The sequence below is a fragment of the Centropristis striata genome, chromosome 11 (assembly GCF_030273125.1).
Source record: "Centropristis striata isolate RG_2023a ecotype Rhode Island chromosome 11, C.striata_1.0, whole genome shotgun sequence".
NCBI lineage: Eukaryota > Metazoa > Chordata > Actinopteri > Perciformes > Serranidae > Centropristis > Centropristis striata.
The window spans coordinates 21156446-21444803 of record NC_081527.1 but is presented as its reverse complement, the minus strand read 5'-3'; the positions used below and the strand labels follow the sequence as shown (position 1 = coordinate 21444803).

The following is a 288358-nucleotide window of genomic DNA, read 5'->3' as shown; positions in this document are numbered from 1 at the left end:
ATAATAGAAGGTAGGTGGTTTCACACACTGATCAGTGATGGTATTGCTGACTCTATTTTTAAATTATTAAGACTTTACTGTAGTCAGAATGTCAGCAATGTGGGAGAAGTAATGAGATCCTTTACTTAAGAAACGGTAACGCTTTATATTAAGGTCCTTGTAATAACCGTTAATTAACAAGTAATAAGGCCCTTGTAAGTCCTTACAAGATGCTTATGAACATTATTGTGTGTTTATAAGCTTATATAAGTGTTAATAATGGCATTACAAACACCCATGACCCACCCATTATGTCTTTGCCATGCCTTTATTAATCTTATTTTGTTTGCTTATTGATATTAAAATATACTTTATTGCTCATCTATTATAAGTTAACTATAAGTTAAATATGCTTTTTGCAACTACCGGATCTAAAGCGAGAACAATGCCTTATTACTTGTTAATTAATGGTTTTTAAGGACCTTATTATAAAGCGTTACCAAAACTTCTAATACCATGCTGTGAAAATACAAGTAAAAGTCTTTTGCATCATCAAAATATACTTAAAGTTACACTACAAAAATAAAGTAAAGTAAAACGTTTTCCCTTTCAGTGTTTTACTATGATAAATATAGTATTTTTGGATTAATATTATGGCTACATGATTGCATTTTACTGCTGTAGATGTTTAATATTTGTGCTAATTTTAACGCCTATAAAGCCTGTCGGGCTAGCCTGGGTATACCCAGACTGCCTTGCGCGCTCAAATTTAATTTCGAACTGCAGCGGGGTCTGGAAACTAGCAAGAATTCTTAGCCCTGTTTTAGGGATCCAATCACAGAGCGGGGAGGGACGGTGAGACGATGACGCGTACTACTCGGCACTTGGAAGCTTTCCGGATCCAACATGGCTGCTGCAGACGCGAAACTCTCTTTACCTGTAGATGGTGTTTTAAATAGTTTAGAGCGAAAGTTGAAAGGCGAAAGGTCTCTCGGCGGCTCCGATGTCCCCCGGCTGGTAGCGAGCTACGAGCCGGGGGACAGCGGAGCCGCCGAGAGACCCGCAGCAGCTTGTTTGTTGCCCATAAAATCAGTGGATGTCATCACTACGTCAATCACTACGTCATCTGGTATAACTGATCTGATTGGCTAAGAGCTACCTACAGACGCTTTTGATAGACATTCTAAGCGTCCAATAAACGGCTCTGGAGGATCGTAAACCACACCTCCTCTACGGAGAAAAGCATTGAAGGTGTCCAGACCTAATCTCCAATGAGATTTGGTCCGGTGTTAGCCAGGCTACTGTCGGGCAGTTTAATCTACTGCAATTAATCATATGCTATAAGATTATTTATGTCTTTGTTTTCTGTTTCTGATTCAAGAGGGGTTTTCATATTGTTTATGTCACTTAAGAAGTAGTAGAATTTTCTCAACACACAGATGAACTTTTCATTCTTTCAATTTATCAGAAATAAACACATCTGGAGTTAAAAAAAAAATTCTTGGACAAGAAGGGGATAAAATCCTATAATATGAAAAGTAACAAAGCTGTCAAATGTAGTGGAGTAAACACAATAAACCTCTGAGATGTAGAAGTAGCATTAAATGAAAAGTAAAGCTACCTTGAATTTGTACTATTTGTACATTAATTGAGTTAATGTGCTTCATTTTTGTATGGAATCAGATTCCAGTCATGAATTTTGTGTGGAAACTGTCTCTGCCTGTAGATTGTTAACCGTTGTCTTTCTGTTTCCTGTCTGCACAGGAAGTGGACTCACCAAAGCTCCGGGCTTCATGGAGTTCACTAACGAGTGGCTCTGCCTCGGAGTCGGACTTTCTGCTTGCAAATGATTGTGAACTTCTGCCCCATCACATAAATATACAGAAAAATTGGTTTACTAAATAAAAGTTGCATTTGTGAGGACAAAATTATGTTTCAGTTCTGTATCAATTTCTATTCTATTTCTTTATTCTTAAATTATATTGTTATTTAATTATTGCTCTATTTTAATTATATTTAATTTTTTCCAGTTTGCTTGTGGGACAAATGGGAAATAATAATACACGGTTGCTCATAAAGTTGGAATAAAATATTTTTTCCTCTTTCCATGAAATGATTGTGACAATGTAATTTATTATTGACAGATTAAGTGTATATCTTCTCAAAACGTTATTAATCAATACCTTCCAAAGTGATTACTGATGCATTTAAATGGTAATAAACTGACAATTGTGTCTGAAAACAAAATTATGGATTTTAAAATACGGATGCGATCTGGTTAAAGACCTGGTTAAATGTAATTAGAGCACATGGTTTGTAAACTATATTGTCACAATTTGAATTCACAATTTAAAATGACAACTTTCTACACACAGGAATGGAATGAACATAATTTATTGCCTGGTCCGTGTGAGAAAGCCAACCCAATGGCCTATTAAAACCATAAACCAGGCCAAAACCAGAACTTGAAATACGCCCCAGCCAAACTACCAAACAACAACCAAATCCACTGCTTTTAAAGTCCCACAGCTTTTCTAGCATTGCCAAATGTATTGTTAAATCAAAGTATCACAATAAATGTGTATCAATCAATAAGTGTATCAGCATTAAAAACGGTTTTCCTTGGCTTTTTGGTAATTAGATACAGCATGTTATAGTAAATAAAATATGTTTCCTTTGGCTTTCATTTCCTCTTTCCTTCATCCTCCCCTTGAATTAACTGTTTTCACTAGAAATTAATTTACAGTAGTTAGCACCATAAGTTATTTCATTCAAAGAATGGATTTGTATTTATAGATACTATCAGATATTACCAGGTGAATGGGTGCAACCCACCTATGCAGGAGCCCCAAATGAGGGAAAAAATATTATATTTTATTAATTATTTTTAATACCATTAAATAAAAAATAAAACAAAAGAAACACACACCAACACAACTACATATTATGGTAACACTTTACAATAACAATCATTTATAAATGATAAACAGATAGTTTATTAATGTTTAATCACCATTTATAAACTGTATTTATTAATGTTTAACTATCTAAATCATTTATAAATGGCAAATTGATGGTTTATTAATGTAAGTTTATAGTTACCCTTCCATTAACAAACAATTAAAATATAATGCATAGTTTATTAATAGTTTTAGTTTCACTCATTATAACATTTTAACACCATATTAAGTATGTTAATGTTTTTAAAATGGTTCATATACCTTTAAGAAATTGGTTGAAAACATTTAAAGATTAAATATGTATAGCACTTTGTAAATGGTTAATAATTGGTTTATAAACCATCTATAAACATTAATTAGTTGGTTATTGTAAAGTGTTACCCATATTATTCATGGTATTTGCATGCAAAATAAGTCTACTCAACCAAAAAAATAGAAGAATCCAACCCACTGCAACACTGTACGTGACTCACACAGGCTGCTGTAATTAAATATTAAAGGATGCCATCACTGAAACTATAAAGCACTCAGACAGGAAACATTACTGTTTGACTAAATGTCAGACTTTGAACATAATACCATTTCTACTGCCGATGTCTCTGAACCTGGCGTTTTTGGTGGAAATTTCATGAAATCCACAGAAACTGGGCCACCATTGTAAGATCTGTTTGAATCTATGAAGTTGTATCTATGAAGGCTACCTATTCCAGACTAAATGTAGACAAAAACTACAAACCCAACACCCCAGACTCTCTAAACTGTATAACTGCAACATGAAATAAACATTTCTAAACAATAAAATATAAGCTGAAAAAAACAACTCTGGAAACTAAACTGTATGAAAACTAATGACACATATAGGATGCCGTACCATGTACAGTCTGTGAAGCCCTTTGAGGCAAATCTGTGATTTGTGATATTGGGCTATATAAGTCTATGGCCTAGAGGTTAGGCTTGTAACTGGAGAGTCGCTGGTTCGAATCCCGGTTCTGACAGGCCTATGACTGAAGTGCCCTTGAGCAAGGAACCTAACCCCCCTGCACAGCTCAGTAATGTGCTGCCCACTTCTCCTTGCATGGTGTTTTCACTTGTGTTTAAAAAAGGATGGGTTAAATGCAGAGGTTGAATTTCTTATTCTTTAATAAAGTAATCTTCTTCTTCTTAAAACTATAATAACTCTGTTACTTAGAAGAAACATTACATCCATTTTAAAACCTTCAGTATTTCCATCTGCATATATGATTTAACTGTTGCAGTCTGGTGTCCTGTTTCTCCAGACTGTTAAACAGGGTGAGACGCCCTGCGAATGACTGTAAAGTGATTATTCATACAAACGCATGATGCATAACACAGCTATAGTCACGCTATCCACAAGACTCCTCAACACTGACACAATTATTCATGCTCCATTTTCATTGTTTTCCTTCTCAAAAGAGTTCCTGTCGTCTGTGGGCCTCGCTCAGCCTGCTGGTTGCAGCACCATCTGCAGGAAAGGTGATCAGTTTCATGGGTTTGTTATAAAATGTACTCATACCAGTAGACAACAATATATTCAGTTTATTTTGCTCATTTTGAAACATCAGTCCTGGTTGTCCATATACTATAAGTATCCAGATTATAATGTGACTGACACAAGCTGGAAGCTGCCAACATAAATAAATAAATAAATATAGAAGACGAAAAAAAGGACTTCATATATAAATGAATATGCCATTAAATAAAACTATAAAATGTAGGTATTAATTTATTGATACAAAGTGTGCAATACAATGACATTTCTGGGTTTTTTCTATTTCTATTTATATAATGTAATTATACTTTCCTTTTTAAAATTTGTATATATTTTATATTTATTTTTATTTATTCATTTACTTATTTATTTTGATTATTTTATTTTGGTAGCTTCCATCCCACATAAAGATGTCAGGCATTTTTGTCACACATGTCACATACAACTTATTAAAGGGGAAATGCTGTAATAAAACATGTTTAATCAAACAAATGTTTTACTTTTTCCTACCTCTTTCTGTTTCTTTAGTTAAAAAGTGATTTTGAATGTCAATTGGGATTTTTTTTTGCAACCATTTGTCTTCAGCTGCTCTTGATTTACCTTCTAGTGCGACTTTGTGCTATCACACATTAAGGTCAGGAAAAGTATTTCTTTTATGTTAATTATAATGTTCCTTTGGGCAGTCCGTGGCCTAGAGGTTAGGAATCGGTTTGAATCCCGGTACTGACAGGTCTAGGACTGAAGTGCCCTTGAGCAAGGCACCCAACCCTCCCTCCACATCTTCCCTGGCGCAGTAATTTTCATTTCATTTTTAATTTCACCTTTATTTATTCAGGGAGGGCCAATTGAGAGCAAGCTCTCATTTCCAATGGCGCCCTGATTACAGTACAAATACAATTTAACACATTACAATACATATCCATAATTATATATACTCAACAGAAGCACAATAAATTCAATGAGCACATACACATTCAGAAATCATAAGGTTAATAAGAATGTCTTTAAAATGATTTAAAGGAATCAGTGTATCCAACTGAAGCTGTGACAGTAAATTATTCCATTTAAAAGGAGCGAAATAAACAAAAGCGAATTTCCCTACCTCCGTTTTAACAGCAGGGATATTTAGAGCCAGTGGGTTATATGAACGAGCTGGATCGTTAAAAGATCTGAAGCTCAATAGGCTAATGTGCTGCCCACTGCTCCTTGCATGGTGTGTTCACTTGTGTGTAAAAAAGGATGGGCTAAATGCAGAGGTTAAATTTACCCATTGTGGGATTAATAAAGTAATCTTCTTCTTCTTTTATGAAAACGTGTTCATTTACTCGGCTGTTGCTGGAATTTTGAGAGACAAACCATGTTTACTGATTATATATACAAATTATCTTTGTTCCTAATGTTTTTCCCCTCTGACTCTGCTGGTTGTGTGTTTTGAGAAGGGGGAGTAGCATTTGTTAACATAACATTTGTTATGCTTATTAGCAATTAGTCAGACTTTTTGTATCCTTTCAAGCAGACAGTTTACCTGTTATTTAATACTTCCACACTGGTTAGGTTTTAAATATCAATAATTTTTTAACCATTACAAATTCCACATTCTTATTGGTAATTATTATCTGAATGCGGTTCAATGAGAATAAGAATAAGAAGTCACTTAATGTTACAAGTCATGTGTTTTCTTTCGCTGTGGAGCATCTTTCTTTCTTTTTTTTTAATAATATATGTAACATCCACCACTGACCGTCAAGCCTCATGATCCTGTGATGTTCCACTTTGAGTATAGCCGTCTGAGAAAAGTCATCTGACTCGTGAATGACCATCATGATGCAGAATATAGTGATTTCACAGAATATCAAAATGTGTGGAAAATGTCAGTGAAATGTATTTTTAATCGATTATCTGGTGGTGACGTGATCATGACATCTTGACCTACAGAAACAGCATGAAACATTTACACATGCTTTAATAAATGCCATTATGCCCTATTATTAATAATATTTTGTTTTATGCACTTTCAGTAGCACCCTGTCATGAATTGTGCAAAGTCTGAATGTGAAATTTAACTATATCTAATAAAAACTTTTCACTTATAGCAATGACATTAGTCGGAAGTAGAAAGCAGAGGTCATCGATCATTAACATGGATTAAAACATTTGCATACAGTTTTTATATTATAATACTAATTTAAACAAGACATATTGTATAAGTTGTTAAATTCAGGTTGTCAAATACAGGTGGCGAATCCGTAGCCAAGACATGCCCATTCACTGGTCATCTCCAAGAAGCCTGGTGCTTTGTTGAGGCCACTTGCTGAAATGATAATAAAATATATTAATAAAAACATTAAATCATTCTAAATTAAGCTAAGAATTTGCCCACAATCCAGTGAATCCACCCAAAAAAATAAAGTGTCAGTAACAGCATAAAAACAACAGCAAAGACCTGCGTTATTATCAGCTAATGTGTAGCAGCATGCATGACAAGATAATTAATCTTTATCAGACACAGACGCTCACCTGACAGCAGGTCGTGCAGGTTGCAGTAGTTAAGGCCACCGTCAAGGAGGCTGGTGTACGCCAGAGAAATAGACTGAGCCTTTTTTTTTTTTTACAAGAAAAATATTTAATGTTAGTTTATGTGTGATTTTCTCCTGATTTCATGTGAAAGAACAAGTATGAGTGAGACTCACAGCCACACGGCAGCTACCGGTCAGGACGGTGGTGTGCAGGGTGAACTCTATGCTCTCCGATGGCAGATTGTCATGAGAAGTGTGCTCGGCCTCGATCAACGTACCGGTGCCTGAAACAAGCTGGAGAAGACAGCAACTCATGTGTTTTTGTGTGATATGAGCTCATCTTTTTGCACTGTGATATGCACTGAAATCCTAACTGGCCAGAAGAATATAAAGGTGTTTCCACTACAGCCCAATACCCGGAATGAGGCGGGTCTCGCTCGCTGAAACGCCCCTAATTAGAATATGAGCCGCCTGGAGCGGTCTTTTGACGGGACTTTTTTCAGCCGTGTTAGAGCAGGGCTGTTTTTCTCCCCTGAAAAAAGCCAACCAGGCTGATTGGATAGAATGCTAAGCAGGATGTGACATGCCACAACAACATGCGTCATTTGTTAAAGTCGGAGAAGCACTGTTGCCAACTTTTAGTGACTTTGTTGCTATATTTAGTGACTTTTCAGACCCCCTTTGCAACTGTTGGCGATAAATCCAGCGACTTTTTCTGGTGTTGTTGGAGACTTTTGGAAACTCCTTCTTACTCTTCTTAAGGAGCCGTGGGGGGCGGCGTCTCTTCTTAATGAATTGTGGGGCCGGCGGCACATTAAGAAGAGTAAGAATGAGTCGAAGTGGCACAGTCCTCCTGCTGCAGTCACTGAGGAGGGGATGCTAACCCCTTAGCACCCAGTCTACAGTTAGCTCCATACCAGTACAGTGTGTGTGTGTGCTTCTGCTGCTGCAGGAGGTGTTCACTTAGCGATCTGTAGCACCTGACACTCTGTGCACAGTTAGCGATGCCGGTTAATTCACGATCACTATGTTTATGATTAGCGGAGACGTTGTGCATAATCAGCCATGCTGCTTTGTTTAAGATCAGCTGCTGACGTTGTGCACAGTTAGCGACGGCAGCCACAGTTGAGTCTCCCGTGTTTAATCCGTAGCATATGTGATCACAGATCACGGTCAAAACTGTTGCTAAGCGATTATGCGATGATCAAAAACCATACGTCACCTCCGGAGTCTCATAAATCCCTCTGGAGGCCTTTTTGTAATGGAGACATGCAGAGTGAACGGACTTTTGAGAGGGCGTGGCCTGAGACTTTCCCGGTGGCCCCTCTTGCCCCCAAAGGAAACACGGCTTATGTAAGATTTATTCCATGGTATTCTATATATGGTAATCTGCTCCTTTTTGAAAGCTTTTTTCAAACAGTCAATTCAAACTCTGGTCCTGATTTTGATAAGGCAGACAGCCAATGACCCTGAACACAGCCCTGCAATGGTTGCAGGCCCCTGAATGAAACTGATTCAAAACCCTATTGTAGCAGTCTTATCGTATGGTTAACCAAAGAATTAATATACTGTATTATGATTAAAATTGAGATTTAAATCCCGCAAAAAAAGACAAAGAATGTGTTAATTCTTCCAGGCAATTTCTATGTTTTTAAAAATATATATATTTCCTGTTTTTCTGTAATTTAGCGCACCCTACTGTATAGTAGCGGCTTTGCATCGCTTCCTGTGAGAACCGGAAGTAGGAAGTTGATGGCGCTGATCTAGTAGAGGGCTAGGAGGAGCTCCGAGCTGTATCCCAATGTCAAGGAAGGATCCTCAAACGGCTAAATTTGATGGATACTACATCATTGACATCCGACGAAGGACTGTCCTAACGTTCAGGATCCACCAGAGGACAGAGTCCTTCTTTTGCCCAAATTCCAAGGATGCACGTGTGTATCCTCCCTGCGCCCCGCATACCCATAAAGCCTTGTGCACAGAGATTTAAAAATGGCGAGCGAAGAAACAGCGACACAGGCAGTGCAATATGAATTTAAATATATAAAGTATTTTCAGTTTTCACTGAATATTTGTTATCACATAACTTACAAAACTTGTATTCAAAGTCAAGCAAACCATATCCATAAACAAACGGCAGAAAATTTAGCTAAAAGCTAATAAACATCATCATGATACATTGCCAGTTAAGTTAATTGATGTCTTGTATGGAGTTTGGCTGGCTGTCTAATTGAGTTAGTTAGTTGAGCTAATCAAGTTAGGACACCTCAGCGGGGACAGTACAAAATGACAACAAAGAGATAAAAAATGAATGCAAAATGGGGCAAAACAACCAGACAAAAACACTACAAAAAGACACAAAATTACCACAAAGAGACACAAAACAACAGCAAAAAGAGGCTAAATAACAAGTCTGCATGTCATGGTAGAGAAGTACAGTCGAGGAGTTTTTTGCATGTCTGTGTCACCCCGCCTACAAATCTAACCTTCTCTATGTTGAGAGAGTGTTGAGAGACTGAACTCTGGATATCGTTCCCGTGGACCCACTGTCTCATAACCCGTCCAGGGAAGAAGAAACAATATCACAGCAAACAACGACTCAAATTACAATAAAGATGTAGATACATGATTGTTAAAAGCCTGGGTCCAGCTCTTATAGAAGCATGATTTGCTGTAGTTATTTGTTAGAAACTACAAACAAATTTAACAGCTTTCTTAAAAATAGAAACCAAAATGTAATACCCATGCATGACTTAAAGGTATTGATTACAGTGATACGTTATAGCATTTTTTTCTTCTTTTCTGAATGAAGATGACAAATGTCATATAAACCCCTCTGAGGCAAGTTTATGATCTGTGATCTGTCGGCTATAGAACGTTGTTTCATTCAATGAAGTATCATCAAAGGAGAAACAGAAAAAATAATGTTTCAGCGTCCTCATATGTAAAGTATTAAGGGTATAAAATACATTCTAACCATCGCCTGTATGTTTAAACAACAGAGAAGCAATAAAAGATCAAAACTTACTATATAATGGCATTTTTCGCAGCTTTTCAAAGGACTGAAAGCTCGAATCTGTTGCACCAGTTTGGTGGCGACGTCTGCACAAGGCATCCCAATGAGCCTGGAGAAAAAGAGCAATTATCACAGGATGGACACGTTTACTCTAGAAATAACAGCACTTTGCTTCCAGCTGATGCTTTTATCAAATTGCATTGGTGACAGAATTTCTTTCTGAGCTTAAAAGGCACAAAGAAACCAGTGACAGAAGGTTGATTAGTGAGTCTTACCAGATTGTTCTGCAGTAAGCGTGGTAAGGAACAGGCATTGGACTGGCAGCAACTGGAGGGCCGAGCAGTTCTGCAGAGGCCAGCAGCAGCAGCAGCATCAGAGGCCTCATGGCTTCTTCAAGTGGCAAGTGGAAGTGTCCTGGTGGCTCGCACTGCAGAGTGTGAAGTGTCACTGCAAAATGTGAGCTTGTTACTCAGCTAGTGGACACATTTCTGAGGAAAAGTGGGATCTAAAAGGCTCATCACGAGGGCCAAAGAGGCGGATTGAAATCGACTATATCAAATCGACGATATGAGCTTTTGGTCTTTGGCAATTAGACTCCCTCATGCTACAAGTCACAGCAGTTAAACTTAATGCCAAGTTATGTGTTTGCTATGTGTGTTTCTAGTGTGTGTATTGTGGGTTATTTGCTATAAAGAGCTGGCATTACGGCTTCCCAACCATGATTAAAGGGACAGTATGCCTTCTCTGTCCATCCCATTCTCAGGAATATATCTCAGGAATGTCTTGAGAAAATGTCTTCAAATTTTACACAAATGTCCACTTAGGACGAACTGTTGGACGTCAAAAGTTAAAGACACTGTGACCTCACATCCGTCCCAATTTCTTGGTACTTATTTGATTTTGGATCAACATGCAAAGGGAATAAGAAGCTAAGTCAAAGCCAGCTAACGTTACAGATTAGCTGAGAAGGACGCCATTAAAGCTTCTTCTCGTGCTGTCACAAGCGTGAGCCTCGTGTCCATGAGTAGATGCAGACTTCCTTAGGCACGGTGATATGGTTGATGGGTGTAGTTTGGTGGAAAGAAAGTAGTTCCTACATAAAAACTGCTCACAACAAGGTCTGTGGATTATGTTCAGTATCAGGGTCATGATATCTTTTCAATGCTTTGAGTAGCACATGCTGAGTACCATCTAGTTCCATTATTTTCTAGAGTAGGCATATCTCAATGGCCGTTTTCTCAGCGCTCAGGAACTCAATACAAAACAATCTACAATAATAAATTGCAAACAGGTAAACCAAAAACAGGTAAGGTGTCATTTTAAAGCAACTAGAATACTGTATCTAAAATATTAAATGTATAAGACTTAAATGGCAAAGTGCCAAGTTTAAGTTATGTTAAGTATGCCCTATTTATAACATTAAATATGAAACACCCCACCACTTTCCAACAAAATACCAAACACAAACAACACTTAAAACAAGAGAAGCCTAACATCCTCCCTAGTTATTAGTAAAGTGGCTTTGCTTACCATTATTCAGTTTAGTTTTGTCTCCTTTAGAGGCCATTGACCTGGAAAAGGCAACGCTGTAAACAATTCAAAGAATTACATTTTTTGTATGTCTACCATCTGACAGCTAAATTTCTTAAAATCAATTTAATGTTACAGTGAAAGAGTTGCCATAGTGACCTGTCCAGAAAAATGTCACACAGAGAACATGATGCAATTGCAACTTTTTATTGGTATTTTTCTTAAGGATGCATCCATCTTATAGCATAATGAGAACCAATCCAATTACAGTTGATTAGGGAACTAATTTTCTTATTAAAATTGAACAAAAGCATGACATAATTTGTTAGGCTTTGCAGGTGGCAAGTCCGTAACCCAGGCAGGCCCACTCATTGGTCATCTCCATGAAGCCCGGGGCTGAGGAGAGGCCGCTCCCTACCATAAAAACATGACGAAAATATGATAAGTCATCAAACATCACTCATAAAACAAAGGCAGCTTTGAAGTTTATACTTTAAGACAGCAGAAATACATTAAGACTTTTAAATGAATCAAGAAAAAGACGCACAAATGAGACGGTTTGTGTTGTGAACTCACCTGACAGCAGGTTGTACAGGTTGCAGTAGTTGAGTCCTCCATCAAGAAGACTGGTGAATCCAAGAGAAGTGGACTGTGCCTGTAAGTAAACCAGTATGTAAGATTATTACATGCACATTTATAATAGGGTTCACACACTGTTACTGATCACTTTATTTGTGGTTTTCAGCACATTGCAAACCAGTAATAATACTGTGTTGCCAGATTGTGAGCACATACAGCATTTCTTAGTTTATTGTACTGAAAATCTTTTGTTAACCTCATCTCTGTTGCAGAATGGAGAGATACAAAAGATCCTTCGCTCCTACAGCCTTCGGGCTGTCTCATTCTTCCAGAGATTCTACCAGACTAACTGAATTTCCTCTCTGGTATAAATAAAAAAAGTAATTTTGATTTGATTTGATTTAAAAATGTATAATTGGTAAAATCGTAAAATAAGTCAGCTGGCAGTTATAATAAATCTTGGCACTTTTTGGTGGCTCCATTTTAAACTTTTTGAGCATTTTGGCGTATGGAATTAATTTTAGCGAGGGATTCGTAACGGCTGCAGATCCGTCGTCGGAGCCATTACGCACCCATTATAATCAATGTGTGAGATTCCACCGACTGCAGATCCGCTGCGTAATGAGTCCGACAACGCAGGGCCATCCGACAGCCCTCGCAACACTTGCGCAGAGCTTCTATTTTTGTCGGACGACGGAGCACGCCACATAAATTCCGCACAGAACAGATCGTTCGGGACAGGAAGTCGTGCACAGACACAAAATAAAACATCCGGTATATTTTTAAAATAAAGTACCTCGGGTTCACGGCGGATCGTATTTCATAAATTGAAGACCTGAAGTCAACAGGTTAGAGGTTTTCACTCGTCTTTTCACCCCACTGACACCGCTCACTCACACAAGCAAGTTAACAAGCCGGCCGACCTCGTTAGCGCTCGTTAAGACGGAGTCCCAGGATTTGTCTCCAGTCATTAACGAGGAGATGTTGATTATCTTCCAGTTATATCAATTGATTAGGCGTGAATTCGCAAGATCTCATGCGTCCTCGGGACTCCGCTGTCCGCAACAGCTCCGACACAGACGGATCCGGTGGGTGTTGACGGACTGAGTAGATACGCAGCCGTTGCGGACGGACCCCTTTCGGAGTCGTTACGCATCCAGTGGAATCTTGTGGAAATTTGAGTTGTTTTTGTGTCTGTTTGTTTTTTATTCAACATTCCATGGGGCACTGCGCCACCGTGCCCCAGGGTATGTGACTTCTTCATCAATGTTGCTGACATATTCCAGAACTAAAATTCTCCAGAGCATTTAGCAGAGGTGTGAATCAGCAGAGGCCACATGATATGATTTTATCCCGATACTTGAGTTACAATACGATATTATTGCGATTTTAAGCATTTTGCGATATGGTGAGTATTGGGATACAATATTTTGCGATTTAACTGTTTAACTGCATTTTGTGTCCACAACATTAAATTGAATCATGAATCGTTTTGCCAAGTAAGAGAAAATTTTCTGTCTATTCAACTCACTTCAGTCTTTTTATTTCTCCACAATAAGAGTCAAACCCACAGAATGACCAACAAAGTATTCGGTCAAACTGAACTTAATTGATGTCAAACATGTATGGACGACAACAACTGCAGGATTTTCTCAAATATTCCTCAACTTTAAGCTTCACTGTTCTGAATATTTTTTAACGAATATAAAAAAGCCTAACTTTGCAGCATTATTTCGACAACTTCCCGACACAATATCATGAGGCACATGGTACCTATGGAGCAGAAAACAAACAAAAAACGGCGAATATACTGCCCGCCTGCCGGCCGTTAGAACACTAAATATCGATACTTGGGAGCCATGAATCGATATAATATTGCCATGCAAAATATCGCGATACTATGCCGTATCGATTTTTTCCCCCCCAGTAGCATTGAGTATTATAAAAATAATTCAATTTGGATGTTTTTCTCAGGATAAAAAATCTGATACTGAATGAACATTTCGTCAGTATGATCAGGACAATGTCTGTTAAAAGATTTAACTCAGTACAATTTGAAAAAAAACATCAATGTGTATTATGTCAGATTTCACATGGTTATTTTTTCCTCAACAACAGAAGAATATTTTTTTAAAGGTTTAGACACAATGGTTGACCATTTAAATAACTGTTATTACTGCAATGTGATTATTGGTCTTCCAGAAATAAGGTACAATTTTGTTTGCAGAAAATACCCATCAGCCAAAGGAATTACTTTATTTTTTTCACTTTCAGACAGTTTTTCACTTTCTTTTTTGAAATTCTGGTCACATCAGTTTCATATAAAATCTTACGTGACTATTAAAAAATGAGTAAGACTGATACTTACGTTCACACGGCAGCCAGCGGCCAGTATGGTGGGGCTCAGTGTGAAGGTGATGTTCTCCCCCTCTGTGTCCATGGAGGTGTGGTTGGCTCTGATGAACAGAGGAGTGGCTGATAATAGCTGGAACAGAAAACAAAGTATCATCACAATAATTGCATTAATTTCTTTTATAAGATCACACAGATCTGAAACACACGCGGTGGTTCTTACTGTGTACTGAGGGCTGGTGGCTTGAATCTGTGCAACTAATGTGGTGCTGATTTTAGCACAAGGTGTTGCAAAGAGCCTAAAAGAAGAAGAAGAAGAAAATGAAGAAGATGTTTGGAAACATTCATTCTTGAAACAGAAAATGCATAAACAAGTCAGATTAAATTATACTATATTGCACTTTCATTACACTTAAATACACATTAGACATACAAATTACTTCTTCAGAACCAGATCAACAAACCCTACTCACCACAGCGTTTTGCAGAAGGCATGGTAAGGGACGGGGACGGGGAAAGGGACGGCGGCCAGAGAGCCGAGCAGTCCAGCGAAGAGAGCAGAGGCCAGCAGCAGAGTCCTCATGGTTGAAGTGGAGCAGGTTTGTTCCTCCTGTAGAGCAGAGCTGGAGTGAGAGAGTGTGTAGGTTGCTGGCTGATTCTCAAATGAAGCCAATTTATATAAAATATCAGGCTTGTCATGAGGCCCCTTGAAATTAATTTGGTTATTCAGTTTGGGTAAGGCTGTGACCTCCCTGTCTTGTGCTTATTGTCGTTGATGGTAGAATAAAATGCCTCTCATTCTGAATTGGACACATGGAATCAGGATTTTAAATGAAACACGAAACAAACTGTCATATTTGGATGATTATAATGCCATGCAGTGTAACTTTCCACTTCACTAGTACTCTTTCCCACAGATTTACGAGGGCACAGTTGTGTTGTCACAGAAATAAGATGTGATCACAAGCTGTCATGTTTAACAGCTCGCACACACGCACATCATGTATAACAATACACAATAAAACTTGGTGGGTATGTGACTCTTTTTTTTCTTTTCTTTTTTTAATATTTTTATCCCACGATTTTGTAACCCATTTATTTTATCACCCAATTTGTCCTACGACATAATCCTGGGCGATACCTCGTCCCTGTCGGCCTGGGGAGAGCCCTGAACCGCCACATGCTTCCTCCGATACATGTGGAGTAAGCAGGCCGCTTCTTGATACCTGACAGGGGGAGATTCCCCGGTGGGACGTAACGCGTGGGAGGATCACGTTGACCACATGTTACTGCTAAATGGAAACAGGGTCTTTACCTGTGACCAAAATAAAGGCCGGTGCTCAGACCTTACATTTTCTCCAGTTGTGTTTACTCTTCGGCTTCCAGTCTACAAACCTGTAAAGACCTTTACAAAACAATGTTGAGATTTGAGACCAATATGACCAAAAATGTGCTCAGAATCCAATGTCTTCAGTCTTAACATTGTTTGGTGTGTGTTTCATTTAAACCATCATTTTTCCCCATTTATTTATAATGTGTACAATTCAGAATCAGACGCATTTTATTGTGTGATTAAGAGCAACAGGACTGACAACAATAGAGCGGGCTTTGTGTTTATTAAAAACTCTTGCAAGAGGACGCAACAACCAGCACCACAGTGTTGCAGACTGAAGCGTGAAATCCTTTCATGCAATGCATAATGTACTGGACAAAGTTCACTCCAACATTACACAGCTATAAGTCATAAAACATCACTGGTGACACATTCACCTAATCCCAAATGGGGATTTGGGATCAAAGGGAGTTGGTTGAAGTTAATACGGTAAAATATAATTAATAGAGCCATAAAACAATGAACCCAAATACTTCGACTGACTTCAACTTGGTTTTATATCATGGTGATGGTGTTATATCATGTGAGGTCATTTCCCATTAACCAACCAAATTAATTTCAAGGCTCGTTACTGGGCCTCATGACAAGCCTGATATTTTGAATAAATTGGCTTTGTTGGGAATCAGCCAGCAGCCAATACTCTCTCACTCCAGCTCTGCTCTACAGGAGGAACAAACCTGCTCCACTTCAACCATGAGGACTCTGCTGCTGGCCTCCGCTCTCTTCGCTGGACTGCTCGGCTCTCTGGCCGCCGTCCCTTTCCCCGTCCCCGTTCCTTACCATGCCTTCTGCAGGAGTTTGTGGTGAGTAGCTTCAATACAGTAGGATTTTAAAAGAAAGCATGACACATTTCTCTTTCTGTATGTGTCCAAACCTCTTCTTCTTCTTTTGTTAGGCTCTTTGCAACACCTTGTAGTGAAATCAGCAACAAATTAGTTCTACAGATTCAAGCCTCCTGGCCTCAGTACACAGTAAGAACCACTCTTCTGTTAATCTAAAGTGTGTTTTAGCTACAACAGAAATCAAACGTAATGTTCCTATGAAAGAAAATAATAAATTAGGTGAAATGATGTTGTGTTTTCTGTTCCAGCTCGTATCAGCCGCTCCTCTGTCTATCAAAGCCAACCACACCTCCATGGAGTCTCTGGAGGGAGAGAACATCACCTTCACGTTGAGTCCCACCACACTGGCTGCTGGCTGCCGTGTAACTGTAAGTATCAGTCATATTCTTTTTCAATAGAGAATTGCATTATATATATGTAAAGTAATCCAGCCATTAAAAAAACTGCTGTCGTAGCTTGTAACTACAAGATGTGATGAGAATTTATTAAGAAATATGTTTACAATGTTTATAGCAAAATAATAAACGGTTTGTGTTTCTGCCAACAGTCATTTTACCTTCTCTCTCCCCAACACTGGACAATAACTATATATTTTTAATGATTACTAACATATTACTGTTATTTTAATGTTTTAGCCTTGGTATCTCACTTTAAAAATATTCCTCTGGTGTCCATTGAGGACAAAAATGGCCTTAAAAGCATATATTAACATTCTTTTCCACCTTCATTGAGTTAAATCTTTTAACAAATATCAGTCCTGATTAATACAACCAAATATTCATTCAATATCAGGAATTTAACCTGAGAGGACAATAATTTCACACCCTCGCCAAAATGAATGCCATATGTATTAACACAGTATGAAGATATTTATTCAAAATAAAAATGCCAAAAATGTCCTATGGATTAATATAACTGCCAGCTGACTTATTTTACAAAGTAGAATACCCCAATTATATATTTTTACATTAGGTGAACAGAAGATTTTCAGTACAATAAACTAAGAAATGCTGTATGTGCTCACAATCTGGTAACACAGTATTATTACTGGTTTGCAATGTGCTGAAAACCACAAATAAAGTGACCAGTAACAGTGTGTGAACCCCAGTATAAATGTGCATGTAATAATCTTACATACTGGTTTACTTACAGGCACAGTCCGCTTCTCTTGGATTCACCAGTCTTCTTGATGGAGGACTCAACTACTGCAACCTGTACAACCTGCTGTCAGGTGAGTTCACAACACAAACCGTCTCATTTGTGCGTCTTTTTCTTGATTCATTTAAAAGTCTTAATGTATTTCTGTTGTATTAAAGTATAAACTTCAAAGCTGCCTTTGTTTAATGAGTGAAGTTTGATGAATTATCATATTTTCGTCATGTTTTTATGGTAGGGAGCGGCCTCTCCTCAGCCCCAGGCTTCATGGAGATGACCAATGAGTGGGCCTGCCTGGGTTACGGACTTGCCACCTGCAAAGCCTAACAAGCTTTCATACTGTAATGACATCATCAAGTTATGTCATGATTTTGTTACATTGGAATAAGAAACTTAGTTCTCTACACAAATGTAATGTAATGTTCCTATAAAATGCATGTGTTCTTGAAAAAAGTATAACAATTAAAAGTTGCAATTGTAACTTTCTCTCTGTATGTGTGCCTTTCATTCATACTCAATACTTTTCTGCCTCTTCTGATCCTGACAACATGTATTTTGCAGGTTGCTATTGAAGAATTTTCATGCCACACCCTGCTAATCTTACCCAGCTTTGGGATTTTGGCCAGTGTCTTGTCTAGGCAGACATAGAAGATGTCTTTTACTTCCAGATGTTTCTTTCCAGAAGAAAGTGTACCCCGTTAGAGAAATGCACTGAGGAAACCTTTAAAATTAAATTATCACCAACAGAAAATCCTCACCTATTTATCTGTGCAGATTGTTTGATGGGGAATGATGAGCAGGAGACGTCCAAGTTCTCAGTTTAATATAATTTTATTACAATACGTCAAGAATTTTTGCATTTTACAGAGATCTCTGTGGGTTCACTCTACATTTCCCTGATACACAGCAGACTGGTTTCAGGTCATGAAGTCTGGACCAGTCTCATTTCCCTTGAACCCCTTATTATATTCTAACAATGGTTTACTAATCATGAAGGTAGATTTCTTCCAGGAGGTTCCACCCTCTTGATCCGTTGATTCGTCAGTTTTAATCAACAATCAATATAGGGACACGTCATGTCACCGGGCAGCAATCTTCTCTGCCTGGCACATCATGTCCTGACCTGCTATCAAAAACTTGTTAAAACAACCATCCTGCCTTGTTATGACTTACAGAGATATAATTGGAGACACAGATTTTGCAATGTCTACATGAAATCTAAAATATGAAACATAAAATATATTCTTTGTGATTATAGAATCTTAATCAGTTTAAGCAAATGGAATATATGGATTTAAAGTAATCAGAGTCTCTAAACCAATATTAACACACAAACATAATCATTGTATCAAAAGCATATTGCATGATTAATCCATAATTGCATAGAGAGAGATAGCACAAACAAGGTTAGTGAATTATGCATGCATAGTGACCTTCACCACACAGAGACAGACAACAGAGACAGAAAAAGAAACAGAATAACAGATTATTTTAACACCCCCTTTCTCCACCTTTCGTTGTCCTTCATTTTTTGTACATCTACCATCTGACAGCTAAATTTCTCCAAATCAATTTTATGTTACAGTGGAAGTCTGAGAGCATAATATCTTTGCAAATTTTTTTGGGTGTTTGTCTTAAGGATGCACACATCTTATATCATATGTAACCTATGCAGACTCTGCATTGTGTTTAAATAATGTAGAAGAATCCACGCTGTCTTTTGGTCAGATTTATTCTGGTAACACAAAGGGGGCATGCCATGTCAGCCACAGACAGCACAGAGCACACACCCAGTCATCCTAATCACATATTGATAAAAGCAAATTAGCGACCTGGCATGCTAAGCTAACTAGCATGATCTAAGCACTTTCTGTACATTGCATTGAATAAGCAATTCAATTCATAGGACCAGTACACGTGCACGTAAATTGACCGGCGCTTTGCACACAATTTTGCGAGATGTAATTACCAAGAGACTGCCTCGTGGGCGAGTCAGCGCCGCGCACACACACACACACACACACACACACACACACAGACAGAGAGAGACAGAGAGCAGAGCAGACAGAGAGAGATCAGCGGTCGAACAGCGGAGCAGCATTGAAATGCCAAAGCGTAAGTGCAGCTTCACAGATGACTTCACAGAATTTCCGGCATACCGTCCCGGCCGGGACAGGTGGGAGGCGGAGTGCACCGTGTGAAAAGCTGGCACTTATGTCTCAGTTTCTAATAAAGGGGCTGGAGATCTCAAAGCTCACATGGACACCGAAAAACATAAAAAAGCTGTGCGAGGTGAGAGTTCTGCAAAGTTGACTGAGTTCTTTGTTAGACCTGGGAAAACAGAGGATGCTGTAAATGCAGCGGAAGGTGCAATGGCATTTCATACTGTGAAACACCACAACAGCTACAGGTCCATGGATTGCACCAGTACCTTGCTAAAAAAGGCATTTCCTGACTGACATTGCTAAAAAGTTTAGTAGTGCTCGCACAAAGACCGAAGCCATTGCCAATAGTGTTATAGCCCCCCACTCTGTTGAAGTCACTCATGAAGCACTCAAAGAAATCCAGTACTGTGGTGTTTCTACCGACGGGAGTAACCACGGAGCAGTGAAAATATTCCCAGTCATAATCCAGTATTTTGACTGGAAGAAGGGTTGCATGCAAACAAAATTGATTGAAGTTAAAGACACACCCAATGAGACAGCCGAAACCATAGCAAAATATCTCACTGAAACACTGGCAAAAAACAATCTGTCTGAAAAATGCATTGCATTTACTGGAGACAATTGCAACACAAATTTTGGAGGAATCCGACGTGATGAAGCTGGAAAGAATGTGTTTGCAAATTTGAGTTTGCTGCAGAACAAGACTCTGATCGGTGTGGGTTGCCCAGCACACATATTGAATAATTGTGCACACCATGGGGCAGACACAATAGAAATTGACATTGAGAATATCATATTCAAAATCTACCAGTACTTCCACATTTACACTATGCGCACTGAGAGCCTGAAGGAGTATTGTGATTTTGTTGAGACTGATTACAGAAGGATGCTCTCTCATAGCAAGACAAGGTGGCTGTCATTGTTCCCAAGCATTGAGAGGATGTTACAGATGTTTCCAGCTTTAAAGGCATATTTTCTGTCTCAGCAAAAGCCACCCATAGCACTCAAGAGGTTTTTTGAAAATGATTTTGCTGAGATCCACCTTTGGCACATGCACACACTCATGTCTGTGTTCCACACCCACATTCAAGAAATGGAACAGGAGAACATGTCCATTATGGAGGTGAAGAAGATATTAAACAATATACACACCATTCTTCTTCAACGCAAGAGCAACAACTTCATGTCCCTTAAAGTTAAGGGACTACTGGCACAGATGCGCAAGGATGGACTTGACAAAGGCTGTGACCAGTTCTGTGCAGATGTGCATGGCATGTGCAGTGCATGTCTGGAGTATCTGGAGAAGTGGATGACTCCCATGGAAGAGTTCTCAACATTCATGTGGATGGATCTGAGTGAGCCACCAAACTGGAATGATGTGGAGGCCTGCATCAAGTACCTTGGAGAGAAGGGGGTGGCAGTTGATGATGTCAAGTGTTTTGACCAGGTCACCAATCTGAGAAAATTCACAGAAACGTGCAACCATGATGAGGAGTTCAGTGGCCTGCAGGTACACCAGAAGTGGACCAAATATTTTGAGAAGGCAAAAAGCATTGCATGTTACTCAGAGCTACTGAAGATTGCACAGTTTGTCTTTGCACTTCCCTCTCACAATGCAAATGTCGAGAGGGTTTTTTCACTAATGCAAAGCCAGTGGACCAAGGAGAGGAACCAGCTCTCTGTAGAGTCACTAAAGGGGATTCTACTAGTTCAGTACAACTTCAAAGACATGTCTTGCAAAGACTTTCATGCCTATTTGTTGAGCAACCGAAAACTGCTGGGAAAGATCAGCTCTACAGCAAAATATGGATGGGCTGACAAGGAGGATGAAGAAAAAAAGCAGGATGAAGAAGACAACTGAAGATGAAAAATATAGATCTTTTTTGTTTGTTAAGTTAGTATCTTTGTGTATCTCTTCTATTATTTATATTATTGCAGTTATTAAGAGCTATGTTGTTGAAGCTAGATTTAATAACAGAAGAGTTCATATTTAGAACATTATTTCATATTATTTATTCATTTATTTGAAAAGAGTCTACGAGAGCTATTATTTTGTTACAAGTTTTTACAGATTTCATTTTATTTTATTACAGAAGTTTATTTTGCACCATTGAAGCATAGTAAAGCTTGTTCATCAAACTCCGAGAAGCCTGTCTGAATTTGTGTCTCGAGGCCGTGCCGATTGTCCTCTTTTTTGGAAATCAAAATATGGTCACCCTAGCATATGCATTATCACATCAACATTGTATGAAAATTTAATATAATTACAATAAACAATCAATGCGTATTATGCGTATGACTGGGTGCGATTCAACCTACCATGGGCACGCTCCTTGTGCAGTGACACAGCTCAGTCACATATAAGGGTATATATTTACGCCTTGGAGCAGCAATGCCACTAGTACTCCTCCGAGAAAAATACAGAGAGGAATGGGAAGAAGGAAACACCTGGGTGGAAAAAGTGCGCGAAAACATCTATAAAGTGCACTGCACGGTGTGCCGGTGCTCATGCTTCCAGTACTACGGTCACACTATCTGCACTTTAAATTTTAGTGTGCAATTACATTGCACTTTAAGGTAGCCCGTTTGTCAGCTGCATGACTCCAAAATAGCCATTCAACTGTATTAATGCTGCTCCAATAAAATTCATGTCACACAAAAATATGCATCTAATTCAATTTAGGTTCAAGCTGTCCCTGCCAATGAGGTTTCCCATATTTATTTTTCAGGGAGTTGGCAACCCTAGTGAGCGCTGTCTGTAATGTAAAGCGTTTTGAGTGGTCGCAAATCGCCTAGAAAAGCGCTATATAAGTGCAGGTCCACTTACCATTTGAGTGTTATGCTAGCCAGGTGGCTAGCTTAGTAATATTAACATGACCACACCAACTTATGATGGCCAAAACGTAATTAAAGCAAACAGACAGCTAAACAAAGAAGCTATTAAGCTTTTCAACATTGGCTAGCTGGTTAATTTGTTCAGTTATGTTGCTTAACTAAAGCTAACGTCAGCTAACATTAGTTGATGTAGCCAGCTAACCTAGCTAACATTAAGTTAAAACTGTACACACTGCTATGACACTGCACTGGTTAATATAACCGTTGTTATTGAAACATAAGCCCACTGTGTCTGTAATAAATGTATAAATTATTTCTGTAGAGTGGAATTTGTGGCCTGGAGCGCAGTTTTCAAATTTATGTTTTGACAATTTTTTCTCTCCCTCTACACTCTGAGCGATGACATCACACTGTGACACGAACAGTCCATGCAATACACACCCATTATAATCTCAGAATTTCTCCAAAAATGATCATGGTCATTGAACAGAGATTGATAAAAAAAACTGTATGATATATCGAAACGTGGATTAATACACCGATACACAAGACTTGTGTCTACTATTTAAAGTTTAAATGGAGTCTCTAGGTGAAATTTTGCTGGAGAAGTAGACGTTTAAAAATTTCCAATTATTGTTCTTTTTTGCTAGTGAAAAGTAATAGCACACCGATCCCGATCAAACCGCACGTTTTGAAATATAATTTGTCCTGCAACTCTTCAAGTTGTAGGACTAGTATCGGGACGAAATTGCGTCCGGAAGAGGAAGAAGAAAAATCCACAGCATAACAATAGTGCTCGGTACGATTGCCCCGTGGCCCTAACTAGCATTTAAAGGATAAAAAATCTGATACTAAACATTTGGTCAGTATGATCAGGGGAATGTCTGTTGAAAGATTTAACTCAGTGAAATAAGAAATTAACGTAAATATAATAATGTGTTTGTTTTTACATGGTTATTTTTTCCTCAACAACAGAAGGTTTAAAATAACTGCAATGTGTATAATTATTGGTCTTCCAGACTGAAATAAGGTACAATTTTGTTTGCAGAAAATACCCATCACACCAAAGGCATTACTTACTCTTCTTTTTTTCTTTTTTTTTTCTGATCACAACAGTTTCATATAAAATCTTACTGCTGTAAGTCACTATAAAAAAAAAAAAAGTAAGACTGATATTTACATTCACGTGTCAGCCAGCCAGCGAGAAAAAAAAGCTCTTCTTCTTTTCTCTTCTTTTTCTCCTTTCTTCTACCATCAGGTTGAATGCACTTATTGTAAGTCGCATTGGACAAAAGCGTCAGCTAAATGACATGTAATGTAATGATAAGGTCAAATATAATTAATAATAGAACCATAAAACAATAAACCCATGTACCCTGTAATGAATATCTTTGTTTCAAAGTAAAACTGTGACTTCAACTTATCAGATGGTGTTATATCATGTGAGGTAATTTCCTATTAACCAACCAAATGAATTTCAAGGCTCGTTACTGGGCCTCATGACAAGCCTGATATTTTGAATAAATTGGCTTTGTTGGGAATCAGCCAGCAGCCAATACTCTCTCACTCCAGCTCTGCTCTACAGGAGGAACAAACCTGCTCCACTTCAACCATGAGGACTCTGCTGCTGGCCTCCGCTCTCTTCGCTGGACTGCTCGGCTCTCTGGCCGCCGTCCCTTTCCCCGTCCCCGTCCCTTACCATGCCTTCTGCAGGAGTTTGTGGTGAGTAGCTTCAATACAGTAGGATTTTAAAAGAAAGCATGATTCATTGCTCTTTCTGTATGTGTCCAAACCTCTTCATTTTCTTTTGTTAGGCTCTTTGCAACACCTTGTAGTGGAATCAGCACCACATTTGTTGCACAGATTCAAGCTCTCAGCCCTGAGTACACAGTAAGAACCACTCTTCTGTTAATCTAAAGTGTGCTTTAGCTACAACAGAAATCAAACGTAATGTCACTATGAAAGAAAATAATTCATTGGGTGAAATGATGTTGTGTTTTCTGTTCCAGCTCGTATCAGCCGCTCCTCTGTCTATCAAAGCCAACCACACCTCCATGGAGTCTCTGGAGGGAGAGAACATCACCTTCACGTTGAGTCCCACCACACTGGCTGCTGGCTGCCGTGTAACTGTAAGTATCAGTCATATTCTTTTTTTAATTGTGACTTGCATTATATATGTTAAGTTATCCAGCTTTAAGTTTCTTTATTGAAGAATATATATATAATATATGTATAATACAATAACTGTATTGCTTATTTTACTGACAGATATTAGAGTTATTCATGTTTTAATCTCACTTTAAAACTATTGGTGACCGAATAGGAGGAAAAAAATAACCATGCAAAAATCAGCAATGAAATTATATATTAACAATATTTTCCACTTTTGCTGAGTTAACCATCATTCCTGATTAAAACTGCCAAAGATTCGTTCAATATCAGGAATTTAAACATTTGTTCACATAATGCCAGTGTTGGTTTTTATGGAAACAAAAACACAAGAAAATTAATTATTTTCTTAAGGCTAGGGAGAACATTTATTTTCTTGATTCTTGACATTAGATTTTTATTTTATGTGTAATGTTATATTTTAAAAAGAACTTTTTACCTTTTATATATATATATATATATATATATATATATATATATATATATATATATATATACATATATAATATAATAATACCTCATATAAAATTCACATGTATTCAGATGTATACAGATGAGTAAATAACAAATTATAACAGATTAGTAGTTGCCATAGTTAATGCCATATGTGTTAACACTGCCGAATTGCGTGTAAAAATGATAATGCCAAAAATGTCCCATGGTTTAATATAACTGCCTGCTGACTTATTTTAAAAAGTGGGATACCCCAAATATATATATATTTTTCATTTTTCTTAAAAAGACAAATAAATAGTTTAACAGAAGATTTTCAGTACAATAAACTAAGAAATGCTGTATGTGCTCACAATCTGGCAACACAGTAATATTACTGGTTTGCAATGTGCTGAAAACCACAAATAAAGTGTCCAGTAACAGTGTGTTAACCCCAGTATAAATGTGCCTGTAATAATCTTACATACTGGTTTACTTACAGGCACAGTCCACTTCTCTTGGATTCACCAGTCTTCTTGATGGAGGACTCAACTACTGCAACCTGTACAACCTGCTGTCAGGTGAGTTCACAACACAAACCGTCTCATTTGTGCGTCTTTTTCTTGGTTAACTTAAAAGTCTTAAACTATTTTGGATGATAACTTCACATTATATGTTAGTGTGTTTCTACTTTGCTTTATTGAAGTATAAACTTCAAAGACATCTTTGTTTTATGAGTGATGTTTGATGAATTATCATATTTTCGTCATGTTTTTATCGTAGCAAGCGGCCTCTCCTCAGCCCCGGGCTTCATGGAGATGACCAATGAGTGGGCCTGCCTGGGTTACGGACTCGCCACCTGCAAAGCCTAACAAGCTTTCATATGAAAATGACATCACCTCATCATCATCATCATGATTTTGTTACATTGGAATAAAAAACTTAGTTCCCTATACAAATGTAATGAAATTATTTTTATTATTCTATATAATGTATGCAGTGGTGGTTCTAGACAAATTTTACTGTGGGGGCCAAGGAGGGGCCAGTGTTTAATCAGAGGGGCACATTTAAAATCGTCCAAAATGATATTTAAGCATTCAAAACCTTTATTTTAGCTAAAAGTCTCATATTTGGAAGAACTACATTGATTGAAGCAATGAGACTCACCAACATTAACAGTTATTTTTGTACGAAAATGACATTTCTCATTTTTGTGCACAATTGCTTTTTTGCAGTACAGTGAGAATGATCTTTATATTTAGCTTTTATTGCACAATTAAGCTATTATACAATGTACACATTATTATGGGTTCATTTTGTGTACAATGAGATATTGTTTGAACAAAAAATAGGTAAGAATTGTTCCGTCGTTCATCGTTATAAATTGATCATTTTATTATTAATTTGACACAGGGGCCACAGCAGGGGCCGAGGGCTTCTTCACAGGGGCAGTGGCCCTTGTAGGCCCCTGTGTAGAACCGCCACTTAATGTATGCGTCCTTGAAAAAAAAAAAAAAACAATAAAAAATTGCAATTGTAATATTCTCTCTGTATGTGTGCCTTTCATTTCTAGCTGTGTTTTTCTGCCTCTTCTGATCCTGACAACATGAACTTTACATGGTAATATTGAAGGTTTTCCTTCCACACCCTGCTGATATATAAGGGCCTGATTCATTAACAGGAGAATAATCTTATCGAGTTTTGGGAATTTGGCCAGTGTCTTGTCTAGGCAGGCATAGGAGGTCTCTTTTACTTCCTCTTCGGAGTCTAAAGTAGAGGCATAGACACTGTAGCCATCTGGTGTTTGGCAAGCACCAGACAGATGGTCCTGAGACGCTCACTGATCCCCACAGGAAGTTCAGTGAGGTGACTGATAAACTTGTTCCTGATGGCGACTCCATGGATCCTGGGTTCATCAGCAGATTTTTATTTACACAAGAAAGTGTAGGCCCCTTTTTCCGCTTTCAGAGGAGTTTCGGAAAGTGCAGCTAGGTCCATCAGACATCTCCTCAGTTCTTAGACCTCAGGCCCACACAAGCTTCTCCACCGCGACAAGGTGGCAATCCACAAAGAAGTCATGTGTGCAATGAGTCTTTTGTTTGTAGAATTGTTGAAGCTATGACACATCTTGCTGTTGGCTGTGCCATTGTGCTTCTCACAATAAGCTCAACGCTCCTCACCTGTGTTTCTGTCCTCATTCGGACGTTACACTAGTTTAAAAAAAGTCCACCCAACTAGACACCACCTTGAGATGAGAGCACACCAGGTGTGGCAATAAAAAGGGCCAGCACTGTAATAAATAATTCTGTAGTCATTTAATTTTACTTAATATATTTCTTAAAATGTATTAAATATAAATGCGTCCTTGATTTTGAGGCAGTTGTTTAAGTAACTTTAATATAAAAATGTTTGAGATATAATCTACTTATTTTGACCACATTAAATATAATCTTTATGTGTATGTAATTCTAAATCAAGAGAATTTTGAATGAATCCAAAATAATAGAATTAGTCCTTTTTTAAATGACAGAAACTTCCTGTGTAATTGTTATTAACTCAACTTGTAACGTAGTTAGATTTAATTAATAATATCGTGTGCAATCTGTTGCCTCAATTTTATTGAGTAGGTACTGTTTATCTTTTTTTTTTACAGTGAGTGGCGTTATGGTCCTCTCCATCGCCCTGATCCCAGCACCCTTGTTCAGATCTCTGATCTCTGCCTTTTAAAAAAAATCTAAACTCCACTACCATAAAGTTTCTTAACTACATCTTACAGAGTTGTTACACTATTGTGTTGGAAAACAGACCTGGTAAAATACTCAAAACCTCTTCTGAGGTCTCATTCAGCGCTCATTCGCACCTATGGGAAATTTAGATTCACCAATTAAACCTAAGCTGCATGTTTTTTTGGACTGTGGGAGGAAGCCGGAGGACTTAATGGTCCCCGGATCATCTGGCCATGGTGATACACACACATGCTGTGGCTGTTTATAAAGTCCTCATAGATCTCTACAGCCATTTCTCCAACACTCTAGCCTGGCTAACACCAGACTAATCTCAAATGAGATCTAGTCTGGCAACCAGCCGTTAATTTCTCCGTAGAGGAGGTGTGGTTTACGATCCTCCGGAGCCGTTTATTGGGCGCTTAGAATGTCTATCAAAAGCGTCTATAGGTAGCTCTTAGCCAATCAGATCAGTTATACCAGATGACGTAGTAGAGCAACATAAATGGATGTTTGTTGTGTGTGTGTCTGTGAGAGAGTGTTGCTTGCTGCTTTGCTTATTTATTTTCACGCTTTATTCCCCCTCATGTCATTCAGCCACACACATCCACTGATTTTATGGGCAATAAACAAGCTGCTGCGGGTCTCTGGGGGCTCCGCTGTCCCCCGGCTCGTAGCGAGATCACCGGCGTTACAATAGCGAGGCTATTAGCCGCTAGTGGTGCTAATAGCCCCGCTACCGGTGATCTGGCTACGAGCCGGGGGACAGCGGAGCCGCCGAGAGACCTTTCGCTTTTCAAATTTCGCTCTAAACTATTTAACACCATCTACAGCTAAAGAGAGTTTAGCGTCTGCTGCAGCCATGTTGGATCTGTAAGAAAACTACAAGCTTCCGTCTGCCGAGTAGTACGCGTCATCGTCTTGCCGTCCCTCCCCGTTCTGTGATTGGATCCCTAAAACAGGGCTAAGAAATCTCTCTGGTTGCCAGACTGGATGGAGGTTCGAAATGAAATTCGAGCATGCAAGGCAGTATGGGTATACCCAGGCTACCAACACTCAGCAACTCACACCAAAACAGTCTAGATTAGTCATTCATTCATTCTTAATCCTTAACTTGGCTGGAGCCAATCCGAGCTGACATTGTACGAGACCCTGGACAGGTCGCCAGACTGTCGCAGGGCTGACACATAGAGACAGACAGTCACGCTCTCATTCACTCCTACGGGCAATTTAGATTCGCCAATTAAACCTAAGTGCATGTAGCTCCAGTCTAGATGAATAAATAGCAAACTATTTGTGAGTCAGGGGTGAACTGTCCTTTTAAAGCAACTACAATCTTGTATTTCAAATATTAAAGACTTCAAGAGCAAACAGCAAAGTAAAGTTAGGAAAACTATCCTTATTTATATGCCGTATTTATATTAAAACAATCCCTGCCCAGGAAGAGAAACACCAATAAAACACAAAATAAGACAAGACAAGCCTAACTTCCTCTCTAGTTATTTAAAAGTTGCTTTTATCACCATTATTTATTCAGTTTAGTTTTGTCTCCTGAGGAGGCCAGTGACTGGGAAGATTCAACGCTGTAAACAATTCAAAGAATTACATTTAGTCTGTCATCTGACCGCTAACCTTCTTTTGGAACCTGGTCTCACAGAAATTCGTGAAATAGCCACGGATTCGCTTAACTCAAAATCCGTGGAATAGCCACGGAATCGCTCAAATTTCCGTGAAACTGACACGGATTTTGCTACAATGCAAGTTAATGACAGTCATATCCCGTGGCTATTCCATTGATATTTTTTCCTATTGGTTTGTTCCAAGTCACGTGACTTTCAAGGTCCCGGCGATCAGAACAAAAAAACATGGCAGACAGTTCTCTCATTTTTAGTGAAAAAAAAATTATATTTTGACTTAGTTTCTGCATAAAAATGGATTTTGATCACATTTCTAGCGAGAAATATATGTTTTATTTTCTAAATATTCACTCAGTGAATGTACATAATCACTTTGTAGGTTGGAATAGCCACGAGATATGACTGTCATTAACTTGCATTGTAGCGAAATCCGTGTCAGTTTCACGGAAATTTGAGCGATTCCGTGGCTATTCCACGGATTTTGTGTTAAGCGAATCCGTGGCTATTTCACGGATTCCTGTGAGACCAAGTTGTTCTTAAATATCAATTCTATGTTACAGCGTGTCACCTTGGGACTGCAGTGATGGAGGAGTCGTCAGAGCACTTTCACTGTATGACCTGATGTCATGTTATTGTTGAATAAACCTACATCATCATTTCCTTCATTAATTACCAGTATCAGGGAGGTGTTTATATGTAGCTGGGTTCAGTGCTCTGTGCTGACTCATTGTCTCACCGTCAGAGGCAGTGAGAGCATCTCTATGAGGGGCCGTACAAGCCATAATTCATTCTGGTCCTCTCACACACATACATTCTCCTCTCACACACATACATTCTCCTTACACATACATATATTTTCACTCTCACACACATACATACATTCTCCTTTCATATACATATATTTTCACTCTCACACACATATATTCTCCTTACACATACATATATTTTCACTCTCACACATACATTCTCCTTTCACATACATATATTTTCACTCTCACACACATACATACATTTTCCTTTCACATACATATATTTTCACTCACACATACATATATTTTCACTCTCATATTTATACATTTTCATATTATAAGTAATATATGTATGTAAAAGGAAAATGTATGTATGTGTGAGTGAAAATATATGTATGTGAAAGGAGAATGTATGTATGTGTGAGTGAAAGTATAGTGGAAACGGAAGGCAGCATTTATCGTCTACGTACTCCGGTACAGTAGCTGGCGGTATACACCTAATAAGCAATGGTTGCAACCCGCCATAAAACCGAAGGAAGAGGAAGAAGAAGGTAATTTATCGCTCTGTGATTGGCTGAGAAGCTCAAGCAGAGTCACGTTCAGGTCAGGTCACAATCAGCATGGAGGGGGGAGATGAGACGCGGGCATTTCAGCAAGCTATTGGAGTACTAAGGAATTTTACACTGGCTTTCTAAATATCCAAATGCAATGATAGTGATGGGAGGGGACTTCAATATTGCTCTGGATGGTCTTCAAGATAAGTGGCCTCCGCGACCCAATTATTATATGGCCTCCAACTTAATACAACTTATGCATAAGTTCAACTTAATTGATATATGGAGAAAAAAAAAACCCTGGAGTGAATTCTTATACTTGGAATAATAAAACATTTACTAGCTTTTCTCGCATAGACTTTTGGTTGATCTCTAACTGTTTTGACATTGATACTATAAATCTCAATATCCTCACTACCCCTTTAACAGACCACAAAGCAATTTCAATACAAATCTCTCTGCATCCCAATATTCACCGTAGAAGTTCATATTGGAAACTGAACAGCTCTATTCTAAAACATGACACAGTCTCTAAAACTGTCAAATCTTTGATTGAACGTTTTTGGCAAAAATCTCTGTTAGAAAATAATTTTTGTAGTAACTGGGAACTCTTGAAATTTGAACTATCAAAATTCCTAAGAGCATATGGAAGTTCGATTGCTAAAGCCAAAAAAGCTGAAGAAGAAACTCTAATCTCGGCGATAACTTCAATAACACAAAATCCTATTTTAACTGTAAATGACTCTCAACACTTAACCATCTTGCAAGGTAAATTAGATGACATTTATAAACTGAAAGCTGAGGGGGCCTTTGTGAGAAGTAGAAGAAGGTGGATAGAGGAAGGAGAACAAAATACCGCTTATTTTTTCAGACTTGAAAAATTCTATGCCAAAAATAACACAATACAAAAATTGAATATTGATGGAGACATCACAGATGACCCTCGTAAAATAGCAAAATATTGTTCGGATTTTTACTCCAAATTATATGAATCAAAATACTGTGAAGAATCGACATCCCATTTTTTAGGATCCCTTACACAAACCAAATCAATAGATATTGACTTAAAGGTCTCGTGTGACAATCCACTAACACTACAGGAAGTTACATCAGCTATTGAACACCTCTAGCTTAATAAATCTCCAGGCACAGATGGTATCACTTCTGAATTCTATAAAGCATTCTCCAAACAGCTTGCCCCTTTCCTCTTAGGTCTTTTCTCAGAATGTATAGACAATGAGTCCCTTCCTCCCACCTTAACCTAGGGCCTTATATCTCTAATTCCGAAACCAAAGAAAGACGTACTCCTAATTGACAATTGGCGCCCAATTTGTTTACTTAATAATGATTACAAATTATTTGCTCTAATATTTGCTAAAAGAATTAAATCTGTCTTGGATTACATAATTGATGAAACTCAGTCCGGCTTCATGAGAAATAGACATATTTCCAATAATGTCAGATTAGTACTTGATTTAATTGATTATTCAGATTTATGCCCTGATGAGAGTTTCATTCTTTTTCTAGATTTTTACAAGGCTTTCGACACAATCGAACATAAATTCATATTCCACGCTCTAGAAAAATTTTGTTTTGGTCCATACTTCAGCAGCGCCATCAAAACAATGTACGCAAATGGAAACTGCTCAATTAAATTGCAAGCTGGTACTTCTCGTTTTTTCCTTAAACGCGGAGTCAGGCAGGGGTGCCCTATATCTCCTTATCTTTTTCTCCTTTGTACGCAGCTACTCACCGACTCTATAAAGCTTAGTCCATTAAAAGGTATCTCTATGGCAAGCAACGAAATTGATCCGACCTTGTTCTTAAAAAATAGCTCTCAGATACCTTTAGCCATTGATTTGATAAATACTTTCTCTATTGCCTCCGGACTTTGTTTAAACTTAAAGAAGTGTGAAGTGCTTGCTCTTAAATCATGTAATATCTCTTCCATATGTAATATACCTATAAAAGACACTATCACTTACTTAGGTATTGTCATTACTAAAGATAAGGAAGCCAGATGCGACTTAAACTTTCACTCTATTATTGACAAAACTCAAAAGAAATGGCTGCAGAGAGATTTGTCATTGAAAGGCAGAATATTACTAACCAAAGCTGAAGGTCTTTCCCGTCTTACATATGCTGCTTTATCTCTTGATGTTAATAAAAAGATCTCAAAAAACATTGATAAGATGCTATTTAACTTTGTATGGCGAAACAAAACCCATTATATTAGAAAATCAGTAATAATGAATACATATGATAAGGGCGGTCTTAATTTTTTAGACTTTCACACTCTGAATAATACATTCAAAATTAACTGGCTTAAACAATTCATTAAGAACCCCCCTTCAATCTGGAACTTCATACCAAACTTTATTTTCTCTAAATTAGGAGGCCTTAATTTCCTCTTATTTTGTAATTAAAATATTGAAAAAATCCCCCTGAAATTATCCAACTTTCACAAACAGATGCTTCTTTCCTGGTCATTAATCTACAAACATAACTTTTCCCCGCATAGATACTATATATGGAACAATAAAGACATTATATATAGAAACAAATCCTTATTTTACCCCTATTGGTTTACTCACAATATACTCCTAGTTCATCAGTTATTTAACTCAAATGGTACCTTACTTACATATCAGGAATTTGTCATAAAATATAGAATCCCAATTCCTATTAATGAATATAATATTGTTATCAATGCTATCCCTCTAGGTGTAATTATGTTATTTAGATGCACTTTAACACAAAATCCGACTGTTTTGCCCCTTGATCCATCCAAACATGAAATTGGCCAAATTTGTTTCTCTTCTACACGCAACAATAACCGAAAAATACGTTCACTGTTTCAGAAAGAAGTTGTATCAACCCCCTACATCATTGCTTATTGGAATAATTTTATTGATAACCTTAATTGGGAGAAGATTTGGATTTTGCCAGCAAAATATATAGTCACCAATAAGATCAAAGACATTTCTTTTAAAATAATTCACAGAATCTACCCCACTAAAATTTTTCTTCAACGTTTTAAAAAAGATTTAGATTTGAATTGCTTTTTTAGTGAAGGACACCCTGAAAGTATTTTTCATTTATTTCGGTCTTGCCCTTTTTCGTCTAAGTTCTGGAAAGATATTTGTAACTTCCTTTTTTTTTTTCAATTGAACCTAATTTGTCCCTTTGTTTTGAAAATATACTGTTTGGTTTCACTGACTTCCCATACACAAAAAAAAATCAATATTACATTATAAATCTAATTATACTATTGGCAAAATATCACATACATAAATCTCGATACACAAAAAAAAATCCCCTCTTTTCTATATTTATAAGTGAAACCAAGCAGTATATTAATTCTATTAAAGACTCTACTAATTTGAAAGCTGCTAAAACTCTGAATATTTGTAATTTTTATAATATTTTTGTATGACAACCTCTTTATGATTTATTGAAACCCCCTGGCGACGTTCTGATGTATTTTTTTGTATTACACCCCACCCAACTGCCTTAATAAAGTTTATTAAAAAAAAACAAAAAAAAAAAACTAAGTAATATTTTGTCATCTTCTGATACCGTCCCATCCTTGTCCTCATCCCTTGAGCGGCAGAGGACAGGCTCAGCTGCACCTAACGTGGAGAACTTTTCAGACCAGGCAACTCCCAAGTTCCTTCAGCAGTCCAAGCAGCAGCTAATGTGACACAAGGCCAAACTGGAGGACTGCGGCGGCCGTCATTGCGATATCAGACTCAGCAACATTTTGGCAACTGGAACTCCCGGTCAAGGAAAAGTTGAGAACAACGTAATGTTAAACTAACATTAAATCCTAAATGTACTCCTGCTAGTTTAGCAACACACTTTGGCAACAGTCAAATCTGGTTAGTTAATGTTTTTAAAACATGTCGGTAGTTTAAACAATACAGGCAAATAAAAGTTATTTAAATACAGAAAATATCGGAGGCTGTTTTGAACTTGTAAGCAGTTTAAACATGTGTAGTGTTAGCTACACGTAGGGACACGTGTAGCTAATCAGAGAAAATGTCCGCTAGCCGTCATGCTCATTTTAGCCATGTTCAACTCAGTTCGAGCAGTGACAAACCTATTTCAGATAAAAACAATTTTAAATCGCCAACACAGTGGAGTTTTAGATTGCTAACGTTTTTAGCACGAGTTAAAGAGGTGTGATATATATACATATCATATATCAATATAAATCTCATTTATATATTTTATTTTAATGTAAAATATTGTATGAACTTGAGAAAATGAGAAATGTACTTCACAATGTACTTATGCTTACTGTTAATAAATATTAATACATATATTATTCAAAACAGCTGTGGTAGGATTCTAAAAAATACAACATCCCAAATGTTGCCATGTTTTAAGGGTTGATGAGCACAGAATGCATTAAAGATGAATACATATATTTCTGCTTTGTTTTGTAGGGCCAAAACACATTTCGGGATGGACGGACTGAGGACACTTTGTGTGCTGGACAAAATCCAAGCTCACCAGGAGAGTTTTCGCCCCCTTCTATGCTGGTCTCCTACAACCCTCACAGCTGACCTGGTTGACAGCCTCTTCACCATCCGCCTATCTCCAGTTGGCAGCAACAGAAGGCGTGCTGAAGAAGTTGTTGTTCCTTTCTGGAGAGACTACCTAACAGATGCAGAAGGTTAATGTAGAAGTGATATGTTTCTTGTCTTACTTTAAATTAATAATGCACTGCATCTTGTCACTGTACATCACTTAAGAGTAGGCCTACTGATGCGTGCAATGTTTTTTTTGTTCTGTTTATTTTAATCTAATTTCAAATGTATTGCTTTCTCTAGATCAAGAGGGAACGCACAAGCTGGGGACAATTCTCGCCTTTGCCACCGGTGCCAATACTGTTCCACCAATTGGCTTCTCCCCACAACCTTCAGTTGAATTTCTTCACCAAGAGCACAACACGGGAACCATTTCTAAACTGCCCATTGCAAACACCTGCATCAATTGCTTGAAGTTACCACTGCACACCTCTTACAGAGACTTTCAGGAAAACATGGACTTTGCATTGGGCAATACCCATGGTTTTGGCATAGCTTAATTCATGTATTCAGTATTCTGTCAAGGTCAAGTTCACACTCAAGTCAGCACTCAAATAATTCCAAAACAGTTCCTGACATATGTTTTTGGTGTGGATATCATTCCACATTATTTTGTTTGAAAAATACACATTGTTGCATCTTTGTTAAAACAATAAGGTGATAACATTTTCTTTAGTACAGTTCAGATTTTCAGAAAGTTCAGTGAAAGCAAAAGCAGACTTTTAATGAGGAACTTATTGTGATGTAATTTTAAATTGTTGTGGAACTTGGCTCTATAGTGTAGCTAGGAACTGAACAGAATTTACTGTCGCTTGTTTTTATTGATAAGTAAACAATGTTGTTCACTGCTCCCCACCTGTTTTTGATCATCAGTGTACTGATTTCATACTTTTCATTTTCTTCACTTTGTATTTCAGTAACTTTACATTTATCTGGTATCTGAGGGTAAGTCATATGTAGGTGGAGCAGGTTATCTTTGGCATACTTGTACAAAAACAAAGGCAAGTTTCTTCTAGCACCACAATCAGGCCCTGATTTACACATGTAAGCATGTAGTGGAAAGCTAGGTTCTAAGACTAATTAAATGTGCGGGTGGTATAGACTCTTCTGAATTGTCAGATATAGTAAACAATTGAGTCTTGTGGGGTTTTTTTGTATATCAAGATGTAAAGTGTTGCTGTTTTAACATACACAACTTAAAAAGTGTGTTTTTTCAGTGGGTGATGAGTGTATGTGTAATGTGTGAATATTTTTTATGCTTTTGTCTCTCTGGTGTGCTGCTTTTGTGTTGCTTCTTATGCTCCTTGTCTCACAGATTCCACTGATTGCTGTATTAATGTTGATGTTACTTTTAGTCATTCTATTCAACAAAGGATGACATGTTAAAATAAGTAATAGTTCAGTCAATATATTGAGTTCTCCAGAGCAAAAAGCTTCAATAAAATGTGGTTTCACATTAGTTTCATAATTTTTGGGTAACAATTTATTTATTTCAAGAAACATGGCTGTAAAATGTAAACAGAGGTTTGAGCTCAGAATTACACAGATAAAGGTATTAACATCCCATACACAGAAATGAAATAAATGGCAACAATGAACTTTAAAATATGCCAATATTTTTAGGTGTACTGCTGTACTATCACAAATATTGGTAGTGTGTTTTGATATGCATTACACAACTACAGGAAGTAAATAACAGTGTGGACCTTTTCTATTTATGTTCATGTGCTCTTCCTTTTCAAATCATAAATATCTGAGGGGTTTTGTTTCCTTAATGAACTGTATGATTTTAAGAATGCCTCTCTTGAAGAAAATGCACAAGGTTGCAAAACAAATCAATACCATGATTTCCATCATCTTCAAATGGATCAAAGGTCTGCTGAACTGCATCTATTGTTGTGTCACTGATGGAAATGTTAATTGATGGAACAACAACATTATTTGTTGATAACTCAGAGAGTGATCTGTTTGCATCAATACCAAAGCCACTGTATATGTCACAAATACCATTCATACTTGGGTTATGTATTCCTGCATTGGTGACTATGCCCCTTTGCCACAACTGGAGAGGAGTTAGCCCCCCTTGTGTTGAAAGACCATGGTTATTCCATTGGTTCTGAAATTCAGAGGCAGCTCTCTGAATTCGTGGCAAACAAATATAATGAAGACAAAATAAATGTAACTCATTAAGTGAATCTAAAACATCATGCTCCTCCATAAAGTTGAAAAGATTAACAAAATTAAATGACATTACTCGATTTAGCTCTGCCCATAATCTTTCAATTCTTTGATTATGCACTGATCTGCCAGTAATAATACTACGTCTGTTCAGTCCTCTCCTGTAGAGCATGAAACGGGCAACACCAGTGTATTCCATTCCATGATCGCTTCTAACCCTGGACGGTATTCCAAAGTTCTGAACACCAGCAATGAATAGAGACAAAACACTAGAGGCTCTGTTGTTGTCTAGACAAGCAAGGTAGATGATGGTTCGACTGAAACCATCAACACAGCCATGAAAGACCATCCTCCACCTCACAAGTTTGTGGTTTCCGTCGATGTGCCTAAGAGAAGTTGAAATCATAGTTAATTGTGTGGGAAAAACAGTGATGTAAGAAGTATTCACATCCTTTACTCAAGCAAAAGTATAAATACAGCAATGTAAAAATACTCAATTATTCAGTCCTGCATTAAATATCTTAGTTAAGTAAAAGTATATAAGTATTGTGAGCTTGCTGTAGTTAAAGTATTGCAGTAAAAGAAGTGTTTGGTTCATCTGACTCATATATTATTATATATGACATCATTAGATTATTAATAGTGAAGCATCAGTGTTAGAGCAGCATGTTACTGTTGTAGCTACTGGAGGTGGAGCTAGTTTACACTACTTTATATACAGTTAGCTAGTTTCGATTTCATTTAACAATGTGTTGTATTTTAAAATCTTGTTATATTATCCATTGTGTCAAATATGTTTCTGAAAAGTAACTAAATCTGTCAAATAAATGTAGTGGAGTAGAAAGTACAATATTTCCCTCTGAAATGAAGTGGAGTGGAATTTATAAAGTAGCATCCAATGGAAATACAAGTACCTCAAAGTTTAGTCAATTAACTGGTAGTTACTTTCCACCACTGGGGAAAAGTATAACAAAGCCAAGGTTATGCATGAATAATTCAATAATAAAAGAAAATTCTTGATTATGAGCTCTTTTATTTTTGATGTATGACTTATACTTGTAATCAAGTGTTTTTACACTTATTTTCATTGAAATAAAGTAAGTACATCTTCCACCACATCCAAGTGAATTGTAAGAAACTGATTAATGACTTTGTGCTACTTGATTTACTCTAAGTTATATTGTTGGGAATCTACTCACCATAATTGATTAGGGGTTGCAACACTGTAAACTCGTCGACGTATTGCATGGCGTCTTCTGAAGGACCGTCCAATAGGGTCAATTTCTTGCAGGCTCTGTCTAACACGCCACCTTTGAATGCGTAGTCCAGGTGACCTCAAGCTCCCATGCACATATCGTTCACCTGCATTTGTGGTAGACTGAAGAATTTCACCAATAACTCTGTTCAGGTTGTCATTTGATAGTGTTACATATGTTAGTGGCTGAACACCAAGCTGCTGTCTGTGCCTGTAGAGAGTCCGACAGCTTACCCCCAAGCATGTTGCAATGCTTTTCCAGTTCATTCCAAGGGATACTAAATGAGAGATTTGCTCCTGTGAAATGCTGTATCTAGGTCTGCCCTGATGTCCAGTCATGACAGGTGGAGGCAACAGAGCATAACTGTTGTCAGCCCTGGTTCTTTGTCTGGTTTCATGAGCAGTAAGCAAACACTGAAGACATCCATACAAGGACTCTAATGTATTGACTGCAACTCTATTTCTTGAATCTTCAACAAATCTTGAGATTGACAGAAATCCAGATAAGGTTTGAATGTGATCACGAAGTTGTCCATACAGCCTTTCATGAACAAAAGAATCTGTAGTTTCTCCTTGCAGTCGTTCAATACATTGTAAGACATTGTTAAAAAAATGTCTAATGTCATCTTCATTGCTACTTACTCCAAAAATTAAAAACTGCAACAAATAAGAAAACAGGAAAACTTTGAATAGCTTCATTGTAAAGTTCTGCTATTTAATATCAAGTTAGGATAAGCTGAGTAAGTCTTGCGTATGCATTTCCTGGTTTGAGAGTGACTTCCTGCTCCAGGAGGAGGAGCTATATATGTGAGAAGTATATATGTGTATGTGAAAGGAGAATGTATGTGTGTGAGAGTGAAAATATATGTATGTGAAAGGAGAATGTATGTGTGTGAGAGTGAAAATATATGTATGTGTGAGGAGAATGTATGTGTGTGAGAGGACCAGAATGAATTATGGCTTGTACGGCCCCTCATACATCTCCTCTCCCATTTCCTCAACATGGTGTTATTCCAACTGATTTCTTTTGTCTCCTAGTGTTGGTTCCTTGCCCTGTGTCATTATCAAACCTAGCTCCTTGAGTTATTTAAAGGGTTCCTTGACATGATTTTTTGTTTTTGTTCTTATGCTCCCTGAGTTAGTTTTTTTTAAGTCAGCTGCTTGGCAGTTGTGGTTTATTTTCTCCTTCTCCTTCTCCAAGCCTTTTTATTTAAAAGAGCTTGTTATTTATTTTCTTATTGCCTTATTTAGGCATTTCCCCTTCTCTCATCCAAGCACTTGCAATTTTTGTGGTTATCTCTCTGGGAAAACTTTAAGATACCCTCTGCAACCGTGTCCCATACCTCATCCTCCTGACAATATTTCTCAGATTTTAACGCTTTCTAAGTAATAATAATAATAATAATAATACATTTTATTTATAGAGTGCTTTTCAGGGTACACAAAGACGCTTTACACTTAAAACAGTTAAAATGCAGTTAAAGATAAAACAAACAATTAAAATCAACAACAAGGGTCACACATTAAAAGCAGTTCTGAACAGGTGAGTTTTGAGGAGGTTTTTTTTTTTTTTTTTTATTGCATTTTTCAGAACACAAAACATACAGAACTGCTCAGACATGACAAAAAAGAACAAAACAGAATGTGGGTACAGCATATAGAAAAATGTTATGGACAAAATAACAAATCACAGTGGGCACATTTTCAGACCAGCCCCTTCCCTATCAATCTCCTGCAGCAAGACACAACAGTATCCAGATGACAATCAATACAGAGCATACAAACACAACAAGGCCAGAATGTGCTTGTTAGAAAGTGAGCACTTAGAACAAAGTTATGGAAACAGGCTAGGCTGATTTGGGAAATCCACGAAGCAAGGAGGATGACAGTGTGGGCCCAATATGCTGCAAGTAAGGGTTCCACACCCTATAGAAAGCATCTATTTTGGAGTGAAGCATACATGTGATGTACTCACTAGGGATGCAGTCCATAACGATATTGTGCCATGATTTTTTTGTTGGAGCAACAATCTTGATCCAGATGAGTAAAATGTTCTTTCTAGCAGCAAAAGTTAGTATTGAGGAGTTTTTTTTAATGTGGACGGATCTGAGCAGTCTCTGATGTTAGGTGGTCACAAGAGGGGGTGCGGGTGAGGAGGCGAGTGGCAGAGTTCTGGATGTACTGGAGTTTTTCGAGTGATTTGGAGGGAATGCCATACAATATGCTATTACAGTCGTCCAGTCTGGAAGTGATAGAGGCATGGATGAGTGTTTCTGCTGCGGGGAAGGAGAGTGATGGACGGAGACGGGAAATGTTCTTCAGGTGGAAAAAGGCAGTTCTGGTGATTTGGGTGATGTGGTGCTCAAAAGAGAGGTTGCTGTCCAAGATGACTCCCAGGTTGCGGATGTGGGGGGACAGGGACAGAGTGAAGTCGTCAATGTTGAGGCTGAAGTTGTCTGTGGTTTTCATGAGGGATTTTGGACCAATTTTTATGAGGTCTGATCTGTCACAGTTAAGTTTCAAAAAGTTTGTTTGCATCCAGGTTTCGATGCAAACAAACTTTTTGAAACTTAACTGTCTTAAGTTTTTTTTATACATGGCAATATGTTTTGTCATTGTGTCACATTGTTCCTTATCTATAAATTCTAAGTAAATCTGGCCACAAATGAACTTTCCTGACCGTTTTTACATCAACTTTTGCCTCACCTTATATAATCTTTAATGGGAAAACCAGTTTGGTGAATCATTCATTCATTATCCTTAGCCGCTTATCTTAACTCAATCCCACCTGACATTGGGGGAGAGGCGGGGTTCACCCTGGACAGGTCGCCAGACTATTGCAGGACTGACACATAGAGACAGACAATCTTATTCACTCCTACGGGAAATTTAAAGTCACCAATTAAACTTAAATTGCATGTTTTTGGACTGTGGGAGGAAGCCGGAGGACCCGGAGGAACCTGGTCTCACAGAAATCCGTGAAATAGCCACGGATTTAGCTTAACTCAAAATCCGTGGAATAGCCACGGAATCGCTCAAATTTCCCTGAAACTGACACGGATTTCGCTACAATGCAAGTTAATGACAGTCATATCCCATGGCCATCCCATTGATATTTTTTCCTATTGGTTTTTTCCAAGTCACGTGACTTTCAAGGTCCCGGCGGTCAGAACAAAAAACATGGCGGACAGTTCTATCATTTTTAGTGAAAAAAATAATATTTTGACTTAGTTTCTGCATAAAAATGGATTTTGATCACATTTCTAGCGAGAAATATATGTTTTATTTTCTAAATATTCACTCAGTGAATGTACATAATCACTTTGTAGGTTGGAATAGCCACGAGATATGACTGTCATTAACTTGCATTGTAGCGAAATCCGTGTCAGTTTCACAGAAATTTGAGCGATTCCGTGGCTATTCCACGGATTTCTGTGAGACCATGTTGCCCGGAGAGAAATACCTACTACAACAGCCCCCCGAGGGCTGGTGTAGTAGGTATTTATTTAACACTTTTTTTAAAACACTTCTGTAACACTTTGAAAGTTATGATTCCCAGAGAATCATAACTTTCTTTAATGTGCTATTGACAATATATAGACATGTTAAATACTTCAGAAGTGAGACCAAATAAAAGAGTTGACAAGCTAATTGTTTCCTTCTTATCAGTAAAACAGACTGTACGTTTGCTTTTCATATTGCATTTAGTGTTATAATAGAAGTACAATGATAAGAACAACACAAACATTCATTACTATCAAAAAAACATGCTTTTTGTTGAAAGTTTTATCAGAACAAAAGGCTTGTGTTTAAGCACAGTATTTTTTTATCAGTCAGTCAATCGATTCATTAACCACATCAGATCTATTCCATATGAAATCTATCAGATATCATTTTACTTATACGCTGCTAATATGATTGGTCAGCCTGCTTGTTTTATAATATTGCATAATGTAAGAAATGCTGCGAATTTAAAAAAATAAAAAAACCCATGTGACATGTGTTTCCATAACGACCATCCGGGACTCCAAGAAATGAAATAATTTCATGCACATCAAGTGTTCTTCACGTTGTCACTGTGACCAAAATGTATAGCTAACAAAGGCCGCGACCACCTTGTACAAGATAAAGAAACACATAGTTTAAGAAGTATTGTTGTTATTATATATATTTTTAAATCAACACCAACATATTACAAACAATAAAACAAAAGACAAACATCCAAACGTTTGAAAAGAAAAATAACCTAATTAAAAATAAGACTTAAGATGGAATAATACAATGTTTTGCTAATGAGCATTTATTAAAAATAATTACTTTTTGTTATTATATTTTTTTTATAAACCAACTAACAACATATTACAAACGATTAAACAAAATACAACAGAGCACAACCAAAAGTGAAAAGAAAAAGTAAATAAAATAAAAATAAGACAAAAAATGGAATAATACAATGTTTCGGTAATAATAAAATATATTAAAAAGAACTTATTATATAGTCAATACTCTCTGTAGTCTTCAATTCTTGATTGCTTAACACTCTTGACATATTAAATACTTACACACCTGGATGATAGAAATGCTGTATTTGGTGCCTATTGGAAAAATATAATTATTTCATATTTCATATTATTTTTTAAAGAAATGTAATATTTTTGGAAGTCATTTTTTGATCCTATGACAACAACTAATAAAATTGGTTTAATTATGTGGCCACAGAAATCACTGAAAATGTTTTCAAAGCAAAACTGTGTGCATGACTTTATATCAGCAGAGGTAAATATGACATGTGTTTCCATAACGACCATCCAGGACTCCAAGAAATGAAATAATTTCATGCACATCAAGTGTTCTTCACGTTGTCACTGTGACCGAAAATGTATAGCTAACAAGGTCCTCTGACCTGTGAATGACTATGATGACTACATACTATCATGTATTTGAAGCATCTTGTGATTTCAGCCATTTACATCTACACGGTCACCCATAAAGTTGGAATCGTTTTGTTTTCAGATGCAATCCTCTGTTAATTGTGGTTTCATTTTCATTGTGATATGTTTGGAAGAGATTGATTAATAACGTTTTGAGAAGATTTACACTTTATATGTCAAGAATAAATCACATTGTCATAATCATTTTACAAAAAGAGGTAAAAAAGAGGAACTTTCTGGGTTACTGTGTTCATTGTAGGTTTTCAAAAAGGATTAGCAAATTATTTTTTTCCACTTTCATTGAGTTAAATGAAAGTGGTTGTTAAATCTTTAAACATCAGTTCTGAGACATTGGATTTTTTTTTTTTTGTGTAATGTTAGGTTTTAAAAATAATTCCTATTTAGAGGAAAAAAATGTCACAGCCTTAGTAGTTACTTTAGTTTTTTTTGTTTTATCTTTTTATTATCTTATCTATCTTATCTTATTTTATTATTATCTTATTTTTATTATCTTTATTTAACGTCAAATAGATATGAGTAAACAACGAAATAAATTGTAGTAAGTACTTGTAGGAAGTAAATTTCGAATGTGTATATTGTCAGTTTTCAAAAAGGGTTGGAAAATGATCACATTCTATTCCTACCTAAGCCATTGCTCTTTAACCCATAAGAACCCACGGTGACATGGGTGTAACAAACACTTTAGTGACTTCTCCAAAATGTGGCTGTGACTGGAAACAGAAATCGAAAAAGGTAACTAATTTCAAAAAGCTTATTTTTTGTTACGATTTTTTGCATTTACACCTATTAGGGTTTGTTGTTTATTTTTATTTTTATTATTGATTTATTATTATTTTGTTACTTAAAAAACAAATCTGAAAAATAATTTGTTGTTGAACAGCACTATTAATGTAAATTAATGTCAATTTTAGAAAAAGACAAATTTGTGTTTCTGTAAGTAGAAAAGGTGTCGAGTTTATTTATATTAAAATAAGAAATATCATAACAATAAATACCATAAACACCCAATGTGAGATATATGTTACATCACAGATCTTTAACATGTAGGGGTAGAATTAAAAGAAAACATCAGAAATGTGTGCTTTAAAACCTTATTTTTGTTCTGATATTTGATTTGACTCCACCTAGGTTTTTTTTTGTTTTGTTTGGTTTTGTTTTTGTTTTTTTTGTGGGTTGTTTTTTTTTTTTATTGCTTTTATTTTTCTACTATAATTCTGTTCTTTTGTGTTGATTTTAAGCATAAATGAACATGTACATTCTTTATTTTTGTATGTGAACGAAAGAAAAAAACCCAATAAAGAGAAGTTTGAAAAAAAAAGAAAAGAAATGTGTGCTTTGTGGTCCACTTGGTCTCTGGTATATCCCCCATAATTTTCCTTCAAGGATAAATAGATCTGGGTTCTTATGGGTTAAAATGTAATCTGAGAATCAGGGCTTGATTCAAAGAAAAGAGAAAGAGCCACATGACTTGCTCAGTTCTGGTGTTTGCTCTGTCAATTCTTTATGCGCTTTGTGTGTGTAATGTGTCTTTTGTTTGGAGGACTCTGTTAGACGTCCTGTGATCCCAGCTATAGAACACATCTTGCCTTTAGCCATCCCACTGTACCTCTCACAATAAGCTCAACGCTCCCCAGGAGTATGTGTATTTCTGTCCTCATTCTGAACATACATTTCTTTAAAAAAGAATATGAAATAATTATATTTTTTCCAATAGGCACCAAATACAGCATTTCTATCATCCAGGTGTGTAAGTATTTAATATGTCAAGAGTGTTAAGCAATCAAGAGTTGAAGACTACAGAGAGTGTTGACTATATAATAAGTTCTTTTTAATATATTTTATTTTTTATTTTCATTTCTTGGAGTCCCGAATGGTCGTTATGGAAACACATGTCACATTTACCTCTGCTGATATAAAGTCATGCACACAGTTTTGTTTTGAAAACATTTTCAGTGATTTCTGTGGCCACATAATTAAACCAATTTTATTAGTTGTTGTCATAGGATCAAAAAATGACTTCCAAAAATATTTAACCTTTTTTATAATAACCTTATTTATTAACCTTATTTATTGTACCTCTCACGATAAGCTCAACGCTCCTCAGGAGTATGTGTATTTCTGTCCTCATTCTGAACATACATTTCTTTAAAAAAGAATATGAAATATGAAATAATTATATTTTTCCAATAGGCACCAAATACAGCATTTCTATCATCCAGGTGTGTAAGTATTTAATATGTCAAGAGTGTTAAGCAATCAAGAATTGAAGACTACAGAGAGTATTGACTATATAATAAGTTCTTTTTAATATATTTTATTATTACCGAAACATTGTATTATTCCATTTTTCGTCTTATTTTTATTTTATTTATTTTTTCTTTTCACTTTTGGATGTGCTCTGTTGTATTTTGTTTTATCTTTTGTAATATGTTGTTAGTTGGTTTATAAAAAAAATATAATAACAAAAAGTAATTATTTTTAATAAATGCTCATTAGCAAAACATTGTTTTATTCCATCTTAAGTCTTATTTTTAATTAAGTTTTTTCTTTTCTTTTTTTTTTCTTTCACACCTTTGGATGTTTGTCTTTTGTTTTATTGTTTGTAATATGTTGGTGGTGATTTAAAAATATATATAATAACAACAATACTTCTTAAACTATGTGTTTCTTTATCTTGTACAAGGTGGTCGCGGCCTTTGTTAGCTATACATTTTGGTCACAGTGACAACGTGAAGAACACTTGATGTGCATGAAATTATTTCATTTTTTCATCAGGATTGCATCTGAAAACAAAACGATTCCAACTTTATGGGTGACCGTGTAGATGTAAATGGCTGAAATCACAAGATGCTTCAAATACATGATAGTATGTAGTCATCATAGTCATTCACAGGTCAGAGGACCTTGTTAGCTATACATTTTCGGTCACAGTGACAACGTGAAGAACACTTGATGTGCATGAAATTATTTCATTTCTTGGAGTCCCGGATGGTCGTTATGGAAACACATGTCACATTTACCTCTGCTGATATAAAGTCATGCATGCAGTTTTGTTTTGAAAACATTTTCAGTGATTTCTGTGGCCACATAATTAAACCAATTTTATTAGTTGTTGTCATAGGATCAAAAAATGACTTCCAAAAATATTTAACCTTTTTTATAATAACCTTATTTATTTATTTATTTTTTTAAATTTGCAGCATTTCTTACATTATGCAATATTATAAAACAAGCAGGCTGACCAATCATATTAGCAGCGTATAAGTAAAATGATATCTGATAGATTTCATATGGAATAGATCTGATGTGGTTAATGAATCGATTGACTGACTGATAAAAAAAATACTGTGCTTAAACACAAGCCTTTTGTTCTGATAAAACTTTCAACAAAAAGCATGTTTTTTTGATAGTAATGAATGTTTGTGTTGTTCTTATCATTGTACTTCTATTATAACACTAAATGCAATATGAAAAGCAAGCGTACAGTCTGTTTGTTTTACTGATAAGAAGGAAAAAATTAGCTTGTCAACTCTTTTATTTGGTCTCACTTCTGAAGTATTTAACATGTCTATATATTGTCAATAGCACATTAAAGAAAGTTATGATTTTCTGGGAATCATAAGTTATGATTCATAACTTTCAAAGTGTTACAGAAGTGTGTATGCAATATTATAAAACAAGCAGGCTGACCAATCATATTAGCAGCGTATAAGTAAAATGATATCTGATTTAACCCTGATTTGTGCCCGTTGTAGTGTTGTGTGTGTTTTCTTATCTGTCCCATTTAAAAAAAAACTTGTATATGAAACTTTATATTCTGCTACCAATCCTGAGATTCATTGCATCTCAATGGGACCTTCCTGGTAATATAAAGGATTCTAAGATCTAGTTAGGGAAAGAAAGGCAGCCTTTATTGGATTCAGTTCTTAGTTACACCCACTAGCCACGTGATCGTTTCTTAGCTTTAAATTGCCCGTATTATTGGGACTCCTCACAGCGAAGAGCTAAACATTCACCACTACACACATTGGTGAAGACACCACAGCTGCATAATGAGTATACCAGCTCTGCTCACCACCTCAGCTTTAATCCTGCTGGCTGCTGTCTCAGCTGCAGACCTCCCATCCTGCAGAGCAATCTGGTAAAGTATTACATACATATTTAACCTTTTGTGGACCATTCAATTTTTGTCTTTTGTTTGATTGTTCTTAAAGTAAGTTCTTACACCTTCTTTACCTCACTACCTCTACACTGCAAAAAAAGCCAACTTGTATTTTTTGGCCTAAAACAGTGATTTAATTTGGTAAAACTTGGAACTATAAATTATTGACATTTAGGGCAATAATGTAAGTTAGCACAACAAAGGAAGCCAGTGAGTTTGTGAGTTGTTGTTACTTATATCTTTAAGTTGGGGTTCACAACAAGGGACAATAGTTCTGCTAACTCTTATTTCTTTGTTGTGAAATTTGGTCATTAGCGAAAGCTAGCGGCTAACTGATGCTAGCGGCTAACTGATGCTAGCGGCGCTGCTTGTTACACCTACAAGAGTAGCCATTAGCGTATCAATGCTAACTCAAAATTGTGGTCACAACATTAGCTGACATTTCATAGCGGCGTTACAATCGTGCTAGAGAAATTCAGAGTTGAGCAAACTCAAAAACAAAACTTAAAATATTTACTTTATTTGTCCAACTTAAAATTTTATGGAAGTTTGTTGTCTTGAAATTTTGAGTTCACCCAACTTTTCTTTTTTTGCAGTGTAGTTTTTTTAATTTATCCATGTATTTTAATGGCAATTTGATGGCCCTATTTCTGACATAACATTTGAAAACAGGTCAAAATCCGACCTTTTAGTAAAGTACAAAAATAAAAGCAAGAATGTGGATTTAATATATTTACTGCTTCCTTTCAGGCTTTTTAAGTTGCCCTGCTTTAAACCTGTCAGTCACCTGGTGAACCTGGTGGAAGCTTGGAGCACACGACAGTGTTTTGACAGCAAGGAGCTGTGCAAGTATGAGGTAAGTGAAGTTATTTTTGCATATTTGTTTTTTTGTGTCTACAGCTACAATTGCACAGACTGGGATAATTGCACCAGACTCACCTGCTCATGTTTTCTCACATATCAATCAGGCGGGTTATGCATTTTCATATATACTGAGAATGTTAACAATAGCAAATATGTAGGCTATGAATAGAATAGCAAGTAGGAATGATTTTATAATTTGTTGCAATGGGAAGGTAAGGGTTGTAGTGAGTAAACATGTGCTCTGAGATAGACATTGATAAATGTATTTGGAATTGTTTCCATCATCTGTGTTTTCCATAGACTCAGTGTGGGAGCTCGGGGTTCCTTCCAACACCTCAGAATAGTCCTTGCACATGTTATTAGGCCAGTTTTTAATACTCTAAAATTGTATTTGTTCAATAGGGGTACCATAGTCCTGTCTCCAAGGAGACATAGTCTTGGTGACCTGGGAAGTTCACAATTTAATGATTTGCTCATATAATCTATAACTTTTTCCCACAAGGGGAGGATCTTAGAACATTCCCATAATGCATGGATAAATGTGCCACTTTCTGCCCCACACTTCCAACATTCACGCTCTCATTCACTTCTACGGGAAATTTAGAGTTTAAATTAAACCCACACTGATACGGGGAGAACATGCTAACTCCACACTGAAGAGTCGCCCCAATCAAGTAATCTAAATAAAGTATATTCACTTATTGCTATTCCTGCAACACTTTCTTCATCACTGTTGCCTGGACTACAAGTGCACCCCCAATTAATTTCATATGCACCCTAAGTTATTTTGTTCTGGAACTGGGCCTGACTGTTACAGAATAAATTTATCTTTGTAATTTCTGCTCTTTAAGCACAAACTGTTGGTGTGTTTTTGTCTGTTAGATCATAAAGGAGGAACCCAGGCACATTGAAATCAAGCGCACATCCTTCACCACCCAGACAATTACTGTAATCGCCGTGGACTTCCAGCCTCTGGCATCGCCCGCCTTCTGCAAAGTGGTGGTAGATTTGCTTTGTTGACTATAGAAAAACTTCAACATGTGTATCTGACATTCAGATGTCCCTTTAACACTTAACATTGCTTTTGTTTATACTTGCACAGGCCGTGACAAAAACACCTACGAATGACACCTCTTCAAATGACTACTGTCTCCTGCACAATCTAGTCAGCGGTACGAGATTCACTTATATACTTGTATTGTTTCAAAAATAGTTCTAATGATGCGTATTGAGTTGCCTAACTTGTGTTTGTGCACTTTTCTGTGTGTTTGTACTCCAAAAGAAAGTGGACTGACTCATGCAGTGGGCTTCAAAGAGATCTGCAAAGCAGGAATGTGCCCGTCGATGGGATCAGCAACATGCAAATAAATAAATAACAGGTCCTGCAACACTGAGTTGTCCAGGTATCAAGGCTTAACTTTATTGTTTGTGCTGTTTTATTTATGTGGCAAGGCTCATGGAAATTTGATGACATTTATGTACATTGAACTCTGTTTTTGTACTGATGTAATGTCTTGCCTTTTATCTGAAATAGTTTTGAAGTGTTGATGAAACCATATTGTAAAGCCATTGCACAGTGGCGGTTCTACACAGGGGCCTATAGGGGCCACTGCCCATGTGAAGAAGCCTTTGGCCCCTGCTGTGGCCCCTCAATCAATTTATAACCATGAACAATGGAACAATTCTAACCTTTTTTTTGTTCAAACAATATCTCATTGTACACAAAAGAAACCCAGAATGTGTACATTGTATAATAGTTTAACTCTATGGAGTCTTATTGGGATATTTTGTCCATTTTTGAATCCTTTTCATGTCTTTGTAAGTCATTTTGTGTCTTTTTTTGGTAATTTTGTGTCTGTTGTTGTGTCTTTTTTAGTTATTTTGTGTCTTTTTTGTCATTGGTGTCATTTATGTATCTGTTTTAGTTATTTTGTGTCTTTTTTTGGTCATTTTGTGTCTTTTTTTGTCATTTTTATGTCTTCTGTGGGGTTTTTTTTTGTTATTCTGTCTTCTCATTTTGTGTCTTTTTTGGTCATTTTGTGTCTTTTTCAAGACATTCAAACATTTTGAATGCTTAAATATCATCTTTGCCATTTTTTCATGTGCTAATGTGCCCCTCTGATTAAACACCAGCCCCTCCTTGGCCCCCACAGTAAAAATGGTCTAGAAACCCCACTGCCATTGCACTTGCACATACATCACTGTTTTAGCTAAAATAAAAAAAAATTGCCACATTTTATTGGAACCGACCCCTCAATGTATTGGCACCACTGCCCAGCCTTGCAGCCATTTTCCCCTAGTGGCCACTCATGGTATTGCAACAAATTCCCCCCTGCAGCCCAAAAAACCCTCTGTAAAACAGTTAAGAGCTCAATTATGACTCTCTTTAGCATAACATTTTGATCCATGAAGGTTTCATATTTGCAAAATATGGGCTCAACACACCCTCCAGCTTCACAATGGCTCTTTAAAAAACCTGTGGCTGTCCTCACAGAGACGTTATGAAAGCAGAAATAACGTGACGGGGGAAAAAGGCTGTGATTGTCTGTATGGCAGCCATTATACTTTCTAAGTGATGAAAAGTGCAGTATGAGAGTGTGAAAATATATTTAATTATTGACTATATACCATTATTAAATCAATTAGATACCTTGAAGGCACACAAATTGCATTGCCAATGAATAATAGGTCAGAAAAATGTATATGACTTCTGGTATAAACCAAATATCTCTGTGCATATTGTGCAAGAATGAATCCAAGCTTCCAAAACAAATACTTCTGTAATGTTGCATCTTAACTGACGTATTGCACCTTCAGGCTGTCACTTTGAGAAGATAACTTGAGGTGATGAGCCATAAAACCTGTTTGTGTGTGAGAGCATGATACCAGGAGACACTCATTATGCACTTGTTTTATTTACAACACACAGCATTTTCTTTTTCCATGGAATGAATGGCTTGAAAACAAAAACTCTCCCAAGCAGACAATATACACTCTGTCTTTATGTACATATTTATATATGTTTACTTCTCATACACTATGCCTTGGGATATATACTGCATGTATCCGTGTATAAGATCTCGACTGCAATGATTGCTAAATGCTCCCCGTCTCTTCCGCACCCTCGCCTCTCTGGTGTATTGACTGCTGTCTAATCGGCCCCATCTACTTCCTTTTAACGACACTCCAAATTAGCCCTAATGCTTAGCAGCGTGTGTCAAGGCAGACGAAAAGAAAAAGAAAAAAGCTCGGAGGAGTCTGGAGATAAACAGGGACAGGTCAAAGCGTTGAGACTTCCCGCTTACACTCGGCCCACATCTAAAATGTCAGGTGATTTAAGTGTTAAAAATAGCATTTTAAATATGTAACCTTTTCAAGTTCGTCTCAAAGATGGAGAAGCATTCGCACAGGGTGAAATGTCGAGGCGGTAACAGAAGGAGGAGGATTATTCGGTGGTAGTGGTATGACTAGGAAAAAAACATTGCATTTTAAACCCACTTTATTGACAGCTTCTTGCCCTCAGTACAATGCAATGCAAGATTTGAGGTGCTGAGCACAGTGGAATAAATACGGCAATAAATACAGTACCGACTCGCCTCGCTGGCTGTCTTTAATTCACTCTCACTGGAGCCATCAGACCCCTCACCACAAACACACAAACTGATAAGACATCACACACAACACTGACTGAGCCAAAAGGTTTTTGCTTCCACCTTAAATTACACTGGCCGTGGATCAACACGCACTGATGTGCAACTCAGCACTGCTTTAGGAAGATGTTCCTGCCTCTAAAATGTGTACATTTTCTCTCATCAGTTTGACAGTGGCTTCCAGAGTGGAGCAGGGAGGACCGACTGGAAGCGAGTAATTTCACATTTGTTTATAAAAGATGACAGAGTTTGGATCTGTCAATGCATCCAACAGAAACCTGCAGATAAGTCACTTCATTTAAAACCGTAATGGGAGACACTAAGTCGTGTCTGAATGATCCATGAAAAAATGACATCTTAGTTTAACAACGGCATGCATTGCCCTTATGCAGGTTTTTTATCCCTCAGGAATGACGACAAGATAAAATCACATCTAATCAAGCCTTTTACCCTTCCTTAGATAAGTCATAGATTATCCACATTTTTAAAATCCCTTAATTCCTTCCGTGATATGGCATAAAATGGCTTTGCCTTGATATCAAACGGGAGATTATGTCAGAAATCCTGTACAGTTGATGTTGATGACCATTTCAAGTAAAAGAGTAACAAAATCAAGGAGCACAAAATATACAAATATACTGTATCACATCATGAATGCTCACAGACAGGTCATCCGGCAAACTCTGAGAAACGCCACACCACACGACCACAGGCAACTGAGAGACAATATAGTTCATTAGGATCCAGGCAGTTTATCGCATTCATAACACAATACACGGGGGCAGAAAAAGCTCAGTTTAGCTCCATCTCACCTCAGAGAGAGTTTGCCTTTTGTTATCTCAGCTGATTAAACTCATTATTATGATGTCATATATATATATATGCAACATCATAGATCATGATATATATTTTAAATATTTGTCATCAGACTTTAGTTTTGCTAGTTTTGGTTTTGCCTGTTAATTCCAATGTTAGAGTAGTTCTATAAACATTAGTAATTTGTTAATATAATAATATACTTTAAGTACAGTTTTTGAATATTGGATAATTAAAATGACATTGCATAAAACAACCTGGTTGAACACACAGGCTAAACTGTTTTTTTTTCTTCTTCTTGACATTATCGTATTCAGAAGTGTCTTTGTTTTATTTTTAAGTGTCTTTTTTTTCTTCTTTACAACAATTGTTTCACTTTGAATTTCCTTCAAAAACTATTTGCAATAACTTGGTGAGAAGATGGAGCAATCTGGGCTAAATCCCTGGCCACTAAAGCTGGGTATCAGCACTCGATACCTTTCAGGTATTCACCAAGAAAACACAGTACCAAGTAGTATCGAAACTTCTCCAGTCAAACAATACCTGCATTCATTTCTTTTTGTACCCACATGTAGAAAAGTGACTATTTGCATGGTTTTGCTTGCAGCTAATTACAGCATTCTTTCATTTCATGTGACGTGTGATTGGCCCACTACCACAGCAACTATAACTTCCATTAGTTAAGTACATTTATTTTACTTTTTCTAAGCTTAACCACGCACATTTTTTTCATCATAACCTTAAGGAAGTAGTTTTGTTGCCTTAACCTAAAAAAAACTGCTTCCGTTTCAGAATTTAACATGTTTGATATGAGGATGTGGGAATCTCCAATCTCCAGTAGGGGCGTTAATTTATGACATATTTGAGGGCAGGAGCAAATTACCTATATGGTCGTTTAACTACGAACTTGTTGACTACAATCTGTAATTTCTGTTGAGCGTGGCGTATTTGACAGGAGTTGATAGGTCAATGTGCCAAGATGCCACCAAATTGTTCCACAGTACAGCTAAACTACACAACTGGGGTGTCTATAAAAATGAAATGTGATGGTATTGTCATTTTACGCAACTGAATGTCTTCATTCACACAATGGGTATCAAAGAAAGTAGAAAAAAGGTATCGAATGAAGTATTTGTAGCGATAAAACTTTAAGGGTACTGGTAATGGTAGTGGTGTTTTGTTTTTTTTAAGATACCCAGCTCTACTGGCCACTGATACAAGGCTGATGTGCCTGTGGTAACTAGAGATGCAGTGATGACGACTTTTTAACAAGAAATACTGTCTCTTTTTAAAAATGGGTACATGTAGGTTTTTCTCCCCCCTCCTATCTCCTTTCTCCTCCACCTCTCTGTGTCCTATGTGAAATATTATGTAAACTTACAAACCTTGTAAAAAAGTTGAAAAACAAAACATGGATTTGTAAAGCCGTTTAAAATGCATGAACTGACACTGTTTGGAGTATTAGTGTCCAAACTTGGCAGGAAAAAAAAGGGAAGCAGGATGTTAGCTGTTCAATAACTGACACTGCGGTACAGTGCAGTAGCTGTACTGTAGGTGTGGGTAATTACTGTCTCTCTCACACACTCACACACAGTTAACCTTCCCATTCTTTCTCATCCCCTCTGGTGAGGCAGTAAATGAAGCTGATAGCTTGCTTGTCATCAGGTATTTAGCACTGCTTAGCACATTTTCAAGAGCAATGAGCCCACTGTGGATCAAACTGTCCTTAACTAGTGGTTTTGAAGTTGCATTATGGGCAGTAATGAACGCCTTCATACACCGATTGTATTCGTACTGTGCCACTTAGTATCCACACCAGAGAAACAGAGAGAAAGAGAAGGGAGTTTAAGCAATTTGTGATTAAGGCAGTCTCATAAATATTGCAGAGAGGTTTTTGGCCCCCGTTTTGGAGATACACTGCCACAACAGTCTGGAGTTCCTAGCTCTTTCTAACGGCTGCTTCCTATCCCCACAGATTACAGAGCAGATGGGTGGGTGTGAATAGCAATGGCAAAAGAAAATCTGAGTATGATGCCACAATGTTCGATCCATGGAGAAAAAAAAAAACATCCCATCAAAAACAACATCGAGCAGTAATCCTCTTTGGAAGAAAAGGTCATATTTGGTTTGTGTATCAGTCCTCCACACAATGAATAATCTTTTACAGGGACCGTAAATGAAAAAAAAAAAAAAAGCACAGCTCAGAGCGATTTTAATTAAGAAATGAAAGTAAAGTAGAAGCCTATATCTAATTTGTCCACTGAAGTTAGTGCTAGGGGCTTTTTAAGCGGCGTGCAGAGACAAGGATAGACAAAGGTCCCACTTACAGTAGCTTAACTCTGTCTCACTTAATTGAGTTCATTCCAAGATACAGAAAAAAGTCAAAGCAGATACATACATATTAGTTGGACACAGGAGATGTGGCTCCCTTACTGTCTTCACTTGAGTTCTGCTGATCGTTTCGCTTCCTTGCAGCTTGTTATTAGTTCAAGCAGTTTTAAAATCTGCCAACATGGCAATCCTTATGTACTGTACCCTTTACAGTGCTTCCAATTACTGTACTTAGGGCTTCAAGTAATAACTAGACCTCTATCAGAGCTTCACACCCCTCTCTATACAGTGCGATAACAGTCCCTCAGACCCACTCCTGCATGGAGCGCTTGCAGTACAGTATGTGGCGCTGTGTGCTCTTCCTCCTGAACTGGAAAACAGTGTAGAGGAGGACCATCATGCACAGCGCCAGGACACAGGGGATGGCGATGGCCACGGCCTTCTCTGTGCCCCCCGCGCTGTCCAGTTTGATGACAACGTCCGCGTCGCCATTGTCGTAGTGGCGTTCCTCCGCCACCGGGGGAGGCCAGTCCCAGTCGGGGTCGGCAGGTAGACCGTCGCAGCCCATGAAGTCCCTCAGGATGGACCTCGGGTAGCCAGTCTCCACACGAAGCAGCTGGTTGTTGAACTTCCAGTACTCTTTTCCCTTGTAGAAGTAGGTGAAGCCTGCAGGGAGATGTTGCAAGACACAACAAATTCACTTTGATATATTAACTTTGAAATAAGCAAGAACTCTACATGCACCTGCATGTACCATAGTAGCCAAATCAGTGACTCTGTGTTAATGTCTCTGAAGGCCCTGAGAGGCAAGGGAGGAAAAATATTCAGTTTCATTTGTGAAACAGGTGTAAACAAAAAGTTTTTCCAGGTTTTTTTTTAAGTTACTTTTTTTTCCTCTGTGGAGAAAAAAGAAGAAGTTTGGGCAGGTGATTGTTGTTGTAATACTCATTTTGGCCACAAGAGGCTGAAGTGCACCACTGCTGTCATGATTGCTTCTCAGGGCTTCCATAGTTTTGGTTGCTTAAAATAAATCTTTTGAGGTTTACAGTATATATATACATATATATATATATGTATATATATACAGTACAGGCCAAAAGTTTGGACACACCTTCTCATTCAATGCGTTTTTCTTTATTTCCATGACTATTTACATTGTAGATTCTCACTGAAGGCATCAAAACTATGAATGAACACATATGGAATTATGTACTTAACAAAAAAGTGTGAAATAACTGAAAACATGTCTTGTATTTTAGATTCCTCAAAGTAGCCACCCTTTACTTACTAGAATATAAGACATGTTTTCAGTTATTTCACACTTTTTTGTTAAGTACATAATTCCACATGTGTTCATTAATATTTTGATGAATCTACAATGTCAATAGTCATGAAAATAAAGGAAAAACATTGAATGAGAAGGTGTGTCCAAACTTTTGGCCTGTACTGTATATATATATATATACATATAATTTAAGTAGAAAGCAGCTCTGATTATATTACTTCAAGAAGTTTAATTTGAGAGGAAAATAGTAAGAAAACACAGACTTAATTCAGATTAGGTGTAAGAGTCACTTAAAGTAAAACAAGTGTAGTGTAGGGGTGCAACTAATGATTATTTTTTATGGCCTAGTCTATAAAATAAGTACAGTATCATATATGATACAAACAAGAAGCAAATACTCAAATGAAAGCTGACAATGGTAAATAATTTTCTTTCAAATGACTAATTGATGAGTAGTGTATTATAACAGCAGTGTATGCATTCCTCCATTGTTTATCACTCTCTTTCTGCACTTGCTCAGAAAACTTGATGTGTGCAGATGCTCTGATCTCTAACAAGTGTTTTAACTAGACACTTTATATATTTACAATATGATAAGATGCTGTCAATTTCCTGTTTTCCTTTTGTCATGCTGTTGCGCTCATGATATAATGATAACAACACCTACCGGACTAATGACTTCCCCTACTAGTATCTGAAGGTGTTGCTCTTGTTCTTTTCTAAATTTCACTGTTTCTTACAGACGGTGTGTAAAACTACTTCTCTCCGATCTCACTGACTAGTTACATAAAGCTGCCGTACCGTTGGCCTTATCCACAAAAGCCCCCTGAGGAGAGTCAGGGATGCCCTTCCAGACGGTGATGGGTTTGGGATAACCTGGGTCCATGGTCCTCATTTCCTCGTTGTACCTCCAGTACCTACAACAGGACAGACAGAAATACTACGATCAATAAAACGAGGTTTATGACGACATGTGACATGTACCCCTGACACCTGACCCTGCAGTAAAAAGTTTGTCTGTTTGTCATCAGCATTACGGAAAATCAACTGGCCTGATTTCCATGAAACTTTGTGAAAGGGTAAAGCATGGAACAAAGAAGAACCCATTAAAGTTTGAAACGTATATTAATCATGAGGCAGATAACACAAATCAAGTTTCACTTTTGCATTAACATTACGATATATGGCATTTGTGCTGATTTCATTTGCTGTCAGAATGATTGAAAAAACGAGTTCCTGATTACATTTCATACCTCGTTTGGTCCATTTCCTTTGCAACTAGTTGTCACGCAAATACTGGAAACAGACAATGTGTTGTTGGAAGCAAGAGGACATTTGTGCTGCATTCATGTGGTCGCGGAATAATCTGAAAAATGTGTTTCCTGGTGGAGCTTGTGAATAGACCATTGGCCTTGGTGGAGGTCTGGGTTTTTCCAGTGCCATTCTAGTCCATGAATATGTTGTTTTCTTACTATAATACAGATTTTAAGACCAGCAAGAATGCAATATTAAAGTTGTTTCATGGCACACCCCTGGAATTATCCTCACTGTGTTTAAAGTGAAATTCTGCTGTCTCTAACTTGCAGCGAGACAAAAAATAAATAAATCCCAAACTGACTTGATTCACATGACCAGAGAGAGCAGACAATTATTCATCAATACTGTGTTTATCTGCCCGGCACATTTGTTTCAGTGGCTGTCGTGATTGATCTGCTTCTCATAAACTGACACTCACGCATAAATCTTGCAGCACAGTGTGATTTCTTTGAATTAGAACAAACACCACCCTGTCACAGACTGAGAAATATAGAGGGATAAAATCGTGTTTGAGACGTTGGACAGAACGTCCTGTTTGTCATGATGTGCAGCAGCAGGTTGAGAGATGACAGTATCATGACAAAGCATTTTGTCAGCTCTCACCACAGGGTCCTCTGACCTCTAAGGATATGATTTATCATGACAGCTGAACAAACGTGAGTCACACTGGAATTCTATCCAACTACAAGACACTTGTAACGCAAATAGATAAACAACACTTTCTTTGACTGGTTGTTTTGGAAAAACTGCCCAATTTCAATTCACTTCAAACTATGGGTGGATTACTGAACAGGCCTACAGGGTGCAGGCCCAAAGGACCCAAAGTTTCAGGGGCTTTCACCTAAAAATGACACTCAAAAATACACATACCAACCAGAAATAGACTCAAAATAGTCACATAGAAACTAAAATGATTTTAAATATTAACAAAAAAGCTACAAAGAGATCAAAACAGCTGCAAAAAGGCACAAAAAGACCAACAATGACTATGAAAAGGGGGAAAAACTACCACAGACAGAAAGAAACAGATAAAAAAATAAACGACCCAAAACATTATATAGGGACACAAAACAAAAAGGTACAAAATCACAGAGAAATGCATAACAGCTGGTTCAAAACAGGTTCAAGGTGATAAATAGCAGTATTCAGCTGTTAAATAAGCGATCAGCATTTTCAAAGAAAATTGTGACAGCTTAAAGATATTCAAGGATGCCAGCTGATCTATGCCAAACATTAAGATGCACTAATTAACAAACCTGCAGAATTATTAAATATTTTTAGGGAAACAGTCCCCCAAATCATAAAATGTTCCAAATACAGACAGACAGACAGACAGACAGACAGACAGACAGACAGAGAAACAGAAGTAAAGGAGAGGACAACGTACAGTTCTATGCTTATATATAGTATTTGGTAACACACACTCATTTTCTTCACATAAATAAAACACTTAAATGAAGGTTTTCAGCCATCTATGACCGGGTACTTTGTTTGCTGTAAAAGTCTCCAGTTCTTCCCAGCTACTTTTCTTCATAACAGTGCGAGTAATCGTTCCACACAGACCTGTCTCCTTTGAAGAAGTAGGTTTTGGCGACATCCTCCCACCAGACAGCTGTCTCGATGCTCTGAGTGGGCATGCCGGTCCCGAACAGCGAGATGTCCTGAGGGTACGAAGGCTGGAGAGTTGTGTCCTTGAAGACCCAGAAACGGTTTCCTAAAATACACACAACCAAGTTAGGAAGCTCTGGGACAAAGACATTATAATAAAGATGACCTCAAAAAATCGCACTAGACAAAACACTGCCGGCTCTCAACTCATTCACATCTTCTGTGTGTGTGTGTGTGTGTGTGTGTGTTTGTCTATTCATTTCTATTCACACAATTTCAAAGGTCAGATGTATCACCTCGTTTACAAAATACCTGCACGGCAGAAAATCTATGAAGTGTTATCTAAAATACAATAAACAGCAAGATGATGCTCTGAAGGCAAATCCATCGGGACTTGTTGTTTTCAGTTTTATTGAAGCTATTGTTGCATTTAATTCAGTTTGATCATAAGTGCCTCAGGCAGAGTGAGGAGAGCTGCTGTGGTGGTGTGCTTGCAGTAAGTAGCTAGACACTCACATACACACACACATGCAGTTAAGTCCCCTTGAGTGAATAAATAAAGCATGAGGCACTCTGATCCCACTGGGTGACAGATGTCATGTTAATCTGCCTGATGGACGGATGGCTGTACTGGACCTGCACCCGCTCTGTTGCCGTGCACAACGCAAAACAACCTCAAAGACACCAGCTCAGATGCTATGATGCAAGATTAAGAGCTCACACATACATATTCACTTGTAGCGGTGGGATGCAATAAAATAAACATTTTAAATCAATATATATATATATATATAGAATATTAGTGAATGTACAAAGAAAACACACTTGGTGTAATGCAATAAAAGTGTTATTTTTTGTCATTTGTAATTAGATTATTGTGATTTCAATAACATAATTGCTATGAATACAATTTTAACAAAGGATGAAGGTTAAAGGGTAATTTATGCAATTTCTTTTTATTTTGTTAGAAACTTTTGTTTTTTTGTGGATCAACTCGATTTATTTTACGATTTTAAATTAAATCTGTGAATAATATTCAAATAAATAAAAGTGCCATGTGGCAAGTGTGTACGTTTTTTAAAAAAAATATATAAATCCTGGGTTCAGGCTTAATTATTAATTGGAATTTTATCAAAACTGCAATATGTAATATTCAAATCACAGGAGGGGCAATATTTGTTAAAGGCAAATATGTGTCAAAATACCATTCTGAATATTAAAATTACAAAATATTTTAATATAAAATATAAAATGTTATGATGTTGCAGAGATTCCCTGGCCTTTTTCTAGTATTCTACATAAAAACAAAAAAACAATCTTTGTTTGGTACTGATTTCATAAAAATGACACCATGAGAATTATTATGCAATAAATAAATAAATAATATTGTGCGTATAGGTGTCATGGATCATTTGCAGACTAAAAAAAATAGGTGCCACTCATTAAATTTTGTTCTATAGCACCACTCTCAAACTCCACAGGGTTAAATTAATAAAAATATTACCTAAAAATGGAACGCTGTTATTACCTTTGAAAAAGACAAACTTCCCTTCACTATTCTCATACACGGCATCAATTTTGGGAGGCAAGCCTTTCCAGAAGTAGTTGATCTGCATGGGGTAGCCCGGGACGACTGAGTTGTCCCTTACCCTCCAAAACCACTGGTCCTATAGAAATAGAAAGGGCAGAATGAAGAATAAGATCAGCATCAACGTCTTCATTATTTTTTCATTATGTTCCCTCAGGCTGATGCTCGACTCTACCTTGAACACAAAAAGCTCCTGGCGGAGGATGGCGAGTGTGTTGAAGCCTCCGTCGCAGATGTTGGGTTTGGAGTTGGGGTTGGAGGGCTTGGCCCCCTGCGGAGGGCGATGGGGCCGGGCATGGCGGTCATGCTTACGTGGGTCTGAGGGAGGGTGGAAGCGGGGAGGAGGGGCTGTGGGTGGGGGCCTGGTAGGCTGTGGGGCTCTATCTGGTGGACCTGAAAAGACATAAAGCCCACCTAGTTTTAAGATTTTTCTGACTGTCCTCAATAAGATGTGTTTTTTTTTTTTGCCCAATGCACCTTTAATGTTGGCACAGATGGTTTGTTAGTTGACTCATTTTGGCTGTTCTCCTTAACAGCTGACAAATGCTGCATACTGGCAATCAACCCAACATGACTGAATGATGCCCGATTTGTAATAGTGACTAATTCATTGCAGGACATCAGTATTAATAATATTTTGTAATGTCGCTTCAAGAAAGTGTTTGAACACTATGATCATTACGTAACATTGCACTAAAGGGCTTTATTTATTATTTAAAAAAAGAGTTCATTTTGTTCTAATTCTGCATCATTAAGAGAGTGAAGCAGAAGGTTACCATAGATTTTCTGGATGCCCTGTAGGTCATCATGAGGTAGTTTGAAGTTCTCTGTGTCCATGTACTGGTAGAAAGGAGCCATGATAGCCGTGGGGTCATTAGAGTGCTCCAGACCAAGGGCGTGGCCCAGCTCGTGCACCGCAACCAAGAACAGGTCGTTTCCTGGAGAGGGGGAGAGGGCATTGTTCATGCAGAAACACTCAAATCACATATGGCGTACAGGACAGTACAGCACGTACAGTACACAAAAGAAGTGGAGAAGAATTAGAGTGACTATATATGTGCTGTTATGCAACAGGGGGAAAAAATATACATCCCTGCACAGACAGAGATAAGCGTAGAAGCACACCAGTAAGAAATAAGATGAATATGGTATACATTATTCTATAAATTATTGTTTTCCCACAAGCAGCTATTGTGCCGCTGCAGCTGAGCTCATGGCTAAAATGTGGAATCATTCCAAGAAGTGGGAAGGTGAGACGTGTGGGAGCATCGGAAGCACAATAAAATCAAACTTCTCTCGGGTCTTATAGCGCCTACGTGATCATCAGAAAATAACAAACAACCGTTTTCATCACCAGTTAAATTTCCGATATTTATCAAGCAGAGTACAACAGCTCATTCCAGGTTCTTGCTTCTTTTCTATGTCATTGTAAATCGACCTTTGGGTTTTGGACCATTGGTTGAACACCACTCAGCAATTTCTTGACATTTTATAGACAAGCCGTTAAACACATAATTGACTAATACCCAGTTGATTAATCAACAGTAAAAATAATCATTACTTGCAGCTCTCTGGTCCAGAAAATTCCATCGAGCTAATGTGGTGCAATGTAGTGCAAGTAAAGATTATTGAAGGTAATCTGAGGGGGCTCTTTTCTTGTTTTGCAGAGACAAAAGCCACATGTGAGCAACAGAGAGAATGGGACACACACTCACGTTGCCGCCCAGGGCACCAAAGAACAGCGAAAATACATACACTCAAATAATGCACCTGAACACGTAGAAATGTCTGCATAGCACAAGGAAACATTGTTGGTCTAGTCTGTATCACATTCAAACATGCAGGCTGGTGAAAAAAGAGAAATGCCACAGTAAGTGTCTATGGTCAGCTCTCAGCTCATGGTGTCAACCTGATTTAGAAAGAAGTACACCATTTACGTACAGCTTGTGACTGAAGCTGTCCCCAGGAGATTGTTGCCCTTTAAAACATGATATCCAGTCCTGCCAGCAGTGCTGCACAGACCAACCACTGACCCTCAGCCAGCAGCTAAAAGGTTACACCTCCCCATCCCCCATTTATCTAACACAACCAGCCTCTACCACCAAACCAAAAATGTCCCATAAAGACTCCCAGGAGACAGGTCGGAGCTACCATTAGTGCACATGTCAACATGCAACATTTACAATTACACCGCTGTGAAAGCCCATTAAAGGTTGCACAGCTTCCCAGACACATAAGCAGAGACAGGAGCTTTTTAGAATCAGCCTCAGCACTCCACATAGATAACCATGGGACATTGCGCAAGGGTGAACATGAATTTGACTTGGGAGTCTGAGACAATTACCATTGGAGTATAAGAACAAAAGAGGGAGAGGGAGGGGAGCTGATGGGTGGCAAGCATTTTCCCAGAACAAACACAATGTGAGCTGTTACCCTCCTCTCCCACTAATGGGAGGATAGAAAGTAAGCGTATGGCACATGGGTATTAGCGAAGCAGCCTGGTGGTGCTCTGACAAGCCTGGCGCCCTGTAGGTAGAGTAATTAAAGTGTGTGTGTATGCTCGACTAAGAAAAGGATCTTGTCTCCATTTCTGGGATGCTGCACCCTGTCGGGATGCACACTGGCAGGGTGGCCCACATTGCATGATATGTGGGCCACTGTTACAGCATATTTTATAATGTAATCCATCATAACCCTAACCTGATCTATCATAACATAATCAAAGATAATACAACACAACATACCACACAACAATACATATTATAGACCAACACAACACAGCATGATATGACTAACAATAATCTGACCTAACTTAATCTAATAAACCCCTAATACCATAACATTATATAACATGACATAACGCATTATAATATATAATATACATTGCAAGACATAACATTGCAAGGCATAACATAGCGTAAGACAGCACACAACAACGTAACGTAACGTAACGTAACGTAACGTAACGTAACGTAACGTAACGTAAGGTAACGTAACGTAAGGTAACTCATACTAACTAATCTAAAGTAACAGAAATAAACCCATAATTACATAACATAATATGACATATCATAGCATACCAATATAGCCCACATTAATTAGTCTTACTTACAGCCATAATAACATAATATTATATAACATGCCATAACCCAACGTAACACAAAATCACATGACATGACATAACAAAACAATCCCATACTAATGAATCTGACTTGGCCTAATATACCAATATAGCATAACATTTTACAACATAAGATAAAATATCATAACATAACACAAAATCACATAACATTACATGACAAAACAATATTACCAATACTGATTAATCTGACGTTGTCTAATATATACACATAACATAACATGACATAGCCTAACATAACATAACATAACATAACATAACATGACATGACATGACATGACATGACATAACATAACATGACATAGCCTAACATAACATAACATAACATGACATGACATGACATGACATAACATGACATAGCATGGCATGACTGAGATGTCACAATAAAACTATATAACCCATACTAACTAATCAGATTTGTCCTAATATACCTATATAAGATAACATAACATAACATAATACAGCATAGCATGAAATCACATACCATAACATGACATGACATGACACAACCAAACAATATAACCCATATTAACTAATCTGTCTTTGCCTAATATACCCACATAACATAACATAACATAACATAACATAACATAACATAACATAACATAACAGTATAAGCAAAACTCATTTATATTACTTTCGGCCATAATAACATAACATTATATAACCTGCCATAGCGTAACATAACACGACATAAAAGCATAGAACGAACCCTACTGACTTATCTGACTTAGCCTAATATACCCATAAAAACACACCATTACATACCATGACATAACAGAACAAAACACAACATGATATACCCACACCTACGTCATAACACTATTTCAATATTTTGTCAGGGTATGGGTATATATCTGACACCTTTCTGTTTCCTGCCCTCACCTCTCTTGAAGCGTGCCATTGAGCCACATCAAATTCCCTAAAAACAGAATAGCCGTAATCATGTGCCAGCAACCAATGTCTTAAAATAGCATCGCTTTCTATCCTGTCATCTGAAGAGCTTATTATGCTGAAAAAAAACAAAAACATCAAAATCCTGACAGATGGGGTGATGCGTCTTTACAGAGCACAGCCCGATCAAAGACATCTCTGCATTCTTTGTTTTTGGTTAAGCGTCCCACATACCCTGCCCTGTGATACCATCTCTGTCACATTGCCCTCCTGCCAAGCCATCTGTATTTCCACTTTTTCTTTACATGGGTCCTTATCTGTCTCCCCTGATGACTGCTGCTCTTTAATTCTACTTCTCAGTGCTTTCCTCATTCCTTCCAAGCCCTTTCTACTTGTTTAGTTACCTGCCAACATCCTGCCTAAGGAACCTCCTTTCTACTCTTTCTGACCCAGTCTTAATCTCCCATTTCCAAACTCCTGCAGCAGCTTCTATTTACTTTTGCATCCCTTACTCCTTGTGTTGCCTTCTACCACTTCCACCACCACTTCCTCTCATTAGATTTCAACTTAAACCCGCATTTTCTTCCACTTACCATCATGGTTGGGGTTCCCCAGGGTCCAGGGCTCATCTGAGTCAAAGTGTGTATCCCCTCCTATGCCTGGACCCGGGAAATAGGCGTGGGCGAGGAATCCCCCTTCCCCATCGAAGGGTGAGCTGTCACCGTGAAAACCAGAAGCGAAGATGATGGTGATGTCAACATCACGCCTGCCAGTCTCCAGTGCGCTGTATGGAACGGCCTCAAAGCGTAATGGAGTCACACCCTGCCACACGTCAAACGCCCGCCGGATGGCATCATGAGTCTCCCGGGCGCCCACCTTTGGTGTGACATTTTTTATGCTGTAGGAAGAAAGAAAGAAGGAAAGAAAAGTGACTGAAAAGGCTGCATAGAGGAAGAAGCTATGAGGAAAATAAAATACTCTGTGGGCTGTAGTTTAGATACTGTCTTCAAACATGCATGTAAAAGGTGCAGCAATCATTTTTAAACTAAACATTAAGCAGAAGTGGGAATAAAATATATACTGCATCAACCCTGTGACTCGTTATCCCATTAATTTCAAGAGAACATTTTTTACTTTTCAATATGAGGAGACGCTTAAAAAAAGTTGCACTTGACACAACTATTTCAAGCCCAGCAGCTTTTACTGAACTTTTAACACAGCAGTCGTTATCAGTCCCTAGCAGGCAGAGAGGAATGGGAAATCTTCTCCCCCTCTCTCTCTCTCTCCACTCATTTTTGTGAATAAAGTGCAGTCAGCAGCAGCACTGGCTCAGCACTGATTGACATTCCATTAGGAGAGGTGGCTCATCAATTCAAATTCGTGGAAGGAGGAAGGATTTGAATAAATTGACAGTGTTATCGTCTATTACTGCTGTAACCTGTCAATTTGCAGTTGTGCCAGAGACCCGTTTATCAGTTCTCCTCAGAACCTTTTAAAAGCTGGAGCTTAATCATGCAAGATAAGATGAGAGTTTGAATATTTCTGCTGAGATTACGGACAATTTACACTCCGGATTTTTAAACAATTTTAAATGGAGGGAGAGGAAAGCCTTCAATCTTCATGCGACTCAGCTAAAAATTGTTTGTTTTGTTTTATGAGAATAAATGGAGGAGGATTAAAAAGAAAAAAAACTGCCTGACTGATCCCATTTCTCATTTTGCCAGCAAGCTATTTATAAACTGCAAAGTAAATATAATCACAGCACACATGGGCGCATTTATGCATGAATCTGAATGTGTGATGTTGATGATATTTTTGTGCGCGTGTGCCCCCACATATGTGACGTATTTGCTCGGTCTCTATGACAACACAGAGCATGTGATCCCAGGTTGTTAGAGATGAAGAGATGAGAGACGGAGCGGAGCTGAGAAAATTGACACTGGCACATCAGAGCCTTCAATGAGGGCTGCAAAGCTCAATGGTCAATATGAAAACTGCCTCCACTACGGCTCACCTGTAAGTGATGTGTAGACGCTGCCACTTCTGTCCAGTCAGCGCATATCTTCGCCTCCGTGACCTCGCAGCACTTTTAAATTTGTCTGGAACTCCACAGCGAGGCTTTTGCATCCAACTTAGAGGCGAGGAGAAGAGAAGAGAAGAGAAGAGAAGAGAAGAGAAGAGAAGAGAAGAGAAGAGAAGAGAAGAGAAGAGAAGAGAAGAGAAGAGAAGGTGACTCAAGTTTCCTAAAAAATATTTGGGAGGCAAACACTATCACAAGACAACACAAAGCAGTGAAGTGAACTGAGCAGTTCTCTTCCTGACATAGTCACAGCAGCAAAATAAGGAAGAGTGGTGCAAAATACGACTAAAACTACTACAAACTACAGTCATTAATACAAGTGTGAGATCAAATTCTCAATGAGGGGGTGAGAGGAAGTCAAGTTTCATGTGTTCTCATTCATACCACATCAGATTTTCACAAGTACAGAGCACACGTATTGTGAGACATAGGCAAAACATCAATTCTCACCTCAGCGTGATATCACTGCATCATCATGCAAAATGAGAAGAAGGAAAAGTGTTAAAACCTTCGTCTGAGGTTGTTTCAGACGAGGTGATGGAGGGTGACATGAACATCTCTATTTCTGTCCTTCACTAATTCATTGAAATATTGATAGCCATTCCCTCTGAATTTTTCAAATGAATGAGTGGAGCATTTGCTTTAATGGGACCTTAATGGCCTGGTGGAAGTACATGTGCAGCACCGCAGCTTGTGTCCGTACGAGAACGTGTGTGTGTGTGTGTGTGTGTGTGTGTGTATACTCACTCCTTGGTTTTCTCATCCAGTGTCCCTGTGACATTGAGACCATAGACGCGCTGCATGGCAGCGATGGCTGAGTGCATCGTTTGGGCCGAGCGCAGGACAGACATTCCCGGTTCTGTGCGGGAAAGGTAGCCATACCTCTGTAGCCATCCCTGCGGAGCGGAAGAGGGAGAAAGATTTGGGCCTTCATATTGTAGCTATTTTAAACACTTTGCCTTTATTAGAAAACTGATAGTAGAGAGAAAGAAATGGATGGAGCAACAAAGGTCCTTAGCTGAAATCACGTCCAGGATGTTGTACATAGAGCTGCAACCAACAGTTGTTGTTTTTTTTGCATTGGTGATTTATCTGTTAAGTATTTTCTCCAGGAATTGATTAGTTGTAAAAATAAATAAATAAATATAAAAAATGGCAGAAAATGTTTCACGCCGAAGATGGCATCTTAAAATGTCTTGTTTTTCAGTTCACTGTCGTGGAGGAGTAAAGAAACCAGAAAACATTCACATTTAAGAAGCTGATATCTGAGAATTTTGACTTTTGTTCTTTAAAAATGTTTTACTCAAACCAATGAAGAATGTTTATGTGAAGTCCTTGAAATGAACTACATACTTCTACATTATGTGATAAAATGTGATCTGATCTGCATCTAAGTCCCAAGTATAGACAAACACAATGTGCTTAACCTAATACCGCACAAACATATTTTCATGTCTTTATTGAACACATCCGTTAAATGTTACTAGTGCTGGTGGAAAAACGAAGTGAATGCTTGGATTTAATAACTGTTATTTAGGGAAACACCATGATGGAGGATGATATCGTTGTTTCCAGGAGCTTCTTATGGGCTACTCCTATAAAGGCACTATATAATTCATGTACAAACTTGATATTTATTAATTAATATTTTTACATCTTGGGCAGGGTTATAATAGAGGACTCTGGTTGTATAAAAGTTCAAATTTGCAAACAAGTTCTCTTTTTCTTTGGATTCGTTGGAAAAAGTGACAGACCTAGTGTGCACCTTCAGTTGCAAAATTGACCAAATTAATCTGTGCACCACTGATTAAACTGACATGTTATGTTTAAAGCATGCAATTAATACCATTAGTAGCACCACAAACCTACTCCGTGTGACTTTCAAATCACAATGTTGGGCTCAGCGGTCACTGGCTTAAACAAATTTGATTAATGAATTATTCTACACCAAATCGATTCATCTGTTCATTTTGCAGGTTTATCTGGGTAATAAGTGAGTTAATCATCTACTACAATGTTCAAATATCTGCCCGAGCGGTTAAAAGTGAAAGCAAGATAAAAGAAAGAGGCTTCCTATTTGCTGCAGCTCTGAACTTGAATCTCCTTCATTTTGTGTTTGATTAGATTTGGTCCCACGTGTAACTGGTTCAATATATTCTCTTTTTCATGCATTCATATATCACTGGCTGCCTAGTTCAAACACAGACCACAGACATTCCTCCACCGCAGCGGTTGGGCTACCTTGCTCAAGGACACAGTAGCTGTTTAATGAGGGCAAAGTAGTATTTTGTTAGTTATCCTAACCCAGTCTTTCCCAGTGAGTGGCCAATCCCATAATAAAATTCAATACAAATAAAGCTGCAGGTCATTCATTCTGCATCTCACAAAAGGCGGAGGTGACTAACCATTGCTGCAATACTTTTTTATTATCGCAGGAGAACAAACTGCACTGATAACGAGCTGCTTTAACGTCATAGGAGCTTTAATGATGCACTTCATAGAATTTGCATGCAAATGGTGGTTCAGGTTTAAATATGTGTGTATATTTGCTCCCTGGACATCAGGGCAACTGTTTGCATTTGAATCCCTTCTAGTGACCTTAGTCAGTGTTTGTGTCTTGCGGCTGCTGGTCGGCGTGCATGTGCAGGACTGTGGCCCTGCCTCCTCTTGCCCTACAAAAGCGAGAGTGCAGAGGAGAGAGGTGAGGCCGAGCGGCATCATCCAGGGGTCACTGCCAGCCTCAATCCTGAATCTGAGAGGCCATGAGGTGCCCACGCTATCCACAGCTGTCCACACGCCAACCAGCTGCCTCCACATCACTACACAGCCCATGCTCCAGCTAGCTAATCTGACTAGCAGTCTCCTCTGTCCATCCCTCCCCCTTCTGCTTCTATCCCTCTTTCTGCTGAGCTAAACGCCTTGTTTATCCCTGTTTTTTCTCTCTCTCCCTCCTCTATCCTGTGGGCGTGTTTCCTGTTTGTGTTGTGTTTGTTCAAAAGGCACAGATCTCTGAGAGATATCGGGCAGATTTCAGTGAGCCATAAAATTGAATAATGATGTGTTTGTGTGACTGTCAGCCTCAGCATTTAATTTCTTCAGAGTGGTGGAAGGGGGGGCGAGGGGAGGGGGCCTGAGGTGAGGATGAAAATGACATCAATTAATAAGGTACAAAAAAGCAAATCCTATTATGCAGCTTGTGTCTGTAAATGTTTAATCTCCTCCTAACACTACGATGCTGCCAAAGCATATTTGACTTTGCATGTCTGTTTGGCCTGCCACAGAAGTATATCCAGCAGGGAAAGAAAGCATTATGCTGGAGGACATCTCTGTTAAAATAGACCACTCTTATCTAGGTTGCACATTTAGGATCAGTGGGCTGGATCAGCTCAGCTCATGGACCGCAGTGTAATAAAATGAGCATCCTTCTGTTTCATTGCACTCTACAAATGAGGAATGCGCGATATTTTCGCCGTTCAGTGCGTGAGCTGTCCTGATAGGCTTACAATGTATGTTATGCGTTATGGTAATTGAGCCCACAGATATAGCGTGGGGAGTCGATACATGTATAAGCTATAAATATATATGTGTGTGTTTTTCACGCTGTGGCAGATGATGTGGAGGAGAGAGCACGGTCATTTATGATAACCAGGGAAGAGAAGGCCATTTATCTTACCTCAACGCTGAACTGATGATCCTCCTCTCCGGACACAGCACACGAAATCCAAAGCAAAAAATGCAAGCAGAATGCTGCCGCGTAAAAGCAATCCGATGGTTTTCTTTTACTGGAGGATACTAAGGTCATAATGACCTGTTTTTCCCGAGTGTTTATTAGAAGAAGCCGCCCGTCTGCTTTTGGCTCTTGTGTCAAATGAAAATCATCAGGCGAGCTGTCAAGGCAGATTCACGTGAAAACGGAGAAAAGGCCCCCCCGCGTTTTGTAAAATCCCGATGGATGGTGGCGTAAAAATGTTCCGATGTCAAGCAGAGATAACGCGGCATGTTAGACCCGCTGCCCTCGCCATTCTTATTTACATCAGGGGCTACATCTATCCAGCAGCATCAATGGCCATGTACAGTACCCAGTCTGCGCAAGATAGGCTCCCTCCCGACTCGACGCCTGCGCTTTGATTTCTCACACAGCGCAGCGCTGCTTGGCAGCATCATGAGAGCTGCCCAACAGAGTGCATGCGAGATGAAATGCCTTTCTTCAGAACTGCCTGTACGTTTGACTTGTACACTGCAAAGACCTTGCCTAGATGCATTTTGAAGCACACAATGCAGTTAGATGATTTGATCTTGAATTGATTGTAAGCAAAAGCCTTGATCCAGATTACGGATTGAAGCCTATATTCTTCTCATGATGAATTTACAAGTCACATAATCTCTATGTGCACCAACCAAGTGAGCCTATAATAAACAAAATACAGCCTGCACCTTGCCAATAATTAAATATGATCTTAGTAATCATTGCTTATATGTGCATAGTTAACATCAGGACAAAAGAAGGCCATTATCTTCACTTAATTAAAAATATCTACCCCACAGTTAACCCCTGTGCTGATCTGTGGCCTAAAGACCCAGAACAGGCGACCTGACAACTTCCCAAGACATTTATAACTCCTACAGCTCTTTATAGCCCAGATATGCTACAACAACATGCCTCAAGCAAACGAGCCACACGATGGCGGTGTTTCATTGAAGAATATGGCCGTCAGCTATTTTCTTGCAAACCCTCTAAGGGCACTCTACACACTGGAACCTGAATCCACCCTACATGAACTAATGAGCCGAGAAACTGATCTGACATTGATTTGATATGACAGGCAGAACTGGCACGTGGAAAAGGGGGTGAAGAATGAGTTCATGTTACACTTAAATCTTTTGTTATGTGGCAATACATGTATTAGAATGTATTCCTTCATAAAAGAGCCATATCAATGGTCTTTACTAGGAGCTCCTGACCCTGAATCTGACATTACAGTGTAAAGAGTCTTGCTACCTGCAAAGAAATCTACATTTTAGCAGATTACATCCATGATCTCATTCTATCAATCACTTGTAAAATAGAGACTTGAAATGAATAGCATCTGCCAAGCTGACACATTTGTGGCTTGGCAGTTTTTTTGCGGCCCCAGTCCAATGTAAAATCTGCACTGCTGCAGCCAGTCTGCTAACGGTCCATCTTTTGATCCCTTTTATTCACGCTTGTGAATGACTCAGAGATTCCTGTTGTTAGGGACACTTTCTCACCACTGATTTGAATGGATTTGAAGGAGTGGGCCACACTTTACCGGAAAATCATGGCACCAGCTGTGGGAATGCAGACCCTTGCCCCAACTGTGCCACAGTCAGCTCCAAACCACTTCAGAGCACATCAACCTTAAGGGCTGTACCAAAGATCAGAGACAGTATCTTTAATGAGATTAAACTTTCTTGACCTTAATGGTGTTTAGTTCTCCAAGAACATCATGAAAAAAAAGCACATTTTGACTGAGTCTGATACCCACATTTTCTTTGGATAGTAGGGACACATTGACAGCACACCTGAATTTTTTTTTTTAAAGGTACAGTGAACTCTAACAAAGGAGCTCCAGGCATCACATGACTCACTTTAACTTCTTAACTGCTTCCTTCCTTTTTTGGCAGGATATATGGCTGCTGAAGGGAATGGCCAATCCTCATTGGCACCCATGTTATAAGGCCCAATTTGACAGCAGAAATAAACATGTTTACAGCCTGGTTCAAAAATAATGACCTCAATAGCTAATTCCCTCCTCCATGACAACTGTGAGTGCAGTGAATATTTATATAACACCCACGTTAGTTTTATTTTAAAAGCTTAAAGATATGCATTCACTAGGGGCGTGGCCGCTTTGAGTGACAGGTCGGTCCTGTCCGTCGTTAGCCACTAGCTGCATCCTACACTGGGTTGTCTTTAAAAGTCTCCAAAAGCTTAGAGGGGTATTATGGATGAAATACACATTTGTGAAAAATATTCAGCTTTTGAGTCTAGCGGCTAAAACTTCTTTTTCGTCACTAGAAGGTAAGTGTTGCTTCAGTGAACGTTAGCATTAGCAACAGGCTGTTTAACGTTAATTTAACCGGTGTGATAACATGTTTCTAGCATAGACTGTATATACTGTAAATAATGGATGTAGTCACCGTGACGTCACCCATTGGTTTGTGGACTGCCCGTTGGAAGCCTCGAGTTCAGCGTTACACTCGTCGCCATCTTGTGTCGCCATCTTGTTTCCGATACGGGGACCTCAACCTGACTGAGAGAAGCCTCTGCTAATTCATGTTAGCATTAACTGGGATGTTCATTTTGGCTAGCAAAAAACAAAAACAAAATGTATGTTACCTCAGAAAAATGGACAATGACTTATTGGGCTGCCTGTTAGTCCAACCAAACACTGAAAAGACATTTTTACTGAACAAAACGTTCAAATAAACTGTCATTAAGTCAAAATACAGTGTGAAAGGGTCAAAGTTATGAGACCAAACCAGTAAACGTCATTTTTTATATCTATATAACACGTTGTCATGGATACGCATTGTTCTGCTTCCCTCCTGATGACGGCTCGCCTGTCAATCAAAGGTAGTCACGCCCCAAATCATATGATTCTTTATCTTCTATTTTCTTCTAAATGGGGCCATTATTAGAACTATTAACACCAAACTGTCTTGAAGAAGATTTTTTTACTAGCGATTGAGTGTTGTCCTAAAAAAAAATTCTGAGGTAATAAATCGAATGAGAAGTTTTCTTAGCACCCCCTGGTGGAATTATAGGTAAAATGCAGCTTAAGGCACTTCCTGGTTTGCCTCCATGCTCAGACACGGAGACTGCTTCCCCATTAGATCACGTGAGGTGGCGCCTTAATTATGTCTGCTGCAATAATCATATAATGTAATAATATCCTGTAGTGTGTGATAAACCATTGTTTTTTTTTTATCTGTGTGTGTGTGTGTGTGTGTATTTGAGATTAAAATTGCTCTAATCTAATAATAGTTTGGCTTTAGCTGGTGTGATTTGGTTATCTAGCCTACATCTTTACTGTCAGAATGAATTTTGAAATGCACCAGCCCATACATAAAATCATACCTTTATTATGAACAGCAATTAAAGACAGTGTCATGGGTGGTGGTCAGGAAATGGGGTTGTGTTAAATGAATGAAGAAATGAATGATACTAACATCAGTCAAAATTATATTCTTCTCCTGATATGAAGTGGTCACCACACAATCGGAATCAGCTGCTTGTGAGGTCCCATCACTCAGTTTACTTCTGTTCGTTTCCAGCTCATTTTATTGCAGTAAACAATTTTGCAGTCTTTCGGGATCTTTAGGAATCAAATGCTTTTCATGTAACTTGTCCTTGATTGCTCTGGAAATACCGGCAAAGAACAGCTATCTACCATGCTTCCTCAGTACTGTGTAAATACAGCAGGTGAAGAAACTATGGCTGCTGGCAGTCATTTGCACCACAAGCGCATTCCTGCCAATATGGCGGCGTTTTGATTTCAAGTGATTCCATGATGTCAGCTCCAAGAGCTCCTAATAATAAAAATAAAATTATATATATATATATATATATATATATATATAATTCATTAATTAATTTATATTTGCACACAAGCACAGGAGGGCTGAACTACTTATATGAAATTTTATCAAAATGGCAATATGGCCTACTGCAGTTTTCAAATTGTTGTTGTTGTGTAGCAGAGATGTCCCGGCCTACACATCATATTCTGCAGATGTTAGAAGAAAACATTTTAATTACAAATCAGTGCAGAAATCTCATCATAATCATTTCAATGCGTTTTCCAATTAAAATTAGAGTAATGATGTAAAAATGATCATTCCATCTAATATCGCAAATCGTATCACAATTGCCTTATCAGTCACAGTAACTGCAATCAGATATTTTCCCCAAATCATTCAGTCCTACTTGATTTTATCTATTCTTTAATTGCATTATTTATTCCTAAACTTTATCAGTTTTGTTATTTAATGCATGGCATGCCACACACATTACATTTTCAAACAAAGATGTCTTAATTACCTTTGACACCTGAACACACAAAACCTCAATTCACATTAAACTCAACTGCGAACAGGGTGTTCCATGTTATGAAACAGGATGTGACTGGTTGAGAAGTTGAGAAAGGGATTCCTATTGGATTAAAACAGGTTCATTCATTTACTTTGAGGTGTTTACTGTGTAACCCAATAGGGCTGCCATGGAGACCACATGCTCTGGCAAGTGAAGATGGCTCAGAGCCAAAGACCGGGGGCCTCTTCAGGAAACAGTAAAACTCTGAGCAATGAGGTATGCACACGTTTTATGATTCTTCATAGGAAGAGAAAACAAAGTGTGTGTGAGTGTGTTTGTACTTACTGTCAAAAAACAACAATCCATTCATACATTCAAATATTTGCCTTGACTCTTTAAGTTTAGCTGAAGGAGAATTTCCTTTAGGGGTGCAGATGGTGAGATACAAGGTAATCTCACTGGCTTCTCTAATTAAACCTAATTAATTGGTGCTTGACAGTTTGTTCTGATCGCCTGAGGCTTTTCAGCCATACCGCTGAAAACAGGATTTAGAAAGCTATTATTAAAGCTTTTATGGATTCAGTCTCATCTAATCCACGTCTTATCTCACATGTTGAAGATCTGGCAGCCATGACAAGTGCCCAAAATAGTGCAGAGATTCACAGCAAGGACATCTGAAATTAAATATTTATTTTCTACATTATATTTGATTTTTTTTTTTTGATCACTCAATATAGCCAAACCTTTAGTGGATCTGCACAGAAGTCTGCCATTCTTCCAGGCTATTGATTGTTTCTCCCTTTTTTGGATTATTTGTTCATCTGGGCTTTCACTTTTACTAAGTACGTTTTAAATGAATTGCATTTCAAAATAACAATACTAAATTGTAAGGCACAAAGGTCTTTAAATTTCCATGATGTTGTTGGGATCAAGATGCTGATACAGACAGTTTGTCTTTCTACTTTTTTGTTCGGTCTTGGCTCTGCACTTTTGATCAACTGTGTTCTGTGTAAAGAGAAATATAAATAGTGTTCAGGTGCAAGGCAGCAGAATTAGCAATAGAAAACACATAACACTATCCACACATTGGATTAAAGTTCAGAAATGTTTTTTCATCCTGAAACATCAACATGGAGCGCTACTTTGTGGGCTCACCATCCACAGGGTTAGGCAGAAAAAGACAGTCACATTGGGTGTGCAGACCGTGAACATTGCTGGAGAGAGAGACGTGTGGAATACCTTCCTTAGCTGGCTGCCCCCGCAACCCGGCCCCAGATAAGTATATTAAAATGGATGAATGGATGAATGCATTGGACATGTCACATATTGGGAGATACTTAATATTGTGTTTTAGTCCAGCCAAATTACTTTATTGTCTACCTACAGGATATATACAATATGATTGATCTGACTTGATTTAGTCTAAACTTGTTTTTTGTTTGGTGCTGGACATTCACAGGTTTTCACCTATTCTGGCTAATAAGTGTGCTCATATTAACCTTGGGTTGAGCTATAATGTAATTACTGCACATGATGATATAACCAAACTTTGTCAACCATTAAGAAACAAATAAAAAATAAAGGTGTGACCATATAATGCAACAAAATCAGTGGTGGGATGTAACTAGGTACAAACTAACTTAAGATACTTTTCTTCTTTTCATTTTATGCATATCTCTACTTCACTAGATTTCAGAGTCAATATTGTGCCTTCTACTCCACTACATTTGTCTGACAGCTTTAGTTACTTTTCAGATTACAGTTCTAAATCTCCTTCATATCCAGTGAAAACCTCATATGTCTATATTTGGTCAATTTTTATTTGAATCAGTCTGATAAACTGAAGAATGATGGTGGTTTCTGAGCATTAGTTAAAATCAGCACATCCTTAAACATTTACTGCAGTAAAATTGGAGAACAGGTTAATCCAAAAACATATAATATTGAAACACTGACAGGGAATGACTTGTGTTTTTGCTGATAAGTTTTTAAGTAAGGTTTTGAATGCACCACACTGTAAAAAAAAAAAATCCGTTTAATTTACGGTAAAATACCGGCAGCTGTGGTTGCCAGAACATCACTGTAAAAAATACAGTGAGCGCATGTAAATGTAAATATCAGCAAAAACTGTAATTTATACAGAATAATCCCATTACTTTTAGGATAATTGTGTCATCATGGTATTTCTCCATTAACTTTACATGGAAATTTTATATTTTTTACAGCAAAACTGTGTGTTTTCTACAGTTTATGGCGGTAGAATTTAAAGTTTTATACTATTCTTTGATTTACAGTAATTAAAAGTATCTACTACGGTGATGTACAATGTTTAATTTTACGACCTATTTTTGATGCAATTTGACAGTTTTTTACTGTAATTTCCACAAACATTTTTTACAGTGCACTTACTAGGAGTGGAGTGTTTTCAGTGTGGTTTTATTACCTTTTTTTGCATGCTTAATAGTACAGTAGTATGGGTCACACCCGTTCATTATGTATCTCTCATTAATATGTTCTGAAACACAGCTAGTCTGATGTCTGTTTGGGTGGATGCAGCAGATGTTGTGCGTTTGATTGACAGTGAATCCTATATGATCCCATATGTGTCCTGCTTCTGCATCTCATCTTTACTATGTGCAAGACACTCACAAATGGTTATGTTGTTAGTGGGGGTTGGTTCTTTCCTCTGCATGTTTTTTTTTCTTCAAAAATGTAGTGAGATGTTGCTGGTCCATCTGGGCCCTGTCATGCAGATCAGGCCTCAGACCTTCAGGACAGGGAGTCGTCTCCCCTCACAACACAGTCACATAACCTTTCTGCCTCACTGAACCACTTAATAGGACTCCTCGTGTAAACATAATCCTCTCAGAAGTCTTATATTTTGTTTTGCTTTTACTTCACCTGCAAGAATTCAGATATGAGCTGCATTAATTAACACATACTGCTAATCCAAAATATCCCTTCAGGTACTGAATGCCAGTACTTTCTGAACATAAGAGATGGAAAATGTGAGAATAATTGCAAGGTGGGACATGTATTTACTTTGCCAGCCGGTAGCTGTCATCTCTCTCGATCTTTCACACACTTTCTTCTCTCTCTCTGGTTCTTTTTTTTCTTACTCCCTCTTTTGAATCCCCAGTGGTCTGGCCATTATTCTGTGTTTGTTTAGTGTTTCTGCTTGGCTGACAGACAGCTGTGGTGTGAGGCTCTGCATAGGCCTGTGCAAAACGCACAGAGCCTCAGGACAGCGATGGATGGCGATATAAAACACTGTTACAACTGGGACGTCTTTCCTTCTTTCTTTCTCACTGTGGAACATTTCATAATTGAGACGTCGAGCGGTGTAGAAATCCAGCGCTGGTGTGAAGCCAAAGTGATTTCTTAACTTTTTTCTCTTTTAACGAGGCTCCATTGTGGCTAAGTATGTGGTGAACCTTTGTTTCGAAACATTTAAAACCAACCCTCGAGTTGGATTCATATATATGTCCCTGAAGTTCAGCAGAAACTGGATTTTCACTAAAAGTATATGGCAGTGTTTAACCTCTGTTGATCATCTTTGTGAGGCTGAGACTATGTAAAAGTGTCTGTCTAACGAGGCAAAGGGAATACCAGCTCTATTTTCCTCCTGACTTACCAATGTGACAAAGGCCAAAGGTTTATTTGACTGTTTCCTCAATGACAGTACTCAGAACAGGGAAACAGTTGCATCAAATCCACACTGAAAATAGCGCACTGTGCCGTCTCCTGTGAAACGTTAGCCTCACATTAGATCGTTTCTCCTAGAGGAGAATGGTCATAATTTCACCCAACACAATAACGTCTTCCTCCAACAGTACAACCAAAGACGATTTGCTGAGCCATTAGGCCACAGTAATGAAATAAACACCAGTGTGAGAAATGATTTCTATCACTCCTGTCCCCATAGAGTCTGATCTGTGTACAACAACAAACACATTTAAGCAGCTTGACATCCAATTAGACTCAGCTCTGATCAGACAGACACTCTGTCAAAGGTCTAGACATTTTGTCCATTCAACCCCTGTTTGACACTGATACAGAGGGCTTTCTTTCATGCATGCACATCAACAAATAAATACAGGTAAAAAGGTGATTTGAGGATGCCAGAACTTACATTTGAGCTTTGCTGGTATGGGACAAATTGGATGAAACCTCGAGAAGTCAGCTTCGACGCCCCGGATGAGTCATCCTTTTCTTTAGCTTTCTATATCTTGGTGTTCACCTAAAATAGCTCCAGGGACACTTACATCACATTTGTGTGTGTGTGTGTGTGTGTGTGTGTGTGTGTGTGTGTGTGTGTGTGTGTGTGTGTGTGTGTTTGTGTGTGTGTGTGTGTGTGTGTGTGTGTGTGTGTGTGTGTGTGTTACAATCCAACAACACCTTAATACTTGTCCCTAAAATGACCCAGTAGTTACATAAGTCTCTGGCTACAGCCTTTAATAATGCTCAGCATCAGTGTCATTCGAAGAGCTTAATTTCAGACCATTTGTGGTGATCTCAGCTTTTGTGTTGTTTCTTCAGGCCTTAGACTTGACTAGTCTAGTCCCCGGGTAACATCAAACAGGCTCTTTTCATGGCAGATATTTTGATGTGAAATGGCAGGAAAAAAGCACAGATAAAATTAAATGACTTCACTTTATTTGGACGTGGCTATTCCAGGGTCATGATATTGTGCATGCTCACTCATGGCTTAATGACTTTCTGGGACACTTAATGGACCTGAGGCATCATTAATGTTATTGTTAAACTTTTAAAGCTTTTCCTGCGAGTGTTTGCAATAAAAAAAAAACAAGAAAAAAAAACGGCCTTTTGCATTCCTGGTTATACCACAAATTATTCAAAGAATGTTTTCATTATTTTGTTATCCTTTTCATACACATGCTAAAGGGGTAAAGTCACATCAAAAGCCTAATTCCCAAAAGAAATATCATCAGAGCATTCTGCCAAAGGAAACTTAAGAATGCCACCATCTCACTCTAAACTAAAACTACTGAGCAATAAAAGCAGGAAGTATGCTGCCTTTGAAGTTTGAAGAACTCTGCTTTTGAGTTCATTAAGTTACTCACAGCAAGTAATGTCAAACCGGCTTTTATTTTTGCATTTATATCTGAATCGTTATATATATTGGCTGATCAGTAACAAGATGTTGCAGAACAGAAATAACAAATATATTTTTTCGGGGCATAAATAATATGAAGTGTTTCTCCATCCTGGTTTTATCCACTAATGACATGAAATATATACTTTTAGGTTGCTCAGTAATATCAGCTGCAGTATCCAGTGGTAATTATAGACTGATGACCATAAAGGTTTGTTCATTTCATTGCACTGGCAGCTACATCTAAAGTTGTACAGGAGCTCTTCTTCTTGCTGTTGTAGGGTCGACATTTTCACTTTATTCTTGGTTTTAATAGTTGTTGTTTTTTAGAATTTTATTTTATTAATTTCTGTGGGTCATCATATTAGGTACCAGGAAGGACATAAGAACAAAATAAATAAATAAATAAAACAAATAGCAGTTTCAGAATTTCATCAATATCAGTTTCATAGTATTTCATCAAAATGCATGGAACGCCAGACCGACACAGACCTTCACTTGAAGCATGTGCTTCAACGTGACCACTACTAGTCCACAGATGTTTGCAGACGTGGAATGCAGAAAGTATGTCAGAGCCTTTATGTCGTTTTGTGGGCAGTGGTGGTGTGCTGCATAGTGCCTTTATGTGAGATTTTTTTAAGGGGCTTTCTAGTTGTCATTGGAAAATGTGTCAAGGTTAGTAGCTATTAGACCCATTTTCCTAAATTATTTTGTGGGACCCCAAACATTTATCTAGTTAGCCGCTTCTGACATTGCACCCCTGGATACATCAGATTATCAGCCTGTTAAACTCTAATATATCAGTGCATTTACATGCACAGTTTAATCGAGCTATGCATAAAAATCGATATTGGCGTCTAATAGGACTTCTGTCCTTGTCCCAGTTTACATGCAACTGAGAAAATCGAATAACTGACGGGAACATGTCCTCCTCAAAACTGGGTGGAGATATGCGTCGTTTCAGCGGGTTAATATGGCGCCCTTTCCGGTTGACCTCAGTTCGACACTTTGTGCTGTCGCTGCTGACCGGCGACCGGCTAATGTGGGGCCGGCTAATGCAGCGTGGGGGGTGGAGCATGCGCACATGTGTTGTCTTGTCATACATGCCGGCGAAAATCCTATTCCAATTGCATTATCTGGGTGTCCTAATCGGAGTTGGAGAACTCCAACATCAGTCGGGCTAACACCTTTACATGCACTTCAGTTGTTCAGTTATAGTCAGATTAAAGCAGTAATTTGTTTCTTACAAGTGTTATGTAAATGTAGTGACTGTCAGCCTCAAGAACCCACTACCAGTTAGGGTTTAGTAAATGCTCCAAAACATAAAATTAAACTTTAATAAAAACAAAACAACATTTTTTCTGCAGGTAAATGGTTTGATAAGTGTTTATCAGGCTTTCCTGCTTTTTCCTTTTCTCTGATTACTATAGGCCTATCTGAGTTGCATGCAGTGGCGGTTCTACACAGGGGCCTCCAGGGGCAACTGCCCCTGTGAAGAAGCCTTTGGCCCCTGCTGTGGCCCCTGTGTCAAATTAATAATAAAGTGATCAATTTATAACGATGAACAATTCTCACCTTTTTTTTGTTCAAACAATATCTCATTGTACACAAAAGGAACCCAGAATGTGTACATTGTATAATAGTTGAATTGTCCAATAAAATATTGTGTGTGCGTGTGTGTGTGTGTGTGTATTTATATATGTGTATTGTATATATATATATATATATATATATATAAAGATCATTCTCACTCTGTACTGCAAATGATTAAATGAGAAATGTCATTGTCATACAAAAAAAAACTGTTATTGTTGGTGAGTCTCATTGTTTAAATCAATGTATTTGTATCTTCCAAATATACTTAAATGAGATGTTTAAATAAGCTAAAATAAAGGTTTTGAATGCTTAAATATCATCTTTGCCATTTTTTATGTGCTAATGTGCCCCTCTGATTAAACACTGGCCCCTCCTTGGCCCCCACAGTAAAACTGGTCTAGAACCGCCACTGGTTGCATGACTTCAACAAACCAGACTATTTTGTTCACTATGGAGTGTTTATCCAATTTATGACTGCACCACTGGGAGTAACTAGTTTGGGAATTACAGCAAAACAAATAATTAACTATAGCCCACCTGCGTTTTTTGGAACGATTTAGCCTAAGTGTACTTTTCAATAGGCCACTTCCCGAAATAGTGTTCCATGTCCCCAAAGCTCGGCCCCCCTCTGTCTGTCTACCTGAGAGGCGCATCTATCCTCCCTCCTGCTGACGTCAGAGCAGCCAGTAGTTTGTCCTCGCTGCACGAGCTCGGACTGCTGGAGATATCTGCGAGGAGGAGGAGCTGTCAAACTTTGACTTTCCCAGAGAAGGAAAAGTCTTTCACTTAACGAAGACCAAAACCTAAAGATTTTTTGAGTTTTGATAAAGCGGAATATCGCGTATTTTTGGCATGGAATGACACCTTTCTCACCAGGAGCTTCAAAAACACGATGGCAACCCGTTTAGTGAAGTGGATCTGTCTCACCTCTCTGCTCTGCCTGGGCTGCTGTGTTCTGGCGGAAAAGAAAGGTATGTCGGGGAGCTATTACAACATGTACGTGGCCGGGGTTTGAAATGCTAAGCAGGCTTTCGGTTTTCCTCTCTACTTGTCCGGCATTTCCATAAATCTCACAGAAATCACAGACCGCTCAGAAAGCCGCAGAGAAACTCGATCCAGCGTGGGAGAAAAAGTTTCTCACCGTCTCGCTGTTCAGCCTGTGACCTGGTAAAAGTTACACAGAGGCTCTGACAAAAGTTTAGCGTTCACTGTCCACGCGGGATAGTTATTGATAAGGTCGCGTGTGTGTGTTGCTGAAAAGTTGTGATTAATTTGATTAACAATTAAATAGAAAAGTGTGCAAAAAAACCCATCTCTGCCACATCCTGTGTGAAATGACGATGACCCAAGTGCGTACATTTGTACCACAGTGATGATGATGCTGCAGGGAGGGGATGTGGATTGTGCAATTGACTGCGTATTTTAATTTCTAGTCATTTTCCCCTACTTTTTAAATGTAATTGTGGCTCTTGTTGTGAGCAGTGAAGTGTTGTGTTTGACCTAATTGGAGGCAAAAATAGAATAAAAACGAGAACGATGGTGACACCTTGAAACACACACTAACAGTTCTTTGATCCACTTTATATTTCTTGAAGACAACACCTTCCCAAATATCTTATTTGCTTTTCTCTCTGTGGCCTACTCAGCTGTTCACATGTATTATTATATATTTGCATTTTGTCCTCAAAGGAAGTTAAATCAAAATGTGCAGACAGCCGCTTCATCATAGTTTGCACAAATGATATAAAGCAGAGAGTCTGTGAAGTGTGGTAAGGAGTGATCAAAGTATGAAAACAAAGTGTTGAAAACCCAGGAACAGGTTTCTTTTGCTCTGCTTATATTAGTGCTTTCTTATGGCCCTGAAGTAGAGGTCACATAAGTCTTTTTTTTTTTTAAATGGCATGGCATGTTTTGACTGTTACTTCAATGCGTTCTTGCTATCTTGTCTTTTCCTTTAATATCTGAAACTCTAAATAATCTTCTCACTATAGTCCACAGTAATATTTGTCACAGATTTTGACGGAAAATAAGCACAGGAAAGATCCTGCATGTTAGCGGTTGAACTGAATTACTTAGTTAGTGCACAATTTGCACTAACACAGAGTGCACAAAGAAATTTCAAATATTTAATTATAATCCACATGTACCATATTTCAAGTGAGTCAGAAGTCATAAAGGCCAGACGTCAGGGGAGAAAGTGACCAGAAGTATCACTTTACTCCCTAATGAGTGGAACTTCCTATTCTCATGAATCATCATACTCCTCGCTCATTGCACCGCTGTTCCTCCTCATAAGCAGATAAGCGCAGCTCGTTCAGAGCCAGAAGCGCACGTGCAAGCAGCATCTTTTCCGGTCTGTTCCAACAAGTAACAACCATACAGAGAACCATAACAAATCAAAAATGTTTGTGAGCCAAAAAGACAGAGTCCCTAAATATTTCTGGGCTTCTAAACAAACTAGACAGAGCACATTTCACGCTGCGGCAAGTCTCCCACAGTAAATAAAGATTTTTAGAATTTTATTAAGGCCAGAGAAGATTAGAAATGAGCAGCTGTAATGATAGTTATGGTATGCAGTACAATTTGGTTTAATTACTGTTCCTTTCCATTTCCAGGGAAATGTGAGCTTAGCCATATGGCCTGACAGTTTTAGTTGCTGTTGTTGTTGTTGGTTTTTGTTTTTGGCCAGGGGCGAAGACAGATGTTTCAATGTGGCACACCGTGTTTTCCAGAGCACACATTGTCCATAATAGTCAAAACTTGATTTGAACAAGATGTCAAACTACAATTACGTTGTAATAGCATCAAAACTTCAAATTGATCCAACCAGATAATGAATACTTGGATATGTGGATTGTTTTACATCTTGACTCATTCACTTTTGTTATTGATTAAAGAAAAAAAGTAGCTGGAAGTTGCCCTCATGTGTTCATGGAGTTACGCCATAGTTTTCAGTTGGCTTATTCATTAACTCAAAATAAAACCCACTATGGAAGAGTTTTATTCTTTAATAGCTACAAGCTACACAACATACTGCTGAGAAAATCTCTGGTCCAAGGCTGGATTTTTACTTTTGAGCATCATATACATCAGTGGGATTTTTAAATTAGGTTTTCTTACTTTTTCTTTCTTACCAGAAGTTCTCTCACTATTTGATGTTGATGTTACAGTTGGACTGATCACATTTCTTGGTGAGATTTGGATCTGTAGCTGTAAAAACACAACAATATTTGTAAGGATGAGTCGATAAATTGTCAACTTTGAAATGAATCACTATTTTGATCACTGATTAATCGGTTTGAGTAACTTTTCAAGAAGAGAAAGTGAAAATTCTTTAATGTTAATATTTTCTGGTTTCTTTACTCCTCCTTAACAGTAAACTGAATATCTTTGATATGTGGACAAACAAGACATTTAAGGGCATCATGCTGGGCTTTTGGAAACAGCAATTAGCATTTTACACCATTTTCTGAAGTGTTATAGACCAAACAACTAATTGATTAATCAACAATAGAAAATAATCATTAATTGCAGCCCTAATTTATAAGTAAAATTAGACTGAATTTAGAAAGTGTTGCTTTTATAGTCTTTAGACAACATTTATTTTGAAAGTCAGTTTTTTCCTGACTGGCAGGATAATAAAAGGATTACTGATGCCAACTGATCCTTTCTGTGTGGGTCAGCTGCATGCTCCGAAATTAAGAAATATGAATAAGTAATTAAAATGGTACAGTCCATGGGTTGCTGTACTATAATATTGTTTTCCAGTCAAAACAAAGTATCTTCAATACGTCCAAAATAAGAAAAACAGACTTATTCTAAGCTTAGTGACAATGCATTTCTGAGATAATCCAAAGGGTTTGAAAGGGTTTTATAAGCCTTAAGAAGAAGGATAATTTTCTCAGCCCACAAAGGAGCATGTAATCCTTTGACTTATTCTAAAATCACCAAACCAGGAGATAAAATGGTTTTCAGGGATGGACGACTGCTGGATCTATATTAGTCGTGTCTGTTTGAAGTGTTTGCGTTGCTAGGAAGCAAGCGAGAACATCTGGTCAGCTGTTTACACTGGGAAGTGGCAAAAGATTTTCAAGTTGAGAAAAACTTAGAATTGATGGAGACCACGAGCGGAAAACAAGCCGCTGGTGCATATTGTTCTGTGTTTGGGTGTTCGCTTGGGAATTTTAAGTTGTAAATCTACCGCCAATATCACTGCAAACTGCATGTGAGCTGTGTGAGGATGGAAAACTTGACAGGTGTAGCACCAGTGACTAAGGGGGAAGTTTTTCTAGTCATTTATAACAGTTGACAAACTGTCAGAAACAGCTATATCCAGTGATATCAAATGTGGTTTTTGCCAATTCAAGATGAGTGGCCATATGTATTGAATGATTATCATGAACAGATACTTAACCACATGGTCATTTAGCCCACACATGGTTCCAGTCCTGTTATGGAGTGGACATTTAAGGGAAAGTTCAGATTTTTTGAGATGGTGTTGTATCGGGTTCTGCCATAGTCAGTTTATCTCCTACAACAGATGGTTTGGAGTTTGGAGAAGCAGGCAGGAGTACTGACACGGAAGCTAAGCAATGTACTGCTGTGATGGGAGCAGCAGCAAAACTTATTTTAACCACCTAAAAAATGCCCACCTACAGAAATCTATAGCACTTTAAGTTTTCACGAGGAAACTCAAACCGTTCTCTGTGCGCTCGTCAAACCACTAGACTGCTTTGATAGAAACAATTTAGTCTAATTCAGTCTACCACTGTCTCAACCGGTAAGTTTGTTTGTGCTGTTGTGTGACTTTTGGTGTTTTAAAGGTGAAGTTCACATTCACCAATCACAGGGCGGCTGTGGCTCAGTTGGTGGTTCGATCCCTGACCGTCGCAGCCTACATGTCGAAGTGTCCTTGAGCAAGATACTGAACCCCAAATTGCTCCCGATGCTGTGTTCATCGGTGTGTGAATGAATTCCCAATGGTGGCAGGTTGGACCGTTTAGGGTAGCCTCTGCCACCAGTATGAATGTGTGTGAAAGGGTGAATGAGCGCAGTCTGTAGTGTAAAGCGCTTTGAGTGGTCGCAAAGCGACTAGAAAAGTGCTATATAAGTGCAGGTCCATTTACCATTTACAATTACATGAACAAACAAATTCATCGAGGTAGCAGAAGACCAGCAACTTTAGTGTTCTCCAAGGTAAAATGACTGTTTTTGTGAATAGTCTGGTGGTTTTGAAGAGAGTATAAATGGATGTAACAGGTTGACTTCCCTGTCGGAAAGGGCTGTCTGATGGCAATTTAAAAGCGGTAAAATATGTTCAGAATATAGCATACACTTAACTGAGCAGTACATTGCTTATCTCCCGTGTCAGTACTTCTGCTGCTTCTCCAAACTTGAGGCGGACCGACCGCCATCTACTGAAGGTAACACACTGACTGTGAATAAGTACCTCGTACAACCCCACTTCAATAAATGCCAACTATCCCCTTGAAGGCTTTTTGGAAACTAATTTGATATTTGCTAATGCACCTGACAGCGAGCAGCCTGTCCCACAGGAAGTGCACCTGTCAGTCCTCTGCTCAGCTACGCCCTGCCAGGGCGTGATGGCTTCTGTGGGAGACAGACAGGACTTGCTGAATAATAGAAAAGCACCTTGTCCTGTGCGCTGGCATGCTCAGTTTATTAACTGTCATCATCTGTGGAGAGGTTGTAAATAATGCCCACAGCTTCACCCGGCAGCCAACCACAAGTAATAACTGTGATGATTTATTTCCCAGATGAAATGCTAAATGGTCTCAGAATCAATTGGACTCCTTCTGTTTGTGACTGCGGTTGTACTGAAGTGGTGATGATTACATTTTTTATTACAGGCTTTAATATTTCTTCCACCTTTCAGTGTTGAGTGTTGATTTTCCAAGCTGCCAAAGTACAGATACAGATATGAGGTGAACCTGCCTGAGAGCCCCTCCAACTGGGCTATGCGTTAACCTGTGGAAGATCAAACTAATCTCGGGGGCATGTCGACGGATAAATCCTTAATCCCTGACGCGAGGCTCCCTGGCTTGCTTTGGGCAAAGGATAACCCGCTTAAATATCAATATGCTTTTTCAGAGTTAATGGTTTATTCTTGACAGAATGAGATTGGAAGATAATATAAATAGGTGAAGTTCAGCTCCATCATTTCTGCATTTAAATGTGCTTGCACACCTAAAAAAGTGGAGCTGAATCATGACAAAATTTCACTCCTGCAGTGCATTTCAGCATCCTGAGTAAGTGCTTTTCCTTCTGTGTTGAGTTGGGATCTAACAAGCCCACTTTCCTCATCAGTCATCTTTTTTTTGCCATCACTTTCACAAAGCCATGCCTTTTCTTTTCATTAAGGCCCACTCTCTGGGATTAGATGGATGTCTGTAGTGAAATATAGGTTACGATCCAGTGTAATCCTAGAATCTCTAGTCTGCGTTTTAGGGTCCAGAGTGGCCCTGGTACTACTAATGCTGTTGTTGCGTCGTTGCTGGCTTTCTGATGACCTTCCCAGACTTCCATCTGCTGCCCCCATTGTTCGAAATATGACTTTTTGGTTCGGGCCGTGGGAGCTGGAGGATAACTTCTTGCCTGCCTCCCTCCCAGCTTTGATGAACTGCACCATGTCTGAGTGGAAGGGATTTTAGAGAGCTGCTGGCGAGGTGTAGGATTTTGGTTTCACTCTGGGACAATAGTGGCTCTGTGGAGGGCAGGTTATCTCGCAGCACTGATACTTTTGTAGAGCAACTGAGATCTGTGCCGTGCAGCAGACACACCCGAGGCTAGACGTGTATGTCATCGAGAGGGAACACAGAAGTGAAGCAGCTTTTGTTCTTCTTCTTACTTCTTAACCGTAAAGACAAATCTGAATACAGTAAATCTATTGTATAGCTCTAAAAAATTAAGTAGTTACTGCACTGGTGTAACCATAAATTACATGTCTGGGTCCACTGCTTTCAAGTCTAAACAAACCACAAACAATAATGTTTTATGTATTGTTCTCACATCTGCCATGCATATTTAATATGTTAAGAAATCCTGCCAGATGCAGCACTATTTCAATTATTAAAACCTCTTCTTTTGGCCTCTGATTCCAAGTAAACCACTGTTTATTGCGTTTTAACTGCGGCTACCAAAATCCATTCTGTAGTTTGTTTACATCCACTGAGAAACCAGCATGGAATAAGTGAGTGAATGTGGTTACTCATTGAACTGATTTGCGTCCTTTGTTTGTACATGGTGACAAAGAGATCTGCTGCATTTATGGCCTTTCCATGATCCAATGGCCGTGCATAGAGTCTCCAGTGGAAAGAGACCCAGGAATTCAGGTTGGAAAAAAGGCCTTCTGCTATCTTCCGATCTCATCAGATGCAGTGTCGTGTTAAAAGGGAAAAGAGGCCACAGTGAGGTCCATGTGTGTCTGTGTCCTACAGGATATCTAAGTGATCGATGCTGAGGAGTGCTCATAATTCTGTATGATTTCATTCTTTTGCCTTTTGGGGTAATGTTTTGATTAAAATAAAATGTTTATCTTGGGAAAAACATCATAACACAAATAACTTTTTGTTTGGGATGCAAAATATATTGACAGATTAAGGTTTTCAATGAGTGTCTCTGAATATAACTGGCAAATTGAAAAGAAAAGAGAGAATAAAACCAGCATGAATATTTGTATTAAAAAACACAATGCCTGAACCTGCATTGACACAAAATGTAATAAAACTTTTCTTGATGTTTTTGGTCTTGTTGGTCAGACAAAATCTGAAGAAGTAGAAAATGGCAACAGGAAATTATCCTTTAACATTTTATTGGCCAAACAGTCTGCAGATTTGCTCTCTGAACCACACGGCCCGTAAGCAGCTTAGGAAAGGAATGTTTACTTTAATAAAATGGACAAAATTACACCATTTGTCATGTTCAGAAACGGTATCAATAGAAATGTCTGTCAGATTTTTCAAATTTCCAACAGTCCTTGAACAAATCATGTGTGAGTGTCGGCAGTATTGGTAACACTTAGTATAAGAAGAAATTCAACTTGCAGTTTTTCTTTTTTTGTTATACTGCTCTAAACACTGTGCTGTTTCCATAGGGATACAGGACTTGTATAATGTAGTAAAAAACAAGGCCACAGTGAGGAGAACTTGACAGGTCCATGGCACTGATTGGGGTTCAGAGGGTTTATAAGTTGGTTTACATGAATGCATACTTAATATTTACCATCCTTCAAGAATATTGATGCATCTTCTCATTTCATTATGTATCTGTATTTAATGTATATTTACAGTATGTACACCTTTGTACAAGTTTAAATAAATTGGACTGGTAACTCCAGATAAATAGCGTGGTGGGAAAAAACTCCTGAGAAGTTACATATGTTAAAATATTTAAAATAATGATCTCTTTTGGTTGCCTGGTTGGTTAGATGCTTTCCAATGTATAGCCTCTACATTTATTCCAGTTGCAGTAACTGAAACATTCCTCACCAATTAATTTGTCTTGTGAATGAATGACTTGTTTTTCACGTGTTTGACAAAGCAGTTTTCGAATGTGTGCTGTCAGGCTGGAACTGCTGAAACAGTAAATCAGCTCTGTTACTGAAGGTAAAGATGGAAAGTGGGCATCAAACATGTTTCCATCCTTCAGGCTTTTAGCTTGGATGAAATCCATCACTCTAACCCGCTCAAGAGAAATTTGCAGCTCTGTTCAGTTCACAGGGACAGTGAGCAGGCAGAGTCTGAGGCCTTTTTTTCCTTACAGATAAATAAGCTTTTGTATCTGTATTCAGTACTGAGGTCTATGGATCTTCTTGGCACAATGCAAATGAAGGAGATGTCAATGAGATGGACAGGGGTGGTGCACGGATTAAAGAAAGAATCACATCAAGGGGAGAAAAACAGGAAAGATGAGTATACACAAACAAACTTTGGAAAGACAGGGTGAGATCCTTGACTTTAATGTTCGTGCCCTCACTTAATCGCTCATCAAACAGGCCTCAGTCTTTTCTTTGTAGTTGCTGTTGCGCCACTTTGGCATTCAAATTGGAGAATGCGAGTTGCTTACCATTATCCAAGAGACCTCCTGTAGGTGTGGCATCTTCTATGATGACCTTAGGGTCATTTTGAGGAGCTAGCAGCACTCGCCCAAAAGAGGAATCCCCTGCAGACGAGAACAATAGCTTCACAAACAAATCTCCATCCCAGACTATTTCAGAAGAAAGCACTGGTCGAAGGGTGGTGGCTGATCTCTGAAACATGCTTCCCTAATAGCATTTAGCCTCTTCCTGTGTGGTCCATTAGCCTAGTAAACTAAATGGTGCATTTTACTGTGACTCACTGTTAGTGGTTTGGAACTTGGTTTGGCACGTTATGGTTAATTTGTCCAATTTTTGTAAATGAATCCCTGAATTTGTAACAAGCAATCGGGATGGAGATCCAGGATGTTTAATTGTAATCCCCTTTGCTTTGTGAAGGGAGGGGGGGCTTCCTGCTTCACATCCTGATTAAAAGGATGTAGGAGCTCTTTAACTGCTTTAACCTGAAGGATTAGGCTGTTTTCCATTAGTTTGTATTGGCTCTGGTCAAGTCTTTTGCTTATAGGCTTCGATTTTTCCACGCTCACACCTGTAAACAATGGAAAACATATTGCTGGCATTGCCTAATAGCTTGTCTTTAATTTACTGCAACCCAGCATCTTGGGTGAACATATTAACAACAAATACTATCTAGTTTATTTATAGAATACATAATTGTTTATGCCTTTCATGGTAACCATTATCAGGCTTGTCTTTTCATCACTCAGCGACTTATGAAAAATAGTTTTCTTTGCCAGTGTTATTAAGGCATTACATGCTTGACTGCAAGGGCGTGGTACAGTGTCAATCACGACCTCCTGTACTTTTTGTGACTTTCCGGTATTGAAAAGCCAGTAGCGGCGAGTAATAACTAGTCAAATAGACACAGAAGGAGTTTTTCCTTGTTTGTGGACTCTGCCGTATAGTGTATCCTCTGCAAAGAAGAGACAAACGAGTTTGGTGATGTTATAACCTTTTATCTTGCTTTCAGCTGCACTTGGTTGCCGGCATTAAGAGGACAATGGCTTATTAGCTTTGCTGATTTGATTTGGACGGTAAGCGCTTTGGAAAGTAGGAAGCTTGCTTTGGAGACAATACTTTCTCACAAGCAAAGTAAACATCTACAGACATGTCGAATCACTTGTTAACTGATACCTGTAGTGCCTCCAGGTTTCTTCTTGTCTAGACCCCATGTCAGATCTTTGAATGGGCCTGGTATTGACAAGTTGCAGACTGCAAAAGTAGAGTTCTCAACTAACAGTGTGCCTATTGTGTTTAACGTCGCTGGGCTTCCTAAGGGGAGTGTACCCTGCAGAAAATGTTAATAAGACTGAAAATTTGCCAATATACATAATAGGTGGGTGGCCAGATTAGATAATGAGACAACACGCATGAGAGAACAACATACACAAAGAAAAAACGAAAGTGTATTAGACAAATCAGTTCTCTTTCAGCCCCTGTGGTTCATGCATAGACCAAACTTGAATGAATCTCTCCTTCCTAGCAGAAACCCCAAGTCTTTGGACAAAAGCTTCTTTATTCGGGGCTTTGTTGTCTTCTTTGACACGGGCTTATCTGTCTTCTTTGACCTTAACTTGCCATGTAGACATGACTTTACAGCCCTGTGTCAACAATGAGGAGAAAGGCATCCCCTGTATGCTAAAAGCTATGAAGGCTGCAAGAGTGATAGAATCCATTTCGCTGTTTTGGAGCTTTATGTTGGACCAAGGAATCTAAACCTACATATAAATATCAGTAGAGAAAGAAACAAGGTAGTAGGTAATGTTTACCATGTTCATTTTATTTTATCATCTTAGCATTTTTTGTAGGTATTTGGTTTTAACGAAGGTATCTGATGGCACGGAATGAAAACTTAAGGAATTATTTATTTTATTAAAAGTCACCTTGAGGGTAACATGGATGTCTCCAAAACATTTCTTTCTACTGTTACAGGCTATGAAGCTCTTGTGGAGACATTTCACACAAAACCATGAATGTCAACCTCATGTTGCAACAAGAGGAAATGTCAGGGAATGGCCGACGTCAATAGGATTAACCCTCTGGGAACCCTAAATGTCTGTGAAAAATGTTGTTCCAATCCAACTAGTAGATGTTGAAATATTTCAATTCATAAATGGGAAGTTTGATTACAGTCATTAGGATTACTCTCTGCACCATATTTTATTGCAATCCATTGAATAGTTGTTGAGATATTTCAGTCTGGACCATATTGGTGGACCAACCAACAGACCAGTGTTGCCATCTCTAGAGCCATGCTGCTAGTGTAGGTGAAAAAGGGCTTAATAAATGCTAGATGAGGTATCTTTTTACTTGTCTAAAGGTTTGTCTCAAAACTTCAAGAACTCGTATACAAAAGGGATAAAGAGTCATTTCCTGTTAGACCAGTGAAGTTTAATTCTGCCAAGCAAATAACAGATGCCCCTCCTCGTGACACAGCTGTCGGAATTACGACAACAATGATGATCGGGCTGCTGGCAGTGTATTGTAACGGGGTGTGTAAGAAAAGGAAAAGAACATGTCAGTCTTTCTTTCACCATGCTTCCAGCATTTTACAAGCCAACATCACTTCTCAGGGATTTAATCAGCATCGTAAAATGTATTTCATCCAGGCCATTTATAGATGAGATGACAGCATTGTTCATAATATTGTACTGGTGGCAAGGCTCAGCTACGGAGTTGATCTGTGATTTGTTTGACTCCCGGAGCACTAAAACATAATGTGCTCTAAACACAACACGCCTTCTGTAGTACCTTTTCTAATTGCCTAGTAAGTTTCAACAACACAAATGCTTCGCTGAGCTCGGAATTAATTTCCTGGTGGGACTTTGAGCGGAGCATCTTCATTACCACATGTTTTCATAATTGAAGCCAGAGGCCTGTAAAAAGAAAGGATTCTGCTTGCTTCACTTGCACTGTTCCCATCCATAAAAAAAAAAGCGGAATTGACCCTCTTATTGCAAGATTGCCCACTAAACCATTAGTAAGGCCATATATTCTAAGCATATTCCCATGCACTGCATCATATTACAGCCCCATGACACTTAAAGCATCGCTGATAAATGATCAATATCTGCTGCTCTGCTTTCATTTTTCATAACAAACCACTTCTGCTTTATAACTATGTAGCTAGGTGGAGAATGGGCTCCCTGGTAGAAATACCCTGGAGTGCATCGTTGGACGAGTGCCAGGCAGTAAAGATTAGCCCTCTGGACCTGCAGTATATCCACTACATCAACAACCTCTTCCTGAGCTGATTAGAAGGCAGTCTGAGATTTTTTAATATGAATGCACTTGTTTAGTTTTTATCCGAGTATTATTTAAATAATCAGGCCCCTGTAAGATTTCCAGGAGATTAAAAATACGCTAAATCTAATTGGGTTTTTGGGTCAAAGGATATGTAAACAACCCACTGAACTTGATTTTGTGAAACAGTCAAGCAAGAGGTATTTGAAATATGCATGTAAGACTGGCAGGGCAAATAGCCTTTTCCTTTTCTTCTTAGTGTTATTCTTGGTAAGTTAGCAGTTTGTATACTTTTTATGTGCCTGTGTCTTTTGCTTCCAAGAAATAAAGTCATCTGAAATGTCCAAGATTTATTCAGGGTTATAAATGCTTGGCACCTGTTGGTCGATTTTAAAAACATCCGAAATGAGATCCAGGATTCGGTGCTGGGAACATTGTTACATCTGTTGAGCTATTTGTAAATGATTTTTAAAAAAGTCTCACCACAAGGTCCATTTAGGAGGTGTTGTAGAGCTTTTAATCGTCTCAGACAGTCTTCATTGGCAAATTGAGTTTGCCTAGTTGTCATGGAAGGGTTTACGTTTGCATTTCACGAAGGACTTTAAGGACCTCTGGTTGATGTTGTCTTCAAAGTTGAGAATGAGAATGTTTAGTTGTCACCATTTAGTAATGGTGTGGAGCTTTCAATTGTATCACAAAATCTTCCTTGCAAATGCAGTTAGCCCAGTTGAGACTGAAAGTTTATTATTAGCTTTGGAAACAGTAGTTGACATAACCATCTCACTGAAAGGACATGGAAATCGTATGATATGATTAAAAGCTCCAGAACAGCATCTAAATTGATCATGTCGTAGAAACTGTCCTCCGCAAAAAAACAACCCCATAATATATTTGTACAACAGCCTAAGATACAACCTTTTTTAAAAAAAACAACCTTTTTTTAACTATCTTCTACGCCTAACCATGTACTTACGTTTTCCTAACCTTAAGCAAGTAGTTGCTTGAAACTGGCTTGAAACATTATGTTTATGTGTGTGGACGTGTTAATCTTCTGCCAGCAGTAGGGGTGCTAACTTTGAAACACTCGTGCAGGTTGTATTTGAGAGTAGGAACATACCAAGCCAAATGGTTTCGACTACGTGCTGTTGTGATAATATTTCTTGCCAGCTGCTATTTCCTGGGCCAGGAAGGAACTTTCAGTCTCAATATGTTTGTAATAGTTTCACATATGTAATATAAATCAAAATGTTTCACTCTTATATAAAGGTGATTATTGCATTAAAGTTGGTTGTATTTCCTGTCTACTATTCAACTGGTAACTGGACAGTTTTTCCTCATATTTACCTTGGTTGGACTTTGGATACTGTCGGGTAGTGTTGGAAAGGTTTTGTATCCTGGCGCTAACACTGATTGTCCATTCTCTGGAGCAGTTATGAGAATTCGTAGTGTGCTTTTCATACACAGCTTCTAAGCCAGAGTCCTTGTGTTCACCAGTGTAGTTGATAGTGAGAAAAGGGTCTACTCTGCCAAGTCTGATGCCTTTGATGACTGATGCAAAGCAGCCAGGCCTTAGGTTGTGCAAAAGCCCCTGTGTGTCTCTGTAGTGAGGGGGCGGCCTTGAAACAACTACCCTCCTCAGTCATAATTATCTTAAACAAGCGTACGCATTGTTTCTGAGTTTTGTCAACCATGTGTGATGTGCCTTTTTTCAGGAACAGGATGATGCCCCGTAAGTTAACAATGGATGAAATCTGAGCCGTGGGTTTGTGGGAGAGGTGTTATATGAAAAATTAGCACCATTTTCTGTCAGTTGTTGCTGCTCAGACTATTTCAGTGGCGTTAGAGTTGTTTTGAAAATACTCTGAAGATTATAACGGAGCACTCTGGGACCCCAAGTACTTGGCAGCGGCACCCCGTTGCATTTCAAGCATTTCATTTTAATGTGTCAACAGGAAGATGTGGCTAAGTTCTTACAAGCTTTCCTGGGCAAATCTAATTGGTCATGCTTTTGGCGTGTACAACGCAACATGTAACCAAATCCCCTTTCGGAGTGTTGAAAATTATGAGAGCTCCTCTGCTGTCCAAACGTATTCCCAGGACTCCGTTTGTCCCTGACTCTTGCCCTCTGCCAGTGTCGATGAGGAAGAAACTACTCATCAGTGGATTTAAGGGCCTGCTGATGTGTAAACCAGAGATTGAAATAGTGAGTAAGGGCTGAGCAACAGAGTAAAGCTTACTAATGCAAACCCCAGGGCTTTTGTAGCATATTCCTTTTATGGGGTCTCTCTCTGTGAAGCCTCCAGCGGGGCAGAGTTGCTAGAGACATGACTAAGGCGGTAACAGAGTTGTTGGCAGGCAACACTGCGAACCAGCGGTTAGACCTACACAGAAATGAGCCTGTCAGCAATCTGGCTAAAAATAAGAAACCCTTAAGCAGAAAGGCTGCCTCAAAGAGCGTCTATCTCCTTTGTTTGTATGAAGTGAGGAGTCCAGTGAGTGAGAGTTATCTGTCCTCTCTGCTGATGTGCTCCAATATGGGCCTGCTGCTCTGCACTGGGAATGCTTAAACCAACAGGGGATTCCCGAATCACAGCTGCTTTCTCCTGCTGGAATGATGTGTGAAATGTGTGGGTTTCTTCGCTTGTGGTTGTTGTTGTTCTTTCTCTCTTCCTCCGCTCTTCTTTTCCAGGCATGGCTTAGCGACGGTCTGTGGAAGAGAGGGAGAGGGGGAGAAAAAGACATTGAGCAGTGAGTTAGCGGCAGTGTGCTCACCGCCCACTCCCTCTCCAGTCTTCCTCCTGTGCTTCCTGTGGGATTGAAGAGGAGTATGGTTTTAACAGGGAAGGAGAAAGAAAAAAAAAGAGGGGAGGTGGGGGTTGTCTTGGCTAGAATGGGCTTCAATAGGGAGAATGTCTGGACGTTAAAGAGGAAATGGGTTGAATGTTGGAACATTTCAGGAGAATGGTGGGTGCATTATTTGAATTTAAATGGGGCTGGGGCTACAGAGGTGGTGTTAGTTTTGGGTAACAGGAGTGGGATTGTTTGGTGGCTTTATGGAAGACAAATGGACTTTCCAAAAGGGCATGTGGGAGAATTGTCAGAATAATGAGATGCATTTCTTGATTATTTTGGCCATCATGATGGGCCCCTCGTATATCGTTCACAGCTGGAGAGTAAAAGAAGTGCAGCTGTGTTTAACTAACTCTAATAAATCAACTTGGTGCCCCGTAATTTGTGCCTTTTTCAATGTATTTTCTATCATTACTTAATTTATCTCTTCAGCCACGCATACCACTATTGGGTAATGAATTCCTCATTGACTATTTTGAGCTAAATGTGCAGCATGTTGATTATTCACAGCAGTAGTTCAAACAACAACCAGCATGAATGCAATGAAAGCTCCTCTTATAAGTCAGTAACTGCATAATAAATGGATATTTTTCAAAATTAAATTGTTGGTTCTCTGTAATTACTAAAAAAAACCACACATTTTCTCATTAACCTCTGTTTTTTTAACAGTTTTATTTGCCTGGATTTTAAGATATTAATCTCAGAGATTTCTGCCTTCACCCCAGTACAATGGAGGCAAATAGAATTAAGTTTGCTGTAAACACAATATTGACACATTATCATATTATCACACATCAAGCGGACACAGAACACAATTAGCATATAATTGATGTTGTGTTTCAGGCTACCTGAATCACAAGAATAATATAATGTAATTTAAACTCTTTTTCTTTCACTTCTTATGAAAATATCTGACTCTTAAGCTGCTAAATGCTCCACATTTGTATGTTCCCCAGCTAGCTGCTAATTTTGTGTGTCTGCATTGTTTGGCAGATTGCTTCGTTTTATTACGGCTTTTTTGCCTGCAGTAGTTGGAAAGTGAACCAAAAATAGTAAAGATGTAAGCCAAAATAACCATAAGAATGAGCTGAAAAACGATTCAAAGCTCCCTAAAACGGCAGAGTTGGGTGGTATTTCTAAGTTGGTGTGTTTACACAAATCACCCCTTTCACGTCATGCAGTCATCTGGCCCATTATTCATTTAAAAAGATAAAAATATTGGATTCTGTAGCTTGGAGAAAAAAGGAGAAAAATCACGTCTTTCCAAAAACAATGTCCCAGATGTGACTAATCCACAGTTTCCATTGGAACTATCCACCAAAAAATTATGGTCTTTATGTACAACCATCAGAAAATTTATGTCACCCTGGAACACCAACATTGGCCACACACAGGGGTCAGTTTTTCATGAACTAACAGCATGCTGTGGCTACCAAAAAAAAAGAACATAGGACCTTTGATTACCACACAAATCATTACTTCACAATATCTAATAGCAAGTTTGTTGGCTGGCAATGAACATTTAACTGGTTCTGGCTTTTAAATGATGCATTATAACAGGCTCATTTGTGCGCAGTTAGGTCTTAGAAATGCTGATCACAGTATGCAGCAGTGTGAGTATACATGCTGTATTCCTGTGTTTGTGCAGAACCTAAATCCACGGTTTCCTCACGCTGAGGTGGAGAGTAAACATTATGATGGGCCCAGCCACAGGTATCTGGTGTGTTTCACTGAATGGTAGAGAGTGCTCTTCAGAAGCCGAGTGTAAACATTAGCCTTTTTGGTCTTTATTTGGTCACTTTGCAGAGCTTTTAACAGACTAAACTTCACTGACTGCGCTCAAACTCCGGCAGGGCCAGTGAGCATTGGTTGAACTGTTTAGAGGACATGTGGGATGCTTCCTTTGCTTGTGTTCTACAGCTGGCCGCTGCAGCGTTTCGTTCCCTTTGTTAGCCTTTAGGGAAAGGTCAGCCACATTCATACATCAAGTGTGAGGCTTGAACACCCCCTGATCCACAGTTTGACCCACAGCCGGCTGCTAAGTCCCACATCTACAGCTCGCTTACCTCAACCACAAACCACCCCTGATGTCTCGCTTCCTTTCCATCAGTTCTCTTTCTTCAATAGTAGATTCAGACTGTCCTCCTCCCTCTGGAGCCGACAATCAGCTACCATCTGGTGGAGCATCGCGGGGTAGCCGTCTGGAACTGACCCCGTGCAAAGATCAACTTCCTGTGATGTCAAAGGGACTTGTGTTGCTGCATTCACTGGGGATAGGGAGGAAAAAGTGGGGGGGTATCCTCTTTTTCTGTGGCCCCAAGATGTTTTCTCTAAGGGATGGATGAAGCTCCCACGCAGAGGAAGATTGCGTTTCCCCTGTACAGAGAGCAGGATATCAGGATTTTTTATGTCAAACTACAAAGTGTGTTTATGCCAATATAATGGTCCACGCCCCCAAAGAATGCACACATTACTGCTTGTGCTGCTGGTTTCGCCTTCATATGACATTCAATCCCTCTTCTCGTCCTGAATCTTAGCCAGAAAATATAAGAAGAGGAAGTATGAGCTGAAAGAATCAAGGACGTGGATTTTTTCTCTTCATTCACAGATAGTAGGCTTTGAGAGATTTATGCTTCCCTGGAATCTGGAGGTCTGGAAATTTGAGTCAAGGCAACCCCAAGTGAGCCCCGACTTTAAACTGAGGCCAGAAGAAGCAGAATGTGTTTTTTCCCCCTCTTATCAGCATCCTCTTACCATACGTGCAGAGATATATGAGGGACTAAACCATAATTCACCTCTAAATGAGGGAATTTATCTTGGCATCGATCTGTTATCAGCGGAGGAACACTGCAGATTGAGTTAGATAAGATACTTTGCCGTAATGCTGTTGACTTGGAGAGAGAAAGAAACAAGTCATGTCAGTTAGCATTGTTACTTCCCTTTAATTATGTATAAGTTTTCAGATAATGTAATTATCAGACTCTGGACACAGCGTAATTCAATTTCGGGTCGTGAATGAGGGGAAGAGAACACGGCGGAGCCATTTCTGCTGTCTGTAGAAAGGTATAAAACACGATGATTTAAATGTATAGTAAATGGCTCAGCGCAACAAAGGAAACCATTAGATGAGTTCGGGAAGTTTTTCCTGTGTCCCTGGAAAGTTTGGTTTGCTTTTTGGACATTCAGTGTTTCCTCTAATGACCACCCAAACATATAAATGAGACCTCAAAATGTGAATTTATGGCAGACTTTTTCCTTTGCTCGGTTTTGGTGCTTAACATTGTACATTTGATCTTGCCATGTTTGGGTAATGTGTCTCAAATATTTATTGTAACTTTTGTCTGCCGTGACTTTGGTTTTATACCCTGCTTCGCTCGTCAAATAAGGTTTTCAACTTCAAAGTTGAAAGAAAAAGCTTGTATTTTAAAGTTTGGTGGCCACACTGCTTGCTTACATAATAGAGGAGATGGACATAGTAACACAAACACCTGTAGTATATATGTAATACAATAGCCCTTTAGTAAACACTACTTTTTGGTAAGCTTTAAAAGGAAAAGTTTTTGGGAAATATGCTTATTCGTTTTTTTGTAGACTTAGATGGAAAAATTAATACCACTCCATGAAACCATCTATTCGTTAAATATAAAGCTACAATAAGCAGCCAGTTAGCTTAGCATAATGACTGGAAACCGTAGGCAACAGCTAGCCTGGCTCTCTAATTTAAACACATAGCTGGTTTGTTTAATCAAAGCAGAAAGTGTAAAAGCTGCAATTCACCGTTTTATATACCGGACAGAGGCAGGCTTGCTGTTTCCCCCTTTTTCCTGTCTTTGTGCTATGCTAATCTAGCTGCCTGCTCGCAGTAGCTTCACATTTACTGTACCGTCATAAAAGTGGTATCAATCTTCTCATCGACTGTCTGGCAGAAAGCAAATAAGTGTATTTCCCTAAATGCCAAACAAGTCGTTTCCTTTTAAAGGTGCTGTACACAACATTCAGAACATTAATATACCAGTAAACATATATATATATATATATATATATATGTAAATATATGTAATATATATATATATATATATATATGTATATGTATTTATATGTAAATATATATATATATATATATATATATATATATATGTAAATATATGTAAACATATATATATATATATATGTTTACTGGTACTGAGATATAGCAATATTTGCTGTTTGAATGCTGTGTTTACAAACTGTCAGTGCAGTGATAATTCCTGCGTAGTATGCCTTTAAGTTCCAATTTTGTCACAAGTGACTGTCAGACGTTCATTTAACATATATGTCAGCTTTATCTTAGGTTTTTATTTTGTAGTGAGGTTTTTCCTGTGATTTTCACATACAATGACTTTACATGCTAATTTTAAACTTTAATAGTAAAGGTGAAACACTTTTTAAAGCATTGTATGGTAATGGTTTATTCATCAGTTTCCTGTTCTTGGAGAGAAACACAGGTGGCTAACACACAGATTTGACCTGCATTCTCTGTAACAGTTGCATGAGCAATCTGTGTGGTATTGAGCATGGACTTGAACAATGAGGTAATTATCGCACATAATTAGTTTAGCCAGTCTCTTTTTCTGCAGTCGCGCAGATCCTATAGCCTCAAGAAACAAATATCTACCCACACACCCTTGACTTCCAACACTAGTCCCCAAGTAAACATCAAAAGAGTGATATGCGACCGCACATTTCAACAAGCTTAGATGACTAATGATCGGGTTTATCGAGTCTTTTGTTTAGCTCTGACTGGGTGCTGATCAGCAATCCTAGGAATAATATGTGTTGCACGCTTGCACACACGCCTGTACACACACCCACACACATATGCTTACAGTACTAAAGCTGAGATATAGCCGATCTGCCACTCCTTTCTCCTAAAGTTACCTTCTGAACATTTTGTGACGACAATACAGCTGGAGGAAGTGAAGCAATCCATAATTAGTCTTTGTCACAGTATCACTTACATCACTGCGGGCCCCACCCTCGCATTTAAGCAGATTGCAGACAGTAAGCTCTGCTCCTGTGAACCTCTGAATTTGATGAGTCAAAATTGAATCAGATGTTGCGGAAAAAACAGGGTTCCAGGTAATTTCCAATCAGCGTATTCCCGAAAACACAAGCTGTTGTCTGACTCAATTTGCAGACAGGTACGTTGTTCACAAGTTGCACAACTTTTTACTTTATGATACATCTAACTCAAATACTGCATATGAGCATTTTTAGAAGGTCGTGTTGTTTGAAGAAAATATCCAGATAGAAAAAAAGCTTTCTTTCAGTAACAACTTCTATGTAGCTACAGCCTGGCCATGGGTTACAGCCCAATGAGGAAGTTGGTTTATGGTCATGCTATATCAGGTCATTTACCACCTGCACCGGAGTTATGAAATCAAGAAGTGGACAGATGAGAATGTTCACTGTGGACATACTGCTGATGCCTGCTTGAGCAATCAGTCGTGTTTTTTTCTTCCTTGTGCACCATACAAGTCTTTACTTCTGGGGAAGGGAGTTTGTCGAACCTTTAGTCACCTGCCTCATGCAACCTTTACTACTCGTCATAAATATTAACTGAAGAAAACATTCAGACAGGAAGCAGGCTCTGAGATATGCATAGATGCAATGTATGTGGTAATACAACACGCTAATTAACCATAATCAGCCTCTCTATTAGCAATCTGTCATTCAGAACATCCAAACGAGGTTGATTAATATTCACAGCTGCACACTCATGACAAACCTTTTTGTTTATTACAGTTTCTTAGTCTGAGTAATAATTAGGGGGCTAATTATATTTCACATGGCTCCTCTAATTAAAACGGTCAGCTTGCCTTTGCTGGTCTGCCTCTGTTGCCTGGGCGTGAGGCGGCTGGACTGCAGGGTTCATGTCAGGGAGATCCCTCAGGGACAAAGTAATGAGGAGGAAGAGGAGGGAGGGCGGGAGACAGCTGTTTGTGCCTAATTCTCACTGATTCTGTGCACTATGGCTGTTGGTTTGTGTGAATTCAAAACAACAACAGGAGTAAAATTCAGTGGAAGAGGAACGGTTATAAAATATTGGCTTAAGAAATGAGTATGACTGAGCTGGAAGATGATGTTATGTCTCTTTTTTTTTCTCTTTTATTTTAATTGGCACATCAGAAATGCCGCAGTGTAATTTAGTTAACTGTTATGTACGGTGTCATGAGGTGTGTTTCAGAGTCTGATGCCTGTGTTTTGGCTTCCTTTGCAGTCAAGAGCAGACACGTTGTGGAATGTGACCCAGGAGACATTACACCAGCACTGACATTTCTAATAAACAAGGGGAAGAATCCTTTGCTTTTCTAAACATATTACTCAAATTAACCCATAAATTAGGACTTAAAAGTGAAAAAGTAAATTAGATTCTTCTCATGTGTATGCACCTATGAATGTGTGTCTGTGTGTGGGTGTGTGTGTGTCGTTTGGAGGGGTGTCACAGTTTAACACAGCTGACTCCATCTCATTGCCAGTCAGAACCTGTCTGACCAGCTCAGGAGACGACTGAATAGAGGAAGACGACCTGCTCTCTTAAGACACACATTCTCCCTTTTAAAAACTGCATTAGAAAAAAAAGCCTCCTGTGTCTGTTGCACTTATCAGTAATACTGCCTTCCTTATCCAAACACTTTATTGCATGAAGCCAGATAGGCTGCATTATCAGCCCACAAAAGTCCTGTGAATCTCTATCGATGGCTTTGTTGTTAATGGCACTGAAAACTAGAGAAAGTGCATGCATCAGCATTTCATGTAAGCCCTATTTTGTTGTTAAGTCATGTCAGGAACTTGCCCTAAAATCAGATATGCTTAAACTTGGCTGAAGTTATTGAGGTCGTTATCAATTATGAGCTTTAGAGAGCTAAAATTCCCCCAAGGAACATACTCACAAATCTCATGGAATCTGTGACACACCAGATCTTTCCTCTGAAATGACACAAAGGGCCCTGAGATGCCGGTTGTGGCGGTTGTTTTAACTAGCCTGCATAGCAGTGGAAAGATTCAGGCTGTCGCCAGTATAAATACAGCCAGCTCACTTTGACTCATGAGCCAGAACTCGCTTGGTTGCCGAGATTTGATTCCTATTGTAGATGTAACCCAGAATGATTATTTTCACATGAAAGTTGGCCAAGTTATGACTCGGCAGACCAAATTCACAAACAGAGACCCGCAGTGATAAATCGAGCCAGGGTGTTACATAAGCAGTGGATTTTCTGACACTGTGGGCCTTGGAAAATGGTTTTGTGACATTGCAGATGATTTACAAACAGTTTGTATCTTGTGTTTTCAAGTAAAATTCAAATAAATCCAACATCATTTTATGTTTGTCTTTCCCTGCAGTATGCCAAGGCATCACCAACCGTTTGAACCTTCTGGGCTCCAAAGAGGACCACTACCTTAACATGGTGAAGACTTATAGTAACTGCACCGTGGTCCTGGAGAACCTGGAGATCACCTACATGGAGGACCACCGTGACCTGTCCTTCCTTTCGGTAAAGACAGTTGGCAGTGGAGGCTAAATGTGCACATAAGTTTCCTATCATCTCTTTGGTGGTCTGAATCCAATTTGCCAGACAATCTCTCCTGAATCTTCGCAGGCTCTTTGCTGCTCTTATCGCTTCAGTACAGATAATTAAAATCAACGTGTAGTGAGGCCACAGTGACTGAGTGACGGACACAGTGATTCAGTGTGTTTATGACGCTCTGGTTGGCCCGCAGCTGTAACGACAAGGTTGTGAACGCTGGGCAGATGTGACGAGGGACCACACACACACACACACACATGCAAGCTTGCAAACACAGAATAACATACAGTCAGCAGATATCATGCAGTAGTTTTAAGAGCTAGAGAGGAGCGGGCAGGGCTCCCCGTCTTTTCTTTCTGAGTAGTGTCTGCTTACTGTCCAGCAGCTGTCATAATTCAGAGTAGAGAAGCTCTGAGCTGATAAAATTGCTGATACTCACATCAATGTCATCTTATGCACTGTTCAATAAGAGCTGCAAGTGATTGTCCATCTAATCCAGACCCGGGCATTGGGCGGCCCGCGGGCCACATTCGGCCCGTTGGCTGTCCTGGTCCGGCCCGCATGAGGTTACCCAGAAATTAGAAATCAATACAACCGCAGGCTTTTATTTTGAAGGCGATTTATGTATATCTGAGTTACCCGAGTTACCTCGGTACCTTGTCAAAAACACATATTGCTTTTTGCATAAAGTTAATAAATTACTGGTTAACTGCATAACATACATGCTCTATATTTGTTTTTGTTGTTTGAATGTATGTTTAGTAGCATTCATTTATTTATTTTAAATCGTAGCTCCATGAAAATAGAAATAAAACATTCCTTGGCCACCTTGTGAATCCACCGTAAGAGCAATAGCAAACATTAGCATTAGCAATTGAGCAAACAAGCCCTTTTACTATAGTTAAGACAACAAATATAGCCGCTAATATATATGACAGAAGAAAATAAACTTTAACAAACCTTGTGCCCTGTCAGCCAGCCACTATAGAAGCCTTTTTGATACTTTATATCAACTTTATATGAATTATGACGTACTCGTTATTATTTACCGTTCGTTTTTCATTTAACCGTTCCACATGTTATTTCCTGTCACTACCTTTCAAAATGAAAGCACCCGTTTCACACTGGACGGCACCTTTCAAAATAAAAGCATCACAACATTGTAAAACACCTATAAAATATACAAACAAGCTATATAACACAAAAACACCAATAGGAACCTTGCTAAAGGTCATTTACTCCACATTAACAGTCTTATCATAACTTGTATTCTTATCAGTAGCAGCCCAAAACCAGATAATTTACTGTATTTTATAAAGCGATTAAATTAATATTGAGCAGAATTTAGTTCAGAGTTTTGGTCCGGCCCCTGCAACCGTCGTGGTATTGGTCATGTGGCCCCTTGGGGAAATTAATTGCCCACCCCTGGTCTAATCGCTGGAGGTCGTTGTGGCTGGATGCCGTCTGAGAAGAAGACCTGCGCAGGCTAGTCAGGATTTGAGCTAAAGTTGCACCCTTTTGTACATATTTTTAAGAAAAGAAAAAAAAGTATAGTTATATATGCATTTATTCATAGGCCAGACATCAGTATGGGACTTATTTGCTGTCAGCCTGTCTGACATTCACCAATGGCAGTCTGTTGTGCAGCATCAATTTTGTGCTGGCTAAATGTTGTGTTAGTAATTTGCGGTCGTACTTGAACAACAGTAGTGAGCAGATGCTGCTACTGCAGCAGCTGATTTGGAGAAGAAGCCACTGGCTGAACAACTCTGGTATGACATGAAAGGCTGTGTGCATGTGTAGCTTGTTTACAAATAAAAGTGACAGAAAGTGTCCGCCGTGTGGGAGTATTACACTGTCTTGGAGTAAAACCAGAGATTAAAATGCTGTATTCTGTATGAAAAACGCATATCTTTCTAATTTGTTTTTATAGTTAAGTTATAGTCTTTGTTTCCTTGGCACAAAAAGGGAAATTAAGAACAACAACAGCAGCAAAAACATCTGTTTCAGCTATCAGCTATTGTCCAAATTGTTATTTCAAACATCTCTTACTCTAAAAACATGAGTGACTGATTGAATATGACTCAAAAGGTAGTGCAGTAAAGGACAATGCTTTATTCAGAAAAGATATAAAAACCAACATTATCTCTCATTATGTATCAGCAGCCTGTTGCAAATAAGTTTGGCTGCAAGTTTGAGAGTGAAATCAACACCTATCACTGAAACTATACGTTTTTGAGTAGGACTATTACACTAATTACACAGTAATTGGCATGCATTTAAAATTATAATGTTATAATGCCATTGTCATGGACAATCATTTTCTCTATATTGTTTTAAAGTTGATAAAAATGCAGAAAGTTGGGTTCATATAGGATATTTTTTTATTATCCTGTTTAATTTTATACTTTGACATTGCACATGTGATACCTCACTGTAGTGACCCGATTGCTACTCAAAAAAAAGATGCCACTATTATGATGAGATCCCGTTTATAGTATTTTACGCGCACAAATGAAATGTCCAGTTTCCGTATCAATTAACTCAGTTTATTATAATGTTTCCAAACAAATATATACTTCTTTCTTAAACAAATAAACTTATATTTCCAACGTATACATCACATTTCTGCAGTCAAAAAACTGTGTGCCTCTCGGGCATCTCAACACAATCAGTCGGTGTCTTATATTAATGCCTAAAACTGCCTGTAAAACCTCTGGGCGATTTTAAAATAAGCCCCTAAAACCTGAAGTTTTTCTGGAAATTCAACAGAAGTGTCAACACTTCTACTAAATAATAGATTTTTCAGCCTCTGTAGCAGATAGAAATGAAATTCAAAAACTATTTGAGAGCTTATACAAATACTACAAAACGACGTATCCGCTTTCCAGGCTTCAATGGGTTAACTCATGACCTCAGAATCCATAATGAGCGCTCTTCTCCACCCAGTGGTGGGAGGCGCAAACAAACAAACAAACAAATAAACAATCAAAGAAAATGGCTCTTACACCTCACTTTAAGACGAGGCTTTTAAACTTCTTTTCCCCCCACAGTCTATTGAAGAAGTGGGCGGCTACGTGCTGATCGCCCTCAACACGGCGTCTAGGATTCCTCTACAGAATCTTCGCATCATTCGGGGCCATTCGCTCTACGAGGGACTGTTTGGCCTCGCTGTGCTGACCAACTATGAAAAAGCTACAGGTCAGGGCACCAATGAGCTCCTTCTGACCAGCCTGACGGGTGAGTCCACCTCTCCTTCTCTTCATTTCTCTGTGACACAAGATCTCTGTGTAATTATGAACCTGTAAAAAAATAAAATACTGGTATGTTGTAAAAGGAGTTGTGTAATTCACGTGGTGGTTCTCTCTGCAGAAATTCTTAAAGGAGGTGTAAAGTTTGGGAACAACCAGCCGTGCAATGTGGAAACAATACAGTGGTACGACATCGTCAACGCTGAGAACAAACCCAGAATGGAGCTCCCGCTAGCCACCAGCCATCCACGCTGTGAGTCAAACATTTCACAGCAGGACACTACGGTGGCCCTGAAGAGCAAATCACAATGGCAAATCAGAAAACACAACGACAAATCAAAAAACACAACAACAAATCAGAAAACACAACGACAAATCAGAAAACACAACAGCAAATCAAAAAACAACAACAGATCAGAAAACACAACGGCAAATCAAAAAACACAACAACAAATCAAAAAAAAGGTAGGTACCCTCGGGAGACATGACTTTTCTGATTTGTCGTTGTGTTTTCTGATTTGTTGTTGTGTTTTCTGATTTGCCGTTGTGATTTGCACTTCAGGGCCACCGTAGGACACAAAGACAGCACAGAAATTCATAAAAATCAGTTGATTTGTGTATTGTTTTTTTAAATTTCAACATTGTGAAGTAAACATTTTACACTGTTCATTCCTTGTGGTGTTTTTACAGGTGAAAAATGTGACCCAAGCTGCAATAATGGCTCATGCTGGGCACCTGGTCCTGAAAACTGTCAGACCTGTGAGTGATTTATGATGATCTTCTGTATTAATAAATCAAAGTAGCAATATGATATTGTATATGGTATGGTCATGCAGTAAAATGATTTTGTACACTTAAATATACTATGAGGTGTAATATATAGTATTAGGTGCAATGTAATATTAGTATTAGTAGTAATATTAATATAATATATTATAATAATATAGTATGTCATATGGTCATACAGTATAGTATTTTATTTCTAGTATAATTTCGTACATTAAGATGTTTTCATGCAGTTTAAGATTTTAATTATAGTATGATTTAGTATAGTTAAATGATGAATGGTATAATATGGTATAAGGTGCAATGTATAGTAATATATATATATATATATATAGTAATAATTATATAATAATGAAGTACAGTCCAGCAATATGATCTGGAAAAAGGTGAAATATGGTTATAGAATCATACAGTTAATAAAAGAAAATACAGTATAGTGTGTGTATATATATATATATATATATATATATATATATGATAATGTGGTGTGTGTTATTTGTATTAAAAAACAATACAATGTAGTATGAAATAGACGATAAAAGTATAGGACAATATATAAATATGTATCAAGTATAATAAGTAATAGTAAATTAATCATGAAGCATTTTTATTTTGAGGCCATATTCATAGACTCTATAATTAGAAAAGAAATGAAAAAAGAAACTTGTCCCAGGTCATTCCACTGACTTCATTTTGTTCTTACTTCCAGTAACAAAGCTGAACTGTGCACAGCAGTGCTCGAAGAGATGCAAAGGTCCGTCACCCAGCGACTGCTGTAATGAACATTGTGCTGCCGGCTGCACAGGGCCGCGACCCACTGACTGTCTGGTGAGTGAAAGACACCTTCACAGGGGGAACAAGAGCGGTGATGTGATAAAGTAGCCGAGGAGGAGAGAAGCTTAAACAACAAAACGCACTGGCTGTTTCATTCGTCCGCATTAAATCTGGATGAGAAGCCTCCAATAAAACATTCAGCAGCATCTGTTTTTATGATCGGAAGTATTGTTATTAGTTTCTGTACCAATGAGGCACATAACTACTGATTAAATCTTTCATCTGGCAGTGCCTGGAGTATCAGCGTCTGCTCTCGCTCTCAGTGCAGCTCTGAGGATTAAGTCCAGGCTGTAGAGGAATGCAGTGTTATCATTAGTGTGGGGATCTGTGTACTGGATGGCTGTTGTTTGTGCTGCAGGCCTGTCGGGACTTCAAGGACGACGGGGTGTGTAAGGACTCCTGCCCAGGCCTCTTCCGCTATGACCCCAACCTGCACCAGCTGGTACCCAACCCGCAGGGAAAGTACAACTTTGGGGCCACCTGTGTCAAGAGCTGCCCACGTAAGATCCAATAAAAAGACACACTTATTCCATTTTTGGGTATTTTTAGCCAAGATTGTTCTAATACTTCAGTAAAACTAATAGGCTTTACTATTCACACCAATATGAAACACATCATGCATGATTATAAGCTTTTTCTACACTGTGGTATGCTGAACAAGTGCCCAGGTTGTCCTTGAAGCTTGTTACACATTCAGTGGTTACAGTTTGTCTAAGTTTAATTATAAACTGTTGAAACAGGAAAGAAAATGATTGAGTTTCAGGGCGTGTTAATGCAACAACTGTTCTCTCTCCGTTTAACTTCCACAGGTATTTTGTATAACTCATACAGGTTATTAATGTTTAAAGGCACATTTAGATCAGTTTTTATGTTGTTCAACCTGAAAAATATGAAATAATACATGTTTACAAAATCATAAAGATAAGATAAGATAAGAAATACTTTATTCATCCCAGCAGAGAAATTTAGGTGTTCCAGCAGCCAACCTACACACAACACAACACAACACAACACAACACAACACAACACAACACAACACAACACAACACAACACAACACAACACAACACAACACAACACAACACAACACAACACAACACAACACAACACAAATATACATACATATTCCACCTATACAGAACATGAGCCCACAATACATAGCCTAGTATAGAGGAAGTGGAATGGATGGTCCATGTGCATTAGTAGCTGTTACTCATAGATAACAGTTACAGCAAGTGTGCAAATATACAGGTGTGTAAATAAATAAACATGTGTGCAAATATACGTGTGCAAAAAACATGTGCAAAAATACAGTTTGGTAAATACAGAATAAGCAGCTAAGCTAAAATTTAAATAAATATTAAAAAAATATTCTTCTGTCCTTACTAAAAGGGGAGTCATTATAAAGTGCAATTGCAGTAGGTAAAAACATATTCTTGAATGTGCTTGTCTTTTGAAATCATTGCAGATAACTATGTAGTAACTGATCATGGAGCGTGTGTGCGGACGTGCAGTGTTAACACGTATGAGGTGGACGAGGGAGGAATCAGGAAGTGCGCCAAGTGTGATGGACTGTGCCCAAAAGGTAGGATTAAGCTGTTACTGTGCAACCTGGGGACACATTTCTGACTCATATACACAGGGCACGTTTACAGTGGTGCATTAACTTCAAAGAATAGTTCAGATTATTCAAAATTTGGTTGTATGAGGCAAGGTTATAATAGTTTTGGATTTTTCATTAGTTTTAGTTTTAATTTCGTTGTGAATTTTTGTTTTCAAATTCAGTTAGTTTTAGTTCGTTTTTAGAGTGAGTTTTCTAGTTTTAGTTTAGTTTTTATTTTTTGAAAATGCTTAGTTTTTATTAGTTTTAGTGTTAGTTTTAGTTTTTTTGTAATGGGCGTGTGTGTTGGCTGCCAGATTCAAAGAGGTCACAATAAATTTTGCCTTTATTTCCTTTGGTTTATCCATCTCAGCCCCAATAAGGTTATTAACTCTTACAGTTCCTGGTGTTTTGAATTTTGGTTCGAGTGTAGACATCCCAGTCTCAGTAAACATATTTAACATATGTTCAAATAGAAACACTGAATTATGAATGAAAAAAGTTGACAAAAATGAAAACTAAGGACATTTACATGATAATTTTAGTTAGTTTTAGTTAGTTTTGTAACCACGCAATACAGTTTCAGTTAGTTATCGTTTTTTAAAAAACTCTAGTTTACATTTTTCTTTCAGTTAAAGAAAATCTTTTTTCAATTCTAGTTTCCGTTTTTTCGTTAGTTTTCGTTAACTATAATAACCTTGGTATGAGGCACTTATCCATAGTCAGTGTATGATCTAAAGTACATTGCAGTTTAGGGGCCAGCCGCACTTTTTCCTTTTTAACATTTTGGGAAATTTGCTTATTCAATTCCTTAGCGCAAGTTAGATGAAAAGATCGTTACCACTTTGATGTCTGTCCAATAAGTATGAGGTTAGCTGTTACAGTCAGCAGCTGGGAAGCTGAGCACATATCTCCAAACCACAACTTTTCATTTTTACTTTTCAGTTTTAGTACGAATTAAACAAATAAATAGTGATTGCAAGTGACGACAAGTGAGTTTTTCTTCTGTTAGTGGGTGGATTTTGCACTGTTTATATATTACATATATAATCATATTTAACATACAAAATGGATCATAAAATGTGATAAATTGTTATCAATAACTCTAAATCATGGTATGTATAATTGTTAAAATTAGCTCCACCTTGACCAACTAGAACATGCTAATTGTGTTGTCATGTTAATGCACCATTAGTTATAATCCAGTATTTTAAAACACACTAATATACCTCATATTAGTGTGTTTTAAAATACTGGATTATAACTAGAAGTGGAAAATACTGCTGGCATAATGAATGCTTTTACTTTTGATATATTTTGCTGATAATAATTGGTACCTTTACTATACTTAATGACTGTAAAGTAGAGTAAATTACAGCTTCTGTAGTACTTCCAACACAATTTGCTTTCTCTTTAGATTGGTATAGATTAATATGGAAATTAGTGAGGAGTACGGTCAGGAGCTTTATAACCGTTTCTGTACTGATTTTGTTTCCAGTGTGTGATGGACTCGGATCAGGAAACCTGACACAAACCTTGTCTATCAATGCCACCAACATTGACTCCTTTAAAAATTGCACAAAAATCAATGGTAACATTGCGATCATCCACACCTCGATTCATGGGTAAGTAAAGGACATGAACAGCTTTACAGCCTTCATGTCTGTCTTTATCAACTAGCACCTTTACCGACAGCAGATAACATGTAAATTGTTGTTATTTGTAGGGATTCATACACCAAAACACCAAAGCTGGAGGCAGCCCAGCTTGATGTGTTTAAGACGGTGAAGGAAATTTCTGGTAAGGCTGCATCAGACCTGAGTAATGCATGACACATTAAATGCACACTAAAGAGTTTCACAGTTAACAATCCATTTGTTGCTTCAGGGTACCTGTTGATTCAGACGTGGCCAGAGAGCATGAGCTCACTCAGTCCTTTTGAGAATCTGGAAATCGTTCGAGGCCGAACTAAACGGTATGTTCCTTGTAAAGACGCCCTGTAGATTCACACCTGCTGGATCACAAGAAATGAATTTGTTTTCAGTACTATTAGAGCCTGTCATTAACCCATTGAAGCCTGGAAAGCGGATACGTTGTTTTGTAGTATTTGTATAAGCTCTCAAATACTTTTTGAATTTCATTTCTATCTGCTAAAGAGGCTGAAAAATCTATTATTTAGTAGAAGAGTTGACACTTTTTTTTCCAGAATTTCCAGAAAATTAGAGGCTTATTTTAAAATCGCCCAGTGGTTTTTCAGGCCTCAATGGGTTAAATCTTTCCTTTTGTTTATCTTCCTCTCTTCCTGTTCCCCCTTTTTCTCATCAATAGTGGAACCCGCAGTGTGATAATGGCTCAGCTCAGCATCAGCTCCTTGGGACTTCGCTCCCTCAAAGAAATCAGCGATGGGGATGTGGTCATCATTAAGAACCAGAACCTGTGCTATACCGCCAAAAGCCACTGGAAGAGGCTCTTCAAATCAAACAGCCAAAGTGCGACCATAGACGACAACGCTGATGCTGCCGCATGTGGTAAATTGAATTTGGTTTTTCCAACGATTACAGTACAGGCCAAAAGTTTGGACACACCTTCTCATTCAATGCGTTTTTCTTTATTTTCATGACTATTTACATTGTAGATTCTCACTGAAGGCATCAAAACTATGAATGAACACATATGGAATTATGTACTTAACAAAAAAGTGTGAAATAACTGAAAACATGTCTTGTATTTTAGATTCCTCAAAGTAGCCACCCTTTGCTTACTAGAATATAAGACATGTTTTCAGTTATTTCACACTTTTTTGTTAAGTACATAATTCCACATGTGTTCTTTAATACTTTTGATGAATCTACAATGTCAATAGTCATGAAAATAAAGGAAACGCATTGAATGAGAAGGTGTGTCCAAACTTTTGGCCTGTACTGTAATTCAGCCAGATCCCTTTTTTTTAATATTTTGTTTTGTAGCTTCCGATTACGCAATGCAGCAGCCAGATAAAATTAAAGAAGTTTAACCCTCTATGGTACACATTATAATGCTAGTTAGGAAAAAAAAAGTTTGGAATGTTTTTTGTCTTAAAATAGACTACATAAACATAATCTAAAGAAAAAAAATCAGAAGTTTTTGGGGTTTGTTGTCCATAGGCAACATTGTATCATAACAGTGCACAGCTGAAATTAATTTTAACATAATTTATTTTAAGATTCAGTAGCTTCAACAGGGTTCAATACATAACATTTCAAATTTAAAAACATTATAAAATAATCTTTTTTAACCAGTTTCTTGTCTGGATGTTGCATGTAGGCAACATTGTACCATTGAACCAACGACCCATTGAACATGCTAAGTATATGCAACTATCAAAAATGAAGGTTTACTCACCTATCAGTAGGAATATCTATTTTTCCAGATGGAAAAAAGGGCCAGGAAATGACGTTTTGAGTGATTTTTTTGTGGCTCAAAATGGCAAAGCTGTTTCCTTTGAAAAAATGTCTGCAAAATAGGGTTTCAATATGGCCTCCTGGAGGTCATGTGACAAATTAAAGCATTGCTCGTGGTTCCCTATACTCTTCCCTCCTTTTTAAAGTATCACAACACTCAAAAACATGCATTGTAGAAATTTGGAAGGCCAAAAATGGGAATGTTGACTGAGGGCAACACCGTACCATAGAGGGTTAATTTAAAAAAAAAGAATAATTATGCGGGAAAGATCTCTTCTTGAGATTGTATCTCTGTTTTCAGCCCTGAGGAACAACACTTGTGACAGGAAGTGTACCGCGGAGGGCTGCTGGGGCCCCGGCCCCGACATGTGTTTCGCCTGCCGTGACTACAGCCGTGATGGGAGCTGTGTTGACTCCTGCAACATCCTGGAGGGGTAAGGGAGGAATCTGGGCTTTAATGCCTTTTTAAGCTTTGAAATGCAGTGTTCCTTATTTAAGACAAACAAGCAGTCTCTACATCAGATCTGTGCGCTCTACAGTTAACTCCTTCAAAGTCTATTTTCATACCACGAGCATTTTCAGGCAAGACATCAGACGTCAGGGATTTGTTATTGAATCAATTCAAAGACCAGATACGATCCAAAGTATTTTCAAGTTAAACCTCCAGTACATATAAGACAAACATTGTAGCTGAAATGGCACATTCACTCACATCTGTTTATCTTAGCAGATCTCTGTCAAACATTGAATCTCGACATGCTTACAATTTAACTTGTGCCCTCAAAAAAAGGGATCAAGAATTTCACTTCACATGTAACTGTTTGAAATGAGGCGCGCCAGCGGGGAGAGTCTGTCAGCTTTGTTATTGTTTTTGCAGGGAGCCGCAGGAGGCTGTCGTGAATAAAACCTGCGTGGAGTGTCACCCCGAGTGTCAACGAATGAATGGGACTGCAACCTGCACAGCGCCAGTATGTGTGTCACTAAAATATTATAACAAAAAAACAAACGTTTGAACTCCTGCAGAACAGCTTTGGGAGCCTTTTTTTTTTTAAATGTCAGCAATAAATGACTTGTTTTTTGTGTCAGTTACTCAGAATCAAAGAACACAAGTGAATAATTGCACAGCATGAACTCTGTTGCAGTAGTGTCAGCCAGCGCTACCAATTTCTCCATCAACAGCAGCCTTATTAGACCATAATGCATTGCAGCCACAAGGCATGTTGTGTTTGGGATGAGGGGTGTGGCTGCGTGATTTAGTTGGCACACAGTCTACTTTTAAATGCTTTTAATCTCATCTTTGACTGAAAACAACAAGTTCCAACCCCCTTTTTTTGTGGTTGACTCTGGGTATGTAGGGTATCATTATTGATCTGAGAAGTGGAAAGTTTGAAAGTCTCTTAGAGAGCAGAATTTCAGTGGCCTAACCTAAAACCTCCTTGCATTTCTTAGTGGGTTTTTCTGTCCAAACATTTATATCTTTATTAAGGAAGATGGACACAGCTTGTTTTGAGAAATGATTACTATGAGACAGGACGGTTGACATATTATTTACTCCTCCTCTCAAGACAGTCGTAAACATCATGAGTTTTTTTATATATCTTCCAGGGTTCTGGAAACTGTTCTCAGTGTGCCCACTTCCAAGACGGTCTGTTTTGCGTGTCTCGATGTCCCCAAGGAGTGCCGGGGGAAGACGACACACTGGTGTGGAAATACGCAGATGCGATGAAAGTGTGCAGGCTCTGCCACAAGAACTGCACTAATGGGTAAGAGCATTGTTCAGCCGACCTGAGAACTGGCACTAAATGTCTCTGTGTTGCAAACATTTGTCTGTCGTAATGTTGATGCAGTAACTTGATCCAAGCCAGGAGGGTCAGCTGTGGTTCTGCTGACACAGATTGGGGAGAGAGAGGTTGGCTCAACAGAAGGCAGTTATTGCTGAGGTTATTGATGAAATCGGACAATTTCTGAAGGATGTTGAGGACTAAGATTATAGGAATATACTTTGCGTTTTCCCCATTTCCTAAGCATGTCATATATTATTACTTTTATTACTTTTTCTCCAAAGCACACCACCATTCTGTAGATTTACCAATGCTTCTGCGACGAGTTTCCATTTCAGTTTTCAGTTCTTCCAGTTCATTTCATTTTTCAGCGGATAGAGGTCTGCACTGCATTATAGAACAGAACAAAAATAACTATCAATAAAAGCAGACCTAATGTTCACGTTGATGGATTGTCAGCATTCATTACTGTTGTTCAGGGATACCAGAGCATCCTTTAAATCACATCTGTGTGGCTTTTGTACCTGACTTTTACTTTTCACTAGTTGTTTCCTAACTACAACATTGGACTTCTAGAAGCAGCGGTGGAAGACGTATTCAGATCCTTTACTTAAGGCATGAAACCAAACCATAGAAATAACACTCCTGCAGTCAAAATATAAAATAAAGTCAAAATAACGTATGGAAAGTAGAAGTACTCATTTTGCAGTAAAATCTTCCCTGTCAGTGTTTTATCATCATCATCATCATCAACACTTTATTTCGGACACAGGGGCGGTCCATATAACAATAAAATAAAACACAATGATAAAAAAAAAAAAAAAATCAACAAGACAGAAACAAAAAGGATAGAAAGACAGACAGATATTGTTTACTATTGTTTATGATGCTTTTGTTTTTGTTCATATTCATTTATATTACTGCATGAATGTGTACGTTGCATTTTACTGCTGAATATGTTTAAGGTTGTGCTAATTGTAACCCCTCTCCTCATCTACAGCAATGCATTATATTCTATAAGACATAATCATAATCATCATATGTTTGATGTTGTTTGTTCAACAAATTTGGAGATTCATGGCTTTCACTGGACATGAAGTAACTGGTAACTAAAGTTGTCAGACAAATGTAGTGCTGTAAAAAATACAATATTTGCCCCAGCACGTGGAGTAAAAGTATAAAGTTGCATAAAATGGAAACACTCAAAGTACAATAGTACAAGTATCTCCACTTCTACATATGTAACTAATTGTACAACTGATAAAACTAGTTTTTATCCTGTCCTGTTGTCTTTCAGTCTTTTAGTTTTTATCCTATACTGTTGTCTTTTAGTCTTTTAGTCTTTTAGTTTTTATCCTGTCCTGATGTCACATCTCACACACATGAGTGTGTGTTTGTGTATGTGTGTGTCTATGTGCGTGTGTGTGCATGTATGTGTACATACAGATGTGTATGTGGGGATGGGAGGGGGTGTCTGTTTTTATCCTTATTTTTTGTAAAGCACTTTGTGTTACATTTCTATGTATGAAAAGCGCTATATAAATAAAGTTTGATTGATTGATTGAAAACAGCCTCCACTGACTGATGCATTCCAATAATTTAGTCTTGTAAACTTGCAAGCTGCAGAGAACGTGGATACTTTGGCTTGCAGAATTTAGCTTTTCACTTTTTCGCACTCAAATATCTTTGGAAACTTTCATAGTGATATATGTTTTTGTTGGACACTGATTATTATGACTTAGTGAATTTGCAGTTCGATTTGGAAGTGATGGTATGGTAACATGAGATTCTTTGCATCCATCTCTTTACAGGTGCATTGGGCCTGGTCTCTCAGGCTGCCAGACCAAAATGTGAGTAAATACATCAACACTGATTCTAAAGCATACGCAGACAAGTTAGACATCGTAATCTCATCTCTGCTTGTTCATTGAATTATAAAATGCGCTCTGTTTTCTATCTGCATTCTTAAATTGTCTTCCACCCGTCTCTCAGCTCCTCTGGCCTTTCCATGATTGCGGCTGGTGTAGTTGGTGGGATGCTGGCGGTCCTCATTGCAGGCCTGTCTGTGTTTGTGTTGCTACGCCGCCGCCACATTAAGAGGAAGAGAACCATGCGGAGACTTCTGCAGGAGAGAGAGGTAAGATGAGGAGACTGAGTCACCACGTTGCAGAGAGACATCAAGATGTTGACAGGAGTTGTTTTTTTTTAGATGTTAGAGTTAATTTACAGATATATGAGCCAGCTATATGCAGAGATAGTCATTTTTACTTGCTTGAAAGAAAAGCATCAGTTTCATACTGTATTTACAGTGTATGCTTTTTTATATTGGTCTACTACAATGCACTTTAAAAGACTCACTACATAAAATCCCCCCATTGGTCTATCTGTCTGATTTGCTTATCAGCATATATGTATGGCCACACAATAACCCTCCTCATACCTACTAGCTGTCAGAAATCAAAGTAAACAACAGCTGGTGTTGTAAATATCAACTCTTTATTTTTATTTTTTAAATTATTTACCTGATTTTCTGTTCAAGTTGTTTGACCTTTTTTTTTTGTTACGTAAATAAAAATAAAGTTGTCCTCCAAAAGTGGGGGGGTGGTGGTGGGCCAAGAAAAGAAAAGTACAATAAAACATATTTACTCAAAAAAAAAAAATTAGTTCAGTATTTTTACTGTTTATTTTGTAAATTTAGCAAAAAAAATACTGTTTATTACTATTTAAATATCGCAACTGTCTATTAAATTTAGCTAAATATCTCAAATGTTAATTATAAGGAGAATATTTCAACTACATTTCAACAATAATTTCATCCTAAATATTTACACCTTTTTAAAAATAATTTCTACCCAAATATTTACGCTGAATTTGATATTTATTGGCTGAATGTAATAGTGTTTCATTATAATTTGCTTAATATTTCACATCTTTACTCATTATTAAATAAATATTTCAACTAAAAAAAAAAAAAAACTCACTAGTGCTGCTTGTGTGGAAAGTATGTAAGATATTCCATCCTTGTTTTCCAGTTGGTTGAACCTCTCACTCCAAGCGGAGAGGCTCCAAACCAGGCTCTGCTGCGGATCCTGAAGGAACCCGAATTTAAGAAAATCAAAGTGCTGGGATCAGGAGCTTTTGGTACAGTTTACAAGGTAATAACATGCTTCAGGTTTGTGTCTCAAACACCTTGTTGTCAGAATTGCACTCATTGCATTGAGCTTTATGAAGCTGGAGTTCAGGATCACTGCACGTGCCAAGTTTACATAACCAACGACCTCGCTCATCTACATCTGGTGTCAATTTTTCAATTTAAAGACACATTTTTAACTTGTCAGATCATGTGTGAGAGACTCCACTCTCACTCTCACTGCTGTGCGTATGTGTGTATATATTCCTGTATTAATGTCATTGTGGGGATATGTGTAACGCCCTGAAGGAATTTCATTAAATTTGGCACAAACAATCATTTGGCCTAATGAATGAACTGATTAGATTTAAGAGGTTAGAGTTTATAGAGTGGTGAAAGTATTGACGTTTATAGTCATATCAGAAGTTATATACTACCACTATAAAACTCCTTGCATTCATCACTATTCCTAAGTTAAATACTTAAAAAATATGTACTTAAAGTATTCATTAGGTCCCATCACACTTCTAAATGATATTATCTGACTATTTTTATTACAGATGCATTAAGATAGAAGCGTAATTTTAATATTTAGTTGGTTGAAGTGAGGGAAATTGAGTTGAGTAGTTTAATCTCTGACAATGGATTATATTATAACAGGTCATAGGTTTTGTTTGTGAAATACAGTGGCCAACTACATGAGGAAGAATGAAAACTATAATATTACTCTCTGAAATGTAGAATCAAATTAGCATAAATGGAAGCACAAAAGCTATAAAATTGTACAAGCTCACTACTTAAGTAAATGTTCTTCATTTTCCACCACTGGTTAAAGGAAATGTAGGGTCCTCACAAATATAGGCGGTTACAAAATGTTTGTGGGCAGGGCAAGGTTATTATAGTTAACGAAAACTAACAAAATAACGAAAACTAAAATTGAAAAAACATTTTCGTTAACTGAAATAAAAATAAAAACGAGTTTTTTCAAAAACCATAACTAACTGAAACTGTATTGTGTGGTTACAAAACTAACTAAAATTATAGTTAAAATGTCCTTAGTTTTCGTCTTTGTCAACTTTTTTCATACATAATTCAGTGTTTCTATTTCAACATGCAGGAACACATTAGTAAATATATTTACTGAGACTGGGATGTCCACACTTCAACCAAAATAGAAAACACCCCGAACTGTAAGAGTTAATAACCTTATTGGGGCTAAGATGGATAAACCAAAGGAAATGAAGGCACATACCCATTACAAAATAACTAAAACTAACACTAAAACTAATAAAAACTAAACTAAAACTAAGCATTTTCAAAAAATAAAAACTAAACTAAAACTAGCAAACTCACTCTAAAAACTAAAACTAGCTGAATTTGAAAACAAAAAGTCACAACGAAATTAAAACTAAAACTAATGAAAAATCCAAAACTATTATAACCTTGGGGCAGGGTACCACTCATGCAGTACATACTGAGCATGTCAGCCTTTGTAATTTTACTGTATTTACTGTAAATACAACATTTGCATGTATGCACTTGTGTTCATTTGATGATTCAGGTGTAATTGAGGCTTGTAAAATAACATTGTGTCCGTACAGGGTCTGTGGGTTCCAGAGGGAGAGGATGTGAAGATCCCGGTGGCCATCAAGGTTTTGAGAGAAGCCACATCACCAAAAGCAAACAAGGAGATCTTGGACGTAGGTTTACTGATTTATGTGGTACTTTTTTTTTTTTTTTTGCTCTGAGCTTACTGTAACACTGAGTCAGACCTAAAAAAGGCATTCATTTCAAATGTTGTTTCCCAGACTCCTTCAGTAAAGTGTGTGCTACTGGTGGGAAATGACATAGCATAAAAGTTGAAAAACATATTTTTAGTAATAAGTCAGGAGTACATTAAGGTGCTGCACACAGTGAGTGACAACTATTGCTTCCCACATGTCAATTCAACTGTAATGGGTCAGGTAATTAATAGCACATTTAGCAACTTTATGTGAAACTAATGACCACTTATTTTTCTTGTAATGGAGAATGTGTCATGTTTCTATACAGTGACCCTCTGACGGAGCTGTAGGAAATGGGATTTCACTCTGTGCGTGGGTGTTGGTCTGTAATCCAAGGCTGAGGTGTTCTGGAAAGGAATGCAGCCTCAGTGTAGTCGCACTGAGAAAAGCAGCCTGCTCAAAATGCATTACACAAACAGCTGAATGTGCATCTTAGATCCTGTGATTTTGCGGTCATGTTGCTCAGTCACTCTACATCTGGAAGTTGTGCTGGACTTCATGACTTAAGGGCAGAGGCTTGGTTTTTTAAATGTGCTTTGAAGCCTCTTCCTCATCAGACTGTCAAAATTACAGAGCGCCCAACAATCAAGTGGTAATTTACTCAACAGTTTTGATACTGTAATGCTCATGTAGAAAATATTTGAGTTGCAATTAATGCGCTCACGACAGGAAATCCACTAAATAGAGCTCAGTTTGAAGTGCAGCTTGCACGGGTCTCCTTGTAGGGAGCCTGTTGTTGGTGGCCAGTGCAGATTACCCCCATGGGTTTTTTCTTTAAGTCGATTTTCTGTTATGACGACTGAGAGTTTCCACATAAAATGCGCTTGACTGGGTTTTGATGGCAGCTTATGACCCCAAACTTGATATTTCCATGAAAGCCATGTTTCTTAAAGGGATATTTTGGATTTTTTTATGTGTGGTTGTATGAGTTATTTATCCATTATCGGTTTATAACTACAGTAGATGGGGGACAGGAAGCCCCCCAGGTTGGAGAAGCAGGCTATCAGTATCCTGGATGAATGTAGCCACTTCTACCAATATACACTACCGGTCAAAAGTTTTAGAACACCACAATTTTTCTATTTTTTGATTTCTATTTTTTTTATAAATAGAAAAATAGTAAATAAAAAAGGTAGGGTTAACCAAAACTGAAAAATAATGTATATTTCAGGAATATACAAAAAGGCCTTTTTCAGGGAACAAGAAATGGGTTAACAACTTAAAGCAGTTCTGCAGCAATGGAGGTTGATCAAGCCTTGAAAGTTGCTAATTTGCTACCAATTCCTACAGGTGTCCCAACTTTTCTTGATCACCTACAACCTACAAGTGCTCCACGTTTAAGGGAACTTCTGCAACAGAGTTGGGAAGAACTTTCTGAAGAATATTTGATTTCCATTGAGTGTGTTCAGCTGTTCTATCTGTTAAGGTGGCTACTTTGATGAGTCAAAAGTTTAGAATACATTTTCCTTTCTAAATTGATTCTATGATTTCTTTTTTAACTTCAATTGTTTATTTGTTATATGCATTAATTTCAGAGTACACTGAGACAGTAAACTGCATCATTTTCAATAAAAATCTGAAAAAGTTGGGGTGTTCTAAAACTTTTGACCAGTAGTGTAGGTTCAATGCCCCAAAATCATTTAATGAGAAAAACGTTTTTGTATGTCTACTTGCTCACTGCAGGAGGCTTTCGTGATGGCCAGTGTGGAACACCCCCATGTGTGTCGTCTGCTTGGCATCTGCCTGACCTCCACAGTGCAGCTCGTCACCCAGCTGATGCCCTACGGCTGCCTGCTGGACTACGTCAAAGAGAACAAGGATAATATCGGCTCCCAGTATCTGCTCAACTGGTGTGTGCAGATAGCCAAAGTAAGAGAAAACCCTCATAGAGACATCCAGCTACATGCTAGAGCAGACCTGGGCATTGGGCGGCCCGCGGGCCACATCCGGCCCGTTGGCTGTCCTTGTCCGGCCCGCATGAGGTTACCCAGAAATTAGAAATCAATATAACCGCAGTGCTTTTATTTTGGAAAAAAAATAGCAAACATTATCATTAGCACTAGAGCTAACAAGCACTTTTACGACCAATCAGAGCAGAGCAATCAACGGAATTAACAGCTGTGGAATCCTCTGGCAGAGTGAAAGCAGCCAGAGGTGGGCAGAGTGAAATTTCTGGCCTCGAGAAAGCATTTTTGGCAAAACCATAATACCTATCATTGATCCGACTTCACTTTGAGCGTCCTGAGTTCTTCCTGAACCTCTACATATGTTTTTTTGTAAGAAAAATGAAAAAATAGCTTTGTTAGAGCGATCTAAAAAAACAGTTAAATCTCACTTTTTCCGAAATCTTCCTGCGTTTTTAATATGGGACCCAATGAGGCTGTTGGTGGTTTTGGTGGCGCATCTTTGCTTCGTACGCCCAAACTATAACTCTGACAGCTTTACCAGAGGATTGTGAGTGAGAAGACAAATTTTCCTACATTTCTATGTATAAATTATTTCTGTAGAGTGGAATTTGCGGCCTGGAGTGCAGTTTTCAAATTTATTTTTTGACAGTTTTACCTCTCCCTCTACACTCTGAGCGATGACATCACACACTCTGACACGAACATTCCATGCAATACACACCCATTATAATCTGAGAATTTCTCCAAAAATGATCATGGTCATTGAACAGGGATTGATAAAAAACTATATGACCTTTCGAAATGCAAATTAATACACCAATACAGAAGACTTGTGTCTACTGTCTAAAGTTTAAATGGAGTCTCTAGGTGAAATTATGCCGGAGAAGTAGACGTCTGAAAATCTTCAATTAATGTTCTTTTTTGCTCATTTTCTTTCGGCCGTCCCATTCATTTCAATGCAAAATTTTGGGCAGTTTTCGTATTCCATAGAGAAAAGTAGTAGCACACCGATCCCGATCAAACCGCACGTTTTGATATATAATTTGTAGCAGGACGAAATTGCGTACGCAAGAGGAATAAGAAGAAATCCACAGTATAACAGTAGTGCTCGGGGCTTCGCCCCGGTCCCTACAGCTGTTGCTGTATGGGACCAGTGCTCGGTGCGATTGCCCCGAGGCCCTAATAAACTCTAACAAACCTTGTGTCCTGTCAGCCAGCCACAATAGAAGCCTTTTTCATACTTAATATCAACTTTATGTGAATTACGACGCACTCGTTATTATTTACCGTTCGTTTTTTCCGTTCTACCGGTTATTTCCTGTCACTACCTTTCAAAATTAAAGCACCTGTTTTACACTGGATGACACCTTTTCAAAATAAAAGCATCACAACATTGTAAAACACCTTGAAAATGTACAAACATGAAAAAACAAGCTATATAATACAAAAACACCAATAGGAACCTTGCTAAAGGTCATTTACAGTTGTGTTTAAAATAAATGGAAAAGTGATATAGTGATTGGAGTATTTACTACTTTTTACTGCTATACTTGATTTACTCCACATTAACAGTCTCATCATAACATGTGTTCCTATCAGTAGCAGCTCAAAACCAGATAATTTACTGTATTTTATAAAGTGATTCCATTAATATTGAGCAGAATTTAGTTCAGAGTTTTGGTCCGGCCCCTGCAACCTTCGTGGTATTGGTCATGTGGCCCCTTGGGAAAATTAATTGCCCACCCCTGGTTTAGAGTCTGTGCAATAGCTACTTGCAGGACAATCATGTTTATTTCATGTCGTCTATGGCATTTCTGCAGAGCGAGTCAAGTTGTTTGTTGTTGCAGCTGCTGGAAAGAACAGCACACACTGTCTTGAACTGTTCACAAATACTGTTGATTGATATGACTTATTAGGTGGTGAGGAAATCATGAAAACGCCTTTAGATCTTTGCTCGTGTCTGATCAAGCAGTTTCCATGCCACATCAGACAGCTCATGAATGAGCGCTGTGGTTACGTAATAACTTGTTCTTCACCGTTTGTTTGACAAAAGGGAATGAACTACCTGGAGGAGCGCCACTTGGTACACCGTGACCTGGCAGCAAGAAACGTCCTGGTGAAGACTCCTCAGCATGTCAAGATCACTGACTTTGGTTTGGCCAAACTCCTCAACGCAGATGAGAAAGAGTACCATGCAGATGGTGGAAAGGTCAGTTGGAGATAGTAGTAGTGAACATTGTTGGTGGGGTTAGTCTGTCACAAAAACACAAACTATGTTTAATAAACAGTTTTGCTGCCCCTCAACTTCAAATAATATTTTTCTTTAATTGTCATTGGTTGTGGTTGCACTCTAACAGGCCTAAGAGCAGCCTAAGTTGTGCATTTATAGCATGTGACAAATTTGGTGCTTGTTAGAAAAATGACTTCCTGTAGATGATTGAAGTCACTGCATGGCATGAAAGATGGCATTTTTGGTTGTGCTCTTGATTGTATCTTATGTAAGTGAGTATAAATAGTTGTAGCTGTCGGCGAGAAGAGAAATGACAAATCAGATAAGTTCCCTCTCTTATCAATGTTTCTTTGTGCGACTGACAGCACTATTTTCCTCACAGAATAATGTGTACTGCTTGTGTTTACTTGTAACAGGATGACCTATAGACTTCCTTCTCTGGTTCCCAGTGATGTAATCATTTTCCCATAGTGTGATAAATCCCAAATATCAAACATAGTATTCTTCTGCTTTACTTGGCCGAAAAATCCATATATATATATATATATATATATATATATTTACAATTTTTTTTTTTTTTTGTGTAAATTTTATTTATGCAAAGTTTTGGCACATATATATATATACAGACACATACAGTACAAGAAACATAGAAAAAACCCAACAGAGAAAAAAAATAAATAAATAAAAGTAAACAAACAGATAAAACAAAACAGAAGCAACAGACAGCCAGCCACCACTAAATCATTAACGTAAAAAGAAAATGTGCACAAAAACATGTCGGTCCAGCAAAATGCCCCCAATTGTCCGCTTGTATGAAAAGGGCCAGAGATTGAGTCCAGGAGGCCCGAGCCAGAGGGGAACAGCAAAGTCTCATAACCCGGATATATATCAAGAAAAAATATATAATATATATAACATATATTTATATACAATATAATATAATTTAAAAAAAAATGACTTAATAAAATAAAAAAGTGCGTTCAGGTCCCAGTTTGAGGTCTATCTTTTCTAATGTATTCAATAAAAGGTCCCCAGATCTTTTTAAACCTATCATGAGAATTAGACAGAAGAAATATTTTTGAAAGGGACATTTGACTCCTAACTCCAACAGAGTTTTGATTTTGGAGAGAACTGTCCCTTTAATCCTTTGGTGAGGCAAAGTTTGACTACTACAATTATGCACCACTAGGTGACAGTACAGTTACATATTGGACGTGGTAAAAACATTATTGGACTTCAATTTGACATTGTGCTACAGTACTTTAAACAAAGAAGCCAAATTTGACTGGATGTTATCAAGGTAGAGATGAAGTTAATACTCTGTTTAACAGGCCATTGCAGACATTGCTGTTGAGAGCCCAATGGCAAGTGTACAGACTGCTGACTCAGTGAGCCAGTTAACCTCCTCTTCATTCTATTTAAAAAAAAACACTCCTGCAAACAGGCATGTAAATGTTTCCATAATAAACAGATCTGGTGGAGCACAGTGCTGCATTGATTGAAAGCCTGTGTTTATGCTGGAAAATATATTTTTTAATGATCCAGTCAGGCCTATTATCCAGATGTACCCACAGTATCATTATGGTGGTGTTTTTTTTTTTTTTTTTTTTTGTATTTTTTTTTACAATTTGTCTTTATTTCAAATCACATTTCAATAGCACATTCAACAGTCATCACCATTATGATAATTGGTATTGTGGTCCATATTTTCAGATTTTTATCTCGTTATAAACAGAAACAAACATAACTTGGGGGTGTCTCATCTAAAGCAAGTAGTAAAACAGATTTTTTTTTAATTGAAATTTACATTAAACCAAAGAAAGGCATTTTGGGGCAATGTACAATCTCCACTTGTCCCAGATTTCCTCAAATGTGGCTTTCTGAAGCTTCACAGAGAAAGTGATTCTTTCCACTACAAAAATTTTGTAGATGTCATACCACTCGTCTATAGATGGGCTTAAGCCATTTCCTTGTTATAGCTTTTTAGCAGCTACACTCAGTATGCATGGTGGTGTGTTTTTATCATGTTAAAGGGAGACACTATATTATTGTAAATAGTTTATGTACTAATTTGTAAAACAGATATATGAACATTGGATAAAACAAGGTTCAAAATTCTTGTTTCATTTTCTTGACATATTGTAGTTAAAGGTTTTTACAGGGGGTAAATACTACATTTTCAGACATTACTGTAATATTTGGATAATATTATATAATATTTATACATATATATATACTCCTTTTGTTTTCCGCAGGTACCAATAAAATGGATGGCTCTTGAATCTATCCTGAACAGAACATACACACACCAGAGTGACGTTTGGAGTTATGGTGAGTCTTGTACTTTATGTTTTGAATACACGCTGTACCTTTAACCCGGAAGAGGCACAAACCCCGCTTGCGATGCAGACTGAGCTCGGCTCCTTGTGTAACTTCAGATCTTTAACACAGCTGGGCTTCTGTGCTCCTGGGTTTTGGTGACAGTCCCACTGGAGAAATATTTATTCATTGCCAAATAAAGTGTTTTAAACAGCGAGTGAGGCAAAGAAGGGGGGATAGGATGTTGTTTTTGGATCCGTCAACATTTTCTAACACAAAACGAGAAGGGAGAACATCTTGCTATCATCTGCGAGTTTTAGGACACAGGTAGCACACACCTACACACCAGCAGTCTCAGATGGACAATAACACGTTAGAGGAGATTGTTGCCACAACCCACACAACAGTTCTTCCAGCACTAGAAGAACGCATATGCATGAATGCCTATACACACACACACACTGCACAGCTTTCTTGTGTGGGCCAGCTTCCAAATCTTCTTTTTCCCGAGGGTTTTGATCATGCCTTCCGCTCAATATGGCAAAAGCATCAGCAGACCCTGGCAGAAGTGACGGGCTTCCTCTCCTCCTTTTCCCTTCTTCAGTGTCTCCAACACAGAGATGTATCCTGCTAACTCCCACTCCTGCAGGCAGCGCCAATTTGTCAACATAACTATTTTGATACTGTGTGATATTTGGAAAGCTCACATCCTGTCACTCTCATTTCCCCTCTTTTATCGTGAGCAAAACAAAGTGAATGACAGCTCAACAGACTGACATACATACCAACTGTCCTCCTTTTTTTCGTAGGCGTAACAGTTTGGGAGCTGATGACATTCGGGACCAAGCCGTATGATGGGATTCCAGCCAGTGAAATAGCAGGAGTCCTGGAGAAAGGAGAGCGACTGCCTCAGCCACCAATCTGTACCATAGATGTCTACATGATCATGGTGAAATGTAAGCTTTGTGAGCCATGGTTTAAACCTTCTGCTTGTCCAAAGTGTATTTACATGATGTTTTCCTTTCAAATCTGCTGCTGCGGCTAATTTCTGATTATTTTCTCATCATAATGTTTAAGGGCGTTTTCACACCTGAAAGTCCGAACCAAGGTCCATGTTCTGTTACATTGTCTACATTTGGTCCGGTTGGTTTTGGTTTCACACTGCAAAAGGAATAACGGACTTTACAAGACAATTCTACTGGACACGTCATCTCTCTGTGTACTTCCGCGGCTCATTTTGTTTTGGTTACGCTGCGTTGTTAGGCCGGCCGGCATCTGACCTCAGTGTTACTTCCTTAATGTGTTCACACAGAATGAATCCAGCGAGCCACCTTTTACCTGTGGTAATACTTTTGCTGGTCTTTTGCTACCAGCAGCACCAGCTTAATGAGCAATATGTGAGAGTGCCTGGTATTTGCAAGATGAGCCTCCTCATCATGCCAAAACAGTATAGCCGTCGACAGGAGAGGAGGAGAAAACGGCTCGCAATCCTGCCAGTTATGGCAAAGTAAAAAAAAACTTCCTGTCATTGATACGAAGGTCCGAACTATAAAAAAAAAGTTGTTTTCACACTGCAAAAGGTTCAGACCTTGATTCGTTTGGTCCGGACCGAGACCACCTCTTTTGGTCGGACCAAACTTTGGTCCTTTTGTGCGGACCTTTTCACATGTGGAATTTAGGTTTGGATCAAACTGAAAAGTCCTAAAGTCCGGACCAAACGAGATAGGTGTGAAAGCGTTCTAATGGTGCTTTCACACCAACAGTAGTTGGTGCGCACTAAACAGTCCATTCGGACCAAAAGCTCTTAGTTCGTTTTCGTCGGTGTGAAAGCATCAATCGCACTCGGGTGCAACCAGCGCAAAAAACAGTGTGCGAACGTGTCGCTCCATTGTGAAAGTTGAAATTGGAGCTTATTTCCACCGGAAGATGACAAAACGTCATTCAGACCAATGTGGTTCGTTTGCATGTGTGAACGTGGACCACACACATTCTGTATGCTACAATGTAACAATTTTACTGCCTGGTGCGGACCAAATAATCGAACTAGCGGTGTGAAAGCACCCTAAGTTTTAGGGCTGGAGAAGTGCTAATATCCCAAGATTTTTGACAAAACACCTCATTTTGGATATCGCAACTATATGTAGATGTAAGGTTGACTATTGTTGAAGATATTTGAGTGTATAAGTGTATAAGGCAAATAATAGAACAGCTAGAAAAGTCTTGTGAGTTCAGAAAATGACATCACTCTACAGTAATGCAGCTTTTAAAACCTGGAAAAGACAAAACATATGACATGTCAGGATATCCAAACTATATCTACTTTCATATTATGATATCATTATGATCTCAATATATTTCCCAGCCTTATAAAGCTTCATCTTCTTTTCTCGTCTCTTGATGATATGTGCTTCTGTTTCTTCACAGGTTGGATGATTGATGCAGAAAGTCGACCTCATTTCCGGGAGCTGATAGCTGAGTTTACAAAAATGGCTCGGGATCCTTCTCGATATCTGGTCATTCAGGTGGGATTTTAGTCTTAAAGCTATACTACTTAACTATATCATTGTTATATATTTTGTTGAGTTGTGTACTTCAGTTACCCTAGACGTTTCCAACATCCTGTCAGCCAACATCGTCAGAGAAACACTGATTTTTCATGTGAAACTGCTTTAATCTGTAATTTTACTTACATTAAAACTCCTGAATAATGAACTTAATGGAATTCTAGCAGGAGATTGCAAACTGTGACCATAATCCAATCCAATCCAATCCAATCCCCTTTATCTATATAGCACAATTTTAGCAAACATAAGGTTTCCAAAGTGCTGCACAAACAATAAATACATAACACAATACAAAGAGATGTAGAAAACAATAGAACAGTAAGATGCAATAAGATCAAATAAATTAAAAATGGGATAAAAATAAATAAAATAAAATGTAAAATGTACTGCCCGCACAAAATAAAATATGCATGAATACAATAAAAACAAAAAATCATAAAATCAACATAAAATCAACACTCTACGTGGTGTTAAAAGCCAACGAGAAGAGGTGGGTTTTAAGAAGAGATTTAAAATGAGACAATGAGGAGGCCTGTCTGATGTGCAGCTGCAATTCATTCCACAGTTTTGGAGCTGCAATGGCAAAAGCTCGTTCCCCTCTGAGCTTCAGCCTAGCTCTTGGCTCTCTCAGGAGAAGCTGGTCAGCTGACCTGAGAGAGCGGGTAGGAGGGTAGGGGTGCAGCAACTCAGAGAGGTAAGGAGGAGCAAGACCATTTAAAGCTTTAAAAGCAAATAACCATAAGAATGGTGAAGACGACAACTTCTATGATCCCACACAACTACCCAACATCACCACATTTCATCTGTTGCTGTTTGGTTGAGAGTCCCCAAGCTGCAGAAAATTACATAATGCATGTTTAAATCTTCAGCCCATCTGGTGATAAAAATGTTTTAAATGGACATTGGACACACCAAGCTGATTAGGTACATTTTATTTCTATTCAGGGCGATGACCGTATGCACCTGCCAAGTCCCACAGACACTAAATTGTACCGCACCCTGATCAGCGAGGACGGCTTGGAGGACGCTGTGGACGCAGACGAGTACCTGGTGCCACAACACGGCTTCTTCAGCAGCCCGAGCACCTCCCACACCCCCCTGCTGCACTCCACGGTAAGATACCGGAGCTTGGCAAAAGTTGAGGAAATGACTAAAATGTGATTTATTCAATACCGCTGCTGATATTTCAGAAAAACCTTTCGGGGGTGAATCATTTCTGCGTAGCGGTCAGGCATTTTTAAAATAGAAAAGGAATGCTATAATTTAAAAAGAATCTTTCTGACTTTAAAAAGCCAGTACTGCCAAACCACTGGTCCAGTTTTAAATAAAGTTTGAGGCAAGATGTGAGCAGTTTTTTTTTTTTTTGGTCATATAATTACTGTATTCAAACAATCATCATGCACTGACCGGCAAAATCATTTATTAATCCAACTTTCAACTGGCCTCTGAATCAGTCATGGTGAAGACTGACTACTGCCTGTGTGTGAAGAACTTCCACAAGGTGGCCCAGTTTCACTGAAGACACATCCTGCAATACTTCCCATGATATTACTTTCCACATTCATACATTTTTTAACCAATATTAGTCCTGGCCACAACTACCCACCTAACTCATTTTCAGAGTTTTAGCCCTTTAAATGCAAGTCTGTTTACTCTGTTGTCTTTTAATAAAAAAACACAAAAAATGATTTTATTTTTTTCTGTATACTAAGTTCTTTTTTCCCAGTCTGGGATATGTCAATGATTAGCAACAACATTCATTTAGATGCATTTCATCAAACACAGCAGTGCTCCATAATACAGCAGCAATAACTCTTGCACCATGTTCTGTATTTGCCCCATATGGTAAACATGAGAAAGGAGTTAAAACTGGTTTCAAATAGTGAAAAATGAAAACATTTTAAGCCAGAACTTCTAGGTTAAAAGCCTTGTGTGTGGAGTTAGAAATTGTGATTTTAATGCGTTTTAATGGGGACATTTTTGTCCTTAAGGGTCAGTATTTTGGCTACACAGTTTATAATATACTTATTTTAGGAGCTGATGTTGATATCCAAAACTAAAAAAATGTAATTAATAAATTCGCACCTTGCCAAAATGTATGCCACATGCATTAACATGGCCAAAGTGATCAGAGATTTAAAAAGCCCAAACTGTCCCTAATAGGCAAACTAATATAGAAAACCACAATGTTACAGTATGTAACAGTGTAGACAGACAAAGGCCCATAAAATGAAGTAATCACTCTGTATACACTGTAAAGCTTGGAAAATACTTGACTACAGTTCGTCTACGGTTGCTTTTAAACTGTAGAAGCTGTTGACCTGGTCCACCACATTTACTTCTGATCATATAAAGGTTTTATATAAATATTAGTTCCAGAGCCAGAATATTATATGCAGTGAGACACAGATACCTTTTTACTATGGACACACACGCCAGCCTTACTCACACTGACCTTCCCTGTCCAAACAGTGAAAGAGGAATACCAGCTGCTTTGGTGACAGGCTGAAATTTCCCCATAAACAGAAGCATGAATTGATTATTAAAAAAAATTGCTCCACATGCACCAGAAGTGCACAATTCACCAACATGCAGTCATCTACTTGAAAATTTAATTGTGCTATTTTAACTGTGTTTTGGGGAATGGGGATTTCTGCATAAATCATTAGCCTGTGAGTCAGAATGGAAATGAGTGCCGAGTCATTTTTCAGCTTGTTGAAAGCAGTTGGCTTTCACAGGAAGCAGCTGACAGTTAAACTGAATCCGTGTGACCGAACTAATTGTCCTTGACTTGAATACGAGCGGCCGGTCGTACCTGGTCTCAACCTGGTTGCCCTCATTCTGTTTAACTGTCACTGTTGGGACTATTTCGCCGCTTCCTGACCCCTACCCACTCGTCCTCATCATCATCCCCTCTCCCACGTTTCCTCCCAGGTGCCCTTTGATTGATGAGAACTGAACGAGGAGAACTCTTCTACCTCAGGTTCAGTGAAGGCCGTGCGTAGGTCTGGCTCTTGTACCTGGGAACACTGCCGGCAACTGACAGCCTGGTTAGCCCATACAAGCTTTAAAGTGTGATTACCTTTGCAGGCAACTTTCTAAAATCTTTGTCCAATAAAAGCTCAGCATAAGCCTGCTTTTGTCATATCACTGTGGGGGCATGGCTCACCATGGGTCGACAATTTTTTTTACAGATGGTCGCTTTTATCGTGTTTAATTTCCTTTTCTTGTTGAAAGTAATTGCATTGCCACAGCTGTCACTCTGTTCTCTTTATTCGCTCGGTTTCCATGGTTTTAACATCGTTCACAGTCCTTTAACTCGAGAAAATGATAGACACAACAAAGCTTGTCAGATTGCCTGAATGAATATGAATCTGCTCGTTTATTTCGATCCTCATCAGCATGTACTGAGACGACAGCTACGGCTCCTCGGGTCCCGTAAAAACACATTACTATCACTATTCAAAGAGAACTCATTGTCCCCTGAGAGGCTTTAAAATAAACCACAGTGGCTGAAAGAAACACACTTAAAATAGACTATAAATTAAAGTAGGAAGTTAGAACCACATACTACCAAAATAAAAGATACCAAAACTAAAGGATACTGACATAAACTGAGCTATATTTATGTTGTGCATTGCATCGAAAATACCTTTTTTATTTACATGTTAAACTCTTTCTTCTCTTACTGCCTGCTTTATAGATAAAAGAGGCATATTCAAATGTGTTATGGATCTATAAAACTCTAAATCTTCTTGCTCTGCATTTGATGTGGAGACATTAACTCTTATTTATATTCCCTGTTTTGCAGAGCTTCAACAGTAGCATTGGAACTTGTCACAGCAGAAATGGCTTAATGGTAAGAGAAAATGAATCATTTTAATTGGACATAAAGAAAATTACTTTCCTGTTTGTGTTGAATTATTTGTAATATAAACAACAGCCATTAAAACCTTTGTCCTTTCTTGTAGAATGGATACCCGAGCAGAGATGGAAGCATAGTACTCCGGTATATTCCTGACCCCACTGACAAACATTTAGATGATGCCTTCCTGCCATCTCCAGGCAAGTATCCTCCAACATCAGAACTCTTTTCATTCATGTAAATCTCAGTAGTGCTCTTCCTTTGTCCCTCTGTTTGGTTCAGTGAGGAAGGGGGGCATCTAGTGGACAAGAAGCATATTGCTGTATTTACTGAACTGCTGCCAGTGCAGAAATTAATCGTGCATAAAGCTAAAACCTTGTTAGCTGCAGTGGGGGAAATTTCCCACTCTCTGTTTTCATCCCATAGTGAAAATAAAGCTTGACAAAACATGTTTTGTCTTTTTCTTACTTTGAATAAAACATTTTAAAAGTTCAATTTTTAAAACAGGCAAACCTTACTTGTACCTGTCATTTTGGCTTCTTACATAATAATCACTTATGAGGCAGAATTCTTTTAAATGCATGAAAATGCATAACACTTTACCTAACGACAGCAATGAAACTCTATGATAAAAGTGTGCCTTAGTATCAAGTTAAACCAGCTGCCATTGAATTAGTAGTCTCTACTGTTTTAGTATTGGTCTTTATGGAATGCTTCGATGAGGTTAGGAGACTATTGAGAGACATATTTTTAAAGGTCCCATATTGTAAAGAGTGAAATTTTTTATTATTATTATTTTTTATCATAAAGCAGGTCTACGTGCTGTGTAAATACTGTGGAAGTATCAAAACGCTTAATCCACAGAGAAATACACAAAGCCCGTATTCAGAAACTGCCTTTTAACAAGCTGTCAGGACTTCTGTGCGGTTGTGATGTCACAACTGTATGATATATAAGTAGAAAGCGTTGCTATAATGCCGTTACAGTCATTCCCCGGCTGCAATGAAGGCACAGAGACGCTGAGAGACCATGTGTGGAAGACTTGGAAACACTGACCAATCAGAGCAGACTGGCCTTTTTTCAGGAGAGGGGTCTTAAAGAGACAGGCGCTAAAACAGAGTGTTTCAGACAGAGGGTGAATACAGATATATTCAGACAGACAGTATGAGAGACATAATGTGTTTTTTGAATATTAAAAACATATTCTAGTAGAAACCCATCATACAAAAATGAACCTGAAAATGAACATAATATGTATTCTTTAAGAAAAGTATCAAAATTAATGCAGCAGAGGAAAATATCCTGAATTTTAGGCCCTAGTGAGGAGTTAGTCACAAATGATGAGGCAATATTTGTGCTGAATGTGAAAGCTGAAACTCATGCAGCAGCTTGTCACACAGAATACACTATACATATACTGAATAGTACAAATAATTACCTGACCTTGATGTGGAAAATTAGAGGAGTGTATCTTTAATCCCAAAAAGTGGCTGCTTGCAAATCAATCTGCAAACTTTGGGGGTTTGAAAATGATCCGCAGTGCAGTGATATGATAATTTGTAGTTAATGGGGTGAAACATACCACCATTATGTTGTGTTCAGTTTTATAAATTATGTGCCAGCTGTGTACACTTAATGAGAAACCATCCAGTGTCCTTGCTAATGTCAGTCTCTTTCCTACAGACTACATGAACCAGAACGGAGTCTCGGATGTGATGAATCCCAACTACCAGCACCCAGGTCCGCCTCGCAGCGTCCTGCCCACCATCGCTTCAGACGACACGGAGACAGAGTACCTGAACTGCTTTAAAAACGGGGTCAACGGACCTGAGTACCTCAACGAGGTCCGGTCTCCCGCCATCCTCCCGCTCACCTCCAACGGCACAGTCCACAGCATTCAGAAATACCAGCCCCAGCACAGCATAGACAACCCTGACTACCAACAAGATTTCACCCCCAGCTTCAAAAGCCACGCTAACGGGCACATCCCAGCAGCGGAGAACGCAGAGTACCTGGGCCCAGACTGAGGGCTTAGTGGATACAGACGATAAATATAAGACTGCTTCCTGTTCCATTAAGAACATCAATGTCCTGGCAGAGAAAGCAAAGCTAAGTGGTACCATCAATCATAAAACATTGTGTCTTATGGAGTCAAGTGACACTTTGTGCAGCTTTCCGTGTTGTTTGCATGCAGTCACGCAAAAAAAAAAAAACCCTCTCATTCCAAAGAGTTTTTATAACCATCAAACTACGGTAGCGGACTCATACATGACTGTGTTGCTGGACCAGAAACACTCTGATGTACGTTGTAAACCCCTGTCAGAACGTGAAAATCTCACAAAAAGTTGTGCACAAATTGCTGTATGTGATCCAAATGTGTTAGTAGTGAACTGCCATTAAAAAAAGGTGTAAATGCCTCATTTTTTTAGGAGGCAGAAGCTCTACTGCAAAGAACATAAACTGGCAGCTCAACCCAAAACACAACATAAGGTACAGTAGATTTGCATGTTAGATACACAATCGGTCAACAGAACTGACATGTTGGAATTAGAAAGGGTGACAACACACAGGGGTGCACCCACTTGACGCTGATGTGAAGGCTTGGAACATTTCTCTGTGGTGAAGTCAAGACGATTAAAGGAAGATTTTAAGAATGAAATGCTGGCTCAAATGTTGGAGTCCTCGGAGGGCTGACGACACTCATCCTGAAGGATGAGTCAACGAGGAAACAAAAATGTATAGAATGTATAGTCTGTGTAAAAGGGGGAATACTGGTGAATTGTGTTGTTGAAATATGTTACTTTTATGCTCTAAGACAGTTCTGTATACAAACTGGCTGCTTTCTCACTTTTGATTGAAACGAGAGTAAGAGTTTCCTGCGTCCCCTGATATGTGATATCACACTAACTATGTCGAGAATGTTGAGGTAAATATGACAAATGTGATTGTGGTCGTATTCACACTGCAGCACTACTGTAGCATGAAGCATATTTGTGTGGACAAAGTTAACTAAACTCTGATTAGTTTGTGTCCCCAGGAAGAATTTTCTGGTCCTTTTTACTCATTCTTTGCAACCGTCAATGTGTTTTTGTTTTTTTACTGATATAAAAATCTTTGGCAGGAAAACTAAAAAGATTCAAAATAGTGGAAGGATTAAAGGGGCAGTTTGGATTTTATGAAGTGCTGTTGTATGAGGTACTAGAATAGAATAGAGAATAGAATAGCCTTTATTGTCATTGTATATATACACAATGAAATTGGAGCGCAACTCCCATTGGTGCAAAATAAGAAACTCAAAATATATATATACATACACGGGAAAAAAAGAAAATAAAAATAGAATAAATCAATAAATAAAACAAAATAGACTTTTTACATGGGCTGTGCTTAAAAATGTGTCCTCAGATATTGTTCAGTAAATTGTCCTTGTGGAGTTCAGTTCAGAGATAGCCCTGGGGAAAAAGCTGTCTCTGAACCTGCTGTACAAGAAACTGTATTAAATGTTTAAAATGCAAAATGTAAGAAACTGTATTCTGTTACAGTTTATATCAATGGTATTCTGAAAACAGTTACTGTCTTTAAAAGATCACTTGAAGAGATTACTTTATAACCTCCGCTAAGGAGGTCATGCTTTGGGTTGTGTTTGTCTGCGTCAGGATTACAAAAAAACTACTGGCCTGACTTTTATGAAACTTGGTGGCAGGGTGTCTTATGGCTCGAGGGAGAACCTATTAAATGTTGGAGCTGATCAGAATCATGGGGGCGGATACACAGATTGGAGAAGCAGGCACAAGTACAGTGATGGAAGCTAAGCAATGTAGTGCAGAGGACGGGGAAAAACTTATTTTAGCAATTTACAGAAAGGCCCATTTTAAAAATATTAGTTTCAGTATATGTTTTATGTATAATATTTTCACCATTTTATCTTGCAATCTCACAGTTCTTTCCACTGGGGACTGAGGTGTGACTTTGTTGAATCTGAACCAACCCTTTAACCCATTGAAGCCTGGAAAGCGGATACGTCGTTTTGTAGTATTTGTATAAGCTCTCAAATACTTTTTGAATTTAATTTCTACCTGCTACAGAGACTGAAAAATCTATTATTTAGTAGAAGCATTGAAACTTCTGTTGAATTTCCAGAAAAACTTCAGGTTTTAGGGGCTTATTTTAAAATCGCCCAGAGGTTTTACAGGTGTTTTAGGCGTCAATGGGTTAAAACACAAAAATGATACAATAACTCAAAGAAATAAACAGACTGAGACAGCTGTGGACCAGCAATGTGTTATGCGAGGTAAAATTAATGTTATTGTCAATGGAGTCTGGTTGCTTTGAAGAGAGAATAGATAACAGCTTCAGTTCCCTGGTGTAAACTGAAGTCTGTCTGATGGCAAGGTAAATCAGTGAAAATATTCTAAATATACCATAAACTTTTTTTGTCTTTTTTTTTGGTGGAAATAATATGTTTAGCTTTTCCCCCGGTCCACATACCTCATACAACTCCACAAAAATCTGAACTATTCCTTTAAAAAAGACACTTCCACTTTCTTTTTTGTTTGTTTCAAAATGCTGGTAGAACTGTCTTAGGTCATGTGAGTAACTTGTCTGAAGTTTTAGATTAGAAGTAGTATTTCCCTGTAAACACAAGCTGTTTTACAGACTATTTGACAGAAACAAAGAATGTTTCTCATGTGTCTATATTATTACCTGGAGACCTTTCCTTGTCTTGTTTTTTAAAAACAAAAGTATAGATGGTTGTTTCACACAGGGTGTTGACACCATATCCAGTCTGCTCTTAGCTTTAAAGTCTTGTAGTCTGTGCAAGAGCATTAACTTTGCAAATGTTATTCCTAGTTTTAAAGGAATATATTATTGTAGCAACCTGAAAGCCTACTTTTGCAGATTTTACACAGGTACATGTACAGAAAACAGTGATTATACTGTAATATACCCAAAAATAGTCACCCATAATTTATACTCAGTACACAGTTTTGTCACATCATACGTGAATATGCACTTATTCCTGAATTGTGATTATTTCATTCAAACGTGAACATGAATAAAATCTTTTTTCTATGGAATCTCAGTTTGTTTGTTTTTCCTCAACAGCTTTGACAAGTAGAGAGTGAGAGACAGGAAGAAGGACTTGGAGATCAATGATTCATTTATCTACTCAGTATTTTTTATCTTGATTCTCCGCTGAAGTTTAAGTAACAATTTGATGAAATGCCTTTAGCACATAATCAGCTGAGCGAGTGCAGCATCCGCCCTGTCAGTGTGGAACTTTAACCAGAATGATGTGACTTGAAACCATCACTGATGAGATAAGAGGAGCCTGATTGAGTATTAGGGGATAAAACCTCATTGATAGATCAAATGTGAGCTCTTGATGTTTATTCTCCCAAATCTGAACTTACATTGCTAATTGGGCTTGTTCTATATTAGGGGGAAACTGAGTAATTCATTTAAGTAAACAATGGTCTTCTTAAACACTGGGGAGATATGTGGTGCTCTCTGCTGCACTTATTCAGGCAATAAGAATCTAAGTTAAATTAAAATGTTGACCTGAGGGGAAATTTTCAGATTAAACATGAGCTGCCAACACAGAAGATTTGACTCAATTAAAACTTGAGTCTTTAAATCAAACATGGTTAATTTAGAAATAACTATATTTACTTAATCAATTATGGTTTATGAAGGATGGGGTTAGACTTTATGGTTTTATAGTTGAGTTTGTGTTCAATATTTGTGGGTTTTACTTGGTTTGCACACTATTTATATATGAAGTTGTAATGATCATTTAAAGGCTGTAGGTTAAAAATTATAATTTTTAGGGAAAGTATTGATACGTTTAGATCTGAATCACCCGAAAACTTGGTCTCAAATATAAGGTTTTTCTCCATAACTTGAAAAAGTTGTGGTTAAATAAGCAACAATCAAAGTTAGAATTGTTCTGGTATGTTTTGATTAGTTGATTGTCAGTTTCCCGAATTCTTTTTGTAAAGTAACAAATCATTAACCAAGACCAGCATGGAAAAGAGCACCCATCAATTATTAACAGCCAAATATACTGTTTTGATTTCATTAATAAGTATTTTTTAAAAGGGTTCTGGAAAAATCGCCTACATCCTCAGTTGATCAGATCATGTGATTTTATCCATATTTAAGAGTGACATGGGCGTGTCATAAACATGACATGGGATGTGTTATGAACATTAATGACACTTTAAAGTAACATTAATGCTCATGATACTTGTCATGTCATGTTTCTGACAGGCTTGTCTGACTCTTATGTAGACACCTTCAAATTAAAGTGTTACCATATCTTGCTTAAGTCACAAAGGCATGTTCAAAAATTGCCTAAGTCATTTATTTCTCTTACATAAGTTACATAATTTACACTCAGTGTTATTACTATGCCAATATCCATCCTTTGTTACATCCTTTTTGAGTGAAATGATCAATAAATGTCATATGTTACACTTTTGGTGAAATTTTTGTGTTTCCTGCAAAACTTGAAAAAATGAGTTAGGCGATTATTTAACAGGGTGACCTACACAGGGTGTAGTACGCCCTCGGCGTCATATGGTGGCAGCACTGAGGCAACAGTTTGTCTCCGCCCCAAACAAATAAACCGACGAAGAAGAAACCATAAACAAGATTGCGAAACTTGAAGTGGACTGTCACTTCGCTTCGATCGTTTCAGTGAGAGGGATGGCAGTTCTGCCAGGGAAACCCCTTTTATCTGCACTTTTCTACATCATACTCCTGTCAGAAGGACCTTTCCGATGGGTAAGTGTAACCTAACGGCCGGCTTCTCGTGACTTATACATGACTCAGCCGTTGCTAACACAGTGTTTATCTGAGGCGGCTAGCGAAACTAAGATTAGAGTTTACCTATTTGGGGTTCTGTACTCCTATTTTTACCCAGGGGAAAGAATAACGTTTGACAGTAATTGGCTTAACAGTTGGCTTAACATGCTAGCTAGCAATAATAATACTTGTTGAAAACAGCAAACAGCATCTTAACGTTAGCGAAAACCGAAAATGGATGAGCATACAGACGTTAGCATTGACATTCCGCAGGGACGATACAGGTTGTATCCTAAAGTCAGGGGAATACGTTTCCTACTGTCATGTCTTCACAGATTGAAAACCCCACCCTATTCCATCTTATTTAGTTGTTGAACTAAATGTTAATGTTTATCGGTTCGCAATGGCTCACAAATCAAAAATGTGCAACGTTAGCAACTTACTCTACAACGTTAAAAGGCTTGGAAGCTAGGGGTTATAATAAATTAAATGAATCTGACTGTAACAGCTTTGAGGATGAAATCTCTTTTATACATGTAAAATGATCTTTTTTGTTTTTACGAGGTGTAAAGATAGTAGTCATTGTGACAAAACACATACGATTTGACTGCTTTTAATTTTAAACAACAGTGTTGGAGGATACAAATAAGAACTTACGGTATATAATAATAATAATAATAATGATAATAATAATAATAATAATAATAATAATAATAATGATAATACATAAACAAGGAAGTGCATAGACATTACATAGCGGAAAAGAGCACAGTTCTTTCGGTTTACCTTGATGATGACTATTATAAATAAGGTCTCACTAAATTATTGATATAATGGTGTAATACACAATATCAACAAGATCCACCTTTTATACCTTTTAAAAATTATCTTTCGTTCCATTTACAAAGTATCCAGATAAAACAGACCATTTGACTGTTTGTGATTTTCTTTTTAAACAACAGTGTTAAAGGATAACACTAAGACTTAAAATAGTAATAATAATGCATAAGCAAGTAGGTACATAGACATTACTTGTGAAAAGAGAACACAATCCTTTGGTTTTACCTTCAAAATGATGATGTTGATGATGATGATGATTAGAATAAAGGTTTAAATTTGAATGGTTTGCAAACAAGTGTGATAAGCAAGGTCTACCTTTTTTTAATTTCCATTTCTATTTTTATTTACATTTTGTGAAACGCGTCCATTGGGGTATTTCTGGTGAAGATTTCATTTGAAAACAGACCAGACAAAAAACTACGTCACATGTCCCTGATACATCCATTTAATTTGATTTAATCTGATGTAGATACTCACTCACTTGCTTGTCATCAGTGGTCTCTCTGATCCTTTGACTGCATTATTTGCATTCGTATTCATGAGTTAATAATTAGGCCAGTCACTAGAAAGCATAGGGCTACTTCGAAACTATGCAAAAACATTAGATCTTAATGTGATTAATCATTACTGTTTCGAGATAAGATATCAGCATCCTGGTAAAAAAAACAAAAAAAACAAGGATGATGTAGGGGCAAAAGTCTTGATTAGTTGGAGACAGGCGTGGTGAAGCACAATGGCTTTTACAGAAACTTGTGTGTCAATTTCTTTTTTGGGGTTGGGGGTCATACATCAGGTTTATCTTATGCTAATGAACCATTCTAAATGAACCTTTAATGCTGCTGGTTCTTACTCCGTAGAAACAAGTCAGTAAGTAACATCTTACATCTAGTTTTAAGTAATGGACTGTATAGAGCCCTGAGCTGGTCTGCAGCTGCATAAAACTCAAACTGCAGCTATAATGACATGCAAAAGCTGCCCTTGAACTCAATCACACAAGGCATAAGTAGGGCAGAGTGTGACACTGGGCTTACTCATAAAACTGTGTGTACTAAAGTAAGTGAATGAACTTCCCCTCCAAAGGAAGAACATGTGAGAGATCTGATGCTGAATAGACAGATAACAGAAAACCATGACTGCAGAAGTTATACATTGTATAAACGTAATAAATATTTAATTTTTAATATAGTAGTATGTTACTATATTTTCTCTCGCACATCGGATTCAAAACAAATGTTTCAAGCGCTCAAATTGAACTTGGTTGTAGCCAAAGCAACAGCGTCTGAGTGTTCGGTTGCTAACCACAAATCTGACCACACTTCTGCTTTCTTTGGCCTTCTTTTTTGACGTTGAATGTCAAGTTAGTCAGAATGGAAGGGCACGATGCGACTAAACTGACTCTCTGTCTCTATAAGGCTTACTCTTCAACTGCACACTCGCAAGGAAACATTTTTGCAGAAGTGAAATTATTATTTTCAGAGATATGAAGCACGAGATATTAGAAACACGGGAACTGAGACATAAGAAGAGGTTTAACCTGGCAATATGTAAAAACCTCGAGAAAGATGGGTACAGCTTTTATCTCAAGCTAGGCTTGAAATCTGAATTGATAGTTTAGGACAGTGTTATAAAATGAAAATCATATTTTTAAAGGCAAAATATATGTCAATATTAATTCTGTGTGTGTGTGTGTGTGTGTGTGTGTGTGTGTGTGTGTATGTGTGTGGTGTTAATATTCGCAGCCAAAAAATGTAGGCCCATTAATTTATTTTGTAAGTTAAGTTTGGTAAAAGTTTTAAAAAAAAGGGGTGGGGGGGTTGGATATGGTGTGGTTGCCATGTCCTTTTGAGCAGCCAAAACTAAGTCACATGGTCCAGTGAAGCCTTCAGAGTAACTCCCAGTGTGTTTTGGCTATCTGTCTTTGATAAGCAGCCAAGACCTTGTTCTTGTCATTGCTAGATAAAAATAGAAGTGAGCTTCTATCAGTAAGATTCAACAGATTCAGAAAAAACTAATTTGCTCTGTGAACACACTGCACAGATGATCACTGTGTTTTCATTGTCTTTTCTGCCAGGTTGAGGCCCAGCACTGTGTGTGGTACGGTGAGTGTGGAGAGTCGGTAAAGGTGCCTGGAAAAAAGTACAACTGCAACTACACTGGTCCTGCCCAACCGCTACAACCCGAGGGTTATGACCTTCTCACGGTACGTACAGGATCTTGATATTTTTGTCCTGTAATTGCTGACAGTTGATGCTTGAATGAATCTTCTGCAACACACTTCTGCATCTCAGCGGTGCTGTAAATTTTTTTTACAAAAATGGATCAAACTGACGTTAAACGCTTTGTGTTTACTTGCAGGAGCTCTGTCCTGGATATGACTATGAAAACCGAAGCCTTTGTTGTGATGTTGACCAGTTGCACACTCTCAAAGGGAGTCTCCAGCTGCCCCTTCAGTTCCTGTCTCGGTACGCACTGCAGTTATAACATTAACTAACGAAGCACATGACATGCTCTCTCAGTTTCTGAACACAAAGAATAGGAGTGTCTCCCCTTATTGAATCTGTCAGTATGTGTGCTCCTCCAATGTTCTATGTTGTTGTTCAAACATGCACGTATGCCTTCCATGTTCCAAATAATGGGTAAGAGACAGACTGTGAAATCATTAAATTAAAACAGTAATTTAGCCTGTGAGACAGAGTTTGCATGTTGTCTTATCTCTGTAGATTTTATTTACTTCACTGCGTTTATTATTGCCTTGTTTTCCATGCAAATGTTCTACACTCTTAAACTTTAACTTGTTTTATTATTCTGTAAACTATGCAACAACCACTTTCATTTTTAAAATTCTGCTCTCTACATATGTGTGCAGCTGTCCCGCCTGTTTCTTCAACCTGATGAACCTCTTCTGTGAGCTGACATGCAGCCCTCACCAGAGTCAGTTCATGAATTCCACCAAGATCGACGACGACAACAATGTTTTGGAAGTGCAGTACTATATTGGAAATAATTTTTCTCATGGTGAGCTCTCAACGAGAAATGAAAAGCAGCTTCACATTTATTATTCTCATGGCATGCCACATCTGTTGAGTGACTTTCACCATTTCTGAGCTTAGAAATTTAGTCATGCTCTCTGTTGTGTAATTCTGTGGGTGACTAATGGTCATAACTTTTGTAGTTATGATCAAAAATGTAGGGAGTGGCAATTTAACTTCATTAAAAATGTTAAGATTTACCCTAGAATAATAAAATTGTAACTTTTTCAGCCATGTACAATGCCTGTAAGGACGTGCAGGCACCATCCAGCAACGTGAAGGCCTTATCGCTGCTGTGTGGGAAGGATGCAAGTGACTGCAATGCAACCAACTGGATCCAGTATATGTTTGATATTAACAACGGACAGACTCCCTTTCCTATCATCCCAATATTCTCAGGTAAATTATTTTGTTATACTTCTATATACACTACCGGTCAAAAGTTTTAGAACACCCCAATTTTTGCAGTTTTTATTGAAATTCAAGCAGTTCAAGTCAAATGAACAGCTTGAAAGGGTACAAAGGTAAGTGGTGAACTGCCAGAGGTAAATAAAAAAAGGTAAGCTTAACCAAAACTGAAAAATAATGTACATTTCAGAATTATACAAGTAGGCCTTTTTCCATTTTTGAATTCTTTTCATGTCTTTTTTTGTCATTTTGTGTCTTTTTTTGGTCATTTTGTGTCTTTTTTTAGTCCTTTAGTCCAACATAAAATGTGATTTTGAATCTTTTTTTTACTTTCAAAACACTATCATGCTCAATAAAGAATTTTAAATGTTGCAAATGTGCATTGATTTCAGAGTACACTGAGACATTAAACTGCATCATTTTCAATTAAATTCTGGAAAAGTTGGTGTGTTCTAAAACTTTTGACCGGTAGTGTATATATAAGGTCATGATCTTTAAACAGATGTTTGCCTGTTGCTCTGTATGATTAATTCACTGTGCTGTTATTGCTGTTTCTTTGCTCCAGATGTTCCGGTATCTGGTTACACTCCCATGAACAACAAGACATATGACTGTACCGAAGGTCTGGAGGACGGTTCAGGTCCCTGCTCCTGTCAGGACTGCGCAAAGGCCTGTGGACCCAAACCTGTACCTCCCCCCATCCCTCCTCCCTGGACAATCCTGGGTCTCGATGCCATGACTGTCATCATGTGGATCTCTTATATGGCCTTCCTGCTTATCTTTGTTGGAGCTGTACTGGGAGCTTGGTGTTACAGGTAAAGGACTGAACTAATTTATTTCATTTTTATTTTTTTGTATGTGGTGTATTTCATGTGTGATACAGTGGAAACCTCGTATAGTGATCATGTCTGTCCAGCTCAAACTGATCACTGTAAGCCAATTATTGTTGTTTAAATTTTTCTATGTTTCGCATTTAGATTACTATCATAATGGCATTTGTATATTTATAATATGACTATAAAGTAATGAAATGGACGTCTGAACTGTACACAATACTAAACTGTGTATTATTCAGTTACACCATAATAGAGTACAGTAGATCTTCTGTATATAATGTATAGCTTAGTTCAAAATATATTAAGGATAAAGCCTAAAAGAGGGCAAATTGGCTCAAAAGCCACAGCTGAAGGGGCATTTCTCGATTTTAACCTAAAAATAAACTGTAGACTATCGATGTTGAACTGAAAGCAGAGTTTTAAAATGCAGACGGGTTTCCACGAGACAAAGTATAATGAGAATAAGTTCAAGATATAATATAATTAATATAGTTGTCATTTATGAAAAGACCCAACTTGATTATTAAAAGAGCATTTGTATTCGGATGATTTTCTCCCAAGCTTTTTGGTCTATAATCAGTTTCTACTGCTCCTGCAAACCTGCAAACTCTTCACAGTGACAAATATTCAGATTCTGTTCTGATGCTTTCTTTAGAAGTCAATATCAAATTTGCTGATGTTGTTGTTTGTGCATCCAGGAAAAGGACCATCATGTCTGAGTACGGCCCCATATTGGACAGCAATAACCCACTGTCTCTCAACAGTGATGATCCTAACCAAGGTATTATAATGCATGAGGCAAATGAAATGTTTTGTCTCACTTTTGTTAGTTTTAATGCATGAACTAACATTGTTGTATCGTTGCTAAGCTAACTCCCAGTCTTTTCCTCCGTGTAGTAAATGCAACATGCTGTGAAACTTTGGGCGAACGCTTCGAGAATGCCCTGCGGATCATCTTCAGCACCTGGGGTTCCTTCTGTGTGCGCCATCCCTCTGTGGTCCTTCTGGGCAGCCTGATTCTGGTGGTCGCCGCCTCGGGGGGCCTGGTCTACATGCGCATCACCACAGACCCCGTTGAGCTCTGGTCCTCTCCCACTAGTCAGGCTCGTGAAGAGAAAGACTACTTTGACAGTCACTTCGGACCCTTCTTTAGAACTGCGCAGCTCATCATAACCACTCCACTAAATGAAACCTTCATCTACTCCCCATACTTTGGAGGATCAGACGTGCCATTTGGAGCCATCCTGGACAAAGACATCCTGCACCAGGTGAGCAATATTTTATCCTCCAGGCTGCTCTGTGTTTTGTATAAAAAAGGATTGTTTCTGTCACCAGATTAGAATGAAACCTGGCATGTAAAGGGAAGCTGCGTCTCGAGAACTGTGGTTTACTGGTTCTCCTTTCTTTTTCTACTTTCATTTTTTCCAACCTCTACCAATCAGGTGCTAGATCTGCAGCTTGATATTGAAAGCATTGTCGCCACATACGAGGGCCAAAACGTCACTCTGAAGGACATTTGCCTGGCCCCGCTGGCCCCGTACAATAACAACTGTACCATCTTGAGCATCCTAAACTACTTCCAGAACAGCCATGCTGTGCTCGACCACAGCATAGGAGACGACTTCTTTGTCTACGCTGACTATCACAGCCACTTCCTCTACTGTGTCAGGTGATTTTGGTTCATTTCTTTTTTTCATGGCACTCTTATTGACTTGTATTAGTTGCAAGCAGGAATCTGTTGTAGGTTTAGGAAATGTTGCTGTAGTAAAAAGGAAATGCATCAGTGTTGAAATCGAACACCTGCAGCTCACGAGAATCTATTTTCTCCAGACACTAGCATCTGCATTTTCTAAGAACTGTTTGTGTGTGTGCCTCCTTAAAATAGCTCGATCAAACTTCCTCATTTGTGGTCACGCAACCTGTGCTGATGTGATTGCTCATCTAAAAATGGCTTTCAGGCTATTAACTCTTCTGGGTTTTTCTTCCACAGTGCACCAGCGTCCCTCAATGACACCACTCTCCTGCACGACCCCTGTTTAGGCACCTTTGGTGGCCCCGTATTCCCTTGGCTGGCCCTTGGGGGTTACGATGGTGAGCTGGATTGACACTTTTAGTAGGCAGAGAAGTAGAAAACATAGGTAGTTCTTCTGTTTACAGCAGTTACATAATCTGTTTACAATCTCTCTGTTTATTCCTATATTGCACAAAGAAAAAAAAAAGCTCTTTTGGTCGGTGGCCCAACACAATATAAGCAATATAATCATTTTGGTGCAGCAGTGAGGTTACAAGTTTATTGCTGTTTATCTGTGCTGTTATTGTTTTTCCACCAAAGTGAATGTTAAGCTGTAACTGCCGATTCAATAACAGTAATTAACGGTTGGAAACTCACGATTGCTTAAGTGACTTTTACAATAAACATATTTTTTCCTGCATTATAGATACAAACTACAACAATGCCACTGCTCTTGTGATCACCTTCCCAATCAACAACTACCTGAATGACACCGTCAGGCTGGGCAAAGCTCTGGCATGGGAGAAAGAGTGAGACAATGTTCTGTTTCTACAATCCATTAGAGAGCAAAAGTCAATGTTAATGGTATCTTTGCATTTACTTAAAGGTCCCATATTCTAAAAAGTGAGATTTACATGTCTTTTTCGATTATTAAACAGGTCTAGTTGCCATATAAATAATGTGAAAATATCAAAATGCTCAAACCTTGGGAAAATGCACAAAACCTGTATTTAAAAACTGTCTTTTAAACTGGGTAGGAATCAGCTCTCTACCCAATCAGAGCAGGGCTTAAAGTGACAGGCACTTAAATTGATGGGAAAATAATGTACACTTTGAGCATTAAAACATGTAAACTTGTCATAAAAACCCCAAATGATACCCTGGTTCGTAGCTACAGAAGTTGAAAAGTTATGTTTTTTTTTATTTTATTTTTATTATAATTATTTTATTGTTTTTTTGCTTATTTTTTATTTCTAAAATTTTGCCACACTGGAACAAATTGCTGTTTGATTAGTCATAATTTTTGGATAACATTGGATGACTACTATTTCAGTTGCACAATTTTATTGGAGTGAATAAAAATGTAAAGTTAATTTATATCTGATCCAAGATGAAAGATGGCAAGTGTAATCTGAAGATGTATTATTGGAGGGGTTTGATTTATGTATACCAGATGTATGCAAAATGTTTGTTAAAATGTTCAATAAAAAGAAAGTTTAAAAAAATAAAAATTAAAAAAACCCAAAATGAGAAAAAGCGCAAACTTGAAAATGATTTAACATTCCCCCTTCAATGGACTTTCTTTGTGTACATTTCAGATTCATCACATTCATGAAGAACTTCAACAACCCCAACCTGACCATAGCCTTCAGTGCAGAGAGGAGTATTGAAGATGAGATCGACAGAGAGAGCGACAGTGACATCAGCACCATAGTAGTCAGCTATGCCATCATGTTCATCTACATTTCTCTGGCCCTGGGTCACATCAACAGCTTCAGGAGATTGATGGTAAGACTAAATTAGTATCAGTATCATGCATTTTTTGGCCCTTATGTGTCTGTTCTCATTGTCCATCATTACGCAATGTAACTCCCTTCTTGTCTGTGACGTTAGAGCTTGGTAAACTGCTTTGATCAGCAGAACTTGCACAACGTGTTTGACAACTTATGAAGCGTAAAAGGGAGCAGCTAAAGAAACATGACTGATCCTCTATCTTTTTGCCCGTACAGGTGGACTCTAAGATTTCTCTGGGTATAGCAGGTATCCTGATTGTGCTCACCTCTGTGTCCTCCTCACTGGGCATCTTCAGCTATTTCGGCATCCCCCTTACCCTCATTGTGATTGAAGTTATTCCTTTCCTGGTGCTGGCTGTCGGAGTGGACAACATCTTTATTATAGTACAAACATATCAGGTAACGTCCCCAAACGCAATCGATCAAAGTGTTATATTTTGTTTGTCAGCGGCAGATCTTGTCTTGCATGTAGGTCTTATTTTAACCCTCAGAACCCCAAGAGGTTTCAGGGCTTTTTTTTTTTTTTTTGCTCCTGTCACATTTTACTTACTGTGGCCTTGTTTTTCACTGCAATATACGAGTCCTGCACCCCTGTGGAAACAGCACAATCATGGCTAGAATTAGGGTGAACTCAAAATGAACTCACAGTGTGTTTTGTGCAATATAGCACAGTTATAATGCCGTAAATCATAAGAAAAAAAAACCAGGTTGCTCCACATGCTATACATATTGAACTATTTACATTTTTACAACCTCCATACAAACCCTCTTATCTCCTCTCTGCTGTGTGTAAACAGCCTGCAGTTCAGTCAAGGTTTCACTGAATATTTGTCACATTTGTGTTGGTCTCAAATCGAGTCATTCATGGCTTCTCAATGTCATGGTTTTTGAGGGATCTGGTTAGTGCGAACAGTTTATTCTTGGGGAAAATGTTCAGTGAGACATGTAGTGATTTTGATGAAATATCACTATTTTAGGCTTAGGTTCTGTATTTCTCCTGATGGAAGTGTTTGATTATGCACAATACATTCAGTGAGCGTCAGAAATTAAATTTCCAACAATAGTTTCTGTTTTTACAGTTTCTGGCTATGATAAATAGTGTCATTTTGGCATTTTTTTTTTAAAAGAACACCTTTCACTTGGCTGGTGAGTTGTGGGGTTCAGAGTTTTAAAAAGAGATCTTACCTTTTCTTTGCATGATGCCAATGAAACTTGTTAAACCTGCAACTTCCATGTGTGTTTCTGAACAGAGGGATGAGCGGATGCCCCAGGAGGAACTTCACCAGCAGATTGGTCGTATTCTTGGAGACGTTGCCCCCAGCATGTTCCTGTCTTCCTTCTCTGAGACTGTGGCCTTCTTCCTGGGTAAAGCTGATCATCTATTTAATACACTATGTATGTAGACCAGGGGTGTCAAACTCAAATACACGATGGGCCAAAATGTAAAACTTGAATAAAATCGCGGGCCAACATTGAACAAATAAACCTTTTAATATATACCAAACATGTTTTGCTTTAACATTAAATATGGAACCAGCAACGCTTATAAACATACAATATATAACTAAATAGTGCAGACATGCAAAATCAATTTTCAAATAAAAAACACATCAATTTCATTAATTTATTAAATAAAAATTAAATAAAAATCATATGCCTCTTTTCTATTTGCATCCTTCTGATTTAAATATCAAAATAAAGTTTTTCAACAGGTTAATACATTTAAAAATAAAATAACAATAATAAATCTAGTATTAGCGGTAAATGCGCCGTATAATACCGGCAGGTCCGCTTTTATAGTACAATAATTATATAATAATTTGGTATTGCCTTGCGGGCCAAATAAAATTAAACTGTGGGCCAAATTTGGCCCGCGGGCCAGAGTTTGACACCCCTGATGTAGACAATCAATGTTAAACCGTAAATATTCTAAATTATAGTCTTCCACCTTTTAAATTGAAACGAAAATAAAGAAAGGAAATGGTTTTTGTGGACAGGATTGACCCAGTTGCTACAAAAAGTGCCATAGCTTCCTTTTGAGTCACATGCTGATAAAACTGTTGACTTTTTCTTCTGCAGGAGCTCTGTCCAACATGCCTGCAGTGAGGACTTTCTCTATGTTTGCTGGCTTGGCTGTTTTTATCGATTTCCTGTTGCAGATCAGTTGCTTTGTCAGCTTGCTCGGTTTGGACGCCAAGAGACAGGAGGTGAGACTGAAGGGAAATGGTTGTGACATAGATGATGATACTGGAGAAGTTACAGAGGGATTACTGGGGAAACGATACACACAAATATGTGATGATACTGGAGAGGTTACAGAGGGATTACTGGGAAAATGATACACACAAATATGTGATTAAATTTCCATCCTCCCACTCTCTGGACTAGCTCATTTAACGGAATAATGACACATTCAATTTTCTTCAGTACATGTTTCAAGCTTCAAATTAGTTCCAGATTCAGGCTACGTTTACATGATGACGGTCTGAACAGAAGACGCAAAAGTGGCGTTGCGTCTTGACTTTTTCTTCCGCGTTTAGACGAGCGTTTTAGGAAGGAAATCTGCGTGCATACGGTGAAGCAAAAGTGTGTGAAATTGGATTGTATGCAGCCAGGCGGCATCACTTAAAGCGATAAGAGCATCTTTGGGCATGCAGAAGTTTTCACGCCACACATTTTCATCAGCTACTCCTTCCACAAAGTTCTCCACCATCACTAGATCTCCCAGGTCTCGTCCAAAGCCGTCTGGCTCGCCTCCGACGAATTGCTGCATCCAAAATGTGATAGAGGTAATTACAGATCCTTCTCTGTTCACTAATACTATCTGTACATATCCTGTACATTTGGTGGAAAGACTCCTGTAAGTTTATTAGAGCTGTCAGAGCAGCTTGAAGGTCCGACGCATGGAAATAATCCCACATGTTTGTTTATTTTCTTGTACTGGAGCATGTATGTGACGTAAACACATACGTGACGTGAGCAGATCTGAGCAGAGTTTTGCGTCTTGGCAGTGTAGACCAGCGGTTCCCAAACTTTTTGAGCCGCGCACCCCCTTCTATGTCTTAACCGGGTTGATGCACCCCCAATTCCCCACACCTTCAAAAAAAAAAAATCCAATAAGCTTTTTTATAGCCATATTAAAGGCGGCATGTTTAATCATGCTCAAATGACCAGAACACACATATAATAAAATAATTACCATCACAACAATGTGCTCTCACATTTGAATTAACCTGAAACACAGTTCCAATATAATGCAACACAGTTATGAACAAGCTTCCACTTTTAAGAGCAAAGAGGATGATGACAGGCTCAGGATCAGAGGCAGAAAGCAGATGAGTCGGGGACAATGTAATAAAATTTTGAGCCACGTTGAACAAAAATTGCAGCAAGTTTAAATGACTGTGGAGCTAAACAACCCCGTCATCATAACACAGGTTGGAAAAATGGAAGAAGATAACTTCTACGATTCATTTTAAGATGAAGTGCATTTTAAATAGATTTTAAACATTTTAAACATTTATTTATTAATTAATATTACAGTTTTTGATTTTACAAAGGAAATGTTTATTTACACGTCTTTATTGTGTGTGGGGGGAAAAATGTAATTGTGTAATTATCAGACCGCCATTACATTTTTCATCTCGCGCACCCCCTAGTGGCAGCTCGCGCACCGCTGGGGGTGCACGCACCACAATTTGGGAATCCCTGGTGTAGACGGACACGCTACGGCGGAGCGGATTTAACTTTTCCACTTTGGAAGGTGGTTTCAGATTTTTGCGTTTTTAAGTCCCGAAAACGGCGTCACTGTCTAAACGAAAGGCCCTTCCGATAAAATACTTTGTTGTTTTTACCCGCAATCGTCCTCGTGTAAACGGGGCCTCAGTTGCACTTATCTAATGCTCTATCTGTTGTGTTTTAAAGAGTAATCGGTTCGACATCTGTTGCTGTGCGAAGCTTCCGGAAGGTCAGGAACCAAAGACAGACAGCTTCCTCTTCCGTTTTTTCAAGAAAGTCTTTGCACCATTTGTCCTCAAGGAGTGGGTGCGACCAATCATAGTAAGTACTTATTATTTTAATGTGCTGATTCAGTTGGATACCATGAGTAGATTAAAGTGGTTGTTGACTATGTGATGATCATGTTTGTTTAGGTGGCAGTGTTTGTGGGGATGCTCTCCTTCAGTATTGCTGTGGTGAATAAAGTCCAACTTGGACTGGACCAGAAACTCTCCATGCCTGATGTAAGTGTTTTGCACCGTTATCATAACTGCGTGTGCATGGATTGCTTGTGCTTAAATCTTTTTAATAGATGTTGGCAAAGTAGAAGGTTATAATCATAATAATTGTAATAACACTTACCAGGGATCAGTGATGCAGTTTCTTTTGCGGCTCCTGTCATTTGACCATGGAGCAATATCAATTATTTGAGTTTCCGTAACATTATTTTTTGGCAGCAGTCCTCCTCATAAAATATAATACATTTGGCTTGCATTCTTGTACTCATGGAGGTATATCCTGACTAGAATTCAGTAAAATGCAAGTAGTGTGCATTCTGACAAAATTTCTTTTTAATTTTTTTTAATTTTTAACATCTTCTTTTATTTATTGGTAAAAACAGCCTGAGCAAATAACCCCTTTATTTACATTTTATTTCACATATATTCATGATATTTCCCATGCACAGTTTTACACCTTATCATACATACAGTCATGGAAAAAATGATTAGACCACTCTTTTTCTTCAATTTCTTGTTCATTTTAATGCCTGGTACAACTAAAGCTACATTTGTTTGGACCATTATAACGATAACGACAAAAATATCTGATAAGAGTTTAATTTAAGAGCTGATATCTCGCCATTGCCATGGTTTTCTTGATAATAACCAAAATCATTATCAAGACAACCATGGAAAATGGCTAGATACCAGCTCTTAAATCAAACTCTGATGAGCTTTTTTGCTATCATTATATTTGTCCAAACAAATGTAGCTTTAGTTGTACCAGGCATTAACATGAACAAGAAATTAGAGAAAACAAGGGTGTAATCATTTTTTCCATGACTGTAGATTGACTGTAGAATTTTACAACCCTAATTCTGACAACCTGTCTCACCATCTAGGACTCGTACGTGCTGGACTACTTTAAAAACCTCAGCATGTATCTCCATACTGGAGCTCCAGTGTACTTTGTGGTGGAGGACGGTCTAAACTACAGTAGCCCAGAGGGCCAGAATGTGGTGTGTGGCGGAGTCGGCTGTAACAACAACTCTCTGGTGCAGCAGGTCTATACTGCCTCGCTCATCAGCAACTAGTAAGTCTGAGCAGTGAACAGATTACATCACGGTGGTTTAACTGCATACGTTTCTGATATCCTGTTTGAAAATGATTTAATTGTAATAACATTATACATACATTTGAATGAATCTGAAAACTTCTGAGTTCAGATTAGGTGAAGGTCACGAAAGCAAAAAAGGCAAGGCAAGGCAAGTTTATTTGTATAGTACAATTCAACACAAGGTAATTCAAAGTGCTTTAAATACACATTAAAAACAGCAAGACACAATTGAAAACAGTAAAAACAGTCAATTAAAACAGGGAAATAGAAATAAAAATATAAATAGGATAAAATAAGATACAGCAGGATAAAAAAAAGAGATAAAATAATAAAAAGCACAAGTCAAACATTGCGTAGTTAAAAAGTAAGGGCAGTAGAGTAGAGCAGATAAGTGTTAAAGTTAAGAGTACGCTGCAGTAAACAATAGTGTTTTTAGTCCTGATTTAAAGGAGCTGACCGTTTGGGCAGACCTCAGATCTACAGGTAGTTTGTTCCACAGGTGAGGAGCAGAATAACTGAAAGCTGCCTCACTGAGCTAGCGGTAGCATATAGATGTTGAATAGAAGCGGCCCGAGAATGGACCCTTGAGGAACCCCACATGTGATCTTAGTTCGCTCAGACTCATGGTTTCCAAAAAAAGCCAGTCTGATCTAACCAATGATTATAAATGCTGTATTTAATTTAACTTTTCCTTTTCTTTCAGCACTACTATTGCTTTCACACCTTCCTCTTGGCTCGATGACTACTTTGACTGGGTGAAGCCGCAGTCCACTTGCTGTCGATACTACAACAGCACTGGGGCTTTCTGCAATGCCTCTGGTACTTTTTTAAAAAAATCCAATGTCAACATTCTTTGAACCTTTGTCTTGTGATCCCTGTGTCACAAGCTGCTGTTTGACTTTTTTGCCAGTTTTTTTTTTTTTGCCAGGATCTTTTTTTTCCACTTTTGAAGTGGAACAAATGGTGTTAAAGAGGATAATCTATGGCAGTACAAATCACAACATAAGTATAATTTTTGTTAAAGGAAAAAACATAGTATTTTGCAAAACTCAGGTATTACATTATCTAAACAATACGAATGACAAGTTTTCATAGTTTTATAACGGTCAGAAGATCTGTAGTTAATAAAATGAATTGTGTACAGTTGAGAGTCATCTGAGTGTCCGTAAGAGGCAGTTTGTTTGAGGAAGTGGGAAGCAAATAAAAGAGAAAGGAGAAATCATTAAACAGAAAAAAAATGACGTGGTAAATTGTGCCAATGCATTTATCAAAAAAAAATGCAATGTCAGGAGAGATGTGCCTTGATATCATTAAAAGGTCAACACAGCCTTGGTGCTTCAACATTTAGTAAACAAGTTTATAATTTAAAAAAAACAAGCATTATTCTGTACCTATACTGTTGATTTTTAGTATTTATACTAGTGTTTAAAAGTATTTTTATTTTGTGACAAAAAACCTTATTGTGCAATTATGTGGGCAGTTGTTTTCAGTTCATGGGATTGACTCTGAACACATTTGTATATTTTTCCCACCCCGTTGGTAACACAGATGAACATATCCCTGATATTGTTTTCCAGTGGTAAATCCCTCCTGTGTACACTGTCGGCCCATGACTCCCAGTGGAAAACAAAGGCCAGAAGGAGAGGACTTCATGCGGTTTCTACCCATGTTTCTGTCAGACAATCCAAACATCAAATGTGGAAAAGGGTAATTTTATAGCTCTGCTGAAAACTTTTCAGCATGTTTTTATTGCAAACACATGACATGTCATTGAATACTTTTATTTTAACTTCTGCTTCTTTTGTTTTGTTAAGAATATTTCATCACAGTATTCCCGTTGCGTTGTGGTTGGTAATTTTCCCCTCTCTCCCCTCAGCGGTCATGCAGCCTACGCCACAGCAGTTGACCTTTATCCCGACGACACGGGGGTCGGAGCCACGTACTTCATGACTTACCACACCATAATGAAGGAATCCCCAGACTACATAGAGGCTTTAAAAATGGCCCGAATCCTGGCTGACAACATCACTCAGGCCACGGGCCACAAAGTTTTTGCCTACAGGTAAGTCCTGTTGTACCACATGTAGAGCTCTCACATCTGTTTATTATATAATAGCATAAATATAGTATAAATTATAACATAATCATTGTTGTCTTTGTGTCAAAAAATGTTCAGTTTTCTTGGTTTTCTGTGGTGAAATACTGGCAGCTGAAGCTCTGCCTATTTTGAACTTTAGGTTCAAGGGTACTAGAAGGGGGGGGGGGGCCTGTTATGTAGGTCATAGATAAGCACACAGCAAAGAAAACATAATAAATGGCGTTATAGCTAAGGGTTGACCTTGAGTCCCGACTTTATCTTCCTGTCTATTACTGCAAGAATTCCAAGAAAATGTGGTTTGTGCACACAAAATTTGAGTTTTTGTGTCTGTTTAATGTTAGAATAACCTGACTTACAAGTCTCTATTGAAATGCATTACAGGATGATATACTGAAAAAACATGACTATCTACTAATAAAAACAGAAAATGAATCACAGTGCAAATTGGTATTGAATGCCATCTAAGTCTATATTTGATAAAGAAAGAAATGCAAAAATAAGTCTGCCTTTGAAATGAAATAATGAAATAAATGTAGCAATACATTTACAAATATAAGTCAACAGAGTTCAAGAAATACATATGTATTCATTTTTAAATGGGCATTTTGTTTTTATTTCCAGGGACTTTTATTTCATAATCTGTGAAATAACCACACCACAACCACAACACCCATTAGTTTGAATATAACAGGTTAAAATAAGCAGAGCTGCAAAATAAATGTGGACTTAGGAAATAAAAGTCTTCATAAATAAACAAAAGTTTCCTTTAAAAAAAAAAAAAAAAAAAAAGTATATATTGAACTGTATTGACTCCTTTATATTTATTGCCTCCTTCGTTTAGTTCATGGCCATATTTATTTATTTATTGATTTAATCCTGAGTTAAACTCGCATTCCATATATAATCGTGTCACAGCTTGTTTGTCCATTTCAGCTGGACAACAGATGTTTTTAAAGAGTATCAAACTAAAGTATTCTGTTCTCCTTCACAGCGTCTTCTACGTGTTTTACGAGCAGTACCTCACCATCGCGTACGACACCGCTCTGAACCTGAGCGTGTCGCTGGCAGCGATATTTGTCGTGACGGCGGTGTTGTTGGGCTTCGAGCTGTGGTCAGCTGTGCTGGTCAGCGTCACCATCGCCATGATCCTGGTCAACATGTTCGGCGTCATGTGGCTGTGGGACATCAGCCTCAACGCAGTGTCTCTCGTCAACCTGGTCATGGTGAGAAACAACGTCAAACACACTTTCACACAACCTTTTTTACAGCATTCATTTCACTACAACATTTTATCCTGGCACCAAAATCAATCTTTTGAAAGTGAAAACAAAGATGAATGTTTCCATTTTTGACCACATTGTCTGTTGTAATTCTGATTGTTCAAGAGATTTTTCAGAGCTTCATTGTGGTTCAACTTTGACTCACTTTACTTACTTCAGTTTTTTACGCAGTTCAGTGAACGGGCAGTTATAATTTTTATTTTTTTAACTTCAATAATGTAACTCTGTAAAGGCAGGATTAGCAATTTTAATCATATAACTGAAAGGGATAATAAGAACTATATTAAGAGTTAAAGCGTTCTTAACAAGTATTTACTTTCAAGTATGATTGGTTGACAGTCACCCCTGATGTAAAATACATCACAGGAACACAGGGGAAATATATATATACATATATATATATATATATATATATATATATATGTATGTATGTATGTATGTGTATATATATATATATATATGTATGTATGTATGTATGTATGTATGTGTATATATATATATATATGTATGTATGTATGTATGTATGTGTATATATATATATATGTATATATGTATGTATGTGTGTATATATATATATGTATGTATGTGTGTGTGTATGTATATATATATATATGTGTGTGTGTTAAAGGTTAAAATAAACAGAGCTGCAAAATAAATGTGGACTGGAAATAAAAGTCTTCATAAATAAACAAAACTTTTCTTTTGTTAAAATCATTTTTTAAAAAGTATATATTGAACTGTATTGACTCCTTTTATATTTATTGCCTCCTTCACTTAGTTAGTTCACAGATTGTCCTATTGAACACATGACTTGTTTACAGTCTGTCTGGTCATCTGACCCCTCGTGTTGCCGCCGTGTCCTCAGATGTCCCCATTATTGTTGGTGATCAAAATGCTGTCACAGCCATCCGCAGACTTTCTTTCTCTTACTGATAACTACTGTAAAGTATTAATTTCAAAGCAGCAAGACACTGTAAACATCTCCATGTTTCCTGTCCTTCCTCTGTTGCAGTGCTGCGGCATCTCGGTGGAGTTCTGCAGTCACATTGTGCGAGCGTTTTCCATCAGTGTGAAGAGGAGCAGAGTGGAGCGGGCGGAGGAGGCCCTGGCTCACATGGGCAGCTCTGTATGTCAACAAGAAGCTTTTAAATAGAAGCAATAAGTAGTAGTGGAATATAGCCATGTACATTTACTCAAGCACTGTACAATTTTTAAGATACTTGTACCTCACTTTACTTGAGTATTGCCATTTTATGTAGCTTTATACTTCTACTCAGCTACTGTTTAGAGGCAAATATTTTTCTTTCAACATTTAACTGGCAGCTTTAGTTACTTTCTAAGATGAAGATTTAACATGAAAAACATGATCATTTAAAATGATTACACAAGTTTACAAATTAAACCACATAACAGCTTATTAAAAAGTCAAAATTAACCCTAACTTCACAACACTTAAACGCTGCTTACGTAAATGCATCAATAATAATTATAATTTATTTGGAATATATAAAACAATCTGAGTGGGTCCATTCTGCATAACAAGTACTTTTACTTTTGATACTCTAAGTACATTTTGACGCTGATACTTTTTACTTCAGTAAGGTTTTGAATGCAGGACTTTTATTTGTAGTGGAGTAACTGCACAGTGTGGTATTTGCATTTTTACTTAAGTAGACAATCTGAATCACTTTTTCCACCACTGGTAATAAGGATCTTATGGGGTTACAAAAATGATGGGTAACACTTTACAATAACCATCTAAGTGATGTTTATAGATGGTTTATAAACCAATTATTAACCATTTACAAATTGCTATACATATTTAATCTTTAAATGTTTTCAAACAATTTCTTAAAGGTATATGAATCATTTTGAACTAATTTACATACTTAACATTGGTGTTAAAAATGTTATAATGAGTGCAAAACTCTTAATAAACTAAAAATGATTATGTAATTGTTTGTTAATGGTAAAGTAACTATCAGCTTAAATTAATATACCATCTACCGGTATTTGGCATTTATAAATTATAATTCAACATTAATACATTTTCTATTTACCATTCTAAATGGCCTATATACAGTTTATAAATGATGATTAAACTTTAATAAACTATCTGTTTACCATTTATAAATTGTCTATTTACCATCTATAAATGATGGTTATTGTAAAGTGTTACCAAATGATGCATGCTGGTAATATGAGTATTTGTGTGAACAAGCTTGTAGGTCAGGATAAATCAAATAATTTTGGTTGTCTCTACATTGATATTAATTTAGGTCCTCATCACATGGCACTTAATGAGACTGTTTCCTTTTCACAGGTTTTCAGTGGGATCACATTAACAAAGTTTGGAGGAATCCTAATCCTGGCGCTCTCCAAGTCGCAGATCTTCCAGGTCTTCTACTTCAGGATGTACTTGGCCATCGTGCTGCTGGGGGCGACGCACGGCCTCATCTTCCTCCCCGTTCTGCTCAGTTATATCGGTCAGTGATGTCACACATTTAAAGGGCAAGACACGAATTAAACAAGATGTAATTTTTTTTTTTTTTTTTTCAATTGTCTTTTTATTGATGACAAAGTATGTATAAAACAATCACTGTACAGGGAGAAGATTTTTGATTTTTTTTTTGTACAACATATACCCATGACACAACTCGACCAAACATCCGAGCATAGACATACATATACAGCCACTGGCAAAAGATTGTAAATAGACAGAATAAAGACAACAAATTAATTAACAACAATGCTTAAAGAGAAAGGAGAAATATATAAAGGATTAATAAAAAAATAGTAATTGAGGAGAATAAATAAATAATAATACTAAAAATAAATACTCAGAAATTACTGTTGAAGGTTTCTCATAAAATACCAAGAAGGGGCGCCATATTTTGTAGAATTTATTCTCTGATCCCCGAATAGTGTGTCTAATCTTTTCTAAATTCATGCAGGATATCATGTCTCTGAGCCAATGTGAATAGGAAGGAGGAGCTGTGTAGATGTAATTTTAAATTAAATCTAATATGTTGTGCCTTTTCTAACAGGTCCTTCAGTTAACAAAGCCAAGGTGTTTGCTGCTAACAAGCGCTACGAAGGTACAGAAAGGGAGCGCCTCATCAACTACTAGAAGACTGTTTGGGACAAGGAACAATGAACTATTTGTCTGGAAGGGACCGAGTGGGTGTGAGCTCCAGCCGTTTCTGTGATTACTGACACACTCATCGACGCAACTACTATGCACGGATTTAACTCAGGAAGACGCTTGGGGAAAAGGAGTGCCAGATTGATTTTCCTCAGAAGACATTGGACCCCATCATTCCTCCTCCTCACACTACAGGACAAGCCCGACTACTGCATTTGAAGCACAGGCGACATACCACTGGAAAAAAAGAAAGTGTGGCAGTAGGAGAGACGCCACCCTCAATGTCAGTTTACAGACAAACTCCCAGTCAGTTCCATACGCTATGAGCTGTTTTGATTTGGGAAACTCAAAAGGGTATAACTGGTCAGTTTTTCCATTTTAAAAAAATATATATATTAGAAAAAAACTGTGTATAAGGAAATTATTTTGAAACTTACATAAGACTTTTGTAGAACTATTTGATATTATGTATTCTTAATTGACCACAACAAGGCACACATAACATAACAATAACGATATCATAGGCCCTCATAATACCTGGCATTAACATGTATCACATCTACATATTTTATTATAAAGCAGGCCAGCTAGTTGTAGCATTTTCACCTAGCAATAATGTATTTCTGGTGCAGCGTTTAAGTATTTGGGAGGTTAAGTTTAGACTCCAGCACACTGGATTTAGATTTTCAGCTTAAAGGGTTTTTGGGTGTGTTTACATCCAGGAAGTGTAGCCCCTTTTACTTTAGGGAGTATACATCAGAAGCACTTTCAAAATGTACTGTAACGCAGAGCCAAAACAAAACAGTCCAAGTACTTGTGCACCCTTAGGTGTTGTGTGTTGCTCTCCAAACTGCATCCTGCCTTGTCTTTTCTTTCCACATTGGAAGCTATTTACATGATCCAGCGCAACATTTTATTGCAGAGCTCGTTAATGTATCATAAGTGTCCTTCTGAAGTGTTTGCATGACTAGATTGTTAGTCCCTCTTGGTGCATTTACAAAAAAAATAACCCTACAGATACATGTTGATGCCAGATGAAAGGGACCTATAACGGTTTTACACTCAAGTGTAAATGAGACATTTTACAGTTACTGAACATTTGTTGCATTAAGAAGTGAAGAGATAAAGCTTTACATTTAACTGTCAATAACTTACACAGGCCTCATTTAGATGTATTCCTTTGTCTTCTAAAGTGTGTTAATACAGAATACTGTAGAATGACTGGATAATGGTACAGTCCTGGGGTTTTCATTCCAACACATTTAAGTTATTATTAGTTTTTTATTATTATTTTGTTAACTTTTAACATTTTGTTGCCATGCATAGCGGTCTTAAAAACCCTCCATTGACAATGCAAGTAAAGGAATCACTTTGTTTTCAAGGAGAAGCAGAAACATCCCAGGAACGTGTTCATTTGCATAACCTGCACCTCAACATGTCTGGGTGGTGTGCTCCCACTATTTTAGTTTTAATTGGGTTGTGATATCAGTAAGTTAAGTTAATGGAACTGTACCATTCCTTGTTTTTAGTCTTCTGGTGCTGTTTGTTTCCCATGATGGAGTAATGAGTTTTATTTCGTTTGTTGTTGTTTTTTCATTTTTGAACAACGGACTGAAAAAGTTGTACCATGAATAACGAAGAATTGTGCTTGTTAACAGTGCTGTGCATTGACCTGGACAAATCATCTCTGATACTGAAGGATATGATTGTGGGAAAAGAGACTAAACCAAGCTGTTTTTAACAATTTTAACACATTAAATACTTATCAGAAAAGTATCTGGTGACTCCTGCGTGTGTTATTTACTTGTATAGTTTGTCGAAAGAATGTCAAAAGTCATAGTATAATATGTCCAAAAATATCAAGAAAACACGATAGTATATCTAAACAGGAAAGAAAAAAACGCCGTATGTCCAAAAAAAGTGTAGTTTGTCCCCAAACCCCAAAAGAAACCATATTATAGTATATAAAAAATTGTAAAGAAACAACATTCACCACAGTAGTACACAGTAGTATCTGGAAAAAAGTTTTTTTTTTAAAGGATCAAAGAGCATTTTGTCCAAAAATGCAAAAAAATCACATCATAGAATCACATGGTTATCATTGCAATAGTATGGTATGTAATTAAAGAAACGCCATAGTATATAGTATGTGGAAAAAAATAAAAGTGTAGTTTCTCCAAAAATGCCCCAAAACGTGGTATAATAGCGTGTTTATCATCATATACAGTATGTCCAAAAATATAAAGAAAACACCATATTATATGTCAAAAAAATCTAAAAAAAAAAAAAAAAAAAAGGAAAAGAAACACCATGGTATAAAGCATATTGAAAAAAGTCAGAAAATTATAAAAGTGCATTATGCCAAAAATACCAGAAAGAGCCTTAGAATAAAAAGTAAATGTGTAGTTTGTCCAAATATACCAGAAAAAGCAGTAGCGTGTTAGCGTGTTAGCTTGTTAGTGTGTTTATTATGGTAATAGTATGGTATGTCCAAAAATCAAAAAAAGTAAAGTAAATAGTAAAGCATGTTCAAATTTTTCGTGGAAAAAGTCATAACATTTTTAAATGCCCCTATACTCTGAAAATGACCTTATTATAGTCTGTTGATGCATGTAGTAGGGTGTTTTTTTTTCTGGAAATTACAAAAAAACACCATATTTTGAGATTTCCAAAATTTGAAAAAAAGGCATACATCATGTTGAAATTTTTGGTGAAAAAGTAATTACATTTTAAATTACCCCATATTTTGAGATGTCCAAAATTTGAAAAGAAAAGTCAAACTATAGCATGATGAAATTTCATTGTGAAAAAGTCATAACAATTTTAAACGCCCCAATACTCTCAAAATGGTCTAATGATAGTCTGTTGATACATGTGGTAGAGTGGCTTTTCCAGGAATAACAGAAAAACAGCATATTCATGAAAAAAATTAAAAAAGGGCAACCCAAGAAATGCTGTAGAATAACACATTGATCATGGTACTAGTATAGTATGTCGAAAAATATCAAGAAAACACCATATTATACTGGCCTACAGAGTCTAAATGCAGTCACTACGCAAAAGGTCAAACTGAGAAAAACTGCTTTAGTTTTTTTTAACGTTTTTTAACTGGCCAGCCAAATGGGTTATAGGTAGGTATGTAATATGACACTTATTTCTACATTTATTGATGATGTAATTTTTATGCTAAAAAATCATGATGATTTATTTGACCTTTGACCCCAAAAATGTAGTTACTGCTCTGCTGTAGAAGATTCTAATAGTGATGCAAAAACAGAGTGGGATGATAACAATGTTATTGTCTTCTTTCAGCTTTTATATTTTGTTTTCAGTGAATAAACATTTTCAAATTTATTTTGTTGTAAGTGTTAAAAGTATTTAACAAGTCTATTAAAAGATTTTCGTATTTTAGACTTAATATTATAAAGAAATGTTATATTTTAGTTTAAATATAATTTTATCTCATTTTTTTTACTATCTAGATAATAATTTCCCTTTCAAATAAAATTATAATTTCTACTATTTTTATGTTTTAATTAGTATATTAATCCAAAGCAGGTCGTAGTAAGTGCAATTACTGCTTGGTTTTGAGTTGGATTTTGTGGTTTTTATATCATTATTTCTCTGAAATAAAGCAAAATTGAAATCTAAAACTTTGTCACAAGATAAAACAGACATCAATTGTTGTTTATTATTACTGCCATTGCTGTTTTATTATTATTGTTTTGTTTTTAATTGTTTATTGTAAGGTGACCTTGATAGTCCTGAAAGGCGCCTATAAATAAAATGCATTATTATTATTATTATTATTATTATTATTATTATTATTATTATTATTATTATTATTATTATTATTATTATTATTATTATCAAGGAGTTTATTTTTAGTTAGAACTTTCGACCAAAAATGTAGTTACTGCAGTTAGACTTTGTAGGGCAGTATAGTATAGTATAGTATAGTATAGTATAGTATAGTATAGATAGATAGATAGACAGACAGACAGACAGACAGACAGACAGACAGACAGACAGACAGATAGATAGATAGATAGATAGATAGATAGATAGATAGATAGATAGATAGATAGATAGATAGATAGATGACTGACTTTTAATGAGCTACCATTAAAAAAGAAAAATAAGTTCTTATTGTTATCTTTTAGCTCCCACCTGAATCTGAATCAACCGTTTTGATTGTTTTAAAGTTAAAATACCCACACAGTTGAAATAGCACAGACTGACCACTGTGTGGCGCCTGAACCCCTCCTGCAGCAGGTCTGCATCCTGTTCTCTGTGATGTGGTGGGAGTGACCTAATTTTCATGTCTTGAGGAGCAGCAGTCTTGCCATGCTCTCACATTTTCAATGAATTACATTTCTGCAGGGTGCAAGTATTTCAGATGGCTAAAGGGCACATGAACTCTCTGAATGGAGCTGGTTGTTTGGCGTCTAAATCTGCAGCTTTTGGGAATTTTTACACCAAAAACTTCACAGCCTCAGTCACTCACATCCCATTTCAGAGTGTTTGCCAAACCCTGGAGCTGTGTACTTCCTCCCAGCGTGTGTTGTTATATCTGTCCGTCCAGCACTGTTGTCACACAAACCTCCAGCTCATGACTTATTTATCCTCTGCTCTGTGAGAGCGGGGACTGTTCTTTGAATCTGGCTGACAGATTAAAATATTAATTTCCTCTGCTGGTCTGCCGTGCTGTCTGCAGGGGAGAATATAGCGGTTTTGTGAGAGCACTATTACATAAGATGTGCAAGGCTCGCCTCTGACCAGACTCTGACCTGTCCTCATCTTTCATGATGACACAGACACATTACTGCACAGCAAGGGTGTGCTACACTAATAAACATTTTAGGAACAAAACAAGCAGAAAAAGAAACTGAAATGCATTCTTCCTTTCTGCATAAAATTAACCCCATATTTTTGCCCAAAAAAACAATAAATTACCCTCCATATATGAGTACTGTGAGGATCATCGTCTTTTTATGCTATTTTAATATTAAATATATTTTTTTGCTTGGCAGTAATTCCTAACACACAAAATTATCTATAAAAACATGCCAAAAATGAATGTTTCAATATATTATAGAAAGATAATCTGAAGTTTCACAATCCTGTTGACATTACAGACAAAATATGAGCAAAAATTATATACAGTATATTGTAGATGAGCAGATTATTGAAATTATTGTTATTACAACAGGTGTTTTTGATTCATTTTATTACCCTACACCATTCATAACTATTGATGCTTAGTTTACTGTAACATGAGACTTTTGCATCATGTGACATTTATATCACGTAACATTCACTTATATCATGATTTTAAAAACAGTTACAGTAGAGTTTATTGTGAAAGAATTCCCACTGAGTATCTGTTAACGGTGACCCTGGATTATCAATCCCCGGATTTAATTTTTTCTTAGATAACCGTACTAATATAGGAAATAATCAGTCAGTAAACTGGTAACTAATGCAGCTCAGGAGCTTGGATTTCAACAACAGTAATTGAATAGTTAAGTGTTACAGGGATTAAAGGGGAGTTGTGTATTTATAGTAGTAATCCTGGTAAGTAATACTGGTGTGAGAAAAAAATATACAATATATTTATGCATTCTACCCCATCATGATACACATTATTTCAACAGATTCTGGCCAAAAAAAACCCCGTTATTCAAGTGTAATTCTACCAAATTATTACTATAATTATAATTATTACTAAGTGTTAATGGCAGGTCCAGTACATGACATTTTTCTCCAATTAAAAAAAAAGGAGCTTGAAAAAGTGTCACTTTCTTTAATTTTTCATTTATTTTATTTTATTGTATTTTTCTCTCTCCTCTCTTTTCAACTTTATTATTATTATTATTATTATTATTATTATTATTATTATTATTATTATTATTATATTTACCTCATTGTTTATTTCAAGTTTACAATAAGAATACTATTATAGGAATACTACAAGTATAAATAGGATATGTAAACACATGTAAATGTCTATTCATTCCTGCAATAAAGTTTAAAAAAAAAAATTGCATTATTCCCTGATGTTTAGACAAAAATATATATTTTGAAAAAGTACACTAAGGTTTAGCTCTCCAATAACCTTCAAGGCAATATAAGCAACATGCTCCTTCACAACCCAAACTATTAATAAAAAAGACTTAATATTATTCTAATGAGTGTCAAACGTTTGCTAATATTGATGTATTATTAAATCACATGCACATCATGGCATCAGCTTCTGAAACTCATTTATTAAATGTTTAAATCTCCCCTCCCACAGCTGTCCTTGGACTCACATTGGGGCCTCCGCCACAGCTGCTTTAAAAGTCGATCTGCGTGTTTTTTAAAGCTCCATCAATAAATAAGTGTAAGAAGCGTTTAATGTGCTGCTTTGCGTCACTGGTTTTCTGTTACAGTGGGTTCAGTTGTCTCTGAAATAGACTCTTGGGGTGGAACAAAAGGGATTAGGTAGCCTTGTCAAACACGGAGAGAGGATCAGATTTTCAGGTCCACCTGCAGTGTTTTCCTTCCTGACCGTGGACCAGCTGAAACACAGCAGTGCAGTTACAGAAGAAAGAGGTCTAGACTAATCTGTTTACATTAAAAGCACATCTGTACTTAACCCATTGACGCCTAAAACGCCTGTAAAACCTCTGGGCGTTTTTAAAAGAAGCCCCTAAAACCTGAAGTTTTTCTGGAAATTCAACAGAAGTTTCAATGCTTCTACTAAATAATAGATTTTTCAGCCTCTGTAGCAGATAGAAATGAAATTCAAAAAGTATTTGACAGCTCATACAAATACTACAAAACGACGTATCTGCTTGTCAGGCTTCAATGGGTTGATTAAATCTGATAAAGATTTGCACAGTCAAACTTAATTAATTAAAACAAACTTAAGTAATTCTTCTACAGATCGGAATCCAAGATTATGGCTGTCGAACAGGTTCCTATCCGATTATTTTAGCATTTAATGTGTCACAATCCTTCCCTACTTCCTTGTTTACAAACTACTGTACATGGTAGAAAAGCCCTGAGTCACAGTATCATGACAGGAAAGGGGTAAAATGCCGTTTCAGCCAAATGTTGTTATTTTAAAGGGAAGGGCAATAGAGCTCAGCTTGCCCCAAACGATACACATATTTTCACAATGAGGGTCACTTGTGTGTGAGCAGGGCTCAGGAAGGGCTGTCAATAGAGCCCTTTATGAGGCGCTGCAGGGGGAATTAGGCCGTCAATGGAAGGGACTAAGCCACGTACGCCATGTGCCCACACTCGACCCTGGCCTGTTTGTTTTGATGGCAGCACGAGACTGGCGTGACTGCGGGCCTTGTTTACCTTGGATGTGTGTCAGGCAGGAGAGTTCCCACTCGATGAGAAACTGACCTCTTGGATTGCATCAGAGCCACAGGTGCAATCCATTTCCAGTCAAAATTTTTTCTGGAGTCGCAGCTGATTTACTGGACTGAAATAATGAATCCTGGCAGAAAATCTTGATTTATGCATTTGCAAGGACAGAGGGTTGTTTCAGAAACACAGGTCAACATCTGTCTTGACAGTCAGACACTTAAACTGCTGCTGTGTCTTAACCCATTGAAGCCTAGAAAGCGGATACGTTGTTTTGTAGTATTTGTATAAGCTCTCAAATACTTTTTGAATTTAATTTCTATCTGCTACAGAGGCTGAAAAATCTATTATTTAGTAGAAGCGTTGACACTTCTGTTGAATTTCCAGAAAAACTTCAGGTTTTAGGGGCTTATTTTAAAATCGCCCAGAGGTTTTACAGGCGTTTCAGGCCTCAATGGGTTAATAGATGGTTTTCTGTGTCTCCAATGTTATTAAGTTGCATTTCAAGAGAAAATAAATGTTTGAAACGCTACTTAAAAGGCTACAACCACGGGTTAGAGTTTAAGTAAAAAAGCATTTGAAAAGCATGTGGAGTGTATTTTAAGTATGCAGTAAGTGCAGTCTGCAAGTTGACTTTGACATGCACTGTAAAATGGACTTCAAAGTGCTGCACTTGGAGGAATCCTCGGGGAGGGACTTTGGAGAAAATACTGCTTCAGTCTGGCGCATTTATTGTAACACTGGTTCAGCTGCAAGTGCAATACAGTCAGCTTGAAAACCAGCATAACTAGGACCAGAAGACCACCAGAACCACAGTTTACATCCCAGTGTGTTGGATATAATATAATCAACTGAAGCCCAGGATGGATAAATCAAGCACTGGCTCTAGGGAGGCCTTTTCACAGTTTTCAGTGTGGATGCTCCCACAGGTTGCTTTTTCCTCATCTGGATCCTCGGTGCCTTGCCATGTCTCTACACTGTCTATCAATATGTGCTGTGTGTGAGTCTGAGTGTGTGCTTGTGTGCGTGCGTGTCTATGTGCATGTGTGTGTACATACAGATGTGTATGTGGGGATGGGAGGGGTGGGTTCTGTCATTTTTATTGTCTGTTTTTATCCTTATTTTTTGTAAAGCACTTTGTGTTACATTTCTATGTATGAAAAGCGCTATATAAATAAAGTTTGATTTGATTTGATTTGATTTTACATTATGTGAAGCCCACCGTAGGTTCTATGACATGCTTGGAAAGGGAGATGTGAGAGATTGGGTCTGCAGTTGGTTGCAATTTGCAACCTCATCCCTAGATGTCACTAAATCACCTTTGTGAAAATTGTGAAAATAAGCCTGAATGAGCCTTTCTTAACTTATCCTGCTGTATCAAACACCCTACATATGAGCGATAGGTTAATTCATAAACACACAATTCATTTTATGCCAACATTTTGTCCTTGTTTTTCTCACCAGTTTGTGTTGGATATCTATAGTGGGCGGGGCTCAGCTGGAATTGAGTGATGTCAAAGATTTCTGAGCACCAATAAGGGTTTAGAAACTTTTGATTTAAAATCTGATGACAGTTGCTGGATTGAAAGCTTACGTAACCGGTAGCTCAAACGAACCGCACCCACAGTCCTGATGAAGCAGTTTGACTTCATTTTTTACAGTGGTTAACTTAATAAAGATACATTATTATTATTATTATTATTATTATTATTATTACTGACATTGCGCTGGGTATGGTTACAGGTGCAACAAATCACTTTTCTTTTTTTTAAAAAGGTCCTGTAGTGTCAAAAGTAAGATTTCAATGTCTTTGTTTAAATATACAGTAGTGTTCAATATAATAGCAGTCCAATGACTAACCAGATTAATCCAGGTTTTTAGTATATTATTATTATTGCTACATGGCAAACAAGGTACCAGAAGGTGCAGTAGATTTTCAGAAAACCAACAAGACCCAGCATTCATGGTACACACGCTCTTAAGGCTGTGCTATTGGGCAATTAGTAGAAAGGGGTGTGTTCAAAAATATAGCAGTGTCTGCCGTTGACTTTACAAACTCAAAACTATTTTGTACAAACTTTTTTATTTCTAGGATTTAGCAATCCTGTGATCACTCAACTAATATTTAGTTGTATGACCACAGTTTTTTTTTTATAACTGCTTCACATCTGTGTGGCATGGAGTCAACCAACTTGTGGCTCCTTTCAGCTGTTATTCCACTCAAAGATTCTTTAACAACATTCCACAATTCATTTACATTTCTTGGTTTTGCTTCAGAAACATTTATGCAATCGAGCATTTTTTATGTCACCCCACAAGTTCTCAACTGGATTAAGGTCCACTCCATAACATCAGTGTTGTTGGTTTGGAACCAAGATTTTGCTTGTTTACTAGTGTGTCTGGGGTCATAGTCTTGTTGAAACACCCATTTCAAGAGCATGTCCTCTTCAGCATAATACTGTGTTTGATGAACATTCAACCATGTTCTTGTAGAATCCCAAAATAAAAGCTTTAACTTGAAAATGAGCACAATATTTCCCCTTTAATGTTGATGTGAAGCACTTAAGATATGGAGAAATGTTTTAACTGTGGAAACAATTGTGAACTGCAAAAACTAGTCTCTGTTCACTCAATACATGCTAGATTAAAAAAATATGCCAGAGTCTCATTTTGATTGAACAAGCAAAGCAATTTATTTACAAACATACACAGGTAATAAGTGTCGCCCATGAGTCTTTAGTGTGCATCTCCTAGCGAAATCTTTGGGCTTGCAAACAGAAATAAGCTCCGTATTTATTTATTTTTTCACCTTAAATCAGCATAATCAATGATTTCCTCATTACAATCTGGTTTAATGTTGTGATAATTCAACTTAAACACCATCAATACTTGGAACAGCATTAAATACCTTTCTTTTCCCCCTTCAATACTCAATTTCAAGGTAATAAAAGAGAAAATCAAGTTGAGATACATGCCAAATCAATGGAAGAATACTTTTTTAAATTGGTCACATTAGTTGTTCATTTCCAGGTTTTTTTCAATGATGATTCAAGTTATATGCAGATGTCTCTGATCCCTGCTGGGATCTTGTTTAGATTTTTCTCCTCCTCAGACAGGTCTGCTCAGCGTGTCCCTGAAGCCTGAGGGGTTCAAGGACACTTCAGCAGGGAAAATAATTACTGGCACAGGGTTTCAGCCCACGTCCTCAAGCACCCTGCTGCTCATCCTGATCACTGTTTAATGGCATTTTTGCACCTCTTCAAAGCGACCGTCCTGACCCCGTTATAGCACCGTAAATGTGCTAGCAATACACTCTAACATAGAGCACAGGAAATTCGACACTGATAAAAGTGGGCCCGGTCTGTGTAAGTCCATAGCAAGCATTTGACTGGTAGAAAATGAATGGAATACTTCAGTGAAAATAGGAAGTCCCATCTCGTCTTCAAGTACCTGTATGCAAACAATCGTTACTCGTCATGCGGAGAGTTGTGAATAAAAAACTGTGGAGAGAAAAACAATTCAACAGGTCCATTTAAATGACTCATGTGTGGTGCTTATGAACACAGCTTATTTTTCAGGGTTAGTTCCCAAGCTCTTTAAAACTCTGGGAAAAAATGTCCCCCTCCCCCCCCTTTCTTTGCAATATTCAAAAAGTGCACTTTTAAAGACGATGACTTGCGAAATGATGAGTCACTCTGAGGAAGTCCAGCCAAAACGAGCCACTTAAATGGCTTTTGTTTCAATTTTTCTGCAGGCCAGGAGGCAATCAATCTTACCAAAGTTCACAAGAGGGAAGATTAATGAAAAGAGATGATTAAAAAAAAATATGTTACAATCATTGGATGTTTTAACTGAGAATCAGTTAAAATCAGAATCAAACAAAAAAAAACAGCTCTCTTAATCAACAAGTGAGCTCTAAAATATACAAAGTGAAGATGAAGACGTCAAAACGTGCAAACTAGAAAAACAGCTTGTTTGCAGACGGTTGAACTTCACAAGTCTGTGTAGTGATGATGATATCAAACGATGCAGGAAAGTTGTAGAAATGTGTGTCCCTTTGGCTGATTCCAGGTTTCTGAGAGGAAGTAGAGTGCTGCAGCCGACGGTACCTTAAAACTGTCAGACGGGGATGAGGAGTAATGTGGGAGGATGGATCGCGTGGGAGGATCAGGGGGAGAACCTGGTGGTCGTCCTCCTGATGGGTCCTAATGCTAGGAGGTCTGCAGCAGGCGTCTGTAGTGCGGCATGATCTCGTGCTCTGGCAGGTGCAGGTTGAACTCTAACGCCACCAGGACCGGGAACTCGAAGGCTATCAGCTCTCTGCGATTCACTCTGAACCTCTCTTCCAGTTTCTGCCAGACAAAAAGAAAAAAAGATTAAATAATAGATAAATGCGATGCTGCATTACTGATTTCTTCTCGCTTATTTTAACCAGTGTTTCATGAGGACTGGCCCGAGAGGAGATGTCCGTTTGGATCAGGGGTGTCAAACTCTGGCCCGCGGGCCAAATTTGGCCCGCAGTGTAATTTTATTTGGCCCGCGAGGCAATACCAAATTATTATATTATTATTGTACTATAAAAGCTGACCTGCTGGTATTATACGGCGCATTTACCGCTAATACTACAAATCCCACAATGCCCTGCTGTTGTTTTGGCGCTTCAATCAGGACAGGACCCAGAAACGCGCTCCTCTGTGGCAGTCGTCATAGCAACCTCAAGCTAGAGCTGTCTCCGAGCTACCCCTTCCCAAAAATGGCGAAAAGAAAGGCAGAATTTGTTAACCTGTTGAAAAAGTTTATTTTGATATTTAAATCAGAAGGATGCAAATAGAAAAGAGGCATACGATTTTTATTTAATTTTTATTTAATAAATTAATGACATTGATGTGTTTTTTATTTGAAATTTGATTTTGCATGTCTGCACTATTTAGTTATATATTGTAAACTACATTTGTTGTTTTTGCCAGTTCTGCAGAAATCAGTTAAAGGAGGGTGAATTTGTCTAATCATAGGAATACATCAAATACCTACTACCCCACAAAATTATCATTTGTATGATAATTTGTATGTATTTACATTTAATGCAACTTTAAACTTCTACGTTACTTAATGTTTCAACTTTTTACATATTTTTTTAAATATTGTTGTATGCTGACCTTTTCTATTCTTGATATTTTCTATTCATGCTGCTGCTTTTTTACTTGAACCACTTGTTACCTAAATAGATATTATTTATATTTAGTACCTTGTTCTTTTGCACCAATACACCACAGCAAATGATTCTGATTCTACTACACCTTTAGGCAAATATTGTGCTTTTTACCCCATTACTTTTACAGACAGCTTTACTTACAAGATTTAGCATAAAAAAACATGATCAATTTAAAACCATTTGACATTTTCTTTAAATTAAACCTTATAACAGTATATTGAGTGTTAGAAGTAAAACGCTGCTTACAAAAATGCATCAATACACATAATGTAATACAATATTTGGAATATATATGTATTAAAAAATGAGTGGGTCCATTCTGCATAAAGCAAACTTTTTACTTTAAGTACATTTTGATGCTGATAGTTTTGTTCTTTTACTTAAGTAAGTTTTGAATGCAGGACTTTTACTTATAGTGGAGTCATGTCATAATGTGGTGTTAGTACTTTTACTCCAGTAAGAGATCTGAATACTTTTTTTTACTCACCTCCTGTTACCCTAATTTCTTACTTTTTCTCATATGCCTCCACGGTGAACTAAGAATCCAAAAACTTAATATTCTTGATGAATTGAAGTAAACGTAGGCTACATTTGACTATATCTTCGCAAGTCCAGACGAGTAGCCTGCCCGGGGCAGTGTGAGCCTGTTTGTTAGATGTGCTTGGATTATACCGAATGAGCTGTGTGAAAGTTTGTAAATGGATGTTTTGATGTTGTTATTCTAATTCTGTTTTTGGATTATTTGTTCACTGTGCAGGCATGTAAGAAAAACAAAGTTTTCTCCAAGAATTCAAGGCAACAAGGGGTGAATAACTATAGTTTTGGGGGGTAAAGCATTCCGTCAAAAGTGGCACTCCTATTGATTTTACTTTTTATAAGAAATGTTATTCAGCCTGTCTAAAAAAAAAAAAAAAGTCTAACGTGGCTCTGGTAGGAGCCTTCTTAAATTAAACTGTGATAAAAGTTGGAGGTGGCGTTATGTGAATTTCAGGAGCAGGCTTTTAAGAACTTGATCCCTATTAGAAACTAAAAATTAGGATATCTTAGCATCTGGTGCATCATTTTTGACCAGTATACTGTTAAAGACTCATTTATCTCCCCTTTAAAATCTCATTGTTTGGTTCTCACCTTGCTGCTGTCCTGCTGTGACATCCCTGTTGGGTGTGGCTACATTTCTAAAAACACTGCAGTCATGCTGGAGAAACAGGCTTAAAGATTTGCTTCCGTCTTTCACAAGACCCCACACTTATGAGTGTAATACAAATCCACTGGATTTCTTTTTAGAGGTGAGGCTCCTTGAACATATCTGAGAGTATAATTGCAGCTGTGTTTCTTTAGACAAAACAGCAGAGCCACTGCCTGCCATTTATGGGATTTGGAAACCACTCGAGTACAAACATGAGATGAACACTCACCTTAAAAACACTATGTGACTCTTAAGATGAGCTTTCGTGATATTGCAGGGTCATGTTGACACTTATTCCTCTTACAGCTTCATTGTTTTCAGGCTGTGACTGCAATATTATCTGAAAGAAATGTCTGCAAAATCTTATATTTGTGTGTTGACACCAGACATTTAAAAGGGTCGGTTTGCAATAGCTTGGAAAGAGGTGGATAGACCAAGGATAGGTAAATGGCTTTCTGAATTAACAGCAACTCTGCCCTTACAAAAGATCACATATGCAATCAAGGGTAAACAACATATTTTTGATAACATCTGGGGCCCCTTTAGAAATTTTCTTACGAATAAAGACTTGTCAGGTTTGGTGGAAACACCTGGGGATGACCCATAAGTAGCCCTCTGCAGCCCATTTTGGAAAATGTTTGTCTGGTGTTGACTGACCACTTTCTAATTTACGTGTTTATACATTTATATGCAGTGTATGGTTGGTTTTGTATTTATTCTCCCCCATCTGTACTCTTATTTCTATTATGTATTATTTTATTATTTATTTTAATTTACTTATGTAGTATCATGTCGTTTTTTAAATTTATTTTTTAATTTTTTTATTGAGTATTTAAGTTCCCTTCTTTTGTTTGTGATTTATATTTACTATTTGTGTTTTACATGGTTTGGGGCATATGTTCGGAGTCCCAGTAGTTATATGTATGTGTTATGTCTGAAAATAAATAAAGATAGTGTTGGGAAAAAAAAAGGGTCGGTTTACACAAATCATCACTTTCCCACTGGTGGCATCTCGTCCTGAAAATAGTTTTGGGTTTTATTTCGTCTTGTTTTGACTTATCTGCCATTGAAACGTCTGCTGCCAGCCCCAGGGGAATTTTCTTTGTTTGTAGTGCTCACAGCATTGAAAAATGACCTTTAAAAATGTATTTGTGGAATGAATTTCCTGGTAAATCAAAAATAATCCACACACTTCCCTATACATAGTTTTTATCATGTGTGATTTGTTAAAGTGAACTGACCCTTCAATCCTGTTCAACGTGAGGACACAAATCACCATCAAATGATAATCCTGGCTCAGTGTGAGTGAGGAAACTTACATCTATCAGGAGCTTGACCTCATGTTTCTTCAGATCGCCGCCGATCTTGGCCGCCAGAAGGACACACGCTCCGGCGCAGAGTTTCCGATTCTGCTTGTTTAGTTTGCCTTGAAGCACGAGTTTCTCAAAGTAGACGAACGCCATGGCCACCGTCGGCTCCTCGTAACCACATTCATCCTGGGCCAGCTTTTTTATCTCCCTTTTCAAGCTGCAGGGAGAATAAATAAAGATGATATATGTTTAGGGTTGCAGAATTCCAGGAATTTTCAAAGTAGGAAACTTTCCATGGGAATTAACGGGAATTTATGGGAATAAATTACAAAATTGAAGGTTGGCCCTTAACAGGGAACTTAAATATAGTTGGGGAAAATATAGTTTAGTATAATCTCGACTAAAACAACCAGATTTCATGCAAGCACACTTGAGTATTTGCTATTCCTCAATCATATTTACATACCACTCTGCTTCCAGCAGGGCTAATGAGGCCACGCCCCCTATCAATGACATGCCCACTGTATGTGCTTTACATTCGTCCGTCATGTTTTCAATTCATTTTTTACATGCTGAATGGGACTTTTGGGAGGGAGAGGGGCTCTTCCCATTTTACTTGAATTTTGAATGAGTGGGGATGAGTAATATTTAACTCTGTTCAATAAAATAATTAAAACTTCTTAAAGTTCTGCTAAAATGTCATGTTTTTTTTTTTATTTTGAATATTTCCCAAATTTCCCAGCTCAACTTCCCATGGAAAGTTTCTGGAAATTTACCAGAAATTTACTGGAAATTTTGCAACCCTGTTCATGTTAGAGAAGTACAAGAGGTAATGGTAAAGTGTGTAATGTGTAATTCTATGTTAGTTTTCAAGAAGACTTTAAAATCTAAAATTATCAAGGGTTACAATGAAATTTGATTGAATTTGATTTTTCAGTTTAAGGTTTCATGTGTTTTGTAACAATGTGAATTACTCAGTTAATGTAATGTATATAATGTAATGTATATGCATGTAGATGGTACAGGAGAGGCAAAAATAAGCCTTGAGGCTTCAGCCTATTCCTTTTTCGGTTGCTGTCTGATGGATTCTTTTGTAAAAAACATGATTTTATTTTGTTGTCTTTGTTTTGTTTGTTTTTGTTGTTGTTGTTGTTTTTTGAAACTGAAATAAAGCATTCAATCATTCATTCAAAGTTAAATCAGTAAATGTGCTTGATGCAACAATACTTTACCTCCTAATCTTGCTGAGTGTCAGCCTTATGTGGGGGAATTTCTCCTTGAAGGTTTCGTTCATGTCCTTTTTGAGGTCAGAGGGTTTCACGTATTCAATGACCGTAGTCTGAAAAGGAAAACCAGAGGTGGTGTCAAAATGACTCTCAGCAGTGGGCAGAGTGACTGGATCCTCACACACTAGTGTTGGATTCCACAGTCTCACAATGAGGCTTTAACTGAGCGCTGCTGTTACTCACGTCTCTTAAAGGATAAGTCTGCTGATATTCTATTTCTTATTGTCGAGACCAAAACCAACAATGGACTGATCCCACTAACACAAATCCTACAGTGTGTGTCCAAAGCCTGATACAGCTTGTTTTTCTGCCATAGAGTGCCATTTAAACTCCAAATGAGCCACACTGTTGTCCTGTGTGACTTGTTCTTTCACCATAATGAACATGGGCATTGTAGTTTATTTCCAGTCAATACCACTTACACAGTCCTGCTGCTGTAAATACTCATTATTAGCACAATTTTTACAATGTTCTTTATGCACACTGTTCATTGCACCTTATTTGTTTCATAGCACCAACATTTTTATACTGCATATGCATATTTATTCTGCACTGGAATTTACTCCTTAATACATGCTCCTTCTTTAGACACTTTATTTTTATTTTTACATTACATTTTATTGTATTTTTATATTTTATTGCTTGAAGTATGCCTAGGTTGTTCTTTTTATTTAATTGTGTTGTTATTGTCTCTGTGTGTAATGCTGCTGCTACACTGCAATTTCCCAGCTTGGGATCAATAAAGTCTGTCTGTCTATCTATCAATAAATGAGAATCAATCCTCTGCTGAAAATAGTCCTCAGGAAAATAACTTACTAACTATCTACTTCTGTTTGAGTTATGTTTGCTAAAAAAAAAAAAACAGTGGTGGAAAGTAACTAAGTAGATTTACTCCAGTACTTTCACAATTTTTAGGTGCCTGTGCTTTATTTGAGTATTTCCATTTTATGTTACTTTATACTTACTCAACTACATCTAGCTGCCAGCTTTAGTTACTTTTCAGGCCGAGGTCTTACATAAAAACATGATCAATTTCTGCATATTTATAAAATAAACCACATAATACATGTTAATATTTTATGTTTCTATTTATTGTTATTTCATTGATGCTTCTTTCCATTTTTGCTGTACACTTTGCTGCTGTAACACTGTAAATTTCCCAGATGTGGGACTAATATAGATCTAATTTTTTCTTTTCTTAATACAATTATATATATATATATATATATTATATATATATAATATATAATATATATAATATATTATATATTATATTTGGAAAATATAAAATAATTTGATTGGGTCCATTCTGCATAACAAGTACTTTTTACTTTTGATAATTTAATTTAAAATTTAATTTTAACATTCTGATGCTGATACTTTTGTACTTTTACTTCAGGAAGTTTTGAATGCAGGACTTTTACTAGTAGTGAAGTAATTTCACAGTGTGGTATTAGTACTTTTGCTTAAGTAAAGGATCTGAATACTCCTTCCACCACTGCTGAAAACTGGAGGGCTGAGCTGTTTTAGCAAATTACTGAGCTTTTGGAGGCCAAGTGCCACTGAAAGCATATCAGCATTACAAAATATCGATGTCCTCTTAAAATAATGGCCTAAGTCATTTTTCAGATTTTTCAGAAAACACAAAAAACTGGTGGCCTGCATCACGAGGAGATGACTTAGGCAAAAATAATAATAATTTTAGTCAAAAAATGACTTAGGTCACTATTTTAGGAAGCTGACGATATTTAACCCTTTATCAGGCAAAGAACTATATTTGGTAACTTCAGGTAATATTTTGAGAAAAAAGTTGCAAATTTACTAGATTAAAGTGGCAAATCTACAAGAGAAAAAGTTGCAGATTTAAGAGATTTAAAGTGGCGAATCTGCGCGAAAAAAGTTGCGGATTTACAAGAAAAAAGTGGGGGAAAAGCAGCTTTTTCCCCCCAGATTCACCACTTTAAATCTCATAAATCTGCCCTTTTTTTTCTCATAGATTTGCCACTTTAATCTCGTAGACCTTTTTCTCAAAATATTATTTTCGTATGTTTTTTTTACACATGCTGCTAGCATGTAATATCCTCCAATATTCTCTGGGGTTGAAATTTGGAATTTGCAAGTATTTCAATGAGTGCCCTATTAAGGATTAAAGTAAGTGAATCTGGGAGCAAAAAGTTGCTTTTTTCCCCATTTTTTTCTCGTAAATCTGCAACTTTTTTCGCGCAGATTTGCCACTTTAAATCTCTTAAATCTGTGACTTTTTTTCTTGTAGATTTGCCACTTTAATCTATTTGCAATTGCAAAATTTGCAACTTTTTTTCTCGAAATATTACCTGAAGTTACCAAATATAGTTCTTTGCCTGATAAAGGGTTAAAGATGGACGAACACATTTTTGGTTTTGGTCTTGTCAAGTGTCCACGGTCAAGTTTAACGTGCTTAGGAATGATCACACGACACAATGGTGCTGCAAATATGCATGTACGCTGCTGCAGACACAGCATAAAGTGTGAATAATGTCTTCCACTCTGAACGCCACGGTACTGATTATGAACCGCGAAGTAGAATGAATGCTCATCGATGGTTGTAGCCCCGAGAAATGAACATAAAACAGAATGGCTCTGACTTCGCGTGACAGAGAAAAGTCTACCATGATCGCATCTCATACCAACTTATGTCACCACATAAATACATTTCATTATTCACATGATTTCACTGTGGAGATACTCTACAGGACACAAATCAACAAGCCACATAACAACTTAAAATGACATAAGTGAGGTTATATTCATATTCTAGGTCATACAACAGGACACAAACTATTATTATCCATAGCTTGAAAGTTCAGGCAGACAGTTGTGTTGTTCAACCTGTGAAATGCTGAGAATTTACTGGTTCCATTCCTGTAGTAAACACAATAGCCATTGTTGTGAGACGCTGGGTTTTGTAATTGGAGGAAGAGAAGAGAAAAGAAAAAAAACACATAGCCTGGCCTTGACTTTACATTCCAACTCTGTCAGTCGTTGTTGTGTATTCTGCCAGTCTCCGTAACAAAAACACAGCCCGGGAAAGAATGAGGTGGGAGTCTAGTCTGGGTTTTTTTTTCTCTTCCCCAACCACAATAAAACATCCGTGCTTTTCCGGAAAAAGTTACAAGAGCGATAAGTTGTGAGATACAAACACTGACTGTTGCTGCTTTAATAGCTGCTGCCACTGTACTGGGACAAAGTATTCATTCAGGTGGCAGAAGGTGGGAGAGAGTCTGGGTTGAGCGACCTTCCTGATTAAAACGCTCTGAAACATCCTACTGGCTCCTTTTCAAAAACAGCTGATAAAATTAGGGAGAGTTTTTTTTAGAAAGAGGCAGACAAATCTTTCCGGTGTGGTATTGTTCTTGGTTGTGGTGGGAAAAAAAGTACAAAAGGTCCATGATGACAAAAATAACCCTTGACAAAACAGCGAGATATCATAGGACATTTCAACAATCCATGGTGGCTCTGCCAACAACCTTTCCATTCTGCTCCCGTGAGGACCAATGTTATAATAGTTTTGGATTTTTCATTAGTTTTAGTTTTAATTTCGTTATGAATTTTTGTTTTCAAATTCAGTTAGTTTTAGTTAGCTTTTAGAGTGAGTTTGCGAGCTTTAGTTTAATTTTTATTTTTTGAAAATGCTTAGTTTTAGTTTAGTTTTTATTAGTTTTAGTTGTTTTGTAATGGGCTATGCGTTGGGTGCGAGATTCAAAGAGTTCACAATAAATTTTGCCTTTACTTCCTTTGGTTTATCATCTCAGCCCCAATAAGGTTATTAACTCTTACAGTTCTGGGTGTTTTGAATTTTGGTTGGAGTGTAGACATCCCAGTCTCAGTAAACATATTTACCATATGTTCCTGCATGTTCGAATAGAAACACTGAATTATGAATGAAAAAAGTTGACAAAGACGAAAACGAAGGACATTTTCACTATAATTTTAGTTCGTTTTATTCAGTTTTGTAACCACAAAATACAGTTTCAGTTAGTTATCGTTTTTTCAAAAACTCTCGTTTTTATTTTTATTTCAGTTAACGAAAATGTTTTTTCAATTCAAGTTTTCGTTATTTCGTTAGTTTTCGTTAACTATAATAACCTTGGTGAGGACAAGGTTGTTGTTGTTGTTATTGTTGGTTGCTGGTGGTGGTGATGTGTTAGAGCAGGGGTGGGCAATTAATTTCCCCAAGGGGCCGCATGACCAATACCACGAAGGTTGCAGGGGCCGGACCAAAACTCTGAACTAAATTCTGCTCAATATTAATTTAATCACTTTATAAAATATGGTAAATTATCTGGTTTTGAGCTGCTACTGATAGGAACACATGTTATGATAAGACTGTTAATGTGGAGTAAATCAAAGAAAATGTAGTAAATACTCCAATCACTATATCACTTTTCCATTTATTTTAAACACAACTGTAAATGATCTTTAGCAATGTTTTTTTTTTTTCATTTTTGTAAATTTTCTAGGCGTTTTACAATGTTGTGATGCTTTTATTTTGAAAAGGTGCCATCCAGTGTGAAACGGGTGCTTTAATCTTGAAAGGTAGAGACAGGAAATAACAGGTGGAACGGTAAAATGAAAAACGAATGGTAAATAATAACGAGTGCGTCGTAATTCATATAAAGTTGATATAAAGTGTGAACAAGGCTTCTATAGTGGCTGGCTGACAGGACACAAGGTTTGTTAAAGTTTATTTTCTTGTGTTAGACGCAGCTAGAGTACTTTCTCACCATGTAGGAGGGGAAGATGAGCACTCGCTTGTGTTTTCCACAAGGCCACTGCGGGTCGTCCAGCAGATTGGGGTCGTACTCGCGGAAGTCCCCCAGATCATTCCCTGCCACAAACACAAACACAACAAAGGAGGTTGAGCCAGATGTTTCAATCTTCTCCAATAAAAATGGACTAGATAATAGATAAAGATTTGACAGATAAGACACAAGATTGACAGTGATTGAGTAGCTGTTGGCAGCTGACTGACCTGTGTCTAAGCTGCTCTGGTTGCTGTTGGCTCGGCCCAAACTGAGGCTTCTATGGCTGGCGTTACGGGACTGAGAGAAGGACGAGGTGGAGTCGATGGTGTTCCTCCGACCACCCAGCACGTTAGTGGGATACAGGAACTGGGTGTAGGACACAGTCTGCACACAAACAGCTGAAGTTATAAATCTAATCAAATCAAACTTTATTTATATAGTGCTTTTCATACATAAAAATGAAGAATAAAAACAGACAATAAAAATGACAAAAACCCACCTAAAAGACATCTAAAGACAACAGGACAGGATAAAAACTAAAAGACTAAAAGACAACACGACAACAGGAGGGTTATAAGGGTTGCACATCCCTCTGTGATAAATGATTCGATCCGCATCTAGATACACAGGCTACAATACGATACAAAAACCATATACTTTTATTAAAATCCGATTTGAATCGATTTAGTAGTTTTAAAAAAAAAACTGAAAAAGATGACTTTAGAAAGGTGAATGTATAGGGTCTGACTTCTTGTTGTTTTTTGTTTTTGTTTTGCTGTGTTTGTTAGCTTTTGTTTTTCTGTTTCATAAGCCAGGTATTGATTTTGTATGTTTTAAAAACGGTTTTTAATAATTTCTTTGAATTGTAATCAGTATTCAATTTTTTTTGGTAAATTATTGAATTTAATATTGTAGTTTTTTCTAATAACTACCAGAGATTCTAGATTCTAATTGTTACTCTGTGTGCTTTTACTATGTATTTCAATTGTGTCCTGTTTGAGGACCCCAGGAAGAATAGCCATTACTCCCACAATGGAGTGATGGCTAATGGGGATCCTAATAAATCAATAAATCAATAAATAAATCAATACAGTGTAAGAACGATACAATTTGATTTGATTCTACGGTTAATATTTGTTGTAGGTACTTTATAGTATGTCACTCATGCTACAAGTACAATATTTGATTAATCTTCTGATTCACCATGGAGTTAAACATCTACTTACTTCCCCCCATTCAGATTTATTATGGATACTATTAAAGAAAAAAAACAAAACAGTAGAGAGTCCGTCAGCAAGATACACACTCCATCATTTGTCGTTTTGTTTGTCAGACTGATTATACCTGAGAGTAGGTTTGATCTGAGTGACATCATTTACATTTTCCCTTGATTTAGGACGTCTCATAGCTCTTAAAACGTTTCGCAAGTAACGCAAGTGAACGGCGCAGTGAGGGAAGCGGGGATGCAAAATAAGAGACTTGGGAGAGACACATGGAGTTGCGAGAGAGCCGTTTCACGAGCAGCTTCAGCTCTGGTGTTGTTTTAGAGACGCTGACGCAAATTTGAAGTGTGTGAAGCCGTCAAACGATTTAAAGTCTCACGATACCTGATCCATGACTCTCCAACTGATTAATCTAGGAATTCTTGGCTGATTTGTATCGATTGAGGAGGCTGATACCGACGCAGCATATCTCTCACTTGTTAAACCGAAGTTCCGGTCGCATCGGTTTATCGTTCACAACCCTAGAAGTTATAATCTCCATTTTATCGAGTCTGTATCTTTTTCTGTGTAGCAGATGATCCGTGTATTTCATAATGTTCGAGGCCATTTTGAAATACCCAGATCATCCGCTACACAAAACCTTTACGGACCAAAAAAACAGCAGTGGGCGGCTCCTCTCTCTCTGTTGCAGGACGGAGAGATTCAAAAGATCCTTCGCTCCTACAGCCATCAGGCTGTCTCATTCTTCAATAATCTACAGAAGAGTTAACAAACTGAGTTTTTTTTTCTTGGGAATAAATAAAGTAATTTTGATTTGTCTGTGTTTTTGATTGATTCTTTTCAATCACTTCTAAAAATCCACTTTTATAGACTTGCTTTTACATAATGTTTTCCATCTTACTCTCTTTTATTCTATTCTTCATAGTCATACTTTAACATTTCAATTCTTTTCTTATTACTTAATTACTTTTCCTTGGTATCTCAGATTGTCTTGTAATTGATCCCATGTTGTCTTTTATCTTTAACGATTTTCTTACAACTCTGTGTACCAGATAGCCTCATTGTTTTTGTGATTAACTGCTCTCTGTCAAAGCACTTTGTAAGCTGTTGTTTCTAAAAATTAATATTAGTCCAAAAGGTTAAATGGGTATAATTCATTGTTTTCTTCACGGCAGCATTTTGTCAAAGTAGGAAACTCACAGGTGGTAAGAAAAACATTAAGGGGTCATTAAGAGTTCCAGTTGATCACAACAGGAGGCAGGAACTGACTCACGAACTGGAGCTCAGTTATTACTAATGTGATTAACTTAATTATGCTTTTGGTTTTGTGCTCTGACAAGTTAAAATGCAGCTTAGAGAAAATGTCCTGGTTCAAATGTGACTAAAATGAAAGCAGTCTGTCTGGATCAAATAAAGTGTCCAGTGCAATTCATTTTTCCTTTCCTCTCAGTGATATAACTTTGCTTTTTTATACGTCTTTGGTTCCTTTATCAATTTAATTTGAAACTCTGAATGTCCCACAAGACCCACATACTACCAACATCACTCAATCATCAGTCGGCCGGCTTTTGGCTAACATTCTATCAAAATGTCACATTCTCTGCTAATATAAATCATCATGTAATGTTTCCAATGAATTAAGTGGTGTGAAACTCAAGTCTAACTTCTTATCTTTCAAACCGTATACTGCTTTAACCGCGTATGTTAGCCTTGGTTTTAATGCTGAGACTCACACACAGCACAGTTATGGTAAATGGATGGACCTGCACTTATATAGCGCTTTTCTAGTCGCTTTGCGACCACTCAAAGCGCTTTACACTACAGACTGCGCTCATTCACCCTTTCACACACACATTCATACTGGTGGCAGAGGCAACCCTAAACGGTCCCACCTGCCACCATTGGGAATTCATTCACACACCGATGAACACAGCATCGGGAGCAATTTGGGGTTCAGTATCTTGCTCAAGGATACTTCGACATGTAGGCTGCGATGGTCAGGGATCGAACCACCAACCCTTCGGTTGGGGGCCAACCAACTCTCCCAACTGAGCCACAGCCGCCCCTAACGTTATGACAGTATCATGTCACTATTATGACGATACCTTCAAGTTAAGTTTTACAGATTATTCTATATTCCTCCTCCACGCAGCATATTTCTGCTGACATCTCACCTTTCCATCCGCTCCTAGCTCCACCCCCTCCAGCCCGATCACCATCTCCTTGGCACTGACTCCTCCTGACGGGTGCCGCTGACGCCCTCCTCCTTCCAGCTTGACATCCCTAATGAGCACAAGACCTTTAGAGCGTTCACCGTACACACAAACAAATACCTTCCTAGAACCTCTTTTGGCTCCTATCCCTCTTGTGAACTGCCTGTTCTAGCTCACCTCACCGCGTCTCTACCTCACAGATAGGAAGAACCGTAATCGATCTGCGCTCATCAGCTCCGCCTCGTTTCTGTAAGTGCCTGTGTCTTTGGGTGCATCTCGGGGCAATCAGAGATAAAGAGCACCCCTGGGAGGAAGGGTGGAGGGAAAATAGTTTCACTCCAGCATGCTGGTCCCTTCAGACTCAGCTGCTGCTGCCCCGAATGTGAGAATGTGAGAGATTTCAAATCTATTATTATTTTTTTTTTCTGTCTGTTTTTGGTGTCTGTCTCGGCTGTTTGTATTATACTTATTGTCTGTTTATATGTTGAAAAATTAAAAATTAAAAAAATACTTATACTTATAATTATATAAAAAAAAAAGAGAATGTGAGAGATTTGCAGGAGAACAAATGCTCTGAAGCTGAAGTACAAAACTGCTGGAGAGTAAAATGTGTCAGTGGAGCAAACAGTGGAGAGCCCACGACACACGTGCACACATTTTGTATTGGCCAAATATTTCTGTTAAATGCACTGTATGTGTGCCAAGTAAGTCTCATTTAATTTGCATTTCAATGTTTTCATATGAAGATAAAACCATAAAATCGATCATAGCAGTAAATGTAAAATATACTGATTTAAGTAAACATTGGTTACTGCTACGATTTAACTTCATTTGATGATTTGAGGTCACTGTCAGTAGAGGCTTATGAGACTGTACACTGACTAATTTACACTCTGCCACACTGGATAACAAGGGGTGGAACGTTACTAAGTACCTCAAATTTGTACTTGAGTATTTCCATTTTATGCAACTTTATACTTCAACTCCACTACATTTTGAGGCAAATATTGTACTATTTACTCTGCTGCCAGCTTGATTTACTTTTCAGGTCGAGATTTAACATTAAAAACACAATACATTTAAAGTGATACTTAAATTAAACCTCATAAAGGTATATTATATAAGTATATTAAGCAGTTAGAATGAGACCTACCATGAGAAAAAAGTAAAATGCTGCAAATGCACAAAATATTCCATTAATATATTTAGAATATATAAAACAATCTGAGTGGGTCCATTGTGAAAAACAAGTAATTTGAGTTTTGATACTTAAAGTACATTGGGTGATGGTATTTTTGTACTTTTACTTAAATAAGTTTTAAACGCAGGACTTTTACTTGTAGTGGAGTAATTTCACAGTGTGGTATTAGTCGTTTTACTTAAGTAAGGGATGTGAATATTTTTTGGAAAACTGATACCAATGTGGTAACACAAGCTGCAGTATCAGGTTACTTCCAGCAGTTTAAGATTTGTTATTAAAAGTTGTTGGAAACTAAAAATGCTCAACACAAAAGTTCAATTGCCATTCATATTAGAATATTTTATGTGCTGAAATGTCTCTTAGATAGCCAAATATCTACTTGTGTTTGTGTAATACTAACTTCAGACTTATTTTAGCTCTGTATTTACGTTGTTGTGAAATATTCCCGAACTTCTGCTGACACTGTCTTGTTTTCCTACTCCTCTCTTATCTTCCCTAACTCGGCCATGCTTTCTGTTTAAAATGGTGCCCAGATAAACAGACGAAATGACACAGTGGGCCCTCACATGACTCTCCCAGTGTTTTGATAACATGTGGGTCCAATCTGTTATAATGCAAACAGTGTTATTTGGCAGACAGGCACGTCAGGACACAATGTTGACAGATGCATCATAGACATGGAGATCCCCAGGCAGCAGACGTCTCACAAAACAGTGGAGATTAAATAAAAAAAGAAGGGGAAACATAAGAGACGAAAAGCTTTCGAGGGAGAGAGCTTTTCTAAGAGGCGATCCAGAAAATAAATTATTGCGCTTCAGTCTGCTCAGAGTCAGGAGAAAGGAAAGGGAATGATAAGAAAAGCTGACATTGCTTAGTAACATGCATGGATAGGAATCACTGGCTTCAAACATCTGCATGTTAGTGGTGTTATCATCTACGCAGAGTGCTCGTCATGCCTCCAGAACATTTCTAAATCTAGCATCAAGCCAACAGAGCAGAAGTATTAACCAGTGGTGGGAAGTAACTAAGTACATTTACTCAAGTACTGTACTTAAGTACAATTTTGAGGTACTTGTACTTTACTTAAGTATTTCCATTTTATGTAACTTTATACTTCTACTCCACTACATTTAGAGGCAAATATTGTACTTTTTACTCCACTACATTTAGCCGACAGCTTTAGTTACTTTTCAGATTCAACATGAAAAAATACCATATATTTAATATGATTACACATTTATACAACATAACAGTGTATTAAGTGGTTAAAATTAGTTTTTTCCTTATTGCACTACTTTCTCTGTTGTGTTCTCCTTTTTTCTTAGAGGATATGGGACAATGGGGTGGGGTGGGGGGAAGGGGGGAGTTATTGTGTACACTTACAGAATCTGTAACCTGTTTTTTTTGTTTAATTACAAATGCCAATAAAAAAGATTTTTCCCCAAAAAAAAAAATAGTCCTATCTGGACAACAGCAAAATGCTACTTATATAAATGCATCAATACAAATAATCTTATAATATATTTAGAACATATAAAACAATCTGAGTGGGTCCATTCTGCATAACGAGTACTTTTACTTTTGATACTTTAAGTACATTTTCATTCTGATACTTTTGTACTTTTACTTCAGTCAGTTTTGAATGCAGGACATTTACTTGTAGTGGAGTAAATTCACAGCGTTTAATTAGTACTTTTACTTAAGTAAAGGATCTGAATACTTCTTCCACCACTGGTATTAACATGACTAAAAGAATCTTGACACTTGCTGGCTACTTCACAACCAAATACTTAACAGCTCACATAAACAGTTTAAAGTTGGCTTGACTGGCTTGTAATAATGTTCCCCTGCAGTCTTGCCCATGTTTCACCCGTAACACTAAATTTATGAGCATCAGTAAGTTATACTTTATTAATCCCGGTGAGGAAATTTGTCCTCTGCATTTGACCCAACAGACTTTTTTTTACCCCAGAGGCTAACTTCTACTGCACTCTGATGCCAGGAGCATTGCCTAACATGCATGTCTTCAGAGTCAGAGGAGCTGAATGAGGAAACCCATGCCAACAAAGGGAGAACATGCAAAGTCCAGTCGACCCTTACAGGCGTTTGAACCCAGGACCATCTAGCAGTCAGGGGACAGTGACGCCCCATTAACACAAGTCTGCAAAGTTTAATGTTTACTTTTCCTTAAAGGAACAGTTTGACATTTTGGAAGAACACGCCTATCTGCCTTCTCACAGAGAGGTAGATGAGAAGATTAATACTCACCAATCTCATAAGAGTAAATATGAAGCTGGAAGCAGCAGTCTGTTAGCTGAGCTTACCCTCAAAGCACGGGGAAACAGCTGACCTGGGTCTGTCTAAAGTAAGGTTAGAAAAAAAAAAATCTAAACTGGAGCTTGTTGGTAACCATGTCCAGGGGTTCAATTCAGGTTTTGGGGCCTATAGTTGTGTTTCCTTTAACCCATTGAAGCCTGGAAAGCGGATACGTCGTTTTGTAGTATTTGTATAAGCTCTCAAATACTTACTGAATTTCATTTCTATCTGCTACAGAGGCTGAAAAATCTATTATTTAGTAGGAAGAGTTGACACTTCTGTTGAATTTCCAGAAAAACTTCAGGTTTTAGGGGGTGATTTTAAAATCGCCCAGAGGTTTTACAGGCGTTTTAGGCATCAATGGGTTAAAGTCAAAGCGAATTTGAAGCGAAATTTTTAAACGTTGCATTAAAGAAAGTGCTAATATCCATCAACTGGTTTAGAGCAAATAAACAAAGACGCATAAATGTACTTTGGTCAGAAGATGGCAGTGTAATGTACTGCTGTAGGCTAATCTGTCAGCAAACAGTAGAAGAAGAAGAGACTGTGCGCGAGATGAAAAACAACAAAAAAAGGTTGCTAATCGGACAACTTTGGCCACCCGTGGAAGTAAATGAAGAGAATGCCGATTGCAGCTTCTTCTTCTTTTGGGCAGTCATGCCAGTTAAATGTTTGCTATGTCAGAACTTATTCAGAAAAAGTGTTTCCATCATTAGCACATTAACTATTTCAAGCTAGCTACTCTAAAAATGTGCATTTTCAAAAGTGTTTCCGTCATTAGCACATTAACTATTTCAAACTAGCTACTGTAAAAATGTGCATTTTCAAAAGTGTTATCAAATGTTGGTGTTTCCATCGAGCTTTTCTCATGCAAATCTTCACAATGCCCATAGAAATTTGTTGAAGGAAACACAACTAATTGTTGCTTGTTGTACTACTCTCCATATTTCTCTGTCTCTGCACTATTAAAGTCTTTATCTTTGTTTATTCCGTAGAACAGCAAAGTGTAACAAGTTGTGGTTTCACGCAGGGTATTGTGAGGGACTATTTTTTTCAAATTGGGGTGAAATAACTTCCTTGTTGTCTGCTGGACTGTGTCTGTATAAACAGTCCCTCACATTCAGCTGGACAAGCTCTCAGTCTTTACTCTTAGCTAAGCTAACCCTCTCCGGGCTGTGGTTTCATATTTAACAGACAGATAGAAGAGTGGTGTCAATCTTTTACTTTACTCTTTGTGAGAAAGTCAATAAGTATATTTCCAAAATGTCAAACAACTCCTTTGAATTTAATTATTTACTCCTGTGACTGCAGAAAAAATAAATTTAGCCCCATATTATGTCACCAGTAGCAACATTTTGTCAATTCCTGTTCATGGGGTGATAATTATAGTAAAAATAAAGACAGAGACAGAAAGAAGCTGCATGCAATCAGCCATTTGGACCTCTTGTCTAATAAAATGTTGTTTTTCCAGTTACAACACTTGACTGAGCCAACCAAAAGTCTAACTGTAAACTGTCAATTAGCAGCAATCAGCAGTCAGATGTGTATATTGGATAGCCCTGGGGGGGGGTTTAACCCTTGACCTTGCACTGATTGGCTGGCTTTGGAAATTCCACAAACGGATTGAGCCTTTTATGTTCTTCACTAAACCCCAGTGTGAAGCTTTTCTTTCTGCGCATTGTATTCTCCGATGTTTATCTGTCCCTTTTCTCTTTCACTTCCTCCAAAACACACCGTTTCATGTGACTGGAGGGGCGTCAGAGCCATGACTGTACCAGAGCTAGCCCCATACAAGCCAGGTGAGATCCTGTAATAGAGCCGCGCTTTAGAAAAGGAAAACAAGCGTCAACGACGGAGCAGGCGAAAATGTTTTCTGTTCAAGCACCAGGAAATGAAACCTTAAAACAAGGCAAAGACTAAACAAAAATGATTCAATGCAAATTCATGACTGTGACCAGGTAGAAAAATTAGACCAGGGGACAAGACATGAAAATAATGTAAGAGCAAAAATCTCTAAATCTAAGAAGAACAGGAGACCAGGACAGGTGAGTCATAAGTACTAAGCAGCAAAGCCAGCGACAGTTGCAACAAACAAAATGGGTTGACTTGAACAAAAAGGAAGAGTGGCGGAAAGCCACCAGAGCCATTATGGGGAAAGCAATACAAGCAACAAGCACTGAGCAACAACATAGTATAGATATGTACGAATTAAGCCTTTGAAGCCCATTCCAGCTCGCTGCTAATTTATTTATCAAACCTTAATGGTAAAAATGCATCCACCAAAACCAACCCTTAGCAATGGATGCACCAGTCAGGAGACAGTACATCCACAGGGGGGAAAAAAGCGATGAGAAAACAAAGGGGAAAGAGGGAGCACAGGCTGGAGGAGGTTACAAGGTTCGGCATGCTGTAGGATACATACCCTGCTTGGCTACAATCTCGATAGGGCAGGACAGAAAATACACTATAGAAGGATCTTCTGCCACTGATAAGGACTATCCTATAAAAACAAAAATGGTAAACAAGCTAATCAATATCTATCCGACAAGATCCACAGGTTAAAGTTGGAGAGAGTGTGCAGTAATAATGAGAATGAAGAAAATGAGCTGAAACTTCAGTATGAGTGTGTGTTGTTTAGCAATATTGTAGCAAATGTAATCAGTGGTTTGGGGGCAACAATGATGCATTTTTGTTCTCATAACTTCGGTGAACATGTGCTAATTTTTTTACTAAACTGCCTTGTACAATCAGAGATGTTTCCCAGTGGCCAGATGTTAGCAGCACAGAGGGGTAGAACACTTTGTAACACTACAAAAACCTCAAAATTACTTATTTTAATAGCTGCAACTCACAGACACATGATGAATCTTAATAACCGGACAAAAATCAACATCAGGATATTAACAACAAGACACATTCCAGTTTCAGTTAATCAACATAGAGTGGAAAATCCTGCTAATTTATTCCACATCAGATCTTGATATGAATAAAAACAACTTCACCTATCAGGAGACCTGATTTAACAGGAGGAATGTGTCAAGATGGTACACTGGCTGTCTAAACAGGAGATACTGTACTAACCATGAACACTTAACAAATAAACTAGAACATTACTTTCTAAACTGGACTCCCAGAAAAACAGCTAACTGAATTAGACCTTAATAATTATAATGAAAATTAAACACTTCCTGTTCGTTCAGGACTAAATAAAAAAACGAAATACCTTTCCTTTGGTAACCTTAAGACAACCAGTAACACAACATTAACACAACTCTTTGTATATTTAGGGATTTGTGTGCTGCTTACATGCTTCTGTAAACTGTGACTAAGTGATATACAGTACAGGCCAAAAGTTTGGACACACCTTCTCATTCAATGCGTTTCCTTTATTTTCATGACTATTGACATTGTAAATTCATCAAAACTATTAATGAACACATGTGGAATTATGTACTTAACAAAAAAGTGTGAAATAACTGAAAACATGTCTTATATTCTAGTAAGCAAAGGGTGGTTACTTTGAGGAATCTAAAATACAAGACATGTTTTCAGTTACTTCACACTTTTTTTGTTAAGTACATAATTCCATATGTGTTCATTCATAGTTTTGATGCCTTCAGTGAGAATCTACAATGTAAATAGTCATGAAAATCAAGAAAAACGCATTGAATGAGAAGGTGTGTCCAAACTTTTGGCCTGTACTGTATTATTTCGTTTTTAGCAGTGATTTCATGGTTTGATTTCCAAACTTTTTAAACCGTGGTTAAAGAAAGAACAAAATAAACTTTTAATCCAATGTACTCTGTGTGAACGGACAGGATTCTCAATCGATTACATTTCATTTATAACTCATAATGACATGCTGTGAATGGGCCGGGCTGGCTCGGCTACGATGTGGCTTGTAATGTGAGAAACATCCAAACTGCAGTTCATTGACTGGGGCAACCTGCCATTATCCACTGAGGACTTGTATTGACTAAGGGATGCCGTTGTTTGCTTTCATACCTTCCATTGCGCATATCATGTTGCCTCATGTTCTTTATGAAGTGGATCTTCTTGAAGCTCTTTGGTCGGGGTGAACCCGATAGGGTTCGGCATCTAAAATATAAAACAAACACAAACATCAGTACCTAGAAAAAACAGAGGAACTGTCTCAGTGTTATGCGCAGTGGCGGTTCTAGACCAATTTTACTGTGGGGGCCAAGGAGGGGCCAGTGTTTAATCAGAGGGACACAAAATGACACAAAATGACCAAAAAAGACACAAAATGAGGACAAAGAATAACAAAAAAAAAAAAAACATAGAAGACATAAAAATGACAAAAAAAGACACAAAATGACCAAAAAAAGACACAAAATAACGAAAACAGACACAAAAAAGACACATAAATGACACTAATGACAAAAAAGACACAACAACAGACACAAAATTACCAAAAAATAAGCCACAAAAAGACACAGAATGACTTACAAAGACATGTAAAGACATGAAAAAAATTGACAAAAATTTGTCCATTCAAAAATGGACAAAATAGCCCAATAAGACTCCATAGAGTTAAACTATTATGCAATGTAACATTCTGGGTTTCTTTTGTGTACAATGAGATATTGTTTAAACAAAAAAAAGATTAGAATTGTTCCATTGTTCATTGTTATAAATTGACCATTTTATTATTAATTTGACACAGGGGCCACAGCACGGGCCAAAGGCTTCTTCACAGGGGCAGTGGCCCCTGGAGGCCCCTGTGTAGAACCGCCACTGGTTTTGCGTTACAGTGAGCTGAGTGTCTCAGACTGGACACAAAGGATTTCTGTACCTGCGAAGAGGAGCATTCTCTTCAATGTCCTCAAGCGTTTCAAGCGAAGAGCGCTGAGAGATGAGTCTTCGTCTGGGAAGACAGACGAAGCGGAAGTTTCAAGTTAGGTGACACGAAGAGACATCAGCACACCAAACACAGCAACAACAGCTTTTAAAAAGAACCAACTCTGGACAAATAATGCTAAAAGTCCCATTTGTGACATTTTGTTGTAGTTGCCGAACACATACACACACACAGGGCCCTGCAAAGCAATTTGATTAAAAGGTACAACACTAAATCAAAGTCAGTTCCACAGCACATCAATAACTAAAATGGCAAGAGTGGGAAGTGAAAATCAATCCATTTTACACACAAATTGAGGTCAGTCCAGCTTTTAGAATAAAAACAACATATCAGCATTCACAGACGGTGCAGGGGAATTCAACTCAAATCTCCATTTATCCACTTTGTGTAAAGCAATGGGTCAATAAGTGGGTAAATGTGCTATATGCAACCTACTGTACTCTGACAAAGCTACTGAGGAGCTGAATAGTGTGGGAGATAATCACTCACCTTCTCAGAGTATAAAATATTTCATATTTGAGTCAATACCACAACTGGGTTTTTTGGTATCTTTCTTGATACTTTTTGGTATAATTTTTGGACATTGAACCGTTTCTTAATTTACCAAAAAAATTCAAGCTACTTTAAGAATCAGTGTCAAATAAATTATCGTGCCTGAAGATTTTTTTTCTAAATTGATTTAGACAAGATAAGAGCACAAAAAGTAAACAACCTATGTATTTGACCATGTATTGAATGCCAACTTTTGATACAGATTTGATCCTCAATGCTACAGACTCATTTCAGTCAGGACTCAAAAATAATTTCAGGGATAATTTTGATATTCTGAAGAAGGGTTATATGAGATACTTAGTCCATGGTCAGCATATTACCTACACTGTAAAAATTTTTACTGTAAAATTACAGTAAATTACTGGCAGCAGTTTCGCCAGTAAGTTACTGTAAAATTACTTTACTAGTTTACTGACAAACTCACTTGAAACGAAGAAAAAAAATAGCGTGACGTTTAAATGTTTAACTCTAAATTATGTTACAACTAATCCATGAAAACTCTATATTAGTATTACTTGAAAAACAACACATTGTGATTATTTCAGCCCAGACAAAAATGGAATAAAACTTTTCTTCTTTTCGAAAATAACGCCTTTATTTTCCCAACATGCTCAGCTGAAAACCGTAAGTTCCTGTAAAAATATCATTTTGACCGTTGGAATACCTGGGCAATCATGAAAACTCCCATAATGCATTGTTTTCACAGCAATATACTGTACAATCATAATACAGCAAGTTACTGTTAGAATTTGACTGTAAATTTACAGCAAAGTCTTACAGTGTATAGTAGATGATGGTCTGCACGGCCCTGTTCAAAGCCACCAGACTCCATTGACAAAAACAGTCATTTAACCTCTCAGAACACAGGAGTTGCTGGTCTACCATTGCCTCGATTCGTTAGTTTGTTTGTCTTATTGCGTGACTTTGGTGTTTGAAAAGGTTCGTTTTTATTCACCAAAACTGATATAATAAAACTGATCAATTTGTTTTATTTTGGCCTATTCAGGTGGTTTGAATATGTTTTGCTGCTGCCCCCATCCACAGCAGTACATTGCTTAGTTTCTGTATCGGTACTCCGGTCTGCATCTCCAAACTGTGGGCGTGCCGGTCGCTATCGACTGTAGATAACACATTGACGATGGGTAATAAGCTCATACGGCCCCACTTCAAAACATCCAAACTGTCCCTTTAAGGATTGTCAAAAAGCCCTGGAACAAAGTTTGTGTGTGGTCACAGAACAAAAGGTCAAACAATGTGTCAAATTTTCACCCGTCTCTGTCTATTCTGTGGTTAATTTACAAAAACAAGTCTTGGACGGCTCGAGTTATGACTATCCATCAACGCCACTGTGTGCCTGTGTGGTCAATCATCACTGTTCAATCTTACGTAGATCACAGAGAATTTTCCAGGATCAGAGCTGCTGTAAGAGGATAATGAGCTGGCTCGGCAAGCACTTTGTGTAACACATTTTGTCACAGATGGCCTTTATTTCACACTTTAGTTGCACGACTCAACAGGCTAATTCTGCTGGACCACTTTTATATGATCGGCTGCCAGTTTAAGAAACAAACCCACATGTGATAGCTAAGTATGCCTGAGCTGTTCCAAAATTAGGTTGTAATTGCATGTTTGGCACCACAATAACAACATAATCCTGCTCATTATTCTGTATTACAAATGGACCACATTTAAAAGTAGTAGAAATTAACACATTAGTGCTCAAATAAGAAAAAGTGACATATTGTCCCAATGGGGTCCGTCTGTCATCAAGTGATAAATAAATCTGCAGCAGAACAGCCAAGCAAGACTGTAAACAATTGTCTGCTCACACACTGTGTACTGTACATTATCTGGGACTATTACATTTGTTTCACAATGTGTTGTAATGCTGCAGAGCCTGCAGACAAGCTGATGACACTTGCCCTGACCCCCCCCCTTCACTGAACATCTCAGCCGAAGGGGGAGAAGGGGGAGCATATAGCGGAGTGGCTGGTTAATAAACAACAGAGCATGAGGACAGATTAACAAAAGATGACTCTGTCCTTGAGGATCTCCTAGGGTTTAAACCAACTCAAGCGGAGTGAACAGTGTATGCTGGAGGAGACGGGGAGAGATAAGTGTTTACACAAGGAGCCAGACTGTTGAAGCAGACAAGAAACCCAGAGCCATTATACTGACTAACCTTCTGCACTGTATATTATGACCCTAATGATCATAAACTGGAAGGAACACCATTAAGCCCTGATAAAGAGCAAGAGCAGTACTTTTTTTTTTTTATTCAAAATGAGAGGAACAACGAGCCGCTGACATGGTGGTAATGAAAGGGCGTGACCTCTCCCTGAAAGTCAGACGATGGGGATCATGTGATTTATGGTGGGCCTTACATCATCCTTCAGACAGAGGAGATGGAGTGGTTGGATAAGGATCTGAGACTACAGATAGTCAGAGGACAAGGCTTCTAGCTTTCCTCATCATGGTGCATCACCCGAATCAACGGCACGTTAAAGGAACAGTGTGTGGGATTAAGCGGGCAGAAATGGAACATAATATTCATAATTATGTTTTCATGAGGTCTTCATATCTACACAGGGAGCTAGTGCTCTTCATTACATTAGCTGAAGGCCACCGTAGGACCTCCTAAATGCTTGTAAGGGGAGGGTTATTCAGTTGGTTGCAATCTGCAACCAGTAGATGCCACTAAATTATTTGCAGACTCCTTTAATTGAGGCTTTTCAGCCAGTTTAGTCTAAAAGAAAACATTTTCATGGTACCATGTTTCTATATTTTTGATCTATTAAGAGCTAAAATAGGATGATAGTGTGGAAAAAAATCTCATCTTAGTCTTTAATCCTCAACAGTGAAATCAAGATCAATCAATCAAGGGTTCCCTAATGAAGGCTTAACCTAAAGCTGCACTAATCAATATTTCCATATGACTAATAGATGACATGATGTATAATGTGAGAGGTGTCGCTTGTTGTATTGAAGCCACAGAGAATCATCCCGACACTGCAGTTCTCCTTAGACTTTACGGCTTCAAAAAAAAAACAAAAAAAACACTTTACTTTAGATTTTTTCAGCTTCTTGTTTTGGTTCACTTTCACACAAAAAAACCCCCTGACAGACAAAGACAAACTACCAGCCCAGCAGGGAAAAAGAGCACCTAAAGAGCCAGATTCTTTCCACAGAGGTTGGTGGAGACCAAAACAGAGCTAAATGTTTCTCTGTGCCAACTATTTGCCTTTATAAAGCTGATAATATATACATGTTTTTACAGCTTGTGCTGCTTGCACCCAGTGGTGAAAAAGTCAATAAATGCAGGTATACAGTGGTTTATAGGTTTGGATTTTTTTCAAGTATTTCTTAATATATTATTCATACACTACTTTGGACATTTTGACAAGAGTTATTGCTCACTGTATTTTATTCCCCCTGAGAAGATACTGCCTTGTTAGTCCAACGCCTCTTTGGGTTACCCCAGACAGTGTTTTTTGTTGTTGTTTTTTTTAGAGCTGCAGTCGAAGGACATAGTAACACAAAGATGTGATTTCGAACTAAATAGCATCCTTGTAAGTTTAATTTCATTAACTCCGACTGCTGAAGACTTTTGCAGGAAAGGAGGTAGATTTTGTCTCTTACAGTGAAGTCTGATTACTTCAGCCAGTATCAACAAGAGAAATTATCACAACCAACCAGTAGCTCTCTATGCACACAAGTATTGCATTAAGACGTGTAATTTGTAGTATTACACTGTATCTTCTTATTGTAACCATCTGTCTCCATTCAGTATCGCCACTAAGTGACACTCACTGATCTTCAAAAATCATTTACCATTTGGCCGAGGGCATGCTTCCAGTTCATGAGGACGCAGCTGGGCTGTGAGGACTTTGATCCCAGACACTGTAGATGAACAGCAGCAGCAGGACGTGATTTTAATGCAGAAGATGTTTTCCAGGCCACTACAAATCCTGGAAACAATAACACTGACCAGGCCACTCATTCACCCCGGACACAACTCTTCCAAACTGAGGTTAGAAGGGTCTGTTTCCACACAGTTTGACATTAACGAGGCCTGGTCAGAAGCTTCAAAGAAGCCTCAGTATAAATCAAGGGGCAAAGGAGCAACAACAAGCATCTCTCCAACCTGCTATTGTTGCCTCAAGTGATTTTATTCAAACATGTTTCATGAATGCAATCTATCCACCATTATGATATTTTCACTGCAAATACAATGCCATCCTCTTGCAATAAAAATGTTTTCAAAATGCTATTGATAATCCTGCCCAGCAGTGCCATGCAATGACACTATAAAACTCAAGTGGACTGTTTAGATGTGGAGATTAAACAGTTTCACACGTACGCTTTGTTGGCAGCTTGCCACAGGACATAGTCTTCCATTTTGCCACAGAGTCACTGAATGGAAATAAATGTAATGTTCTGGGTTTCTACACACAAATACAGCACAGGGAAACGGAAATGTGATTATTCTGATAGAACAAATAAATAAAAAAAATGTAAATACAGTTGTGTTATGTAATACTGTTCTGTTCCTAAAACACACCGGGAGTACAAATGGGTTGTTTGAGCAGATCTGAAAAAATAAAAAGGCAAAAAGGAAGTTCAAGACAAATGAAATGGCTCTATTTAGGCTGAGAGAGAGCCGGTCGTAATTTGGAAATTTAACTCCGGGGATCAACTTGAAACTGCATGAAGAAAAACACATGCTGACCCTTGTTTCTCTGTCTTGTACTTCACAGTCAAATCTTGTGGGATTTTTTTCTGAGGGTTTGTTGACAGCTCAGACACTGAGAAGGAAAATGAAGCATTCTTACATAAGCCTGTGATTATGCCAACCATGACCTCAGCGTACAACAATCAACCTCATAACCAGAAGTATGTGACCCAATCGCACAAAACTCCACAGGACCATTATAATGGCCTGCGCTGCTTGTTTTCCAGCCACAGACTCTGCTGCCTCATTCTGAAAAAAAAATCTTGTTAAAATACTTAAGTACATGATTGTGCACTACCTAATGATGGGAACGTAACTAAAAGAGGACATGAGAAGGCCTGGTTATGTTTTAGGGGGGAAAGGATGGAATGAAAATAGCTCTACACCTAAGGCAGACAAGGCCAGATGGTAATAGGTATGCTATATTTAAAGCTGCAGCTCTTGGTGTGCTGATTCATGATGGATGAAGGCTGAGGAGTGGAAGGAAAGCTGAATATGAAATCATCCATCATTTTCATGCATTAGATTCTGATGAGGATATGTTCCAAAGCAGCTTTGGCCTCAGAAAGTCTATTTTGGCAGCACATCAGAGGCTCTGCGACTTCCTGAATGGGAGCAGGACTGAAGGCCAAAAGTCTGAGGGGAGAGTGTGTCTCTGATGCCCCTGGGAGAGGAAGTGGAGGACAGAAAATACAGAGCGCAGAGCCAGGCTGCTTCTCAGAAAGCCTGGGCATCCTGCCTCTCCCAGCCAGGGACCTCTGGACACGTTTCCACCAGCTGCCCTCAGAAAACAAACCAGGCACTGTGCAGAGCGCTCGTCTGTCTGCGCGCTGGTGGAATATGGCCGCGCTCCATCAACAGGTTGCTTACTTCTCCACGTTAGGATTCATTTTGTGTGGACATCCTCCAATCACATTCCAAAAACAGGGTACGGTCGGGGTCTAACAACTTCATTCTGTATTTACCGACTGAGCAACAGAATGGCTGTGTAGAAATGCAACACTGCTGCAAGGGCTGGCTGTTGAACCTCAATGCTTTTTTTCCCTGCTATGTGTCCATAGCATAGAGTGTAACTGAAAATTAATAACAGCTACAAGTGAATGCTTGGAGCATACAGTTCATGACTTAAATAAAACTTTATTGACTGTATTTCATTCATGAAAGGCCTCTGCTTGAAACATATTCAATATATACTTTATTAAAACATTTGGAATGATACTGTGTCGAAACTGTGGCGGCAATGGAGCATTTAAATGATTCCAATGGTGCAATTTTTGCAAAATGCAATATGATGAAATTTAAACCACACGCATACACAACAACGCTTTCATTATCATGCATCCCCATTTGAATGAAGACATTTTCACTTTAAGAGCCCTGTTTTAAGGATATAAGGTGCGTGGTCTTAAGTAGATGGTGCAAATGCATTTAGGACTACCATCTCCTCCTTTACTAGGCAAAGAGTGCACAATCTGGGCGCAAAGTAAGGCACAAGGGTTTGTATTAAGATGGCAAAGTGAGTGTTTTTCCTCCTCTGGCATCTCCTAAATCCTCTGTCCCATTACCAACTCCATTTGACTGCATATGAGCAAATTAACCTATAAACTATTCAAGTCGAAAGAGCACTGCTGTGTGTCCCTGTGTGTGTAATAAGCAGAGTGTACACACGTTGCGAACCTGCCTATGTAGGCGCATCTCACTGTTTGAACAATGCAGCGTTAAAATAGCAAGAAAATACTGCACCATTGACTTTAGAACGAGTTCTTTTCTGGGTTAATGCCAACAATGTACCTGATCTCCCCTTAAGACCAACACACCCTTAGGCACAGAGATGTATGCAGGTACATTTGCAACTTGGTCTCACAGAAATCCGTGAAATAGCCACGGATTTCGCTTAACTCAAAATCCGTGGAATAGCCACGGAATCGCTCAAATTTCCGTGAAACTGACACGGATTTCGCTACAATGCAAGTCAAAGACAGTCATATTTTTCTGGCGAGATCTTCACCACAAAGTGATTATGAACATTCACTGAGTGAATATTTAGAAAATAAAACATATATTTTTCGCTAGAAATGTGATCAAAATCCATTTTTATGCAGAAACAAAGTCAAAATATTAATTTTTTCACTAAAAATTAGAGAACTGTCCGCCATGTTTTTTGTTCTGACCGCCGGAACCTTGAAAGTCACGTGACTTGGAACAAACCAATAGGAAAAAATATCCATGGAATAGCCACGGGATATGACTGTCATTAACTTGCATTGTAGCGAAATCCGTGTCAGTTTCACGGAAATTTGAGCGATTCCGTGGCTATTCCACGGATTTTGAGTTAAGTGAAATCCGTGGCTATTTCACAGATTTCTGTGAGACCAGGTTCTATATTTGTTACTTATACAACGAGGGTGCGTGGACGTGAAAATGACAGCCGTGTCTGTCTGAAACTGGCACGACAGTGGCGCTGCACTATGTGCCACTTTGAGCCGGGTGTAAGACAGGGCCAAATGCCTTAAAGTTCATTCTTGACCTTAAAAAACAGCAGTTGAGGGGTGGTCCGTAGCGTAGTGGGTTACACAGGCACCCCATGTGCAGAGGCTACAGTCCTCGCTGCGGCGGAGCCGGGTTCGAATCCGGCCTGAGCTCCCTTTGCCGCATGTCCTCCCCTCTGTCATCCCCTTTCTATCTGTCTCACTATCAATAAAGCCTTGAAAAAATGGCCAAAAAAATATCTTAAAAAAAACAAAAAAAAAAAACAGCAGTTGACAGAACAATCTCACCGCAAGGTCCATTTACTTTCAGTTTAATTAATTTCTTTCTGGAGCTTTTGATCATATCACATAATCTTCCTCAGCAGATGCAGTCGACCCAGCTGTCATGGTTTGATTTTAAAATTTCCATTTTTCTGAGCACTTTAGGGATCTCTTGTCCATGTTGGCTCAAAAGTTGAACTCTAGAACGGCTAATAATGGACCTTGTGGTGAGACTTTTCTGTCAAATGCTGTTCCAAATGTCCAATCTCCACTTTCATGCCAAAATGAACAGGAGGTCCTTAAAGTGCTCAAGAAAATTGAAATATCTTTAATTCCATAACAACTGAGCAAACACCATCTGCTGAGGACAATTGTGTGATATGATCTAAATTTCCAGAGCAACAACTTAATGGACTCTGTGGTGAGACTGTTTTGTCTCAGCACATGTTGACTTTATTTTGAACTTGTGTTTGGCTTTAAATTTATTTTTGAAGCTACAGTAATGGCGTTGTAATGGCTTGTTCGTTATCGTAGGGTGTTTCTGATGTTTTGTTTATTCCCTGAGTGTCTGTTAACCGTGTTATCGCATAACATCCAGAGCACAGTTTTAAATGATTAATGGCATATTGAGTGTTACATAACTTCTTTAATGCACTTCTTTCCCTATCAAAAAGAACAGATTAAGACTTTCGGAAGCTGTTAGTTTGGCTGTGCAATTTCCACAGGGTCAGGAAGGGGAACTAAATGCTTATTGAGTGTTTCACCATGAAGCACAGCTTCCTGAGGAGTCTGGCAGAGACACCAGAGGGAGGAGAGGATTTGGGTAAAAGATGGGCTCTGAATGGAAAGCAGAGCTGAGGGGATCTGACAGCAGGTTGTGACAGTGAGAGAACCATGAAACGACTGTTACTGACAGCTGTCCTGCAGCGAGGGTAGACCCTCCAAACTCTCCTTGTGCCTCCGGTGTGACGACAAAGTAGACAGAGAGGGCAAATAAAAGACATCCACATGGAGCAGCGAGACCCTGCCGTTGAACTGGGTGTTGGGTTACAGGATGTTTACATCACGCAGAGGAGAGGGAGGCAGCAGGTGGGTTGCAGGGTTTTGGAATGACATTCACTAAAAATAATTTGACGTCTATTAAATTTGACAAAGAGCATGAGAGTATGTGCGCAAGTAAGGAAGAAAGAAAGTGCTGAGCTCTCTCTCTGGGGAAACTAGGTTACAGCTCCACAGCTGCTGGACCTGTGATCACACTGCACATACTGTATCTGTCCCTCTGCAGACCAGTGAGTCACACAGTACGGCTACTATCACATGCATGCAGTAAATAAACAAACTGCTGAACTTTATCCTCCTGCTGCATCCAGGCAGACTGTGTTGCTGAGACCTGAAAGCACCTTACACAAAAACTGCTAAAAAATAAAAACCTGCTCCTACCAGTCTGTCATTCAGGGCTTTGATTAAATCTGTTTATGAGGAAGCAAAACACAGACACTTGATGCATTATGAAGTTCAAAATAAAAGTTGTTCATTTCGTTTTTGCGGCATATTAAATAACTGAATAACTTCAAGTGACTCATCCTCGATTTAACCTACCAACTGATCTTCTTTTCTAACTTCTTAAGTGTCCTTGTTCTATTCTGTTTTTTGTTTTTGTTTGTTTGTTTGTTTTTTCTATTGTTTTTATTTATGCTACCTCAGTATTTTATTCTATTGTATTTTATTGTACTTGAATACCGGACTGCTGTGACAACCAAATTTCCCTTTGGGGATGAATAAAGTCATCTATCTATCTATCTATCTATCTATCTATCTGATGTGCCAAATTGTGAAATGCTCAAAGAAACCTAAAATCTAACAAATGAAACAATAATCTAGCTACTACTTTAGGCTGGTGATGAATGGAAACCAGCCAAAATAAACTGCAATAGAGGCTATGTCAGTGGCATCTTATTGCAGGTAATAATGCATATGCAACATGAAAACAAATGAAATTATAACAAGAGTCTGCAGGACTGATAAGTGAGTTTACCAAACATGCATGGGGACTGACGGCTCCTGTGCATTTTCTGTTTTTTTTTGGAAGGGGTGGCGGTTATGTTTTTGTATGTCTGTGCAGTTTAACGGCCTGGCAGTGTACATCCTGCAGACAAGCTTGCACCTATAACATCAGTGTTACACCAGTCACAAATGCATGTTCACAGGGGTGTTCACACAATTACCTTGATCTCTGCAGCTCTATCGCAGAGTTGGCTATCTGTCCGCCCTCCAGGCTGTAGTTCTGGGAGGTTTGCCTGGAGTAAGGGGCAGGTAGGATTCCCTGAGTGTAGGTCTGCAGCCTCCCTCTAGTCGATGCCGGCACCGCGGAGAACGGCGAGCTGAACGTGGAGGGCAGGAAAGCGTCGCCCCCCGTGTCTGTACCCGCCGGGGCAGCAGCGGGACCCGTCCCGCAACTGCCCCGACTGCTGGCGAGAAGAGCCTGGTTTGCAAAAGCGAGCGCCTGGGCCGCCGTGGTGGCCGCAGCCGCCGCCGCAGCAGCTGCTGCAGCTCCGGCGGCGCCAGCGGCACCGTACACCGAGCGCTCCGGAGAAACCAGGCTCTGTCTAGTCCTAGCTTCAAGCGACTCATCCTCTTCGTTTTGATTGTCTGCATCGTCTTGCACGGGTCGCCCATCCAGAGAAATGTTGCTGAGAAAAGACAACGCCGCTTGCCTCCTCCTCGGGTCCATGCGTTTCCGCGTATGCTCGATACTGGAGTGCTTGATCTGTAGCGTGGCTGTGGATGTGTTGCTGCTCGTGGCAGCCGCCATGGTCCGTTTCCAGTGATCCGAGTCCCCCGCAGCAGCGATCTTACCTTGCTGACATTAATAATGTGTTAATCGTGCTTGTGTTGGTGAATGGTAGTGGCCTGTCTTTTAAGTACATGCGTTTTACTGGGTGAAAACAGGGAGGTCACGTGTGTGCAGTATTGTGGCAGCACAGGGAAAATTTGGACCAATGGGGTGTTAGGAATACATGTGTGTTTTTTCTACCTTTTCCTGATTGCTGAAGCTCCACTCGCTTCTCTGAAAGGCTCTGCCAAAAGTACATAAACTAGGCACGGTATATCTAAAACAGTCTGACCTGCAAAATATTAGTCTATAAGGGACATTTTCCTCCCCATCATCGATGTGGAAAAAAACATTCCTATCAGACAAAAAAGGAAACTTAGCAGCTTTCTACTTTACACATTTCACTCAAGCATGGTGAAAGAGCCTCAGTCCGCACAAGGAGCAGTTGTGTGCACAATGATCAATGGGCGCTGACAGAATGGAGCCTGGCTCTGTTTGTTTTGAGAAATAGATCACTTCTGAACGGTACAAGTCAGCATCTCTTCAGCAATTGCGCCATCTGTCTGCTTTACATCCACTGCGTCTGCTGTTTTTTTCCTCTTTTCTTTTTTTTTGGCATAACCCCATTAAATATGCCACCTAGTGGTTTTTTAGGTGACAACCACAGTAGCTTATGCAGAGGCATTCTCTGCATACAAAATCTTTAAATAACCTTCAGAGAACCTGCAGGATATGGACAGTGGTGAAATTTAACTAAGTACATTTACTTAAGCAGGCTACTGTACCTACAAATTTGAGGTTTACTTGAGTGTTTCCATATATGTAACTTTATACTTCCACTTCACAACATTTAGCTGCCAGCTTTAGTTACCGTTCAAGTCAAGATCTGACATAAAAAAACATGATCAAAAAATAAAATTATTCTGCATGTTAATAAATTAAACTAGTCTACATGACAGTATATTAAGTAGTAAAATGAGCCCTACCTTCAAGACAGAAAAATGTGGCCTACATAAATGCATCAATAGTAATAATCCAATAATATATCTGGAATATATAAAACAATCTGAGTGGGTTTATTCTGCATAACAAGTAGTTTTACTTCTGACAATTTAAGTAAATTTTGATGCTGATACTTTTGTACTTTTACCTCAGTAAGTTTTAAGTTCAAGGACATGGTTGTGGTGATTTATATATATATATATATATATATATATATATACATATATATATATATATATATATAATTAATATATATATATATATATATATATATATATATATATATATATATAATTAATATATATATATAATTTTATTTTTATTTTTTTATCTTAACTGACTCCTCCGGGCGGTAGGTGTTGCAAGTCATGAACAAATGCCTCAGTTAAATCGCATTTCCAGCAATCTCAAAAGATAAAAAAAAAAAAAAAAAAAAAAACAACGTTTGCCTGTGCATCCGGTGTGCATGGCTATGTATCTCTTGCTTTTCAGTTTGGCGCCAATCGAGTTTGACTGCAGAATCACAACTTCAATACATCCATGGTTTATTAATGTTAGAACACCACTATTAACTAGGGGTGCACCGATTGCAATTTTCTGGCCGATCACCGATTTTTAAAAAGCCTGACCTGCCGATTCCGATTTTGGCCGATAACAACAACACAGCAGTATTTTTCTTTTACAAATAAAGGAAATATGTCTGAGGTAGTTAATAAAATATTGAACTTTAAATAAATTTCAACAATTTACAGGACAAACTAACAAAAGAACTGCAACCATAAATAAAGTGTTTTTTGTTCTGTACAACATACAGACAACAAGGGAGGGCATCGACTTTCGAATATACGAATAGTCATTAAATCATAAAAAATCAAATAGTTCATCATATCTGGAAGAAAAAAAAGTTGTATTACTGGTGCCTTCCACACGGGGGCTGCGTAGCATTTGATGATACAGTGTGGCGGCTAGATGCCGAACTGTAGAGGAAGAAACAAACGGAGAGGGTTTTCCACGGCAGTCAATGGGCGGGACACGTCAGCCCCTGCAGGTGACGTTGGTTTTCGCCGTCGTTAACTGTGCACAATGTCAGCAGCTAATTATGCACAGCATCTCTGCTGATCATAAACATCGTGATCGTGATTTAACCAGCATCACTAACTGTGCACAGAGTGTCCGGTGCTTGTTGTAAACAAACAGAGATCGCTAAGTGAACACCTCCTGCAGCAGCAGCACATACACACTGTACTGATACAGAGCTAACTGCCGCTAACGGCGGCTCTTCTTAACGAGCCGGCCTGCGGCTCGTTAGCGGCTCGTTAAGACGAGTAAGAAGCAGTCGCTTGATTTGTCTCCAGTCGCTTTCTTGAAAAATAGTTGCTAAGGGGGGGTCTGAAAAGTTGCTGAATTTAGCAACAAAGTTGGGAGCACTGGTTCGGCGGTGGGTGTTATTATCTAGGTAGATCGGTTTGACGTAAAGGGATCGCTGATCGATCGATCGCTACACCCCTACTTAACATTACTGTCTGCTATCAGACCTGAGCTAAATAACCACTTTTGCTGCAAAGTAGGCAGGTACCTCTCAAACCAAACCAATCACCTCATGTCTAGATAGCCTACATAATGTTACCTGGACCTACACAGATCTCAGTGAACTTCATCATCTCTGGAACTGCATCTGGATTGCTGCTGGTAAGTTACAGTGTTACACAGTGGTAGCTATGTAATTATCATGCAATAAACGGATCAGTATGCCGAAATAACAACACGATGCCAAATAGTAAAAAGTCTGAATTAATGTTTAGTCAGGTTTGTCTCCAAGACGACAAAGCAAAAAAACTTGTAAAATGCTTGCTTTCTGAATGGATTTCATGACTATCATGGATGGCTATGCTAACTGCAGCTAATACAGCTAGACGGATTTAAATAGGTTGCCGACATATCTACATAATGATGTTGATTTATAAGTCTGAATTCATGTTTTGTTAAGTCTGTCTGCAGCAAAAATCAAATAACCTTTAAAATGCTTGCTGTCTGAATGCAGTTCATGACTATCAGGGCTATTAATACAGTTGTTTATGTCGTCATTTATTTCAATAGACGGATAAATAGGTTGCCGACATAACTAGGCTACATCGTGATGCTGATGTGTGTAAAACAAAAAGGGTCTGAATTTATGGCACACAAACCAACAACTTTTAAATTGTTTGTTTTCTGAGTGGAGTTCGGATCATCACAGCTTTGCTCTGCGGAGACCATTGTAGTTAAACACTAGCCTGGCTAACACCAGACTATTCTCAAATGAGGGCTAGTCAACTAGCAATGTATTTTTCCCGTAGAGGAGGTGTGGTTTACGATCCTCCAGAGCCGTTTATTGGGCGCTTAGAATGTCTATTAAACCGTCTGTAGGTAGCTCTTAGCCAATCAGATCAGTTATACCAGATGACGTAGTAGAGCAACAGAAATGGATGTTTGTTGTGTGTGTGTCTGTGAGAGAGTGTTGTTTGCTGCTTTGCTCCTCCAGTTCTCGCTTTCTGCAAGATTATTTATTTTCACGCTTTATTCCCCCTCATGTCATTCAGCCACACACATCCACTGATTTTATGGGCAATAAACAAGCTGCTGCGGGCCTCTCGGCGGCTCCGCTGTCCGCGGTAGCGGGGCTATTAGCCGCTAGCCGCTATTAGCTAATAGCCGCTAGCGACGCTAATAGCCCCGCTACCATAACGCCGGTGATCTCAGCGGAGCCGCCGAGAGACCTTTCGCCCGTCAACTTTCGCTCTAAACTATTTTAAACACCATCTACAGTTAAAGAGAGTTTCGCGTCTGCAGCAGCCATGTTGGATCCCGAAAACTACAAGCTTCCAAGTGCCGAGTAGTACGCGTCATCGTCTTGCCGTCCCTCCCCGCTCTGTGATTGGATCCCTAAAACAGGGCTAAGAATCCTTCCTGGTTTCCAGACTCCGCCGCAGTTCGGAATTAAATTCAAGCGCGCAAGGCAGTCTGGGTATACCCAGGCTAGTTAAACACGCTAATTTGCACATTTCTAGAAGGGAAAAATGTAACATTTAACAAAGGCAATATCTATATATAAATAAACTTCTAAGATTTTTTTTTAGGAATAAAATGTACATATCATGGTATAAAAAAAAACCCTCTATAAAAGCATTCAGAACATAACGTAACTTTGCCCACCAGTTTATTACTAACATTAATAATATGATTTGTTTTAGAAATAGTTTTTCAGAAATGTGTAAATATCCATATAAGGCATAATTTAATGCTAACTGTGGGTGGATCTAGGAGAAATCTTCAGATACACATGCAATATAAATGCCTAGATGTTTATTTTTTTCAATGTTTTTTTGAAACTGGTTTAAAAGAACACATGTTATGGAAGTGAAGTATTCCAAAAATCTTTGTATAATTTTGTAACATTCCTATATAATGGCACCATTGTCACAGAATTTAAAAGTTACAGATATGACACAGAAATGTTAATGATAGAGGCTACACTTTAAGCCACAACACCATTAGTCCTGTCCTCGTCTGCAGAAAAGGTCTTACAAAATAGACAAAACTTGTTAGAGAATTTAAATTGCATTTATAGAAATATACATTGCTTGTATACAGTGTGTGCTTTGTAGAGACTGTCACAAACATAGCACTTCTTTACCACTAGATGTCTCTGTTGGACCTTAAATCTGCACTATGTTGCATGTTCAGTGCAGTCTGCAGTACAAAGGAGCACGTAGTAACTGATGTTTATAAAGCCCCTGGGTGGATGTACATCATATCAGTGTATACTTACTTTGAAACCCCTGGCAGTGTGTTTTAATCCTGAAATACTGTAATTGACAAAGGTTAGAGGCAATTACGATATTGACTCTTTTATTATTCCAATCACTCCTCCTCTTAAGGTTATTATAATGTTCTATACAGACTCAGCGCTGCTGCTGCTGAACCTTTAGGAGCTCCTTTTGCTTTATATATTCATTTTACTTTACTTGTACTCCAAAAAAAGACAACTTACTTTTAATTCTTGACTTTTTGTGCAGGAAAATGACATTAAACACCAGAATGATATATACATATATATATATATATATATATATATATATATATATATATATATATATATATATATATATATATATATAGCTTGGGATAACAACCGCATACCCTGCAGATCTCTGCTCCGATGCCTTTCTGCAGACAGCCTGGGCAACAATAAAGTGTAGGAACTGCAGGTTTTTTGGCCCCAGTTAATCTGAGCAGCCCATCAGTCCCCGCAGCGCCGCGGCAAAGACTCCTGCCCTCGGTGAGAAACTCTGAGCTTCCTGTGTTTGTGTGAAGTTTCCTACTCATGAAGTACTTCAGCACCTCATTGTGAGGCTCCGTGCACATGACTCTGCTATTACTTTCGCAATGATTAAAGACAAACATGCCAGCATGCATCATAAATTTCCCCTCACCAAGAGGTAGAAACACAATACTGCAGTCTCCTAATGTGTGCAGTATTGTGTAGTAGTGGAATAATTACAGCTTTAATAATGAAAGGGGAAGGTTTGAAAGAAAAATGAGATTAAAGGTGAGAGGACAACGTGTGGAAGGAAGAGGGCAAAGATCAGCTACAACAATAGGGAAATAAAGTATAGTCATCCAGGTATTAAAAGCATGGAATTTAGCTCTCACTGGAAGAAACTCCCTGTCAGTGATGTACGATTAGTGTTTCTGGTAATCCTACGCCTGGGAAAGACTTCACCCTTTTGTTTTTTTACACCAATAACATTTTGAGCCATTGCAGGGTAAAGCAATTAAAATGCCTGCCAAGCTATTTCAGGGGTGCTAATGTTGCTGCTTGCCTTAGTTGGTCACGCTCTTTACATGCATGTGTCTCACACACACACACACACACACACACACACACACACACACACAGGAATACAGGGCGACAGCAGCATCACCTACAGAGTGCCTTAGCCCTGACTGCACCCAAGAAAGAAAAAAAAAGAATACTGTAAAGTAGAAAATGCTTCTAATTTAACAAATCCATGATGCAGAATCATGTCCACAGTGGGATAATATAATGCTTTGTTATTGTTTGATTTTTGAAACTGATTTCGGCCCTGTTCCCCAATGTAGAATCAAATCTATCAACATTAGCAGCCGTAGTCAGATTAGGTGTGTGTTGATGAAGGATTTAGATAAGAGCGAGTGTGTGAGGCCAGTGCTGAGCTCTCGCACGGGGATGGCTCGTCTTAATGGGACCGGGGTCTTATCAGAGGAATCAAAAGAGCTCCCTGAAGTTCGCCACAGTTTAATTGTATAGGCTTTTGGACGACACGTAAATGGCCCAATGATGTACTCAGCGTAGAGGATTCAATCGCTTTCATAAGAGGGGAAATTGTGAGTAATAAGTGTAAATGAAGAAAAATGTGTTTTTAGTCTTTCCAGGGAGCCCTGATGAGCCAACAGTTCATCAAATCTCTGAGGAAGATTATGAGATAAATAATCTGCGGTGAGTCAGCAGCAGAGTTATAATAGTTTTGAATTTTTCATTAGTTTTTATTGTCATCTGCTAAAAATGTTTAATTTGGTTTATGTTTCATTAGTTTCAGGGTTATTTTTTTTTATTATAATATGGGGGTTGTTTGTCAGGGGTATGATTTAAGAAGTTCAGAATAGGTGGAATAGGTATTGTAATACAAACACAACACTTCTTGCAGAGCAATTTACTCGATAAACATATGCACCAATGCCAGGATGACTAAAACTAATATCCTGTATATTTTTATTTTACTCAGTTTTATTTCAGTTAACTAAAATGTTCTTTTACATCTAGTTTTTGTTGCAATAGGGCAGCGATGATAACATTCATAACACACTGGTGGCCAGGGACCATTGAGTAATTGGTTTATTTTACTTAAGACTTTTTACCTTGGCACTGCATTTTGTTTTATTTTCTCAATGCATCTGCATTTGTGTGATTGTGATGTTTTCTTTTCATACCACATTGACGGTTTGCATAAATATTAAAAATACTTTTTACAGTTTTACTTCTACATATGTGAAAAAGAAACAAAAAAGTTGGCAATTTACTGTGGTATTTGGTTTTCAACCAGCATAGAGGCATTCAGAAAGTGACGTGGTCATTACAGTTCAGTGCGTCCAAAAAGATGCATACTACTGTTTATTGACACAAAAGTATACACTAAGCAATAGTGCACATGCAATTTCATCAGTGAAGTTTCCAGACAAATACACTGCAAAAAAAAGAAAAGTTGGGTGAACTCAAAATTTCAAGGCAACAAACTTTGATAAAATTTTAAGTTGGACAATTAAGCTAAATATTTTAAGTTTTGTTTTTTGAGTTTGCTCAATTCTGAATTTCTCTGGCATGACTGTAAAGCCGCTATGAAATGTCAGCTAATGTTGTGACCACAATTTTGAGTTAGCATTGATACGCTAATGGCTACTCTTGTAGCTGTAACAAGATGCTAGCATCAGTTAGCCGCTAGCATCAGTTAGCCGCTAGCTTTCGCTAATGACCGAATTTCACAACAAAGAAATAAGAGTTAGCAGAACTATTGTCCCTTGTTGTGAACCCCAACTTAAAGATATGAGTAACAACAACTCACAAACTTGTTTTTGAGCAGACAACTGGCTTCCTTTGTTGTGCTAACTTACATTAATACCCTAAATGTCAGTAATTTATATTTCCAAGTTTTACCAAATTAAATGACTGTTTTAGGCCAAAAAATACAAGTTGGCTTTTTTGCAGTGTAGTTAGAATGAGCATATTTACCAAATGTCGAACTACGCCTTTAAAAGTGGCAGTAATATTGAATAAGGAATTTGTGTCTGCCTGTTTGTGCCTGACACACACAGATATGCTTATCCTGGTCGAGTGTTCGTGCTCTGTGGTCAAGAGGGCAGGGCCGGTTGTGGTTGGGTCTACGGTTAGGAGAGGAGGGGGGGACAGGAGGCGTGGAGAGGTGCTGGGGTCTGCGGTTGTGGCCTGGGGATTGATTACTCTGTTATAGGTCGTGGAGAAAGAGCCCACCCGCGTGCCACAGACCCCCACAACATCAAACATGCCGTATTATGTTGATCTATGGAGATGGCTGGGCAGCACTTTCAACTGAGTCAGGCCAGGTCCATCAAAGGATTTATCTCTTCACAAGATTAAAGGGGGCCAAGGCGTCTGCCAAACAAAGGCTAACTCTGAGGGTCAGCCGGGGTCCTGAACTGAGAGATTTACACTGAGACAACCTTCAGATCGTAGCGAGACCCAGAAGAAGACATTTCAGCCTCCGTGACATCCACCTTAAATCTGACCGCTTGTAAATTCACATAGCAGACAATATTAATACCATGATTGATAAATTATCCACAAATATGATTTTGGTCTCCATATGTATGAATTGTTAAAGTTCAGCAGTATCATATGATGCTATAAACACATTAGCACATAGTTTCTGTGCGACCGTGAGGCAGGCAGAGTCAAAGTTATTCAAAACCTCCTTTATATTTCTGACATGTTCCTGGCATCTTTCAGGATTCCACAATAGTGACGAAATCACTTTTTGGGAACATTAGGTCAGTTATTTTTTCATATTTCCTTTTGAATAGTAAGCCGGGATCTAAACTTAATCTCGTAGGTGAAATTTTGAACTGCTTTTGGAGAAATTCATGTCACATCCAGTGACTTGTTCCTGTTGCTTTGACCTTTGCACTCCTTCCTATTAGTCACATTGTAATGTTTTGAGTCTAGGAATGTAGGCCTGTTTCACTGTGGCATTATTCCAAAATGCTTTGGATTTGACTGCTAAATGCCCAAAAACAAATATAAATTTATAGAATTGTATGTGTCTCATTTAACAGTTATTCTCTTCATCTTTCTGTTGTTGCTCTGCAGACCAAATGCAGACATGAAAAACAAGTTGGCCACAACTTTTTTCTTTTTTCTAAGAATTTCCTACTTTTGTTTTTCTTTCAGACGAGTTTGTTCCTTTTTAAGAGTATTAGAGCCAGTGTTTTTGGTAACATACTTTGCTGTTTTCGTTCTGTCTCACAGTGAAAACACTCATTTATATTCATTTGGAATTGAGTGGGTGAGAGACAGAAAGTAGACTGGTGGCAAGATACAATCGGACGACGTGGGCTCACACACATGAGCATGAAGGTTTTAACCGAGACCTTAAATCAGGGTAAAACATTTGCAGGAATGTACCGTCGCATACCTTGCAGTTCATTTCACATGGGAATATTTGTCTCACTTATAAAATCAGCGTCTCAGAGTGTTGGGTGATGTTAATGGAGGAGTGAGATGAAGGGAAGAAACCACTTTTATTTGAATTCTTCTCCTAACGCAGTGGAGCCATAGTAACATAAGTAGAAGAGAAATGTGACCTGTGCTGACTTTTTTTTACACCTCGTCATTAATAAAAAATACTACGTTGTTTTGATTGGCAGCCAGCGAACCATTGTCTAGCTCATGGATAACTAAAAAGCTGCTAAAAACAGCAATACTGGAGAAATAACCATCGTAGCAGAATTCGTCTCTGCAGATTCTGAATCTATTCATGCAATAAGCAAATATCAGTCTTTATTCTTTGAGTGTGTGTAGGTGTGTGTCTGTCTGTTGGCCTATCTGTGTATGCACATATCAGTGTTAGCACAGTGTTGCTACGTGCTTCACAAGCAGGCCTCGCCCATAGTAGGAGGAGAGTACAGGGCAGGGTCAACACTGTGTGAGCCAGAAGAAACGCTGTGCCTGGCACCACCACACACACTCACACACAAACACACACACACACACACACTACACAGGCAACCTTGGGAATCGCAGCCAAAGCAGAACAGAATGTACATTAAGGAGGTCGTCTCTCCTCCGCTCTTCTCCTTATTTCTCTTCCTGCACCCTCCATCCTAACTACATGGTAAAATCTTGGAGCAAAGTTGAGAGTAAACTAAGCTCTTCCTCAGTTATTTTACTTCCTATTTGCTTCATAATTGTGTCAAGAGACGATTAAAGATACCTAAAAGTTTGGCTCAAATGGCCCCGAGCTCCATTTTACTGTGATGTTTGCGTCTTCACATCAAGAGCGTTTAAAGGTTGAAGAGCAGTACGCCATAATCAGGCCCTCGCCCTGCTGCTCCCTTCCTCCTTCACTCACTGTCAAACAGTCTTAGCGTCGGAGGTCACATGGCCTAAACTTTGCCTTGTAAACACCCATCGCACGGTTTTACCTGTGTGTTAAATGTCCTACTTTAACAGTGCACCCAATGAGTAGCAGATGAGGGGAGTTGTGTGCGTTAAGGTTTATAGGTGTGCATGTGTCAGTGTCAGGTGTGCTGTCATGCAGGACTCGGAAGATCTATTGCAGGTTCGAGGACCTTGGAATTAGTATGGGGAGGTATAGTGCTGGGTTTTATAGGTCAAATGTGAAATGTTACCCTGAAAGGTACCTGTCCTACAGAAGAATTACGGCCAAGGAAGCTAAAAAAGGGTTCAGTTTTGATTGACTGCAAATGATTGAACCTGTAAAATACACACACAAAAAAAGACATTGAGATGTTTTATGTCATTTATTTAGCTTTTTTTGCCACATTAAATCGTTATTTTAGCCAGGCACGACGCAAAGGAACATGATCATACAGGTATTAAGAATATGAATTACGTCCATATTGGTCTGAGCTCACAATTTATATCTAACGTTCAGTGCCAAATGCAAGTCCAAGGTTCATGTAGGAGACCTGAGTTTGCATCCTGTCCAATAATCACCATCTTTCCCTTACCCAGGGGTCAGCTACCTTTTACTATCAAAATGAGCGATTTTTGGCCCAAAATAAATAATAAATCAGCTTGAAACTGCAAATCATATTTGAGCTCTATAGTGAAGGTAATTTGCCAATTACCCACCGCAGATGAACCGTACTAATAGGCCAGCAGCTCTGGCATCGAAAGCAAATAAATCTATCCATGCACTATTAAATTCTCTATTTTCCTCTGAGACCAGCTCAAATTTGACCTACAATACTAAAGTAATTAAGTTGTGCAAGCACATAGTTTTGCTGTGTGATGACATTTTTTTTTACAGTTTTACCTCTGAAAGTAGTTCAGATCATCTCATTAAACTGTTGATTTGTTTTATACCTGATGATGATTTGTTGTTTCTTGCCCGACAGACTTTGTCGTTGCAAAATTATTGTCTATTATTGTGTTTCTAAGTGTACAAATTTCAGTGCTTTCTTGACTGCGAGCTCACCACCTCGTCCCAACAGCTTCCTGTTATGGATCCCTGATGCTGTTGATGAGAAAGGGTTGAGGGAGAGAAGAGAAAACACAAGCAGCAGCTTTCAGGCATTCTACAACGCATTAGGTCATGAGAATTGGATCTTGTGCTGTTTAAATGATGAAATGGCTCACCAAAGGGACCTCGATTGAGGTCCACACAATTGGTCACCAAGAGGTCATCTCCATCCGAGAGCAGAGAAGGAATGATAAATACGCTCGGCTCTGTGCAATTATTAAATTTCTGTGTCCTTGTTTTTCCTTCTCAACATTAAATGAAGTTGTTCTTCGGGGCTGTTTGCGAACATGAGCTTTGTCTTCGTGTGGGAATTCGAATGTGACAGACGCGCAGAGAGCCAGAGAACAGAGAGGTCGTCGCCAGACATCAGAGCTATTTTTGTTTGTAGAAATTCAGAAGTGGTCCTGTTACCCTGGAGGCAGCTCGTGTTTTCCATATAGCTCAGCGACTTGGCAGGCCTCTACAGGGGCAGTTTCACATTGAGCCCCCTCCCGTCCCTCCCTGCCTCAAGCTCCTCTCTCCCCCCTGCGTCTCCCCCACCCTTCCTCCCTCTATCCTCCCACCATCCTCCTCTCACCCCCAGCAGGAAAACGCTCGTGGCCCGCAACGGAGACAGCCTGACTGCGCAGGCGGCCCGGCAGATGCACTGGAGATAAGTTTGTGTGCGTAAGCTGGGCCGCGACCCTTGGCGGCAGGACATTGACCAGATCCTGTCAGTGAGAGGGCAAGAGCCGGCCTAGCACCTCTTCTGCTCATTTGCTTCTATGCTGCCTCCCCCTTCCCATCCTACTGTCTCCATGCCTGGCTTCCCCGGCAGCACAGCAAGGGCCAGAGGGGAGGACCGGCCCCCTGGAGCCAAGACTTTCCTCTGGGATCCGAGACTCCAGGCCTGGTCTCCCGACACCTCCTGTATGCACAGTAGAGGTGCCACAAACACACAGTCAAAACTCCGCCAAGCATACAATGGGTCCCCAAGATAACTTCCCCCCGTCCCGCAAGGAGATAATGGATAGTGGTGTGTGGCAGGCTTTGTGACGGAGACGCCAAACTACTTATGAAAACACCATCTTTCATGCTACATCAGCACTTTTTCGTTTCTTTTGTCCGCGGAATGGTTTCGGAGGAAACATCTAGGCTGGAAATGTGAATGATTTGTCATGTGAAAGTGTAGCTGGTGGCACCAAGTAGTGACTATAGGAGAAAGCTGCTTAGGTTTTTGTATAGTCAGGGGTTTTCCCCAGCAGGGATAGTATACAACAGGATTTCTTCCTGTCTTGAGTCATTAATTCGGAGTCAGTGGAGCAGACAGTGCAGAGTTACCTCTGACAAAAGACACCATTAGATCATAAAGTACAGGACCGAGTCTGAATACATGCTCCAACAAGGATGATTGTGTCTATATATTGTACTATGCAGCGCCTTCCCTCCCACATCCCAGTATGCCAAGCAGTGCCAATGACTTCCTGACTCCGTCTAAGTGCCTGGCCCTAAAGGACCACGGGCAGAGATGAAAGAACTGGCACAACTTGAAATGTCATGAGGAAGTATTGACCATTCGGCTGCTTTGAAGTAGAGATAATTGAGCTTTCACTAAGTTTTATCTCCCCCTGGGACTATATTTAAACCCGTGCGCACTGGCCAGCGTCATGTAGTGTGTCTCTAAACAAAGATCATGTATAGTAGACTTTAAAGGGCCATACAAGTGCTTCTGCATATTTCAGACCAACAGGCTATAAATCCCTTATATTTGAACTGACTGATCATTTGATATCTATAGTTTTCTAAAACAATGTGCACTTAAACTGCACACGTAATGATAATATAGCCATGACCAAAAATAAAAACAAACTTAATTTTTACGGATTACAAAAATTATTTTAATAATGCTGTGTACACTTTTTTCAAGTGGGTCATAAATGATGGTTGAGAGGTATTACTTTTGTATACATGTTTTTTTTTTTTTTTTAGGAAAACCCTGCACAGAGTACAAACATGCAAAACATAAATGTAAATAATACGAAATTTTGAGCTAAGCAGCTGAAACGTGCTGTAGTTTGTAGTGTCTTGTGCTAATTAGCACATTTTAACTTGTTAACATGCTAAACTAACACATGTTAGCATTTAGCTCAATGGCCGTAGAGGCTTATTATATAAACAATGGATTTAATCACAGTGTGTAATGTGACAGGGCATGACTCGTAGAGATGAACAGATGATTATCAGCAACTTTGCAAGGTTTTTTAAAAAGTCTGTGGGGTGTTTTTAGCTTATATTTTTAGCTCATGCTTTTGAATTATGGCCTACAATATTACTGGTTTTGTTGACTATCGTTGCTCTAATTAGCATCTTTTACAGCAGCTGTTTTCAGAATAAAAAAGCTCTGATAAACCAACTGCACACCATCTGCTCAGCACCAGTTAGTCCAAAGTGAAAAGTCGAGTAAACATTAGAATTACATTCTTCAGGTGGCTAGAAACCCAAATCAAAACAAATGCTAATGTTGCTTAGTTTCTGCTGGATGTGTAATCGTTCAGAAGATCAATTTTATATGGTGACAATATGTCAATATTGTGTTAAGAACTTGATACACTGCCCCCAAGTGGACAAAAGATCAACTAATGGAGGTTTAACTTTAAAATAGAAGGGGAACATATTTAAGTAAACTTTATATTGAAGGTTTTTAATTGTTAGCTTAATGTCATAATAGTGCAGAAACAACAGAAATATTCCTTTTCTCATTTTCTCCCCATTGTATTGACATTTAAATTGCAGACTCATTCATATGTCCCTGTCTGTCAAAGTGAGTAAAGGTGCTTCTGACTCAATTTACAGTTTGCTGGAAGGAAACCTAATTCCATACTTCTACTCTCCTGGCCTGAATCATAACCCACCACTAGAATTCATCTCTCACTAGACAAGCGACTCCTCCACACAGCAATAAGAAGCTGAACTCAGCTACTCATAGTTGGGAGGTTAAACCTAGTTTGTCATCAGATTGTAGTGGGAGGGAAGGATGAAGACATTGTGCAAAGAGCAACCAGGCCCGTACACAGGCAGAATCTGACTGTTACCGACACCTCTTCTAGGAAATCTCATCAGAAATTCCCTTTGAAACCAGACTCTCCACGTCTTTCAACACTCTTGTTGCTTAGTTTTCCAGATAAATTGTACTGAACTCTAGCATCACCACATCAACTGTGTCCACCCAAATCGTACAGGTTGATTCTTCTTTAAGGTAGGTGACTGAATTAATCTGTTTAAAAGCACGTTTTTCATTACATCTTTTCTCCCAGAATATTCCTGACACATGTTCTTTGTCTCTAGCTCAGTGATGACGGATAAAAAAAGAAAAACAATTTAAAACCAGACCCCTCTTTCTCAAAGACTGCATCATTTCCAGACATTACTCAGAATTGTTACAGAACAAAACAGATTAAATGGTAAATGGACCTGCACTTATATAGTGCTTTTCTAGTCGATTTGAGACCACTCAAAGCTCTTTACACTACAGACTGCGCTCATTCACCCTTTCACACACACTTTCATACTGGTGGCAGAGGCTACCCTAAACGGTGCCACCTGCCACCATTGGGAATTCATTCACACACCGATGAACACAGCACATCGGGAGCAATTTGGGGTTCAGTATCTTGCTCAAGGATACTTCGACATGTAGGCTGCGATTGTCAGGGATCAAACCACCAACCCTTCGATTGGGGGCCAACCAACTCTCCCAACTGAGCCACAACCTGAGAGTTCCAGAAAATGCAATTCCTCTACTGGCCACTTGAGGCTGGCTTCAAAAGCGAGTCATTCTCCTTAGACATCCATATTTAAATGCTCAACTTTATAGCACATACAGAAATGTGCAGATTGAGACACAGCTTGTTGTTTACACGAGTAAGGATTCATCAAAGTTCTATGCAACAATTCACGCAGACATTAACAAAAGCTCCTCGCCAGCTGAATATGTGTCGTTTTTTATGACTCAGAAGTCATGTTTCCATCAACAGATTACTATCTGCATTTTGAAGATTTGCATGAGAAAAGCTTGATGGAAACATCAAAAATTGATAAAACGCACATAGAAGCTTTTACGCTTGCTTGAGGTGTTTTTTGTCTTTTTCTGAAAAAAAAAAACACATTAATGTGCTACACGGGAGATGGACAATTTTTCTGAATAAGTTCAGGTGTATCGATGATTTAACTCACATGACTGATAAGCTGTTTCCGCTCTGCCGGTTAAGACGAGCTGACATGAACAATTTTAAGTTGACCAATTAAATATAATCCCTGAAGACTTCTCTCCATTTTCCCTCATGATTGGCCAGAGTTATCCAATCAGCAACCTCTTTTTTTGTTGTTGTTTTCTCTTCTTCTTCTACTGTTTACCGACTGATTAGCCTGTAGCAATACAGTACACTGCCATCTTATGACCAAAGTACGATGTTGCAGCTTTGTTTATTCACTCTAAATCAGTTGATGGAAATGTCCCTAATTCACATTTTCTTTAATGCGACATTTCAAACTTCAAAATTTGCTCCGACTTTAATGCAAACTGGCTACAGATGCACCTGTCTGGCAAGTTAAGTTTAAGTTAACTTTTGTCTATTTAATCAAAACATAAAGTGAAGTTTGCCAAAATTAGCGACGTTATGCCAAGATCAAATGATCAGTCAGACAATGGTACGACACGGACCGCTCAGAACAAAACAGTCAGACATCAGAATTGATTGTTTTATCCAATGAAGTGTCATAGTGGAAGGAAAACTATTTCATCAGTCTACATAAAACAATTGTTTTTTGTGACTACACATTCACTACACACAAATTTCTAAAAGGTTAAATCTATGGTGAGTCATTTGCTTAACATCACCATCACACCCACTGCGTGTCAGCGAGAAAGATTTATTGTCGGTCATGGGGGCACATTAAGAGGACTGAAAAAGTCAGTGACAGTGCTCATCAGGTGTTGTGGTCGAAGAGAATAATGTAATGACAGACTAATGTTGTGTGCAGAAGCCACACTCCCTGCTGTCCTGCTATGAATTTCCTGCTACATTGCACAACATGTGAGAGGCTGTGGTCCAAGGCAAACATTGTCATAACATGATTCACCTTCAAATTATTAAGTGCACTGACGGTATTTTGACTAAAAAGGATGGCTTCATCATCAGCGTGCTGCTGTCACAGTAAGACTGTGTGAAGTTTGTGGGCGTTTTGTCATTTCATTACAGGAATTCAGTAAATGCATTTTAAATGTCTGATGTCACGCTCTCTGAAAGTTTGTATTTTGCATGAGCATTTCCATTCTATTTTTTATTATTACTTTATACTTGACATACATTTCAGAGTATTTTTTAACTCAGTTTTTCAGACGGCTATAGTTTCTAAAACATGATTTTCTTATAAATCTGATGCAGTTTTATAGATTTATTTTGTTTTGTGTTTGCTCACTGTATTTGCCATTATATCAAATTTACTTTGCATCGCTACATGAACAATGTTTTTGTGTTTTGGTTTTTCTAAAGCACTCTAATCAGCTTTTGATTCAGAACAACATTTTGTAATCCATTACACTGTGTATCACATGTGTTACATCATTTGTGCATGGTCATTTAGTTTATGTGCAGGTTAATTTGGGCAATGATGTTATACAATTAAGGAAAAAAATTAATGTGTCTCTTTTGGAGACATGCATTCACTGTCCATTGTGTTGCAGATATCTTCCAGTGAGATATCTGCGGTTTTTTAGCTTGTTTGTTTTCTGCTGTCACAAAAATTAATGGTGCTTTTTATGAGCAAATGTTATGCTATAACTCAAGTACTTCAGTTTCAATTAGCTTGTGAATGACCATGTTCTTGAGGGAGTGTCTTGTTACAATATAACAGCACCATTCCTGAACATGCACGGCGCTCAGTGATCGAGGGAATATGTTTTCTGTTCTTAGGAGCTCGTCTTTCAGCACAAGCAAGTTTTTGCACTAAAGCTTAAAGATTGAACGAATAGTACAAACATGTTGGGTCATGTCCCAGTTTCCAGATCAATGATGGTGAAGTTGTTTTTTCCCCCCAAACTCTTCTAAGACTGAAAGAGGAACATTAGTGTGACAGATGTGGCAAATTTGTAGTGGTAATGGCTGAGATATCCTAAATTCTAGTGAAATTTGTCTTTATTTGATTTGATTTTAATGTTACCATTAATGGTTGAAATCTTGAAACATGTAAAACTATAATTACACTATAACTTTTGCAGCTTCAGCACAAAGAACACTTCTAATATGTTTTAAAATATTAGTTAAAAGTACTGATGTCACTGAGGCTATGAGTTTGTGACAACTAGACTGCCTCGTGACCCGGGTTCGGATTAGCAGTTAAGGATAATGGATGAAACCATAAACTGCTGTATAAAGGAAGACATAGCCACTGTGATCAAGACCATAAATTCATTAGGAAAATTGTAAGTAGAAGGCATAGACCGTAACGTCACTGTAACGTCACCCATTGGTTTGGGGACTGCCCGCTGGAAGCCTTGAGTTCAGCGTTTCACTCGTCGCCATCTTGTTTCTGATACAGGGAGCAGACCATATTTGGACTGTGGAGGAGTGAGAGGGATCTGACGACACCGACTACACGCCTCTCTACACCTCAACCTGACTGAGAGAAGCCGCTGCTAATTCATGTTAGCATTAACTGGGATGTTAGTTTTGGCTAGCAAAATACAAAAACAAAATGTATCTTTCTTACCTCAACGTTAAGAAACCCTAACCTATAATGTAATATATAACTTTATTGACTCGTTGCCGTGGATACGCATTGCTCTGCTTCTCTTCTGATGAGGGCTCGCCTTGTCAGTGACCTGTCAATCAAAGCTAGAAACGTCCCAAATCATACGATTCTTTATCTTCTATTTTCTTCTAAATGGGGCCATTATTAGAACTATTGACATCAAATTGTCTTGAAGATGATTTATTACTAGCGATTGAGACCATAGTGTTGGCCTGAAAATTTTTTCTGAGGTAATAAATCAAGTCAGAAGTTTTCAAATTTTGCACTGAAATGAATGGGCAGATTTTTTTTGCAGGCTAAACTTAGCGCCCCCTGCTGGAATTTTTGGTGGATTGCAGGCTTAATGCACTTCCTGGTTGGCCTCCATGCTCAGGCAAGGAGATTGCCGCCTGGTAGAAGGTAATAAGGCAAATTATTTTTGAAAAAAATTATACAATTGGACTGTTTTTGTTGTAGTAGTCGACCCCTGCTGGTCATAATAATGAGTGCAGGTTTAAGGCACTTCCGCATTGGCTTTACTTTTCACACCATGAGGCACTTCTTTTATACAGTTTATGTGACTAACACTATGTTTACTGGGTGAGGTGTAGCCAAGTATTTTCTTCTTTTAAGTTTATATATCTGATTGCATTTTCCTTAGGATTTAATCTACACATATTTTTACATATGGGAAATCAATGCAAAAATTATATTCATATGCAGCCAAGTGAAACTGTAATCTTGGGTAAATAAATGAGTATATATGCTTTAGAGTTCATGGCTCAGATTTATGAAAAGACAGAAAGGAAGAAATAAAGAAGGAGAAAAGAAAATAAAGTTTGTAGAAAAACTTCAGAACTGCCAAACCAGAAAGATACAAAGTACATTTTCCTCATCAAATAAAACCCCAAAACCTTGATGAGTATTATAAAATAAAAGTGGTGCCAGACCTTCAAAGTTACCGCCACCTTTAAGCCCAGCTACTATGCATTTATATGAGGAAATTCTTGCAGCCAACCATCATTAAAGTAAGTCATTTAAAACAGGCAGCATGTAGATCCTTTGTCTTGACGTCCAATCGTATGAAATTCCAGGTGAAAAGTAAAAACAAGGAGAGAATAAACACAGTCCTGGCAGCCACCAGCCTTTCATTCAAAAATAACAAGAATTAAGTGAGTCGAGTGACATCGACATCCGCTGACTAAACATGGAGCAGGTAAAATATTGTTCGCAGTTGTTTACCTCACACACCGGCTGTCCTTTAATCTCTAATCCCTCTCTTAGCCCTCAGACAACACTGGCCAGCGGACCCATTGTATGGAATTCCACGACGCTCTCTCAAGGTGTGTGATTAACCCCTACTGTACATAAGAGCAAACAGCACATCAAAGGCACTCACAGAGGGTGTCTGCAGGTGACAGTTCAGCGGAAGGTGAGGGGTCAGTGGCAGGCTGGCAGAGCAGAGCAGCCAGTCTGAGCACAGAGAGAGAAAACAATCAAAGGAGAAAGCTGTTGGGAGGACCAGGGTGAGAGTTGTTACCATTGAATCCCCACTTCTTCAGCTGAAATCAAACCGCCGCCTTTTAAAAACCAAATAGTCCCAATGTGCCTGATGAAAAATGAGCCAGCAAACACTGTCGCTGCCCATAATGCGATAAAGTAGACAAGACATATTCATCAAAGAGCTGGCGGGGTAATCTGTGTGGCTGAAATGGGCAGTGATGTCGAGGCTGGTCTGGTAACTTATTTGTCCAACTTCCAAAGAAAAAAAGTCAGTACAGTGTAAAATATATACACATTTTTAAGTGAAGAATGCAACCATATCCAGTATCAATATAACCTAAATTGCCTGTGATGTTGAAACCACAAGAATGTACTGACTAACATGACATATAACATGTGTTTTTGTTCCCATAACTCTCCTGCATGTTTCACACAATTCCAGAAATGGTTTTACTTCTTAGTCTTTGTTATTGTGACTCCCCATTTTATTTACATTTTTGTGCCTTATTTTAGGCTTGCATGGATCTCTGCTGAAAATTCAAAACTCCACATGGTTAAGATTTATAACAACTTGTATCTTATTATTGTGGTTGACGAAAGAACTCAATGCTCTGCACTTAAAGTTGCAATCTTAAAAATAAAAGTTGTGTTTACTCTGGCGGCACCTATGGCAATCAGCAGTAATTGCAGATGTGTTTTTGGATTTCTATTTCACTTGTTTCTGTGCTCTTTTCTTTGCACAGCTATAGCTACTGTTTACTTGCAATGCTTGCAGAGATCAGAAAAAAAAACTCACTAACTGTGTGCTGCTTTTCATTTTCCCCGGAAATATCACCACAAAAACAAGTTAGTAATAGTGTAAATGCAAGGGCTTTCATCAATGGGCCACAGTTACCTCATTCAGGGATAGATAGCAACTAAACTAACTTATTTTACTAAAACATCTTCAAGATAAATATCTAAGATAGCATACACTTATTGGCAAAACTCAAGCAAATGAAAGAGACCTCTTACCTATTTCTAGCACATATCCTGCAGAAATGCAGAGTAACACTGTAAGTTACACAGCAAAATAATGTACTACACAATAACAAGTGTCATGGGGAAATTCAAACCAGACAAATATGTCAGATGCAGTAGGAAAGCCAGAGACAGAGCTAATAAGTCAACTTAAATAGTTCCTTAAACTGAGGGCAGACTGAGGTGCATCTTTTCTGAAATGCATCCCTAACGAGCTGCAGGTATCTTTGACTTCATATTGTGGTGATGGATCTATTTAACAGGTGTTGGCACCCATGTGGCGTCAGGTTGTGAAGTGATGCTACTCTCTATAAACAGAGTCAGCACAAACACACACAAACACACTCACACCTCTCGCCACCAACAGAGAATTCTCCCCAAGACCACACAAACTGTATTTACACCTTGCACTCCTTTGCATAAACACCGCTGCTATTAATTAATTGAGCTCACACTGTTTGGCTACTACTCTGTGTTGCTGGTGGTTTTTAGAGAACAAAGATATTTCAGATCCCTCCTGCACCTCCTCCTCCTCCTCCTGCTTCACTAATTGAGTGATTCAGAGCAGGGCTCAGACACGCCGCCCCTGCGACTCTATCTGACTGGGATATTATCGGCGTGGCTGTCAGACGAGGGTCCAGAGCGGCTCGAGAGGAATGCAGCCTAGAACTGTGGGCCAGCAACAGACCCAGTACTGCACACTGCAGACCCTCAATTCTCCCCCTCCCTATCCCCCCTAACCACCTCAGGCCAATCAGTCAACAGGACCCCAGGGGCCATTTTCAAAAACAATCACTCTCTCTAAGTAGTCAAGAGGTGCCAGGGCTAATTATAAACAAACTATTGATGTTCTAGCAAAGGATTGTGCTAGACTGTGCCAGTGCAGTAAATGTTTGTGTGTGTGCATGTGCGTGCACGTGTGAGCGTGTGTGTTAGGGTCACAGGAAGGTTCTGCTTGACAGAGCATTCAATTGGCCATTTAACAGACCTCACCCGAAGCGAACACTCCAAGAACGCTGCCACAGACTTCTAATGACAAGTGCTCGGGTTCCTCTGAAAATAATAGCAAGAAACTGTAAATAGGAAGACAAAGAATTACCCAAGTTCTGATTTTGAGACGTTTCTGACAGTGTTCAGTAAACTCAGAGCACAGATTTTAATTTAAAACTGAAGTCAGCGATTCTATTCCAATAAGCTTGTTATGTTTAATTCACTAAAATCTCCTCACAGTCTGCTTGCTTGTATGTTACTCAACCCTAGCTCTGTAAAAGGGAAATAAACAAAGTGGCTCGGACCAGGCCACAATACTTTTCCAGCCAAACAGCAACATACGCATTTGTGCACAGGACACTGGAAACGGCCGTGGATGTATAAGGAGAAAGGTAGTGGGAGTGAGAGGGACAGTAAAAAATGTGATGGGAGGGGTGTATTTGTTTGGCTGTTGAGTTCAAATATCTGCAATCTTTTTTCCAGAATCCAGGACTGTAGGTCCTCTAAATGAACTCTAGAATAAGTATCCCTAAAGATACAAATTATAATACTAATGCCAAAATAAAAATTTGAAATTATAGATATATAATTATCTGGAAGTTACTGTAAGAACTGTTGCAGCCCCCAAACTATGGAATGAGCTGCCTTTGCACATCAGACAAGCCTCCTCACTGTCCATTTTTAAAACTCATCTTAAAACCTATTTTTATTCCTTGGCTTTTAACCACGCATGAGACTCTGCTCTTGTTTTTAGTGTTTTATGGTTTGCTTTTATTTATTGTTTTTTAAATTGTCTTTTAAAAAGCAATGAATCTATTTATTTTAGTGTTTATTTCCTGTTTTATTTATTGTATTTTCTCTTGTTCTGTTTGTTTATGTACAGCACTTTGTTGCGGCTGTTGTTGTTTTAAAGTGCTTTACAAGTAAAGTTGAGTTGAGTTGAGTTGAGTTGAGAAAAATGGTGCATTATATGAATATTTGACTTTAACCAGAATTAATGCTGCATTTCAACTGCATGGCACAGTAAGTGTCTCTATGACTCAACTAATTATTTTGTGGTTTTCCATTAGCAAAAGTTGTGCATTGTTCCTTATACCTGGCTATTTTTATGCTATCACCCTAGTCAAAGTTTCAAGCGAGCTGATCCGATATTGGAGTTAAATCTCTGCAGACTACTGATTGATCAAAGAGAACGGTCACCAGGACGACGTGACACTCTGCACAAAACCATGATTTTAAATAGCCAAGGTACTGACAATAGCAACTGAAACTTTGTTATTCACTCAACCCTTTTTCCAAATGGCAGGCCACAAATCAATTTTGTACAGCTGAAGAAATGCAGACATTCCCCTGTTTGTTTGCAGACAAAGGGATTCAGCAAGTGTTGCATTGATATGATGATGTCACGGCAGTTTGAAGCAGTGGCGCGATGGCTATCAGCTGAGAATGCAACATTTTGATGGTTAGAAAAAGTATTGGACAAATACAAGTTTTGACATGATGGTGGTCTTAAATGAAAAACTAAAGGAACCATGATGTGCTCATGAAGGGGACGATGAATGCCAGGTTTTGTAATTATTTGGAAAGTTTCATTTCATTAAAAAACACCACATGGTTTCAATAAAGGAAAAGTCAGGGGCTCACCAAAGTCATTAGGATTCATCCTCTGGGTACCACGAATGTTCGTGCAAAATTTAAAGGCAATCCATGGAATAGCTGTTCGGATATTTGAGTCTACAACAAACTGGTGGCCTTCCCTAAAACTATGCCGCTAGTATGGCTTAAAAGTTTTTTAAACAATATAAAAACAACCACTTAAACCAAAAGCTCAGTCTCAGGTCATTAACCTCAGAGTGACACCAAGTGAATCTGGTTTCACCGCTGAGTGTTACCCACTTTAAAATAATGTATTTAGAGCTAAATCATGCGATAAGAGTGCATGCGGCTGGTCTGTGCTGTGTGACGGAGACAGAGAGCAGAGTGACAGACGCTCTGCAGAGCCAGAGAGTTCCATCCTCCTCCGGTTAAAACAACAGCCTTTTCCTAGGAGCTATCGCACTTTGACACATAGTCTGATCCAAGAGAGCCGTATTTATTTTTGTACGGGCTACATTTCTTTCCTTTAAGTAATGAATTAAGAAAACAGAGCTTGGCGCTGGGCTGTGGAGATGTGTGGGAGAGAGTTGTAAGCACTGTCTCACTGCAAACGGGAAGGGAATGGAGTTGGGCGTGAGGTATCCCGGGATAGGAGCATTCCCTTCATCCTTTTCATCCTCTCATCCTTTCATTTCTTGACATATAACCTTGCTCTCTGCTGAAGCCATGTTTTCAGTCCTCTGTCTCACAGAGGCAGCCAAACTTGGGAGGATTGGATAAAGTGGGAGACGGAGAGTAGTGGAGTTCAAGGGAGTTGGGTGGGGGGTTGGGGGTGGGAGGTGGTCTTGAGAGCAGTCTAAAACACTTAATTGCAGAGAGAAGACAGCAACTGTGTGTCTCTACACGATACAATGGATTTGCATGGGCTTGTGTGTGTGTGTGTGTGTGTGTGTGTGTGTGTGTGTGTGTGTGTGTGTGTGTGTGTGTTTAGGATATCGGTTAGGGTTGGTAACAGGTCAGCCAAAAGAGAGAGGGGAACAGCTCCCTCCCCTGCACACCCTCTACAGAACACCTTCTGCAGAAGGGTTAAATAAATGTTAGTGATGTGATAACCAGCCTGTTTATTGAGGGGCCTCTGGCAGGACAGCTAGTCGGCCTGCTTGGGTTTCCTCTCTGATGATGTCATTCCGCCAGTCCACCAAATCAGGCACCCCTTTCTCTCTATCTGTTCTTGTACATTGCTTCACAATGTAAAAGAATCGTGCATAATAAATGAAACCGTTCTATGGGTTTTTGCATGAATTGCAATGCAAGAAGTAAAAAAATTGCAACTATTCCTTGGTGTCAGCTATTGCAAATGAGAACTGTGAAGTGTCCAGTTTTGTAGAAACACATTGTGACAATCGCTGTAGAATGACTGTAATACAACACTTGACTTGCAATGACTTCACGGCCAGGATCCTCTCAATCTTGCCAATAAGTCATAAGTCAGCAGGCCGGTTTCCTCTGCATTTAAATTAACACATTACATGTTTTCTTTTTCTTCAGACTCCTAAAGAATGACAGGAATTTAGCCACTTGAGGAACAATGTGAGACCTAAACTCTTAAGCTGCGATATCTTTTGTCATGTTACGTTGCATTGCAATTGCAATCTCCAAAAACAAAAACAAACAAAACCCGACGACCTGGGGCTTACCCCAAAAAATTAGTTTTGCATCTTTGGGTTAGATTTTGGGTTTGTTTAACCCACTTTCTGATAGCAGGATATAATAGTTTGGGCCATTGAGCATGTAACTTAGCATGACATATACCCACAGTACATTCACCTACCATGTCACTGATCTGACACAAAGATACCACAGCAGAGAACAATAGATGGTATTCACCTCGCATGGCTAATAAAATAGTCTTTCACTTTCCACTGTTCTCCAACACAAGATTTTTCTTCAGAAACATTACACAAGAATTCTCCCTTTTAAAAACGTTCCAGCCCTGGTTTTTGCATCCACGTACGTCTTCACGTTCTCCTCCTTTTTCCTGTTTCCCAGTGAAAAACACAGAGGGTGAGGCCTGGAGGTGAGTTTCAGTTCAAAGTTGAAAAGGGCTCCACTGAAAACCACTGGCAGGTGTTCAACAAGAGTGGTGCATTTATGATAACACTCAAGTTGACTTGGTGCTCTTGAACACTCACTGTAGATTTAACTAAAAAAAAAAAAGAAAAAAAAAAAGCAACGGCGGAGAGAGATATGAAGTGTGTCTGCTGTCAAGGTCAGTTTGTAAGCTTCAGACTTCTTTACTCTGCTTATGTGGCAATAACAAAGCACAGTGAAGCTGCGGCAAACAACACAATATCTGTGCGTGGACTGTGGCCCGCCAGTTGAATTGTGCAGTGTAAGTGAAAGCTTGACCTCATAACTGCTTAGTGTTAATACTGCAGGAATTCACTGGAATTTTGTTTTCATAAATGAGGACAGGAAAGGGTAACAGTGGAGGCATAAATCAGGGATTTTTTTTCTCTCTCCTCAGAATAAGTGACCGCATGAGTGTAATAATAAACATCTTGGACAGAGATTAATGTTGGATGGGCCTGACTAAGGGCACGTAGTTAGTAATCCGTGCGCAGGCTGTGCCCATGTTGGGCACCGACTCTCCTCACAATTCCCACATTATTCGGGGCGAAGCAGGAAGAAATGACAGACACAATTTCCCTGTGATCAAACATTGTTGGTCTGTACATTAACACTACCGATGCAATCTGTACTTGGGCACAAAATAATTGAATGTGCTGAAATTGGGGACTATTTTGAGGTATTTCCTCTCTTTAGAGCAGCAGGGCAGATTGGCTTAATTAAGGAGGGAAAAACAGGAAGTTTTAAAGTCACGTCTATAATTAATTGGTCGCCTCAGCCAAAGGGTCTGCCTGGTCAGGGGAGCATGAGGAAGCAGCTCTGTTGTTGTGCTCAGTCACTAGGTTCACATAAGACTCAATGCAGGCTCTGCTACTGAGGATGTTTTGAAAGGAAAACTATAGTTTATTACAACTTGGGTTTGATTTTTGTGGGTCAGTTCAAAGTATGCCGACATCTTGAAATGCAGCAACCATTAGGTCCAAAGGGGCACCAAATGCTAACAGCCAGACGATCATACAGGGTGAAAACAAGCTTGCAGATGGTAAAACTAATAAAGTGATAAAAGTGAGTGTAACGTCTGTTATCATACCTCACTGCACAGGAAAACATTAAATATAGGCTGTCACCTGTGAGAAAAACTCTTTATTGACCAGTGCAACCTGCAAAAATATCTGATTTACATTTAGTCATTTCTTTACATTTTAGTCACATCTGATGACAGATGTAAACAAACAAAGGCCTTGTTAGTTTGTCTACTTGTACTGTAAGAATTTAATCAGCAAAGAAACACGTAACGCAACCATTCTTTTGCCTTTATTTAATTTTCACAAAACAGTAATTTATTACTCTGATTCCAGTTAAATCAATGCAAATGCAAATGTTCAAATGAGATAAATACCTGTAGCAGGCCATCCGCCCTCCAAAACAAACATTTCCTAAAGAGTTTAAGGTCTCAATCACTAGTTAAAAGTCTTCTTTAGTACAACATGATGTTCACTCAATAATTTATGGTCCCGTTTAGAGTAAAACAAACTTTTAAGCAGGCTATGCTTTAGAGTTTTGCTACCAAATGATTGGGTATTCTGTACCCATGGCTCTGTGTACATAAAATTAGGCAGTAACTTGTTTTTGGTTAACCTTAAATTTTGAAAGCTAACTTTGTTCGCAGCAATTGCCAGTTGCAGTGAAGGTGAGCATGCATAGTGTCCGCTGGTTCTCAGTCAGATCTACCAACCACTCATCCAAATATGGTCACTTTTGGCTCGGAAAAACCAAGACAGCAATAGCCAAAATGCCAAACTGAAAGCTTTAAACGGGTGGTCCACAAGTCAGTGTGTGGCGTCACAATGGCTACATCCTTTCATACATACAGTGGTTGTCATAAGAGCCCAGGCTGTGATAGTTTTCTGCGGGTGAGATTTTAATGAGCCGCTGTATCTTCAGTTTGGGAGCCTGCCATGCGTCAGCCTGTTATTTATTCTAGAGGCTGGTTTGGTTATCAGGAGTGTTCGTAAGAGGTCTCAGCGGAGGGACGCCCAATCAGCAGGCAAGAGAGCAGCTTTGCTGGGCTCTTCTGTCGAGCTGCTGCATCCTGCAATTCATCCCTCGTTTTTTAAACGAGTGGCTGTGCTGCTATCTTGAGCTCTAGATGAAAATTTATTACATTTCAAGACTTCAGTGAGCCAAATGGTGTTTACACAAGCATACCTCGTCCTAAAGTCCTAAAGTCTGAGATGCTGCGTTGCATTCTGGGTAGGAGGGGGGCTGGTAAAATCCCATCAAACCTCGTAGCCCTCGGTTGACCCAATGACTAACGCAATGACTCCATGCAAATTCTAGAAGCTCAGAGACTTTGAGCTAGAGGAATGATAGCAGTCAAGAAGGCACCATTCCCCCCACCTCTCCATCCAACCCACACACAAACATACAAAGCACAAAAAAAAAACCTGTCTCCTTCATTGTTTTGTCTATTTCACACCAGACCTGAACATGACCGTCAATAAAAAACTGACACTACCGATTTCTGATTTTTTTCACAAAATGGATAAATCAACAAAGCATATTTCTCATCTATATAAAACCTGAACTTAATTTCACGTGTTAGTCCTCTCACAATCATGATTGACTTCTGATACATACATCACCAGGAGAGAATTTGCTCTCACTGTCGACATAATGATTAGCATATTGCTTGTTGACATATGTTTAATTGATTAAAACGGGCCTGCTGTGATTTCACTGTGTTTTGTTTTTAAAGGCCGGGGTTCTGACAGAAATACTCCGGGAAGTATTGCATTTGGCGGCGAGCTCGGGTTCCCATACACGAGAGCACTGAACTTAATTCAAAACGCCTTGGACACAAGGCTGACTGTCGGGCTAGTAGGAGAGGAGAGATAGCTGTAACCTTGCATTGAACTCCCAAGAATCTTAGCGTACTCCTTGGATCGTGGCAGCAGAAAATACTTACACGAGTTACATGATTTAGTGGCTGAGTTTCAAAGCCCAGAGGCCGAGGGCTTGGTGATTAAATAACTTTTCCGTTAGAGTCACAGAGCTCTTACCTGAAAAAACTGGCATTGCATTTTCTAAACATAGGGACTTCATTTGATAGTCAAATCAGTAATTTACACCTGGGAATTCACACAGTATGAAAGGAGACGGTTCATTGAGAGGGAGTTTACCATAGAGTAAAAGGACCAGAGGGGAAGTAGCATCTGTTATTATGTTATATATATATATATATATATATATATATATATATATATACAGTTTTTATTATCTTTAGTGTAAAGTGTGTGACCTTTCTGCCTCTTGTTATATGGTGCTGTACTGCTGCTGGAGCCACAATTTCAATCTCTCTCTCTCTTTGGGGATTATTTTAAACATCCCATAACAACTCATGAAGTCACATGTAACTGCCATCTACAGTAGGTTGGTTCATTTTGACCCAACAGAAGTATGAATAATATTAGCCTAACATTTTCATATTAATCAGTTTTTGTAGCTCCAAACTGCAGTTCATAAACCTAACACCAGCACAGAATATCTCAGCAACTCATTACACATTTTGTGTATTTTAACCAATGCATTGTCTTTTCTTCTTGTGAAAAACCAATTGGGTTTAAGCTCCTATCATAGATTCCAAATCTATGAGTCCTAAATAAGACTTTTTGAATAACACTATCACACAAGATTTGTTGTTTAAGGTAGAATATGTTAAAATCTCTTGACTTTTTTCAATAAAATATTATTTATCATTCAACAGAAATGCAAACACACTTTTGCCCTGGTTCAAAAACAAACCATCTACAACTCCCCTTAACAGTGACCTTCTGTTCGGTGTTTGTGAGTGCCAGTGTGGCACTCTATTCAAAGCAGAAAGTTCGCAGCAGCCTGCACCTTTAGGAGGAACAACAGACTGAACAAACACAAAACCAGACCAGCATTTTCACTGGCAGGCCAGACAATTTAATCTGAGCGTCACTTTATTTGTCTTCAATGTTTGCATATCAAAGTAGAGCTTTATGTACTGTGTGTGCAGTACCAGACGTTAAAATATTCAAGTAGAGAATTGAATGTTTTTCCGATACACGTGTTTATGTACTGTTTCTCTGTAGCATTTAGTGTTAAGTGTGCAAACTGAAGAACAAATGTAAAAAAAACAAAAAACAATATCAGTAGTAGCTTGTTCCTGCGGTACTAAAGGCTACAGTTTCATTACCACATTTCTAGGACCGTAGTTGTTCATGACACTGTCCGTGATTGTCAGGTGACGTATATTAAATCGAACCCTCATCCTAACCACTACACTATTAAATTTAGTAGCTGTTGCAAAAACGTGGGTAAAAAAAATGCAGTTTTTCTCCAAAAAAGTCCTTAATTTCTCCATGTTCTCAATTAGTCTATCTATCTATTCATCTAAAACAGGAACTCCTCAACAGCGTTTAAGCATGTGTCATTATTGCTGGTAGAGCGGTCACATACTGGTTGGATATGGATGTTTTGTGGTTCGATCCCTGACTATGGCAACCTACATGTCGAAGTATCCTTGAGCAAGATACTGAACCCCAACATTCATCAGTGTGTGAATGAATTCCCAATGGTGGCAGGTGGCGCCATTTAGGGTAGCCTCTGCCACCAGTATGAATGTGTGTGTGAACGGGTGAATGAGCGCAGTCTGTAGTGTAAATCGATTTGAGTGGTCGCAAAGCGACTAGAAAAACGCTATATAAGTGCAGGTCCATTTACCATAAAGTTGGAATAATTTTGTTTTCAGACACAATCCTGTTTTTTGTGGTTTCATTTTCATTTTGATATGTTTGGAAGAGCTTGATTAATAAAGTTTTGAGAAGATATACACTTTATCTGTCAATAATAAATCACATTGTCACAATCATTTCATGAAAATATTTAAAGAACATTTTATGAATCAACTGCTTTCATCTTCAAACATCATCTTTCATTTTGAAAGAAATAAAAATATATAATTTCTTGGCAGTAATGACGCAGGTCATTAAAAGGTTGTCGGTTGTTCAGGAACTTTCCCCTTTTTCATCATAACAAAGCTTTTTTTCTTTTGTCCTTCACTTCCAGCCTTCAGTCACTCCTCCTCCCGTTAGGCCGTTATTCCTATTACAACTTCCTGGCATTCCTTTAAAACACATAAACTCACACGCATAAACCACGTCACTCTCCTTCACCAGAAGTGTCATTCGTTCCAACACCCAGCCTTCACACTCCCACTGTTTCTGCACTCTAAACTCAAACTAATTCACCTTACTTTGAAAAAAAAAAACCATGGAAACCAATTGTCTTAAAAAACAAAGTAAGTGAAATAGGCATTGTGCTAACAAATGCTAATTTAGAGTATTACACTTACCCTTGAGTTTTAGTAACTAAAAGAAAACAGCATTGAGTGCTTGATAATTTCCTTTAGATATACCCTCAAGTTAATATAGACGACTCAGAATTACAATGTCAAACAACTATAGAATTTAAGGTTACAAAGCACATGTTTGTTACCGTGTGTAGCCACTGTCACGTCAAATACTGGCTTCTGTAAACCACCATTTAAATTACTATGAAAAATATGCCCAAGCAACACCGATTTTTTTAGGCAGTTAGAACTAAACCACTCTTTCAAACACTCTTTACTCTTCACAATTGCTGTCCCAGGCCAAGCTGCACTGTTTAAGTTGAGTTGACAGTTTCTTTTTTATGGCTTTAGGATAGTCCAAGTGTGGCGAACCCAGCCAGACAATGGTAAAGCGTATTGATGTTTCCAGAAGAATGTATTAATGTACAGCCATTCAATTTATATTTTGTACATGAGTCCTTTCTTTCTGGTACATCATTAGAGCAAAGGACGGACAAATAAAACAAAATGAGTTCTTAGAAACACATCTTAAACATGAAATGACTCAGAGGCTCTTTTTAGATTAACGTCATGGCATACAGTACATATACTCTACCGAGGGCTAAAGTTAGCAAGAACAGCAACATAAATATCAGCATGGAGAATAAAACACTCTCTCACATTAAGTCCGCTAAACACACATAACTCCACATAAAACATATTTATATAACATACCTTGTTCCCAATTCTAGCCAGGTGCTTAATACATACAGAGAGATTATTAAAATTGCGGATTGATTTCTGACTGTCCCATGTTATCATCTGCTCTGTGCAAAGTCAATTGCTTTTCATAACCTCTACTTCCAGTCTGAGAGTACCAAAATAAAAGCATGTAAAAGAAAAATAGAACAACAAAATAAAAGCACACAGGCAGTTATAACCTGTTATTAAAACCCTTTTTTTAATAACACTGCACTCCTCTGCTGCTCCTTCCGGCAGCAGAGGAGTGCAGACGTGTATTTGTGAGCTCTTATAAGATTAGCAGACTACAGCAGACTACAGCAGCAAGATGCCTCCCTTTTCCGCAGATGATTACCACAAACTGTCCCAGAAGATAGCAGTACTGGAAACAAAAATTCACCGGCTCGAAGTGAATGTGGAGGTAAATGGACAGAATGGGAATGAAACTACTCTGCCGATTTCCCTTAACAGTGAAAGGGAGCAGGCTAACGGAAAGCTAACTATCACCACCAAGACGCAGCAGGAGCTGGGTGTAAATGGCAATAAACCAACAAGTCCTCCCTGGAACTCTCTTGGTGCAAAGCCAAAGCACTACAAATCACCTCCCTCAGTTTTGGGAAGACGGTTATCAGGCAGAACCCAGCACCTGGAGACTTACGATGACACCGAGTGGCCTGCACTACCATCATACAGGAATGTCGCTTCAACCCCAGTACCAAAGAGAAAGCAACCATGGACCAAGGTTACAACAAAAACGAAGAGCAAATTGCCCCAAGACACAGGAATTCTACGGAAGAACAGATTTGCTCCACTCTCCCAGAATCCTGACTCCCCGAAAGTGGCCTCATCTTCCAGCTCCAGAGAAAGGTATGAGGCTAATTCATATGCTAAAAGGCTACAGAAAGAGCTAACCACTGGGCCCCAAACTCTGATAGTGGGTGATGGAGCTTTGAATGAGATAAAACGCTCTTGCAGCAAGAACACCAAAGTACTCTGTTTTACCAACGACATGGTGTCTGATATCTCAAAGAAGATCCTGAACATTGCTGCTGAGCATCCAACAGCTAATGCTCTCATCATACACACAGGAGCCCTTGATGTTGTGAAGCAACAATCAGAGGTATTAAAGCAAGACTTCACTGATCTGATTAACAAAGTTCAATGTTTAAATACTGAGGTGTTTTTCAGTGGACCACTACCAGGAGTTCGGCAAGGGGATGAGAGATTCAGCAGGCTGATGATGCTAAACAGATGGCTCAAAGATATGTGTGCCGCCCAATCAATGAACTTTATTGACAATTTCAACATCTTTTGGGGACGCAGGCACCTCTTTAAGGCAGATGGATTTCGCCTTAACAAGGCAGGAGTGCAGTTGCTAAGCTCCAACATTTTTTATCATTTGCGTCACACACAAGCAGCCTGTGTCAAGGACATGAGGCAAGACGTTCCCAAACAACGGATAAGACGTCGCTCTGGTGAGGGCGCTATGATAAGGACTGACCATGGAGGACAGCAGAGTCTGAGAGAGCCGCCAGCATCATCATCCTCTCCCCAAAAACTGGAGTCTCCACCAGCCCCAACAGCCCAACGAGGGGAGTTTCACCGAGTCACGGCAGGAGACACCCAACCCTTACCCCCCCAGATCCCACCCAGCCCCCAACCCTCACCCCCCCAGACTCCACCCAGCCCCCAACCCTCACCCCCCCAGACTCCACCCAGCCCCCAACCCTCACCCTCCCAGACTCCGCCCAGCCCCCAATCCTCACCCCCCCAGACCCCACCCAGCCTCCAACTCTCTCCATGCAGCCAGGACTCCCCACTTCTGGATTTCACGGACAGGATGAAGAGCCTTGTCAAGATTGGAATCCAGCTAACACCTCGCCAAAATCCTTTATTTACCCCCCTTAACCTCCCACATCCAGCCCCTCCCACTCCACCACCTCGGAAAGAACGCTCAACCAAAAGTCACCGCCCTCCCCCACCCCCTCTAAATCGACATACCTGTGAATCTCTAAATGACCCTATCTGTGAGTCTGACTGATATGTGCCGGGTCCAGACTCTGATATCAATATCAAGATTGCTCTGTTCCAGCAGCAGTCAGGGCCCCATGGAGTTCAGTCAGCTTTCTCAATCCCTGTGATAATAAGTAACAGAAAAGGGATCAAACTGGTGAGAAATAAAAAGAGTTCAATTAACTCTGCCAATCTACTGAGTATAGCATGTCATCCTCCAAACTCACCAGCGTCTGCTGTTAAGGTTTTACATTTAGCTCTTTTAAATATCAGATCTCTGCTTGGCAAATCTTTCTTAATCAATGATTTTATTCACAAGCACAACCTTGATTTTATGTTTTTAACTGAAACTTGGTTAAGTCAGGATAATAGTGCAGCAGTTCTTATTGAGTCAACCCCCCCAAATTTTAGTTTCTTCAGTGAAGCAAGAGTACATAAGAGAGGAGGTGGAGTTGCCACCCTGTTCAAGGACAGCTTCCAATGCAAAAACATGTCTTATGGTCAGTTTGACTCCTTTGAATATGTTGCCATTCAGTCAAAATCACCCTATAGAGCAATCTATTTGACCATCTACAGACCCCCCAAATATGATGCAAGGTTTTTTGATGACTTTGCCAAACTACTGTCTGTTGTGTGCATAGATTTTGACTGTGTTGTTTTAGTAGGTGATTTTAACATTCATGTTGATAATCCTGAAGATGGGTGTGCTAAAGAACTTTTAAATATTCTGGATAACTTTGGGCTTTCTCAGCATGTCACAGATCCAACACATAACAGAGGACACATATTAGATCTAATTATTACCAAAGGTCTTAATATCTCTGAGGTTGTGGTCTATGATGTTGCTCTTTCTGATCACTACTGTGTTTTGTTTAAAATGACCACCCTTGCCAATCCAACAAAAGGTGAAGCAGAGGTAATCAGGAAGCGCTATATAAATGAAAACACTTGTGCATTATTCACCCAGGATTTTACACCATCACCAACCCTGCCCTCAGCTCCAGTTGATGACCTTGTTAACAGTTTTAGTTCCAATGTTTTGACTGTTATCGACTCTATCGCCCCAATTAAGACCAAAGTTCTGTCGGGGAGGAAAAAGTCACCCTGGAGAAACGCCAAACTAGTTAAAGTGCAGAAAAAAGTATGTAGACAAGCTGAACGCAGGTGGCGAAAGAACAAACTCCAAGTATATTACGATATTTATAAAGAGGGTCTTCGCAACTATAATCAAGAACTGAAGAATGCAAGGCAGTCATATTTTTCAGAGATTATCAATAGAAACAGTAATAATGCCCGCACACTTTTTTCTGTAGTAGACAGACTGACAAATCCCACAGCATCAGTCCCTCCTGAGCTGCTGTCTAGCAAGTCATGCAATGACTTTGCAGCCTTCTTCACAAACAAAATATTACAGATAAGACAAGCAGTATGCAGCTCCAGCTCAGGAATGATAACACTGGTGCCTTCCCATCCTCTAGTCAAGCTAGGACATTTTAGCCTCCTAGATTACACAACGCTCACGGAAACGGTTTCAAAATTAAAGCCCACAACCTGCTGCCTTGATATTCTGCCTTCAAACTTTTTTAAAACTGTTTTCAACTGCATAGCTCCAGATGTACTGCAGATAATAAATTCTTCTCTCCAAGCAGGACAGTTTCCACAGACTTTGAAAACTGCAGTAATAAAACCTCTCCTAAAAAAATCTAATCTGGATTCCACAACAATTAGTAACTATAGGCCAATATCAAATCTGCCATTTCTGGGGAAAATCATTGAAAAGGTTGTTTTTGAGCAAATTCATGCTTTTATGATGCAAAATAATCTTTTTAACACATTTCAGTCTGGATTTCGGCGACACCACAGCACTGAGACTGTACTTATCAAAGTCTTAAATGATATTAATCTGAACACTGATGCAGGCAAATCCTCTGTCCTGGTTTTACTGGATCTCAGTGCTGCATTTGACACAGTTGATCATAACATACTAGTCAGCAGACTGGAACAGTGGGTGGGGCTCACTGGCACTGTGCTACAATGGTTCAAATCTTACTTACAAGATAGGGACTTTTTTGTGTCAATTGGAAACCATGAGTCTGAGCGAACTAAGATCACATGTGGGGTTCCTCAAGGGTCCATTCTCGGACCGCTTCTATTCAACATCTATATGCTACCGCTAGCTCAGATTATGGAACATCACAACATCTCCTACCATACTTATGCCGATGACACACAACTCTACATTTCAGTGTCCTCACACGACTACAGTCCCCTACTCTCATTGAGTAACTGTATTCATCAAATCAATGAGTGGATGTGCCAGAACTTTCTCCAGCTAAATGCAGAGAAGACAGAGGTGATCATTTTCGGCCCTAAAAATGAAAGATCTAAGATCAGCGCTCACCTTGGCTCTATGTCATTGACAGCTACAAATCAAGCCAGAAATCTTGGTGTAATTATTGACTCAGACCTGAACTTTAACAGCCATCTAAAGCTTATCACTAAATCTGCCTATTACCACCTGAAAAACATAGCTAGAATTAAGGGTCTTCTGTCCAAACAAGACATGGAAAAACTTATCCATGCATTTATTTTTAGTAGGTTGGATTACTGCAATGGCATCTTCACAGGTCTTAACAAAAAATCAATCAGGCAGCTGCAGCTGATCCAGAACGCTGCCGCTAGAGTCCTCACAAACACCAGGAAACTGGACCATATTACACCGGTCCTTAAATCACTACACTGGCTTCCTGTGAGTCGGAGGATAGATTTTAAAATCTTACTGCTGGTCTACAAAGCTCTGAATGGTCTCGGACCAAATTACATGCTTGATCTGCTCCCTCTCTACGAAGCATCCAGACCCCTTAGGTCATCTGGAACTGGCTTGTTGCGTGTCCCAAAAACAAGAACTAAGCGGGGTGAGGCAGCTTTCAGTTATTATGCTCCTCACCTGTGGAACAAACTACCTGTAGATCTGAGGTCTGCCCAAACGGTCAGCTCCTTTAAATCAGGACTAAAAACACTATTGTTTACTGAAGCGTACTCTTAACTTTAACACTTATCTGCTCTACTCTACTGCCCTTACTTTTTAACTACACAATGTTTGACTTGTGCTTTTTATTATTTTATCTCTTTTTTTTTTATCCTGCTGTATCTTCCCTGTTTTAATTGACTGTTTTTATTGTTTTCAATTGTGTCTTGCTGTTTTTAATGTGTATGTAAAGCACTTTGAATTACCTTGTGTTGAATTGTGCTATACAAATAAACTTGCCTTGCCTTGCCTTGCCTTTTTTAAAGAGTTACTTACACCAGGTCTAAAGCAACAGGCAAAGTGCTTTGGGTATGGAGTAAGACCGCTGTCAAAAAGATGTGTCCATGTTATAAGCATTCGTATTTGTAATGATAAACATTTGTGTGTAAATAAAAAAGTTGTACCCAAAATTCTGCTGTCACACACGAGTCTGATAAATTATTAGGGTTAGGATTGTTTTTATGTGAGTATGAATCTAAAAGCTGTGAGTGCAAAGTCTTGTGAATACAACTCTAATTTCTACGACTACGAGTCTTCACTGTGAACACGAATTCAAGTTTGTGGGTACGAGTCGAAAAACTGTTGAAATGACGTCACAGGCAGGTCACAGGGGAAAGCAATCGAACCCCGAAAAATGCGCCGAAGGATGGCTGACAACATGGACACCGTCGGGGAAGCATCATCATCATCATCACAGGTAAAGTAAATAACACATCCAACATTTATTTATTTTTATTTAGTTGTTTATTTCATGAAATTGTACTGTTTTAAATAATATGAAGTTTATGGACGTTAAGACATTCTGCTTTAGCTTACAAGCTAACGACCGGAGAATCAAACTTACTAAACTTTACTTTGCAGGGATAAAAGACACTCCACAATTTCAGCTGGGATGTTTAAAGTACTGGAGGCAGCCGTCACAATGAATGTTTCTTGATTTACAATGTATTGTAAATAAATGTATTGTAAATAGTCCAAATTCAAGTGTGGTTGATTTAACACATCTGTAATCCTTGATTTCAGACGTTCCAATAACCGAGCAGCTACTGGTCCCTGTAAACAACAAGTTTGATGCATTAGGCTAAATGCCACTGTTAACATAGTAATTTACCAACATACAGTACTCTATCCCACATAGGCTGGACAGACATAAAAAATAATTTTGTATTTTTAGCAAAATAATGTATGCCAATCATTAGCATGCAAGTTAATACAACAAATATCAATTATTAAATTATTAATTAATATTACTAGTCTGGACCCATGTAAACCACACTTGTGTGTCTGATCTCAGATATACACGTATATAATAAATAAATTCTGGATTGATAGTAAACTGCTGTCAGGACTCTGACTAATTCTATTGTTTGGTTACACAAGCAGTAACTGACATGTGGCTAGCTTGTAAGCTAAAGCAGAATGTCTTAACGTCCATAAACTTCATATTATTTAAAACAGTACAATTTCATGAAATAAACAACTAAATAAAAATAAATAAATGTTGGATGTGTTATTTACTTTACCTGTGATGATGATGATGATGCTTTCCCGACGGTGTCCATGTTGTCAGCCATCCTTCGGCGCATTTTTCGGGGTTCGATTGCTTTCCCCTGTGACCTGCCTGTGACCTGCCTGTGACGTCATTTCAACAGTTTTTCGACTCGTACCCACAAACTTGAATTCGTGTTCACAGTGAAGACTCGTAGTCGTAGAAATTAGAGTTGTATTCACAAGACTTTGCACTCACAGCTTTTAGATTCATACTCACATAAAAACAATCCTAACCCTAATAATTTATCAGACTCATGTGTGTGACAGCAGAATTTTGGGTACAACTTTTTTATTTACACACAAATGTTTATCATTACTAATACGAATGCTTATAACATGGACACATCTTTTTGACAGCGGTCTTACTCCATATTTGGGTAGGTTCTGGGGATCATCCACTACAATACCTTCCTCAACAATAATCATGGTCAGTAGACACTGGGTCACGGCAGAGAGGACTTTGAGATAGAGAGGCACATCATCACTGCTGACAATCAGCATCCCAACATAAAATAGTCCCCCCCACTTTTAATTTCTTTGCCATCATCGCCGTCTTAGTAGCAAGGTTATAATAGTTTTGGATTTTTCATTAGTTTTAGTTTTAATTTCGTTGTGAATTTTTGTTTTTAAATTCAGTTAGTTTTAGTTAGTTTTCAGAGTGAGTTTGCTAGTTTTAGTTTAGTTTTTATTTTTTGAAAACGCTTAGTTTTAGTTTAGTTTTTATCAGGTTTAGTGTTAGTTTTAGTTTTTTTGTAATGGGTATGTGCCTTCATTTCCTTTGGTTTATCCGTCTCAGCCCCAATTAGGTTATTAACTCTTACAGTTCGGGGTGTTTTGTGTTTTGGTTGGAGTGTAGACATCCCAGTCTCAGTAAACATATTCACCATGTGTTCCTGCATGTTGAAATAGAAACACTGAATTATGTATGAAAAAAGTTGACAAAGACGAAAACTAAGGACATTTTCACTATAATTTTAGTTGGTTTTAGTTAGTTTTGTAACCACACAATACAGTTTCAGTTAGTTATGGTTTTTTTAAAAACTCTTGTTTTTATTTTTATTTCAGTTAACAAAAATGTTTTTTCAATTTTAGTTTTCGTTATTTTGTTAGTTTTCGTTAACTATAATAACCTTGCTTAGTAGGAGGGAAATGTTTTACCCCTTTTGCATAATACATTACATGGCAACTGGGCACACTGTTGAGTCCTGCAGTGCAATCCATTGACACCAACTGCATGGAGTTACTGCAATGTATGTCTGCCGTGAAGCACAGAAATGAGAGAAATGAGAACTTACAATGCAGATATTGTAGGAATGACTGCAATCGCCAAGTAGAACAGAGAGGCCTCGGAGCACAAGAGTGTGCATTGCTGTCTGTTTTTTAAAAGTGGACAATTAACAAATAATGTTCAAGATAATGCAACATTCATACAGCACAGAAAAATGTGATCTTAAATTATTTTAGGTGGAGATTTTAGTGGGCAGAGCCTCTCAAATGTATTCTAAATAAAACGTAGCATAGTGAACACTGATGGTAAATGGACTGCACTTACACTACCGGTCAAAAGTTTTAGAACACACCAACTTTTCCAGAATTTAATTGAAAATGATGCAGTTTAATGTCTCAGTGTACTCTGAAATGAATGCACATTTGCAACATTTAAAATTCTTTATCGCGCATGATAGTGTATTGAAAGTAAAAAAAAAATCACATTTTATGTTGGACTAAAGGACTAAAAAAAGACACAAAATGACCAAAAAAAGACACCAAAAGACACAAAACGACAAAAAAAAGACACAAAATTACCAATAAAGACACAAAATGACTTACAAAGACATGAAAAGAATTCAAAAATGGACAAGACTCCATAGAGTTAAGTTGTTAACCCATTTCTTGTTCCCTGAAAAAGGCCTACTTGTATAATTCTGAAATGTACATTATTTTTCAGTTTTGGTTAAGCTTACCTTTTTGTATTTACCTCTGGCAGTTCACCACTTACCTTTGTACAATTTCAAGCTCTTCATTTGACGTGAACTGCTTGAATTTCAATAAAAAACGTTTGACCGGTAGTGTATATAGTGCTTTTATCCAAAGCACTTTACACTACAGACTGCGCTCATTTACCTGTTCACACACACACTCATACTGGTGGCCGAGTCAATCCTACAACAGTGCCACCTGCCACCATTGGGAATTCATTCACACAACGATGAACGCAGCATCAGTGGGCCATTTTGGGGTTCAGTATCTTGCCCATGGATACTTCGACATGTAAGCTGCCATGGTCGGGGATCGAACCACCAACCTTCCGTCAGTGGGTGACCGCTCTACCAACTGACCCACAGCTGCTGATGTACCTCAGGTTGTTACTCCTAAAGGTAAAATACCCTCTGAAATAAAGGCTAACAACATCTCACCTGCTATTCAGCGAAAAGAACATTTTTTAGTTAAAAGGAAATTATTTTTCAAGTGTAATGTGTTTATAGATTATTGTATATGTTCCTTGGCATGTGCAGGCTTTACAGGCAAATGCATAAATATTACCATATAGGCCTTATTCATAAGAGAAAAAATACTCAGAAGCAGCATTTCCTCTGTATCATTTCTTATTCATTACTGGTCACATTCAGCTAACCGTTGCTGACAGCTCATAGTGCGAGAGGGGGAAGAAAGAGGCGATTTAATCAGATTTGCAACTCAACGTCACAGAGAAGTAGCAGAGATCCACGCGAATATAAACACCATAACTGTTGCTTTCACTCACTTAACTTTTTTTTTTTCCCTTTTACCGTGCTGTGTGTGAAAGCAGCTCTAACGTTACACCCACAATGCAAACACAACCCTCACCTTTTGTGAATAACTTTTTGGGCTTTACAGACAATGTTTGCAAAAGTGAAAATAAACACTAGTAGCCTATTAAATATCGCCACACTGTTAAAATAATCGCCTAAGTCATTTTTTGTCAAAATTGTTTTTTTTTTGTTGCCTAAATAATCTCCTCATGACGCCAGCCACCTATGGTAAAATCACCTACATCCTCAGTTGATCAGATCATGTGATTTTACCCCTTTAATATCATCACTTCTTTGACAATTTGCCACATTCATAGGCATCAGATAAGAACCCAGCAAAGAAGAGCTAGAGGGAGATTGTTTAGTTATCAGTTTAGTTTATCAGTGTTTTATTGTTGGCACTAATATTGGTAACGCTAGAGTCTAAGGTGTCTACATAAGAGTGACATGAGCGTGTCATAAACATGACATGGGATGCGTCATGAACATTAATGACGCTTTGAAGTACATTAATGCACATGATACCTTTTTGAGTGATATGATCAATAAATGTCATATGTTACACTTTTGTTGAAGTTTTTTGTGTTTCCTGCAAAACTTGAAAAAATGAGTTAGGCGATTATTTTAACAGGGTGACTAAATGTCTCTTATTCTCCAGCCAATGTGGCTGCAAACGGGCCGGTTAAGCGAGCCTTTTATCCGGCGTTAGCTGTGCAGAAAATACTACTCATGCTGCGTTCACTTGTAACTCGGAATTGTACCTTTCCAACCTGTGATCAAAAAGTGTTTTTGCTATGTCCGTTAGGGGAACTGACATTACCCAGAACAATTCAAACATGGGACTTCTAACTTTCGTTTTGGAACAGTTTAAATAGGTTTTCATGCGATTCAGGGTCAGTATTAAAGCTAGTCTTTACCGCCAAGTGCAGAGTCTGTTGTCTGTGTCAGTTACGGTTAGCTCACTAGCGGTTAGCAACCGTTAGCTACCACAAGCTGACATTGGCAGCAGTCAGAAAGACATTTACACACAATTATCAATTGCTTGATAACTTAGCTTATAATTCCTAGAAGAGGAAATGGTCCAAATCCATTTTGTTAGCTTTACTTTCTTTTTTCAGCTTGATGTTTATGCATGGTGGCACCAAATCCAAACTCCTGGTCCTGATGACGCACAGCTGTGTGGTTGGCTACTGCACAAGCTCAGATCCCAATAACCAGCTTTTGTTGCTACTTGATTAAATGTACTCAAAATTATAAATAAATTGCGTTCTCCACCCTGCAGTCAACCTTAACTGTAATCAAAACCAGTAAAAAGTACATATTGTTAATTAACGGGTAAAGTTAACTAATTTATGTCAGCGAGGGCCGCGTACCACACTGACTATACATACACAGTAAAATCAGCATACCCAAATTAACACTGTAAGAGTTGATATTAACACTTTTAATGTGTCTATATGGGTCCACACCTCAAAGTGTTAATTTAACACTTTTTCGAGTGTTGGTACCTTTACACTAGTGTAAATATGACTCTTTTTGGCGTTAAATTTTAACGCCAAAAAGAACACTTGAGGTGTGAAATACAGGATCAGAGTTAAGAGTAAGAAGTACGGAGTTAATATTTAAACATTTACACTTACAGGTTTGATTTAGTGATGCGTCCTTTTTCACTCGGTTTTGACAACAACTATTTATGGACTGAGAGTTAATTATAATGGATTAACACTATCCAGAGTATAATTAACTCTACTTGTGTATGTCTATTTTAACACCAATAATTCAACGTCTCTCAATTTGCTGTGTAGTGATGGCATCTCCACACTGTCTGGACTCTGTCTGGACATTTCTCTATCATTTAGTTTTTAGCTGCTGTTTTATTATTAGAGTGAGATAAGTTGAGTTTGTCATTATTACTTATTATTTTGGTCTCCACTGACACAATGTCACTCAAAGAGACATGTACCAATCAGAAAGAGACTCAAAATGACCACAAAGAAACATAAAGCAACTACTAAGAAACACAAAAGACCAAAACAACTACCAAGAGATGCAAAACAGCTACAAAGAAACTCAAAGACAAAATGAATACAAAGTGAGGAAAAGCAGCTAAAAAGAGACATTTAATGACTATAAAGAGCCAGAAAACAAATACAAAGATGCAGAATGAATACAGAAAGAGACAAAACAACCCCAGAGAAGAAAAAATTAAAAGTGACATAAAACAACTACAAAGAGACAGACAAGAGACTCACAAAGATTAGAGGGGCAAAACAACCACAAGGAGACACAAAATTATTACACACACAAAACAAAATCAACTAAATAGAGACATAGAACAACTACGAAAAGGAACAAAACAACCACAGATAAGAAATGACTACACAAAGACCAAAACAACTACAAAGAGACACAAAATGACAACAAAGAGACACTAAGCAACTACAAAGAGACACAAAATGACAACAAAGAGACACTAAGCAACTACAAAGAGACACTAAACAATTCCAAAGAGACACAGTGTGAATACAAAAGCAAAATAAAACCTACATTAAGACTAAAACATTTACAGAGTGACACAAAACCACTACAAAAAGAGACTAAACTGCTAAGTCTCAGTGTCTGGCTCCTATGTAGAAGATGTGGTGGGACTTTTTGCATGTCTGTGCCAGGGGCTCATTGTTTTATAATCTGTGCGTCATGGCGGGTGGTGGAGGTGGCTTTATTCTTTCCTTTACAGTCGTGGATATGTTTGCTAGCTCAGAATAAAAAAAGTTGTGTAGACATAGCTTTGAAAGCACACTTTGGCTTTCTATGAATCTGACACAGCGAATAAATCACAGAATAATAATCCAGAACAATGCATGATTTATAGACACAAACATTCGATGAAAAACCTCTTCAAGGTACTCCAAATGTGAAAAGACTCCGCGAGCAGCAGGAGCACTATCATGTTTTGAAGTTGTTGTTTCTCCCAGAATGTGCCCCCGTGTCTGTCGAGGAAACCCAAAAGGGCTGAGTCAGAGATCCCATCTCTTCCGGAGGCAGGGCCAGCGGTGCGTTCCTTTGAAAGGCAACATGGAAAGATCAACGGGCATCTCCTGAGGGAGCCACTGGGCCTTACTGTGCTGCTGCCCCATGGCCAAACAGCCCCGGGGCCTGTTGTCTGCTGCTGCTGCTGCTGCAGCCTGTGCTGTTTACTTTGGGAGGACTTTCAACCCTCGTCTCTGAATTCTCCCTCTTTGTCTGTCTGTATCTTTTCCACTCTATTATTCCCACTCGGTCCCTGCAGCTCTGTGACGACCATCATCCACGATTACTTCCCATCACTTTACAGATAATAACTGTGAGCTTGCATTACTCTGTGTGAACGTGGCGGTTGATGTGACCCTCAGCTCTGCGAACATCCATCCATACGAGCGTGCAGGGAGGATTTTTCTGCGCTGCTGTGTTTATATTTCCTCCCTTGCAGCACCATGGTTACCAGTTAGACAGTGCCAAGGTAGGACCACCTCATAAATTCAGAAACCTATAAATATTTGCTCGTGTTTTGAGTTCAACACTAGTTTGCATTTACATATCTGAAGGTGGTTTTGTAATTTATCTGCGTGGAGGCTCAAGGACTTAATGCCCGGTGGTCTCTGTGCAGGAATTGTGTTTTATATAACACCCAGTGGCCAATGAACACAGGCCAAATGTTTCCATTAGCATTTACAGCCGAACTCAACACTTAAACTAAAAGACAAAAACTTTGTGATGGATGATCTTTGGCTAAAACAAATGGCTGTTGCTGTATCATTCTCATAAAACGTCCAAAAGCTTGATCTTTTGCAAAAGACAGAACAAATAAGTGCAAACACAATGTTCATCTTTAGACTGTGGATGTGGCTGTTGTGTTGTGTAGCACATTCCTCCACACTCAATAAACTCAGCTAAATCAATATGTCAAAGAGCAGACAGATAACGCTAAGCCCAGACATAAATCTTAACCATCTCTAAAATCTTTTCATGTGGTATTACTCACAGGCCATATTCGCTTAAGTACAGTAAACATTGTGACAGGTACTTTGAGCTGCTGGTTCAAGAGGACACAGGAAAGTGGATTGTGCTTTGAGCCTTCGGGGGCCGCAAAGAACAGAAAAACTCTTAAGTAAAAAAGCTGTCAGGGGGAATAAAGGCTTGCTTTAATGAAGCATAAACAGAAAGTGAAGCAGGAAATATAACAGAAGTTGCAATTCAAAATCTAAAAGAAAATTTTAGATTTGAGTTGGGTTTTTTTAAAACATTTTTTTCCCCTGAAGAAGTCTGTCTTGCATTAGCTCATCTTAATTTATTTTGCGTGTGTGTGTGTGTGTGTGTGTGTGTGTGTGTGTGTGTGTGTGTGTGTGTTTGTGTGTGTGTGTGCCTCCCTCCCAATCATAAAAGCATCTCAGAAAGTAAAGCCAGTTTTTTATTCCACCAGGGAGAAAAGGGGAGTAAAATGGCTATGATTGCCTCACACAAAAGTATGCCTAATATTAATATTATGCAGGGACAGGGTTATTTCCACAGCTTCAAAAGTACTGATTAGTTTTCTTTTAAAAATACAGGGTAACTGTTATTTCATTTGCATCACCAGAACAATTTATTGGACTGCATTTTAAATAAAATAATTTCATATATATATATATATATATATAGTATATTGTATGTATATATATATATATATATATATATATATATATATATTTCATATAAAACAATGAAACAACAGCAAAAAAAGATGCTAAAATAAACATGATATTTTGAAAAAAAAAAACTATGCCCAGAAGCATGAATGAATGAATGAATGAATGACATGTTCTCTTTAGATGAAGCAGGTTGTGAGAAAATCAAATAAAATAACCCTTTTTCACCAGGTTTCACGTGTAACTCATCAGACTGCTTAAGTTTAAATCCCTTCGTGATTGAGTTGTGGCCTGAAATTACTTTTTTTTTTTTTTTTACTCCACCTACACCACTGCTGGAGACAAACAGTGTCGTGAATGAAACATACCTTCTAGCATTTTTTACATTGTAATATAACTTTCTTGCTTCTTTTATTCCCTTTTTTCCACTTCAACACCTCATTATGGCAAAACTATCGGGTAATTACGCTCCCTTTAATCCTCACAGGGATTAGTCAAAGTCATCAAAGTAACATGAATTTGTTCAGAGGTGACCTCACTCTCCACGCTGGTCTAATTTTGGTATAAAATGATGCAATTGTACATGCTTGCATTGTGAAAGGTACACAGTTTATAGTGAGTCAGGTAGTGCAGCCAACAGTTTTCTTTTGCAGTTTATGTCATGTAACATAAAGGTCAGTAGGCTCACAGCTATTCTGGGTGTGCTTTGTTCAAACAAGCCATCCAACTGCTTCACATGTGAAAACAGTTTTAGTTAGTTAGTAGTTAGAATAGTACCTTAATGCTACCCAACAGCTGAAAACATTTCTGTATCAAAAATTAGTTAAAATAATTGATTATTTGCATTTTTTTTCAGTAAATAATTAAAAAACAAAAACCACTTTATGACATTTATACCCTGTTTAAACCAAACTAGTTTCAGTCAAATACAGTAAGAGCTTTCAGTGGAAAACATGTGCAGATTCAACACTACTGTATACTACAAACAACCACTTATAAAGAAAAAAAAATAGAAAAAAAGACATCAGAATGGTTTAACTTCTACTCTATATTGATATCTTTATTAACAATCATAGCCATGTTTTCAACAATGGAAGATTTATAAATATTTTTTTTCTCTTTTGATTCATAAAAGTTGTCTTGGCACTTGTGGCATGATTCCAGTTGTGGAAAGAAAAAACAAAAATCTAAATGTTCTTAACGAATATAGCGCTTTATGAAGCAGTGGTTTCCGATCAACAGCTTTTTTTCTTCAGAGAGGAAATCCGTTATGTACATGATGGCTTTATTTTAAGAATCTGGTTCTGTGCCACGGTGGATGGGAGAGATATCGAGTGCATGGCGGATCCAGACACCATCCGCACGCAGCAGGCCACCTGATTGATCATCTGGCCTGGAGATTCCCTTTTGTTTTTTTAAGGCAACAAGATCCCCCACACCAATCTGGAAACCAATCCCAGCTATTCCACGCTCGGTTCAAGCTTGCAGTGTGACTGAAGGTCAGCTCACCCTGTCCGACTCTTCTTGCATCGGCTGCGAGGAAGGAAACAAACATGGCCCCTTGAATACTTCCACACTACATAGCATCCAGGCAGAGGGGCCAGGGATTAGCTGTCCTCCCAAAGATTTAGATGTTCAGGCTAAGGCCATGGGGCACCAGGGTTCACCCCGCACTGAAACTACATCTGATGGCTGGGTCAGACCCACGCTGGTGTACAGGCTGTCCTGTCCCGGGTACTTCACTGCCGAGCCGGAGCCGGATCCCTCCCCTGAGCTGGACAGAACAGACGAACTGACCTACAACAGCAGAGCAAATGCATCATTAGCCTGGAGGTATATTCAAAGACGTTTTAACCACAAAAAACATTCCTTTTTAGCAAAACCTTTGGTTCCTCCCATCTAGATGGTTTTTAGATTATGTATGTATGTTTTCTGTTTTGAGCTGTTTTTTTCCTTTTTTATCATTTTTATAATTAGAATGTTATGCTTTTACCCCCTATGTAATGTAAAGTGCATTACAAATAAAATGTATTATTATTATTATTATTATTATTAAATCAGAATAAGCATATGTCTCTATTTCATTTTATAACATATCTGTTTATATATGTTTATGTCTACACTGTGATAAATTATTCTGTAGTCATTTTATTTTACTTAATATATTTGATAAAATGAATTAAATATGAATGCGTCCTTGATTCTGAGGCAGTTGTTTAAGTAACTTTAAAATAAAAATGTTTGAGATAGAATCTACTTATTTTGACCACATTAAATATAATCTTTATGGATATGTAATTCTAAATCAAGAGAATTCTGAATGAATCCAACACAATAGAATTAGTCCGTTTTTAATTGACAGGCACCTCCTGTTAAGTTGTTATTAACTCAACTTGTAACATAGTTAGATTTAATTAATAAAATTGCGTGCAATTTGTTGCCTTCATTTTAATGAGTAGCTATTGTTTATCTTTTTTTACAGTGTATTATATATGTTTATGTCTATTATGCATATATATATATATATATATATATATATATATATATCTCAACTGTTTTGTAGAACATATAATGCAGAAAACAATGCTTAGGGTGATTGAGAATTTTTTTTTTCAACTTTTACTTAGGTTTTTTTTTTTAATGATCAGCAATTGATTAATAAAGAACATACAATACTGATATTTATTTAGCTATTTTCTCTGTTTTCATGGCTGACAGTTATGTAATACTTTATATGTATAACATATTATAATCAGAATAATATATCAATATTCTTTAATTAAGTTATTTGTTTAATAAAGAAGTACCTTTGCATTGTCATATCAGTATAAAAATGATTGGTGCACAATCCACATAGAAAAGGTCTATTTTCATTCTAGCTCAAACATTCACCTTATCAGCCACAATCAGTAATCTGTGAAAAAAAATTCTCTAAAATAGGCATTGGTCTAAAAAAATCCCCTGTCGGTAAGACTCTACTTACAAGACAACGGTATTTTAAAAATAAAATAAAATAGTGGCTTTATAACATAAATAACAGATAATACTAAATAAATAAACCATCCTGAAAGTTAGTTAGCCCCTTCTAGGCATTAAAAATGACACAATCATGCCATTCTGTCATCAAAAAAACATTTAATTTAATATATATATTGTTAACTCATTATGTGAGGACAATACATAAGAAAATGTGATACATTCAACATAATTCGCACAACTCTTTTAACTTCACGAGCCAGAAGAACGATTTCTGTTCTCAACTGTGCAACTGAAGAGTTGTTTTTTTTTTGTTTGAATATATGTTCAATTGTTTTTATTTTCTTTTTCTTTTAACCACTTTCTTCAAATCTAAACTTTCTTTTCTTTGGGATGTGATTCATGTTTGGCCTTTGAACTCATATTCCAAAACATGGTGAGCAATGTGAGGCTCATCTTCCTGTAATACTGTGGTGACACATACAGTGTGTGAGCTGCAGTCAGCCTGCATGTGATCTTTATAGCAAAACACCTGCTGGTGCAAATGCTGCAATGCTTTTAGTTTGTTTAGTGCAAAACATGCAGAGCCACTGAGGATAGGGACTAAAATAAAAATAATGTATTACTTTAAAACAAACTGCTGCGCCAAATTACACATTTCCAATTATATATATATATATATGTTGATGCTTTAAATTTAACCCTCCTCTTATGTTGCGGGTCAAATTGACCTATTACAAAGTTTAAAAAAATTTTAAAAATCATAAAAAGAAAAAATGTAAAAACGTAAAGTAAAATTTAAATATACGACTGTCATGTAACACCACTGTATTTTATATGTAGGTATTTCCAATGTACATAAAAAAAGTTTTAACATGCATTTTTTATGAAAAAAGAGTGAATTATCCTCATCGAGCCATGATCTGTGAGAGGTAAAGACCACAATTGCACTAAATATTGATTGAAATGGTTATTAATGGAGTGGAAACCGACCATAACAGGAGGGTTAAATAGATAAATACATTTTTAAATATATAAATGAGTTCTTACCCCGGACACCTGTCCGGAAGGAGAGCTGGTTTTCGAGCAGTCTTCAGAATTAGATGAAGATGTGGATGTGGGAGTCATAGAGACGGTGTTGTTATTTCCTAAAATAGAATAAAATAAAATTGTTTAAATCACATAATTTAAATAAAAAATCTACAAAAATATGCGCAACAATTATCAGTGGCTCACCAGAGGATCCCTTTGTTTTATTCAAAGTTTTTGGTTTTCTTTTTCTTGTCTGGATTCCTTCTTTCTTCATGGCGAGCGGCCGAGGTACCTGCAGATGTCATCAGTTATTATTTTTGCGTATTATTTAGATTTTATATAAATTGTTATTACGAATAAAAGAAATGTGGAATAAAAAATCTCGGCTCACCCCGTGTAATTTTGTGTAGAGCCCACACGCGTTACAGACCGGCTCTCCCTCCGCGTTCCTGCGCCACAAAGTGGTCGTGCTGGTCTGACAGTTGGCGCAGGACAGGCCGATTCTCCTGGACGTTGACTGGTGACAGAGATGTAACTTTGAATTAATTATTAGAACCAACACATAACATTTCAGAGAAGGAACTGACATTAATAGATTGTTGGAGTCTTTGTCTCTCACTTAAAGTTAAAGAAAATATTTTAAAAGTAAAAGGCACTAATTTAGTTACAATCCAACCATTCATAAGCTATTTCCTTACAATAATACGAGCCTCATTATCTCCATTTAACTGACATTTACGCACGACTTTTTACAGGATGTTTATTTTCAAGGAGTCCTACGTGACACCAGAAAAAAAAACTGTGCGTAATGCGCGTAAAGGTGCCAGGAAAAGATTTGCCCTTATTGTCACCCATTAGGATGAAATGACCCAAGAGAAGCAGTGAATAGGGTGGCAGATTAGATGCCTCATTAAATTAACAAATATCTCCAAGTATGGGTGGGTTTTAATCCAATCATTAATACCTTCAATTCATATAACACAATTAATGGGAAATTTAGTAAAATACCTCCTCCTGACGAAATATTTCAATCCTGTTTCTACTTAATTTCTATAATGGTTGGATGTTAATAAATATTATTGGAAAATGTAAATAATGTGAACAGTTTCCACAAAAAGCAGAAACTAAAAATGCCAAATATATGTGTTGTGATGTATTTTTCTAATATATTTGAGCCCATTTTATATGATCAGTCACATCAAAATGATTAGGAAAAATATACTCCATCTAAATAATCTGATATTCTGTCTCATTTCTGCATCAGATACTGTCTGGATATCATCGGCGATAACCTCCAGTCACTGTTTGAACCAATTAGGCAGGAAATTGAGCGGTGAAGTGTTCCCACTGCTTACCGTCCGTTTCTGTGGTTTAATTAATGGCCGGCTCAGCCCATTCATTTTGCTGTAAAGGCCGCAGGCGTTGCAGAGAAAGTGGCCCGTGCCGTCGCGCCTCCACAGCGGCGTGGAGATGGAGCCGCAGTTCACACACTCCCTGTTCTCCCCCATGTCGTCCAGAATATCTGAAACTAGAAAGAAAGACTGGAATCAGCATGACGCACAGATTTACACATGGAAATGTGCCCACAGGTTGTCTTTTTTAAATAAGGGAGTGTGTTTGTCTGACACTGATATGCAGGTGGAGCAAATTAAATCAGATCTATTTCATGATAAAAACCTGCACATTGTAAAATTATACTTTTAAAACATTTTAATATTCTATAGTTCCACAGGTTTGGGTCAGTTATGGGCCTGTACACACAAGCAGGCCGTTTTTTTTCTGGCATGACGTACACACAAACACATGCATTTTCAGATCAAACCTGTCTTAAATCTAAACAGAGGAGTATTATTTTTGTGGCACTTAATTAAACATATTTTGGATAGGATAATTCTTTAAGGATTAGGATCTTCTTATTTTGGAAGGATATCGAGTTTTGTTTAACACTTCAGAAGTTGGAAGCCTAAATAAAGGAAGGTAGCCTCATTTTTATCTTGACCCAGACAGCAAGAATGAATATTATTCCATCATCATGTCCTCCTCCACTTTGCTTTTTTTATTTTACTAATTTTATTTATTTGTTTATTTATTTATTTATTTATGTTTACCTCCGTTTGGTCCTCGAATCAAGGGCGCGCCTCTGCTCTGCAAGGTGTGCAGCATGGTGTTATCAAAAGGTCCCCCGTTCCAAGGCGAGGGCAGCTGGGACAGCTGCGGTGCAACATACGGGGAGTACGGACTCGCGTAGGTCCCGCTGAGGGGCCGAGAGAGGCCGTACTGGTCTCTGCCGCTCACATTCAGCGTGTTACTGTAGCCGGTGTCCCGGGGCGTCCCGTTGTTCATGGGTGGGCTTGGAGGGTAGTGGAACCGACTGGAGGTGTGCGGGCTCCCGGTGCTATACGAAGGGCTCTCCGGGGCTGACTGCGACCACACCGAGTGGCTGGAGACGCCGTGGCTGGGCTGCGCAGTGCCGCTGGCCTGCAGGTAAGAGAGGCTGGGGATCATGGAGCCCACTCTGGAGCTGGGGACGTACACAGGGGAGTTGGGGTTGGAGTGCATATAACCACCAGAGGAGGTATCATATCCAGTCTGGCTCTGGGCAGCAGCGATGGCCAGTGTTTGATACATGTCGGTCGGGTCCACCAGCAAGCTCGCCTTGTGCGCTCCGCTCGAGAGGACCAGTTTGCTGCCCTGGTCTAAATCCGTAAAGAGCGGGATGTCCTCGGCGGCGGTCAGGGTGTTGTTATGGTGTCCGAAGTGAACGTAGGAGTGTAGCGATCTGCCGTCCGAGCGGCGGTGCCCCAGTGCGTCAAGGTCGATCGGAGGTGTCCTCAACTCATCCGAGGTGGGACCGTCCCTCCTGCTGTCACCGGGCAGGTAGGTCTGCTCAGCCGGTGACCCTGGGCTGCTGGAAACTTCTCGCTTGACCATGGACCAGCTGTGTTCGCCCAGGTCCATCCAGGAGCACTTTCCATACACCGTAGGGGTTAATAAAAATCGTCAGGGAGTAGTCTACCCTGTAAGAAAAAGAATTGGAGCTGTTAGCAGTGCAGGGAATCAGAAGAGTACAAGCTTTACGCATGTGGTGTAAAGGATTTTAAACATCTGGATAAAAAGTTTCTGTTAAAAAACATCGCAAATGTACCTCCAGCGCGCAGCTCGTTCCCATCTTTAAAACAGAGGAGACTACATTTCCACAATAAAAACCAACAAACTATGAATCCATCTGACAATCTGACTTCATTTCACGGCATGTTCACTGACTCTGTCTCATCTATAACTCCAGTAAAACGCATCCAGTCAGCGGTGACTGCCATCTCCCATCAAACTCCCTCTTAAGAGGCACTGGATCGTCAAATCTATGTCCTCCCACACACACACAAACACACAACTACACACACACACATAAGAGATAGGAAACAAAACGCAATATGTCTTCACAGCAAAAGAGATAACCGTTTGATAAGACCCAAAACAGATAAGAGCGGAGAGGCAGGCCGGAACGATAAAACAATTCCCCAAAATGATGATTGAGGTCCCGCTGCGCGCACAGACAGATGTTTTAAAGCAGCTAAGTGACATAAAAGAGAAAAGACAGTAAAAAAGAGGAGACATTAGTCGCTTTCAAGCACTTACCTGCTAGTTGTGTGCCATAGATCGCACGCAAAGTTCCTAATAGTGAGCCGCTGCTTCTCCTGGAAGTAATGGGAAACGTCAGTGCGGTCTGACGAGGTTTATGAGAGGAGGCGCTTCTGCTGGCTGCGGCTGCAGGAGGCGGACCAATCAATGCGGAGTGTGAGCGGCCGGAGACACGATGGGGGTGCCAGCCTGTAGACTCCTCCAATCAATCACACGGAGAGAGAGAGAAAGAAACAAAAAGGAAAGAAAGAAAGAGGTTTGATCATGGCTGTAACTTCTAATAATAATGTGCAAATGCAATCAGGGTGCAGAGCGTTTTCGATGCTTTGGACACAGATTGAGCCCCGCCCCTTTTTAATACGTTTTACTTTTATCATTCTTAATAAATAACTTACTTAAGTCTGATGTATTTTTATTTTTGTTTTAAGTATTGTAATGCTGCAGTTTTGTTCCCTAAACTTGGTTTAATTTAGACTTTTAATTCAAAACCTGCTAATTATAATGCTGGAATGTAGCAAAATACATTTGTACTTAAAGGTACTTTTACTTTACTTGAGTGCTTCCGTTTTATTTTACTTCTGCTTCTTCTTCTATGTGTCGTTTGTAAACTGTACTATTCGCTGCACTTAATTAATGAGACAGCTATTTCCCGATTATGTTTTATGTGTATTTAAAAAAATAAATAATCACATGTTCGGTTAATAAAACAGAAAAAATGACTGTACAATTAAAATATAAAAAGTAGTAAAAAATAATTCCACCAACTACAACAGTAGAATTCTGCTTCCACATTAATGCAACAACAATAATAATAATAATCATCAATTTATATAATTTACTGTGCCTGTTTGTCTGCGTAGGAAATAATATTATAATACATCTGTACTTTAAATTTAACTAGAACGTTTTATTTTTTAAAACTTATAATGAAGTAGTTTGCTACTTTTATTTAGGTATAATACCTTAATACCACCAGTGGATGAATATTAAATATTAATTTACGTTTTATTTAAGGTGACTTTAATTGATAGCTGCTGGCTAAATTCAAAATTATGACCCATTTCATAGTGATCCAAATCATGAATATGGATCACTATACAATGCAAATCTGAATCAACTAATAAAATACATTTTCTCAAGGAATGATTCATATTTCAAGAAAAAATGTAGGCTGATTTAAGCGTATTTCTTTTTTATTTCCGGGTCCAGTCTCGTCTTTATTGAACGTGATGTGTCCTGATTCTGGCTCATGTCCTCCTCTTTGTTTATTCTCTGTGTTCACCTCTGCAGTGATCAATAAATCCGCTCCTAATTAGTTTATTTAAGTCAGACGCTTTCATTGAGGATTAAACGTCCCGAGCTGTGTGGGAGCACAAACCGTGCGATGATTGGTTCAGGCAGAATATACATAGCAGCTGAGTGAAATGATCAAAAGTAACGAGGTGTCAATTGAATCATTCACTCATTTACAGCTCGTCCTCGTGCGTGTTCATCACACTCACACACAGTTCATTGTGTGTGTTTACATTCAGTCTGGACGGCAGATAGCTGAGCAGTAAAGACTGAGACATCTGACGACTGCACCACTTAATTATTATTACTACTAAAACTAATACTAATACAGCAGCAGACTGATCTGGAGTCTGCCAGGAGGCCCACTCAGTGTCATTTCTTAAATGTTATCACCTTTGCTCCTAATAGTCCATTAGAATAATAACTGAGCTGCAGAGGACTTTTTTTAAATTAACATTTACTATTAATATTAATAATAATCCTTACCACTATTACAGCTAGTATCACTGGAAAATGTAGAGACGGATGCATTTCTAATTTATCACTAATATTGCAAATATATTGCTAATAATAATATATTTATATTTCTACTGCAATGCAGACCTGGGCCTGTGGAATGTAACTAAGTACACTTACTCAACTACTGTAGCTCAGTGCAATTTTTCCATTTCTTTATACATGTTGCCCATAAAGTTGGAATAATTGAGGTCATTGTGGTTTCATTTTCATTGTGATATGTTTGGAAGAGATTGATTAATAACGTTTTGAGAAGATATACACTTTATCTGTCAATAATAAATCACATTGTCACAATCATTTCATGGAAAGAGGTATAAATATATATTTTATTCCAACTTTATGGGCAACCGTGTACTTCCTACTACTTCCTTCTGTATTTATTTGACATGCTAAATTTACATTATTAATTATAATATTAAATCGACTAATAAATGATGATAGATTATTATAGGTTAAACTACCCAGCATGTAATGCACAAAGTGATTAGAATTAGCTTCACCTTTACCAGCTGCAACATTAAAGTAATGAACACATTAGTGCATTAATATTTATAGTCCAGTAACATGTTTGCTTTTGAAATTGACTATTTTGCATCACGACTACTTTTACTTTAAGAAGATTCTGATGCTGATACTTCTGTATTTTTATTTAATTAAGATTCTGAATGCACAACTTTTACTATTGTTTCACTGCTGCAGAGCTGGACTCAAATATGTTGCTAATGTGTATTACTTATTATTATTTTCCCCAAATTATTAATTGCATTATTTAGAATATTTCTGCGACTTTTACCACTGCCTCAATTACAACTATTATTATTACTATTATAGCTACACCACCACTACCACCATCCTTTTACTACTCCAAATACTACTATTTACTACTAGAGCAACTATTGCTACAAGTATTATTATAATAAGCCCAATATTTCTGCATTTTTTAATACTAGCCTAGCTATTCTATTGCCACAAATGCTTTTATTCAACTGCATACGTTTTAGTATTAGATGCTGCTATTAAACCTGCTGCTTTAAAGAAGAATCCTAAAGCACTTTGAGGCTGCCACTGCACTATTGATATCAACTTGTATTTACTTTATTCATTTATTTAAGTATTTATTTGTTAATGACATATGTGTAATGACTTTGAGGTCATTGTAGAATAAAGTGTAAGTCAGTGCAGAAAAACATGATTTTTTTTACGACCTCTACTGCTGCACAGTTCAGTCCAGTGGGACTTTATGACTCCGGTGTGTTGCAACTGCTGTAGAGACTGCAGTATCTGCAGCTCTGAATGTCTAAATCGAGATATAACTTTGGCCTCAGGTTGTGTGTTGGATATGGAAATAAATGTAAGTCCCGGCATCTGATTGGCTGCAGTTCCGAGTTCCCATGCAACTTTAATAACTCTGATCACATAATTATATCTAAGCTCGCTGCAGACGCACTGTGCTGTCCTGCACGTCCCCATCGTGGCCTCTGCTCCCTCAGCTGTAACACTGGATCACAGTGGTCACATCTGACAGCCAGTGAGATTTGAGAGATGTGACTTTATCAGAGGGTGTAACCAAACCGCGCGCTACTGTCTCCCATCCCTGCGTCTTCACTGAGCAGTTGTCACAGAGGTGCGAGAATACAAAATCCTGTTGTTTTTACTTATTTTCTCCCCCCCTGCACTCCTCTAGTTACTTCTTCTTCTTCTTCTTCTTCTCGCTGGCTGCGGAGCTTCGGCTTGATGAATGAGGTGTTTTCGAAGTGATGTCAAAGTGTGCAGCTCTGACACACGGAGCCTGTGAGGAGAAGTGGCAGGACGCCGCCCTGTCTCCACATTTATCCACAGACGGTCAAACACTGTGGGCCTGCAGCACTGTCAGTCCCGCTGCAGACACGCAGGCCTGTAATCTAATTATCTCCCCCATAAATTACCTGCGAAACTAAATGCAGCCTATTTATCTTGTCTCTGAAGGCCAATGCCGCTACTGTGAGTGCTGCAAATAATGATAATAATATTAAATAATAATAATAATATATTCGCGATAATTAATACGGATAGATTAAATTGCATGTCTGGGTATGGAAGTTCTATCACTGCTCACACTCATTAAAAAAATACTTTTTAAGTTTTACAAATAATATTTTAAGAACATTATAATAATGTTATTTTCGTTAGAACAAAAAACAAAAACAACCATATGATAATAATAATAATAATGATGATGATTACCTTACAATAGGCCTAATAATAATCGTAATCATATTTTTTTATTTTAAGGGAAATAATAGGTACTCAATCGTCCTATTAATTAACCTTTTTATTGCCTAGTTTTCTTGTAACAATGATCTGAGTTTGTATTTTTATTGATTTTTGTTCTTTTTCCCAGAAGAGCAGTTTTATCTGAATACTGTTTGTTTCTTTCAGGAGGTGTGCAGGCTAATGGCCGACCCTCTTCAGGTGTCAGTGCCTTATGTACCGACTTGATAATGATTATCTCCAACACTCCAGCACTTGTTATAACCTGCTCCTGATTAGCCAATACTGCTGCTATATGCACGATGTTATGGAGATAACACGGTGCAGCAATAACGCTGAGTTTACACATTGTTATTTACTAAAACAAGAATTTATATTAGATTATTATGAATTGTTGTTTGTTTTTTTGAATTGTTTTGTTGTATTTTATATAATCACTGGTTCAAATTGCTTGTCAGTTACTTTGTGACACAGTGAAACGCGGGTTTGATTCCTGCGGTAATAAAAGGCGCCGTGGCCCTTTAACACGCCCTGCACACACGGAGCTCTCTGATGTCTCGCTGTGATTAATGACTGACGGCTGGAGCTTCATGTAAAACATGCAGGAAAGAGACTCAATTCATCATCTGAATCACCACCCACATATTTTATCGCATTTTCTTTTGTCTTTTTTTAGACAATGAGTGGTTGTATACAGCCACTCGTGTTGTAATGGGCTCTTAATTATGATGAGAGATTCACTTTGATATGGGTTTTTTTATTTTGCATTTGAATGGGGGCATTGGCACCGTAGGGTCATTTTTGCTAAGATTTTCCTTTTTGCCAATCAAGAGTATTTTTTTTAGACTATGATTAGACGATTTATATGAATTGTATCTGCTGATAATTCTGCATCTCTAATTTGAAAAATAATTGATTTATTCGTATGAATATTGCCACACAGCTGTTTGAGGTTGTACTTTAAATTACACATTGCTTGTCATTTAAAGACCCATATTTTCAAATCAAATGTTTTGTATTTGCTGACATTAAAAATGTACAATTTCAGAAGCCATAATGACGTTACATAACATGTTTTGTTTTATAAAGCTTCTAAAATGAGAGATTAAATACATTTAAATAGGCCTATATATAAATATATCAGTGATAGTATACACAGTATTTTCATTGTCATTTTAATATTAGTGGGTGACACATGGTATATTCTACATATATTAAATGGTGAGTTTTAAGGAAACCATTATTTTCTAACAAAACAAAAATTAGACACTGAAACACCCAATTTCAAAATAAAAGATCCACTATAAATGAATGAATGAATGAATAAATGAATAAATAAATAAATAAATAAATAAATAAATAAATAAATAAATAAATAGCACATTTCCTTCCTTTTGGGCTGGAACACATAAACACATAGGTTGTGTTATGAAATTAGTAGTCCTCTCAAAAAATTAATTTACCAATAAATTATTCATTATCATATGCCATTATTGTGTATTAGCATATGCTATATATACTGGATCATTGCTACTCACCATCACATTAAAGAGAGATTTTCACTTCAGATTTCATGTTTTGTTTGTACAACAGTTTGTCTCTCATACTGAAGCTGAAAAAAGCAACACTGAGCTCATATATAAATATAAACCAACCTTGTATGAGCTCATATATTTTGTAAATCAATGCAGGCTGCATCAGTTCAGTTTAATCTATAACACTCAATTAAGACTTAACTCTCTGATTTTCTCTAAATATTAAAATTATCCACAGCACCTGTGAAAGCCATTTGCTGTATTTATTACCTCCATATCTTTCTGCTGCAGCCTTTAAAACATTGACCTATTTGCTCTTATTTTATGGACTACACAGTTAAGTTTTTATACCTGCACAGTTCTGTGTCTCTCTGTCCTTCTCACTGAACGACAAACTGTCCAGAGCTGCTGCAGCAATGGCTGCTGGGAGGCCTGCGAGCGTCAGACCCTCCTGTTTGAAGTGGTAGATGATTAAACGGGCTGTGACAGGTGTAAAAGCAACCTTTGTCATTTAGGACATGTACCGTCCTTGCTTCCTTTCGCTCGCCCACAAAGGAACACCCTGCTCACCTGCCTGAGTGTGTATGTGTGTGCATGAATGTGTGTGTTGAAGTGGAGGCTGCTAACAATCCTGCACCATCACACTCACTGCTGACTATTTATGACATTAAGAACAATATATTTTAATGCTTCAAATGATGGTGCAGTCTCCTGAGGAACAGATGCACGCATGTCTGTGACTTGAGAAAGATGGAGGCACATTTATCTGTTATTATGGGTCATCATATGCAGCGCCAGTTTATCACTTTGGTGTCATGATCTCGTATCAACCTGATATCAGGCTTCAGGGTTACAGCATATATTGTATTATGAAATGTTTTATCATTTATGCTGCTCTTGTCTTGTATTCCCTTGAAAAAAGAGCCTCGATATCAATGGGAATACTCCAGTTATACAAAATAAAGCTTTGGCTGTAAACATAGATAATTCACTATACGATTTGATATAAGATACACAGTTTATTCTGTTATTCTCTGGAGTTCAAACAAGGCTGTGATAGGACAAGCTGGGGATAACACATTGCTCTGTAATATGAGGGATTAAGTGGATTAGTAGAGCAAAGTCTTGCTGTGTGTAATTATAATATTAATTTGCACACTCTTCAGGTTGTGCTTAGTCATATTGGACGAAGGATTAGGCGGATAAAGGGAAGGAGCTCCTGCCCGTGTAGGATTATGAAATTAGTGTGTACACTTTCCAAGTTGTGGACTCTCTGATCAGCAGCAAGTTGTCTGTAAAAGACCAAAGTCCATTCATTATTCTTTTATTTTGGTTTATAGAAAAGTGAATAGGAAACAGAGTTTGCTGTGTTTCTGGATGAAAGTAAAACAGACCAGAGGCGATTAAGAGCAAAATGTCCAGCACTTAACTAACTCTTAATACCTTAGTTCATTTTAATTTCCATGAGTCACGCTGACTCATAATTTTCTTTTTTAGTATAACAAGCAGTCGACTCATAGCAGGAATCTCCCGGGATCCTTTCTGCCACTTTTAATCTCACGTCAAAAGGAACCTCGCCTGGAAAGAGTCAGTAGTCAGATAAGCCCCTCCATCCATCACCTATAAAACTTAAGTGTTTAAAAAGCCATTAAAACAAGATAAGGCATGAGGTGAACAATTCAACACACTTAGCCACTAATTGCATTTACAGTGTGATCACTACGGTAAACTATATCATGTATTAAAGGAGGATTAAAAAAACATTTAGCTGCAAAAAAATATCAAAACAAATGATTATAGTTTATTTTAAGTGTGACACAAATCTGCTTCATTCAAAAGACTGAAAACAAAACTGCAAAATGAGACGAGAATTTCATTTATGTCTCTAAGTCACAAAGATGATGATGTTTTTTGCATTTTTTGGTGTTGGAGATTTAGTTGATCTGTCAAGAAAATGTCATTACTATCATTCCTGCAGCTACTGAATGAATACTAATGGTTCCAGTCTTGGGGGGCAGAACCCCTTTAAGTGGTCACAAGATAAACTGTGGTCCATTTAACTCTGAAATCAAGTTTGAAATGAGTCTGTTCCATTTGGGAAAACATTGATTGCATTCCCAATCACACACTTCTTCCCTTCTTACTTTCATTAGGCTACTTACTACAGTTCTGCTTACAAAGTATGTGTTGTTTGACTATTTCTTCATCAGAACAAGGTGCCTTAATATACTTAATATACTGTTATGTGGTTAAATGTCTAATCACTTTAAATGTATCATGTTTTATGTTAAATTTCGACCTGAGTTCCGGAAAGCACTTCACGTGTTGTGCTGGTACCAAAAATAAAATGTCCAGCTGAACTTAATGACTTCAGACCAGTAGCCCTCACTTCTCACATCACGAAGACCTTGGAGCGGCTGATTCTACGCCAACTGAGAGCTGAAGTCAAAGACAAACTCGACCCCCTGCAGTTTGCAAACAACACAACAGAGTGAATGATGCTGTCCTCTACATGCTTCACCGAGCCCTTGCTCATCTGGAGGAAACTGGTGCTTATGTGAGAATCATGTTCTTTGATTTTTCAAGCGCATTCAACACCATCCAACCCAACATACTCAAAAACAAGCTCACAGAGATGGGAGTGGATCTTTCCTTCATCTCCTGGATCACAGATTACCTGACAGGAAGACCACAGTATGTCAGGTTGGGGAACTGTGTTTCTGGGACATTAATGAGCAGCACAGGGGCTCCACAAGGCACTGTTCTGGCTCCATTCCTGTTCACACTGTACACAGCGGACTTCAAATACAACTCTGAGTCCTGCCACATCCAGAAGTACTCCGGCGACACTGCTATTGTGGCGTGTATCAGGAATGGACAGGAATCTGAATATAGGGATCTGATTAAAGCCTTCAGTGACTGGAGTCACAAGAACTATCTCCTACTGAACACCTCAAAGACTAAGGAAATTATCATAGATTTCAGCAGGCTCAAGCCCCCTCTTCAGCCAGTGAGTACCTGTGGGGTGGACGTGGAGGTGGTGCCAAGTTATAAGTATCTAGGTGTATACCTGGATAATAAGTTGGACTGGTCCCTAAACACTCTACAAAAAGGGGCAGAGCCGCCTCTTTTTCTTAAGGAAGCTCAGATCTCTGGACATCTGTAGTAAGATGCTGCAGATGTTTTATCAGTCTGTGGTGGTAGTGTGTTGTTTTATGCTGCAGTCTGCTGGGGAGGCAGCATCACACACAGAGATGAAGGCGGTTGGACAGACTGGTCTAAAGAGCTGGTTCTGTGGTTGGAGCCAGGTTGGACACACTGGAGGAGGTGGTGGAGAGATGACCTGTCAACATGTTCCAGGCCATCCTGAAATACCCAGATCATCCGCTACACAAAACCTTTATGGACCAAAAAAACAGCAGTGGACGGCTCCTCTCTCTCTCCGTTGCAGGACGGAGAGATTCAAAAGATCCTTCGCTCCTACAGCCATCAGGCTGTCTCATTCTTCAAGAGATTCTACCAGACTAACTGAATTTCCCCTTGGGGATGAATAAAGTAATTTTGATTGAATTTTGATTTGATTTGAAAAATAACTAAAGCTGAATGAATTGGAGTAAAAAGTACAATACGTGCCTCAACATGTAGTTGAGTAAAAGTTAAGTTACATAAAATGGAAAAATACCCAAATAAAGTACAAGTACCTCAAAATTGTACTTAAATACAGTACTTGAGTAAATGTACTTTTTTACATTCCACCAATGATGCCTTGAACTTTGACCTTTTGGTTCTATCAATGAGTAGATTGTGGGTCAGAAGAGTAAACTGATTTGCAAACTACACAATATGAACGGATGTTGTTTGACAGATGGAAGATAGAAGTTGGACAGTACTGTGTGTACGGCTGATTTAATAAGACACCAATAAGACAGAAGTGCGAGTAAAAAGTACATACAAAAGCTTTCATGACTGTTAATGCATGGGGCAGCCATCTTGGATTTAGAGGTTGGGGTTGGTGAGGTTCCTCAAGATTTCTGAGTTGAAATCCAACCTCAGAGGGGAATTCTGTTTAAATTTTTGCAATGAGAAACTCAAAATTTCCAACTTCCTAGTTCAAAAAGAATGCACCAATTAATATAAAGGGTCAAAAGATGATTTCAATTTTTGGGAAATACTGGTATTTATCCTCTTGCCAGGAGTTAGATGAAAAGATCAACACCATCTCATTCTTGTAGGCTAAACATAAAGCTACAGCCTAGAACCTGATTATCTAAACTTGCCATAGCCTAAAGAATGGATGCACGAGAGGGGGAATGGCTAGCGTGGCTGAGGATTAAACAAATAATATATGACATGCTAATCAGTAAGCTTTAGAGGTATTGGAAGGCAAATTTTGTTACATTTGGACAGAGTCAAGCTGGCTATTCTTACCTGTTTCCAGTTTTTGTGCTTACTGAAGCTATATGACAAGTAGCAGCCTTCATATTTAGCATCTGAGTCTTGACAAGACGGATAACTTTTTGTCCCAAAATTAGTCCCTAATCCTGACTTTTCTCTAATATATGTTGCTGCGTATACATTCTTGATTGTTTTAGTTCTTCAGGATTTTAGAAATGATTAAAATCCAATTAATTGAAATGGGAAATTCTGTTTTTAAAAGGATTGTTGACAACTTACAGACACATGAGTTTCACGGACTCAAAGACGCCCAACACCCGTCTTTCTGTCTCTGGAAAAGCCAGCCTCATCTCGTGTAGATTCAGAGGCTGTGTTATTGTTTCCATGCTAACGTCTCCATCCTGTGGAGCCGGGCCCTCTCTATGTGTTTTGTCTCATGAGAGAAGGTCAGATCTCTAGTACACTTTGTGACTTTCCCTGAATCAGCTGTTTGGAGCCTCAGCCTTGGGCAGAGGTGACGTCATTGATAGCAAAACACAGACAACTTGGAGGTGAGTGGGTGATGGCGGCGGCGGCGGTGTTGTTGGTGGTGGTAGCGGTGGGGGTATGTAAGGTTGGATACTCGGGCCGGGCTCTGTAGTGGATTGTGTACAGAGCAGCTGGCAGACCTTGCAGGCCCACTCATGCTTTCAAGGTCTAAGGAGGCTCAGCTGCTCGTTAGGGAGATATGAGAGGAGTGTGTGGTGCACCTGAAACAATCAGCAATTGTTAGGATGTAAATAAGGAGACAGAGGGTGTTAGCAAAGTTTCGGTTTTAGGTGTTGATCCAGAATAGAATAAATAAAATGAATGTTTAGTGTACATGCTGGCTACCAGTGGTGGAATGTAACTAAGTACATTTACTCAAGTAGTGTGCTAAGAACAATGTTGAGGTACTTTACTGGAGTATTTCCATTTAATGTAACTTTATGCTTCTACTCCACTACATTTTGAGGAAAATATTGTACTTTTACTCCAATACATTTAGCTGCCAGCTTTAGTTACTTCTCAGGTCGAGATTAAACATGACATTTTTTTTTATTAAACCTCATAACAGTATATTAAGTAGTTAAAATGAGCCATACCTTGACACAATTAAAACACTGCTTACATAAATGCATCAATAATTACAATCCAATAATATATTTGGAATACATAAAAGAATCTGCAGTGAAAAGGCTCCATTTGGTCAAAACCACACCTATTTTTCAGCTTTGTTCTTAATATAGCTTGTTCTGAAAATAAAACATTTCTGTGTTGTTTACAGAGACAAGACACATTTTCTAACTTTCCTCTTGTGTTATCTCATCACACCTATCTCCTAAAAATGACATTTTCATACGAAAAATCTGTATTCTCAATTACATTTTATTGCTTCGTGTTTCACAAAAACTTTTCTAATCAAAGTTCATATAGCGACGAGGTTGGGTTGGATGGACGGGTCAAACAAACAAATTAACACAACTTTAACCCAGTTGACCACTGTTCTAGTCCTGGATGAAACAAAAAGTCAAGTTGACTTATTTTAACGTACTCATGGAAGTCACGTAATGTTTTTATTTTCAATGAGACCCAAACATGATCCTTTCCTAACCCTAAGCAAGTAGTTTTCCCAATGTTGACCACATGTTTAAAACTGCAACTATATTCCCCAGAAAACATAATTTAGAATGCCAAATGTGAATCTTTAACCACAGTGCTGGAATTAAAATAGTTCTAAATCCTAATAATACCAAGCAAATCTTCCCTTATTCACTCTACAACCCCAAATCCATAAAAGTTGTGGCGCTGTATAAAATGCAAATTAAAACAGAACTCATCAAATTTATAATTCAGTATGTAGAGTATTTTTTCAAAAAGTGTAACAATTTTACCCTAAAATATATTGTCTTTGTACAGTTTGCAATTGAAATTATTGCATTCTGTTTTATTTATGTTTTATTCTACGTCCCAACTTTTTTGGAATCTGGGTTGTATGTCACAAAATAAATAAAATAATCACTCTGGGGTTTATAGGCTAATTAAAACAAGATACAATTGTGTACAATTCATCTATCTACTGTTTCAGCTGTGCTATCAGCAGGTCAAATTTGATATGAATACTATTACTACAGTATCTGCAGCATGACTGAAGTTTAAATTAAGCTTTAATGTGATTCACTTATAGAGTCTATAGTCAATAGTTGTGATTGGAACAAAGTAAAAACTATTCACAGTGGTGGAGGAAGAAATCTCTGGGACAATTATCTCCCCCCTGATAAGATAAACAGCAAAATTACCTCTATATCTATCTTTGGCCCGATACCAGTAAAGATAAGTGAGAAAATATGTTTTTTTTTGTGTGTAATTTGAGTGAAGCAACCTTGTAAATGCATGCAGAAATAGCAGCGAAAAGGCAATAACATTGTTTCAAAGAAACCATCTCTCCAAGTAGGAAGTGCAACGTTTGGCCTTGACCTTCTGTAAATACAGTTAAACTTTCTTTCCAGGCGAAAATGTGTTCAAATGTGTCTACAGCTTTTGAGTCAGGAGAACAAATAAGCCCTCGAAGATCTGATAAGATTTGAGCTTCACTCAAAGGGGTCTGGAGCTCCACCAGACATGGCCGACTTTGCACCGCACTTGTCCTTCCATGACCGTATGAACCTCGCCTCTCACACTTAACACACATGCAGACAAACACACACATTAAACACACTCTCAGAGCGACTTGGAGGTTTCTGTCGCCCTCTCCTTCACTTTAGTCAGTTGCCAGACAATGAAAACATTGAGAGGCAGTTTCTATGGCGTGACCAGGGCTTTTGTTTGACTGAAAAACATATGCATTCTACATGCTCCAATTATGGTTTTATCAGATCGCTGTCAAACACACCAATCATGCGCCTTCCTTTGTGCCCTCTCTAACGGTGTGTACTGTACCAAGCGGTGCAGTGGCTCGCTGTGTTTGCATGTTTGCCCATGGTGGGAGTATAATATCTCAGGCTGGTTTGTGTCCCCGTTGGTGGAAAACACGCGGCTTGCTCGAAAAACAATGTGTCACTACTTCTACTTCTCAGTAACAGATTGGTTTTGAATGCAGAACTTCCTTGTGTGAATATTTCGGTGAAATTAAACAGGTGTTGCCATTTTCTAGTATCTAGCAAACACATTTCTGCTCTGACCGCAACTGCTGGGTCCCGAGGCCATATCAGGGCGATCTGCAGCACGTACAGTTAAATCCCTCATTGTGACTCGAACTGTACGCCTCAACAAAAGAGGCTGATGTGACTTACTATTGGCTCGGCTCTTGGTTGGCCTGACTTCCGTTCAGTGTCAAAGTCACGTCCACATTGGCAGCAATTTCACAAGAATGCTGTTATCGTGACTTAAGTTGTATAATGTGAATATATAAAGAGTGTCTGGTGCACCTGCAGCTTGGAAACATAGCTGGTAGACAGTTTTACGAGCATATAAATTGTATTTAAAAATAAAAGGCGAAAATAAATCCTATTGTGAACTTGAAAAGGAGAAGTCCTTCAGCTTCAGCCCTTTGACACAGAAAAGAACCCCGGCCGGTGTGTGAGGTTTGTTTTGATAGACGCCGTTCAGCAGCTTAGGTGCTTAGGCTCCACTAAGCCCAGTGTTTACAGATCTGCTAGAATGCGGCCTTATAGCCTCAAAACGCTGCATCCAGTCGGCCAGACGTGGCTGAGGACTGACGTCTGGGCTGGCTGAGATTGTCCACAAAACATGATTAACATGACATGATAATGCTGGTGAATCAAGGCGAGGGAGAGCGGCCGTCACAGTCCGTATCTTCAGTGTGACTTCATGACATAATGTTCGTTAGAAAACAAAATTGTGCAACAAAGACCACGACAGCCTGGCATCTAACTTTTGTCTTTTATGCTTTACTAGTGCAGTGGCCGTAGGAAGTACACTGTAACAAATTGCTGTAAGAAAACAGCCAAATTGTGACAGTAACATACTGTTTTCCATTAAAAATGTATTATACTGTAGAAAACAATGCATTCTGGGCAATATTTGTAGGTAGTTTGCCGTTTCCCATAAAATACTGTAATATACCGTAAATAGCATTGCATTCTGGGAGTTATGGTAGAATCAACAGCAGAGAGGCTGAGAAAATATGGAAAGCTACTGTATTTCTAGAGGAGACATTCAGCCAACTCTGGTCTTTCCTTTCTTGGAACATCCATTTTAATCCTGCATTTCTTGAGCAAATCACAGGGTAAGTTGAACTACTACTTTTATTTGTTAGATGATATTTGCAGTATCAATATTTTACTGTCAAATCAAGGAGATACATGATTGTACTGTAATTCAGTATGTGGTTTTATCACAGTAACATACTGTAAAGTAGATAACAGTAAGTGAACTGTAAAATTAACAGTAGAATGCTGGCAACCCTGCTGTCAGTATTCTACTGTTAATTTACAAGACAATTGTTTACAGTGTATGTATTCGTTAGCATGCTAATCGTGAGATAGCACATTACGCAGGATGCTGCAGTAAAAGTACATTAACATGAACCCAATTAGCCAATTATATGTAAGTATCTCATATCAAACGATTATGGGCATTACACTAAGCAACATGAATCTCATCCCTGAATTACATAGTAACATAAGAAGTGAATAAAGCTAAATCTCCGCTTAGCATGCTGATCGCGAATAACAGAATTTGCACATTACTTGCAGACCACTACAACGTCTGCAACTCCATAAAAAGCTTACTTTTCATAAGGTACCACACCATCCATCACATACACATTGAACATTGATATTCGCTGGAAACTATTTGAATATTATTGAAAAATCAAACCTTGTAGCGCACTTTAAAACTGTTGTAGTGTACGGAGTAGGCCTATCACACAATGGGGTGGAGCTCCCCTAAAAGGCGTCCGATCGGAACCGCAACACGTCCTACGTAAAAAATGATATTTTGAAAAATGAATATATGAATATGAAATATGAAATATGAAATCTTAGGTCAGTCGGACTAATGGTCAGCAAGATATGCCCTAGACAGACAGACAGACACACACACACACACACACACACACACACACACACACACAGACCCTTCTTGCTTTTATATATTTTAAATTCTGCCTCTGAGGAGAATGTAGATTAGTTTGAGATATAAAATAATTTAATGGCAGCATCTCTTTGCAGAATCAATGTTACTGTTAAACCAGATAACGCACAGAGTTAGTCAGAAGGGACTATTTCTTTGGTACAAATTGAATAAAATGTATAAATAAATAAAACAATGTTACTAATGTTCTAAAAAAAATCTGGGAAAAAAAAGTAAACTGTATTTTTTTTCCGGCATCCCCTTTGGTGCCAACCACTGCAGCCCAAACACAATACCCCCACTCAAATTAATAGATGGAGGGATTTTGCCATAAACCCTGTGGAGTTGCGGATAATGCCAACGGCATGTAAAAATGGCTTAAAACTCCATGCCAGTTTTTATTTGATGATTTGATTATATTTAGGATAAAATATATATAATGCTACCCTCATTTTACCTCTTACATATTATATTTGCATCCTGTGTTCACATTTCCAACATTTAAAATTCTTCATTGAGCATGATTGTGTTTGTAAAGTTAAAAAAAAAATTAATAATTTCAAAATCCAATGTTTTTATGTGTGTTTTTCTGGACTCAATATGTCGATCTAGTAAGTCAAAGTAAAAAAATAATTATCAGGTCATATAGGTGAGGCTGTGCTGCAAAAAAAAAGACATGGCATTGATGGCATGGTAAACATTTTTAGTTGGTATATACAGGCAGAATGAAAAGGGCTCAATAAAAGAGCAAAAAATAGCCCGAAACTCAAAGTGTTGTAGGTTTTGGTATAGTATAGTAGATACAATTCTGAACTAAGGACGGCTCTTTGCTTTTATGCTAAGCTAGGCTAATCACCTCCTGGGTCCAGCTCTAAACTTAATGCAAAATGATATTAGATTAGTATCAATCTTCTTATCTAATGCTAGAAAATAAGTGAATTAGTGTATTTCACACAATGTTGAACAATTTCTTTAAAGACACAAATAGCTCATAGTGGTTAATGAGAGTGGCTGACCAGTGGTGCAAGAAGTATTCAGAGCCCTTACTTAAGTAAAAGTACTCATACCACCCTGTGAAATTACTCCACTACAAGTAAAAGTAAAACTACAAAAGTATCAGCATGAAATTGTACATAAAGTATCAAAAGTAAAAGTACTTGTTAAGCAGAATAGACCCACTCAGACTGTTTCATATATTCTAAATATATTATAACATTATTAGTATTGATGCTTTTATCTAAGCAGTGTTTTAATTTTGTAAAGTCAAGGCTCATTTAATAACTTAATATACCGTTTTATGATTTAATTTTTTTTAAAGTATCATCACTTTAAATTGATCATATATTCTATGTTAAATCTCGACCTGTAAAGTAACTAAAGCTGGCAGCTAAATGTAGTGGAGTAAAAAGTGCAGTGTTTGCCTAAAAATGTAATGGAGTAGAAGTAAAAAGTTACATGATATGGAAATACAAAAGTAAAGTACAAGTACCTCAAAATTGCAGTTAAGTACAGTACTTGAGTAAATGTACTTAGTTACTTTCAACCACTGTGGCTGACTAAGACCTCAAGAACCTTGATGCTGTTTTTTTCACTAAAGTTTATTTCTTAGTATTACAGCATATATGTAGTTATAAGTTCTTATCACTAAGCGAGTTCACTCTGCAGTACACTTGGACATTTCCTCATCTCTCAGCAACATGCAGCAACTCTGTACATGTGCTGTGAGTCACTCCTCGGTGTCCTCTACACCTTAGACTTTTGCCCCACAGTAAACTACCCGTCAAACATGGCTCCTCTTAACTTTGTACAAGACATCTCTACGTCTCTACATTTTATGGCGGAAAGGATAAAGGTCGTAATGAAGGTTGTTGAAAAAATCCAGCGAGCGGAGGGAGGGAGAGGAAGGAGGAGAAAGAATTATGACTATAGGAGGGAGGCTGCTTTGCAACAGCACGCATGGCGAAGGCCGGTGTGTGAAAAGCCACACAGTGAGAGCGTGCACACACGCAAACACACCTAGAGGGATTCCTACCTGTGACTCAGGTCAGTGGGAGTCTCAAAAGCGAGAGGCGGTAATCAGTAACAGTGTTATATGGCTGTGTTAATAGTTAACGTGGCCCCTGGAGACTGTGCCCCTGGCCCAAGCACCTGCAGCCCCTTTTACAGGCATCATCCATGGAAAGAACAAATAGTCTGAATGCTTGTTGGGCACATCGGCTTTACATGAACCGGCTCATCTGACATGCCAACAGGTGTTTGGTGCTAAACAATCCCAAAGAAGGTTTGGTTTGCAGAACGCTGTCACTTATTGGAGGTCTTAGTTGTTATTAGCTCCATAAAGCCTTGGCATGCTCTGTACAGCTTTATTACCCAATTTTCTCTTCTCTTCTCTTCTCTTCTCTTCTCTTCTCTTCTCTTCTCTTCTCTTCTCTTCTCTTCTCTTCTCTTCTCTTCTCTTCTCTTCTCTTCTCTTCTCTTCTCTTCTCTTCTCTTCTCTTCTCTTCTCTTCTCTTCTCTTCTCTTCTCTTCTCTTCTCTTCTCTTCTCTTCTCTTCTCTTCTCTCAGGGTCATAGTAGCAGGAGTGAGTCCTATCTGTCCGCCCGACTCCCCCAGATGGCCTTCACACACACACACAAAAAATGAATATTTGACAAACACCTATGTCAAAAGCTTAGTAGCTGCTTCGAAATTAGACCTCCCTTTCCTGCCTCTCTCATCCTAACACATCCATACGCGCAAAAGCAGGCATTGGCAGTAACACACACACACACACACACACACACACACACACACACACACACACACACACACACACACACACACACACACACACACACACTGAAACAAATGCCTCCCTTGGTTCTTGATAAATACAAGCAGCATAAAATGGAGCTCAGGTCGGGATAACCTGGTGGTGACCCACCGGCCCCGTCTCCTGTAGTGACCTCTTACCAGCTGCTGAGTGCGGCCTGGTCGGCCCATCCCTGCTGCCGGGTCAACCACTCACACACACACACACACACACACCTAACACACAATATACACCCAAAAAACTTCTTCTTTCCACAATCGGTTTGTGATACATAACGTATCCAACATCCGAACAGAATTGATCAAGTCTCAAAGTCCAAGAGCTTGATGCGAACGTAATGGCAGTGACATCAAGAGAGCACTAAGGCAATGTTAATGCTTCTCTCTCCGGGCCAGATGGAGGTGTGTGTGCACAGTGCAAACAGACCCTTGTACCGAGGAAGCTGAAGCCGTCGCACTCGGCAGCAGTGTAAAAAAATCTGGGCTAATGTCTCTTTCTGCCACTAAATTGTTTTTTGATAAGGGGAATATCTGGAGATAAGTGTTGTCACTATCCTATCTGAAAACCGGAAGCCAGTTCGATAAATCTCAGCTGTAATCTAATAGGAGTCACGGGCAGTCGCTGCCATCCAGGGAATACTGTCTGCTGCTGGAGTGAAGACTCACCCTGATTAAAAGAACAGAGGAGAAGTTAGCCAACAGTGCCAGCTTGTAAAAATTGATAACATCTTTACATTAAACAAATGACTATCGCAGCTCATTCAGGATAACTTTGGATTTGTTGACATATTAAAGCAATACTGATAGCCTCTGTCAGTTGCCTAGAGACAGTATATCTCTGTTACAGTGCAGAAAAAGTGAAACAAAGTGGACAAATGTGGTGTATTTTTTTTTTTTAGATTATGTGCACCTGAGGCAGGGCCAAGACCTCTTTGATACTACACAGAGGATGTTTTCAGTGGGGGAGGAAGTACTTTTACTTAGGAGTGTAAAAATACTGAGTCCTCACTGTTCTGCAGTCCTCTGAGCGTGGGGTCCCCCCCCCCGGTGACCCGAGCTCCCAGGGGTTGGTGTTAAGTAAACTTTGGCAGCCATGCAACGATCTCCAGCAGAGAACTGTCTCTCTGCTCATCAGGAGACCTTCTTCATGACCCCCCCACCTCTCCGCCTTGGCATTCCTTTGCCACACCACCTCCCTGACCCACCTTGTCTTCATCTCTCCCGCCCTCCCCCATCCAGCCCCGCCATCCGTCCGTCGCCTCGGGTCCTGCTCTCTGTCCCAGCAGCCCGTGCGGCCGGCTGGTGTCTCCTCCGTTGGAGACAGCCTATCAGGGGCCTCACGTCATCTGTCTCCAGGACCTGACTGACATGTCGACCTCAGAGATTACCGGCTACTATCAGGGAAGAAGAAGGGGGAGGAGGGGGGGTTGCCTGTGCTCCCTAAGTGGATGCTCCTTTCTCTCACCATAACACTGGTTGGGAACTGGAACCTGCTTTAGGCCTCTGAAACTCTGATGTGGCGTTTTATCTGTCTGGGAGCTGCTCTGTTGATTCACTACAAGGTCTGCAGGGACGGAGCGCCAGACAGTGACAGATATCAACTATCTTGGCCAGAGAACAGGGAAAACTTCAAGCTTGTTGGTCTTTGCTGTAAACATCTAGCCAGTTTCTGCAGTCCATCCAAAGGGGTTTGTAAAAACAGCATGGAAAAAGTTGTCCGGTCTGCTATCAAGGTCCAGATGCTGCATTCCCAGGCTTCATGCTGAGACCTTCAAACCTAATATTAACAGGGTGTTTTTGTTTGAAGAAAATCAATATTAGTTTCTACTTGATTCTTACTCTGATATATATATATATATATATATATATATATATATATATATACACACATATATATATATATATATATACATATATATATATATATATATATATACATATATATACATATATATATATACATATATATATATATATATGAAAATATAGGTAAGAAAACCTGCCTGCCAACACCTCTAAAGCTCACAAATTAAAGGTATAATGTGCAACTTGTCAGGCATTAAAAAGTCTAAAAACAACTACACCTATGTGATTTATTCTGTAGACGTGAATACTTAATACATTATTCCAAATGTCTCCAGCGAATTTCAAGCCCAGAGAAATTTGAAATTTGTATCATGGTAATGTGTCAGCTTTTGGTTGTCTGCCAGAAGCTGTAATAAATAGCCTTTTTATCTAGTTTTGAGCCACGTTTTTATGATACACTTTTTGTGGGAAGTGGGATTGTATTATTGTATTGTACGTATTACCTGCAGTCGATGATGGTCTGCGCTTTACCAGTTTGGAGACCCAGACACGCTCCAAGCAGGACACAGACTGTCCTGTCACAAAGGCCCACCCTTAAAATGATATACCCGTTTATGTGTCTATTACATTTTACCTCCGATTTTTGTTTGCTATCCACAGTTGTTTCATTTGGCACTACTTTGTCTCAACTGTGTGTGAAGCATATTAGTGCACCTGTGTGAAGGAATATGTGTAGGAAGTTCTATGGTTGAGAAAAAGTAGTACCAAATGGAACGGCTTTGGATAGCAACAAAACTCGTTGGATATAATGTTGATATAGCTTACACATTAACGTATAACAGTTTTAGGTCTTTGTTCAGTTGTTTATAATTTGTGATAGGCCCCGTCTGCAGTCTGGTTCCCCAAACTGGGAACACGCAGAAGATCACCTATTACAGGTAAACCACTGACTGTGGGTGAGAACCTCAAACAACCTCACGATTCCTTCAACCCATTGAAGCCTGGAAAGCGGAAACGTCGTTTTGTAGTATTTGTATAAGCTCTCAAATACTTTTTGAATTTCATTTCTATCTGCTACAGAGGCTGAAAAATCTATTATTTAGTAGAAGCGTTGACACTTCTGTTGAATTTCCAGAAGAACTTCAGGTTTTAGGTAATTATTTTAAAATCGCCCAGAGGTTTTACAGGCAGTTTTAGGCGTCAATGGGTTAAGTTATTCCAGAATGTCCATTTCCCGCTAAACAGTGACGGATAAACACTGGTTCTTAGCATAAAACTGCTTTATTCATTGTTTTTACTAGTTGTAATCACCTTGTCCATCTCTGAGCCCCACTCACGTTTATTTTCTCTATAACAACAATCCCCATTTTGTTCTGTCCATGCTCCAGTCTCTAGTCTTATGCTACGTTAACCAGCTGCTTGCTGTGGCTTTAATATTCACTTTACAAATATAAAAGGTATCAATCTTCTTGTCTAACTCTCTGCAAAAAGGCGAATAAGCCTATTTCCCAAAATGTCAAACTGTTCTTATTCCCCAGGTACAGCCTTCAAACTGTCAAAACATGACTTGAAAGTGTTGTTAAAGCCTTCAGCTTTCCACAGAAGCCCTGCTATATAATCTGGCCTCTCTCTTTTCTACACTGTCTCCACCAGCAGCTTCTAGAAAAAGACCTTCCTCTGCCAGGTGGTGTAAAGCTGCCTAACTCTCAAGCTCTCGTCATTCCTCTCTGTCTAGAACATGGAGCCCTGGGATATTTGTGTATCACGTATTGATTTGGAGGTACGACCCTTGGCTGTAAAACAAAGATAAAGAAGTTAGGCATTAACTATTTTTTTCCAGGGGTCACTCTGAGCTTGTTTCACATAGCTGGAACCCACCTGGAAAAAAAAAAAACACCAAAATGCCTGCCCGTGTGATGGACTCTGGAATATTGATTTTTCTCTCCGAACAAAAAAAGGCCTTAGCAGTCAGTATTTCCCTCCGAGCTCTGATAGTGCTGCTGCATTCCTGTCTACTCCCTCCAAGGTTACTGCCTGCTCGGCGGAGGCGAGCACCTGTCAGATGTACGCTTGTTTTGTTATACAACGTGTCTTTGTAGCATTTGCTGTCTCCGTAGAACCCCCTTCTTTTTCAGCAACAGAAAAGAAAGTGTAAGAAACAGAAATGATTGCTCAGGGGAATTCAGTAAATTCAGACTCGGGGAGTTTCCTTGTTGTCTCTATCTGAGTAGATAGAGAAACTCACATGTGGCTTAAAGGCTGATCCCAGAGCTAACCCTGTTTAAAATCCTCACCTGGACCCAAGCAGGAGGACAGTGTCATCATCCCCGCATGAAGTGTTTGCTTAGCTGAGAGTCAAATGTGATGGGGTTTGCACTTGTTGATTAAGCATGTCTACCCCATTGTTCCACTCACTAGTAAAGGTGAGAATTTAAGCATGTCTAAAGAGAGCTCTAGTGCCACTATCGGTTCATTAGTATTCAAGGAATGTTCTTGTAACTGGTAGTTATTATTGTTTTAAACACATCTAAAATAATATGGGCACACTTATGCTAGTCCTTTAGTTAATCCACTTAATCATTATTTGTTTCTGTATTTCAACCCATTTGTGCCCCAAGAATAAATGCCACAACAGCTCTACTCTAAGACTGTAACTTTTAAATGAAAAATCAAACTTTTATCTTTAGTCAAAGTCAGCAATTGTGAAATATTACAAAAAAATTAGTTTATTAAATGTGTTCCTAATGATTTTTTTTTACATGACATTTGTGTGCATGACTTTAACATCAAGTTTTTATGAGTTCACAGATATGATATACTTGATTGTGCTCTTTGTAGTTTCTGAGATACAGTTATTTAAAAAAAAAAATCACACTATATTTAGTCTTTAGTCCCCTAAAATGCAATGAAATTTACAGAAAAAACAGTAGAGCAAATACCAGATGAGGGATGAAACGGTAACCAGTTTTATGCAAATTCCCGAAGGTTAGGATTACCATTTTACAATATTAATTGTAAATTAATTGCAGTTACCTCACATGACCACATGGTGCCATCTGGTTACATCTCAATACTGTTAATGCTAACGGTTTTCATATGTTTATAAATCATAAAGGCTATGTTAATATTATCATGTTTATGCAAACAAAATAGTGCATAAATCAGATAATTTTAATTGTGGTTTCCAGTATAAAAGTTGGTGAAATGATTTAAATGTGCATCAGAGCTCTCTAAACATTTTAGCACACAGTTTAACAATACCGTGATAATATTGGTGACTATAATCGTGATATTAATTTTCATACCGCTCTATGTGTAGATCAGATATAGTATAATGAGAAAAACTCACTTTTTAGCCAAATAATTTGACCACCAAAGGAAATTTAAAATATTAGTTTGAGGGACAAGTAGGTGAATCCATTTTGCGTGACTGGAAATCGCCAGTGTGTTAGTGTTTGTAATCTGCCCTATAAATTAATAATTTGCAGCATTTTTAACCACGTCAGGAATCTTTTCAATCTCAGCATCAAAAGCACTTGACAGTTTACTGCCCAGGCAAAGGTTGCAGCTCCACAGTTTTATAGAATTATTAAGTAAGCAATTATGATAACCCACTGTTTTAAAGATAATAGGATGATAAGGTCCTGGCAAACTCACACTGTAGTTTGCCCTTGTGCTGCTCTTCCTGAGGAGGAAATCAATATCTTTTACTTCAGGCCACTTTGTCCTCTCAACATGCAGAGTGTTTATTTTACCTGTTGAGCATTAAAAGTTCAACTCAGAAAATAATAATTAGAATCTTAAAATGCGACGCGTAGCTGCACATTGTAATGACCCTGCATGGCTAGTGGCATTTTATCAAAGCTCATAAACCTTGAATGACTATATATTGATAAAGACTGTTTAAAGTGTCATTGGAACGATAACATTTGCACTGTAAATGTGGCTCGCAGGCTCCAGCCTCCAATCGTGCTCAGTGATAAGGACACACTGACTGGCGCTGCAGGCAACAGGTCAAAAGCCACCGAATATTTGGTTTGGGGCTTGTTTTACTTTGTTAAGAAAATCATTCAATTAAGATAATTAAATCAACTCAGGATTGAAGCTGGGGGATAATTTAAAAAAAAAAGGAAAATTAACTGTAATAATGCCTGGAAAAGCATTTTCAGTTGCTGAACTGAAAAGGGAGACTGGAAAATAATATGCTACACTCTTAAAAATGTGTATGATATAAATATATATTGAAAGCTGCAGAGACCGAAATGGGTTGACATAATAAAACAAATGACTGCAAGACTGCGACTGAAAAAAACAGTTATTGTGGACTTGTGTTAAACTGTACCCAGTAAATGTAAATTTTGTAAATGTCTGGGTTTTTTTTCAATTAAAAAGCCTTTGTAAGAGGGAAAGAAATAAAATGAATACATTTAAATTGAAGTAAAAAGTGAAAAAAATGAAGAAAAAATAAATTTCAACATGAAAATAAATAAAAAAGATCTTTAAAATAATTATTAATAAATGTAATTGTTATAATACATGCATAACTAACTATTAAACCTTACACTGTACCCACACTGTAAAAAATAATCTGTCAAATGTACGGTAAAATACTGGCAGCTGTGGTTGCCAGAACTTCACCGTAAAAAATACAGTGAGTGGGTTTTCTACTGTAAATTTAAATGTAAATATCTTTATGTAAATAACTTTACATAAAAATGTTATATTTTTACAGCAAAACTGTGTGTTTCCTACAGTTTATGACAGTAAAAGTTAAAGTTTTGTGCTATTCTTTGATTTATGGTAATTAAGAGTGTCTACTACGGTGATACGCAATTTTCAAATGTACGCCCTATTTCTCATGAAGTTTGACAATGTATTACTGTAATTTCTACAAACCTTTTTAACAGTGCAGGTATATGGTATTATAATGGAGTAGCACCAAAAATATTATTGCTATATTCATCTATAGCTGACTCTGCTGATAATGAAAATGCTCTGCCCACCTTGTATAAATGTCAGTTTTTTCCTTTGTTATTACTATTATTCTTTTTAAATAAAGTCCTATGTGAGGGGGGATCTAAATCTATCTATCTATCGATCTATCTATCTATCTAGAATATATATATATATATGTATATATATATATATATATATATATATATATTGATTACATAAAAAAAGTAGATGGGGCACAAGAAAATAAAGCTAAAAATATATCTGATTCACTTCTTAGATGTTTTACTTGTAGGAATGTGTTGTGTTAACCTTCTCCCTCTCACATGCAAAAATAACAATCACCCACCGTTGAGAGAGAGATGGACGAGTGGTTTGACACTTTGCCCTGATCAATATCAATAAAGCAATCAGCGTGTCAGGGGCCTATATGTTGTGAGGAGGGATCTGTGGGAGAGGATAACTGAGTTTATGGCTTTACTGTGGAGGTGGGGCCGCTGCGTTCAGGTACACCAACCCACCCACAGAAACACACAAACACATCTGTGCTTATATCACATTTGGGGACACTGAGTGACTTAAACGTATTCCCTGAAGGTTTGCGATAACTGCAACGACCACTGATATATGCTGAATTTTATCTTAGGTATAAAAAAATAAGACAGTTTAGCTTCTCCTGGATGTACAGGGAGTTAAAACAAAAGCAGTTTATGTCCTCAGTTTGACAAATGTCCCCAATTTACTGCCTCAAAGTCCAAAAATTGGTCCCAAATGCGACACACACAAATCGTCCGACCCTCCCCTTCTTCTCTGTTCCTTGAGGAGTCCAGACAGCCAGATTGCACTTTGCTCAGCCCGACCATAAACTGAGACAATAAATTCAACCAGACTTCTGAACTAGATGACATGAGGGAGAGAGGGAGGGGGAGAGAGAGAGAGAGAGAGAGAGAGAGAGAGAGAGACAGCCAGCGATCAATTCCTTCCAACATGGAAGGAAAGCCCAAGTGACCAAAAAAGATGGAAAGAAGTATTTTTCCCCTTTCTTTATCTGTGTGGTCTGACTAAAACCAGGAAAGCATTGATTTTGTTTCGCAGGCAGAGGTTTTAAAAAGAAACACAGCAATGACATTGAGACTGATGTTGTGTAATAAGAAATGTGTTGCAGGTGGCAGTGAATGAAACTTTGCCTCTTTTCTAACAGACCTAGAATTCATTTCCCAATGAAACCCCATAAATCAATACAGAGAAATAAGAAAAATGCATCCAGCATTCATTAAGTAAACAAATTTTCATGGATTATTGCCAAAACTATCCCTCCTTGAAGTGTTGTTGTAACACAAAGTTAGCAGTCAGACCGTGGGCGGTCCCTGGGCCCAGATATGCAAAAGGCCCCACCACCTCAGCACAACACACATAATTTATCGTTGTTTAGCGTCTTTTTGTTATTGTTTTGTTTCTTTATAGTTAATATGCATCTCTAAGTTATCTTGTGATACTTTGTAGTTTATTTTGAGCCACTTTGTTACTGTTTTTAATTAATTTTGTGCCTTTTGAAGTAATTCTGTGCCTTTTTGTAGTTTTTTTCGAATCACTTTGTAATTTTTTGTGTCTGTATTTGACTGTTATAATATTTTTGCGTCTCTTTTTGTTTGCTTTGTGTCTCTTTGTGGTCATTTTGTGTCTCGTAGTTTATTTTGAGTCACGTTGTGATGTTTGTCTTTTTGTAGTTTTTTCGAGTCACTTCGTAGTTTTTTTTGTCTGTGGTTGGCTGTTTTAGTCGTTTTGCATCTCTTTTTGTTTGGCTTGTGTCTTTTTGTGGTTGTTTTGCTTGTCATGAGTCACTTTTTTTGTTTCTTTGCAGCTGTTTTGTGTCTCCTTGTAGTTGTTTTCACCTTTCTTTTTTATGTGTGTATATTTGTAGATGCTTTTTTTTTTTTGTGAGTTTACACGTCTCTTTAAATTACATTTTGGAGGTGAGGCCCCTAGGTAGGCCCGTTCAGTAATCCATCCGTTAGTCAGATTGTTTCAAGTATGAAAGGACCACACCTGGGATCAAAACATGTTAGGTTCAGGCTCTGAATCAAGTTGTGGTCGTAAATTTAAGTTGTTGTTTTTTTGCTGGCAGCCAAGGTGAGGATTAACAACTCTGTTTCGAAGTCAGCCCACTGCTCTGAAAGTAGAGAATAACCTCTAGATGAATGATGGCGTCTATATCTAGCTGTCAAACCAAAATAGAATGTGTCCAGTGTGACTTATTGTAAATGTTGTTGATTTGTCCTCTGCAGCACACTTATAGAGCTGCAGTATTTAGTCATTGGATGTACTGCCACCTTGTGATGTGCTCTGAAACCTGCATGTCAAACCCCTGTTGTCAGAGCTTCGTTTCACAGTAAATGTGCAGCAAATATATTAATTTTTGTCAGGTCAGAACCAGCCAGAACCAGCGCCAAGGGCACAGCCTGAGGGGGGACGCAGACTTTGCTCCCCCTGCGGCATGCTGACTCCACGGCAGATGGATGTCACTGACCCTTCTCAGTGATCACAGCAGAGACTTGAAGCAGGGTCACAGTCATTCTCCTGATCGTGGTTGCCCGCTCTCCTCTCCAGGGGTCCAATTCATCTCTATCTGCTGTTCAGTGAAGCCTGCAGTGCCGAGCCACCATCACTCACACTCTGCAGGGCAGCCGGAGGATTAGCTGACCCCCTGGTGTGGGAGTAACAACCCCTGCAGTCCAGTCAGCAAACACTGCAGCCTTCAAGCAGATGAAGCCGGCAGGCGTGGCGGTCAGGGATCCTCCCCGGGATCAGGCTGCGGCCAGGGGAGAGATAGCGGCGTCTCCAGCACCCCGACAGCCAGTCAGCACGCAGGGCCACTCTACAGGCGGTCACAGTGATGGACAAGCAGACTGGTGCTGACATTCACCCTGAATGTCTCTATTTAGCTGGCAGACATTTCTAATGGGCTGGTTTTATGGTTTCTATCATTCTGATATTTGGCCAAAAGTATGTGGACATGCAGAAAAAGCATCTTTCAAGTGTCTTTGAGTGTTAAGAAAAGCACTATATAAATGCAATGTATTACTATTATAATTAACTCTGCATTAATATGATGATAATTAGTCAAATACAGTCAGGCTATCAGTGAGGCTATAAAGGGCCAAGGGGTCTTCCCCAAACTTTTGCTGCAAAGACGATGATTTTAAAATTGATTATTAAAAGTTATGTATATGTTGTGTAATTTAGCAAAAAAAATACAAACATTCTCTATTGATTTGTTGCGGTTCTCTGGTGTAAAAGGAATTTCTTTGTTCTTTTTTGGACCTTTGAAGATGTTATCTTTCACATTTTTCAATATTTTCTCAGTATTATCAATAAATAAAAAGCAGATTAAGAACTAATGTAAATAAGTCTAGTTGCAGCCAGACTTTTGGGTGAAGGAAAAAGTATAGCAGGTTAACTTAGAAATCACTTCTCTATAGGGTATCTGAGACCAAAATGATCAATTATTCTACTAAGATTGGACAGTCAACTTGCAGAAACTGATGCACCGTCTCCGATATGTCCAAAACTGACATAAAAGTGGGCATCAGTATCACACACAGAGGGTCGTGACAAAGCATCAGTATCAGACAAGTTAGGATAATACACAGCAAATCTCCACAAAAATAAAAGTCATTTTGTAATATCATTGTAAACTGTAGATGCAGGGTTTCCAGAAAAATAAAAAGCAACTGCAGAAGAATATTGATTAATGTCAACTACAAGGAGACACAAAACAGCTTATTACTTTCTATCTTTTGTATTGTATTGTTATTAATTCTGTGTATTTTATTGTATTTTATTGCTGAATCTTTTCTATCTTTTTGTACGGTGTCCTTGTGTGCCAAGAAAGGCGCCTCCAAATAAAATGTATTACTATTATTATTATTATTAATGAAATTTTAGGTGGAGGCTTTAAATAAGCCCATCTTAGTTTTCTGCCTCTCCCTGCACTTTACATTATATGTTATCTTTGTCATTTTATGTAATTCTAACTATGCAAATAAAATAAAACCAAAAACCAAAATATATCCAGGTGAGCGGGGTGTCCACATACTTATGGCCGTGTAGCGTTTATGATCTCGGTGCAGGAAACGGTGACGAAGCGGCCGGCAGCAGCTGCCATTCACTTCACTGCCTCACACTGTAACAGGTAAACCATTTGAGGGCCCATTGTTTTATAGACAGGTACTTGAGTGCAAAATGACAAAGCACCACAGACATGACACCTGACTACCGCTACTGTCTAGGCCTCTTGCCAAGTCACAGAGATCTGAGAGGGTATAAAAAGGTGTCAGAGTCTCCCCTACAGTCAGTGTGCGTTGACGGAGCGAGAGGGTGACAGCATGATGAATGTCTTTGTTATGGGCGGCTACATACTGCTGCTGCATGTGAGTCGAGCCCCGAAGATGTCCAGGTTATGAATGGACTAGTCAATGAGCTAGAACATAAATGGCCTTTGGTCATAATTTCTTAGTGCGAGGGAGACGCCTTGTGAGACGTCCCGCTGTCACAGCGCTCACTGGAGGAG

General features: G+C 38.3%; 5 protein-coding genes across 8 annotated transcripts; 2 read left to right on the top strand and 3 right to left on the bottom strand.

Annotated features, from left to right (window-relative positions):
- Positions 1–52904: 52904 nt before the first annotated feature.
- Positions 52905–71900, bottom strand: mmp16b (matrix metallopeptidase 16b (membrane-inserted)). 2 transcript variants are annotated; one of them, XM_059344623.1, is made up of 10 exons: positions 71484–71900; positions 68558–68706; positions 67745–67861; positions 66324–66628; positions 62474–62635; positions 61873–62111; positions 61638–61776; positions 60065–60215; positions 57986–58101; positions 52905–56565 (listed from the first exon to the last, which is right to left on the bottom strand). In XM_059344623.1, the coding sequence occupies exons 1-10, from the start codon at positions 71610–71612 to the stop codon at positions 56204–56206; spliced, it is 1869 nt and encodes a 622-aa protein (XP_059200606.1). In that variant the 5' UTR covers positions 71613–71900; the 3' UTR covers positions 52905–56203. The 2 variants fall into 2 exon arrangements, with proteins under 2 accessions (XP_059200606.1, XP_059200607.1); XM_059344624.1 differs by having other exon boundaries at positions 61873–62090.
- Positions 71901–83394: 11494 nt separating this feature from the next.
- On the top strand, positions 83395–139925 carry egfra (epidermal growth factor receptor a (erythroblastic leukemia viral (v-erb-b) oncogene homolog, avian)). The gene is made up of 28 exons (XM_059344219.1): positions 83395–83549; positions 105170–105321; positions 108408–108594; positions 108727–108858; positions 109296–109364; positions 110101–110219; positions 110584–110725; positions 111693–111809; positions 113323–113449; positions 113551–113624; positions 113712–113799; positions 114153–114352; positions 115566–115698; positions 116142–116232; positions 116870–117027; positions 118857–118895; positions 119038–119182; positions 120078–120200; positions 121777–121875; positions 123643–123828; positions 125920–126075; positions 128355–128430; positions 129228–129374; positions 130843–130940; positions 131928–132095; positions 134794–134841; positions 134954–135047; positions 136531–139925. Exons 1-28 carry the CDS (start codon positions 83471–83473, stop codon positions 136872–136874), a joined length of 3591 nt encoding a protein of 1196 aa, XP_059200202.1. The 5' UTR covers positions 83395–83470; the 3' UTR covers positions 136875–139925.
- A 1577-nt stretch (positions 139926–141502) lies between these two features.
- npc1 (Niemann-Pick disease, type C1) lies at positions 141503–163928 on the top strand. Its single transcript, XM_059344665.1, has 25 exons — positions 141503–141636; positions 144569–144697; positions 144853–144959; positions 145364–145512; positions 145758–145925; positions 146500–146749; positions 147469–147551; positions 147668–148038; positions 148213–148439; positions 148761–148861; positions 149209–149311; positions 150101–150290; positions 150512–150694; positions 151546–151660; positions 152375–152502; positions 154220–154354; positions 154447–154536; positions 155415–155605; positions 156333–156448; positions 157207–157336; positions 157506–157691; positions 158719–158950; positions 160020–160133; positions 161331–161493; positions 162055–163928. Exons 1-25 carry the CDS (start codon positions 141559–141561, stop codon positions 162135–162137), a joined length of 3822 nt encoding a protein of 1273 aa, XP_059200648.1. The 5' UTR covers positions 141503–141558; the 3' UTR covers positions 162138–163928.
- An 8260-nt stretch (positions 163929–172188) lies between these two features.
- On the bottom strand, positions 172189–206045 carry cables1 (Cdk5 and Abl enzyme substrate 1). Of its 2 annotated transcripts, XM_059344049.1 has the most exons (10): positions 205387–206045; positions 195062–195133; positions 194251–194343; positions 192668–192745; positions 186690–186798; positions 183520–183676; positions 183272–183375; positions 178455–178561; positions 177232–177439; positions 172189–173866 (listed from the first exon to the last, which is right to left on the bottom strand). In XM_059344049.1, the coding sequence occupies exons 1-10, from the start codon at positions 205971–205973 to the stop codon at positions 173726–173728; spliced, it is 1656 nt and encodes a 551-aa protein (XP_059200032.1). In that variant the 5' UTR covers positions 205974–206045; the 3' UTR covers positions 172189–173725. The 2 variants fall into 2 exon arrangements, with proteins under 2 accessions (XP_059200032.1, XP_059200033.1); XM_059344050.1 differs by lacking the exon at positions 192668–192745.
- A 45181-nt stretch (positions 206046–251226) lies between these two features.
- gata6 (GATA binding protein 6) lies at positions 251227–259358 on the bottom strand. Of its 2 annotated transcripts, none has more exons than XM_059344619.1 (7): positions 259109–259358; positions 257581–258489; positions 256828–257000; positions 255864–255989; positions 255677–255764; positions 255491–255588; positions 251227–253261 (listed from the first exon to the last, which is right to left on the bottom strand). In XM_059344619.1, the coding sequence occupies exons 2-7, from the start codon at positions 258428–258430 to the stop codon at positions 253100–253102; spliced, it is 1497 nt and encodes a 498-aa protein (XP_059200602.1). In that variant the 5' UTR covers positions 258431–258489; positions 259109–259358; the 3' UTR covers positions 251227–253099. The 2 variants fall into 2 exon arrangements, with proteins under 2 accessions (XP_059200602.1, XP_059200603.1); XM_059344620.1 differs by lacking the exon at positions 259109–259358 and adding an exon at positions 258618–258819.
- Positions 259359–288358: the final 29000 nt, after the last annotated feature.

What these genes read in the sequence shown, in the direction of transcription:
- mmp16b (XM_059344623.1), bottom strand. Translation starts at nt 71,612, where the DNA reads ATGACCTTAGTATCCTCCAGTAAAAGAAAACCATCGGATTGCTTTTAC. An exon ending in GGGCATCCAGAAAATCTATG is followed by an intron (nt 62,112 to 62,473) that starts GTAACCTTCTGC and finishes TCTTAAAACTAG; the next exon opens with GTGGGCTTTATGTCTTTTCA. An exon ending in GAAGTTTGTCTTTTTCAAAG is followed by an intron (nt 60,216 to 61,637) that starts GTAATAACAGCG and finishes TGTGTATTTTAG; the next exon opens with GAAACCGTTTCTGGGTCTTC.
- egfra (XM_059344219.1), top strand. Translation starts at nt 83,471, where the DNA reads ATGGCAACCCGTTTAGTGAAGTGGATCTGTCTCACCTCTCTGCTCTGC. An exon ending in TGATGGACTGTGCCCAAAAG is followed by an intron (nt 111,810 to 113,322) that starts GTAGGATTAAGC and finishes TTTTGTTTCCAG; the next exon opens with TGTGTGATGGACTCGGATCA. An exon ending in TGCCTTCCTGCCATCTCCAG is followed by an intron (nt 135,048 to 136,530) that starts GCAAGTATCCTC and finishes TCTTTCCTACAG; the next exon opens with ACTACATGAACCAGAACGGA.
- npc1 (XM_059344665.1), top strand. Translation starts at nt 141,559, where the DNA reads ATGGCAGTTCTGCCAGGGAAACCCCTTTTATCTGCACTTTTCTACATC. An exon ending in TGGAAATAATTTTTCTCATG is followed by an intron (nt 145,513 to 145,757) that starts GTGAGCTCTCAA and finishes TAACTTTTTCAG; the next exon opens with CCATGTACAATGCCTGTAAG. An exon ending in ACAAAGACATCCTGCACCAG is followed by an intron (nt 148,039 to 148,212) that starts GTGAGCAATATT and finishes TCTACCAATCAG; the next exon opens with GTGCTAGATCTGCAGCTTGA.
- cables1 (XM_059344049.1), bottom strand. Translation starts at nt 205,973, where the DNA reads ATGGCGGCTGCCACGAGCAGCAACACATCCACAGCCACGCTACAGATC. An exon ending in GAGAATGCTCCTCTTCGCAG is followed by an intron (nt 194,344 to 195,061) that starts GTACAGAAATCC and finishes TTTATATTTTAG; the next exon opens with ATGCCGAACCCTATCGGGTT. An exon ending in AGCTAGGAGCGGATGGAAAG is followed by an intron (nt 183,677 to 186,689) that starts GTGAGATGTCAG and finishes GTTTGTGTGCAG; the next exon opens with ACTGTGTCCTACACCCAGTT.
- gata6 (XM_059344619.1), bottom strand. Translation starts at nt 258,430, where the DNA reads ATGGACCTGGGCGAACACAGCTGGTCCATGGTCAAGCGAGAAGTTTCC. An exon ending in TCTACACAAAATTACACGGG is followed by an intron (nt 255,765 to 255,863) that starts GTGAGCCGAGAT and finishes TGACATCTGCAG; the next exon opens with GTACCTCGGCCGCTCGCCAT. An exon ending in CTTCCGGACAGGTGTCCGGG is followed by an intron (nt 253,262 to 255,490) that starts GTAAGAACTCAT and finishes CTGCTGTTGTAG; the next exon opens with GTCAGTTCGTCTGTTCTGTC.